Consider the following 280,182-nt stretch of genomic DNA (forward strand, 5'->3'; position numbering starts at 1 on the left):
AAAATAGATTTCATGAAATGTATAACCTTGATTGATACTATAAGGTTAGGGTTCAAGTTATTGTTTCATATTGCACTGTGATTTCAGGTAAGAATAGATAGCTAGCTCATTCTTCATTTTTATGTGCACTCTTTATTTTGTAAATGCTGTTAATCATATTTGCTGCAATCTAATTTATTTTGATGATGTTGTAGCTGTTTTTAGTTACGTGCGGTTATAACATTGTTTAAACTTCAGTACTGGATCTCTATGGAGAAGACTCGTACAACATTCTTTTTATTTTAATTTTAATTTTAGGGGATGCATTTCCCTGTCTTATACCACATCATCTGCATTTTAGAGTCATATTTCTGCTCATTCACTTGAAGATTATATTTAAAGTGTGAAAACAAAATACCTTTCATCACATTCAAGAAGTTATTTACCTCAAAAATTACCATGTACACGTATGTCAAAAGTTTGGAAGAAGTTATTTCAAAATTACATCAGGCATGTTATGTATTTCTATGTCTATCATTGTACACCATTTCCCCTGCCTGGGAAAATTTCATTATTTTGAAATTTTACAATTTTATTTCTTTGTGTTTTGCTTTTGCTAGTGATATTTTGAATTAGGATATAAATATCTATGTACATGTAAAGTGCAATATAGATTTTACTTAAATGTGGCTTAACTTAAAATGGTTTAGTTGCTTTGTAATGTATTAAGATAGATAGCATTGCTACCTACCAACTTTATCCACTGAACAGGATCATGTTTCCCCAAGTTGGTATAAATGCCATTATTCACTGAGGTTTTTCTTCTTTCTTAATGTGCTACTAGATTCTAGCTACTGAATCATAAAGAATAGATTTTATTTTGGAATTTCTTTAGGCTGTGCTAGACTAATAAAATTCTCCCTCGTAATGATTATGAAAACATCTTCATGTTGATATATCTCTGTATATATCTTTAATGCCATATGAAGATAACTACTTAAGAATGTATATACAGTATGTTTACCATGTACATATCTTGTAAATAATGTATATTTAAATGTCTTTCTATTTTCTTAACTCCAAGCTACATAGAAATGTAATGCATGTGGTAACTCACCTGGACCCTTATTCATAAAACCTGACTCGGCCAAGTTATTAAACTTATGATGTACTGAACTAGTGAACAAGTAGCTTTGACATTTTTTTATGAATAATAGCCCAGAAAATTGAAAGCATCATTGAAGGGAAAAGTTAACCCATTAGGATAAATATATTACATATATTAATGCTTGAAAACACCTGGAGATCACAGAGTTTCAATATAAAAATGTGTAACCCTTGTGAAAGACACTGAAAGTTGCCTTTTAAAACATTCTTTTAAAAAATGAAATAATTCAAGAACATGACTAAGCTCATTATATTGAGATATTATTGGCTTTTTGTACTTTTTTCATGATTTTAAACTAGTATTCAATTTGTCAGCAAATGTTTTCATGTGTATTGACAGTAATGGGTACTTATCACGGAAGAGAAAAAAATGATTGGTTTCTATTTTCAAGCTAGTATGTATGATAGACAGGTTGCGTACAGGGAGAAACAAAGATGTGTACAGATAATGCATGTTCCGAAGGTGCATGTACATGTATTGTAACTTTATCATTGAAGAGATGCCATATTTTCAAATCTGCTGTTATCTTGTTCCTCAAAACAAACAAAAAAGCCAGTTTTCTATTGAAGATTATCAGACAATAATGCTATTTTGTGTAACTGGAAATAATATTTCTCAGAGATGTATTTATTGTTCATATTTTTTCCTTTCCTTTGTTCATGATGAGCTTTCAATATTTTCAGTGTAATCTCGTATTGTTGTATCATGGCTAGGAACCTGTCCCAAAATAGTTGCCTCATTTCATCCTTCTAATTTATTGACAAAAAGGTGAGAATTGCAACTTTGTTTTGCATGACTCAGATGAAGTATCTAACTTTGAAGGGTCAAATGTCATGGGTCAAATAGGGTGACTATTTGGGGACTGTTCCCAGACAATTTACAAATTAGGATCATGAGCATTTGATGAAAAATAAATCATTTTTCTATACTTCAAGTTAAAGTGTGTTTGTATTCTCATTCATAGTGTCAGAGTCGCCCCCTCCCCTCTCTCTCTCTCTCTCTCTCTCTCTCTCTCTCTCTCTCTCTCACCTGTTCTCCCTCTCTTTCTCTCTCATATCGATTTTTGCTCTCTATCTCTCACTCCAAGTCTCTCTTTCAGGCTTTACCATAGCTCTCTTTTCTCAGTCTTTATATCGTTCATCAAGAAAAGTATCTTTGAAAAACAAACGCACACACAAATATTTTTTGTTTAATGATATGATTTATTTCAATGAAAGCTACAATAAATTATTTTTCCAAAATGTTTTTATTTCCAGATTACTTTCGACGTAGATGCAGTTTCTTAGCAACCCATCGCTTGACACGCCTCCATCTACTGGGCCGATGGAGTTTGGTGATTTGACTTTGGATGGTCTCGAGGCTAGGGCGATGGTCAGGATTATCGGCCATGCACTGAGCTCCTAGCTTGGACAGTTCTCGAACCGCGGGAGAACGGTGACCTGCACAAAGAAAGAAATAGAAAATAGAAAAGAAAAGAGGCGTTACAGTATATTTTGCCACTGTTTCTATACTTCATAGTGACTGCTTAATTGAACATCAAAGCTGGATGTGCTTGCAGCCCCTACGATACAGCACCATCGTGAAATTTTATAGAAAAAGAACTGTGAGGAAATTTATTCAGACTGAGCAGCTTTCTTACAAAAGATTAGAATAATGCATATGAATTTTTTCGTAAACCTATCTGTTTTTATGAAAAAGATAGCTATAATTACGAACTCGCACTAAGTATGAAATTCGATTTTACCTCCAAATATCTCTCCCATATCGGAGAGGATACGGCCGACTGAAAACACATCCGAAGCGATGGATGTTGGCTGCTCATCCAAAACAACCTCAGGTGCTATATAGTCTGCCTCTCCTCCATGTACATACGCCATTTTGAATTCTTTGGAAACTCCGACCATTTTCGCTGGGGCGGTGATCGTACTTGCCATCCCGAAGTCGATGATGACGGCCTTGTATCGCTTGCCGCGTTTTTCCAGGAGCACGTTATCGTTCTTGAGGTCATTATGGAGAAGTCCATGATCATGGAACTCCATCATGCCCTTGACGATGTCCTCTGCGATCTTGACAATGTTGCACATCGACAGCGATGGCGGTTCGTGGAGAGGGTAGCCGGTACCCGTCTTCTTACACCCCACGAACTCGACGGCCTGGCAGAGTTCGTTACCGAGATCAAGGGTACCCCAGAACTTGGGATAGTAAGGGCTGCCTGACATCAACTGTTGGATCATTGCCTCCTTTGTTGCTCTGGTCCTGGTTGCCTTGAGTTCTTCAACCATTTCACCAGGCGAGGCGAAGTCGTCTGACCATGACGGCTCTTTGATGGCAAGAGGAACGCCTGTGGAACGATGACGTGCTATCACAACCCGACCATAGCTGCCCCTTCCAATTTCTTTGAGCGTAATGATGCTCTGTGAAGATAAAAAAGTATATTGAAATTTAAAGCAAGCTTCTTATGATCAAATATAAGACAGCAGTAAATTCCATGACTTGTGTTTGTCATCAGTATTCCAACATCGCTGAAATGTTGTTTCCCAAAATCTTCTAGCTTACACTTTATAACTTCTGAGGGATTCTTTTTCTGAGGACTTAAAAACTGACTAAGTCCATCCAATGTTTCAGTTGATATATCGGTTCTTGCTAAGAAATCTTCCTCTCTCTCTCTATCTCTCTCTCTCTCTCTCTTTTGGCCATCATGGATCATGATGCAACTTTTCTATTACAAACAAAAAAAGAACTTTGACTTTCTTACCTTTACAGTCCATCCCATGTCAAAGGTCACGAGGTCATCGAGTATGAGAGTCTGACATGAGACCTTAGGTTTCAGCATGTGAATGACCTCTTCATCAACACTCTTGTTCTGATGGGCCGGTATCTCTGGCTCAAGAGTATAACTGTTTTGAAAAAAGAGACCAGAAATTTTAAACAAAAAGGTTATAAATAAATGCCACCCAATCAAAAGGTTTCTTTTTTTAAATGAATATAATTGTGTTAAGGGTGGATGCCAAGGCATTTGAAGATCCTTAAGTGCATGATCATCGAATTCATTTCATGTTAAAATTTATATATTGAGATCTTTTTACTCAATATGCATGATTGCTTTCAAATGTTTTAGGCATCATTATTCTTAATCACAACACTTCTACTCGACGGTAATTTATTTATGTATCATAAACAAATTGAATTCCGAATTTACATGTTTAGAAGGGGGGGGAGAGAAATTGCTGTACCTCTGTTTTGGGATGAACGTTGAGATTGCAGAAGAGTCGGTTTGCTGGTCTTTCGACTCCTGGGGGAAATCTCCGCCGGGGTAAGCTTGGGCTTCTTGCTTAGCTTTGACCAGTACGGCTTTGACTATCTCAATGGCTTGAAGGATCTCATCCCCGTGGTCGGACACTGGTCCCAGGGCTAGTCTTTGACGGCGATTTGCCATCCGTTGAGCCCTCCGCTTTCTCTGAGCTGACATACCGATGTCTACCATTGTCAGAGACTTTACGATTGATCTACCAACAAATTGATATTCAGTTCTGGAGTGAATTTTTTTTTTAAAGCAACGTTTCTCAAATATTCGATCATATTTATTTAATCCATATTTCTTTAATTTTTGTCCGTACATAATTTTTCTAAATTTGGCATAGGCCTACCAGTCATACTGGATTTTAACCTGAATTAGGTATATCATTTAATTAACGTAACATTGGCCTTTGGATAAAATACATACAACACCAATGATATAAAATGTATGAGAATTGGAATTATATGGTAACTATATATTACTATTCAGTTTATTCCAATCCATTAGTGTGTGGAAAACAGGGAATTTTTACTGAATTACCTGATAACAAAGTAGAAATCTTGGGAGAAATCTCTTTTGAAGAAAGTAATTGAATTCGCTGATTCAATGAAGAAAGTTTCGAAAGCACTTCAGAAGAAGCAACATGTGCACTTGGAAGCTAGATCAAAACTGAACACAAAGCGCAACGGTTTGTTGACAAAAGAGACAATTCAACGCGCGCCCATATCAACCATTGTGTCGTCATGGAGGAAAAACTTTAAGCCAATCAGAACGCAGTAAATCTCTACCCAGTGAAAGCTAGAGCGTAGATATGCCTAGCGTAGCATCATGAGGTCACAGTGGTAGCGCAACTTTTACGCATGCGCTTTGCATCTACCAGAGCTCGATTGGCAGGTTGAATAGAAATTCGGGTAGAAATACCCAGGGTAATTATTGGAGAGTCGATAGGGTAATGTGCCCCCCCCCCCCCCTTTGATTTAAAACCAATTAAATAAAGGCAAATATCTCGATTGTCAAATACATTGCTTCTGATTATACATGTCTATAACTATGTGACAAACACATAGGGGTCGTGTCCAAGATAAATCTAACATATTTGTTTCTTCTGATTAAATATTATTATGTGCAAATTTAAAAAAGAATTCCCCAGTTTTCAAGGTTCTAAGGCTTATATTGCTACAACTAGAGATCTTGACTACCGTAAAGCCAAAGAAGAATACTAACTGGTAACTCATTTTTGCTAAATGGAGGTTTCATTGTCATTTTACGATTAACGCTCTGATATTTATTTGTCTTATTCTATGTATTGTGTTACTCTCCAATTATTTGTAAATATTTTGATTCTGTTTTGACTCAATAAGACATAAAATAAATATCACAAGGGGGTGCAAATTCCTCGGTGGAGGAAATTAGACATATTTGTATTGGTTTAAAAAGAATTGTATCTCATCTCTTTAATAAATAAGTTTTAGCATTTGTAAACAAGCTTTTTCTCTCTATCTCTCGTTCTCTCCCTCTCTTTCTCTCTCTCTCTCTCTCTCTCTCTCTCTAACAAAGTGTTGTTATCAATTCTATATGAATCAGAAGAAATATCATGGATGCGTAAACTTTTTTTTTTTAAATCTTCAATATAATAAGATCATATTGTTCAAAACTTTTAACTTCATGTGTGATCCTTTAAGTGAACTTTAAAAAAAAGCTCAACAATGCATGTATGATTTGCGTATCATTTTAACTATATACAAATATGCAAATGCTAAGCAATTAATATGCATACGGTTTGTGCAGAAGGGATGGGCATGTTTAGTAACTGCAACCAAAAATTGCTATTCATTCTATATGGCTCGGGTTAACAGACCATCGAACCAACGAACCATAACTCGGCGTCGTGGCGTGCCCCTGTAATCCAGCTAAAAGTGGAAGTTACAAACTGATTCAGCCGAGGACGCAGGTTCGAAACTGAGTCACGTCTTTCGGATGGTGACGTTTAAAGGTCGGTCCCCAGACGTAAATAATCATATATGATGATTGATACACGTCTGTAAAAACCCAATACACACATACATCGAATGAGAAGGGTGGTAATTACCGGCTTCTAAAAGCTATGACCATTGATATCATTAAAACTAGAAGGAATTTTCTTTGATATTTTGTTTTGTTTATATTGATCAATAATGAAGTTCACTTTTAATTTTCACATTCTTTTACGATCGAGTTTAAATAGTTTGTTCATGTAGATTATCAAACATCAAGCAAAGCAGATACTTTCTTAAATTTGGCAATTGCCATACCGCCATACATTACCTACTTATTTTACTGTTATATGGAATTGGTAGCAATTTGTTGTCACAGTTAATAAAAAAGCTCACCCCCGCCGTACGAATGTATGCATATTTACTATCAACATTTGCATGTTTGTCAAATTACAAAGACTAGTTTACAAATAAGAACTGTTATGGTGATTAAAATATTCAAATTTATGCTGACGTATATCCCAACGTTATGCTGACGTATATCCCAACGTTTCCGAGAGTAAACTTTTTTTAGTAACTGTACACAAAATATACAACTGGATACCATATAAACATAGGTTCACCTTTGAGACGATATATGATAAAAGTTCTGCTCATATCTAGAGCTAGAGAGTCATGAGATCAGAGTAATTGGTTGCGAGTTTCTTTGCGCCTTTCTGACATTGATTGCCAAATAGGAGACAGAGGAAAGGGTTCCTCTGGAGAGTGGTATACACATGAATATAGATGATTATACCACTCTGAAGAATAGTATATATACGCATGAGGGTTAGATCAGTATACCACAGACAGCGTCTACATATGTATTCAAATCTATTCTCTTTCACTGATCACATATCAAGAATTGAAAGTTTGTTATATCTAACTTTCTAACCATCTATCCTAACTATCTAAATGTCATATCAGGAATTGAAAGTTAGTCATATCTAACTTTCCAAAACTAACCGGAGCCATCCCACCCACCAATGGCACTTTTCTACGGGTAATGTAGAAGTTAAACCATTTTCTTGTAACAGTTACTAAAAGAACCCACCCCTTCTGTACGACTAATGCATATTCATTTAATGCATTTGCATGTTTTTTTAAACTATAGCTACAAACCAAAACTAGTGAATAAGTATTGTTATTCTAATTGAAACATTCAAATTCCTGATCAGGTATTTGCAAACGTTTCTAAAAGGTGATATTGCTTATTAACTGTTACAGAAAATTGCTGTCAGTTGTATAGGGTCGAAAAACATGCTACAGGGAGGGAGGGACGGCAACAGCTTGATTTTGAGAACCAGAGAAAGTTTCCTAAAGAAGTTTAAACTTTGTTAAATTAACTTATTAGAATCTAGGAATTGTGATCTTGCCAACAAATTAATAAAATTTTTGTGATGGAATGATAATCAAAACTGTTTAAATTTGATCATTGAAGAATGAAATCATTGATAGATAGATAAGACTATTCCCAATGTGGCAAAAGACATATGTAGATATATCATATTCCAAAATAATTTATGTTCTCCGTCGACTCCTAAAAGCAGGTATATCTGCGGCTATTTATATTCGTCCGAATTTAGTGTGGACTTTTCTCATACATATCATCTGCTGAGAGCGAAAAGGGCGTTTAACCTAAAGAAAGGTTCTGTGAGGGCATACCTCTCTATAATACGTCTTTTACGCTTTGCAGATTATTTTCATCTTGGGTAAACAAGGTGTCTACTTTCAATCATATAGTATTCAGGTGCACATTTTGTGTACAGTTACAGAAAAAAAGATTCACCCAAGAGAAACGTTTCCATATTCCTGACAAGAATTTGCATATTGAATTAAAATTACAAAGAAACATCCTCTCTCCCATCTTCACCTTGAACCACGTCCGTTTTCCGTTCGTGTGTAGTTCATTCATTGATCAGGCGTATTCAGGCGTTTCTTTCTCATTGTTAAAAGCACGATATTCAAATTTATGCTGACGTATATCCCAACGTTTCCGAGAGTAAACTTTTTTTAGTAACTGTACACAAAATATACAACTGGATACCATATAAACATTGGTTCACCTTTGAGATGATGTATGATAAAAATTCTGCTCATATCTGTAGAGCTAAAGAGGCATGAGATCAAAGTAATTTGAAGTTTCTTTGCGCTTTCTGACATTGATTGCCAACTCGGTTCTCAATATGAATACATGAATGTAGATGATTATACCACTCTGTAGAGTAGTATACACGCATGAGGTTGGATCAGTAATAACACAGACGGCGTCTACATATGTATTTAAATCCATTCTCTCTCATTGATCACATACCATAAATCGAAAGTTTGTCATATTTAAATTTCAAACTATCTATCCTAACTGTCATATCAATTGAAAGAATTGAAAGTTTGTCAAATCGAACTTTCCAAAACTAACCAGAGCCATCCCACCCACCAATGGCACTTTTCTCCGGTTAATGTAGAATTTAAACCATTTTCTTGTTACAGGTACTAAAAAAACTCACCCCTTCTGTACGACTAATGCATATTCATTAATATATTTGCATGTTTTTTAAACTATAGCTACAAACCAAAACTAGTGAATAAGTATTGTTATTCTAATTGAAACATTCAAATACCTGATCATATATTTGCAAACGTTTCTAAAAGGTGATGTTGCTTATTAACTGTAACATAAAATTACTGTCAATTGTATACAGCTCGAAAACATGCTACAGGGAGGGAGGGACGGCAACAGCTTGATTTTGAGAACCAGAGAAAGTTTCCTAAAGAAGTTTAAACTTTGTTTAATTAACTTATTAGAATCTAGGAATTGTGATCTTGCCAACAAATTAATAAACTTTTTGTGATGGAATGATAAAAAACTGTTTAAATTTGATCATTGAAGAATGAAATCTTTGATAGATAGATAGATAGATAGATGTATTCCCAATGTTGGAAAACAAATATGTAGATATAATTCTTCGTTGACTCCTAAAAGCAGGAATATTGGTCTGCGGCTATTTATATTCGTCCAAATTTAGTGTGGACTTTTCTCATACATACCATCTGCTGACGAGAGCGAAAAGGGCGTTTAACCTTAAGAAAGGTTCTGCGAGGGCAGCATTATGCCTCTCTACGTCTTTAACGCTTTGCAGATTATTTTCATCTTGGGTAAACAAGGTGTCTACTTTCATTCATATAGTATTCAGCTGCACATTTTGTGTACAGTTACAGATAAAAAAAATCACCCCTGAGAAACGTTTGCATGTTCGTGACAAGAATTTGCATATTGAATTAAAATTACAAAGAACCATCCTCTCTCCCGCCTCCGTCAAAAACCACGTGCGTTTTTTCATTTGTGTGTAGTTCATTCATTGATCAGGCGTATTCAGGCGCTTCTTTCTCAATGTTCTAAAGCACGATTGAACACATACTTTCTTTTCTACCTTCTTCTATACTTTAAAACTCTTATTTCATGAAGTCATAAATCAAACTTTCTCATCTCATCTCTTCATTCACCAATCATCTTTTTCATTCCATTCTTCTTTCAATCCATCCTGGCCTTAATTTTCTTCCATTATTGTTTATCTTCCTCTCTTTTCATCAGTGGCATATTTCAGGGGGAGGTACACAGCTAGTGTGTGCCCCACTCCTTTTTTTTCTTTCTAAGTCTTCAAAGACTAGTTTACAAATAAGAACTGTTATGGTGATTAAAATATTCAAATTTATGCTGACGTATATCCCAACGTTTCCGAGTGTAAACTTTTTTTAGTAACTGTACACAAAATATACAACTGGATACCATATAAACATAGGTTCGCCTTTGAGATGATATATGATAAAAATTCTGCTCATATCTATAGAGCTGGAGAGGCATGAGATCAAAGTAATTTGAAGTTTCTTTGCGCTTTCTGACATTGATTGCCAACTCGGTTCTCAATATGAATACATGAATGTAGATGATTATACCACTCTGTAGAGTAGTATACACGCAAGAGGTTGGATCAGTAATAACACAGACGGCGTCTACATATGTATTTAAATCCATTCTCTCTCATTGATCACATACCATAAATCGAAAGTTTGTCATATTTAAATTTCAAACTATCTATCCTAACTATCATATCAATTGAAAGAATTGAAAGTTTGTCAAATCGAACTTTCCAAAACTAACCAGAGCCATCCCACCCACCAATGGCACTTTTCTCCGGGTAATGTAGAAGTTAAACTATTTTCTTGTAACAGTTACTAAAAGAACCCACCCCTTCTGTACGACTAATGCATATTCATTTAATGCATTTGCATGTTTTTTTAAACTATAGCTACAACCAAAACTAGTGAATAAGTATTGTTATTCTAATTGAAACATTCAAATTCCTGATCAGGTATTTGCAAACGTTTCTAAAAGGTGATATTGCTTATTAACTGTTACAGAAAATTGCTGTCAGTTGTATAGGGTCGAAAAACATGCTACAGGGAGGGAGGGACGGCAACAGCTTGATTTTGAGAACCAGAGAAAGTTTCCTAAAGAAGTTTAAACTTTGTTAAATTAACTTATTAGAATCTAGGAATTGTGATCTTGCCAACAAATTAATAAACTTTTTGTGATGGAATGATAATCAAAACTGTTTAAATTTGATCATTGAAGAATGAAATCATTGATAGATATAGATAAGACTATTCCCAATGTGGCAAAAGACATATGTAGATATATCATATTCCAAAATAATTTATGTTCTCCGTCGACTCCTAAAAGCAGGTATATCTGCGGCTATTTATATTCGTCCGAATTTAGTGTGGACTTTTCTCATACATATCATCTGCTGTGAGCGAAAAGGGCGTTTAACCTAAAGAAAGGTTCTGTGAGGGCACACCTCTCTACGTCTTTTACGCTTTGCAGATTATTTTCATCTTGGGAAAACAAGGTGTCTACTTTCAATCATATAGTATTCAGGTGCACATTTTGTGTACAGTTACAGAAAAAAAGATTCACCCCAGAGAAACGTTTCCATATTCCTGACAAGAATTTGCATATTGAATTAAAATTACAAAGAAACATCCTCTCTCCCATCTTCACCTTGAACCACGTCCGTTTTCCGTTCGTGTGTAGTTCATTCATTGATCAGGCGTATTCAGGCGTTTCTTTCTCATTGTTAAAAGCACGATATTCAAATTTATGCTGACGTATATCCCAACGTTTCCGAGAGTAAACTTTTTTTAGTAACTGTACACAAAATATACAACTGGATACCATATAAACATTGGTTCACCTTTGAGATGATGTATGATAAAAATTCTGCTCATATCTGTAGAGCTAAAGAGGCATGAGATCAAAGTAATTTGAAGTTTCTTTGCGCTTTCTGACATTGATTGCCAACTCGGTTCTCAATATGAGATAGAGGAAATGATTCCTCTGGAAAGTGGTATATACATGAATGTAGATGATTATACCACTCTGAAGAGTAATATACACGCATGAGGTTGGATCAGTAATAACACAGACGGCGTCTACATATGAATTCAAATTCATTCTCTCTCATTGATCACATACCAAGAATTGAAAATTTGTCATATTTAAATTTAAAACTATCTATCCTAACTATCTAAATATCTAACTGTCATATCAATTGAAAGAATTGAAAGTTTGTCAAATCGAACTTTCCAAAACTAACTAGAGCCATCCCACCCACCAATGGCACTTTTCTCCGGGTAATGTAGAATCTAAACCATTTTCTTGTAACAGATACTAAAAGAACCCACCCCTTCTGTACGACTAATGCATATTCATTTAATGCATTTGCATGCTTTTTAAACTGTTGTTACAAACCAAAACTAGTGAATAAGTATTGTTATTCTAATTGAAACATTCAAATTCCTGATCATGTATTTGCAAACGTTTCTAAGAGGTGATGTTGCTTAATAACTGTAACATAAAATTACTGTCAATTGTATACGGCTCGAAAAACATGCTACGGGGAGGGAGGGACGGCAACAGCTTGATTTTGAGAACCAGAGAAAGTTTCCTAAAGAAGTTTAAACTTTGTAAATTAACTAATTAGAATCTAGGAATTGTGATCTTGCCAACAAATTAATAAACTTTTTGTGATGGAATGATATTCAAAACTGTTTAAATTTGATCATTGAAGAATGAAATCATTGATAGATAAGATAGATATATTCCCAATGTTGCAAATCACATCTGTAGATATATCATATTCCAATATATGTTCTTCGTCGACTCCTAAAAGCAGGTATATCTGCGGCTACCCCCGTCCGAATTTAGTGTGAACTTTTCTCATACATATCATCTGCTGAGAGCGAGAAGGGCGTTTAATTAACCTAAAGAAAGGTTCTGCGAGGGCAGCATTATGCCTCTCTACGTCTTTCACGCTTTGCAGATTATTTTCATCTTGGGTAAACAAGGTGTCTACTTTCATTCATATAGTATTCAGCTGCACATTTTGTGTACAGTTACAGAAAAAAAAAATCACCCCTGAGAAACGTTTGCATGTTCGTGACAAGAATTTGCATATTGAATTAAAATTACAAAGAACCATCCTCTCTCCCGCCTCCGTCAAAAACCACGTGCGTTTTTTCATTCGTGTGTAGTTCATTCATTGATCAGGCGTATTCAGGCGTTTCTTTCTCATTGTTAAAAGCCTGATTGAACACATACTTTCTTTTCTACCTTCTTCTATACTTTAAAACTCTTATTTCATGAAGTCATAAATCAAACTTTCTCATCTCATCTCTTCATTCACCAATCATTTTCTTCATTCCATTCTTCTTTCAATCCATCCTGGCCTTAATTTTCTTCCATTATTGTTTATCTTCCTCTCTTTTCATCAGTGGCATATTTCAGGGGGAGGTACACAGCTAGTGTGTGCCCCACTCCTTTTTTCTTTCTAAGTGCTCCCCCCCCCCCCCCCAGGTCATTTTCTAGGAAACCCTGTTTTTTGGTTTAAGGAGCTCCTTAAAGTAGGGCAATATCCTCATTTATATCTTCCATTATATACTGTAACTGCTATTATTACAACTATCATTGATTTCTTTTCTTTTCTTCTCTTCTCTCTCACCTCTGCACTCGCTTTCTATCTTGTTTCTCCATATTTTTCTTCTTCTTCTCCTCCCTCTCCCTCATTCTGTCTGTCTCTTTCTTTCTCTCTCTCTTTCTCTTTCTCTCTCTCTTTCTCTCCCTCTGTCTCTCTCTTTCTCTCTCTCTCTCTCTCTCTCTCTCTCTCTCTCTATATATATATTTCTCCCATTACCTCTCTATAACAGATAATATGTAGCAGCACTCTCTTTAGCATATTGTCCTATGTTTGGGGGACTGCATAATATCTTCCATTTGTTTCTGACTTTAGGAAGCAAAACAAGTTATAAGTCAGATTTTATTCCAACTTCATTCTAAGTAGCTCTCAAACGCATCCTATATACTTCAACATCTTACAGAGTTAACACACAGAACAACAACTTCTCACTACAAATTTTAAAAATAAAAAACTTTTTTAGGGCAAGAGATGTCACTTAAATATGTTTATTAAAACTTTCACAAATTTCATTTGAACTACAACAATGTATAAATCTTTTAATAGTGTAATTATGGTGCATATATACATGTTTACATTATGTACATGGTGACAAACAATACACAAATATATATTTACAAGTTCTCTCCAGTAATTTGTACTTATTAGCTTGCAACTGCTTGCATGAAGACAAAGTGGCTTGGACGGAAATAGAAAATTGAATGCATAGAATATAAATTAAATTTTCTTTCAAAGTTCAGTACTAAACATATGCATTTGAACATCAATTTATCAAAAGATGAATAAGAAATTTGCTTTGCACATTCACAACAGTATTAAATTTGAGGAGGAAACAATTCTTAAACCAGTAGGGAGAAATAGACAGGACGAGTCAAATGTTCTTGATGTATTCTAAAATACACTGCTGAAAGACAATATGAAATTTTGATAGAAAAGTGAAGGTCGAAAGGCTATAAGTTTTAAACCTCATATACAATGGCTGCTCTAAGATATTCTTATAACTCTGATTCTTCCCCTTCCCCTATTTTTGGTTTTGTCGTTCATCTTTTCCTAATTTAAAGTAACTTTATTCGCAAGAAAACTTTCACTACAAAGTGATCACAACCATATACTACTTGTTTAAAACACTGTTATAAGGCATCTGTTATTTTGTGTATTGTTTTGAAAACGCACATAGATCATTATTGGTATCGTAACATCGATCATTTTGTGCTTCCAAGAACCTATGAATAGACACATTAATTTAAACTTGACCAGATTCATATAAGCATTTGAGAGTTATTATCCAGTTGCTGCAAAGGTGGGTCATTCACAGATGCAAAGAAGTAAAAATAATGCTTGACATCAAAATTCATCCTATAAATTGTAACCCCCAAATAATTAATCAATTAATAATAATAATAATAACAAGGTTTATAACGCGCACATATCCACCCCAAGGGATGCTCAAGGCGCCTTAACGAATTTGGAAATTATTACCCCAGCTTTAATGAATAAATAACTTTAAAAAACTGCCATGTTTTTTAAACATGTGTAAATGAATGACAACTGCACGCAACAAAAAAGGTCCTACACATGTTCACTGATCTCTGTGTTATAAGATACAAAAATATTACATGTACATCATCAAAAAAAATACAGTGGTTTAGAGAGTCATATCTGAATGAGTCTTTAATCATGGTACTAATAACACCCCCCTTCCAAAATAAAAGATACCATTCTCTGCATTAAGAGTCAGGTATTTACAAAATACGACTTTAACCCATCCCTCATTCGTTCATCGATTTCAGAAGTCAGAACCACCTTCCACTTAGAACGGACGGGTGCTACCTAGTGTCCTTACCCAGAACTGTGGGTTACCAAAGCCCACTTCCTCCTATGACTTTAACTGATTCCTTATTCATTCATCAACTCCAGAAGTCAGAACCACCTTCCACTTAAATAGGACAAGCATTACTAGCTAACGTCCTTGCAGCTAGAACTGGGGATTACCGAAGCTCACCTTTCCCAAACACCTTTAACTTATTAAACATTAATTTATTCCATCGATTCCAGAAGTCAGAACCACCTTCCACTTAAAAAGGACAGGCGTTACTAGCTAACGTCCTTATACTCAGACCTGGGGGTTACCGAAACCCACCTTCCCCAAACACCTTTTAACTTATTATTTGTTCATTCATTCATCGATTCCAGAAGTCAGAACCACCTTCCACTTTAATAGGACAGGCATTACTAGCCAATGTCCTTACTCAGAACTGGGGGTTACCGAAGCCCACCTCCTCCTGCGTCTTGTGGATCTCCTCCAGAAGACCCTCGTCAGCCAGGCCGACCTTGAGGGCATACTTGTAGGCTTGCTCTGCCTCCTGCTGGCGGGCGGTCCTCAGGCAGACCAGGGACAGGTAGCCCCAGACCTCAGGGTCGCTGTTGTTCAGGATGTTGGCCTCGCAGAGGGCATCTTCCGCCTCTGACAGTTCCCCAAGCTGCAGATCAAAAAGGGACAGAGAGACTAGTTGACAAGATTGCTTTTCTTCCTCATCAATTTTTTTTATTTTAATTTTGATGTTTTTGTTATATTTTTGTTATGTTTTTCCTGTTATGTTATGTTTTTCCTGTTATAATTTGTTACATTTTCTGACAATGTATAATATGTTATGTGTTTACTTGTTAAGGGGTCATTTTCAATAAGCCAAGTAGTGCTTTTCATGATCCCGCCAATATTATTCATATGTATATGTTATTGATTTGTAAATTGTTTTTAAAGTGGAAATAAATTAAATTGGATTGAATTGAAATGAATATAACTGCTACCCGCACAGGATATGTTCATTTCAAATCTCTTTTCTCTTCACTTCTTGTCCTACTTGTACTTGAACTTAATAAAGAAATCGTAGTACTGATTCATAGATGTCTTTATAGTAACAATAATGATACACTGAGACTAATAGACTAATCGATCTTGAGCTACAAACTGACAAGTAATAAATTAGCTTTCCCTGACAGTTTGTTTTATACCTTACATATAGAAATGAAAAACAAACTACAGTTCTAAAATGTTTAGGTGTCCTTTCTAACACAATAAGTTAAAACATTATATACATGGTTTCTAATTAATCTCTTGATAAAATAATTATGTCACTGTTCCTACTAGAGCCTCTTTGAATATAAAGTTGAGTTCTGGTTATGCGATTGCATTGTGAAAGAAATGTTGTGGAATCGATCATAAAAGGTGCTCATGTAGCATATAACTATGTGTACTGCAAGGTTCTGGAATCATCAAAATGATAAGAAATTTGGCCCAGTCCTGGTAGAGTTACAAGCACTGTACACAGAAAGATGTATATGGGACTACACGAACATGATGTTACGTGCCATATTTAGAATATCAAGGCATTTGAAGAGCGCATGCTTTTCAGGGAACATTTTTCATCTGATGTTCTTCCCCACTTGTATAATATAATAATGCTCACGAATTATTTTTCACCTCTTCCCAGAACTCAACCTTCTCTTGAACTCACCCTGAAGCAAGCTATGCCCACACCAAGCCAGGATATACAGGACGGCGAGTTCTTACAGGCAAGCAGGAATGTTACCTTGGATTTATCATACTGTTAATTAAAAGAAGAAAAAAAAAACAGAACATAGACGTCAATCTCCAGCAATGGCTTATCATTGACCTTTACTATATACTCCCCAATGATAGACAAACTTGCTAATTATCATGTGCTAATTATGGTGCAGATAATCCCATTTTAGATCATAGGAATATTGCCATTGAAATCTTTAAGAGTTGATTCAGGTTCATTGAAAATTGCGTTAAACAGCAAAAAAGATCAGAATATCTCAAGGCAAATTACGAATTCAGTGTACTTCATATTCCTTTATATAAAAGTGTTAAGATGAAGGGAGGTATCTATGATTCACAACAATAGTCTTGATACAAAAAATAAAAGTTTTCCTTCAAAACAAGTATTGCTCACAGCCACCGGTAAAGTGGAATCTTGTCCGCGTAATAACCCATTTAAATGCTAGGATTCTGGGGAGAAATATCAATTGATGTGAAGGAATTTCTGGCTTGCACCAAGTAAATAAAAATAGCGTTCTCTATCTTATAATTAAAACAAGTCAGAAAATAGCTTGGAACCAGGAAACCATTTTCCTGGTAGCACACTTATTTGTAATCTGTATTTTCATTGGTACCACATTGCAACAAGGTTCCACAGTACCACAGAAAACACAAGAGAAGATTGTTACCACTTTTTTAAAGTGAATAAGCAACTGCATCAACTATCATTAGGATGAGAGATGGGTTCATTACCTGTCCATCTTGGTACCACATTGCAACAAGGTTCCACAGTACCACAGAAAACCAAGAGAAGATTGTTACCACTTTTTTATAGTGAAAAAGCGACCGCATCAACTATCAGCAGGATGGGAGATGGGTTAGTTACCTGTCCATCTTGTAAATAGATGGATGCTAGACGAAGGTAGATGGCATGCATCTCCCGGGCGTCAGTCACGAAGGAGAGGGTCCTCTCGTAGCAGTCCTTGGCCTCCTCAAAGTTACCCTGGAGGTAGCGAAGATGGCCCAAGAAGGACCAGGCATCAGGGTCCTGGAACAAAATGAAGGATTTGGATTTTAGAGAAAGGTCTACATGACTTCAGGAAGAGAGGAGCTTGGACCTTTCCATGAAAGGATCATTCAGTGCAACTTACTGATTGATAAATAATTGCCTTAATATAAAAATCAAGTAGACTCTGAGTAAATAGGTAACCAAGTGACCTACTGCTGTAAGTCTTATCTGAGGGACGGACTACGTAATATATGATTGAAGGCTACAAAGCAACGTCGGTTTTGAACCCTACACATTCCAGCTCCAATAGGACTACGTAACTCAAGAAACATTGAGGATTTGCAAGACTTATCCCTGTGTTCAAATAATGTGCTAGAATATTTGTGGACATCATGAAGTATCCACTAACTACACAAGTGATTACCATCTCTAAAACATCAATTGAAAAAACTGCAGCAAAAGACACTAGCTTACCAAAATTTTCAGCCTGAATATTTTCGCAAAATGACAGGGACTTGCAATACATATTCACACAAGCATTGCAAATCCAGCTTATTTGGGCCTGCATGTTGTTGAATTGTGTACACCCCTACAATTACAATTATATAAAATCGCAATAATAGCATCCTCATGAAAAAAGCATATAGAGTATGTACCCTGTAAATGAGCTATCTTGGATAATTCTAGACCACTTACTAGTAATAATTAAAATGATAATATTGGATAATATCAGATATTTATATAGCGCACATATCAACCATGCAAGGTGCTCAAGGCACTCCGAATATTACCCAGCTGTGCTAGGCTGACGATTTTGGCGCTCACAGCGTTCAAGGAATTCCTTCCTACTGGTACCTATTTAACACCTGGGTGGAGAGTGGCAAATGTAGATAAGTGTCTTGCCAAAGGACATTAGTATCGCGGCGGGACTCGAACTGCGGACTCTGTGATCCACAGTCTGAAGACTTACCCACTAGACCAAAACACCTCTACAGAAGAAAACAGAAATATTACCTGATAGTTTAGGACCAGTGCTTGGTTGAGGCTCTCGTTGGCTTCCTCCAAGGCTTTCTTCTGTAGCTTGAGTCTGGCCAGGGCTACGTGATAGGCCGTAGTGGGTCCACCCATCAGGTCCAGCAACTCATGGGCCAGGGCACGCTCACAGAACTAGCAACAAGTCCAGAGTGAATGGGAAGGGGAAGTTTTAGTAGAGGGTCAAATCATTTTTTTAGAATAATCTCCTTTTTTTTAAAGAATCTCATTGTTTAGGAACCAATATGCATGGACAGTTTTAAATTGGTAAAATTGAGAGATTTGGATGGATCTTAAAAAAGAAGGATGTCTTATATACCATTCAATATTTGGAAAATGAATATGGGAAATGAAGATTGTCTTAATCATTTAAATAATGCATACAACTTGTTGAGAGGAATGATATTTTCATCATTTCAGAATTCCATCATAAATGCATAAAATTCATGTTTGTTGATCTCACAGAGATTTCTCAGAAGGGAGAGAACAATGGAATTAATTCAGAAGAAAATTGTTTAAAATAACTGATTATTAGCTCTAAACAATGTACGTTAGTTTGGCCATTTTACTTTTTTTCTTCCTTACCGTATTTGAAATTTAAATTACCGGTAGTCATGTGTTTGAGTAGAGTTCATTATTAAATAAATTTCTAATGTCAAAAATAAAAATATAAAGAGAGCTAGATATCAAACTGCTTCATCCTCCTACCTGCATGCCTTTGACCTCCAGCAAGAACTCCACGGCAAGCATGAAGATGGTGGTCTCCGGTACCGGAGGACTTTCCTTCTGGGCAACCGCGCCTTCCTCCTCCCCTTCCGCTTGTGGTTCAGCAGCCACCCCAGAGCCCGGCCGACTGACGGCCTTGATGCTGCCCGCTCGCTGGCTGGTGGCGCTGGTCGTTCGCTTGGCCTGCTGCGGATCTAAGAGAGTGCGACGACGATGGTGATTATGACGATGGGGATGAACTTTGATATATTCATTCACTTAATTATAAATGGATTAAAATTTGGTGGGATTTGATATGGCGATGAAAAAGATAAGAAAAAAAGCAATTGCAGATAATTGGCAGTTGTTTAGAGACAGTTTTTAAGTTATTGTACTTTTTTTGTTTCAACTTGTTCAAACATAATTACAGATGATTATGAATTTATAGAAAGGATTACAAAGTACAGGTTGTACTTTATGAATCTCAAATGATGATATGGACAGATGTTAGTGTCATGATCACCGATGACATTATGAAAATGTGTATTTTTGTAATGATCGAGTTTACATGACAATGAAATTGCTTGTTGACCTTGACATCGATAAGACAGTGTCCTATAAACCGTCCCTGTATGTACTAAAATATCACATCACTATTGCATTTTTAAGAAGACAAAATCAGGATTTGCTTTATTAAAAGAGGCCAGACAAAAACAAACTACCAATTGGAAATGTTTATGTGTCAATACCGGTTTCCTGAAGGCGATAGGTATAACTTATCGATAGAGATACAGCATGAGTGGGCCTTTATCAGAGCCAACTAATCCTGCTAAGAATATGTGATGTTACAGCAGATAATAAAGTTTTAGTGGAAATATATGAGACTTTGTATCATGTACATAGTCAGAATTGTAAAGCTTTCAAATTTCTGATTTCTCTTTGCTTATTATTCAGCTTATAATATTTTCACCAATGTCTTTAGACACTTAACCATTTCTTTGTAGTCTTAATAAAGAGCTAGGTGTAAATTTTCTGTGATTTTGTCTGCATTTTTTAGTACTTCCAGTAATACTAGAGGCACAAATAAATAGTTTTTAAATATTTATATGATAATACAAAAGAAAACTGTCAAGTGCTAGATTCTGCACAGCTTAGGTTTTTTTTTTTTTTTTTTTTTACTGATTAGAATTTCACACAGTGTTTTATTAATACACACACTTTAACGATAAGTAAACCACATTCATATTATGAGGAGGGTAATAAAGAGGGAAACTATTCTATTTTGTTGATGGGACAGGGAGAGGGGAGGGGGAGGGAGGGGGAGGGGGAGGGGGAGGGAGAGGGGGAGGAGGTGGGGTAGGAGGTGGGGGAGGGGGGATGTTAGAAATGCATTTCCCATCATCACATTCATATTCATCTTCATATTTAAGGTGGTAGAGTACAATATCAGGTTTATATCATGCTTCTGTCAGTACGCAATGCATATATACTACATTTCCCTTTCCCCCCTCTTGTATTGATTAAATTATTCTCCAAGAGAACATTTATGCAATCTGATGAATACATCCATAGTAGCTTGACACAAAGAAAGTAGTGAATAATCAACTCATCATTTTTGTATCTGTAAATTAGACGATATACATAATTGCTTGCCCTCTTTGACCATTTACTCTGGTTTTCCAAAAATACATAAATAAAGGTAAGCATTTCATGATTATCTCTACAAAAGTAAGGTACGTGCTTGATAGGTAAGTGCAGTCTAGTAATTGTCAAAATTTCACCCAAAAAATCTGATGTGCTAGATGGAAAGTTGTTAAGTCAGCAGATAGTGCTGTATAATTGATTTTTTTTTTGTCAGCACTACCGGTAGCTATACTTCAATTATTGCAATTTTAAAAAAATGTATACAATGTGATATTAGCCCCTCTATTAAAGATTCAGCAAGTTAAATATTATTGCAATCCATTCTAATATAGATTTCAGTCGATCGTTTTGAAAATGGCTGGTTTTCAAATGATTGAGATTAAAAGATTGGTTATCAAAAGGGGCTTTGTTAGATTGATTATTAAAAAAACACACCTTGATTGAATCCTGTGATTTAGGGTAGCTTAGCAAAATGTAGTAGCACGTAAAAAACATGTCTGGAATCATATTTATTAATTAAAAGTCCTTTGTTTACATGCCGGTATCTGAATGAAAGTTTATCACTTTAGTTAACAGAAAGCCATATCAAGATGGTATATGCATTTACTAGCTCCATATCCTGATGATGTGCTTCTTCCTCTATGGGAGGAATTAATGATTTTCAACATTTATGTAGTTTGCGTTCCAGATGCATGTTTTCGTGCCACTACATTTCGATAAGCTCCTGAATATGCATATAGCATAGCTTGGTTAATTTCAGTTTCTATGCTGATTTGCATTTGTTAATATGCAGCACACAAAACCTTTACATATTATTTTCGGGATAAATATCAATATCCTTTGCTTTATTATGATTATCAAAGCAAACAAAACAACAAGTTACCTTTCTGGCCAATTTGATTAAGAGACTGCAATGAGTCTAAGCAAGTAGAAAAAATGTGATCAAACATCATTAAAAAGAACAAAACACAAGCAACACATTAAAAAATAAAATAAAATATTAAAAATAATAATTAAAAAGAGAACTGCCCATCTGTTAACAATTATCTGTTGATACCTGAAGTGACAAATGCGCACTACATAACAACAGGATCACGAAACAAAAACAAACAAATAAACAAACAAACTCTGTAAAAATGTTCAATTTGTTTACATTTAAGCTTAATTATTGTGAGGCATAAGCTCATGAACATTTGTAATGTAATGTAATGTTAGAGAAATGGAATATCATTAAATTCATCAAACAAATATGTACTTAATACATGGATTTGGATATTCAAGAATTTAAACATTGGTTGTAAGATGGATTACTAATTCATTTCTTTGAAAGGGTGATAGAATCATTTTGATAGTTCCAAACTTGATCGTACTAAAGACAATTCTCCAACATTCTTTCACTAGTTATACTTTTCAATGCGAAAAAGATTTAATTCTTAAATTTTCATCTAAGAGCAATTATGATAGTATACCATCCGACTTTACAATGGTCGCATCAACCTGTTCGAAAATTTCATCTAATCTGTGTCATGCTCAAATATAGCAAATACGCTAGACAGTTCAGTAACCGCCCATTTATGATTAAAAACATATGAATTGCAATGTTCATCAGTCAAGCATATATAAATTGCAAACTTGATTTAAAAACAAATCCACTCAGGTTAGAATCACCTTTTTTCGAGAGTTTTAGAAAAAATAATTTACCTTTGGATGAGATGGACATCCTCTTCTTCTGAGCAGCGGCCGGAGGAGCAGGCTTGACCGCTGGAGATTTGGTCTTAGAAACGTCGGTCGGAGTAGCCGGGATTTTATTGACCGTTGGGACAGTGCTTCCTGTGTTTATAATAATAATGTATTACAAAACAATAAAACAAAGGTTACACAAATACCGCCACCATCTTCACCACCACCACAATTACCATCACCATCACCACCATCACCACCACCACCATCACCATCACAATCACCATCACCACCACCGACAACACAACTCCATGTACATGTAAATTCATATTGTGCTATCCATGATGCTCCAGGCATCTACAATAATCTATTACCAAATCTTTAGCAAAGCTATGTGAAGGCACTGAATGACACTGAACGCATTTAAGGAATAATTTCTACCTTTTTCACTGGACATTCAAGGAATAATTTCTACCTTTTTCACTGGACATATCTTCTCCGTTCTTCGATCCATCACCCTCCCCAAGGGCGGACTGTTGGTCGTCCCCCTCCCCTGGGGGCGAGGCTTCCCCCTCCTCCTCCTCCTCCTCAATGACAGTGCCTGCAGCAGCAGCTGCAGAGGCTGCCACCTTACACTCTCTCTGCTTGGCAGCAGCATGAGCCATGTTGAGACGTCGCGCCTCCATGAAGGCATACTCAGCCTGGATGTCGCAGTCAATGCCATCATAGTAGAGACCTGGAATTGATTCAAGGAATTGATTCAAGGAATTGATTCAAGGAATCAATTCAAAATTGATTCAAATTGATTCAAATTGATTCAAAATTGTTTCAAAATCAAGGCCATGTATAAAAATGTGCAATCCATATCTTTAAAAAATTAATTCAACTACCTAAATATACAAGTCTCTAACATGAATTGTTGAGCCTATATAACATAGATGCTTTTCCTTTTATTACATCAAACAGATACCTGTATTTCAAATTTAATTAGGTCCATTTTTATGTGCCTTGCGTCCTGCTTTATAATTATATTATGATACAGAACACTGACCTTGTGAATAGACTTTTGAGAAAATATTCAAAATTCTGTTTAAAAACAAAACAAAACAACAACAACAGGAGGGGTTAATCACAATTTAAATGGGTACCTGGTAGGGATTTATTCCTTGAAATGCTAGAGCGCCGTACGGCAGCCGTGCTAAAGCCAGGGCAATAATCAGGAGTGCCAGGAGCATTAAATCTGACTGACATGAGCGCTATACAAGAACCCATTATCATTATTATTATTATTATCCTTGAGTACCTGACAAGATTCATTTCTTGGGATATGCTATGCCCAGAAAAGGTCTGCCAGAGGTATTAAGAGCATTGTATAATATACAAATAATGAATGGTTATGAGTTCAATAGTGCGAATATGTTCATGAGTTGAAAGATTAACATTCTATTCAACGAGGCGTCAGCCGAGTTGAATAGAATTAACGTTAATCTTTCAACGAATGAACATATTTGCACTATTAAACGAATGAAAAACATTCATTATTTGTTTTATACAACATCGAAGAAGACCTAATAGAACGTTAATCAACAAATTATGCTTTACTCCTAATAAAGATAAATTAAAGTTCGAGTCAAGCCTTCTCGATTACATGCAGATTGCCTTCGCGTCAGATACACGCAGGGATACACGCACATGCAGCAGAGAGGTACGCAGTCTGCACATAACCAAATATGAACGGCGCATATAACCAAAAATGCACGACCGTGCAATATACCATCTATTGAATATCATGTGACCAACAATCGTCCAATCAAATGACAAGGATCCACGTAGGTGTTGTATAAAATGGAATATTGTATTATCATATTCACTATTACATTGTACAAATGGAATAAGGTATCATTATTAATACTATTACAAGAACAAGATGAGACAGAAAGCATATTCTACTAATTCAGTTAAACCAGATACTGTGTGTAAGATGCCATTGAACAAAGGGAAATGTTACACCTTAGACCATCTTCCTTTTAAAACCTGATTTTGGACAAAAGCTTAAAGGTAATACAAAGTTATGGTATTGGGGTCATGATTTTGATTCAAATGAACATATTGGAAGCATATGCGATCCTACAATATTCAATGATTGTTGTCGCAGTTGAAATGGAGTCTACAGTGATAAAATTGTGAATAATAAACTCATGTTGTATAGCTCCCTCTCAAGATTGAAATTACTTTAGCTTCAAAACAACGTTTCTTCACTAAACTCAACCGATTTTCTATTTCCGTTTGGAAATTATATATCAGAACTGCATATTCCGAGATATTCATGGTCGCAGCTACCATAGTATGGCCATAGGCGCTAAATGAAATTCATCAGGAGCACCGATAAATTTGATATTTTAATTTTTAAAGTTGCTTATTACACTAGGTTTCACAATGGTTAAATCTCATAATCCAATCCTGTTGAAATATTACCCAAACTTTGTATTACCTTTAAACCCAGTGTCAAATTTAGATTTATTTTTAACAATACAGGCCTGTGTGTTTACTCACCTAGCATGATCCAGGCCAAGATACTAGAGGGATCCACACAGGTAGCAGCCTCGAAGAAAGTCTCTGCTGCTTCGTTGCCTTCCTCCATAGCACACACCACCCCGTAGAGCAGCAGACCGTGGAGATGCTGCTGGTTGATAGAGATGGTCTCCTTGAAGCACTCCTCAGCCTGGAGAATGATGGAGAGAAGGAGAGATTAACTTTTATGTTTTGGCGGTAGATTTTTTATATCGTGCTATAGTGGCAAAGATACTAGGGGTATGGGAGTACTTGTTCTCTGCCCCCCCCCCCCTCCTACTCTATCGAATCACAAAACAAATTTTCTTTTAAAGACCAAACTAAAAACAAATAAAAAGGAAAAGGAAGGAAAAAGAAAGAAAAACTAACGAGAGGGGAAAGGGAATGTGATTATAAGCTGATAGGACCCCTCCAAAACACTCTACCCAACTCAATCCACATTCATTGTCATGCTGATTTCTAGCCATCGGTCAATGCTTGTTTATTAAATATCTCAAAAAGATTCATGATTTGTGATAAAGTATAAACAATTAATAATAAAATATATAATGAAATAATAAAATATATACAATGAGTGAGGCCTTGAGTTGCTCCTAAAACAGGAGTAATTCTTGCTAGCTCCATGTTTTAAGTATATCATCCTCTTTTTTACCCTACTGACTGTATTTCAGCTCCATAAATTTCCATCTTCTTCAAAACTTTTGAGACTGAATTCAAATTCCCTCCCCTGAAGGTCAAAACTGTATGAAGGACATTTGGCCTTTATACAGAAGTGATCACTATGTAACAGGTCGACCACAATTACAATGATAACGGTAACATACCTTTGCAATATCATTGATGTACAGACAGAAGGATCCATAGTCAAACCAATGGTCAGCATCATTCCTGTTCCTTGCAATGCGCTGAAAGAGATGAAAAATTGTCAATATTACAATTATGTTATCGGGCACTTTGCTATTATTCAAGGTTTTTCAATATCTTCAGTAGATCTGAAGTTGTTTCAAAATTTCTCAATAAAATATCTTGCCCATACTCTTTCATCCCTTTATCTTGATCTTCAATAGTCTTTAGGTTTAAACAAATCCCACACTTTTCAATCGACAACCTTTGACCTCTTCACTTATTACACTATATGAATTTTTGCATTACATCTACATATTAATAATACAAATGTACAAACTTACTGAGAGATCTATGACCTGCTTTTACCTTTGAAGCAAAGCTTGTTTGTGACCTGTGACCAACCACCTTCCAAATTAGTCCATTATTCATATCCAATTTTTGATAATAAATACATATATGTTTTTTCTGTTTTGGGAAATTTTGAAAATTGAATGGATAGTAATTCTTTAAAATTTTGATATATTTGGATGCCCCTGAGAATGTATTATAAGCACTAGAAAATTTAGCCCCTAAAACCCTTCTGCTTCCGAGGAATTGAATAATCAAATATTTACCGGTGCTCCCGGTCGATTGTAGTCAAGAAACATAGTTTTAAATCTAAAGAAATATCAGTCTTGAGAGGGAGCTATATAACATAAAGAGTTTATTATCTACAACTTCATCACTTTAGACTCGATTTCAATCGCGACAACGATCATTGAATATTGTAAAATCGGATATACTTCCAATATGTTCTTTTGAACCAAATTCATGACCCCATACCAAACCTTTTGTATCACCTTTAATACAAACATATTTAAAAACTCCATACCTCCTGATAATATTTTGATGCCAGTTCAAAGTTCTCATTGACCTCTGCCTCTCTGGCAAAGTGCTTGAGCTGGGCGGAGTCGGTGAGAGGGGCGGGGACAGGGGTCTCGTCCTCCAGCGATAGCACCTTCCCGACCCCAACATGCATCTGGTCCACCAGGAAGACGTAGAGCTCACTCAGGAATGCCTGAATGTAAGATGTAAATAATAATAATAATAATAATATTCATTTGTAAAGCGCAATAACTATGTAGATATATTCTACTATGCTGCAAGAGCTCGTAAATGCTGTGCTATACATACTATATGAACAAGTGAGTTTTCAGTTTTGATTTGAAATTATCTAGTGATGTGGCTTTCCTTATTTCTAGTGGTAATTTATTCCATAATCTAGGGGCAGCACAGAGAAATGACCGGTCCCGATGGTTACTTTGGTTTTATATGGGGGTATTTGCAACATAAATGTGTCTTGTGTACTACGAAAGTTACGACCATGAGTTTGAGACTTGATATGCAACAATTCAGTAACGTAACTAGGAGTTTGACCATTTAGAGCTTTGTAGACTATCATTAATAGTTTAAACATAATTCTCTGGCGATTGGCAACCAGTGTAGTTCCTTTACAAGTGGGGTTATTCGAGAGAATTTTGGGAGGCTGCAAATTAGTCGTGCACATGTATTTTGGACCCGCTGCAACTTGGCAATTTGTGAGTCTGGCAATCCATACAATAAACTGTTACAGTAATCTAGTTTACTTGTAACACATGCATGCATGATAGTTTTCATGCTGTCCTGATCAAAGTATTTTCGAATGCGTCTCAAATTATAAATCATGAAAAAGGCCGATTTGCATGAGAGAGTAAAAGATGAGGACTGCATCATTGTGATCACTAGGTATAAAATTTCTGTCACACGACACTGATCATGGATCATGATTTAGGTGGTTTGAACTGCCTGAATATTTATGTATGGATGACTCTGCACAAGTTGAATCTTTGCTAAAGCAGGTTTGACGGTACTATATTTAGTTACAAATAATCACCAGAGATGGATATGAGCACATTATTAATGTAGCTATTTTTACTCCTACTTTTATTACTCTGACTATTACTACATGCCAGACAGATTAAGCATGTTTCCCGATACTCACCTGTAATTCCTCTTTGTCTTCAAAAGTACTTGTGTGTAAGTACTTCTCTCTCACAATCTTCACCACAGAATGCTGAAGATAAAAGAATTCAAATTAGAAGAATACTTCAATTCATATGTTTCTCTTTCTTACATCTTATATGAGTTTCTATCCATTAAACAGTGTGTAACATAGAGTACAAAGATCAAAAGAAAAAGCTCTTTGTAAAGACGTTCCCATGATGAAAAACAATACATGACAACAATTAAACTATTCATTGCAATCATGATTTACAACTATATAAGAATACCTAAACAATGTCTGAAAATTTGTTAAATGTTTCTTGTGATTAATTATATGCAAAATAAATCAAACTAAGTCCTTTTCCAAATTAAAACCAAGAAGTTTCTCACATCTTCCTGAAGTCTTAGTAGTTTCTGAAGAAATTTCTCATAAGTTCACCTTTAATTCTTCATTGAAGGGAAAATACTTCAATGTTAATGTCCATTCTCAAAATCAAAAGCAATCATTTTTCTCACATCCTCCAAAAATCTTTAATATTTTCCGGGAAATATCTCTTACAAGCTCACCTTTAATTGTTCCTTGAATGCAAAGTATTTTCCGGTAGTGTTGAGCTCATAGATTAGTTTCCTTCTTCTTTCATCCTGAGCCTCACCGCTGCTCTTGCTCAGATCACCTAGATCTCCAAACAATCCTCTACAAGAACAAACAAGACAATAAACATGTTATGGAGCGTCTTTGTGTCGTTGTGTGTTTGCGTGTCAGTATTGCTCATGTTATTTATATGTTTATTCATTTATTGTTTTGTTATTTTGCTTATTTTGCTCAAAAAAAATTTACCTAAAAATAAGAAGGAAACAAAAATCATTATCAAACCAGACATGGTTTTGACCTGTGAAGCAACACTATGATTACATCATAAAGCGTGTTGCATTTTAAGCCTAGACAGTGAAAGAAACTCTCAAGCAATGATTTCAGTTTGTTTTAAAACTGTTTTTAATGTAGTTTTCTTTTCAAGTTTCCCATCATATGTTCTCATTTCTTTAATAATAAATATATATATTTATACAAAAAATCATATAATCATGCATCATCGTTTGGATGTTGTTATGTATTGTATTTATATGTATATACATGATATTTATTTCTGTACCTAAATATTAAATTAATACAATAAAAAAAAAAAAAAAAACATGGGTGCCAATTGACATTCAGACAAGAAGGGTTGGTCAAGAGAAGTTAAAATGAATAAGGTTATCATTAAAATCACTCAAATATGAAGAAAGAAATTGATATGCATACATTTTCTATAATTCTTATATTTTTTACAACAGTATCACAGTTCTGTGTATGGTTCACTGCTAGTGTAAAGCATTTAAGGAACTTTGTTCCTTTATGTCCCATGATTGTACAAAAAATCTTTCTCTCCATACCTGAATTCTTCCAGTACAAGCTTGCTGATGCCGGCCACCTGTTGATGGAAGTCTTCCACAGCCTTCTGTGCTCCGTTGGTCCTCCGGGGGAAGAGAGGCCTTGGGGGAACAATCTCAGCAACTCTAGGAAATATAAGATATCAAACAACGTGAGTGATTGACAAACAATTAGCCCAGAAATAAAACACAGGAGCAAGCAGAAAGAGTTTGTTATGAATGCAACTCACATTGATAGAGAAAGAGCAAGGTCGTTGATAAACATGAAATAGAAAGAAAGAAAGAGAGAGAGAGAGAGAGAGAGGGGGGGGAAAAAAAGACAGCAATAAGTTGAAGAGAATGAGATATTCAGAGGAAAATAATGATGATGTCTCATGAACTTCCTTGCCGTCTCTTTAGAAGTCAGATTTGGAATAATGAGGTCAAGGAAAGAGGTGGAAGAGGAAGAGAAGATACAGAGAATGAAGGAAATTTAAAAGCTGTTGTAAGGAGATGGAGGGGATGAGAGACAGTGAGAGAGAAATAAAGTGAGAGAGAAATAAAGTGAGAGAGGGAGAGAAAGAGAAAGGGAGAGAGATAAGGAGAGAGAGAGAAAGGGAGAGAGGGAGAGAGAGAGAGAAAGAGACAGACAGACAGACAGATAGAGAAGAAGAAGAAGGACATGGAGAGAAGGACTAATATCTAACTCTTCAGCAGAGTTATTTTCTTTTCGGAAGGATGGGAGAAAGAAAGGAAAAAACAAGATAAAGGCAGATGAAACAAGAACATGACAGGTAGAAGGAGATCAAAGAAAGGAGGAGAGACAGACAGACAGACAGAGAAAGGGATGTGTTTGTGTGTTTAGTGTGTGTGGGTGTGTGGCTTATTACCTCTTTGCCAACTCTTCAGGGGCCCTCTTTGGAACAATGGGTGACTCCAGCTCAAACTCCACAATGATGTAGGTGCGTGCCTCATCATACTGCATGCCCTCTATGTTCTGTGGGGGCGGGGCGTCTGGATCCGATGCCCCCTCCGTCCCTGGGGCACCAAGCTTCTGCATCTGGGAGGGTTGCTAAAAGAGAAGCAGAGAATGATTGCATAATATGTGTTGTCCCTCTGATAGGACTTACAAGACTAGGTCAGTCACTAACCATCTGAGAGGGTTGCTTCAAGCTCTGTTTGATGGAGAAGTTATTATGCCTGTAATAGAACTTCAAGCCACAGGTTACCCTCGACTATTATTCACATAAAAGTAAAACAACAAAAAATTGTAAACAATGTGGCATCCTTTGAATAGGACTTAAAGCCAAAGATCCCTGATCGCGTATTTAATGACAGATCATCTATTTGGAGCAAGAGGACACTTGAACTCCGAGTTAACATTCTTCTGGTTCAAATAGATATCTTTGTTTCACAGAATCGTAGGTCAAATACCCTTGAGATACAAAGTCAACCATTCTACACATAGGCAAAGCTTTATGTTACTCTATGGGTTTCTTCAACCATTAATATATTGTATGACATTAACTTCATAAAGAGAAAATTCATCCGCACAGTCATAAGGCAGAATCTAAGTAAGATATACTGTAAACGCTGTTATTTTCGCATGATTTTTGCTCTGAGCGACCCAAAATCATTTTCGCTGGTTCTTAAATTCACGTTGCACCCAATTCAGCCAGTTCAAAACATGCATTATTAAAGTCATGCTTATATTTTCACGAATTCTAAAATTCGCACTTGCTGATCTACATTTACAGTCAATAATGATTATTTTAAATTCCTACCTTCTTTGTAGCAGCATCCTTGTCCTTTTCTTTATCTTTGTCTTTGGCTCCTTTCTCCTCTTTGCCCCCTTTCCCTCCTCCCTTGGGGAAGGGTGATGCGTTCCTGAGCATGCTGGTTGCAATGCGAGCAGCCTCATCGGCTAAACCACCCTTCCTTTTGCACTGTGAATGAATAATAATATATTACATTTATATAGCGCTTAACAAAAATAAAATACAAAGTAAAGTTAACCTACAAATTGCAACAATATAAAACATGATACATAATTATAATAACAAATTCCTAATAACAATCATACAATAATAATAGTTAATATTTACATAACGCTTTATAGTTTAACAAACAAAATATGATTACATTACATTACATTACATAATAAAATGATAAGTCTTATTAAAGTTTACTCTTGAATGTTTCTAACGTTGGGGACTCGCATATTTCATGGAGAACATTGTTCCAAAGTTGAGGGGGGGGGGGCACAAACAGAAAAGGCACGATTGAAAGAAAGAAATCAATCAATGTCACTACAAGACATCCATTCAAACTGATCTCAAAGGTACAACTTCTTCAAATTTTGTTGTGAATTCAAATTGTTCATTTAACAAAATTAAAATGTTAGCAAACAAAAATCATTGGGAAATCTATGAGAAAAATAAATTACATTTTGTGTTCCATAATAGAAAAAATGTTCTCTCTTTGTTTTAAGTTGATTGACTGCAACAACAATGGCACAATGACAATACTCATCAAAATTATAAGAATACTTTTAATTCCATTTAAAGTGTTAAGAAATAGTGCTCTCCACAAGACATAATACAAAATGTTATATATTTATGTACAATACCACACAAAAAGATATCATTAATACCCATTCTAGAACTTTAAGACTCACCTTTTCCATGACCTCTTGCTCTGTGAAAGCATGAACCCTGTACGCTCCTCGAATCTTTTTCACTAAATGAGAAAGAAAACAAGTAATGTTCAGATAATTACTTAAAATGATCTTGAAAAGTACTTTTTGAGGTTCATAGATGTTTTAAAAGAAAAGTATATACAAAGGGAGGGGGGAATTTATTTCAATAAAATAATCAATAAAATATTCTTTTATCGGTGCACTCATTATTATTATAACTTAATGCTTGAAACTGATTAATTCAATCACCAACTAACAGCCTTTCTTATCAACCCAGCATTAATTTGTCATTAGATAAATACTAAATAAATCAATATAAGAAATATTCACATAACATGATGAAAATGAAATGAAATAAGGGAAAAGAATAAACTAAAAATCAACAATCTATGTAAAACAACTACTATCTTGCAGACATATACCCTACTACCCTACAACTACTTCTTTGGAAAACTTCCACGGTATCAACCATAGCTATCCAATTGAGTTACTTCTTCGCAAGATAGTCATATAAGGAAGAGGGGTAGTTTGACATTGTGGCCGTTGTTGGGGTCATCCTTAGGAGTGTTTTCCTTGGAGTGACAACCTGGACCCCGTTTCACAAAACTTGTTATCGATAACAAATTTCACATTTCTATAACAAATGTGCTCTCAGCCAATCAAATGCAACAATTTCAGTAGCTTATTGCAACTTGTTATTGATAACAAGTTCTGTGAAACAGGGCCCAGGGGTAGTCATCCTGACAGGGGTTAGAACATGGGCCCCTTTTCACAAAACTTGTTATCGATAACAAGTGTCATGATTCTATAACAAAAGTGCTCATAGCCAATCAAATGCAACAATTTCAGTAGCTTATAACAACTATTTCAGCTTTTTATTGATAATAATTTCTGTGAAACAGGGCCCAGGGTAGTATCCTGACATGAGAATGTAGACCTTACCTCCTGGGTAAAGCAGCGGTGCCAAGTTGATGAAAGCCACTCCGTGGAAGAATATGGAATTATCATCCTCCTGGTGAATTAATAATAAATAATAATAATAATAAAAACATTGTTTATATAGCGCTTACCACCAAAGTCTCTAAGCGCTCAGATTCAATCAAGATTATTAAGTAACTGACAGATTGTATAGTTCCTTTCATCGTTGAGTAAAAAGAGAACGCTTCAATTCCAATTTCAATTGATATGCACAAACAGCTTAGATTTATGGTAATTTCAGGTATTTGGACAATTTTATGATTAGAATTGATTACATCCGTCATATCCGTCAACTTTTGATCAAGATATGGGAATAATTTACATTGGATCATACATGTATCTATGATTGACTGTGTACATAATCATTCCCTCCTATTACAGGCATTGCTAGAGAATTTAGTAATTTTGAGGAGTATTTAGTACAAATCCTTTTGAATCAACATAGACAAGGGCGCACATCCAGGATTCTGTAAACAAAGAGGGCCGGGGGGGGGGGGGGGGGGGGGGGAGGTCTTACACAGTTCGAAAGATATTCTAATAAACTAAAAGACTAAAATAAAATATAAATAATAAAAAGGAAACAATTTTTTTTTAAAGGGAAAAAAAATGAGAAAGAAATAAGTATCATCAAATTTTTAGAGCAATTATATATTGGTATATCCATCATTTCACAGTATTTAAAAAAAGCTTTCTTTTAATTTGTTGAGAGTTCTGTTAGCATGCCTACCTTTCCCTTTGTTTTAGCAGCTGAAGGCATAGGCATCCTCATGATCTCCACAGGCCAGAATCTTGTCTTGGCTATCTTAGTCTGCAAGCTGTGCAACATAAACATAAAGTCAGAACCACAATGAAGAGAACTTCTATTCACAGCTTGAAAGAACCAGAGTAACCAAGAAACCAGAGTCCTGTCTTATAAAGAGTTGCAATTGATCCAATTCAATCGCAAGTTTGCAGTCCTCCATCTCTTATGTACTCAGTCGCAAGTTATATCAGTAGCAAATAAGATGCGATTAAATCAACACTTTATTACAAGATGGGGCTCAGATGCATCACAATACATTAATTATATTTCATGATTATAACACCCCCCCCCCCCCCCCTCAATTACTTATCCGCCTAGGTCTCAAAAAATCCATTCATGAGATGTATTGTAGGTAAAATAATCCCTGTCCTGATTTTCTGAGGTTCTATTTCCTCCTTTAATTTTTAATTTAAAAAAAGATTCTTTATCAAGTATTTGATTATTTCTCACGTACAATACAACCACCTCAGTGTGTAAATCCAAATGAATGTAAGAATAAGTTCCATCACATTTGTAATTAATGCTACATCATTAAGTCCCTTGGAACACCAGTTAAACTGCAGGTCTTCTATCACTGGTACATATGAAAACATACTTGTTTACTTTTCCTGTCCCCAATAAGAAACACGCCATACAAAACAAAACAAAATATTCTCACCTCTGTACGGCTGACGGATCCAAGAAAGCCCTTCTTTCGCAGTTCCAGTATACTCTGTTCTTTTCATTCTCTGCCTCTGTCCTGAACTCCCGATCCTATGAAGAAAAAAAGAGCATAGCAAGAAACGTTTTAAATGGAGAAGCAACATTTGGTCATTATTTGATATGGAAATGATCTAGCTGCCCAGAGAGATTTATATGAAATAAGCAATGACAGAAGATTACATTGTTCAATATTGAATGGCTTGTTACTATCATTTTTGCACCAAAGCTGAACAGCCATTGCAAAATCCTAGCTTGCGGGTCAATAATGATTATTCATATAGGATGCATTAAGCCATAGCATTTTTTTCTTCTTTCAATGTGTAAGTTTGTTGCAAATAATAATATGTTTTGTTTACCCAGGGTATAACCTCATTAGTATCGATACTGTATCTCCCTTATGGCCCTGCAATCACAAGTATTTGTGTGCAACAAAGGTCCTATGCATAATATGTGTATTACAAGATGTAGATAAGTGAACAGCATAACGCTTATTTTGCCAAGGGAGTGCCGAAACTGGGAACAAAATTTGAGGCTTAACTTGTGCTTTAATTCACTTTTTTGCCGTTTAATTTCAGTTACCACACCAGAAAGGCATCAGTCATCCATAGATGACTCCAGATCAGAGAAGAATAGTAAAAAAAAAAAGCGTCTGATTTATCTCACCTCTTTGCTTGTCAGCTCCCCATCTTCTTGCTCTTCACCGCTTGGTTGTACAAATCTAGAATGAAATCATGACATTGTTATGACAAAGTGTTTATTATTTACAATTTTATCACTTTAGAATCAATTTCAACCGTGACACCGATCATTAAATATTGTAAAATCGCATATGCTTCCAATATATTCATTTGAACCAAATTCATGACCCCATACCAAAACTTTGTATTACCTTTAAACTATATGGTTGTGTCTGAATGATTGTTAAATATCATAAGATTAGGTGGACACATCATTTGCTTCAAAGTAAGGGCATTCATAAAAATGCATTCATCAAAACTCCTGCACAGGTCTATTTGGTTTTAAGACACACGCACCAGCGATAACTGCTCCATGGTCAAATATCCTACACTAACCAAACTCTGAACTTTGACTCTGGATTAAATAGTATACCTAACTGTAACCTTAAACCTAACCATAACCTTAAACTTTACCCTAAACTGAACCTAAACCCAATTGTAACTCTAACCCTAACCCTACATTTTTAATGAAATAAAGCACTGAGCAAGTGTCTTTGGAGCAGAAGTCAGGTAATCCTTGTTTGTGAATGCATTTTATATGTATGTATGTATGTAGGTATATTTGCATATTGTCTGTGCTTTATAAATATAAATTATTATTATTATTCAGTTATTCATTTGGAAGCAACTAAAATCAAAGTGCAATATCCTGATTCTTGAAAGACAGCAAATGTTGTAATTCATTAAGTCGCTACTTTTCTAAAAAGACACAAAATAAAGTGGTTTGAAAATGTAATACCGGAACATAACATCTAAATCTTGCTTTACAAGTTGCAAAGAGTAAATGGTAACATACTTGTCTGGAATGTAGATAGCGCCACCGGTAGCTCCGCCCGGGACAGGCCACTTTTTCTGTTTGGACGGTATTTCCTTATCGTTAGCTGCTTTGAGGACACCATTGGACATTACCACCACAGACTCTCTCTGTCAAGAACAATCACACAGTAAAAATAAAAATATATTTGATTATCAAACATTCCAAATTTTTGTAACAGTCAAGTACTTATTGTGAAACTTACATCATCAATTAATTCCTTGAAATGCTAAAGCGCTGTAATGGCAGCTATAGGCTAAAGCCGGCAATAATTCATTTGTGCGCCTTGGAAAAGAATTATCTAGATAGACGGCGCTACATTAATGCCTATTATTGTTATTATTATCATCATCATCATCTGTCAAATATATTTGAGATCAAGATTCATTTGTTACCTTCAAAATTATTTCACTAAAATCAGACTAAGAACGTATATAAAACATTTTTCAAGTTAACCCATTACTTACAGGAACCTGTATGAAACCTATGGAAATGAAGGAATTAAGCAGTCAACAACAAAAATACTGTGAAACCTGTATGAAGACCACTAAAGTGAGACAAGAAAAACATATTTTTATAAGCAGGTAGTCTTAATATACAGGTTCCTTTAATAATAATATTTAATAATATTTAATTTTTATATAGCGCTTAATACAAATGTCTCTACCGGTAAGCGCTTTACAAATATACAGGTTCCTTTAGTTCAGGTTTCAAAGAAAAACCGTTTTCAATGTAAACAATTAATGTAGTCTTTACAGACAGGTGGTCTTTCTACACAGGTGGTTGCTAAAGCAGGTTTGATTGTATTTAGCATCAATATTACCTACCTCTTCTGTGAGTGGGAAAGGGAGGGTCACATTGTACATGTACTGTGTTCCTGTGGGATTCCATGATTCAGGGACGGAGTAAAGAGTCTCCGCCGTGATGGTGATCAGGTTGCCACTCTTCAGCTGGTCTTCAGTCAGCAGTGGGTCATTGACGTACACCACTACATCCATCTCAGGCTGAACAATGGACGAGAAATAAAAGGAATTGATCACTTCGAGGGTCTTTGCAAATCATTTTCATAATAAAGTACTGGTTGCTCTAGGCTTGCATGATTTGGCGACAACCATAATGAGGTACGTTTCTGTAAAATCAGAAACTCTTGCAAATTTTGGGAATGGTCCTGATTAGTGGGGATCATGTACTGAAATAATTGAATTACCACATTGAATTCTCCAAGTCATAAAAGATTCTTCTAATGATTTGCATCTACTTTGTAAAGGTGTCGTGGTTGAGTGGATACGTCGCCCAACTGTTGATCAAAAGGTCCACGGTTTGAGTCCCGCCGCAGCAATAATGTCCTTTGGCAAGACATTGATGAATAGTTTACTACATTAATGGCGCATTACAAATCATGCTGTAGTTTTTACTTCCGGAAGAAAAAAAAAAAAAACTACTGGTAATTGTTTAACCAATACTTAATTAGATCACTTATATTTCTTTAGAGTGATTTGGCACCTAAAGCATGGAAGGGGTTCACTGAAAGGATGACTTACCCTCTGGGCATCAGCCCCTACGCTCTCCAGGGGTGAGCCTTGCAGGGGATGGATCTGTAGGGTGCTCTTATACCTCGTCTCTCCTTTGACCAGAGGCAAGAGGTCAATAGTACATTGACCCAGAAGATACGTCTTCTCTTCTTTCTGTTTCTTTTCTTGGGAAGCACTTCCACAAAAGTCACTGGATAGGGGAGAGAGAGTAGAGAAAATTATGCTTTGCAACCTCTTCCATAAGAAAAAAGATAAGGAGAACAGACACTTGCTGAACAATTATTCTTCTGGGATATAATTCCATCTGAATTTTTGACTGGCTATTATTTCTACTTGCTTTTATTTTGCTTTTATATTGTTTTTACCTCTCATTCTCTCTCTCTCTCTTTCTTTTCATTCCAACTTCACTTTAAGCGCAGTGTCACAATGCAAATTCAACATTTAAAAGATTATAAGCAATAAATTCAATTGCATGATTAAATTTTGATTATTTGAAAATGGCATAATTAAATCTAGGGCTTTTGAACAAAACTAGCAATCACTTTATAGACTTTAAGTAATTACCCCTTGAATTAATAATAGACTATTTCAGACGTGTGTTGAAAATGATAGATATATGTCAACATATGTCACTCCTTGGATGGAACTTACCCACAACCGGTTTGTAAGCAATTTCATCTATGATGGCAGGGTCATCGAAGCTACAGTCAAACTTGGCGTTGAAATTATACTCGGTTGACTGGTCTGACCCTGCGTCCACTTTGGCAGATTCTCCCAAGACGTTGGTGCCATACTCCACACGGACCAGAGAGTTGAGGGTGTCCCCTTTGCTTCCTTTCTGTTATACGAGTAAGTAAAAAGGTGGAACTCTTGGTTTTGATAGTGCTCTGCCATCATTGGGAATCTCATTTGTAGTCAGAATGTTACGGGTATTCAGGAAAAAGTATTTATTAGCTTCAATGTAACACAATGTTTATACAGTCAAACCTCTCTATTAAGGCCACCCACAGGAAACATAATAACTTGCCACTCTAGACAGGTGGCCTTTCTAGACAGAGACTTCAACACACATTTCCTTTAATAAAGGGAGGCAGAAAATGTGGGTTGTCACTAATAAAGGTTTGACTGTATATCTATTTGAGAGTGGATTCTCAAAGCACATACACATATACAATAAAGTATGTATGACCTATGCAACTATAGCCACATTTAGGAGGATTTTGAACAATACTTTTATTTAATCCACCTTAAATTTTTTGATTGTAGTATATAGGCAGCATACAGTGAATTCTTTGGTTTATGAAAGAGTTTAAGTCTTTATTCATAAGATATGTAAGCTTTTCATACGACCTAATATATTTTAATTTTTCTAAATTCCAAGTGAAAAGGATCTGGAAAGGGGGTTTGGGCATGCCAAGGAATTGAACACAAGAGGCCATAATTGCTAAAAATTAGAAAGTGTCATTTAAATTTAAAAAAAATAATAATTATATAAAAAATATTTTAAAAAACAATCAGTTTCAATTCTACATCACTCGAAGGTAAACTGTAAAACAACAAAACTACTCACCAAATTCCGTGCTCTCAAGATCGTGATGTTTACATGCTCGGGAGGACGTTGTTTCTGTTGGTCCTCTTCGGTCGCCATGATGAAAGTTCAAGCACCTCTTCTTACTAGACTGGAGTTGAAGAAATAAGCATATTAATTATTTTTTTAAAATTAAAAATTAACAAACACAAGCAAACAGGACTTCTGGCAGGCTCATGGCCTTCCATGTTTTGTTACGTTTTAAAACTGCACCACATATATCATGTTCTATACCACATGAATAGCTTCAATCCTTGAAAGTTTAACAACAACAAAAGTCAATTTGAGCCTGTCAATGATGTATAAGTATCCGACTCTATCCTACCCGAAAGTCTATTGCTGGGCATTGACAGTGTACATCAAACTCTGATAATTGGAGACTATAAAGTGATAAGGTCTACTTTTGACTGGCTCTCTAACTACAAAGGAAATCAAAAGTGGTGGAAGTAGATAACAAGCGAACAGGATTGGTGGTGGCTTCCGGCCACATGTACTTAGTCAGAGGAGAATGCATGCTTGCATGCACGGATCAAAATCCCAATAGCTTAGGCCGGCATCGTACACCGGACCTCCCTGCATGAGATTTGGCCGAATTTTGCCTTTGCAAATTCAGAAAATGACATCACAATATATAAAGGATCAAGATCTAAAACTGAACATTTCTTGAAATACAGCCCATTTTCTGAAACCATGTTGCCTTGTGGACACAATGTCACATAAGACAGGTGACATGTCCATTTTCAAATCTTAGGAGCACGACTGCTGGTGAGAAAATTGCTTAAATGCAACAAATATTGATCAGTAGGGGCGCTGGTCTGAGAATAATGGATTGTCCGCATTTTCGCGAAGTCTTTTAATTTTAGGAGCTCTGCAGTTGTAGGGTTATGAGTTGTCTGTCTAATTCCTGAGGATTTATCGTTCACAACCTGAACATCTAAGTGCAGTGTAAGTGAAGCATGAGTCATGGAGCATAATCGCGGAATTCGTTTTTCGCATTGCATTTTCATTCAAATCATTCATCATCATCATGCACACACGAAATCGAACAAATGGGACCGGCACTGCCGACACTTGCACAGACACCAGGGAGGAAAGGTTCTTATAATGGTAATTTCAATATTTCTTTACGTGCTTAATACAATTAAAAACAATACCTGACAAAATATACGTCTTAGCTAGCTCAGTCCACAGTATTTGACTATCTACTTGCTGAAAATTTGAAGATTATGCGCCATACATCGGGTCTTCAGCTTCGGAGGCTTCGCCAAGTTTCCATAGTAATGTAGCTAGTGCGCATGTGCAGATTAATTAACAAACACGAAATCACAATCAGTCAGTATAGTATACAGTCAAACTACTATAATATTTGTCGGATCAACAAAGTTTTGTTTAGGTCAGGGTATTTTGCATGTTCTTTTGAAAATTAATATTATTCTTCTTTGTCTTCATGACTTGCATATATTTCTAACAAGGCCTTCACAATCATAGAACATCAGCGCAGTTGCTTTTGGAAGAAAAAAAAGGTGACAGACTGTAGCCCTTTGAAGATTACTAGTAGAAGAAATGTAAAAAGAATCAGTTCATCATTGGCATCCATGAATTAGAAACTATAAATTTGTAAGATCTCTATTTTCTTCAACTTCCACCCCTTAGATCATCGGTATCCCCCCACCCATATTTTATTCTCAATTTCTCTCCCGTTCATATGCGCGCCTTTAATTTATGTTAACACTTTTCTTCCTCCTTTTTCATCGACGCATCTATAGACTTTCCAATCTTCTTCAAAGTTTTATAAAGTAGAAATAAGGCGAATCAGCAAAGGCAGCTCAAGAATCATAGGTTCCGATTTGGGGGCAGAGGTGGCAGATCCCCCCCCCCCCCGACCCGAGTTTAAATTTTGGGGAGGGCAACTTCGATTTTGCTCCTCCGCCCCCCCCCCCCCCTCCCTAACTTAATTACACGTAATTAGTTTGCATTTACACACTTATTATAATAAGTTCTGTGCTCTAAAGTGCTAACTTTGAGGATTTAAAATCAAATAATATCTCGCTCGGTGGTTACGCTTCCGAGTTCGAAATCAACAGACCCAGTGCTCCCTGAAACCCAGTCTCAGCGGCGGATCCAGGGGGGCCGGGAAAAACAGAAGGAAAAACAAGGAGGGGGGGGGGGGAAGGGAGAAAAAGAAGGAAAAAACAAAGAAGGAAAAAAAAAGGGATATAAAAAAGAGGAAGAAGAAAAGAAAAGGGGGAAGAAGAAGATCTGGGGCGAAAAGGGCTTGCCTCCAAGACTGTTGCGCCCCCCTCCCCCCAATCAAAAAAAAAATAGGAGAGAAGGAAGGAAATGGAAAGAAAAAATGAAAAGAGGAGATAAAGGGAAAGAAAATTGAGGAAGAAGAAAAGAAAAGAAGGGGAAATAAGTTCCAATGTTCCCGCCAACAAGTTGTGGATCGGGGTGGGGGTGGGGCAAAAGGCCCTTGCCTCCCCCGCCCCCGCTAAAAAAAAAGAGAGAAGGAAGGAAAAGGAAAAAAGGAGAGCTAAAAGGGACCGAAAAAGAGGAAGAAGAAAAAAAAAGGTGAAAAGAAGGGGAAATAGATCATTTGCGGTTAAATTTCGCCAACAACGTGTGGAGAAGGGTGGGGGCCGAAAGGACCTTGCCTCCCCATCCCCCCCCCCCCCCCGCAGCAAACCTAACAGAGAGAGAAGGAAGGGAAGGAAAGGGAAAGAGGAGAGAAAGGGAAAGAAAAAAAAGAAAAAGAAGAAAGGTAGGGGAGATCAGTTGCGAATTTCCGCCAACAAATTGTAGATCAGGGGGGGGGGGCGGGGCACTGATGGCGTACTGATCGGGGAGGGGGCTCGGGGGAAATAAAATTTAAACGTGGTTTATTTCTAATTCCATAACGGTGGTTTACACATAATACTGAAATGACATAATTTTCAGAGATTTTTCCTCATTTTTTAGTAAATTATACTATTTTATGCGTTTGTTGTAAAAATGACAAATTCCTAAATAAACAGCCAGGCAAGAAACATGTTTCTTGAGATGCCTACATGTCAGGGCCCGCGGAACGGCGGGGATCGGGAGCCTCCAGCTCCCTCGCGTCAATCAGTGTCCTGCCAACGTGAAACGTAAAAGCTTCCGCGCTCTGCGCGGGAGGGGGAAACTGAATTCAAACGAGGCTTAAGAGTCGAGAACGGTAATACGAATCGTCTTCTTTCTTTAACAAATTTTAATAAAACGTCAAAGCTTTCGCGCGGGAGGGGGGGGGGGGAACTGAATTCAGACAAGCCTAAGAGTCGTCATGGTACAACGAATCGTCTTCTTTCTCTAATAATTTAACGAAACGTCATAGCTTCCGCGCTTCGCACGGTAGGGGGGGGGGGGCTAAATTCAGACGAGGAGAAAGGGTCGAGAACTGTACGTTCAACGAATCGTCTTCTTTCTTTAATGATTTAATGAAACGTAAAAGCTTCCGCGCTTCGCGCAGGAGGGGGAAAAACTGTATTCAGACGAGGAATATATTCGAGAACGGTACAACGAATAGTCTTCTTTCTCTAATAGTTTAATGAAACGTCAAAGCTTCGGCGCTTCGCGGAGGAGGGAGGGGGAAATCGCCCCTCCCTGCACCCCCCCCCCCATTACGTCAATGCTGGTCACCATTGCGTACCGATATTTAGCTCGCATAAAAATTTGGCCCCCCCCCCCCCAAGAAATCCTGGATCCGGGCCTGCCCAGTCTACATGCAACATAATAGTAGTAGGCATCATCAGAGCAAAGGGGCAGAGGCTTTTATGATCTAGGGATTGGGGGCAAATTCTTTTTTGCCCCCTCAACATGCGATAGTAATATTGCAGTATTCAATTAAGTCCAATATAATTCAAGGTAACATTTATTTTCTCCCATTTTGTTTTCCATATTAAGAAAAGCAACAGATTTGATATAAATGTACATACTGTGTACTCCCTAAAACATAATGTTATTGAAGCAATCAACTCTTTGTTTTAATCCAATGATTGGATTTTAATATTCAACATTTTCGCAAAAATAGGCCCGCTTGCCCGTCGTTAACTAGGATCTGCTTAAAGGTCTTGCTGAAATAGGGATTTCCTTGCTGTAGGCCTACTGGATCACCCGCATATAGGCGGTGATGAATACAAGCTAAAATTCACTGGAATGCCCCAGTCTTAAGGCATGGGTAGACCAAGGTCTGCATATACCACCAATTCAAATGTCATCCGATTTATCACATTTTGAAATGGGGTCAAAGTATTCGATAATAATATTGTTTGCTTCATTCGCTGGCAATGTAGTAACTGGAAACTTGAATTTCCAATACCGCAAGAGACGCCCATCCCCTTCAGCCACACCCACAACTATACTGAACTGAACGATACAGAAGTAGGCATATTATCGGTCTGTATCAACAAGAAACAAAATTTGGTGTCCCGTACATGTCTTTATTGCCGCCATCCTCTTATTCAGTTCGGTTCTAGCAGCAAGGCATTTTTTGGATTTTTTTCCTTTTAGGTTATCACAATTTTGCTTAACTTTAAAAAAATGTTTATATACCTATATTATGCAGGAATATAATTATTACTGACATGTAAATAATACACATTAGCAGTGATGAAATGAAACCAAATAAATTGTAGGCAATCGTGAGATATCTGTTTTTGAGACGGAGATAATTCGCCTACTTGTCCCTGACAACTATTCCGCGAGGGAGGATCAGGAATAATGTAGGGAAAAACCCCGTTCCGATTATTCCAAACGAGTTTAAAGAATAGGTGATATTGTAATGATTGTGGTACCAATACCATTACTACCAAGTAGTCTCTTACTGTCAATAACGGAATGACTCAATAACCATTCACACTAATTCGTTAAGATCCGCTTTATTTATTTTTCTGTAAAGTAGGAGTGGTATGCATGCCCTGCTGGGGCTCACGTTCCAAATAAGGAAATTCCCATACCAATGACGTCATGGTCCTGAGTGTACTATCGTATCGTAGGGCAAGTTAACTTTTAGAGCTCTTTGCTGGAAATAATTGGAATTATCTGTGTTTTGCATCGGTACAGAATGTTTTTCTGATCAAAAATCCTATGTTATGAACTGCATTTCAGCTTTATTATCACTTAACAAGCCGAAACGAAATTCCTCACGAGGGAACAAACGTCAAACCGATACAGAATAGACTAGGCGGATTTCGGTACGGTTGCATGATCTTGATCGGCGATCAATAAATTTTTCTCACCGGCACAGTTTGTAATCATGGCGGATTTGGAATTAGATATCGACAGCATACTCACTCGTCTCCTCGAAGGTATTGTTATTATTGCATTTTTATTATGTGGTGACGGTTATTCTGTATGTTGTGATTGTACATGTCGAAATTTTAGTAAATCCAGAACTGGCAATGGGTTTAAAAATCCATTTGCTTTTTGCGAACCAGGAAGCGTTTTCACTAATCATTGGATTTGCCTTTGGCCATTGGCAGTGCATGTATTGTCAGTGCAGTGTTGTGTGAATGAGAGGGGTTTTGCAGTCATTTTCAAACTTCAAAGGCTAAACCGGCGCGGCTGAACTGTGTAGCTAGCTAGCAGTGCAGTACCACTGTCTGTTGGTATTGTGACTTTAGTCCTGATAAACTGAAGCAGTGGTGTTTGTTGAGTGTGCAGAGTAACTGTTAAGGTAGACAGAAAATAACTGTAATGGGGAAATTCTTTAATAAAACTGACATTTCAAGTTCAAGTTTGATTTATCTTTCTTTCATAACACACATTACAAATATGACATGAATTACATGTATAGACTATAACAAGTTGACAGAATATGGCGTTACAATAAGAAAGATGAGGTCCATACACAGACGGTACCCCTTTACGACTCGCACACTTTATGGAGAATACTCGTAATTTTCAACTCAGTTTCTCTTTATCTACCAGTAGACGTATTAGCTTGATATTCAAAAGAAATGATTGGAAAGAATTACTGGTATTATTCTTAAGATTTTGCCCAACTGCAACTCGAGCCAAACATCCAGAACATCTTAAAATTGTTCTAAAATGACTACAAAAGATAATAAAAAATAATGATCAAATATACCTTCTAGATGCAGATAACTAGTCCAAGGTCAACATTGAAGCTCATTTGGTTTGGTGTTTTTACAGGACAATGCAATCCTTTTTTTAACTGTAGACCTTGTAAGTATGGCGGCTGATATTAGTGGAGGTAGACCACTATCGTGATATTAAATCGAAATGAGAGCATAACTATTCAAATTCTATTTCCAGGCAATTTTTTTTCTTTTCTTTTTGTGAATTAATTTGGCTTGTAAATCCAAATGATATATTTCTCTCTCACTCTCTTTGTTATTATTATGGGGGCTTATTGTTATTATTATATGGGCTTATATTTTATGTGAATGATCTTTTGTAGCCATTTTAGTCTATAGCATTTTTAGGATGTTCTGAAAGTTTGACATGAGTTGGGCAGAATCTTAAGAATTACCAAAATATATCTACTTTTCATATACTTTCAAAATAACATTAAAAATAATTGCAAAACATCAAACATCAGACTTACTCTCAGCTACATGTAATCTGCCCATTTTCTTGAAAAAACTGTGCACGGTGAGATCAGCAATCAAACACAAACTGTAATGCAAAACCTCCCCTTCACTAACTTAACAAACTTTCTTACCCTTTTTCATACTGATCCGCCCTTGAAATCGCTTGAAAATCATGATAATTTTTATCTTCAAAATACCTTCCCTGGTGGGAGGCTAGATTGTTTAATCATGAACCTACATTTACTACGAATGTTTAATGCATGTACAGTACATGTACATTGATTTTAATCATTTCAGCGAGTTACAAAATGTTAGGCTTACCTGTACGCTACTCCCTTCTTCTTTTTTCTGGTATTAGTACAGTGTTCAACACTTGCTATTTACACACAGTATCTGCAGTAAACAAATAATGCTGAGGAGTGGGCTTTTTTCCCCTCTTATCATTTCAAAGCTTCATTCATACCTCGTCTGATATAAATATATTCATGACTCATTACTGTTTTTTCATAATATTTCTCTCTCGTTTCTTTTCTTACGCAGCAAGAGGTAGACCGTACAAATCAGTAAATCTAACAGAAGCAGAAGTAAGAGGCCTATGTGTCAAATCAAGAGAAATATTCCTTAGCCAACCAATCTTATTAGAATTAGAAGCTCCTCTCAAAATATGCGGTAAGTATGTCAGTTTTATTTTCCAACCAAATCATGTATGTACATAGCCCATTACTTAGCTTGGATTTTTGTAATTATTGGGTAAATTTGCTTGAAGTTTGAATTCATCCATGTGGAGCCATGTTTTTGTTTTACTCAATTAACAGGTTTTGAACATGCAAACATTAGCCTAACATGTGTACTGTGTATCTGTTATTAAACACTTAATTTGTTTCACTTCTGTTCCTCTTTAGACACATTGTAAAAGCAGGGGATGCTAATTCTTCTGAAGACATTAAGTGTAATAAAAAAAAATTGATGTACATTATTTTACCACAAACATTGTTATACTTACTTATGTTTTTCATTGTGAGAGGTGAACAATCTCAAGTCAGTCAAGTGGGCAATATAATTTATTAAGTATTCTAAACTTCTAAAGTGGTGCATAATGTACATGTACTGTACCACAGCTTGTAACAATGGATGGATGTATTTTAGGAAAGTGGTTAATTGTCATGAGTCATAGACTGGTTTGAGGATATTACAACTGGTTGATGTACATTGTACTACATGTACATGTAGATGTACAACCCTGTGCAAATAGATCCTTGAGTGAAGGGTTTGAGGGGAAATGTGCAATTGTGATCTTGGTTTACTTTTAGATCCTAATTAGTTTGTGGGATTCAAGTAAGTGTCATTGACATGCCTGTACGTGTATATTATGTATAAATAAGAATTGTAAAAAGGACAGACAAGCCTGCATGCTTGAATGTCGTAGGTTTTATTGTTCGTAGGTGTTATTGGTTCACTTGAAAGAATGTTATTGTTCCGATGAAGTGTGGAAAGTTATATCAATGTAGACTTGAGCTCCATCTTTTTTTTTCTACGTACTTTTCTTCTTGAGTACATGACTACATTTACATGTACATGTACATCAAACTGTCCTTGATTAACTGCAAATCTCCAGAAATGCAAGCAATAAAATAGAAGTAGTTAGTTAATTAGATAAGTGATGTACAATACATAGATAATTTTGTGACGATATAATCACATACCGGTAATCTTTTTTTTTTAACACAGATGTTTTTAACAGTTATTGAATTGTAAAGATGTACTGTGTATGTACAGTACTTGTATATTATTTATACAAGTTCATTGTATTTTTGAAGTTTTGGACATGTACATGTACATGTATACTTGCAGAAATGAACTTGACATTACAGGTATATTCATTATCCCTATTATCTTTCAGTAAACAACTTATTCTATTGTTGTTATCAATTACAGCAATTACAGCATGATTTTTTACTCGCACGTCACTGTTTTACTGTATAAAGAAATTATACACCCTTTTGTTGTCTGCACCTGCACCTGCTGTCACAACACATCCCATCCCAGTATAGCTTGGAAAAGCTGCTTCAGGGATTACTTCATCAAGTATCAAGTATCAAGTACAGTTACACTGTAGGCATTAATAACCAGGTACACACTACATGTATTTATCTTTCAGTCATCATATTCTCATGAAATGTACATATGTACATGTACCCTATATTACATGTATGTACATTTTCCTGGAGGTCAGAGGAACAGAACATAATACATTCATGTACATTTGTAAATGGATCTACATGTACTTACATGTATGGGCCAAATGTTTTATAAAATAGAAAGTTTAAAGAGATGCAATGTCCATGTGTATCAAGGCTGTTCTATCAGTGTGGTTACAAATGTTATTGATTAATCCATGGGTGGTCTTGTTGTTGTCAATAGATCTATACCTCAGTCACAGGGCTACAGGCCTTATACTGAATTCAAATACACTTGCAGCTGTGTAGAGAAGACCTTACAGTATGTAAGGTGCAAGGATAGTCATTGTGGTTAACCACTTGTTTGGAGACATTCTATTATACATGCAAGGTTAATTGAAATTAACATTTAAATTAATGAAACACTGAATCATACAAAGTCAATATCATGGCCCTCAGTCAATGTAAATAAGTCCTTTCCAAACATGTATTCATGACTTGTACAATGTACATGTACATCTATTTCATATTGTGTTTCAAGCAATTATGTTGTTTATAATGTACAGTACATGTACATGTATGTAGGTTCTTAAAAAATGCATAATATGCACATATTTCATTTTGGTAAATCTGTCAACAAAATCAAGATGAGAACAATCAACAATCTTTAGGTTAAAAAGTTAGCTGTGGTTGTTTAGCCATATTGCTGATTTTTCATTTTTCATGGTGACATACAGTATACTGTTGCCAACAGTTACATTGCAACCACAGTCCAGATGATAGTTAATCAATTATGTTTTGTTTCTTCTGATGTTTAAGCCTACATGTAAAATGCATGTTCCTTTAACTGATAAAAAGTCTAATGCCTGGAAAAGGGTTGGCTTGCATGCACATAATTATTTGTTCATCTAAATGTTATTTCATTAAAATAGTACATTGCATTTGATTGCGAATTTTGTTGAGGATTTGCCAAAAAGGCAAAAACCATATTAAAAGCCTTTTTTTTCTTTCCTCACTCTCATTACTGGTACTCATAACCTGGGATTACCAGTAATTTACAGAGTATTGTACAGACAGCAACCTACAATGTACATTGTATGTACATGTATGTACATGTAGGCTACTGTACAGATGAGAAGATGCATAGGCCAAGTACATGTCTCAGGCTCTGCAAGTGTGTTCATTCGTATGTTAATACAATCATGTTAATGAGATTTGGTGAGAACTTGCCCAAGGCCAGCAAGGCAGACGATTCTCACTGTCATCTCACGGCATGTTCACACAAATCCACCATATCGATAGGCTACATGTACAGTGTAATCTGCCACAAGGTAGTGTAGGCCTACACATACTCATCTTCGGATGGATTTACGCAGTGGAACCCTGGGGAAGCCGTGGATGATGCACGCATTCCAGGGCCCCTACTGTCACACAGCATACCAGCCACATACCGATTCAAATATCAAGCCAACCAGTCTGCATCTACGCCTGCGTGGGCTGTATGGACAGCGTGGTATACTGCTCCCATACCCTTGTACACTGTAATTGCATCGGTTTTGCAGCTGCAGCACGGATGTACATGTACATGTACTGAAGGACCTACAATAATACGTTTAATGAAGCATTCATTACACAAGGGTATCACTTAATTATCAGTTCCATTGGGTGAAATGAGGTCATTTTTTTGACTACTTTGAAATTTGTATGGTAATTGGTAAATTTGGAAGGGAAATAAAAACATGATATGCCTACAGTGTCCATAATTGTGTTTTTTTTAAAAATCACATTTGCTATTAGAATAATGTGCACATATTGCCTTTAGTATTATTACTGTCAATTTTCATGCAGTATGTAATCAAAGTAATCTCCAGTTGAGATCAAAGGGATCAGCCTTTTATTTTCCTCTGTCTCCTAAAAGCTCTCTTTCCCTCCCTTCTTCTCCCTATTTTTCTCCTTTTTTTAACCTGACAATTTGTAGCTCTGTAAGATTTACAATGTTATTACCTGTAGGAATTGCCTGTCATTCATAATGTTAACTAACTTTTCCTGGAAAGTGACAATGACAACAAGAAATTGTCATTGTTACATATACCGGTACCTATTACAAAGATGCTTTAAATTGATTTTTTTTATAATATTTACTTTGTAGTTTTGTAGGCCATAAAGGCATGATAAACAGATGATTTAAGCCCACATTGTACATGTACATGTAATGTTCAGATCCGGTTCGCATGCAGGTCAAATGCAAGGTCTTCATTGCCTGCATAAGAAGTATTCTCTGGTATTGAGATGCATAGAAATAATTGAGCTGACAAGAAACCACAAACAATCCATGGCTGTGATTACATCGTACTTGTGCCCTTTCACGCCCTCCCTCTTTTGATATACAGTGTACACACATACATGTACATGTACGTATTGTCAGCTATTGTACATGTAGGCCCAGTGCAGGCTACATACAATACATGTATAACTACAACAGTCAGCCATGTATAAAATTTGCTTGTTCAAAGACAAATATCTTTCTTATGAAAAGAAAAATGTCTTACATAGCCTACTAGAGAAAATCTTATTCAACATCTATGAAAAGGCACTTTTAAGCATTTGTAGCCAGGTACATGTAAAACTTGACCCTTCATAGATTACATGTACGGTACATGTACAGTGTATACAGTGTACATTTACGCACAACTTTTCATATTTTTACTGTTTGTGTGATTGTAAATAATTGTAACCTATAGTTTATACAGCCAAATGGGTACAGTTTGTACAATGTCAGTGTACATTTAGTTACCTGTGTGTTTTTCTTTTCACAAAAATATATTAAATTTTGTTACCATAATGTCAATTTCCTTATATTTTAAAAGAACACTTTAACCTGTGTTAAATGATAGAATAATAGTACATTTATTTTAGTAGATCATATAACCAAGAATCTTACATGTACATGTATTACGGGTGCTGATTATGCAATGTTGTGAAATGTTACAAACTTTAACAAAAACATTAAAACATCCTGTTGTACATGTACATGTATACACACATTTAAATTTCTTGTAATGTAGTTTTAAATGTCATTCATACACTAAAAATAACACAGTTGTCTTTCATTCATTTTCTTCCCTCTGCACAGGTGACATTCACGGTCAGTACACAGATCTACTTAGGTTATTCGAGTACGGCGGTTTCCCACCCGATTCCAACTACCTTTTCCTGGGTGACTACGTGGACAGAGGCAAGCAGTCCCTGGAGACGGTCTGCCTTCTCCTCTCCTACAAGATCAAGTACCCAGAGAACTTCTTCCTCCTCAGAGGCAACCATGAATGTGCCAGCATCAACCGAATCTACGGCTTCTACGACGAATGTAAGTGTGAACAGGGTATGATGTACTAAACCCTAGTAAAATGATTCGATGGGATTAGGAATTCCAGAGTGTGAACATGGTGTTCATGTCCTAGACTTACATTGATTCCCTGGAATAGGGAATTCTCAAATTTGAACTACAAAGGCTAAAAATAATTTGATGTGCTTTTATTAAGCGTTGCATTTTCTTTTTCTCCAATAGTGTGACTGAAAAGAATAGCGTCTCACCCGTAAGAATTATTGGTACTCTTTTCAAAAAGACAATTTGAGGCATAAAGCACATGGCTTTCCATATCCAGTATCGTACATCGTATGTTCAGTCTTATTGAGAACTATTGGGTTGTAGTCTATTTTTAATGTACTGTAACAACTTGTAAACTCATTGAAATAATGGGAGTTGGACATGTTAATGTGTTTGACTACAGTATCATTGTTTGTTTACACAAATGTGCCATGTACATCTGTATAATGCAATTTAATTAGTGCTCCTGCTTTGTCAACGCTTCAGTGGTTATTATTGCTGTAATAGAAACTAGACATGTACACTCAGTTTTGTTTTGAAACATTGTTGCCTTTAACTAAATTAATGATGATATCACAGCATGTAAATTAATCACTTTTAATAATGAGGATCAAAGTACATGCATGTTTGTTTTTGAATGAATAGGTTTTTGTCTCGCCTGCGCAAAAAAGCGAGACATAGGCGCCGCTTTTCCAGTGACAGCGGCGACGGCGTCAACAATTTTTGATATAATTTTGAAAGCATAAGTTCTTAGTCGATGAAACTTGGACTATAGGCTTATCAAGTATCCCCAATCATGTGAGTAGAATTTCAGGTCACAAAGTCACGGTCAAAGGTCATTTCACGTCAACAGACTTGGACTATGTTGTGGCATCATCAAAAACTTAACCTAAGTTTTGATATAATTTTGAAAGTTTAAGTTCAAGTTAAATTGTTTGTTCAAATTCCATGAAACTTTTACCCAAGGGTTATCAAGTATCACAAATCATATGGCACAAATTCCAGGTCACAAGGTCATAGGTCAAAGGTCATTTTAGGTCAGTAGACTTGGATTATGTTTTCACAACTTAATATGAGAATTAATAAATCATTTTTCTAAAATTAATTTGTTCATATTTCATTCAATTTATCAATCGTGGTACAATTAATAATAAATAATTCTTCTGATGATTCTTAGTCAATATTCACTTCAAAATGCTGATTATATTCAGAGGATTTGCTAATGGGCCACCCTGCCTATAAATAATATTCCAACTTCAATTTTTCATCATATCGAATTGCGTAATGCAGGCGAGACCGCCGAGAGCGTTTCCCTTGTTTTTTTAAGAGAATTAAACATAAATTGCTTGTTTCTATCTGCCAAGGCTTAAAATGATCGCATGCACGTACAGTACATGTGAAGCTATAAATAACATTACAACATGTAATTGATAATAAAGGCTTTGCTAAGATTTTATGAAGTGATAGTAAAGAATATGATACTGTTTACATGTATGTGTTAATCATTCGTTATACCAGTAGTTGGCAACATATGGGACACAAAATGAACAAATACCTTGGACTTGCCCAGTAACCCCTCAATCCTTCAATATTTCTAAGCAAACAAGAGATTACAATCGTTATGGGTCTTGAGGTACAAAGTACACATTTTCTCTGTGCAGCGGGAAACAGTTTTAACAGGAACATCCTGCATTTTGTTATGCACCATTATGTTGATTGATTGGCATTATGTTCATTTCCTCATTGTAATGGTTATCAATCAATCGATAGATTCAATGACATTTTGAATTTCATGCTAAATAAATTATGCATAATAGTTTGATAATCCAGTGGTACTTATTAAAGCCCAAGATAACTGAGAATGAAACATATTGATAGTGTAACTTGTGAAAATTATTTCCACAGACATGTACACTACATACTGGTAATTGTTTCCTTTGCTCAAGGGTATACACATGAATTTAGCTGGAATACAGTGTATGTGGATACACATGTGTATGATGCAATTTCCTTTATTTTATGTGCGCATTCCTGTAAATGTGGAACAGGATGATGATGTTCTTTTTCATGACATACATACATGTATGTACCTTGTACTATTATAACATAACACAATTAAGGTTCTGAATCATATTGTTCATTCTTGTTATTTTATTTTTACTTCTTTATTTTATATTTTAGGTAAGAGGCGGTACAACATCAAAATCTGGAAAACATTTACAGATTGTTTCAACTGCTTGCCTGTGGCTGCCATCGTTGATGAGAAAATCTTCTGCTGTCATGGAGGTTCGTTAATATCCACAGTTCTGCTTATTTATAACCTATCTTCACTGAGAAATGCTTCTAGCGCCCTGTTCAGAAATGTCATTTTACACCTCCTCAGGAAATTGCCGTTGTAAAACTTTACTGTAGTTGATGATAATGATTCACAGTATTTACATGTACATTACATCATATTTTGGTTAAAAACATTCAAATGTGCATATTTCTATTAGTTGATAGTACAGGTACAGTTGATTATTCTTGGAGATTTTTGTAATTGTTTATTTATTTTTTCTTTGTTTTGTTCTGTTGTTGTTATTATTTTCTGTTTGTTTTACTTTAGAAAATGGCACGCCAAGTTTATATCAATCAGCTTTTGAGCCTAAATATAATCTAAGTTATCTCTTTGATGATCGATCATTTCAAACTTCATAATAATCGGCAGGAGCTTTCTTTAATAATTGTATCTCTTGTCCAGCATGTACATGTAGTACCTAATTCTTTGTCAGTGACTGTTAATAAGAATATGTGACTTGTTCTGATATTTTGCAGGCCTTTCACCTGACCTTCAGTGTATGGAGCAGATCAGGAGAATAATGAGACCAACCGATGTCCCAGAAACAGGTAATGCAGTACATTCAGAATAACTGTCTGGATACAAAGAACACTTAAATACACATGATTCTGCATATGTCACATAAGTCGAATTTTCCTTTAATAAGTGAAGCCAATTTTTTGTTGTTTTACCAAACTATTTGAAAAATATTTTTTGCAGTCCCACCAGATTTGAATTATAAATATAAAGTTAAGTGTATAATACCATAAATTTTCACAAATTGTCAATGACAGCCAAATTTCAGCAAGAAAATTTCTTGGATTGTGATAATTCAATGTTGTAATTCAATCAGTATTCAGTATGAGAATATCTCAAAAGTAAACCACTTGTAAATTCATGAAAGCTTACAGCTTATTGTAGCTTATCCATGTGTATTAGTTTTAATGTGAAACGTGTTTACACCAAACTTACCATACATGGTTGTTATACTCATGGAAAACACTCTTCCAAGATTTAGTCCTTGTAATGTGTTTGTGCTTACAAGTGGAAATGTTTAACTCCAAAAAATCGTTGATTGGACATGCATGATTAATAGAGCATTACTTTCAATTGCTGTACATGTAGTAACAATAGGATGATCCTCACTTGTTTTTCAAAAATCTTTACAGTTTGCAGTCCTTTGAGAGAGTCAAGTGTTGGGGGATTTTAAACAAATCTAACTTAAAGGTACTCAAATGACTTGAGGAAATAGGTTGAAGATTAGTCCAAAATATGATGAAAACAAGATAGCATTGGTGATGACCTGTGGTGATGATATGGAATTTGTTTAAAATTACAATTGTGGTTGTGATTTCATACATTTTAGCAAAAACACATTTATGATAATAAATGGGAAATCTATCCCCTGTTTCATTTACGAAAATATAAATGCACTCATTTTATAGGGAGAGGGCGGTGAGGGAAAGAGGAGAGAAAGAGAGAGAGAGAGAGAGAGAGAGAGAGAGAACATTCCCTGTTTATACTGACAAGTTGGAAGGCTGAACGCATGTGATCATTCAGGATATTCGCTATTTCCTTTCATATTCATGTTATCCAGGAGGCATTCCTGGATATCCATCTGGAACAAATATCCATATACTTAAAACTGGAAAGATTTCGTGGAAACGTAGATCTGTTTACTTCCAGAAAGATCATGCTTTAGATTATGCTTTAATCTTGGGATTAGTATGTACAGCATACCGCTCAAAACCCAGTAAATAGGGACTGGGATATACATGCAACATGTGCAGAATTAACGAGTCTGTTATAGCCTTCCTTATTAATGCCATTTCCCTGAAGTTGTTACCTCCCAGTTCCTCTACAGCAGTACATGATGCACATCCTGTGTCTGTGTAATGAGTCATTACATAATGTCTGTCTTGGGGAGTGAAGGGGGTAGAAGGGATGCCTTAATACTGGTGTTTACAAGAGCAAGGAACTCCCTAATGAATAGTGCATGAACCTTTGTCCTAAAAATAAAGACTTTTGGGGATGACAATTAGGGAAGTGTACACATGTGTAGAGCTAAGGGCTTGAAACACATGGTGTACATGTAGCCTCTGCATTTGATGCATTCAACCGTGTTCATGATTTGATTAAGAAAGATTTTCATATCTATACATGATATTCAAGTGTCTTTTTTTTATACCTCAAACTTCTGCCAGAAGCCCATTACAAGTTTACTGTAAAAGTACATTCACTCTTCACATTCAAATGAATACATACATGTGCTCTCTAGTTCAAATACACCCACACAAGCCTAGGTTGCTATTCACAAAATTGTGGATCTGCTTTTCTGTGAGCCATGCTCCCCATATTTTCCTTTTTTTATATTTAAATAAATTTCAATTGAAAGTATTCCTATACAGTTCACATATGTTTCATGAAAATATATTTAAAGTCCTTTTGTCTTTATAGGTCTTCTGTGTGACCTGTTGTGGTCAGATCCTGACAATGACGTATCAGGGTGGGGCAAGAATGACTGTGGTGTCAATGTTCTATCACACTGCATACATTTATTGAAGAAGGTTTCAATCTTTTTGTCTTCATAGGTCTTCTGTGTGACCTGCTGTGGTCAGATCCTGACAAGGACGTATCAGGGTGGGGCGAGAATGACCGTGGTGTCTCGTTCACATTTGGCAACGACATCGTGGGGAAGTTCCTCAACAGACACGATCTAGACTTGATCTGCAGGGCTCACCAGGTACCCATTATGTTTGCATATTGTTTTTTATTAGATGCAATTCTGATATAGCTCCCTGTAATTGTGATCACGCTTCTCCACATTACTAGATATTTTTCTCAAGCATTTGGAACAATGTTTGGCTTTCTTGTAGCGTTATATCAAATACATATTGTGTAATGTTAATTTGCTAATCTTTACCTGTTTTATAGGCTACATTAGAAAGAAGAAAAACAATGTTAATTACTTATTTGTAGGGTCAATATATAGTTTTGTACTATCAACATGACACAATTTATTTACATGATCTTTCTAAATGAGTCTTGCATTTCAGTGTATGTAATTTTCAACAATTTTTCGTAAAATCACTGGTCCAAACAACCCATTTGTTACATTACTCTATTCATTTGACCTTTAACCAGTTCTTCTTGTAATGTAATGCCATTTCATGAACTCAAGTTTTCTTTAATGTAACAAGCCAACCCTATGAATACTAAAGCCATGAATCAGAACACATATCAAGCCATGTATTTCTCGGTGCTCCTTCATTCTCAGGTCGTTGAAGACGGGTACGAGTTCTTTGCCAAGCGTCAGCTGGTGACGCTGTTCTCAGCCCCCAACTACTGCGGAGAGTTTGACAATGCAGGAGGAATGATGAGTGTGGATGAAACACTTATGTGCTCATTTCAGGTAAGCCCTTCCTCCCTTCCTCCCCCTCTCTCTCTCTCTCTCTCTCTCTCTCTCTCCCTCTCTCTCTCTCTCTCTCTCTCCCTCCCTCTCTTCATCCCTATGGTTGTGTATTTTAATAGTGCAAAATCTTTAGGAAAAGTATGAGAGCTAGTAATGAGCACAAACAGATGAAAAGCTTCTAGTTCATAGTCCCAACTTCTATTACTTTTATGTTATGTTATGTTAATATGTTGTTATATTATAATGTGTTTTGCATGCATACTTTTTTTTAATGGTATAATTCGGCTTAATGGCCTCACCACAAGTTTTCAATGAATATGCTGTTATTATAGTCCTGTCTGTTTTGTGCTTTACAGAATTTCACAGATTTAGAAACATTTACTACTTAAGATTACAAATACATGTTGCAGAATTATATATGTAGAAAATATATAAATTCCATGAAGAGTTTTCAAAGTTTGGTTTGCATGTTGCTAGTAAAAAAAAAATCATTTACTGCTTGATAACCAATGTGGGATTAATTTAATCCAGTGTCTTTTTAAATACATTTCAGATAGCAGAAATCAGTGATATAGATAACTGATATAATAATCTTTTTTCCTGAGCCTCTTGCAATATCATCAATGTTATCTCCCATTGTGATTCATAATCGTAGATCCTGAAACCATCGGAGAAGAAGGCCAAGTACCAGTATGCCGGCATCAACTCCGGCAGACCTGGTACCCCTCCTAAAGGACAGGCAAAGAAGAAGTAGGGTCTTGAACCTTGAACCTGCAAAACCTTTTTGTACAACAGCCCACAAGGGCATGCTCTCCCAATGCAACTGATGGGCACTGTCGTATGGATGCAAGTAATCTCGTTTGTCTGTCATAGGAAAGAAGGCAGCAACAAATTTATGTAGAAATTAAAAGATTTCCTTTTTATTATGATAGCAAGTTAGAAAACATATTGTAAAACCAGAAACCTTGGCAACATTAGAGATTTGGGCATTGTTAATGATGGCCATTCGTGGCAAGAAACTTTGTGATTTGCAGAGAGTCATGTAGTGATTCAATTATGTTAAGACATGAAACATGCAAAATTAGACCATGATTGAATTTTCATGAATGCAATTTCATGCATGCCAAAGTTTCTGGTATTATGGTCTTCACTGGCATGAACGATTGTACCTTTTCAAGTCACTGGTCACATATCTTTCCGTTTACAACCAATATTATTTTTTTCAAGACTTGACTGCCATGAAAATACCAGGAAAGAAATCAATCACAATAAAATGGTATTTGTAAACATGGTTATGCCTTGTGTTTGCATCTAAACTAATACAAAAAACAACAGCAAGATATGCAAAGTACGTTACATAATCCTGTCTGGCATTTCTGTGAGCAGGCAAACATGAATTGGATATGAGTGGGAACAGAGTGGGTTGCTGTATTATAGTAGGGAGGCAGTTGTCGTGACATGAATGATCATATTTACATAGAATAGGTATGTGATCGGAGGGATGCGATCACATTTTGAGTTTGGACTGTGCATATAATGTTATAAACTGACTGCAGTTGAATGAATAAATGTTAATCGATTCTTTATATATCAATTACCTTTTAAGAGACTCACACAATGCAGTTTTTGAGAGATTTTTTTTCTTCATGCTGTGTTTATACATAGATAAAACATGAAATGTGAGTTATTACTTGTAAATAAGAAATAGAGAAAGCATAAACACTGGTATATTTCTGTAGCAGTGCGTTTTTACCGGACTGCGACAAAGTAGGGTTTATTAAGATATTTAAATGTGATATATTTATTAGCTGTGTATATTGATTTCATGTTGTCACTACTTAATATGTAGAGTAAGAATGGTATCAAGTTTTAGTTATACCTTTTATGTGGAGAAATCCAAAGAAGCATGAAAGAATTTAGGGCTTTCTCACAACTTTTATTGCCAACTAATGTATGACCCGAAAAAACAGCCACAATCAGTCAGGTACTGAAAATAATGTATATGACCTTTAATAAATGAAGAGAACTCAGTAGAGTTAGTAGGCATTTCACACTGTTAGTTTGAGATAGAGATAGAGAGAGAGAGATAAAGGAAAAAGACAAATGCAAGTTCACAAGAGAGAAAATAGTCACAGCTGGGAAATTCCTGAATGAAAAGGGGTAGATTGAGGACTGGTATATTTTGATTTGGAATGTCAGATTCTAGACTGGAAAATGTAGATTTACAAAGGAGGCTGGGGAATGACTTGTGAACTTAGCAGTGTGTTCCAGACATGCACTAGATTTGGATAAAAACAAATAAAGTATTCATTCACTTAATGTGGTTGATGGTATTAATTTGTAACATACTAATTATAAAAGACGTTTTTTTTAGATACTTGTGACTTCAAAATCTTTCATTGTTACAAAACAACAAGAATGATTGTTTTACCAAGTATATGTTTTTGTAGTAGTTTTCACTTTTATGTTCCCCACCTTGGAAGTGGAAAAAATGATGTGCCTTGTGTATGTATGTATTGTGAAATTTTATTATCTTTTTCTTCTTCTTCTTCAGATCGTTGCTTGCAGTTCTTGATTAGTCCTATAGATAGAATTTTATTTTGCCCAAATTGTGTCAATGCCTTTTCCCCTTTTTTTCACCTCAATTCTTGGTTTCTGATAAATAAAACAAAATCATGATGAGCCTCTGTGTAGATGATTCTGTGCTTATCCTTTTAAATGACACAAGAGAAATCAGCAGATGCCAATACAGTAGTCAATACAATAGTCATAAGGTGCCTTGTGTAGGGAAATCATATATAGACCCCCATGTTATATAGGAACAATTTTTGTCTACGTTGATCCCTTGATGTGACAGTGCAATTTCTATATGAACATTGCATCCACTAGGGAGAAAAACAAGTTTGATGATATGTGTATTGGAAAAGTAGCTACCTTTGTATAGACATCGGAAGAAAAAACAGCATGTTAGGGAGACATAATAGGTTTTTTTCTTTCCTTTATGGCTTTGCATGAGTATGACAGTGATCATCATGGTTGTGGGTTATGCAGTGAACTTATGACATTCTGGGTGTCTTGCTCACTCAGAGATATGGCTGTTTCATAATAAGCAGTGTCACTTGCAAGTCAGAACCGAGTGCATGTCACACTGCCTCTGTTACAAGCTCATAGAAATTGTCACTCATGGATCACAGCAATAAAGCCTATGAATACTTGGTTTCGTTGTCATTGGAGAACACATGAAGTAAAACCATTTGCTATAAGTTGTGCTTTCATATATATAAAGCCAGTTCTATGCTAGTCCTATGATTATGAAACCTCATCATCTGATGGAAGCCAGAAGGGCATTACTTCTGTTAATTTATCTCGATTAGAGCCCTTATGCTTCTCAGCAGGAGACATTACATCCCTAACTAAGAGAAGACAGACTTACCGATACGTGTGTCTTGTTTACATGTCTGTCACAGAGTTTAGGAGTACCTTATGTACAGATGTCTTTGACCTTTTGTGTTCTATATGATATTTGCTGATGCTTTTGCTGTGCTCATGTATTTCTCTCCTCTTTTTTTTTATACAATGGCATTATTTTGTTCGTACCAAACGTCTTTGCAGATGTCGCGGGGGAAAATCAACAGATTTCTTCTCGACACTTCCCCTTCAAGTCTTGCGTCATCCCGATGTGATTTGACAAGTTATTTTGTATAGTAAGCAATCTGTAGTGAAATGTGGTGGAGTTTGGGACGAAAAATAAATAATTCCTTACTAAAATGCTAGGTTTGATTATATATAGAAATACATAAGTGAGTGAAACAAAGTATAAATGAAGAGAAGATTGTCTTCTTTGGTTTTGAAAAGGACAGCTCCATCATAAGATAGATATTCAAGTTACATTTGACAAAAGGAAGTACATTATATCACTCCCGAGTTATCTATTTCTGAAAGTATTGCGGTGATTCATCAAGAAGAATTTACCAAATGAAAATCTTATTTTCTTCTTTTGTTCAGTATTCTTAATTTTACATTCAGAGTAAGCTTTCGCTGTGTAATTGCCATTTCATTTCTAGTAAGTTCTGTTTTAGTTCTACTGTAAGCTTTTGCTTCGATGTGTGGCTTAAAACACTCTGCTGTGTCCTAGTGTAATTTTATTCATCATTTTGCTTTTAACCATCAGAACCTTCTGAATTTTTCATCCGATGGGCAAAATCTATCCGAGTTGCTTTTCAACTCACACAATGGTGCTCGTTTTATGATGATTAAGAGAGATATATGAATCTTAAGGTTAGCCCTATCATTAAAATTCACATTTGGGTCTAAGAAAGCTTACTTCCAACAAAAATATAATTTTTTAATCGTTATTTATGTTTCTTTAAACAAAATTCTTGGTGTAAAACTCTCCCAGGTGGACCTAGGTTGGTGAATTTATCAATAGAGATCCATTTCAATGGTATATAAGGGTTTGTTGATTAATGATACATAATAAATCAGAAAACGTTTTCATCTTACGTGTAATGTTGTGTGTCTTTATTTCAGGGTATCAATCCCTGGATCAAATCTATAGCCATCTTTATGAGAAATCTCAATGTTATTAGAGCAAGTGTGAAAGAGAGGGGAGACAGAGGGTGAGGGACCAAGACAAATGGAAAAGGACTCAAGGAGACAGAAAGAGAAAATGAGAGAGCAAGCGAGAGAAAGAAAGATAATTTTACTGATTTATTGACGTTTTGAAATGGCTTAGAGTCTTAATAGACTGAGTTTGAATTCTTATCGTGTTTAAGTCGTTTTTATGCAGTTCCATTTTCAACGCCATTACAGTTTAATAAGGGAGTTTACAGATACAATATGCGCATGGGCAGATAAAGGTCATTTGTACCAAAAAGGTAAAATCCACAGAGATGAATACTGGATATGCGCTCATGAAAGTTATGTAACATTATTCATTTATGCACCAACGGTACATTCTATGATACGCAGGTGGAAGTATTCTTTTCAAGAGGGCAAACAAAAGGTATTCTAGCACATCTAGGACTTTGGCAGTTATTATTCTAATATGCTCAAAGTGGAACTTCTCCATGTGTAAAAGATCTGTGGATATTTGGGGTCATTTGTACCATGTAAACTCCCTTATTATTTATTTTGTTTTACGAACTAATGAATTTAAATTTTTTAAAGATCATATTTTCATATTTTCTGCAGTTCAATCGAAAAAAATACCAATTTGCTGCATTATGTTATTTCATAAAAAGGCATAAATGCGACGAGGGTGGGATTCGAACCCACGCGTGCAGAGCACAATGGATTAGCAAACCATCGCCATAACCACTCGGCCACCTCGTCAGATGATGGTGATTATAACCGTTTTATCTCAATTCTGTTAGCTTTCTAAAAATCTAATTTCATGTCGGTTTCATCATCCTAAGTTAGGCTGTATATTATTCGCAGGTATTGCGCCATAAGCCAGTTCGGCGCATGTTTAGATAAACGTCATTTGATATATGAATGCGCATGCTCCTCATGAAAGTGGTTTCACACTTAGCTTCCCTTTTAACTTGACGCTACCCTTTTAATCTAAGTCGGAACTGGGGGTGGATTTATAAACTAACAGCTTTCCCAAAAAATGACGGGTTCATAATTGTCTCTCTCTCTCTCTCTAAGTGCCATATCGTTTGACTTTGACAATCATGCTGTTCCACAACCCTCGGCTCCTCTGTACCACTCCCATCATGCAGTTCTTTCACTCCTCTCTCTTCCAACAATTTCTGCAGACTGTCCATCCAAAGTATCCTCCTTCTTCCCCTTCTCCTTCTTCCCACAATTTTCCCTGTCAAAGCAAGATTCTCTAGGCCTTCTTTACGTGTAATGTGACCCATGAACTTCAACTGCCTAATCAACATCTCATGTATCATTTTCCTTTGCACTCCAGCTCGTGTGAGAACTTCCTCATTACTAACTTTGTCAGTCCAAGGGATTTTCATCATTCTTCTTTAAAACCACATTTCGCAACTTTCCAAACGCTTTTTAGTATCAGAGGCTAGAGTCCATGTTTACTACCATACATAAGTATACTGGGTAGATGTAACAATTCAATACTCTTATTCTGGTCCTCATACTCAATGTTCGATTTGTCAGAATTTTGCCTAACTTTGAAAGAATTTTGCCTAACTTTGAAAATGCAGATTTAGCGAGAGCTATCCTTCTCTTCATGGGTGTCGATCCCGGGGGGGGGGGGATATATCCCCCCCCCCAATATTTCAGGTGGGGGGGATGGCCTGTACAATCATTCACCATCAAAACAAAAAAAAAAAATGAAGAGAAAAATTAAGGATGAGAGCCCGATGAGAGTAGTTAATGGTTATTACTCGCAAGATGACCATCAATATATACATTTTGCTATCTCATTTTCATAATACATACATATATGCGAAGTAAATAAGACAACCGTATATGAGACAAGGATAAATTGAACTCTCGCTCATACGGCTTCATCAGGAATTGATGAATTTATTCAATTTGTTCAATCAACAGCATCATAGAAATGCAGTGCGCCAAATGCAAAGACGCAGCGTCAAAAAGCAACGAGCTAAATGTTAAGCGCGAAGCGCAAAAATAGCAATCTGCAATGCACATCAGACAATCCTGGACAGTGTAAACATAGATGAACTCTGTGACGATTTCGTGATGAGATCGGAGACAAGGAGAAATATTTTCGGACATTAGTATGACTTATAAAATAGTTATGTAGTTGTTATGTTGTTTCCGTTCACCCTTTTTAAAATTCACGTCATTGTATCTTTATTTTTGTTTTTTTCACTCATTTTATTTCCTGATATTTCCTAAAAGATTTTTCAGTGGGGAAACTGAATTCAGACAAGGATTAATATAGAGAACAGTACGACGAATCGTCTTCTTTCTCTAATAATTCAGTAAAAAAGGGCAAAGCTGTTAGGGGGCAACTGAATTCAGACGTGGATTAAGCGTAATAATCAAATAAAAAGGTCAAAGTACACGATACAACAAAGCGTCTTCTTTTACGAATAATTTAATGAATCCTGAAAGCTTCCGCGCTAAGCGCGGAATGGGCGAAAATGAATACAGACAAGGATTAAGAGTAATAATTTATTAAACGTTAAAGCTTCCGCGCTTCGCGCGGTAGGGGGGAACTGAGTTCATGAAGGACACGATACATCAAATCGTCTTCCTTCTCTAATGTGAAAGCTTCCGCGCTTCGCGCAGGAATGGGCGAAAATGAATTCAGACAAGGATTAAGAGACGAGAATGGTACATAGGATCGTCTTCTTTCTTTAATAATCTAATGAAACGTCAGAAGGGGAAGGTGAACTTGATTCAAACATTAAGGAATAAGAGTTGAGAATGGTACATCGAATCGTCTTCTGTCTTTAATAATCTAATGAAACGTCAGAGCTTCCGCGCTACGCGCGGAGGAAGGGGAACTTAATTCAAACAAGGATTAAGAGTCGAGAACGGTCCAACGAATCGTCTTATTTAGTGAAACGTCAAAGCTTCCGCGCTTCGCGGGGGGGGGGGGACTCCCCCTCCCTGCACGCAACCCCCTAGGGACCGCGCTTCGCGTGCTCACTACCGCCCCCTAAAATGAAATCCTGGCTACACGCTTGGGAGGGGTGCAACTTGCCACACGCTTCTACCTCTTGATTGCTTTGATCCATTGCCGAAAATATTTTGGCACCTATCATCCCCCCAACCACGGATACAAATCGACACCCTTGCTTCTCTTGATCTCTGTTTCACATCTGGCATCCTCGGTAATCATGCTGCCGATGTAGTTAAATGAGGAGACTTGTTTCAGTTTCAAGTTACATTTTGGACTGCTCTTCTTGGATACCACCAGGCACTTTGTCTTGGTAAAGTTGATCTTTAGTCCCATTCTCTCACTTTCTTTTACAACTACATTCAGGAGTCTCTGGAGATCTTCATAATTGTACTAAGTCAATTAAAAGATATTCAATTTTCATTCTTCTTTATTATACGGTGCGTCGCAGAAAAAACGAAACCGAGAATTATCGATTTTTTAAATAATTTTTTATCATAACTTAATCACAATTATAATTAATAAATGACACATTTTGTAAAGCATAATCCCCCTCTTCGTCTTGATGCACATTTCACGCATGATTAATTAAAACAATTTGAAGAGAGGAAACCATAAATTAATTTGGCGGGCGGTATCTGAATTTCAAAAACAAAATCTCATTTCTAGAAAGTTCATTTTTTCTGCCCTTACATATGACACCTCAATCAGGAAAAATGAGCCAGACATAACGAAGTTCTGTTTGTTTAAAGTAATGCTTGCATTTCCATAATTTGATTTAAGGGCCACTCAAACCAAAACGGGCTAAAATGGGGTTTATGATGGGAAATCAAGTTTCATGTGTTTGATAGTCACTAATTTATTTATAAATCGAAACGTCAAAGCGATCCATATATCAAAGATTGAAGCCGGGGGAGGGGTAACATTTCTATGAATTCGTTTAGCTATGAACAGTAACATTATTTGTACAAAATTGAGTCGATAAACTTTAAATATGGACAATTACCTTAATCGTTAGATATCTACGAAGTTCGTGATTGAAGGCGAAGACCAGCGGTCATTGAACATCCAGCTCAGCTCCGAAGATCTCAGTGCAATTACCACATTCAGTGCAAGCAGGGCATGTGAGTTAAAGTCTCACCTCCCTGGTGCAAGTACCATCACAGTCCATTATGGTATGCAGGGTGGTCGTAAAAGTTTCTGCGCGTGCTCACTTTGTAGGGAAGTTCGGAAAGTGTTAGGAATTGTTAGGAAAGGTTAGGAAAGGTTAGGAAAGTGTTAGGAAAGGTTAGGAAAGTGTTAGGAATTGTTAGGAAAGTGTTAGGAAAGGTTAGGAAAGTGTTAGGAATTGTTAGGAAAGTGTTAGGAAAGGTTAGAAAAGTGTTAGGAAAGTGTTAGGAAAGGTTAGAAAAGTGTTAGGAAAGTGTTAGGAAAGGTTATGAAAGTGTTAGAAATGGTTAGGAAAGTGTTAGGAATCGTTAGGAATCGTTAGGAATGGTTAGAAAAGTGTTAGGAAAGGTTAGGAATCGTTAGGAATGGTTAGAGAAGTGTTAGGAAAGGTTAGGAAAGGTTAGGAATGGTTAGGAATGGTTAGGAAAGTGTTAGGAAAGTGTTAGGAATTGTTAGGAAAGGTTAGGAAAGTGTTAGGAAAGGTGAGGAATCGTTAGGAATGGTTAAGAATGGTTATGAATGGTTAGGAATGGTTCGGAATTGTTAGGAAAGGGGATGACCGTCCAATCTCCGCACTTCACGGCCACCTCGTCTGAATATATTATTTATATTGGTGTAGTTGGATTTGTACAACAGACTGTTTTGTGTAATCGTAATGAATAATGATTTATTTACGATTTCGGCGGCTTGATTATCATTGTTCTTTCTCATATAGTTTGATATAGTTGTGCTGCCACAATCAGTTAAAATTAGAAATGAATGATATCTTTTGAGAAGTTTTCAAACCTTTACGAATTTATAGAAATGTCCCCCCCCCCCCCCCTGCAAACAAGCAAGCCATGGCACTGTTCAATTCAACGCACTTCCTATTAAAAACGCAAGTCGACTGTGATTGGTTGAAAGTTTAAAAAAAAACTTTAAAAAACCTTTGTATTGTCAAAGGGGCTTCAATCTTTGATACATGGATCGCGTTGACGTTTCGATTTATAGATAAATTAATGACTATCAAACACATGAAACTCGATTTCCCATCATAAACTCCATTTTAACCCGTTTTAGTTAGAAAACTTTATAGCAAGTTAAATCACAAAATATTACACACTTTGAGAACCTATAAAACCAATCGATAGTACTACTTGTATAGTTCAAGAAGATTGTATATCAACAAAACTTTTATAATTCTGTATAAGGATATCTTAAGGCCACGAACTTCAATTAACGATTTTAAATTGCACATAATTTCAACATTGTTTGATATCGAGTCATGTTTCTTTATCATGCTTATAAAAGAAACAATTCAATTGCACCAAGATTAAAGAATATATTCAGACGAGGTGGCCGAGTGGTTAAGGCGATGGACTGCTAATCCATTGTGCTCTGCACGCGTGGGTTCGAATCCCATCCTCGTCGCTAGGATTCCGTTTTAGTGATCTTTTGAAAAGTTTTCATAGCTATACGTATTAATAGAAATGTTACCCCCCCCCCCCTGCAAACAAGCAAACCAATAACACTGTTCAAATCAATTCAAATTCAGTATGAAAACTTCTTTCATGAAAACTTTCGTTTTAACGCACCTCCTATTAAAAACGCAAGTCGACTCTGATTGGTTGAGAGTTTAAAAATAAATTTTAAAAAATGTGTATGGGCAATTGGGCTTCAATCTTTGATACATAGATCACTTTGACGTTTTGATTTATAAATAATTTAGTTGCTATCATACACATAAAACCTGATTTCCCATCATTAAAAAAAAAAGATTCTTAAACTGTATAGCAAGTTAAATCACAATATATAACACACTTGGAGAACCTATAAAACCAGTTCAAGAAAATATATTGGGATTGTCCCGGGGATTGCACATCAACAATACTTTCACAATTCTGTATAAGGATATTATAAAGACACTGACTGTAATTAAGGATTTTAACTTGCACATAATTTCAGCTTTGTTAGATATCGAGTTGGTTTCTTTATCATGCTTATAAAAGAAACAATTCAATTGCACCAAGATTAAAGAATATATTCAGACGAGGTGGCCGAGTGGTTAAGGCGATGGACTGCTAATCCATTGTGCTCTGCACGCGTGGGTTCGAATCCCATCCTCGTCGCTAGGATTCTGTTTTAGTGATCTTTTGAAAAGTAATCATACATATACGAATTAATAGAAATGTTACCCCCACCCCCCCCCCCCCCCACCCCTCCTCTGTAAACAAGCAAACCAATAACACTGTTCAAATCAATTCAAATTCAGTATGAAAACTTCTTTCATGAAAACTTTCGTTTTAACGCACCTCGTATTAAAAACGCAAGTCGACTCTGATTGGTTGAGAGTTTAAAAATAAATTTTAAAAAATTTGTATGGGCAACTGGGCTTCAATCTTTGATACATGGATCGCTTTGACGTTTTGATTTATAAATAATTTAGTGGCTATTATACACATAAAACCTGAATTCCCATCATTAAAAAAAAGATTCTTAAACTGTATAGCAAGTTAAATCACAATATATTACACACTTGAAGAACCTATAAAACAAGTTCAAGAAAATATATTGGGATTGTCCCGGGGATTGCACATCAACAATACTTTCACAATTCTGTATAAGAATATTATAAAGACACTGACTGTAATTAAGGATTTTAACTTGCACATAATTTCAGCTTTGTTAGATATCGTGTTGGTTTCTTTATCATGCTTATAAAAGAAATCATTCAATTGCACCAAGATTAAGGAATATATTCAGACGAGGTGGCCGAGTGGTTAAGGCGATGGACTGCTAATCCATTGTGCTCTGCACGCGTGGGTTCGAATCCCATCCTCGTCGCTAGGATTCTGTTTTAATGATCTTTTGAAAAGTATTCATACATATACGAATTAATAGAAATGTTACCCCCCCCCCCCACCCTTCCTCTGTAAACAAGCAAACCAATAACACTGTTCAATTCAATTCAAATTTTATGAAAACTTTCGTTTTGACGCACCAAGTCGGCTCTGATTGGTTGAGAGTTAAAAAAAAACAACTTTGTATGGGCAATGGAGCTTCAATCGTTGATACATGAATCGCTTTAACGTTTCGATTTATAAACAATAATATTTATTGGCTATTATACACATAAATCCTGATTTTCCATCATTAAAAAAGAATATTCTCAAACTGTATAGCAAGTTAAATCACAATATATTACATACTTTGAGAACCTATAAACCAATCGATAAAGGATCTCACATTCTCATTCATATTGTCCGAACCTCGTTAGTCTTCTCATTCTGTTATATCCCAAGTGGCCACTCAATAATCATTCTTTTTCATCTTTATATATCAAATTGAAATCCAACTACCACATACATCTGCATCCCTCTTTCTTTTTTTCTTCTTTTTTCTGTCTTTTTCCCTTTTACCAATATTTTTTCCTCCATATTTGTATTATTATGTATCCATAGAGGGTAGTCATGCTATCAAGCTTTGCTTACTTTGTCAACCCTCCTGTTTTCGATTAGTTAAAGCCAGCCTTACTTTATTCTACATAATTATATTCTTTTGTCATGTGTAAATTTGCAATGTTTGTTTGTTATATATTTGTAAAAATGCAAAAGCAAAAGAAAATCAAACAGAAATAAATCAATTAAATCAATCAAATCAAATCAAATATTCCTCGACAAACATTTGAAGGTATTGTATCCATTTTGCAGCCAATATCGAATTCTGTAGAACTTTGCAGGAATTATGAATATGTCACGTAGGGCCCATATATTATTTAAACATTAGCAGTATCCTAGTATTTAAATTATGCAAGGTAACCCGTTTACTTACTAGTCTTCACTGTCAGACACTATTGAGTGAGTGAGTGAGTGACTGACTTAAAAAAATAATAATTTCGATATAACATACGCTGTCGCTCATATAGTTGGAATATTTTTGTTTTACCCCAATTTATGGAATTATTTTGTCAATGAGTTATTCCTAATAAAGATCTAGATAATAGTACACAATCTCAGATTTTATTGAATAATAATTTGCCAGTGTTTGTTTTGCGTATCTACGCCATTGGTCCTACTTATTATCGTTTAATGACAGAGGTAAAACAGTATTCCCTTTTAGTCAGATGTAATCATAAAATGACCAAATATATACTCATCACAAATTTATGTTAACGCATTTCAGTTTATTTATTTCAGCTGAAAATCATAAAACGAATGAATATACATGTAGCATAGAATATGATCGAATTCTTTGAAATAATAACAAATATAGCATTCATATACACTGTTATAGCTAACATCGGGTTAAGGGAAAATATCATATATGTAGATTTATTAATTTTCTGTATACATAAATGAAATGACAAACTAGAAACAATCCTTTTAGCCTATAGTGTATAAGAATCCCTTAAATAACTGCAGTTATCATGGTTATAACGCTCACTCGAAGAACAGATTATAAATTTATTCGTATGCAGATGAGTATCTTACATAAAAAATAATAATTAATTTGCTTTTTTTCAGTAGGTCAATGAGAAATGATCCTTCTCAGATTTCATTCTGACACTTAATCATGGATAGCCTTATAACTAAAACATTCAAGTCAAAGCAAAATTATAATTGGTTTATTATGATGAAATTAAATACAATTGAGAATAAACAGATACTGTAATTTCATTCAGAGATATATTAATTAACCCACTCCTAAAACAACCATATGTAACACTCCATTTAAAGCTCTGTTGTCAAATTCTTTGTTCCCCCTTTTCAAAAAAAAAAGAAGAACTTGTTCAAAACAGTATACAGTGCATAAAACTTGTTATGAATAAAAAGAAACGATAACTATTGTTATAAGCTACTGAAATCTTTATTTTGATTGGCTGTGAGCAGATCTTTCATAGACCTGTCAGTTTATTTTGATACAAAAGCTGTATGACACAGGGCTTGAATATTCTAACAAATCTAAAGACAATAGGAAGACTCGTCATGGTGGGTCATCATGCGTGGATGGATGAAAGCCGCGAGAAACGGGTAAAATTGTAAGAATATATTGAATTATATTATCACAATTTTGATATATTTGTGTCTTAAGCTCTGTTATGGCACAGGAAATATGCATCAATCATGTAAAAAAAAAAGGTTAAAAAAAAACGATGGCATACAAGTCAAATCGAACAATGCCTAATGTATTCATATAAGCCAGCGTTTTTCAACCTTGTTATAGTCGCTACACCCTTTTGATAATTTTTTTTCCGCGTCACCCTAACCCCAAATTCACTTCAGAAGAAGTATTTTCCATCACTCTGGTATTAACTGGCCATCAAATGCCATGTACACACGTACGGACACAATTTGTTTCTAAAATTTGTTAACGAGATAAGACATTTTATTATGTATGCGGGCACCTTGTTGCCCAATGAATTAATACAAAAGTCATATATTAGGTCACCTCACTGCAGGAATATAAGTATGTTCGGGTATCTCGTTCCCAGAATCATCACGTTTCTAAATGTTCTGTACAGTGAAGCGAACAAACATGGTAAAAATGTAATTTGGATATCTAAAACATATAAAATATATTCGGGCACCTTGCTGCCCGAATGTGACGATATTCGGTTACCTCGCTGTCGTTGACTAATCATGTGGGTATTAAGGCACTTCACTCCTTAAAACCATATTCTTTTTTTTTTTTAAGCGAGTGAGCGAAGTGAGCAAGGAAAAATGACACTTAATTGTCTTTCTTGATGAAAATAGATAGCGGTTTCTGATATTTTGTTCTCACGAAATTGGCGTTAATTTCATCATAGATCAAAAATAATAGATATTGATTTAGTTTTTCTCGCGACACCCGAAAAGATGTCCTGTGGCTCCCCGATTGAAAAACGCTGATATAAGTAATCGCAGTCGTGTTATAAGACCCTTCGGATTAAGAGTATGGAGCAACGATTATCATTATTATTATTATTGTTCTAAAATTTAGTGTTGATTTTATAAAGGTTAAGCTTAAATTATGACCTACTAGGTGATTAATGAGCAACGTGTAATTTAAAATGTGTTCTATTGACCTATGCTTTATGTACTGTATATACCTTGTAACCAATAACCATGTGCAAAAAGAATTTCCATTTAATGTGGACAATAAAGCAAATCAATCAACCAAGTCACATAACAAAGGTTGATTTCTCAATACCATCCGGTAGATTGGTATCATACCCGAGCGTACTCGCGAAGTATTCCGATTCGTACTTCGGTGAATTTCGAACGTACTCCATATATTCCGGTGCCCCTGGTATGACCATGTTGTCCGCAACGACTACGGTTCCAGTCTTCAGAAGTTCGTGCTTTTCGAGGAGGATGAGATCGGGTTTGTACAAAGATTTTACGTGATCAATGAACACGTAATCAAAAGAGGCAATGTCGAAGTCGTCTTTGAGATTTGGAATGACTTCGGTAGAAAAACCTTCGATGATTTGGACCTGAAACATGACATAGAAAAGAAAACAATGTGTTGTAATTATAAAGAGAGTTCAACCGAATTGCAAATGTTTTTTGTTTTTTTAATCATCGATCCACTTTACAAAACGTGCATTAGACCAAGGTGTCACCTTCAGGTTTGTTTGCCGGAATGCCATACGTTGCATATAATTATACGCGGTGTCATTTCGATTGCGTCATTTACTTTGCTAAAGCATTCAAAGACAATCAACACATGCGTCGTCTTTATTCTTCTAAATTTTCACCTTCCCTTGAAGTCTTGTCGTGTGTGTACGATGTCGCTAATGCATTCATACGTCATCTAAATGACGCCTGTGTGCCTTTTCTCGGCGTTTCCAAAGTAAGTTTCGCTTGAAGGGAAGTTTTCGCTGTCTAGCTTTAAATATTAATTGTACTCACCACTTTAATGGTTTATTGCACTGTTTGTTAAAAGGAAGTAAATGTGAATTTCCGTCATTCCTTTATATTTGTGTGACCTTGTTGCGGCACAAATTTTCGACGGCGACAATTTGTGCTAGTCTTGCTGAGTGCAATTTTTGCCTCCCTGTCGACAATTTGTGCCGGGAAAACAGAAGCTGGCGGCACAAATTGCCACCAGTTGCTTAATATTATGTAGCGTAGCGGTGAAGATACCAACGATGAGAAACAGGAGTCGTGACTGGGGGTGGGGGAGGGGAAGGGGACTGGGGGAGATATCATACACCCCTCTCCCCCAAAATGAGGTGGGGTGGGGAGATGATCTGAAGTATTATTCCCCTACATTTGAAAGTTGATAAGCAATGATGATAGTAATACTACTGCTATTGTCCACGCCGAACTAAGTTCTCAAAAGGACTAAGAGACGAGTGTGTGTGTGTGTGTGTGCGTGTGTGCGTGTGTGCGTGTGGGTGTGGGAATGTGTATATATATGCTTTTTCTCTTGTTTTTCTGCAAATTATTTTTGGAGTGGACTAAGCCTTTAAACTCTTTTTATGATAATAAACACTTTCTCCATTTACCACATCTTGTAATCCTGCAAATTCGATCATCTTGTTCGCAGTAGCAGCTCGAGTTTCGTCAGGCTCCACACTTAAGTAGAGCGATCCTTCCGGAAGATCCCGAGCGGCGTTGATAGCCGAGTAGCCGATTAAAGTGCCGAGCTCCAGACACGTCTTCGGTTTCGTTTCTTGCACGATCTTCCTCACGATGGGTGCTGGTATGACAGAGAGAGAGAGAGAGAGAGAGAGAGAGAGAGAGAGAGAGGGGGGGGGGGGGGGGGGGGGGGGGGGGGGGGGGGGGGGGGAGTCAGAGACGTGCAAGGACAAAAATACTACGATAACAAAGTGAAGAGGGTCGTTTTGAAAAGCATGATGGATAGCGAGATTTTGGTATTTATATCCAAGTCACTGTACTAGATTATGTTAAATGCCATATAAACAACAAGACAACATGCTTTAAGGTCATTATAAGACAAGGATAATGAATATCGGACAACATGACAACATCGTGTAGGGGTCGGAGCAACCACGCCCTGGAAAGAATACAGCGCGACCACAGAAAGCATTTGGGCGAATCAATTTCATGCCAGCGTTCATTCCTTTTGTCGTGCCAGTCAAGAAGAATCAGGCATAGATCATTAATGCGCTTGACAGAACCAAACGTTGTCTCCAACCATTGCTAGAAACTTCTTGCTCCAACTGATGGGGGGGGGGGGGGGCATTGAAAACTTGGGTGGATGTGTGTGGGGGAGATATGGTGGGGAATCGACAACATAATTTCATGGGGTTTTATATAGTGCGCGTTCAAATATTGCAATTTTACTTCAAAATAGAGTTGAAGAGGCTTGATAATAATAAGTATATTCGATCAATAAAATTTGGTTAAACCTTTTTCGTCACCGAGGCAGAATGTCCGTTTCTGTTCACGGTTGAAACGATCCAACGCCTTCATGATACTGTCTGGATCTCCCCTCTGCGCATGCTCAGTGACGTATTGATAGGTCCGATCGGTCAGCCGCCCATACAATCGGTCATACAATCGCGCCAAGACCCCTTCAAGGTGAACAGAAGAGAAAAAGATAGAGAGAGAGAGAGAGAGAGAGGGAGGGGGGGGGGGAAGAATGTGCTGTTGCCTGTTACCAATTGTACTGATACTGGACATAGGTTAATTGATGTAAACATTTAATAAAAAGAATAAACTACTGAATAAAGGAGGTTCTTTTTAATACATTTATACAAAATATACATGTAAATGAATAAATGAATGAATTAAAAAATTTAAAAATTACAGTTAGGCTACAAAGTACAAGGGCAACCCTACGTGCCGTGGGTGAGGGGGCGGGGCGAGGGCGGGGGCGGGCGCAGGTTTACCCGCCGGTGCAACCTTGAACTGGATACCCCATTTATATAGATGTCTGATCATAATAGCGGATACATGATGCCGTGTGCGTGACAAAATATGCTTGTTTACCGTTTAATTGCATTCTGTAAATGAAAGAAAGGCTCATGTTCAACCGATTTCATAACAAAAATAGAACGCTTCAAATCTTTGTATAACAAATTACTATAAACGAAAGAAACACTAAAATGCAGTTGGTGATCAATTATTTTTGTTCCGGTTGTCCAATCATGCATATCCATTGTATCATTATGGTATTGGGGTCAAACTCCATCTTCCTACGAAGCTAGTCCACTCTTTTATATATATTTTTCCAAAATCCATTTTGTAAATTAATTTATTTTCATACTCTTAGGACATAATATGACGAGGATGTAGCCCACGAACCCGATACTACAGGTGCTCCTATATAACAACTTTTTTTCTGGGGTTTTCACTAAGTTCGACAATACACCGGACCGAATATTTGTCCATCTTCCCTTATGCTTTTCTAACTGAGATGAATACATTATGCTGGAAGTGTTCCATCAGGTTTATAGAAAAGAAAAACAAAACTCCGGCGTATAAAATAATAATCCCACAAAAAAAACCACCCATGCGATCCTCCTCCCACCATATTTGCTTGATAATCAAGAAGTTATGCTGGTATCTCCTTGATATAATTACAACCCATGATCGTTCTTTTGTAAAATGTTATACTAACGGCATGAAGGTATTTAATCTCTGACACCAAGGCCAAGTGAAACTAGTTTCTCGTGTTCGAGTTTTCTTTTTAGGAGGGGGCGGTTCCTTTGTAGTTGATATTTAATTTGTTTTTCTTCTGTACAAGCAACTGCCAAATGGATCAATTTGAATTAAATGTCGTTTCGGCTCAATACAACTTAACAAGATAAAATGGCAATAATAATGATTTATGTTATCCCATTCACTAGATGTCCCCACATTTTTTAAATAAAATCTTAATTTCGAAATAAACATAGCAAATTAAAAATACTAGATAAAATAAGTTTGTGCGGCAATTTCACACCAGGCTTTTTACATTCAAGTTCATATTCCGAGCATTGAAATTCGCACAAGTCGCACTCGCAGCGTCGAATTTTATTTATGTATTTATTTATTTCTAATCTTTTGTTAGGCTAGCCCATTCACCGATAAGTAGTGTTTTTCCATGGGGCCCTGAATAAACATGAACATATTTACATCAAAAAGCATTATAACGTTTATACAGAACAGTTAAAATAAAATTCCATAGTACATCTAGAAAGATATAACACAGCAATAATAGACGTGGCTCAAACGAATACTCGTTTGCAAAATAGCCATATATCATTAACCTAATTCAACTGTAATGCCAATAGGAAAGTAATGATTAAGTCGCAATTAGGTGAATAAATCACGTTAATATTACACAACATTCACGTAGGGTTTGTTTTACTGAGCTATTCACAAATTACAACTTTGTTTAAACAATCTCTTAAATGAATTGACGAGGAAGCTGTTCTCATCGAATTATCTAGCTTATTCCGTTCAAATATAGAAGAAACAATAATTGATTGGGCTACACTTATAACAATCAGTGTGAAATCTGGGCACACGTAAACATCCACAGTCTATTTGCATTGTATATACATCATTAGGATTGATTCCAGCCACCCCCCCCCCCTTTCAGCAAAAGTACGGTGTGTAAAGTCAATACGGGTCGACCTTTTTCTTTTGTTATACGAGCCTTTTTCAGCACCCCTCCCCCTTTTCAGCAAAAGTCCGGTGTGTAAAGTCAATACGGGTAGACCATGTTTTCCTTTGTTACGAGCCGGAGAGTTTGGGAACACGCATGGTATCCCTTCGTTCACGGAGTGGGGGGGGGGGATTGATTAAGCCCGTAACTACGGGGGGTGGGAGGGCCACCCCAACATTTCCAAGATTGGTTGATTTTTTTTTTAGACCCCTTTTTTTTTTACCTCGATTGGTTACATTTTATGTGTAACAGTGATTAACAATAATTAAAAGTAATTAAAATTTAAAGATTTCAAAGTTTCCCTCTTATCTGGAATCCCTCTCAATATTACACTAAATTGAACTGCACGTAGTAGAAAATTGATCACTTTAAAAACAAAAAACGGAATGCCCCAAACAGGCTCATCATGAGCGCCGCGTTAATGTGAATGCACGAATTTGATTTCACCGAACATGAATTAGAGTGCCGATCAATGCAATTGTTTGCTCGGATTTTGAATTTGAATACACGAATTAACCTGCGAGCGACCTTTATGTGAATTTGAATGCACGTTCATGAATTTGAATGAAAAAACCTATTAATTAAAAATAAGGAAGGAGACGAGAAATTAGGAATTAATATTAAATGGCCGATGCATTTCTAATCATTCGTCTCTACTTTCAGAGGTATGTGTATTAAACAGAGGTCTGAGTCCTCGACCTTAAATTTGGTTGATGGAGCTAGCCAGGGGCGGTGCTCCGCTCGGAGCTGACATTAGGAACACAGTCCCCTCTTCAGGTTCGCCCCCCAAAAAGAAAACACATAACAAAACAAAACATGCATTGCATTGTTTACAAACTTGAAAAAATAGATTAGGTCCCGAAGTGCTCTACTGCAAAATACTAGCCTTTTGTGTATGGATTTGAAGTGGAAAATGCAATAGATTTAGCATGTATGTTTCATGAGTGTCATGACGTCATATATTTCATATTGATCAGGTATTGTACCAGGTAAATTGAAAATTGGTAACATTACCCCTGTATATAAGAAGAATGATCTACATACATTAAATAACTATAGACCAATTTTAGTTTTAACCAGTATATCCCAATTGCTTGAAAAGTGCATATAATAGTCGACTATATTCATTTTGTTTTAAAAATAATATTCTTAATGATTCACAGTATGGATTCAGAAAAAAATCATTCTACTTCTCACGCTCTGATATATTTACAAGACATAGTTCTTTCTGCAATCAATGATAATAAATTTGCTATAGGGGTATTTATGGACCTGTCAAAGGCTTTTGACATAGTTAATCATGAAATATTATTATCAAAATTACATTATTACGGAATAAGAGGAGTGCCCTTACAATAGTTTAAAAGTTATCTTTACAATAGGGTCCAATATGTAATGTATAACAATAGTCGTTCAGCTGCATCTTGTATTACTCACGGTGTACCCCAAGGGTCAATCATTGGTCCCCTGTTATTTTTACTCTATATAAGTGACATTAAGAAAGCTGATGAATTTGAATTATGTATGCAGATGATACTACTTTAATTTAAACGCAGCCAAATATTATTGATTTACAAAGTAATGTCAATGATGAATTAGAAAAGATTTCTTTATGGTTAAAATCAAATAGACTATTGATAAAACTTAGTAAAACAAATTATGTAACATTCCATAATACGACTTGTGAAATAGCTAATAGACTAAGTGGTCTCATTCTCAAAATTGATAATATCCCGTTACTTAAGATTGATACTGTTAATTTTCTTGGTGTACTTATAAAGTAGTAATATGCATTGGGATACACATAGATTATTTAATAGGTAAAGATTCTAAATGTATGGGTATACTCTTTAATATGGAAAGATACCATTCCTGCATCCTCTTTGATATTGTTATATAATGCATTTATGATGTCACATTTAAATTATTGTATTGGGTAATAGTAATCACAAAAAAATTGATAAATTATTTAAACTACAAATGAAAGCCCTTAGGATATGATTAGGCTGTCATTATCGTACTCACTCTGTCCCATTGTTTATGAAATTGAAAACACTGAATATATTTGACTTATTCAATTGCCCTGCTTGGATTCTGTTACTTTTAAAATAAACTACCGCAAAATACTTCGAGAATGTCCACTTTGAATAATGACGTTCATAATTACAATACTCGTGGCCGAGACTCGTTTCGTTTTTGGCCAGTAAAGACAAATATATTTTAAATATGTAAGAAACAATTTTCCTGTTATTTAGAACTCTATTGATCCTGAAATATCCTCAAGCAAGTCTTTTACAGTATTTGAAAGAAACTTGAAGCAGCATCTTGTATTTAAATATTAAAGGTTCTCGTACCAACGTTACCTATAACTGTTTTCAAACTTATGATTTTGTAATGATTATTTCCATTCGTATTACTTGCCATGAACGATGTCCCTGTCATGTGTTGTCATGTATGTTTTTTAAAGTTTTTTTTACAGCTATGTAAATCTCTTAAAAACTGTTCGGGAACTGTGCGTCCACAACGGAGGCAATTTGGCATTTTTTTTAGTTCCCTATTTTCATTTTTTTTATAATATTGCAAATGCTTATTATTGTATTGTTTTTATCGGAAATACTTACTATGCTACTTCTATTATACCACTACTACTACTACTAATACTACTACTACACTACTACTATACTTTTACTAAAATACTGCGACTTCTACTGACTACTATACTTATGACCTTATACTATCTACCTCTTATACTATTCTTACTCCGATGATACCATTACTACCTCCAAACCTATTACCCCGAATACATGTACTAGATGAGTTTACTACTCATATACATGTATTAATATTCCTTATACTCTCTAAACAACCGGGGGATGGGAGAGAAACTGCATGTATTGCCGTAATAATATTTAACTAAAATAATACCTCGATCCGGAGCATAGAGGAACGCCGATATCCTGTGGTATAGATACTGAGCCCATGTAAGTTGTGGCACTTGCGATCCTCCACTATCCATGTTTCAAGAATTCGTCGTTTATCTTCTGTATACCGACTGAAGAAAGTATCACAAACCCTCTCAGGCGAGAAGTTTTATTTGTATACTGCAGTGGGCCAGGATATATGCATACTTTGTGTAGATGTAATGTTTCGCGCATTTTAAAAATATATATATGTAATATGTGTAATGTGAAGGCCAACGTTTCCTCGTCACATGAGCGATGGCTGCGGAATATAAACATTTCCGTCAATGGGAGGACAACATCCGCCCAAATATGTGGCATTGCACTTTTTCACAGCCCACGAACGGAATTACCCACTGGCGCACCAATGGTGGTAGGAACGAGGAGGAGGATTGGAGATAGCTCCACGCCCCAAAAGTGGAGAGGAAAAAAAAGAAAGAGAATAAAAAGAAAGAACGAAAAAAAACAAAAAAAAACATAAGAAACAGAATGAAAGGTGAAAAAAGAAGAAATGGGTTTTCCTTTTCACATCTTTTTAACGATTGCCATTTCTTTTCTAATAATTTCATTTGTTCCTGTGTACATGACAGTATACGCCAATCCACCCCTCTCCATTTTGTATGGAATGGTTATGCTGAGTAAAGCACAGAACATCACAATGTCACAGTGTCATTGGTTTGCTTGTTTGCAGGAGGGAGGTAAATAACTATGAATACTTTTCAATTCAAAAGATTCTTAAAAGAAAATTTGACGACGAGGATGGGATTCGAACCCACGCGTGCAGAGCACAATGGATTAGCAGTCCATCGCCTTAACCACTCGGCCACCTCGTCTGAATATATTCATTAACCTTGATGAATTTGCATTATTACAACAGACTGTTTTGTGTAATCGTTACGAAGTTAAAACACCTGTTACCATTTTGGCGGATTGATTATCATTGTATTATCTCATAGTATGATAGAGTTGTGCTGCACGCAATTAGTTAAAAATAGATATGAATAATGTCTAAATATAAAACGTTGTAGGGCCTATGCATGAAAAGCGTCTGTCCTTTACTCTCGGATGTTTTTTCTTCTTTTTTGTTGTATTCAATATATTTTTAATTGTTAGCAGAGCTAACCGATTGGCATAAGAATGTTTAACTGGTGGTGTTAGGAGTATTCAGTTGCGATGAGCTTGCAGAGCTCACTGACCTAGTTCGACACGATACAGGACGGACGTCTAATTGGACATTGGATCGTGATCAGTTGATTTTGTCAGAACTGTCTGCAAGTTCGGGAGGATCAGATGGCTACCGGAGGTTTGGAAGGGATGGATGTATTGGTGAGAACATCAGGATGCGGAATCTTCCGGTGAGGTTGGGTGCATACCCATCTTTCGGTAAGTCGTCTGTACAGTTCTTGCTCGTCGAAGCCGTCTTGCCGTCGAAGCTTGGTGCTCCCCAGGACAGGCGCGGATCCACGGGCTCAATTCTACCGGCCCGGCTATGGCAAGCCCATTGTGTAAAAACTAGATAAACTCAGTTTATCAGAAAAACTGTGTTTATCAATGATAAACTCAGTTTATCAACTGATAAACTGAGTTTTTCTGATAAACTGAGTTTATCAACTGATAAACTGAGTTTATCAACTGATAAACTGAGTTTATCATTGATAAACTGAGTTTTTCTTGATAAACTGAGTTTATTAACTGATAAACTAAGTTTATCAACTGATAAACTGAGTTTTTCTGATAAACTGTGTTTATCTGTTGATAAACTAAGTTTATCTGAGAAAAACAGAGTTTATCTGAGAAAAACAGAGTTTATCTAGTTTTTACACAAAGGGCTTGCCATAGCCGGGCCGGAAGAATTGGGCCCGTGGATCCGCGCCTGCCCCAGGATACAAGTATATTATGTATTATGTAACATGTACATGTATTGTTTTTCAGATTATGCTATAGGGTAGGGAGGCGAAATTGAAAACAATTTATTCACGTTATAGGGAATCAGAAGGTTTTTTTTCCAATTTTACATGTACAAGCATATATTTACTCAAATTTGGGAGCATTTTCAAGATTTCTTTTTCCTTTAAAAAAAAAGAGAATATTCCATACTGTATTCATCTTAACCATTAACTCTTTCTTATATAATTATGTATGAGAAAAATCGGACTGAAATAAACTAAACCAAAAAAAGGTAAAAGGGAGAGGGGCATACAATTCCGAAAATCCTTGAGGGTTATCATCATATTTTAATGTGCTATTGGGATCTGTATTTAGGAGATAGAGGTACATTTACCTTCGTGTACTTGGAAATGCTAGTAGAGTATTTGAGTTTTAGAGTCCGGGTATACAGGCCAGTGGTGCTACTCACCAAAACAAAAGTCCCCCAGTACTAGGGCTGAGTGTATGCCAGCCAAGGATTCGAACTCTCAGCCTACCTCTTCATCGCAAATGAAGTGAATGAACCACTATACGACAGATTTAGCAATGATCCTATTCAGTGGCATTGCGTGAGTCCGCCCATTGAGGGGGTATGGTGAAGCGGGAGGGAGGGGGTTTTGGCCTTACTCGGAAAATGAAATGCGAAACTGAAGATATTAATTAGGGGGAGGATGCGGGAGTTGGTCCAAGCGTCTTCTTTTCTCGTCCTTTACCCTTCTCCCTTTTACTTTCTCTCTTTCCTCGCATCTTATTTATTCTTTATTTTTCATCATTCGAAGGAGGGCGGGGGCGTACCCCTGTGCCTCCGGTACCTACGCCATTGGTTCTACTTATAATTATTGTCAAAATAATGTCAGAGATAAAACAGTCCTCTTTTTTAGTAAGATTTAATCATAAAATAACCAGATATGAACTCATCACAAATTTATGTTAACGCATTTTAGTTTATTTATTTCAGCTGGAAAATCATAAAACGAATGAATATAGCATAGAATATGATCGAATGCTTAAAAATAATGAAAAATATAGCATTCATATACATTCTTACGGCCAACATCGGGTTAAATGGAAAATATCATATATATCATGTAGATCTGTTAATTTACTCGATACATAAATGAAATGACAAACTAAAAACAATCCTTTAGTCTACAGTGTATATTGAATCCCTTGGATCCGCGGTTATCATGATTATAACGCACAACGAAGAACAGAATATGACAGAACATAAACATTTATTCATATACAGTTGTGTATTCTTATATAAAAATAAAAAGATATTTGCTTTTTTCAGTAGGTCAATGACAAACGATTCTTCTCAGATTTCATTCTGACATTTTCTGGTAAAAATAATGTAATTTAATTATGCATAGCCTTATAACGGAAACATGTCAAAGTAAAATTATAATCGGTTTATCGTGATGAAATTAAATACAATTTAGAATGAGACCCTTTGGAGGAAGAGCATCAAACAAAGGTTGATTTTTCAATTCCATCCGGTAGATTAGTATACGCTAACACACTCGCGAAGTATTCCGATTCGTACTTCGGTGAATTTCGGACGTATTCGATATACGCCGGAGACCCTGGTATGACGATGTTGTCCGCAACGACGACGGTTCCAGCTTTCAAAAGCTGGTGCTCTTCGAGGAGGATCAGATCGGGTTTGTACAAAGATTTTACGTGATCGATGAACACGTAATCAAAACTGGCGATGTCGAACTCGTCTTTGAGATTTGGAATGACTTTAGTGGAAAAACCCTTGATGACTTGGACCTGAGACATGAAATGAAAAGAAAAATATTGTTTAATGAACTTGGATTTTTGAGATTAAGAGGAGTTCAACTAAATTACAACTAATCGTTCGTAAGCCATCCACTAAAACCTTTAGACGTGTTTTGCCGTTTTATTTGATGTGCCATTTTGATTGGGTTATTATCTTCGCTAATAAAGTGTTTAAAGACCATCAACCTATCTACCAGTATCTTGTTTCCATTGATTTTCTGGCCTTAATCTTTGTATAGGCGCTTCAAAGACCACACCAGTCACGACAGTCCTGCGTCAGCTTATGCCTAGGTCATTTAGCTCCACGGCTAGGATACCGCGGCCGTACGCCCCCGAATTCGAGAGATACTTGCGGCGGCCGCAGAAGATATGCGGTGGCCTCAGGGTCACCCTAGGGCGTATCCCTATCTTTACAGGCTGTACGGGTCGCCGTGGGATTATAACGCGGATTTATGACCGTTTTTCATGTCTAGTTTTGCCGTAGCGATTAGACACGCCGTAACCATGCCGTAGAGCGGTTCCATGGCGACCGAAAGTCAGCCGTACGGTAGTCTTGCGTTTTATATACCCCAGGGGTGAGGCGGTAGCATCAGTCTGACCGCACGGTCGCCGTATGGTCCCCCTTCGGCCGCCTTGCGGGCATCTTTCGGCTCTCTTACGTCTGCCGTAGTATTTGTCAAAAAGCTACGGCCGCCGCAGGGACGCCCCTTGGACCTACTAAGGCGACCGAGCGTAATGTCTTCAAAGGCCGTACGGCAGTCGAAAATGTTGTGTCTCCACAAATTCAAAATACGCCGTGCGGCTTCCCCAACATAATGTGACCGCTACCGTGTGTGACCGTGGCAATGCTGCGGCGGTTCTTAAATTGCTATTAGCCGTAGATATTTTAGACCGCACGGCCGCCGCAGCAAATGTGACCTAGGCATAAATGACGTCTCACGTGCAGAGGGCGTTACTGTCCCTTTTTGGCGTTCCAAAGTTTGACTTACAGAGAAGTTTTTGCCTTCTATAGCTTTACGTATTTAGTTTACCCATCACTTTTAAATGGCTTAACATTGCACCGTTTGTTAAAAGGAAGTTAATGTGAACTTCCCTCATTCTATTATTTTGCATGAAGGAAACTTAGATTGCAAAACATATTGTAGAAGGCATTCTGTTTCAATATGACATGCGTTACTATCTGATAGCGAATCAGTCGACGACATCAGGGAAAGCATCAAACAAAATTTTTAAAAGTCAACTACATGTACAGTAATCATGGGATTTTTTTCCTTTAAAAGACACTCGTTGATGAGACTGCGATGTTAATGGTTTGATGAATCACAGCATTAAAGTTGTCTCGTGACTATATCCTAAAGTACTGGAATTAGTTTGTCACATTCACACCTTAAGGCTTAAGTCCTTGTCATGATAATTAACATTTTCTCCATTACCACATCTTGTAATCCTGCAAATTCGATCAACTTTCTTGCAGTAGCAGCCCGAGTTTCGTCAGGCTCCACACAGAGGTAGCGCGATCCTTCCGGAAGTTCCCGAGCGGCATTGATAGCCGAGTAGCCGATGAAAGTGCCGAGCTCCAGACACGTCTTCGGTTTCGTTTTCTGCACGATCTTTCTCACGATGTGTCCTTGTATGACAGAGAGAGGGGGTGGGGTAGAGAAAGAGAGTGGTTTTAACTCTTATAATGCCACAGGGCTAATCCCCATTGTGCCAAGCCCCAAATCCCCCGTGTCAGGTTGTTTTGGAGATAATCTGATTAACGCCTTGATTAGCAGTGAAAAACACACAGCACAGTCCAATGAGCATGAACAATAACTGCTATTACGAATTCTGCATTGCACGCACATGGCACTCAAGCGATAGCTCTCTCGCATGGACTAAGCACAATAACGATAGCGTGCATGTAGCCTTATGGCAGGCTATGAGTTAAGTGAGGGGAGTGCGCACTTATAATGGGACAGCGACGCAGAAAGAAAGGGACAGAGCAAAAGAGAGATGGCCGGCGTCGACAAAATACAGTCAAAGAGAGTGTGAGAGAGAGAAAGAGAGAGAGAGAGAGTGTGTGTGTGTGTGAGAGAGAGAGAGAGAGAGAGAGGGAGAGAGAAAGAGAAAGAGTCATAGAGCCAGAGACTTGCAAGGTCAAAAATAATACGATAAGGAAAATGAAGAGGTCCGTTTTAAAAATCATGATGGATAGTGAGATTTGGGAATTTATACTATACTAGATTACATAAAATGCCATATAATCAACAAGATGAAAGAATTTAAAGCGGGACTGCACTACTGGTAGCTACTTGCGCCCTCTATATTTGGCAATCAATGCCTAAACGGTACTCGTTGGTCCCCCATGATCCCCTTTTCCTATGTTAATTGAGAGCTGATTTGATGAGATAACCACCTGTTGGTGACCATGCAGGGAGGTCTAACCCATCCTGGCCTAACTAGTGCAGACAGGCTTTAAGGTCATTATAAGACGATGATAATAGGGACTTTTAGATGTGCGTGGACGTGGACGTGTGACGTCCTTTGAAGGCACTGGCAGTACCTTCAAAGGATGTCAGACATTGCAGTCCACGTTCCCGTCGTGCAAATCTAAAAGTCCCTAATGAACATCAGACAACACCCAGGAAAGAATAGAGTGCGACCACAGAGAGCATTAGACGAACCATTCACCTCCCTGGACATACGAAGCGTAAATTCGTTTTGCGTCAGTCAGGAATTAGCTTCAGACATAGATTTATGCGCTCTACAGACCCAAACGTTATCTCAAACATAAAAGCTGGGGTGTTGCGTGATTCTAGCCATTGAGGGGGGGGGGGGGGGGGGTGGGGGCTATGGTGGGGGCATTGACCAAACTTGACAAGCGCGTTATATTGCAATGTTACTACAAAATAGCGGAGTTTAAAGCTTATCTGTACTAGTTTATAGGAGGGATTAGACCTCACTGCAAGGTCACTGGACAGGTGGTTATCTCATCAACTCAGCTCTCAATTAACATAAGAAAAAGAGGGTCATGGGGACCAGTGGTCACCGATTAGGCATTGCTTTCTATATAGAGGGAGCATGAAGCTACAAGTAGGACAGTGTGGCTTTAAAGCTAATCTTGAGCTCTGGTACTCGTATGCCGAGAGAACATGGCTGTAATATTCATTCTGGATTGTTTATCCTGCAGTAGATAGTTTGTAAAACCAGTAAAATTAAAACGACCTCACAGAAACTTGCTGGAAATCATCTTCAATAAAAAATTAAAAAAACACAACTCTATTAATGTTGCACATAGCCATATGACCTGTGTTAAGCACATTATATCGGGCCTACCTCCCTTGATTACCTTATCTTTCTATGCTCATTACTCAGCCCCTATACATTTTCCACCAACATTGTTTGGCTCATGTCATCTATTTGTAATCTTGAACATTGATTCAGTGTAAGTTTTGTTGGATTCTGTTAGAATTTATTCTCTATCATTACCAGAACTCAAGTTTATACTTCAGGAGTTTGATACTAATAAATACATTCGATCTATAAACAAAATCAATACCTTTTTCGTCACCGAGACAGAATGTCCACTGCTGTTCACGGTTGAAACGATCCAACGCCTTTATGATACTGTCTGGATCTCCCCTCTGCGCATGCTCAGTGACGTATTGATAGATCCGATCGGTCAGCCGACCATACCATCGGTCACACAATCGCTTCAAGACCCCTTCAAGATGAACAGAAGAGGGGGGGGGGGGGGGGAGAGAGAGAGAAGAAGAAAATTCTGTTATCAAGTGTACTGATAATGGACATTGATGTAAAACTGAATAAATGACTGAGTAAAGGAATAAATATATATAAAAAAATAAAAATCAATCAATCAATCAATCAATATATAGATAGATAAATAAATTAACTTGATATGAATGAATAAATAATTTAACAAATAAATACATTATATATCGGCTAACAATGGCTGCCCTGTGTGCCGTGGAGAGGGGGGGGGGGTGCCGGGCGCGGGTTTGGAAAGAATACTAAGTCTTTTACATGTACACTTTTTACTTGAAGAAAATAGATTAGGCCCTAAAGTGCTCTAGTGCAAAATGATAGTCTTTTTTGTGTATGGATTTGTAGGGGGAAATGCAATAGATAGCATGTTTCATGAGTGTCACGACGTCATAGAAATAACTACATCGATCTACTTATATACTAACTATGCTTCTACTTCTAATGCTGCTACTACATATTGTACCTGCAGCCCAGCAGCACTAATATTATTCATGATGCGTTTGACATCGTTCTTTGACGCATTTCCCAATGCACATTAAAATCACCTGAAATTATCAACTTTCCTGGAATCAAAGAGGTTTTACTAATAAATAATTATTCATCAAACTCGGTAAGGAAATCAGACAGAGTTAACCTGTTTACAGCTGATGGAGGTGGTCTGTACACAACAATAAAATGTACTGAACTTGAAATATCTGTAACATGAACATATTCAAAAGTTGAAGAAGCAAACTCTTCCTTCGTCTTTTTCATTTTGAGTGGTGTTTTGAATAATATACCGATACCCCCTCCACGAACCAGGTGGTGTACTACGTCATACGCTTCACTTAACGTCTTAACCATGTTTCGGTTATAAACAACATATCAATATCATAGGCCTATGTTATTGTACATAGTTTGTACATACTCTGCTATGAAGCATGGACTTTAGCCTCTGATACTAAAAAGCGTTTGGAAAGTTGCAAAACGTGGTTTTTAAGAAGAATGATGAAAATCCCCTGGACTGACAAAGTTAGTTATGAGGAAGTTCTTACACGAGCTGAAGTGCAAAGGAAAATGATACGTGAGATGTTGATTAGGCATTTGAAGTTCATGGGTCACATTACACGTAAGGAAGGCCAAGAGAATCTTGCTTTGACAGGGGAAATTGTGGGAAGAAGGAGTAGGGGAAGAAGGGGGATACTTTGGATGGACAGTCTGCAGAAATTGTTGGAAGAGAGAGGAGTGAAAGAACTGGGAGTGGTACTAATACAGAAGGCTAGGAACCGAGGGTTGTGGAACAGCAGGCGCGTACGCAGGAGGGGGGGGGGTGTTTTGGGGTTAACACCCCACCCCCCCCCCCCCCTTGAGTTTTTTTAATGTGTGTGTTTTGTGTATGTTTTTTGTGAAACCCCCCCCCCCCTTTTGAGTTTTTTTTTTATTATTTTTTTTTTTTTTTATTAAAAAAATTTAAAAAAATTATGCCAATGGCTGACCTAAAAAATGGTGACCTTCCCCCCCCCCCCCCCAACGGAACAAAATGTCAAATTTTGAAATTTCGAGACAAAAAAAAAGAAAAAGAAAAGTGTTCTCCTAAACAAAGAATAACATAAGAGAAGGTGATAGAAGGAAAAAAACAAGGAATAACATAAGAATAGAAGGAAGAAACACAGAATAACAGAATAGAAGGAGGAAACAAAGAATAACATAAGAGAAGATGATAGAAGGAAAACACACAGAATGACATAAGAATAGAAGGAAGAAACAAAGAATAACATAAGGAAAGACAGAAAGAGAAAGTGATAGAATGATTAAAACAGAGAATTACATAAGAAAATGTGATAGAAGGAAAAAACAAAGAATAACATAAGAATAAAAGGAAGAAACAAAGAATAACATAAGAGACGGTGATAGAAGGAAAAAATAAAGTATAACATAAGAATAGAAGGAAGAAACAAAGAATAACATAAGGAAAGACAGAAAGAGGAAATGATAGAAGGAATAACATATTAACGGAACAGGCCACGATAAAGAGCATGGCATAGTGAACGCAAATTGCATGAAAAGCAGGCGCGCGGTTTTTGCCCAAACCGGAACAGGCCACGATAATGACGCCATAGAATCATGATTGAGATCTCCGTTCGTTCAAACGAATTTTAGCGACCGTGATTCTGCAGAATCACGATACAAAATGCATCTTTTCAGCGTTTCATATTTGTGTTTTTAAACACGTTTATTTTTACGACCGGCGAAAAAATCGCTTGAACGAAACGTGTTTTAAACTAAACGTCTTTAAAAATCGTGATTCTAGGGTGAAAAAGTGTCGATTGAACGCACCCATTACATTACATTCTCCAGCTCTGTCGGGATTCCCGTATTGTGTGGGAGCACTAATTAATGGCCTCTGGTGCTGATGTATTCACCGGATGGTCCAGGATTAGGACTGACATCAGGCGCGGATCTACGTGGCAATTTTTCCGGCCTGCCCCCCCCCCCCCCTAGCCCAAAAATCTGTTTTTAAAAATCGGATAATAACGTATATTTAACTTTTTTTAAAACGAAAACGCCCCCCCCCCACCAAAAAAAAAAATATATATTTTCGCCCACACCGAAAACAAATTAATGGTCCTCCTTTCCATCACCCCCTCCCCCTGCGTATTCACCGGCTGATGAATTGGCCCCCCCCCCCCCTCTTGTCGCCGACTGGATCCGCCCCTGACTGACATCGCCAGACTGAAGTAACTTGAGCTGAATATTTATAGATACTCGAAATGTCAAGTACTTACAGTGAATCTTCTTAGCTGCATGGTATCCTATATATTGCATTCAACAGTACAGAGTAGACTCGCAGTAACACAATGAGAGTGAAAAGGCAGAGTTTCAATGGCTCCAAGGGATCCCCAAACTACACGCACTGCTAAATTTTTAGTGGACCCCCCCCCCCTATACTCGATCATAAATTAAGAATTTGTTTGTAATAATTTTATTATGTGCAAAGTGTAATTGTAAAATTACCACCAAAAAAATTATGTATGAAAAATTGTAATACCTTTGTTTATCTTTCTGTTGGAAACGAAATAAATATGAATTGAATTGTGCTTCCATGCATCATTGCAGGCAGTCAATAGGTAGATAAGCTGTCCGTTCAAGCGGAGTGACCGTATGGTGACAATAATTATAGCTCCATACAGCACACATGACGGCTCACACATTTACTGTATAGCTCAAATCAAACGATGGATAAGAACAGATCTAGCAATATCTCATCAATAAAAGCAAGATGTAATTGCACATTTAGCTACAAGTATCCTTGCATATCACAAAATTATCTGTTACAATCAATAATAAAGAACTTAATATACATGGTAGAAAACTACACAGAGCTCAGAGAGCACAAAAAACAATGTCAACCACGCAGGGCCGGAAGGTATGCGACTTCTACTACTACCATTCCTTTCTACCCCGATATACTATTCTTACTCCGATGATACCATATACCTCCAAAGGCTCCAATACTATTAATACATTTACTAGATGAATATATATTACTCATATTACATGTATTACTATTCATTATACTCTCTATACAAGTTATACTACAGGTACATATATTTCCTCATAAATTACAGTATTGCTGGTATAGTTATATCTTAGGCTAAAATACCTCCATCCGGAATATAGAAGAAGTTCAAATACTGGCTGTATAGATATTGAGCCCATGTAAGTTGTGGCACTTGCGGCCCTCCATTCTCCATCTTCAAATAATCCGTCGTTTATCTTCTGTATACCGACTGAAGAAAGTATCACGAGCCGCTTTATTTATTGCTGTACACTACAGATATACAGTCAGGCCAAGATACACGCAGAGCTCGTATTGTGTCGGCCATACGGTCTATACACTATGAACATTACAGACAAAGAAAGCGGACAAAATATACAGTTCCTCAGGTAGACAAAGGAACATCCCTTCACTGCTATTAAAAAATGTGTAGAACAGGTGTCACATGCATATTCACCTTTTTACATAATGTAAAAAGGTGAATATGCATGTGACACCTGTTCTACACATTTTTACATAATAGCAGTGAAGGGATGTTCCTTTGTCTACCCGAGGAACTGTATATTTTGTCCGCTTCTTTGTCAGTCATGTTCATAGTGATAGCATCATAAACGTACGATAGCATGTCCCTGGTAAAACACCACCACTCCGTGACTGTAAACCAAGGAGCTTTAAGAGATGGAGTCGTATCGATCTAGCTCCAGTGGCGGATCCAGGGGGGGGGGGGGGGGGGGGGGGCCCTGGGCCCCCCCCCCCCCCTTGAGAAAAAAATCATGTACAATCACGCGATTTTTACCTTTTTGGGGGTTGGGGTCCCCCCCCCTGGCGCTCAAGGGGGGGGGGGGGGTACAAATTTTAAAATTTTCGAGGACCAAAAAAAATGTGCTCACTACCCCCCCCCCCCCCCCCCCCCCCCCTGAGCGACTTTTCGGCTGGTTGAGTCGTTGCGATTTTTTTGGGACTCCAAAAAAAAAAAAAAAAAGTGTCCGCTTATCTGGATCTTCCTTGCAGATACGTAGACAGAAGGTTCCTGCCTAGCTGCAAACTAACGGGCCACTTTCAAAGGGAAATATGCTTTTGTAATGATAATTACTTTTCGTTACCACTCGTCTGATAATACGAGCAGTACACAGTAAGAGGCAAGCGAAAAGAAATGGAGCAAAATTTCCTGAAATATTAATCAAAATTACTCGACTGTGCATAATTATGTGGGTACTAATCTGACATAATAACATCATAAATAACTGTACATTAACAAATTACATGAGCCGGAAATTATCGGAAAAGTGTCAAATTGCTGGTGCAATAAGGATTGTAATATTTTACTATTTTTTTACAAATTAAAACTGCTATTATACAATGTAAGCAAGTTTCTTGACACAATTAGGCTTTTGTATTCACATTTTATCATCTATTCGATTTCCCCCTTGTTGGTTAAAAAAAAAGTGAAAGATTAACGATATTCATTTGTGAACAAAATCACTACTCAAGCTTTCCAATGACATTGGCGGCTTCGAACCTCGGACATCAGGTAACAGAACGCATGTAGATTCTAGTGTGCAACCTTAGAAAACGGCAGCTACTTGGCATACTTGTTTGTCAGTTGGGACTCCAGCTCTTAAAACTCCTTGGTAAAACGGACAGATATTTAGAGATTATGTTACAGACATTCCATGCTTTGACTTCGTGTGATACTGGAAACTTCAACTGGCCTTGATTGGAAACATGTAAAGGATTTGCTGTCGTTCCAGTATGTGTGTTGCCATCCCGGCCCCGGCCCCCACTCAGATTTAGGGTACGTATATGCGTGTTCCAAGCGACCCCCCCCCTTTTCAGCAAAAGTCCGGTGTGTAAATTCAATACGGGTCGACCTTTTTTTTTGCTATGCGAGCCTTTTTCAGCACCCCTCCCCCCCCCCCCCCCCCCTTCAGAAAAAGTCCGGTGTGTAAAGTCAATACGGTTAGACCTTGGTTAGACCTTTTATTTTGTTACGAGTCGGTGAGTTTGGGAACACGCATGGTATCCCTCCGTTCACGGAGTGGGGGGCGGGTGGGGGCGGGGTTGCCATGTCTTTTTTTATTCCACGGGAAGTCACACACACTGGAGCACGTGATGCACTTTTGTGGGTCAATATATATTTTTGTTTAAAGAGATCTTTTAATTCTTTTCATAACAGGGAAGAGGAAAATTCTGCTTAGTGTACCTGGGTCTAGACATTGGAGGGGGCGGTCCTACGACCTTGAATGAAATGCAAAATCAGCTACCTATTATAGGATGCGGCATGACAATTTTTCTCTCCCTTATTATACATGTCCCTTTTGCAGCCAACGTCAAAGTCTGTAGAACTTAGCAGGAATTATGAATAAGTCATGTGAAATTTAAACGTTATAGTAGTGTCCTAATATTCAAGTTATGCAAGGAAACTCGTTTACCTTCCAGACTCCCTGTCAAATACTATTGAGTGACTCCCTGACATCTTTTTTCTTTGGTAATAGCATACATAAAAACGAGCTGTAACAGGTACATGAGCATTTGTCTACATCAATAAACCCACTACTTTTAATGGCCAAAATTAAATTGATTGAATCTTTGTGCAGCACAAAACGTTCGACCATTCGGTACAAGAGTCTGAAAATCATACTATTACTTATGTGCATAATAATCACTTATGTCTATTCGACAACTAATGATCGTCATTTGTTTTATACTATAGCATTACTATGTCCACACAATTATAAATCGAATGTTTCATGCATAGCATATGAACAGGGAGTCCCTTTAAAGCCTATCTGTACTAGTCTGAACAGGAGGGAATAGACCTCCCTGCGTGGTCAATGGCAAGTGGTTATCTCATCAAATCAGCTTTTTTCAGTTAAAGATAATATAATACAAAGTTTTTGTATGGGGTCATTGATTTGGTTCAAAGGAATTACATATTGGGAGCAAATGCGATCCTACAATATTCAGTGATCGTTGTCGCGGTTGAAATCGAGTCTAAAGTTATGAAATTGTAAATAATAAACTCTTTATGTTGTATAGCTCCCTGTCAAGGTCAATATAACAATAAAGCTATAATCATTGTCTTGACTAAAATCGACCGATTAGCTATTCCCGTTTTAGAAATTATATCACAACTACATATTCTGAGATTTTCATGGTCGCATCTACCATTGTAAGGCCGTAGGAGCTATTTGAAATTCATCAAAATTTACCGGAAGCACCGGTAAATTTTTATATTCAATTTTTCTCGAAAGCAGAAGTTTTTTATGGGCTAAATTTTCTAGTGCTTATAATACATCCACGTGCATGCAGGGGTATCCAAAAATATCAAAATTGTAAAGAATCACTACCCACCCAATTTTCATAATTTCACAAAACTTTGTATTACCTTTAAAGGTACTATGTCCCATTTGCAGGCCAAAAAAATGAAAAAGTTAAATTCCAACTGCATTTGAAAGATAATACTAATTTAGAACTTCCCTAAAAAAGGTGGGGCTTGAAAATGTCTTCAAGTGGGAAAATGACGCCTATTAGTTGTCAAATCGACTTTAGGGCTATAGAGCCCAAAAGTAATAGTCTTGATTTTCAGACAATTGTACCGAATGGTCATACGTTTTATGCTGCGCTAAGATTCAATCAGTTTAATCTTGGCCATCACAAGAAGTGGGTTATTGATGTAGACAAATGCTCATGTACCCTTTACAACTCTTTTCATGTATGTTATTACCAAAGAAGAAAAAAGCCAGTCAGTCACTCAATAGTGTCTGACAGTGAAGCCTAGCAAGTAAACGGGTTTCCTTGCATAATTTGAATATGAGGACACTGCTAATGTTTAAATTTTACAGATAGGACATACATGACATATTCATAATTCCTGCAAAGTTCTACAGCATTTGAGGTTGGCTGCAAAAGGGATATAGTACCTTTAATATAAGAGAAAGGGGACCATGTGGGATCGACGGATACCGCTTAGGCATTGTATATATTATATAGGGAGCAAGTAGCAACACGTTGTGCAGTCCCGCTTTAAAGGTAAAGACCAGTATTGGAAACGCCCCAATTTCAAAAAATGAAATGGAAGCTCTCATTACCAATCATGTGAAAGAATATGTTTTGACTAATACAATCATGATGATAAAAAATTTGCCGGGAAACCGCCTACTAATTCATATATTTGGTAAATTTGTTTCTCTCATGGTCTGTGAGAGATATAGGGTAGTCCCATATACATCTTTCTGTGTATAGTGCTTGTAACTTTACGAAGAATGGGCCAAATTTCTTATCATTTTGATGATTCCAGAACCTTGCATATGCTAGATGCTAGATGCTAGATGATCAACCTTTTCTGATCGATTCCACATCGTTTCTTTCACAATGCAATCGCATGACCATAACTGGTCTTTACCTTTAAAGTACTGTCTTCACATTACAATATTTTTCTTTCTAACATTGATATCCTGGAAATAAAATCAAACAAATAAGTTGTAATTATGTCTCAAATAAAGAGAGAGAGAGTATATATATATTATTTTTGACCTTCTCTCCCTATAACAAACGTTTGTATTATTATGAAATACACTAGATTCATATTACTGTTTTAATTTTAGCATCTCAATAATTTGCTTGAACTTCCGTGATTGCAATTTTCTCAAGAAACGTTTATGTTGTTATACCATCGTCATTACTTTAAATTAGAAGTTCCACTTACTTTTTACCATACTTCTCTAAATTTCGTTTTAGGTTTATAGGCAGCTTCTAGAGGTAAAGTATGTGACCAAAAAGGCGTTTATCCATTTTGTAAATCTACAATATATATATATATAGCAAATAAATTGTATAAGCTTCTGTAGACAACAAGAGAAAAATTAGAGAAAAGGAAACTGTTGATTCAACAACAACAAAATCGAGGAACCACAACAAAAGATAGAAAATACAAAATGGACAACGTAAAAAACCGACGACGAGGATGGGATTCGAACCCACGCGTGCAGAGCACAATGGATTAGCAGTCCATCGCCTTAACCACTCGGCCACCTCGTCTGATATGCACATTTTGTCAAATAATTAAAGGGTTTGTAGTGTGTGAACGGCGCTATTCAACATCAGATTATGTTCTGTGCATTATCTCATTTTGACCTTTGTACAACAACCTTTTCGTTTTATCATCTTTTCATGTTAAGAATTTGTTTGTAATAATGTTATTATGTGCAAAGTGTATTTGTATAATTACCAAGAATTTTTTTTATGAAAAAAATGTAATACCTTTGTTTATCTTTCTGTTGGAAACGAAATAAATATGAATTGAATTGTGCTTCCATACATTGCAGGCAGTCAATCCGTTTATGAGCGACGTATTATGTGCAACATTGTTCATGGTGACAATGTTGCACATATTATACATAGCTACATACAGCACACAATAAATTGTATAAAATGGCTTACACATTATTTTACAGTAGCTCAAATCAAACCATGCATAAGAACATATCTAGCAATATACAGTAGGCTTGCGGGTGCACCATGTGAGAGAGAGGGAGGATGAGGAGTCCTGAAAAGGACTCTACTTTCTTGAGGGTGTGTAGCCACAGGCGCGTACACAGGTGGGGTGTTTGGGGGGTTAACCCCCCCTTTGGTATTTGTATGTGTGTAAACCCCCCCCCCCCCCATCAACCCCTAACCCACCCCCTCCCCCCCCCCCCCCCCTTAGGATTTTTTTTTTTTTTTTTTTAATTATTGAAAAAGAAAAAAAGAAAAAAAATATTCCCATTGCTGACCTAAAAAGATGACCTCCCCCCCCCCCCCCCCAGTGGAGTGAAATGTCAATTTTTCAAATTCCGAGACAAAAAAAAAAGAAAAAAGTGTCCTCTTACCCCACCCCCCCCCCCCCCCCCCCGCTTATTCAGCGGCTAGCTGAGTCGTTGCGAAATTTTCGACCCGATTTATAAATGTTAACCCCCCCCCCCCCTTGAAAAAATCCTGCGTACGCGCCTGTGTAGCCATATCTCATCAATACAAGCAAGATATAAAATTGCAAATTTGGCTACAAGTATAATTCTTGCATATCACAAAATTATCTGGTACAATAATTGATAATAAAGAACGATATACATTAATGGTAGAAGCTACACAGAGCTCAGAGTTCACAAAAAACAATGTCAACTACGCAGGGCCGGACGATAAGCGACTTCTACTACTACCATCCTTATGACCTGTACTTTCTACCCCGATATACTATTCTTACTCCGATGATACCATATACCTCCAATACTATAAATACATGTACTAGATGAATATGTACTCATATTACATGTATTACTATTCATTATACTATACAACCAAAGTTGTATGCAGTATATACTAGATGTATTTCCTCATATTAAAGGTAATACAAAGTTTTGGGAAAGGGTGGATAGTGATTCCTTACAATTTTGATATATTTTGATGCACCTGTGGATGTGTTATAAGCACTAGAAAATTAAGCCCCTAAAACACTTCCGCTTTGGAGAAAAATTGAATATACAAATTTACCGGTGCTCCCAGTAAATTTTGATGAATTTCAAATAGCGCCTACGGCCGTACAATGGTAGTTGCGACCATGAAAACCTAAAAATATGTATTTGTTATATATAATTTTCAAACAGGAATAGCTAATCGGTCGATTTTAGTCAAGAAACATTGTTTTATAGCCTAATTAATATCTTGACCTAGTGAGCACATTTTTTTTTTTTTTGATCCTCAAAAAAAATTTCGATTTGCACCCCCCCCCCCCCTTGAGCGCCAGGGGGGGGGGGGGGGCCCAACCCCCCAAAAAGGTAAAAATCACGTGATTTTACATGATTTTTTTTCTCAAGGGGGGGGGGGCCGGGCCCCGGGCCCCCCCCCCCCCCTGGATCCGCCACTGATAGGACTAGTAAGAGACAATATTATACATTCCACGCTTTGACCTCGTCAGACACTGCAAACTGCCTGCAAACTGCAGCCTTGGTTGTAAACAAGTAAAGGGATTTGCTATCGTTCCATTATTTATGTTGCCATTGTCTTCTTTATTCCACGGGAAGTCACATACCACATACACTGGAGCGCACGATCGATGCACGTTTGTGGGTTAATATATATTTTATTTTAAAGAGATCTTCTTCTTATTTCCATCAATAACAGGGAAGAGGAATATTATGCTTAAACGTATACAGTGATGTACCTGGGTCTAGGTATTGGAGGGGGCTGTCCTACGACCTTGAATATGATGCCAAAGTCACAATGTTTTTCCTCTCTCTTTTCTTTTATCTTCTCTCTCTCTCTCTCTCTCAGATCTCTCTCTATCTTACACACACACTCTCTCTCTCTCTCTCTCTCTCTCTATCTCAGATCTCTCTCTATCTTACACACACACACACACACACACTCTCTCTCTCTCTCTCTCTCTCTCTCAGATCTCTCTCTATCTTACACACACACACACACACGCATTCTCACATCAGGGCCTTTGTGGGGCACCTGATTGTGGGGTATTTCTGTGCGTTCCAGATATACCTTGTGGTCCCCTACTAGTGGGGTATGTACAACCTGGCGATAACAACCCGGCGGTGTGCTTACGATGTTACCATAAAAAAGTGTGCAAGTTTTAGCACACGCTCACAAAAAGTCATTTATGGGGTACCACTTCTAATGCCCCGCAGGGCATAGGACACCGAATATACAGCCATTTGAAAGACTTTACTCTGTGGGGTCCTGAAAAAATACCCCACAAAGTAAAAATGCCTCACAAGGGGTATGTGAAGCGCACATAAAACCCCACAAGAATGCTGAGATGAGAGCACACACACACACACACACGCACACACATTCCCACATCAGGCCCTTTGTGGGGCACCTGATTGTGGGGTATTTCTGTGCGTTCCAGATATACCTTGTGGTCCCCTACTAGTGGGGTATGTACAACCTGGCGATAACAACCCGGCGGTGTGCTTACGATGTTACCATAAAAAAGTGTGCAAGTTTTAGCACACGCTCACAAAAAGTCATTTATGGGGTACCACTTCTAATGCCCCGCAGGGCATAGGACACCGAATATACAGTCATTTGAAAGACTTTACTCTGTGGGGTCCTGAAAAAATACCCCACAAAGTAAAAATGCCTCACAAGGGGTATGTGAAGCGCACATAAAACCCCACAAGAATGCTGAGATGAGAGCACCCACACACACACTCTCTCTCTCTCTCTCTCTCTCAGATCTCTCTCTATCTTACACACACACACACACACACACTCTCTCTCTCTCTCTCTCTCTCTCAGATCTCTCTCTATCTTACACACACACACACACACACACACACACACACTCTCTCTCTCTCTCTCTCTCTCTCTCTCAGATCTCTCTCTATCTTACACACACACACACACACACTCTCTCTCTCTCTCTCTCTCTCTATCTCTCTCTCTCTTATTTTTGACCTTTTCTCCCAATAACAAACGTTCTCATTATTATTATGAAATACAAGAGATATTTGCTACTGTTTAAATTTTAGCATCTCAATAGTTTCTAAATCTGCCTATATTGCAATTTTCTCAAGAAACGTTTATGTTGTTACAACTATTGTGATTATTTTACATTAGGAGTTCCACTTACTTTTTCATATACTTCTCTAATTGTGTGTAGATTTATAGGCAGATTCTATAGAGGTGACAATTGTGAACGTGTTTATTAATTGAGTTACTCTGTGGCTATTGTGTTTGTTTGTTTGTTTTTATTGACTTGTTTATTATTGATATTTATGAATGGAACAACCTAAACTGATACTTGAACATTTTAGATCCATCAGTTCTGTCCCCACGACCACCATCGCTACTACATCCTGTATGCTCGTGGTCTTTTCCTAATTCAATGTAATATATGCAAATTACTTATAAGCTTCTGTTGAAAACAAGAGAAAAAAAGAGAGAGAAAAAGAGAGAGAAACTATTCTTTTACCAAAAAAATATTAGATGAACCACACAAAAAATATATAAAATACAAAATGGACACGCAAAAATCTGACGACGAGGATGGGATTCGAACCCACGCGTGCAGAGCACAATGGATTAGCAGTCCATCGCCTTAACCACTCGGCCACCTCGTCTGATATGCGCAACGAGGCAAATTATTCAATGGGTTTGTAGTGTGTGTGAACAGCGCTATTCAACATTAGATTTTGTTCTGTGTGTGTGTGTGTGTGTGTGTGTGTGTATTGGTTTTTACAGACGTGTATCAATCAGATATGATTATTTACGTCTGCATTATCTCATTTTGACCTTTGTACAACAACCTTTTCGTTTTATCTTCTTTTCATGTCAGAATGCGAAATCTACTGATTCTCGGTTTGCACTCCACGTAACATAAATTGCATATTAAAGCAAAGGGCAGACAAAAAATATCCATGTTATGTTTTTCTTTTTTAATTTTGGTAAGAGTGAAGGTATATAAAGAAAGATAACTCGAAGAAGAAACGATAAAAGGTAGATAATAATAATAATTAATTCTCTACTATTTGGGTGTGAGAGAAAGTTGCAATTTAGATATGGCAAGAATAAGGAGAATCAAGTCATCAAACACAGGCGTATAAAGGGGCGGCAGCCCGCCCCCCCCTCCACTCAGAGAACGGCTCGAGAATTGTGAAAAAAAGGGGTGTATTAACTTTTCGACCGGAGATTTCTTTAAAAAGGGGGTGTTTTTTCTTTTTTCTTTTTTTTTCTCTCATCTCTTTGGGCTCCTGAGAAATTATTCCGAATTTAGGGGGGTACATTGAGCATTTTTCATGATTAAGGGGGGTCTATCAAGGCAGGAAAAGCCCGCGAAACCGGGGGGTTCGGAAATGTTGGCAGTCCTCAGATTTTGTGCTTTCAAAAAGAGGGAACAAGCATATGCGTACCCTAAATAACACTGAGTGGGGGGCCGGGGCGGAGGGGTGGGGGATGGGGCTAAGGGCTTCTTACCCCAGGGTTTTGTAATCGCCTCATGAACTGGCAGCGAGGTGCCTGGATCCTCACTATTTGGGCAACGCAGTGCCCGAGTTTCTATTTGGTAAGCAATGACAAAGTACCATATAAGACTCCAGAGGAAAACTCTAGATTACTATAACAATCATCATGTGCAGCTTACTAGTAATATGTTTGTGTTTCTCATATTTGAAAAAAAATAAACAAAATAGTCGTGCATGTATAAGGCCCCTTGTGCTAGAATCTTTTGTAAATAAATAGATACAAAATTTAATAATAGATTCGGAAAACCCCCAAACAATATGACAATAATTTCACAGCACAATGAATTATCACTCTGTCGATCGCTAAACCCCCTCGCATAAAAAAGGAAGAGACAGGATTTCCAACAAATGTGTAGATGTGAATGCTCGGGAAGAGAGGGGGGATTTGTTGAGCTTTGGAATAAAGGGGGAGGGGGATATGTAAGTTTGTATGTGTGTCTGATTATGTGAGCGTGTGTGGTGTGTCTGTCTGTCTGTGCGTAACTCTTTGATTTATAACATTCGTTTAGTATAATTAATTTTAAAACATTATGTACTGTGTATTAAACTATCTTATGTATTTTTTGAGAGATGTACAATTTTCTTTATATTTTGATTAATATATGTTATGTAAATCAATGAAGCTGTATGTTTGTTTGTTTTTTATATATTTTGTACTGAATAATACAATAAAACAATGCTACAGACATCCCAAATCTTGGGGAATAACGAACCTTTTTACAAAATGTATATACCGCCCCTCCCAGATTTGCCACACGGGGCAGGAGAAAATTACCCCCTTTTGGCTAGTAAAGTTTTTTCTTCTTCAATATTGATTCAGACAAAGGATGGAGGGTGCTCCTCGCAACTTTGGAAAATGCTTTTGAGAGCTCCGTAGGCTACACTAAGTATAAGTCAGTGGCGGATCCAGGGGAGCCGCGCTGGCGTATGAGTGATGGGGGGGGGGGGGGGGCTTAGGGGCAGTTGACCCCCAAATAAAATGCAAACGTGGTTTATTTCTAATTTGATACCAGTGATTTACAAAATGTTGGTGAAATGACATGATTTTCCGGGAATTTTCTCACTTTTTTGTAAATTATACTTTTTTTTATGCGTTTGTTGGAAAGTGAAAAATTCCCAAATTTCCAGTCATGAAAAAATATGCTAATTTAGAAGCTTACATGCAAGGACTCGAGCTCCCCTGACCCCTCCCACATTTTTAGAAAAAACATGTCAGAAAGAATCAAGAAAGGTGACCTGCTAGTGTCACAAAATAATGAGGTATCAAAATATGCTCATCTGACCTTAATTAAATGCCTAAGAACCCTGAACTTGCGGGAGCTCCTTCCCCTAAACCCCACCAGGGGCTCTAAAAGCATTGTTATTTTGCTCTGGTTCGTAATGTTATTTTGCTCTGCACGGTACGTAAACCAGAGCAAAATAACAGTGATTTTCCCATTGAACTCTATTTATTCAGATGGTCATCTCTCAGCCAATATAAATTCAATCGGTTTCGTCACTTGGACATTATTTTTGATGCTCTTTCGGAAATCGAAGTTAAAATTGAGAAATTCTAAAAATATATTTTTAGGATGGCACAGCTTCTATTCGGTATAATAGTGGGTGTGTCAAGGGTTGGGCTAAAGTTTGGTTAGTGCTAGCCTGAAAAAAGGGCAAAAATATGTTTTAGTACAACAATATAGCACATCAAATACATATTTTTGAACAAAAAATAGATAAAAATAAAAATGTCCTAATTTTTTTAAAATTTGGAATTTTTTCCAATTCAGTTTTGAAGGTAAAGTAGGAATTGTCCGCATGGACAACAATCCCTAAATACTCGTAATTAGGCTAATCAAACAAATGCGGAGAAAAGTATATACAGTACAGCGCGCGCGTGCAAAGTTACGTTACATTTTCATGATCTTCGACAAATAGATATCTATCTACTAAAGATATAATAATGTCTGCGAATCATATTGACATTACAAACATAGATGAGTGGATTGAGGAGAACAAGAAGTTTTTCCTCCCACCTGTGTGCAACAAAATGATGTAAGTTCGTACATATTTCAAACATTTGTTCAACTAAATCGACAGGGCCGGGCCAGAGGTTTCACCTTCAACTTTCAGCCCGCAGTTGTTCACCGCAACTTGTGCTTGTGCTGCCCGCGCCGCCGTCTGCTCGGGAGTCGAGTGTCTGCATGCATGCATCGCGGACTCCCGAGTTTCTGGCATATCTGCTGCACGTTGGCAAGTCTGGGCCCTGGCCAGGCTAAATTTCGTTTGTATTACTTATTATATTAATTGACTAATTAAAACTTGCTATGCAGGAGGTCCCAATGGCAGATAACCATCAATGCTTAGTTGAAGTTCCCAACATCAAAGGTATTCATCACCACAGTCATCATCATTATCGCCAATAATTTTGCTATTATTTTGACGCCAATGACAATGTGTTAATAGATCCTATGTTTGAATCACAGGTTTTGTGTTTCAGATAAAAGAGATGCAGATTAAAGCTTTTCATCATCATCATTATCATCATCATCATCATCACCAACCCAGGTGGATGACTGAAGCCTGCGTTGTGTGTTAGCGACTGTTTCATAAATGCAGGCTATGTTAAGTGGAAAACATCCATCCCTCGGTTATGACGTTAAATGGAGGCCGTGTAGAGGAGAGTCACTACCTTTGCACGTTAAGAACCCACTGCACTATAAGAGGAGGGGGAAACCCTGGTGTAGTGGTCCAGTGGCACACCCCCAATCAGTTAAACTAGAAGGAGAGACCCAAGGGTTACATTGATCAAGTTCCTGCAGGTGATGACAACCACTAATAATCATCATCATCAACATCTTTATCATCTTCAAGTTCAATATCATCTTCATCATTATCATCATCGTCATCAATGCTGTTCTTGTAAATGTATACTATTATACTATTCATGGTATTGTTTATGTTTGTTGGAATGGCAGGTACAGTGAAGGGCAGATGAAAGCTTTCTTTGTTGGAGGTCCAAATGTCAGGAAGGATTATCACATAGAGGAAGGAGAGGAGGTAGGCTTTTAAAGAAACACCACTTCTTGGAATATTGTAACTTTAAGCATGTATTGCATGCTGTGAATTCTCGCTACCGCAACTTCGGTATTTGGCAATAGAGGGCAGCACCAGCCACGGGTATATTTGGTAAAGGCACTTCTATACAAAGTTTCCCATACAAATACAAAGGGTCGGTAACTTGATAGCCCAATAGAAAATTATAGTTTCAGAATCAATAAACTAAAGGTAAAAGATTATGATGGTGTCTACATAAAGATTTCATCAAATTTTCAGGGAACAATAGTTTAGTAAACTAAGGAATTAATTGACACTGCTGTACATTCTATAGGAGAAACTTTGTCTTAATGTCTTTCCAAATATGGTATCTGCGCAGTGTGGGAGGAAGGTCACTATCTACTGTCAAACATTGTATTTGCTGTAGAGTCAATTTATCCTGATTATTTTATTCCAATTAGAATGTTTGGTGACAGGAAGAAAAGGATAAATATGTCAGACTAAAGTATTTCACTATCTACATTGTAGAATTAATATCATTGACATTGTTGTCTCCTGTTATCTGTGATAGCTTTATGCAATTTGCATTCACCGAGTGTTTCTCCATAAACTTTAAGTGCTCTGATCAGTTTACATACACTGTATTTTGGGACAGAAAAGTATTTGATTGCTTTGTTGTTGTATTTCAAAAGAGTTGCGATTGATCTCAATCAATTCCAAGTCCTCCAATCAATCGCCAGTTTACAGTCTCCGATCTGTACATAGTTGCAATAAATCACAACTGATTATTAATAAAATAAGATCGTATCATCATTATCATGGAACAATGATTGTGGCAAATGATATAAACAATAACATTGAGCATTATGATTGAAAAATTTATCAGAATCTGTTACTTATGATATATGTTTGGAAATTTGGTGACAAAGACACAGTAAGGATGAAATCATTGAAACTTTTCTGTTCAACCTTTTTTTCCCCCCCAGCTTTTTTACATGAAAAAAGGCGACATGTGCCTCAAGGTCGTGGAGCAGAACAAACATAGAGATATCCACATCAAAGAAGGAGAGGTAGGAGAAAGTAGGCACATTCAATATTCAAAGTAGTAGGGTAACATTTATTTTCTTATACAGTAGGCTAGCAGTTGCACCATGTGAGAGAGGGGGGGGGGGGGGGGAGGATTGGGAAGACCTGGAAAAGACTCTCAATAATCTTTCTTTCTTGAGTGTGTGTAGTCCTGGAAGGACTGTTAGTAGTCTTGAAAAAGACTGTTGGTTATCTTTCTTAGCTTATAGTTCTAAGGAGAACTATAGCTTTCTATAGAGGAGGTGCGATAGCTCAGTCAGTAGAGCAGTGATCTTACAATCCGGTGACCCGGGTTTGAAACCAAGGCGATGTGCTAGTGCCCTTTGGTAAGGCATTAATCCTCATTACAAGGTCCCTCGGAGAGGACCTACACTGTAAAGCCGTCGGACGTCTGGTTGCTTACTTACAAGGATTTATGCTTTCTTAGCAGTCAGGTAAAATAACCACCATTCATTCATTCATTCATTCATAGCGCCGGTTGGAGAGGATAGTTAGTTGGAGTGGCTCTTATTGTTTGTTTTCCCCCTTTTTATTATGTTGTCACTGACATTTTGTAGCCATGATGCAGTCACATAGGGCAGGGTAGATCCAGGCTTCTGTAAGAGGGGGGGGGGGGGTCACAATTCTGAAAAAAAAATTGATAATTAAATTAATAAAAATAGTATTCCATGGGAGGGGAGGGGGTGTGCATTTTGGGGTCTCGTGTTTGATAGGGGCCTACATCCTCCAGATGTTTATGTACTGAAGGTATGCCAAACTTGGTTTTAAAGTAGATATTCATTGATTTTAAAAACTAACTTTATTTTCATTATTACAAAGTTTAAACTTTGATTCGACAAGGTTATCAAAATTCAATGCTTGGAAACATTCGAAGTACTGATTATTATAAATTACAAAACGCTTAAATACAGCCCCGGCATAGCACCTGAAGAGCTCTCCGAAGGCTGCTGAGATGTGTGAGATCACAGTATGGACATGACTTGCACAAGCAGACGATGTCCGATGACATCTCACACATTTTCAGTGCCTGTGTTTTCATCTTCTCACTCATCTCACTCTAAACCCGCGCATGGTTTTATTTTGATGACAAATGCAGCGATACAAAAATAAAGGAATCTGTCGCTTGTAAACAAAATAAGACGCCATTGTATATTCAGCTGCACACACCGCAGTATGTTTGGCGTTTCAAGAGGGAACAAAGGGCGCCGCTCAGTGGCGACCACCACTGGATTTGTTCTCCCCATCTTTTGGATTATTTGTTACTATTTTGTCTTATTTTGTGAGTGCACTTTGACCTTCATCATGTTTTCCATAACTGTGAGATTAGCCATGGCTACCTTTTGGATATTTTTGATCCTCGCATCGGTGTTTTTGACTGGTTCTGCCCTGAAAGTCGAACACCAACTGAATAGCCTTGTATACACACGGACTGAGATACTCAACCTACGCGGCGCCACGGGGGATGCCCGACCCCTCGGATATGAGGACTTTCCACCCGAGATCAAACCACGTAAGAGAGGTAAGAGGGGCGGAATAAGGACAAGGCTGAGAAAGAGAGGAACAAAACCGGCCCTCCCTTCAATAATATTGGGGAATGTACGCTCGTTGCCTAATAAGATGGAAGAACTTGAAACACTTTCTAGATACATGAACGAATACCGAGATTCTTGTCTATTGGCATTTACAGAAACATGGTTGAAAGAAAGCATTCCCGACAATGTTATTGATATTCCACATTTTGATGTAGTAAGAGGAGACAGAACAGAACAGTCAGGGAAAAGCAAAGGAGGAGGCGTATGTCTATATATCAACCAAAAGTGGTGTAATAATTGGGATGTCAAGGATGTCGTTTGTCTGCCCGATATTGAACTCATTACAGTGGGACTCCGACCTTTCTATCTTCCCCGTGAATTTCTCCAGATATTCATTACTGTGGTCTACATTCACCCCCGTGCTGATGTTGAAATTGCCAGTGAATTACTAGCTGCTAAAGTAAATCATCATGCTTCGTTGTCCCCTGATGCCCCTACATTCATAATGGGTGACTTTAACCAATGTCACTTGAATGGTGTACTTCCCACGTTTGAACAATATATTGACATACCAACAAGAAATGGAGCTACCCTAGATAAGTGCTATGGTAACATTCCTAAAGCATACGTTGGAAAACCGTGTCATCGTCTAGGAAAGTCCGATCACCAAAACATCTGCTTACTACCGGCTTACAAGCAAAAGTTGAAAAGAAGCCGGCCCGTCACTAAGCAACGGTACGCGTGGACTGATGACTCAACGGAGGAACTCCGAGCAGCCTTTGACTGTACGGACTGGGATCTATTGTTCAACTCAGCGAGCTCACTAGACGAAGCCACTGATGCTATCACAAGTTATGTCAAGTTTTCTGTCGACTCGATTATACCCCTTAAAACGTTTAAAATGTTTCCCAACAATAAGCCATGGGTTACAAAGGAACTCCGGGACCTGCTGAAGGTAAAGAATGGTGCACTCATCAATGGTAACAAGACGCGTGTCAAAGAGGTACAAAGGGAAATTAAACGCTTAGTTGACTCTTGTAAAATGTCTTATAAAAACAAGCTCGAAAATAACTTTCGAAATAACAAACCTGCTGCTGCCTGGAAAACGATGGAGGTGATTACTGGGTATAAACCAAAGCCCAAGACTCTGGGATTTGACATAACACAGGACTTTGTCAATGAACTGAATGACTTCTATTGTAGATATGATAAAAAGTTTACAGTTGAAAATGACGTAATTGCACTCAGACTAAGGCAAATGTTAAGTGAATCTGAAAATGTAATTTGTATCTCTGAACATGATGTTAGGCGATGTTTTGGGGCACTTAAAACTAATAAAGCCCCAGGGCCTGACGGTATCTGTAACAAAGTACTCAAGCTTTGTAGGGATCAGTTAGCCGGGGTATTTAATGAACTTTTCAACCATTCACTGGAAAGGGGACATATCCCGACTCTTTGGAAAACATCCCTGATAAAACCAATTCCTAAAGGGAAGAAAGTGAAGGAACTTAATGACCTTCGACCCATTTCACTCACTTGTAGTGTTATGAAATGTTTCGAAAAGATCATGATGAAGTACCTTCTTGAATACACTTCCCCCTACATTGACCCCATGCAGTTTGCATACAGATGTAAGAGAGGAGTTGATGATGCAGTACTAACATACCTACATAAGGTATATGCCCATTTAGACAAGGCTAAGACCTATGTAAGATCCACTTTCGTGGATTTTTCTAGTGCTTTCAACACTATTATCCCCCACCTTCTGATAAACAAACTCATTGATATGGAAGTCCCTCCCCAGTTAAGTCTGTGGATACAAAGTTTTTTAAGTGACAGACCACAGAGAGTGGTCTTAGGTAACGCCTTATCCTGTCCAAGAATTGTAAATACAGGGGCGCCCCAGGGCTGTGTCATCTCCCCCGCGCTCTTCTCCCTCTACACAAGTGACTGTCTATGTAATGTAGGAGAGTGCAGTATCATCAAATATGCGGATGATACTGTAATCACAGGTTATCTTTCTGAAGATGTAGACCCATACGTTAAGGTTATAGATGAGTTTGTTAAATGGTGCAATGACCACTTCCTAATACTAAACGTAACTAAAACAAAAGAGATCATAATTGATTTTCGCCGAAACCCCTTCGATCATACCCCGATTTTGATAAATGATACTCCTGTAGAACAAGTTACAGAGTACAGGTATTTAGGTACTACTATCTCAAAGTCACTTGATTGGACTAAGAACATTGTAGACATCCAAAAGAAAGCCAACCAGAGACTATACTTTATTAGGGTAATGAAAAACTTAAGAGTAGATAGTAAGTTGATAGAACTGTTCTTTAAGTCCCTAATTCAGAGTGTCCTAACCTTCAACCTAATTTGCTATTATGCAAACGCTAAAATTGCTGCCAAGAAACTACTCGAACGTCCCAGAAAGGCAGCAAAACGTATCACAGGAGCCGATCTAACATCCATAGAAGATCTGTATCAGAAAAATGCCCTTTCTAAAGTAAAACAAATAATGCATGACCCCTCGCACCCACTGAATGAACACTTCAATTATAACAGATCCGGGAATACGCCTGTGCACACCACGAACCCAACGTGCACGTTTCCGAAGATCCTTTATCCCCGACTCCATTCATCTTTTCAATTCCAAAGCAAAACGTGTTTGATTACTATGAACCTACCATGTAATGTATCAATATAAATGTATATGCCATGAATACTGCATCCAACTATTTACTAACGTTTGAGCCAGTAACTACAACTTATGTGTCATCAATAAACTTAACAATAATAACGATGCCGGTATTAATTATACTATTGAAAATGGTAATCAATAATAATAATAATAATAATAATAATAATAATAATAATAATAATAATTCATGTATTTATTATCATTTTAAGATTTAATATGGAATAATCAATGAATATTAAATAATTTAGCTTCATATTTTGTAAAATGGAATCTGATATTATCTCTTCAACCAACATACTGCCATATATACAGTGGCTTACTCACATATTATCTCATTCTTTATGTATGCTTATCATAATGTTCATGTTTATCACTGTCTTGTAATATTTCATGTATATATTTGTATTGTAATACTCTGTAACCAGTGGAAAACAAATTTCCTGTAAAGGACAATAAATTCTTATACTTAATATCATTCCGGGTGTTTTTCAATTTGTAAGTCTGGTTTCTTTGATTGTTAATTAACCCCTATCCTGTGTATTTACAAGCAAAAGATTTTAATTATCAGAATCGGGTCATATCCCCTTTTGAATGGTTTGACATGCCATTACATTTATATAAACTAAACTTATTATAATTTGACAAATAATAGCTTTGCAATTATGTTCATTCTTTATGGGATGTCGTCTGCTTGGGCAGTATTGGTCCATATAGTGACGTGATTAAAACATCGTTATTTTTCCGGCGAATCTCTCGTATATCCCAGCTGCTATGGAGGTGGTTGTATTTGTATTTTTATAAATCACCCTATATGTAGTTGACCTAAAACTTGTACGATGGCCATCTGTTAGCTTACCAGTTTCTAGTGATACATTAGTTGACATATTTGTGATTTTCTTTGAATTTCACCTTTAAAAGGGAGCATATAAGTCAGTCCTGGCCCCTCCCCTGAAATCCTTCCCTGAGGGGGAAATTATGATGCCCTTTTTTCCATCTATTTTGAGCTTTTGACAAGATATTTCATTTTGTGGGGGGGGGGGGGAATGCCCAATTTTCCCCCGGCTACATCATGAATGACTGAAATAAGCAGGAGACTGCATGACTAATGAAGAAAGAGAACTTCAAATTTCAGACTATTTTTCTTGAGAAAGTGCTGATTACCGTAAATCTCCGTGTATAAGGCGCACACGCGGGGAAGGACTTTCATTTAACATCGAGGTGCAGTTGAAGGCGCCGATTTGTGCTTGTGAACTTGTCACAAATAAAAGTAACAATGTCGTTTTTAGAAGAATGTGTAAGATCATTAATGTAAATTAAAAACAGTAGAGTACCTAAGATAAAACCTTGTGGTACGCCGAAGCAAAATTGGAGGAATTATTATTATAAACTACAAATTGAGATCTATTAGAAAGATTACTTTCAAACCAAGATGACAGACAAATTTGAGTGTTGTTCTAGTTTCCGAGTGGTAAGTCAACACACCGATTACTGAGCTGGGAGACATTGCCAGGCATAGCGCCATAATACTTTTTTTTTTTGTACCTGTGTATAAAACGCACCCCCAACTTTCAATTTTTTTCGGCGGCAAAAAAGTGCACCTTATACACAGAGATTTACGGTAGTCAAGCTCAAGCTTTCTCAGACAATCAGATTGAGAAGCACCAAATGTTAATTGGATCAGTGTACTTAATTTCTTCTCATGCCTTTAATAATCTCCTGTATATCATCCCTGTCGATCCAGATCTTCCTTTTGCCGAGTTGTATTCCCCATTCTCCTCAGAGGCAAGCAGACACTGTTGGTTTGGTGCTAGAGAGAGAGCGCGATCTGGAAGAGAAGGATGGGCTGAGGTGAATAAAGGAAACATAATATATATATATATATATATATATATATATATATCTTTCAATGTTTGATGCTGTCCATCTCTACCAAAATTCAATGTAAATGTAATACAGTTGAACCTGTCTATAGCGACCGCCAAAGGGAAACACAAAAAGTGGCCTTTGTAGACAGGTGGTCACTAAAGCAGGTTTGACTGTAATAATAATAATAATAAAAACGGTGTTTATAAAGCACTTACCACCAAAGTTTCTAAGCGCTATAACAAACAAAATATGATGATTAACAATAACATATTAAACAAAACAAAAAAGTGCAAATAAACCTACAAATTACAATACATATGAAATACACATCAATGTGAACAGAGTAAGTTAATCATCAAAAGCAATTTTGAATAAATGAATTAATTTATTTATTAATTAGTCTGATGGCACAGTCTTGTGGCCATATTGACTATTATCCAACAAAAATCTTTGCCATTTGGGATAATGCAATTTCAATATGATTGATAGTCAGTCATTCAATACCATAATTGAATCCAGTGACCAGACCTAAAATTATACAGTCAAACCTGCCTGTGAGGGCCACCCAAGGGAAACATGGAAAGTGGCAACTGTAGACAGGTTCTACGCTACACATTTCTGTGTCGAGTGAGAGGAAATGAATGGCCACTATAGACAGCTGCCCTTTTTAGTATAGAGAGGTGGCAAATTAGACAGCTTTGACTGTATTCAGTCAAACCTGTCTACAAAAAGTGGTCTTTATAGACAGGTGGTCTTTGTAGACAGGTTTCTTTAGTACATGATTCAATGAGAAACCATTTTCAAGGTGAACAACAAATGTGGCCTTTGAAGACAGGTTGTCTTCGTAGACAGGTGGTCACTAAAGCAGCTTTGACTGTATATATGTAAAGTTATGGCAGTATCGTCCCTCCCTCTTGCAAAATGGCCTCACCCTAGTCAACCTTTGAACCTTTGACCTTTCCTGGGCAGGTACTATGTGGACGGCACCCTTGAAAGACTGTACGAGGAGTGGTTCTACTGTGAGGATCTAGGCATCCAGCTGGCCCCCGTCATCAAGCGCTACTTTGCTTCAGAGCAACACAAAACTGGCAAGCCAATTGAAGGTAAATGTATGGCATTCTTCTAGGAACTTTGCACTCTTAAAGCCTGTCTACACTAGATTGGCCAGGGGGGATTAGATCTCCCTGCAAGGTCACTGACAAGTGGATATCTCATCAAATCAGCTCTGAATTAACATAAGAAAAAGAGGACCATGGTAGACCAATGATCACCGTTAAGGCATTGTTTGCTATTTAGAGGGTGCAAGTAGCTATAAGTAGTGCAGTGGGGCTTTAATGTTTATCTGCACTAGTTTGGCTAGGAGGGATTAGACCACACAGCAAGGTCACTGACAGGTGGCTATCTCATCAACCCAGCTCTCAAATAACATAATAAATAGAGGATCATGGGGGACCAACAGGCACAGATTGGGGAAGTTTTCTATATAGAGGGAGCAAGTAGGACAGTGGGGCTTTAAAGACAACATTTTAATGTGTTTACTACTTAATTCTCCCATTCCCATAGGCTCCATCTGGTTCTGTAGGCAAGGCTTCACAAAATCATGTTGAATAATGGGTCTCGACTACACCCATTATAGTATCTATGTACATGACTCCTATGTTAACATTTCAGAAAGATTTGAGTCCCGACTTAAATTGTGGGCGCCCATATGCCCCAGCGGCCTGTTTAGTAGTGCTGATCTCTGCTGTAGGCATTGGTGTAAGCACTGTTAGAGAGAACAAGAAAAGCAATAAAAGCCAAGAGAATAACAGATACGGTGGATTCACAATCCTCAGCGACATCTAGCGACACCACTTTTTATTTGATTTTGTGTGATGCATCATGGGAAAAGTTGACATCGTATCAGCTTCACCACCAAAATTCTTATTAAATCCCTTTAGCGATAAAGGGATTTAATAAGAATTTGGTGGTGAAGTTTTAAATATACATCCTCTGTAATATAGACCCTACTCACAACATTTTGGTAATTTTATCCACTTTTTGGCCACCGGTCATGTTTGGTCGGATATTTTTTTCCAATTGTTATTACTAGCAATGAAGGTTTGATGGGCCCATTCTATGAGAAAATGTGTTCTGATGCTGGAAAAAGTGGTCAAATTGACCACCATCAACAACAATTTAGCCATTTTGGTCACTTTTTTGGCTAGAAATGTCCATTAATATTGCTTTTTGTACAAAATAAGGCCAAATTTTAAGTCAAAATCAAATGATAGGTGGGTTTTGACATCAAAATTTAATATAAAAATGTGCACTGATATCAGAAAAATCAATCTCATTGAATAAATTTACACAGTTCAGATAGCTTTGCTCACTTGGATCATTGGCTACTGTTTTCAAGTTGCTGGTTGCACTGGTTGAAAGATGTTGACCTAAGAGCTGAAAATTTGGCCTGTTTGCAGCTTGCCAGTGGGGGCGCTGTTAATTATTAATCCACCCTCTAAACCAAAGGCAACACAGATATTGTGCAATGATGCCTACTCATAGGGTTGCTGTTAAACTTTCAAAATGACAGTGTAATACTCAGGTCAGAAATCTGAGTATTATACTTAGTTTTCTGGTTAGGTAAAGATTGTAAAATGTGTTGTACCAAAGCCAACTTTGGTATAAAGTTTAATCTTTTGGATATTTTATCCTAAGTCTAAGACAGCTTCCTAGCAGACTTGAGCCCATTACTTTGGAAGCCTTGATTAGCATGCAGTTTTTTTTTTATCAAACACAGGGCATAAGCTGTACCCAAGCAAATTTCATAAGCTTGCACTTAATGTGCATTAATGCGCGCTTATTACACATTATTTTATATTGATTATGTGACATGAAAATGGCTTGCATTATTTGTATTTTGCCTTAAAAAGTTGTCTTAATAAAGTAAATACTTTGATGTGATCTGAGTTAGCTGCTGTACTTAGCTGAGCCAAATGATGAGCAAAGTAGTGACTTAATCCTAGTATTGAATTGAATCCGGTTCTAGGTCCTTGAATCGCAGTTTATGGACCACCTAAAGCCACCTCCTAAATAATCCATGATATTCATATCCTGGGTGAAAGCCTGTGGCACCAGAAGTAATTCAATTCATTTTCTAGCCTATTTGACACATCAAGAACTCCTTGGACCCGTTTCACAAAGCCTTTTTTCAATGACAAATGACAAAAATCAGTGACAAATCTGCTGATAACCAATCAGAAGCAAGGATTTCAGTAGCTTAAACAAAAACTGTCATTTGTCACTGATGACAAGTTTTGTGAAACGCCCCCCTGCTCTAGGGTCCCCAAATCAGAAATTCTCTGAAACCTTTGTTGTCTTCTCCCACAGGAACTCTTCCAGAGAAACCTCCAGTCACCTTGGATACGGAGAGGAAGCTAAATGCACCTTTCAAACTTCAGGAATGGATCGAGAAGAATCGAGAGGAGATTGACTCCAAGGGATCCAAGTCCCTGTTTGGAGACAAGAATCAGTTCAGTGTAAGTACCATTTATATTCCAAGATTTCCAGAGCAAGAATGTGGTGCTTTGTCCAAAGTGTGACCCACCCAAGACCTTAGTTTGCACAGAAATTTTTATTAATTTTTTCAATTCAGTTTTTAGCTATTTGTACCGTAAATCTCTGTGTATAAGGCGCACCTGTGTATAAGGCGCACCCCTATTTTTTTTTGGGGAAAAAAAAGGGTTATTTGTTTGTTGTTGTTTTGTTGCCGAAAACCCATGTGGGGAAGGTCTTTCATTTAACATCGAGGTGCAGTTGAAGGCGCCGATTTGTGCTTGTGAACTTGTCACAAATAATAGTAACAATGGCGTTTTTAGAAGAATGTGTAAGATCATTTATGTAAATTAAAAACAGTAGAGTACCTAGGATTGAACCTTGTGGTACGCCATGAATTATTATTATAAACTGCATATTGAGATCTATTAGAAAGATTACTTTCAAACCAAGATGACAGAAAAATTTGAATGTTGTTGTAGTTTCCGGGTGGTGAGTCAACACACAGATTACTGAGCTGGGAGACATTGACAGCCATATCGCCGGGCATAAATCAAAACCTTATAAGACACACCCCCGACTTTCAATTTTTTGGGGGGGGCAAAAAAGTGCGCCTTATACACAGAGATTTACGGTACTCTATTTCCCTTCTTTGTTCCTTGATGTACTTCCAATGAGCTATTGCCATGAACATTGTTATGATATTTTATACATTTCTGTTTGACATACCTATGAATAAACCTATGTCTTTGGTTTAAAAAATTAGTAATGATTGTGATGAAAATTATGTATTATGAAAAGGCTAGTGATAATACTGAAGGAAAAATCATGTTCTTATTCTTGATGGGTTTTAATAACAGAAAATCAGAATGTTACAGTACTATGTGTATAAAAAAAGAGAAAACTAAGAATCTTGCTCTACAATTGATCAGATTTATAAGATTTTACTACTTGACCACAAAAGTCTTCTTCTTCAAGATTTGGGCTTAGCCGAGTAGTGCTTTTTATAGAGTTTACTAGATGTTTGAAGATATTTAAACATTTTCTTCCTTTCCTTGTCAGGTTGTGATGTGGGGAGCAGGTACCGAGTCAGGTGGATGTGAGGAGGCAGAGGTCTGGCTGTGGCAGCTTGTAAGTTTGGACTTCATATCATTTCTTAAATTTAAAGGTGTACCAATCACACAAAAATGTTTTGTTTTGTATGTTAGTAGTTCCATGTCGATACACTGTATTGAAAATATGAACTTTTAATACTCCTTCAATATTAAAGAGATTTTGCAAGTTTAAATACACTCTCAATTAGCCTTCATTAGCCTAAAAACGACTTGTGAGTAGACTACTTGCATCTGTACGCACTCACATAAAATGTTCCTTGCACGGAACCCAGTTCAGACTTTGGTTCTGTGTGTGCATTTTTATGTTATTCTTTATTTTCTTCATACCTACTCCATATCCGTTAGCACATACAAAGACAGGTGACTTTTTAGGTTGATTTGTATACATTCTAGCGATACGCAAAATATTTTTTGAGATGATTGGTACACTTTAAGAAATTCCCAGTTCTTGGTCTTGGTCTAAGAGATACTGTCCAGAAGGAGGTGTAATATAAAGGATTATATTTCAATGATAAGACATGAGTTCATGGAGTAGGCAACAACTTTTTTTCAGGCCCTCAGAGTCAGTAATTTTATCTGCTTGCTTGTTTGTTTGTAGTTTGTGGGCGGGTTTTAAAAAAATAATAGTTTGTTTGAATTTTTGGGGCAAATCTGAGAATTTAAGGACCCGCCATTTTCAACAACTTTAAATATTTTCAGACCATTTTGATTTTTAATTTCTGTACAATAACTTGTAGTATCTCTTAAAAGAAGAAAACTTGAGGTGGATATTTTGAAGATAATGTATACCTCTTCTGAGATTTAAACATTCTTTTAATTCCCCATGTTGTCCAAATGACTGCCAATATAGGGGGGGGGGGGGTGACAACTTCATAACTTTCTTTTGTAGTAGTACCTGACGTTAAAGATCTGTGTTTGTATCATTGATTCCTGGTATTTGTTAGGAGGGAAAGTCAGATGTTGGGGTTGGAGATGCCAAGGTGAAGAAGTATGAACTCAACGAAGGCGAATGTATGCTCATCCCTAAAGGAGCAACGTAAGTAAACCTGTGAGAGTTAGCAGTGAGCATTACATAGCAGGTTGAGTTCTGGTAAAGTTTATTCACAATGTAATTGCTTTGAGGCAGTTTCTTTTACAGTGGAATCGCATGAACCGTTCTCAACTTTATCTTTAAGAACTAACTGTACTCTTCTCTTTGAGTATACAGTAGGTTTACGGTTGCACCATGTGAGAGAGAGGGGGAGGATTGGGGAGTCCTAAAAAGGACTGTTGGTAATCTTTCTTTCTTTGAGTAGTATTGTGCTTTAAAGCTACATTTGACTACATTTGACTGTAATGTGATGGGAAACAAGCTAGTAAGGATGGTGACCTTTGACATTACTGCATTACTTATAATGATATGTATAGTTTTCATACCGGGATACTTATAGAATTGTTATTGAAAACGAAGTTTGTTTGTTTCTTAAAACTTCCCCTTTTAAACTTTGTGTATTCTATCATTCTTTGTTACAACAGGTATATGGCCACAAGGGAGAAGGGCTCCCTCTGTATGGTTTGCTTTCAAGACCCTCGACGCAAGAAGGAGCTTGCCAAGGCAGCAGGAGACGAGTAAACCTCATCTTCTAGAAGGCCTCGATGGCGGAGCTGCAAGAAAGAATTGAAATATACGACTGGACTTGGGAATATATGTGTTTTATTAATATTAAAATATTTGTATTGTATCCAAGAAGCAGTCATTATCTTGAAGATACAAAATGCTGCCAAAATCCTTTTTAATGAGTTCCATCCAATGAATATAAGATGGTCTTGGCGATTGTTCTAGAAGATCTTGATAGCTGAGCTGCATGTAGAGAAGAAAGAATTGAAATATATATGGTTGGACTTGGGGAAAATATGTGTTTTATTGATATTTGTTTATATGTTATCTAAGAAGCAGTCATTATCTTGAAGATTCAAATACTGCCAAAATCGTTTCGAATAAGTTCCATCCAATAAAGTTTAGATGGTCTTAGCAATGGTTTTAAAAATATAATTTACTTTGTACTTGCCTGAAATCTAATTTCATTTGCCCTTATTTCTGAAATTTGTATTAGAAGATTGTCATATTAGGCTATCTAGATCTTTATTTGGCTGATAGTCAGTAACTCGCTACTCCCTTCCCTACTATTTTTTTCCCAAAATTTATTAAGCTGTCTCTCAAAATGATTTTAGAGTTCTTAGAAAACAGACCTCTTAAAACTGAACTGTACTGAATATAGAGGTATGATTTCTCTCTCTCTTTGTGGACAGTGATTTGGGTCATGGATAGTCTGAACTAGTCTGCCTTAAAGCTTATCTCCACTAGTTTGGCAAGGAGGGATTAGACCACATAGCGAGGTCACTGACAGGTGGCTATCTCATTAACTCAGTTCTCAAATAACATAAGAAATAGAGGATCATGGGGGACCAACAGGCACCTATTGGGGAATTTTTCTATATAGAGGGAGCAAGTAGCTACAAGTAGGACAGTGTGGCTTTAAAGGCTATATTCCAATTTCCTTTTTGCTCCCAAAACTGTATACCGGTATGAGCTTTAAACAATAGTCCTTTAACTTTGTTGATTTCAGAAAAGTGCTTAAGTTCATTCAGCCTGTGGTGTTGTGTCTGTTTCAAGTGCTTAGATTCTGATATTTTGAATCCGTTATTTACAGAAAAACAGGATATAAGGCACCATTTTTCAACCTGCTGATAAAATTCTTGGTATGTGCTGTGTTGGACAAATATCTGTGTTTGTATATCTGGACAATTGGGTAAATTCCATTTATTGTGGTTTTGTTGTTACATTTGTATAATGTTGATTGTGCTCTTGGAGGAAGTTCCTGTTTACTTTATAGCATGCCTGAAATGTTTGAGTTCGATTAAAGTCTTTTTAAAAGGCTGTTAAACATTCTGCAATTTTGTTTACTTGATTTCTGGTAATTCTCAGGTGGAACAACCTCCGTCCCTCGATTAGGTATTCATCGTCAATCAAGATCTTCAAAAGTCTTCTGAAAACTCAACTGTTTTATGAAACCTTTCCATAGCCGTTTTTGTTGTTAGTTAGACCCCATTTCTTTCTCATGCTCCAATTGTGTCGAACAGGCCTACCATAACTTAAATTCTACCAATCACTGAAAGATCTTTAGCTCTGTATGTTTGGAGTTCCATGTCTTTATGCTATACTCAGAATATTAGCTTTTGATATATAACTTCTGTATTGTGATTGATAATATGAGTTTAAATACGTTCTCAAAGAACTTGCAATCGAGAGTAAGACTAATAGAAGAATAGAATAACATGTGCACGGAACCCAAGTCTGACTTGAGTTCCATGCACAAGATTAATTTAAGTTCTCCTCGGTTTTCTTCATACTTCTGTAAATGGTAGTCTTTAAAATGCCTGGTAAAGTTATTTTAGGTCGATTTTATACATTCTAGGGATACAACAATTATTTTTCTTTGGATGAGCGGTACTCCTAGACTGGTTCGAGAATCCTTTTCTTCATATTATATGATTGAACATATATTATTAGTGTAGATGCTGAATTAATGTCATTTTTAAAAAAATTGTTTATGCTTTTTCCCTTGTTACATGGATATGTGCTCTTGAGTGCATTTGTATAATTTGTAAAGAATTTCGGGCACTCTAAATTTACAATTATAATCATTATTATTAAGGGTAAATGATTAATCAGTTGATACAGTACTAGAATGCTGTGATGTGTGGAAATTCTTCTGCTTATCTGCTACCTGCTGAGTTAATTTTTGAGAATACCATTTTTGTATACAAATATATTTCTTGTATGTAATTTTTACACTATTTTTGTAATAAAAATGGGTCACAAGGAATGAAATCATGTCTTTGTCTTTGCATCTTTTCTTTCTTAATAATTAGCAGATTTTGGATGTAAGAGGTCAAAGATTAGAGGGTCAAAAAATTGTTTTGAATATATTATATATTTAAGATGTCCCATTCATATCAGTGCCATGTGTTTTTGTTGTTTTCATTTTAAAACTGTTTTTGTTTAAAACCCAGAAGATATCATGGTAGAGCGATAACTTGAAAACATAATGGAGCAATTCAAACTATACATCGCTCAAATATATAGGATGAATTAATTAGATTTGGGGTGTAAAGGTAAAAAAAATATGTGGTTACTATGGTAACTTGAAAAATATTGAAGAAATTTAAAGTCTGTACAAACATATAAGGATGATTGGGGGGGGGGGGGGGTGAAAGGTCAAAGGCAACAGTGTCTTTAAAGTGGTAAAAATCACAGCAAATGTATGGTTCTTCTTCCTTATGAGCAGCCAAAATCAAGAAGCTGATTATTCTAAAGTGAACAACGTAAAAACGTTGAAGCAATTAAACAAACAATTAAGTTCATGCATGTACCTGATTAGAATTTAGCTGGTGTAATTAAGATATTAAAGGTGAAAGATCTCAGGTTCATGAAATCCCATAAAAGGTCCATTGATATAACTTAATAAAAGTCTGATAATTTTTTATAAAAGGGGTGAAGTATTATCTATGAGCATATGAAAAGAGTTTGGGTGCATGAGGTCAGATGATCGATAAGCATATAATGTAGGTGGATGCACATTGGATTTAGAGATGCAATCACATGCATTTTGTGTTTTGATTAATGTGAAAAATAAAATATTCTGAATTTATAATTGCATGTAGGGAAATGAATGACTTGGCTCTCTTTTCTAAGTGCTGCTAATATTAACAAGGTTTTTCTGCTTTTGTTTATGAATTCACAGGGCAGGGAAAATCATGCTAGCTGGGTTGGATTCTGTATTTTTTTTAAATATCGGGTGCATTTTTACTGGGCACAAAACACAAGTCGTTGAGGCATTTCATTAATGTGAGGCCCTAGGTATGCTGCATGCTTGACTTAAAAAATATAACAGTTCCCCCCCCCCCCCCCCCCCCCCCCCATTTATTGGCGGTGGGCAAAACAGTTAGCTAGTAGTTCAACTATCAATACTAGTTCAACGAAAACAGAATGTGAACTTTGTACTAGTCATCGTGTGTTTCATTAAAAAAGCACAGGAGAGTTTAATTATTCATAGCGCCAAATTATGTAACTTTAGATCTATACTAAAATACCCACCGCATAGAAATTTTGGTGTAGAAAAAAAATTGTCCGGGCTCCTTACTGATCACGTGGCCACAGTCAAATGACGTCACGTTTAGGCTGCAAATCAACAAGGAAGAAGGAAGAAAATCCGTGCGGCTAACTCTCCCGTCCGACCGTCTACATTTGATTATTTCCGACACCGCCTACGGATTTATAAAAACAGCACTTTTATTGATTATCTTGAGTATCAGAGAACGATTTTGCTGAATATTTGAAACGGTAAGTAGTAGAAAAGTGTGAAAATATGAGGTAATTGAGACCATTGAGAGAGGTACCTACATGCGTGGTAGAGCCATCGCAGGGCATCATGTCCGCCTAACTCGCGGGCGCGGGTACGGTACAAGCTGTGCAGTGTGCCCGAAGCTGTGACTGTATGATGTCTGCAGATTCGTGCCAATGTAGCTGTGTAGATAGCTGTAGTCTGGTAGTGTAGTGCAGTTCGGACGGTACAGTATACATGTAGCCCAAAAATGTTGTCTTTTTCGTCCGTTAGCCTCTTATTTAGGTAGGGTTAGCTCCTCTCTTAGAGACAGAAGCCAACCATAGGGTCTGCTCTGCAAACTGTGGTGTGTGGGGCGGAAAAAACTTTCTTAGTTTTAGAATTCAGAAATCATTTCAAATTTGATAAAAATAAAATTATGAATATGAGACTAGATCTACGACAAAGTACCAGGTGATGCGCAATATTGATTAAGCATAATGATAGATATCACAAAGTTCACGAGAAAACCAGAGCTACATACATGTACCAAGTGTCACACATTAGGCGTGACATCACGCATTTCGAGGGTCTGAAATCGCTCTCACGCACGACGCGCACGTTAAATTTAAAAAAAACGCTATACCTAATATATGTGTGTTATAACCTCGCACGCGCCGAATAATGAAAATGTTGCGCATTGCGGATCTTTGAACTTGGCGCCTCTGAGAAAACAAGCAGAAATATCGACTTAATGAGGGGAAAAATCCATAAAATATCAGCTTTCTAGCAGTAGGTAGCAACCAAAATCGCAGTTGCAAGAAGCTGCAAAGTATGTGGGAAATAGGTACGCACGTAAGTTTGCCGATTGACTGCATTACTGTTTCGTTAACATGATATTGATCCACCCTTGTCAAAACCAATGCAGTCAGCTCACAGCCAAAAATTGAGCACGCCTTACGAATGAAAAAAAAGATTATGTGCAAGTGCGCCCTCTAGTGCCGAATGACGAACACTAGCCTGAAAAGAAAAAAAATGCTATAGATCTATGCTCACTTCTATGTAGACAAAAATAACTGTCTGGTATGGGTCATTCTTTAATAAAACTGACATTTGTCGACATTCCCCATACACAGACGGTATAACCGTAGTATAGGCTGTGTGGGGAAGATATCACGTCTAGATTTTAGTTGTAGGCCCCTCCCAGAGACATGACAAACTTGAGGAGAAATGCATAATTTCTCCTCAATTGCAGTAATTTTCTAGATATGACTGTTTCGTAAGTCGGTAAGAGTTCCTTTTGTACCCTACCCTTCCCCCCCCCCCACATAATTGAAAAATGAAATAAAAGGACTTACCAAGCTTTTGGCTGCTTCTCGATGATCCACGGCAAGCATTCTGACCGACAGAAATCAAAATGGCGGCTTATGAATATTCCGGTAGAGGTGTCATGGACCAGTGGATATGTCACCGGACTGAGGATCACAAGGTTCGCGGCACTAATGTCCTTTGGCAAGACATTGATCTACATTTGCCACTCTCCACCCAGGTGTTAAATGGGTACCTGGTAGGATGCAAAAGCTAATGTGCTTAGATTAGCAAGTGTGCGCTTGTAAAAAAGGCGCCTGGCTGGAATGCTCCCCAGGGAGTGGAGAATGTGCATACATTGTGTGCCGGTAAGCCTGAATCAGATGACCGGGGTAATAATATTTCTGTAAAGTGCTTTGAGAGGGCCTTCGGTCCTGAAAAGTGCATAAGAACTAGCTATTGTTATTATTATTATTATTCAAATACGATATGAGGATGGATCACCTTAGTGCATCGCGTCGAGGATAGCGCGCGCACAAACGTGAAGCAGACAACGGAAGAACTCAAACACGCACGTCTATGAGTGAGGTCAATGGGTGGAGACTCAAAAACTTTGTCATGAATATTCATTACTTTGATTCAAGATGGCTGACGATAGTCACAGTCTGAGGACAGTCAAGTGGAAGAGATAATAACACTTTTTTGAAGAATTTTTCATATGCAGAGGTCCAAGGTTCATATTTTATGAATGTTTATCATGTTTGTAATCATTTGAAATACCAATTGTAGTTGTTTGTGCCTGCGATTATGACAAAAAAGGATTAAACTTAGAGTCGGGGCAGTATCGTCTTATCGTATACCCGTAGACTTTATCTTCCACGTACGATGGAATAGGCGATCATTCAGTCTCTATATAAGGAGGTCTAGTGGAGCCAGACGTAGTCTCAGTGGAACAATCAACGATATAGAGAGACTGAAGCTTTTGGTCCAACTTCTATGGTGCCTTGCTTTTAAACCCATAATAATAATAATATAACCTGAAATATTGCTTTCCCCTGTGGCAAGGGCCATTCAATGCCATGCTTCTGATGAGGTCATCACAGTGAAAAAAATACACGGGGGCTTAGGGCGAATTTGCCCCCGAAATGCCCCAAAGAGCCCCCAAAAATCAGAAAAGAGCCCCCGTAAATTTGCATACATGTAGAGTTCAATGCAAACTTTTTTTTAGAATGTTATTTTTATGCAGGCAAGCTTGAAAAGTAACCCCCAAAAAATAAATATTATTTTTTTCCCTGGGTCATCAAGCCCGCACTGAAGGTGAAGGCCAAGGCCAAACCCAAAACAAAAGGTCTTCGGCCTTACTTTATCTTCTATGACTATACGAAAAAGTCTGATACCTGTATCACATTGAAAATTTAATCATGACATGAACATGACATGAACTGTCGCTAAATATGGACCGTGTTGATTTTGAGCTGGCCCAATAGTCAGTTTTGACCTTGGAGTAGAGTAAGGACTCAGGCCAAAAGGGAGCGGGTTTACATCCAAAGAATTCCCTACCGTAATTAACGTTTTTTTTTTTTTTTTGCCGACTTTTTTTTTGCCGACTTAAAACAGTAGAGGACCTAGAATAGAACCTTGTGGTATGCCGTGTAATAGAAGAAAAATTGGAGGAATTATTATCATCAACTACATATTGAAATCATTCAGAAAGATTACTTTCAAACCAAGATGACATACAAATTTGAGTGTTGTTCTAGTTTCCGAGTGGTGAGTGAACACACCGATTACTGAGCTGGGAGACATTGCCAGGCATAGCGCCAGGTAGAGGGGCATAAATCGAAACTTTAAAAAAAAAATTAAAAAATCATTTTTTTTTTTTTTTGGGTGTACCGTGTATAAACCGGACCCCCGACTTTGAATTTTTTTCGGCGGCAAAAAGGTGCGGTTTATACACCGTTAATTACGGTAACTTCTTTGAAAAATATTTGCTATCTACACTGCAGCATGATCTTGTTTCCATACAATTCCTTCAATGAGATACCTCTATCACATTGATCGATTGATATGCAAACTTTTTGAGCTAACGATCTCGCTCCTTTGCTGATATTGCTGGCAGAGTGAGGAGACCATGAGCCTGATCAGCCAATAGCAATACCAGCAGCAGAAATGCTATATCTCTTGCTATTAAGATCGATGATGTTCCCTTGCAACTTGGCCTTCATTTCATCCTGTGAATCAGTACAAAGTATACTTTACTGTGACAGGACTAATTATTTTGCAATGATTCGTCTACTAACCCAGGAAGCTACAATTGCCGTAAATTGATTCACAAAAGACCTCTCATGTCACATGTAGTAAGGGGTTAAAGCCCCACTGCACTACTTAGAGCTACTTGCGCCCTTTATATAGCAAACAATGCCTACTCGGTGACCATTGGTCCCCCACTGTCCCCTTTTTCTTATGTTAATTGAGAGCTGATTTGATGAGATAACCACCTGTCAGTGACCTTGCAGGGAGGTCTGATCCCTCCTGGCTAATCTAGTGCAGATGGGCTTTAAGTTACTTAGAAGAAAAAAATCTCAATAATTTCACCATCTAAAATCTTGGACTGGTTCCCACCCCAATTTGAAAAAGAAAAGGAAATAGAAGTGATATTGACATGTTATGATAGTGAGTATTATATTTTTGATCAAGGAAATCCTGTTCAGTGATTGGTCAACATAGCATCATGTGACCAAACATAACATTGCTATGATGTAACCCTGACGTCATCAATGGTATAGTGCAAACTATACCATGGATGACGTCATATATATGCGATTGACAAAGATCAATGTGCTATCGGTCGCGGTCTGCACTGCTCTCACTGCACTCTACACAACTTCAGTGACAGTTAACACAATTATTATTATTATTATTATTTTTATGAAGGTTGGTTTGAAATAACCCTGTAAACGATCATCGGATCGGCCGCTGATACCGATCCGATCGGGGGGTAACCGGGGAATAATTTCCGATCGCCGATCAATTGAAATGATCAGAAAAAAATCGGCCATTTTTTAAAAAAAATTTTTTAATGACGAAAATTTTCAAGTTTTTGGCTGGGATTATTTTGTCATTTGGAGTTGTTGTAGACCCTGATTGTTGATATTTAGTGCCTTTTCATGACTTTGAAATTAATAATATTGGTCTAAGAGCAGAGGCAAAACATGCGGGCCGCCATCTTGGATTATAATGTAGGTTTTCTTTTTTTTTTTAATGACGAAAATGTTCAAGTTTTTGGCTATCAAATGCTCCAAAAAAGTTCATGGCTGGGATTATTTTGTCATTTAGAGTTGTTGTAGACCATGTTTGTTGATATTTAGTGCCTTTTCATGACTTTGAAATTAATAATATTGGTCTAAGAGCAGAGGCAAAACATGCGGGCCGCCATCTTGAATTATAATGTAGGTCTTCCAGTTTGATGAGAAAAGAAAACTCAAATTCCTTGAACTTGGCTTCAAGAGTTCCATTACCAGTGATATTGTAAACATGCTGCATGTTTTTATCGTATTAGCTTAAAGGTAATAGTTTTGGAAACGCCCCCCCCCCTCTCAAAAAAATGAAACGGAAGCTCTCATTACCAATCGTGTGAAAGAATATGTTTTGACTAATACGTGATGATACAAATTTTGCCAGGACACCGCCTACTAATTGATATATTTGGTAAATCATTATATCTATTGGGACCAAATGGATATCGCGCATGTGCATGCACGTGTCGCATAGTCCATATACCACTTTTTGTGTACAGTGCTTGTAACTTTACCAATACAAAATTTCTTATCATTTTGATGATTCCAGAACCTTGCAGTACACACCAATACTTATATGCTAGATGATCAACCTTTTCTGATCGATTCCACAACGTTTCTTTCACAATGCAATCGCATGACCAGAACTGGTCTTTATCTTTAATCTGTTTTCTTTCAAGCAAGTTCACACTTACATTGGGCAACACTACAAAGGCCATTACAGAAAAGACAAGTTTCACATAATTTGGATATCAACCAAGTCTCTATTTCAAGCTCTTTCTTAGAAATCTGTTGTAAAGATGTATGAGAATAGAAAGGCAACCGAAAACGCCTTAATTTGAAGACTTGGGATAATTGATGTTCTACACTTTCCATCAGCTTTAATAGCTTGTAATCCTCTAATCATCTAATCATGATTTTATGTACTAGCACAGATTTGTATTTTGGGGGGGGGGGGGGGGAAGGGGGGGGGGCAGTGACCCAAACAGTAAACAGTACATTAGTGCTGTAAGTCAGACGCTATGTTCGTGTTCGGTTCGGTTCGGCAGAGTTCGGCAATTTTTCACCCGAACTTGGTTCGGTTCGGGGTTTGGTAATAGCAAGCAGCGTTATAGCCACGGCTGTCGGCACTGGGCGGGCCGGCCAGCCTGCCGGGCCCGACCAGCACGGAGGACCTCTGCACACTGCTTCCGATCAGTACGAATTTCACATTAAAAACTGCTCTAAACGTAATTATTTGTGAAGAAAAATACTACTTACATTCGTATTTCCGTCTTAAATCGTGTTTTATTTTCAATTTTAAAAGAATCATGTTTTCAATTTGTCAATAAATGATATTTTTTAAAGATTTTCCGAGACGGTTGTTGTCTAATGTTAGAGTCACGAAAGCTGCATTCTTGAATAGAAATTCAGGCTCGTCAATAACTGTTTTGTATAAGTTTTTATTTTTAATAGGAAAAATATAAAATCCCTATTTTTCCTGAATAAATAAATACCATACTATAAGATATATTTATGTCATTATTTATATTGTAAAATTTGTCCGATATTTTTACAATTAAAATATTAATTTTTTGTTGAATGGGTTTGAGCTGAACATATTTTGATCACGCACATGTATTCTTGTTTATGGCTTGCGATCGCGACGTAGCATGGTCAGGATTTGGGATTTAAATGGCCCCAGTGAAGTCGCGCCCACCACGGGATAGGCATAAATCACAAAGGCGGAAAATGGGAAAAAAGTAAATATAAAATGAGCAATCATGGCATGAAAAAAAGGTACAAAATGACAAGTTTATTAGCTTGCAAAAACTTTTATATTTTTCTGCCGAACATCCGAACCAGGCCTTTGCGTTCGGTTCGGTTCGGTTTTTTTTTTGGAAGTGCCATGTTCGGCGAACTTCCGTTCGGTTCGGCGGTTCGGCTACAGCACTACAGTACATGAGCTGTTATGGCTGATATACTAATTGCTGCACAAGCAAGCAAAATATTTACAATTGATATATGCCATGCATAAAATTTAAGGACAAGTTGTCCAGCTTTACACCGCAGGTATGCATAATAATAATGATAATAATAAGAACGGTGCTTATAAAGCGCTTACCACAGAACTCTCCAAGCGCTATAACAAACAAAATACAATGATAAACAATTACATATCAAACAAAACAAAAAGGTAAATCCAAATACACCTACAAATTACAATACATATGAAATGCATGACTATATACCCATAAATTCCTGCTCAATGAAGGATACCATATGCTGCAAAATATCTGGTTATTGTATGACTAATTTGAAATTATAATTGTACTGAAACAGAGGATGAACAGCACTAAACATTTCAATATGTAACTCAGCTGCTACATGTAGCTCTATGTAAATGTATGGTACTTTAGAACTACATGTCAATTTATACACAAAATGAACAAGCTAGAATGTATGCCAATTTGAAAACCAAAATTCTTATGACTCAGCACATAAAGTAAATGATCTTATCAATGAAAGTGTGTTATTTTGACATTGCTATTACATGTACTTTGATTTATGAATTACATGTACTTTGAGTTATGTCTATAATATAAATTTAGAGTAGGTATAAATTTTGTTGCCTTGTTGGCATTGCCAAGTTTAGGGTTGACTAGTCCACAGCAGATACATATAGATTGTGTCCATTTATGTAAGAAGATAAGATATACTATACTTTCGAACTATTTAAATTCATTGAGAAAATTTATATTGCAATATAAAGCTCTGTTTGAGTTGAATTGAGACAGTAGGATATGGAGTGGAGGGAGGGGGGGGGGGGACTCGCAAGGTATGTTTTTCGTTATTGCTAACATTGTTGAATACAGGCATTGTGGGGCTTCCCATGATAATGAATGATGTGTAGCAAAATCATTTTAGTGCAACAATTAAAAACTTAATAAGTGGCAGATGTTAAACTGGTAGACATCATGATGTGGGCATACCCCTGGGCATTTTTTCTCATCCCTCTTAGTTTTTTTTTTTTTTATAAACAAAAATTAAGTTCAGAAGTTGGGGTTTCAACTTGGGAAGAAAACCTGTAGAATGCCATAAGACATTACTTCATTCTTTTTTCTTTGTTTATAGAGAATCTGAGAGCTGTGAATGTACAATGTAGGTATACCTCAGAGGCTCAATGCCACAAAGATAAGCTTGGGCAAACAGCATTGACCTTTAGAAATATGCTTGCCCCAACAGACTAGCCTTTGACTAGGCCTTTCTGCTTTAATAGGCACTCCTCCCCCCCCCCCCCCCCCCAAAAAAAAAGCAGCAGGTGTCATCTAGTCAAGTGGCTTGAATAGTGTACATGGGTGTATTAGGTCATGGATTTTAGCCCCAGCGTGTTGCCCTAATGTCCTTTGACTAGACAATGACATTAATCTATATTTTGCCCTTCTCAACCCAGGTGTGATGAGTGGGTACATTCCTCGAAATGCACTGTACACTGGTAATGGGTGCTTGAAGGGAGTACATCCTGACGAGACTATAGGCGCATTTATACTGTCAAATACCTCATTTTGAAAAGTCGCGATGTTTCGTGCACCCGGTTACACTTGTGCTGAAACATCACCGACGGAGATGTTCAGCGATGTTTTGGCGTGTTTCGGTTGGTAATGCGCATGTGCAGTCTTCCCGACCTTTGACCCCGGCCTGCTATAAGATTTTTAGCGCGCGCAATTTCCAGCTAGCGCTATAGCTAGCTAAATAGCGATTCATCCCATGCGCATGCATGCGATATGTTTAGTTTATCTCGCGTGTAGTATTTGAGGCAAGAGTGGATAAGTTACGAAGTACGGACTACGGCTGCTGATTCAGTTTTCCCAAATTCAATCGAAATCTAGTAGTAAAAACGATATGGGAAGGTTAAGAAAATCATCGTTGTTAATTGGAATTATGAGAATTCGCCGACGTCGATTAATTAATTAATCTAACAAAACACTCAAATACTACTACTAGACAGATATGGCCAGACGGGAATAACGAAGATTGAATAAAGGATGAGTTAACGGAATTGGAACAAACGGAGCTGAATGAACGGATAACACGCGCGACGATGGAAATGCTATAAATATCACACGGGAAGAACGTGGTTTAAAAGAGCGCGGGTAACAATCCGGAAGTGCCGGAAGACACGTGCCTAACATCGCGATGTTACAACTGCGAGCGGTTATACTTGCCAAACACGCCAAAACACGCCAAAACACGCCAAAAGATCACACTTCGTTTTGGAATGTTTGGGGCTTGGCATGTCTGCCGGTAAAGCGTAGTTGCCCTTGGTAACATCGCGGCCAGGCTCCGGTTTGGCATTTTTTGGCGTGTTTGGATGACAGTGTAACTGCCCCTAATGTGTCTTTCCCGTGGCCCTACTCGGGGCCAATCCGGTATAATGCGACTACGGACAATGCGACCACAGCAATCACGTGCGTGTCCGCGAAACCAAAGCGTGAGGAGAGCTTGGGTCTGTTTCGCGAAATGCTGACCATATAGCGATTAAGTCGCTGACTACAGTTAATCAAGTCCATTCACTTACATGCAGTTGTCCAAAAGAAGACATAGATGGCGTTAACCAGTATTTGCCAAGCTATACTCCCTTTAAGCTAAAGTAGAGTTTGATAATTTCCTAAGTAATGTGAGGAAAGGCATCTAGAGAATTTATATAGAACATAGCATAATATTATTGCAGACTTGTAAAAAAAAAAAATACTAAGGGAGGAGCGGTTTGAAATATAATCCTTTTGCTTGTTATCATATATCAAGAATATTTTTAATGGGATAATTGCGTCAATATACATGTTTCTTGAAGAGGAAATGATAAGAGTAGAACTAGAAGTATAATCATGCCTTTCTGTTTTGTTTCCAATAGAGCAATGGGATAATAATTTGAAGTACCATCGACTTGACTGGGGAAAGAAACCATGGGAAAATATCGTGAACAAAGCACATCCACGCTGCTTGAATAGCCACAAGTGTAATCACTCGGCAACTATAGCCATTCATAGGTATTGAAGCAGACGAGTAAGGGCTGGCATGTTTGTATTTGTACCTTTGACACAAAAGAAAATGAATGCAACTGAGCCATGAGATTCTGAATCTGAAAGTGGGAGAGAACCCTTCAGACAGGAATTCTGTTGAACTCTAATGGGGCAACAGTGTTGCGAGTTTGCTGTACATGGTAAATATAAACAGCAGGAATACAACACATACATGTACATGTATTAGGGCCATCACTTTGAATGCACTTTGACCCCATATTGATTGCCCTGCATATTGAACTACTAGGAGGAAAGATTGACATGAACAAATATTGATTTGACAAAAATTATCATATTGAAAATTCATCGTACATCAGGCCTTGATTCTAACAAGACTCTATTTGTCCTACATGTATAGTCAAGGACAAATGACTCTCCTAAATCTTTTAAAGCCCCACTGCACTACTTATAGCTACTTGCGCCCTCTATATAGCAAACAATGCCTAATCGGTGACCATTGGTCCCCCGTGGTCCCCTTTTTCTTATGTTAATTGAGAGCTGATTTGATTAGATGACCACCTGTCAGTGACCATGCGGGGAGGTCTAATCCCTCCTGGCCAAATTAGTGCAGATAGGCTTTAAATGTTTGAAATATTTTCAAGGGTTCACAATATTGCTAAACATTGTCAATTGTACATGTACATGTACTGTACATAGTGACCAAAGGTTCAGTTTTGGTAGCTGCTTCATGGAACATAAACAGTTCACAACTTATTTATTTATATCTTTACCAAGTTTGTTTTAATTATTTTTTGTATAATTCAACCAGTCCACCTTTCATTTTTTAGTTACAAAAAAGACAATAAAGATCAAATTTACAAGGGGTATGAATACCATTTGTTAACTATACACCGTACATGTAGATTGGGAAATACTCTAATAAGATATGCATTATGTAACTGTGAATGAATGATTAACACTGTATCTAGAATGGGGGGGGGGGGAGGGGCAGGGGTCTTCAACCCGTGTGGAAATGTGGGATGAAACCTTTCAAATGTGCACCTTGGAATCCTACTATCAAGCATTTTGACTTGATGTACTTTCAATTTGAACTATTATGTAACAACATTTTTCTAAATACTGGTAATTTATAATGTTATTATATTTTCCCTTTAAACAAATTGTCAGTTACATGTATTTATAGTTACAAGTCAATAATCACAATTTCTAAGTAATAGCTGCATTTACAGGTAGGCTGTACATGTACATGTATGTTTCTTGTAATTATGAATGCCTCATTAAATACTAATACTTAGTGACCCAAATTCTCAAAGGAGATTTATCTTAACCCATGGTTTAAACATGAGTGCAAAATAAGTGTACCTTGCCTTGCGCGCCTCTGATATTGGACCTCTGACTGTAGCCCTTATGATGCGCTATTTTTAGACGATGGGTTTTGTAAATGAAGATTTAAACCATGGGTTAAATTTAAACCTCCTTTGTGAATTCAGGCCATTGAGATTGTTGAATGGGCAAAATGTGAACCTAACTACAGTTTTATACAGTACACATTCCCAATTTTGATATGGTCTACAAGTATTAAGCATGATGATGAAGTGCTATTGTGTCATACTCTTACCATCATCATACACGTACTTGTAGGTTGATTCTGAGATTCATTCAGGTATTCATAGTGAACAGTAGCTCCACATTTCCTGGAAGTCATAATTGTCACCCAGTATAATTATATCCCTTATATATTTTTTTTAGCTGTTACTCTGGAAAAGAGTTGTTTTAACTTCTGGATAGCCGCCAGGGGAAGAATAGATAGTTCTACAGTCACCTAGACTGCAGGAAAGTCTGGGGCCCCCGTCTTATAAAGAGTTGCAATTGATTTGAATCAATCTTCATAATACAGGGCCATGATGTAAAACAGTTTTATTTTTAGTGCTCTTTCTCAGTCAAACTATTTTATACATTACAGCCTGGTTGATTGTTAGGTGCTTCATAAAGTTATACCACACCTGACAAATTCATAGCTTTCATACCATAAGTACAGACCTTTGACAGAATTTTCTTAACCTGACTCTATGTTCATATTTTTTTCTTCTCACGAGACTGGGGGGGGGGGGGGGCAAATTGCCCTCAGCCCTGATTTTGTTTTTCTTCTGCTGGCTCTCAGGCAACAAATATTAATTGAGCTAGGTACACAATGTTCACTGGTACAGGCAGGCATCGGTTCCATGATGTTCACTACACATAATGGTCGGATATGATCTTCTAGAGGACTAATTAAGTTTTGTGGTCTTGGCTGGGTGAAGGGGGAAGGTGAGGTGAGGCTCGTGTTCTAAATTTAACGCACATTGATTTCAGCAGTCAACAGGAAGGAAGGCATTATTATGGGTAGGCTGAGTGTAAGAGGCAAGCATGGGGAGGGGGCTGGGAGGGGGTGGGGCTGTCAAGACGTCTGCAGACTACTACATGTACAATCATAGTGAGGCCCATGCTATAATGTATGCCTAGGCCTATGGTGAGCCCCGCATGAGCCTTGATCCCAGGACCCGTCACAGAAAGTGCAGTCACACCTGTATTCAAAGGGTGACACAATATACAGTATGTACATGTACATTGTAGGTAGTCTTTAATTGACAGGTGGCCTTTATGTACATGTAGGCTTACATGTTACTTTGGTAAAGCTTTAAATAGAAACACCATTCCAGCGAAAAATAAAATGCAGTCCTTTAACTAGTGTTTCTGTTTAGGTGGACTAGGGAAATTGAACGGTTGCTTTTGCACTATCTGTGCATGCACTATCTGTGCATGTATTGTGGAAAGTTTCAATCCAAATTCACATGTCATATTATTTCTATCATTTTGTGGTTATGCATGTAAATGAATGTGTTTGCTAATGGTGTAGGTTATTGAACTTCATGAAAGTACATGTTGTCATCCATACAGGTTTCACTAGTATTTTCACATCAATTTGTCTTATCCCTGCTCCCCAATGCCAATGTTTCCAAGTAATTTTCATGGATCAGTATGTATTTTATGTACGATATATTTGTGCTGTTCAAAGAATATAAGCTCTAAGGAATATGAACCCTGCTTCAGAGATTTGTGTGCAAATTTGCAGAAGAAAAGGTCCACTTGACTGGTTTAGTATGGACTTTTTTCACCCCTCGTGTATTAATGCAAATACACAATAATGCAGTTTGCTTTCTGCACACACAACAAAAATACATGTAGTTCATGTGTTTCTATATAGATTTTTGCTGGAGAGCTTTCGGAATGAAAGTGTGTATGTGTGTGTGGGGGGGGGGGATGTCCATTCTGCTGGCCCATTTCAGGATTTTCTCCTTACCAACTGCCTCTTAGCCTGAAAAAAATAGTTACATCCAGTAGTACATGTACAGCTAACAAAAAAAACAAAAAACAAACAAACAAAAGAAACCTTAAGAAAGGTAAGTGTGAAATTGGAAATTGCTGTTTTGGCTGATTGCCCACCACAAGTATATCAAGTTTGCAGCCTCAAACTCTTGTCAGTCCTAATGCATGACAGAGTCTGAATTGTATACTATGCTATCTTCTGCACACCATAGGCCCTGTACTATAATTCCTCCAGACATAGCCAGATACTTATGGAGTTAGGTTAGGCTCAAGGCTTTATGGCTCTGTCAAATAGAGTCTGTGCTTGCAGCCTCCCCTTGCAGTATTTGGTTCTGATATTTCAAGTGTATTGTGATGCAGAACAAAACTAGGGTAAGGCCTTCATGTAGATGTGAAGTAAAAATAGAAAAAGAAAAAAAAAGAGGCATGTAAACATATATGTGTTTCATGGAAAGAGATGGATCAGATGGAGAATGGAAGACATGGTGATTGCCCCTTTGGGTATACAACACAGCATCATCAAGGAGGCGGGAATTAACCTTGCTTCAGGTGTAAGGAGTTTTCTTCCTCCCATTGATGCCCGATCCCCAAAGTACAGTTCCCTGATGATACTATGATGATTGACTAGACTGGAACTGACTTCTAATCTTGACTATCACCTTTTATTCCCATTACACCAGTGAGGAAAGATGGTACAGTTTATGCGTTTGTTTACATGTACTCCAGACTCTACCGTTTATATTGCATTGTGAATGAAGACAAAAATTAATCATCTTTAGCCTGGGAGCTAGGCTAAGCAGAGATACGTTTCATCCAGTATGGTGTAGTCTTACAGCTCTAGGTTACAAAATCATCCCTTGCTACCATGGCTACCCTCAAAAAGACGAAATTAATGGAAATTAAAAATAAGCACAGAGGTTGAAAGAATCAAGGTCATTGTGACAACACAAAGGATGTAATTACTCGTGTACCTCGGATTATCTCCCCATTCTGATAGAATATTGCAGGTGTGTTGTTTTTTGTCCGAGTGTGTTTATTTGTAGCATATTTTAGGGTCAAATGGGAAATACTATTCTGATTTTTATTTGACAAATAAGGTACTGTTCAACAATTAAAAGAAAGGTAACAATCTGGTATTTATAGGCAGCAGCATTAGTGAGTAAAACAGAGTGAGTGACAAACATGTTGTGAAATTTTATTTATAGATATTTTATGTATTTTACATGTATTTCACCTCCATGCTCGACAAATTTGTTGTGGTGTTTCAGAGATGTACCAAAAATTGGGGCAAAACAACAGTTTTTTTTCTTCTTTTTTTTCTCGCACAATCGGTTTTGATATTGATAAATTTGATACGTGCCTGTATCTTGTATTGATGTTCAGATATGAAGTGAGCTAAATGTACATGTATGCATCCATGCAGGTCGATTATAGAATACCTTGAGTGTTCATTGTTTTGTATGAAAGTACACGTAACCCTAAAAGATGGATTCTAGTGTCATGTATTTTTGAGGGTTTTTTTTTATTCTTTCTTTCTCTCTCTCTCTCTCTCTCTCTCTGTCTGCTTCTTTTTTTTTGTCTCTATTTTAGACTAGAGGCCAATTTTCTGTGGGCATTTAGAGATTTTCTTTCATTTATTTCTTTTTATAATAATTATTATCTTTTTAAAGATTCCAGTTTCTCTTGTTGGGATTCAGTAACATTGTTATGTTTTTTCTTTGGAGCATGTAAGAAAGATTAAAAATATTATCCTTATAAGATAAATGCATTAAAAAGGCCTATATTTGGAAAGGATGAAATATATCATTAATGCTTTTAATTCTGTTTAATTTTCTACAGGCTATCCAAAAGCATTGGCCAGGGCTGATGAATTGACAAGTTGGGAACACTGTGCTCTTAGTCTCTATCTGAACCAGCAGTACTCTCAAAGAAGAAACAGAGCTGTAAGTCTTTTATTTAAATTTCTATCTTTGTTAATGATATAATCGTATGAGCCACATTTCATATGCGCACATATCCATCCCAACTCCCAAGGAACGCCCAAGGCACCTAACAACATGTATTATACATGTTGCCACTGCTTCTACTGCTACCACTACTACACTACTACTACTACTACTACTACTTCTAAGATTAAGGCCATTTAAAAAAATATACATGTTTAGCGTCCCCGCCCGCTTCCTTTTTGGGGGCAGCCTCCTATTTATTTATTGGGGGGATTTTTTTGATTTTTTTCTTTTCTTTTTTGATTTTTTTTTTTTTTTTTAAAGAAAAAAAACATGAAAAACACTGCTAAAATGGATCTATTTTTGATTTAAAAAAAAAAAAAAGAAGATTGTCGGCCGCCATCTGGAAAAATAGCCCGAATGTCAGGGAAAATGTACCGAGCGGCCATTTTGAAAGAAAAAAAAGGGGAAAAAAGGGCCTCCTCCTTCCTATTTTTCAAAAAAACAGGATGCTAAACATATTTTTTTTTTTTATTTGGCCTAAGAAGAAGGAGAAGAAAAAAAGGAAGAAGAAGAAGGAGAAGTAGAAGGGGTACTATGAGTTGGAGAAGGAGAACTGACCAAACAGCTTAAATTCAGTAAATTTCAGAATGTTAAAATCTCAGGGATACTCATACATATTGGAGAGATGCATAAAAATATAATTCTCAGTGGTAAATTTTGAGTAATCTTGCTTCATCTGAATATGTATTATGTACTACATCATTTGTTTACTTGTGCTGGTAGGGTAGTTTCTTTATTTAGACATGATGGCTTTTATGCGTGTTTGTACATGGAGTGCCGTTTTGGGAACTGAAAGTTTTTAAATAGATTCAGTTTCATCATTCTCAAAACAACAAACAATTCATAGAAATGGGGGTGGTGGTAGTACCAGCACATGGAACTCTTTAGCTCTGATTTGGACAAATACCGGTAGTGGAAGTCCACTTCACATGGAAATAGTCATCACACATGAACACGTAGCATGTTCAGTCGTCAATACTTACAAATCCGTTAAAAAATGCCAGTGGCACATCTTAAGACAAGTTGGTAGTTGGAAATGTAATTGAATGGATCAAAAGCCAACAAAACAAAATTAAATAGAAGTAGTGCTGATTTGCCTAATAAACTCATTTTCAGAATATCCCTGTAAATGAGAAAAAGTGGTACAGTCAAACCTGTCTATAGTGACCACCCAAGGGAAACACAAAAGTGGTCTTTGTAGACAGGTGGTCACTTAAGCAGGTTTGACTGTACTTTGAAAATAAACCTGTCGTTTCTTTTTAAATGTGAGAGTACGGTAGTAATGCCTAAAATCTCAGTTTGAACTAGTTTGACTTTATAAAGCCTTTAAAATGATGTGCCAGTAGTGTTAAAGGTAAAGACCAGTTTTGGAAACGCCCCCCTCTCAAAAAATGAAATAGAAGCTCTTATTACCAACCATGTAAAAGAATATGTTTTGACTAATACGTGATGATACAAATTTTGCCGGGAAACCGGCTACTAATTGGTATATTTGGTATGTTATCGTATCTATCCGGCCTGGATAGATATCGCATAGCCCCATTTACATTTTTCTGTGTACAGTGCTTGTAACTTTACCAAGACTGGGCCAAATTTGTTATCATTTTGATGATTCCAGAACTAGTGCTGTAACATCACGGATATCTCCAATTCCGTTTAACCGCCTGTCAAAACCGGACGGTTTTCGGTTAAACGATTTATTTTTTTTTTTTTTTTTTTTTTTTTTTTTTTTTTTTTTTTTTTTTTTTTTTTTTTTTTTTTTTTTTTTTTTTGCCGTGTGAAAAAGCAGAAAGGTGATTTAACTGAAGGCGCCGATTTGGGCTTGTGAACTGGTCACAAATAATAGTAACAATGTCGTTTTAGAATAATGTGTAAGATCATTAAAGTAAATTAAAAACAGTAGAGGACCTAGGATAGAACCTTGTGGTACACCATGTGTTAAACTTGGATGAATATATATTGAGATCTATTACAAAGATTACTTTCAAACCAAGATGACAGACAAATTGGAGTGTTGTTCTAGTTTCCAAGTGGTAAGTCATCACACCGATTACTGAGCTGGGAGACATTGCCAGGCATAGTGCCAGGTGGAGGGGCATAAATCGAAACTTTAAAAAAAAAAAAATAAAAAAAAAAAAATTAAAAAAAAAAAATTATTAAAAAAAAAAAAAAAAAAAAAAAAAAAAAACGGGAAAACGAAACCGTCCAATTGAAAACGGAATCCGCCATGGGCGGTCGGATACCGGACGGTTTAACGTTTGACTACAGCACTATCCAGAACCTTGCAGTACACACAAATACTTACACAATGTATATGCTAGATCAGGCCTTCTCAACTAGTTTATTAGAAGTGCCAAAACAAAAATGTAATGAGGTTGAAGTGCCAACCTGTATGTTTGGTGACTGTGATGCGAGGGAGCGTAGCCGATACCGGGTGGGGTACAGGGGGCGAAACCCTGGAAGCTAGTGGATTTTAGGGCTTTTTTAGGCCAAGATGTGGCATTTTTAACACCTTTCTATTCCATAAAATATCAATCACAATTTCATATTGAAGTGAAATAATTAGTACAATTCCTGGGTAAATGGAAGTAAATTTATATGTAGTTAATGTGGTGCAATAAAGACGGAAAATGTCAAAATCAAGTGAAAATCAAACAAACAAAATGGCTTGGTTACATTTTGGACTCTACTTCGACTGCGACCTTTTGATTTTGCTGATTTTTTTAATTTTAGAATATAGTTTTTTGATTTTTCTTTCTTTAATTTTAAATTTTTATTTTTATTAATTTTTTTATTAATTTCTTGGAACAGCCGCGCGCCACTCCAACTGACCGCATGCGCCACAAGTGGCGCGCGCGCCGCCAGTTGAGAAGGCCTGTGCTAGATGATCAACCTTTTTCGATCGATTCCACAACGTTTCTTTCACAATGCAATCGCATGACCAGAACTGGTCTGTACCTTTAATATCTTCTGACAGTTTATTTCATATGGAGCTTCTTAAAACCTGTACACCTAGACTAAGTAAGTACTGCTACATGCATGTACATGTAAACATGTACATGCAAATTCTCCCAGAAATAATCTTAACACCATTGTGTGTTAATACTGTTTGGGGAAAAACAAGCTACTACGTTCTGTTTTTGTCACAACATTCTCTGGAAAGCGCATTGTGCACGTCGGGCTGTTTATTATTTCTAGCTAGTTTTGAATCAGATGAACTATGGAATTGAGTAATTAAATTATTCCTCAGATAGTACCTTCAACGAATGTACCTCTTATAAGATTCCCACTACACAGAAACAAAAAGGGCTGTAAGATTAGTTTTGATAGTATTACTGCACATTGCACAGATGCATCGTGGGATAGGTGCCATGAGTTATTGTTTCCTTTTTGATCTGTTTTCATGGAGAAGGATTTGGAGAGACTGAGTCAAAAACATCCTGCCGGATCTTGTTGGATCTAGTATCGGCAGGTTTTTTTTTGTCATCGCTTCAGACGAATTTCCCCCTGAAGTACATGTAGAAAGCCAAAGTTAGAGTTAAAATGTACCTGTAGATCTGTACTTGTATCCGTATACTTTCCCACCATTGAGTTAAATACAGAATTGAATTGATACATGTAAGTGTCTGTTTTGAGTTGATGCCTCCGCCACAAAAGTTGGTTCTTGGTACTTATAATTGTTCTTGAACTTCTCAATTTCTCTATCAGTCTGAAAATCCTATTTTTTTTTTTATATCTCAAGAATTTGTGTGTACTAGAAGGAGCAGTTTCTCTCGCCATCTTGGAGTTAACAAAGCACAGAATTCACGCAATTGTATAGACTGATTTGTTGGTCATTACAGGTACATGTATGTCATCTTATAGGTCAAAGGTCAGCTAAGGTAGACACTTAACAGAATTATTTCATGTGCCACCGTGGTACATTTTACTGGGAGCCATTGTTCTTATAAAAATGAAAATAAAATAAAAATCTGAATACTAGTGAGTATTTTTATAGAGAGTGAACTGAGTTTAAAGGTACTATGTCCCATTTGCAGGCCAAAAAAATGAAAAAGTTAAATTCCAACTGCATTTGAAAGATAATACTAATTTACATGTAGAACTTCCTTAAAAAGGTGGGGCTTGAAAATGTCTTCAAGTGGGAAAATAACGACTATTATTTGTCAAATCGACTTTAGGGCTATAGAGCCCAAAAGTAATAGTCTTGATTTTCAGACAATTGTACCAAATGGTCATATGTTTTATGCTGCTCAAAGATTCAATCAGTTTAATCTTGGCCATCACAAGAAGTGGGTTATTGATGTAGACAAATGCTCATGTACCCTTTACAACTCTTTTCATGTATGTTATTACCAAAAATGAAAAAAAGCCAGTCAGTCACTCAATAGTGTCTGACAGTGAAGTCTAGCAAGTAAACGGGTTTCCTTGCATAATTTGAATATGAGGACACTGCTAAGGTTTATATTTCACAGATAGGACATACATGACATATTCATAATTCCTGCAAAGTTCTACAGAATTTGAGGTTGGCTGCAAAAGGGACATAGTACCTTTAAAGGTCAAAGGTCACCCAATCAATTATTTTAGTACCAGGATGAAGTGAGAGCATAATTTCAGTTTTGTTATTGTGCCAGTAATCCCTACCTGATTGAATGATGAATTAATTTTGAAACAGAAACATCATGTTTTGCCAATCAATCAAGGTTGTTTGTGGAGCAGAACTGCCCTGGGCTGGAAGGGAAATAATAGGAGATCCTACATTGTATTTTTACATGTAAAACCTTAATCACAAGTATGTGGTAAACTTCCTACGTGCTGCAAAAATAGTCTGCGAGCACAGACTCTAATTTGGCTCTTTTTACCACAATTTTCAAAGCCTTGAGCAGAGTCTAGATCTGTCCGTTTCTGGGTGTGTTGAGGAGCGGCTTAAAGATAAACTCCAGTTCTGGTAATGCAATTGCATTGTGAAAGAAAAGGTGTGGAATGGATCAGAAACAGTTGATCATGTAGCATGTAAGTATTGGTGTGCACTGCAAGGTTCTGGAGTCATCAAAATCATAATAAATTTGGCCGAGTCTTGGTAAAGTAACAAGCACTGTAAACAGAAAGCTATATATGGGACAACACACATGGTGTCGGGGCTAGTACTACCTTGATTTCCTTGTCTTTCTATGCTCATTACTCAGCCATTAGGCCTATATATTTTCTTCCAAAATTGTTTGGCACATGTCATTTATTTGTAATCTTGAACATTCAGTGTAAGTTTCGTTTGATTCTGTGAGAATTAATTTTCTTTTTTTTACCAGAACTGGAGTTTATCTTTAAGTACAGAGGCTATTGTAGTCTCATATTGCAGACACTGTTATGCACAAGTCGATGACTGATGAGGCTTTGTGCCTGCAAACTAAATAACTAGAGGGATTGGGGAATAGGTAGCTGCAGACAACCAGAGCCCCTCAGTAATTTATTCACTTACAATCTGCTTTATATTATGAGATACAGAACTGTAAAGCCTATGATGCTTCATTCCGAAATGTATTTCTAATTTACCATGGCAGATTTCCCTTTTTCAGATGGTTCACCTCATGTGTGAGCAAGCCACAAGACGGACCTTGAGCTCATTATTGGTCCAATTCTTTCTCCTCCCTGAGTACTTTTTTTTAGGAAGAAGAGAAATATTTCCAGACGTATGAAACGCCCTTGCCTTGTGTATAATTTCAATGCAGATGATCAAGCCTGCTCATTAATGGGACACAATGGGTAAACAAGTTGTACACCTGTGTTCCAGTTGGGGAAAACAAGTAATTCCTGAGGGCTGTGAGCTCTTTGGGGATTTACGAAAGGAAATGTGGATTTTGTCGTAACAATTCATCTGCTCTTTTATTTTTTCTAACCTGGGCTTGTGTGAATGAAACAATCCCATATTGGGTGTATATCAATGATTCTTATTAACTGAATTGTATATTCAGGGGAAAAATTTAGACAGTTTCACTGTGATTACCATACATTGCATGTACAATTTTATTGTTGGGTCTGGTTAGAATTTTAGTTTCTTTCACTAGGGTTCTTCCGAGTTGAACTATCGTCAGATTTTTATCAAAAAGGTAGAGCCTGTTTTTTTTTAAAGGTCTATTTATACTCTTCCCATAAATTGTAATGGGATTATGTCAAACTTTAAATATGTATTGCGTACCTTTGTTACCTTTAATAATATTAATTAATGATCAGTAATGATTAGATATGATATTGATAAAAAATGAGAGAGAAATCTGGGTTATACTAATTTTCTTAAGCATAACGTTTTTTGTATTTCTCCTGGTCTAGAAAATGTAAGGAGCAGGCTACATCACCTTAACTATTGTCCAAAGTAAACCCATGAAGTTTGTGCAAGTTTGTTGTTTGAAAAGGATAAGATCAGATCAAGATATATATGGAATGGATGAAGTCTGAAATCCAGTTTGAGATAAATAATGTAACGAAGGAGGTATGGAAGGTGACGCACTGCTCACAATTGATAGTACTGGAGATCATTTTCTAGCTTTTGTAAATATCAGATCACTTATTTCTGCAATGGTATTGAAACAGCTTTGACAGTTTGGGCAAAAGAAAAATATAAACTTATCTAACAAAAGAGTATGAAGGGTTAGTACAATGTATAGGAAGGTGGAGAGAAGATGAATACATTAAATGGGGAGGAGAAGGGGAAGAGAGGGAAACGAAGAGGAGGAGGGCAGGTGAAAGAGGAGAGGAGGAGGGGAGAGAAAACGGGGAGGAGGAGGGGAGAGGAAGAGGAGAGAGGAAAGGAGGAGAGGAGAGGGAGAAGAGAAGGAAGGGGTAGGAAGAGGAGGGGAGGAGGAGGAGGGGTAGGAAGAGGAGGGGAGGAGGAGGAGGGGTAGGAAGAGGAGGGGAGGAGGAGGAGGAGGGGGTAGGAAGAGGAGGGGAGGAGGAGGAGGGGTAGGAAGAGGGGAGGAGGAGGAGGGGTAGGAAGAGGAGGGGAGGAGGAGGAGGGGGTAGGAAGAGGAGGGGAGGAGGAGGAGGGGTAGGAAGAGGAGGGGAGGAGGTGGAGGAGGGGGTAGGAAGAGGGGAGGAGGAGGACGAGGAGGAAAAAAAATAGGAAACAGAAAGGATGAGAATGAAAAATGATTGACTTTGTGCTAGAAGAAATCGTAGGGGATAAGGGATAAGAAAAATTAGGATGATTAAGAAAAGGAAAGGAGGAACCAGACAAAGAAAAGTTTATGGGGAAGAAGAGTGTTAGTTGTAGGAAAGATGGATAAGGAAAAATTGTCAAGAAGGAGAAGAGGGGAAGAAGAGAGAGACCATGGAAAGAGATCAAGGAGCAAGGTTCTCACAGATTAAGGACGAAGTGGAAAGCTAGAAGAGTTGTAAGGTAGCAAGAGGAAAAGATTAAAACGAAGAAATCAAATAAATAGAACTGAATAAAATTTCTGTCAATGACTTAAATTACCTCAAATTACGAATATAGTTTTAATGTACATACATATATCGATTTCCAATATTTTTGTCCATCTTTCTACATCATTATTACTGTTTTTCATGATGCTGCCTATACCATCTTTCCTAATCTACCCCATATTTATATTTTACTGAGCAGTTCAAACAAAAAGTCACAATTGTTCATTATTTCTCTATCAACCATTTTAAAACTTACAACTCTATTCTGCACAGTGCTCTTTAAATGTCACTCCTGTAGGGAAAACACATTTTCTTAAATTGCATGACCTTTACCGCCACATAACAGCACAACTCTTCAACAGAAATCATATTTTTTTTTACTGATTTCATATTTTTGGAATACTTCAGATGTCCTGAAAGTCTGTAAACATTGGACGTAGTGTGTGTATGTAAGTGGTTGGTGTGGGTGTGTATTCTCACATTTGTTTACATGTACCTAAATACACTGCAAATCCAGCGCCAAATTGCTCTCTAATTTGCCACACACACACACAAATCATGTTTTTAAAGTAAGAGACTCAAAATCGGAGCATACAAACATGCCCAGTACTTGAACGAGTCAACAGCAAAGCAGCAAAGGAGATAGCAGGCGGAAAAAATGTAAGAGAAAATGTAGTAAAACAAGCTTGGCTCAAATTGACAACAAGAATCAGATGAAAGTGGTTCGCAAATGACAGGAAGGTTCATTTACTGAAATCTGAGGCGAGCCGATTGGCGGAGTAAACAACTTGATTTCTTTTCCCGTGCACCCCCTATAGTCACGGGGGCTAGCTATGTTTAAAGATGGAATCTTGGTAATAGGTTAGGCTTTGATTCGACTTCATTTCCTTGGTAATTACAGAGGCCAGTCTAGATTGGACTACAGGATTGCTTTACATTGAGAGCTTCATGACTGACATGTGCCTCATGTATTGCTGCTATGCCTGATGCCATGATATGTATATTGAGCATGTCTGTGTGTCGCAACTCTGAATATGAATGATTCTGACAATGTGCTTTATGATAAAACTAATGACATGTAGAAACTATATTAGTACTCTATATGATGGGACATTGTTTATGTCAGTCACGCTTATTTTTAGTAATTGTATATTAAAATTTGATAATAATATTGACGATGACGACAATGATGATAATGATGATAATGATGATGATGGTAATGATAATAAAAATATTGATATTGGTAATAATAATGATAATCACTTGATCAGTGGAAAAGTGCCTCCCCCTCTCTCTCTCTCTCTGTCTCTCCCTCCCCTTCTCTCTGTCTCTCTATCTCTCTATCTCCCCCTCTCTCTGTCTCTCTATCTCCCCCTCTCTCTCTCCCCCCCCCCCTCCTCTCTCTCTCTCTCTCTCTCTCTCTCTCACTATCTCTCTCTCTCTCCCCCTTCTCTCTCTCTCCCCCTCCCTCTCTCTCTCCCCCTCCCTCTCTCTCTCTCTCCCCCTCCCTCTCTCTCTGTATTTCATGCATTGACTGACCTATTGTGTTGAGATGATATTTTTGTTTCCATCTCAAAGACACAATGCCCTCTTATCAATCTATTTGGGGGATTACAAATATTTTGTTTCACAGTATGTTGATATTTTTCCGACTTCCCCTCCCTATCCTGTTTGTTATTCTTCTTTTCTCCATATCATTATCTGTCTTCCTCTTGTAACCATTTCAAAACAAGGAGTTCTGTTCAAGATAAAAGCCATCAGATTTTCTGTATCTTGCGGTGAGAAGCAAGCAGGTGTCTCAAATTTTTATTTTTTATTATCCGGTATATGGATCATGTTTGAGAATAATCCAGCAAATATCTTGTTTTCAGTCCGGTTTTATCCACCATAACAATGTAGCATACCTGATCAGATTCAGAATTTTTTTTCCAGGATTTTGATGGATGCAGATTTAAAACGGTACACATATTTTCAGTTTTCCCACTTCATCCCACATTAGTTTGAACCAAGTTTAGTTTATAATTAAGAATTGTTGTTGTTGAGAGCAGAGAGCGCCATAAGGCATTAACACAGTTTGGTGACTCGTAGCGAAATGTAATTTGTACAAATAAATAGGGCCTGAGAGAACCTAGTTGAATCCAAGAGGTCAATCGTACGACTGCAGTTGTCTATTTGACCAAGAAAACAAGAGTCATTTGACCAAAAGACTGTTTTGAGTGCCAGCATTTACATGTACCGGTACACTGGAAAAATCTGTGAAATTTCTGTTGGTGTTAAAAAAACCACACTACAGAGGTGGGTTTTTTTGTTGTTTTTACCGGCTGTTGCCTAGCAACTTAAAAAACACAGGGATCTGAAGTGTAAATTTTGTTTTCTATTTTTAACGATCAAGTGCTCTATATACATTCCTGGCACTGTAGTGTAGTGTAGAGAGAGAGGGAAAGAGGAAATACAAGCTACATGTATCCACTCCAGTTTAGCCTTGATAGTAAAGTAAATCCATCATCCCATTCTTTTTTAAGGAAGCTATTAACAGTATTTGCTTGTTTTTCTCATAGGGTAGTCACATTCCAGGCCTGTTTTGTTGGCAATCAGAAAATAAAAGTGAAACTAGAGTTTGCCCAGCATCTGTAAACAAATTGTTTTTCAGGATCCACGGGTCTCCACTGTTCTCAAAAGGTCCGCTTTAGAGTTGTGAAACCGGAGCCAGAGATGTTGAAAGATCAGGTGCATCTACTGGTTTACTTGTTTTCCCCAAGCTTGCTGGTTAATTAACAACGCAACAGACAACAGATGTGTGTTGGACATGGCGAGCATGACTTTTAGTGACATTTTCAAACTAATGATCGAATGTTGTTATTGAAATTAAAATTCTTTTATGATCATTGTTATTCAAGGATTCAGGGTTGATACTTCCTTCACAGATTCTGTGGCACTTGCAAAACAGGATAGAATTTCCTCATCGATTTATTTTTTGATGACTCATTGCTGAAGAAAACACGTTATTTTTGGTTGATATTGGATGTTTTACACTTCATCTAAGATTACTATATTGTGAGCTTTTTTGTTTTTGTCTATATGGATATTGATTATAGTTGATTAGATTTGGTCGTGTGTTGGTATTTCTAAGAGATGTGGTGGATGATCGTAAGAGAGTAGGATTACATGTAGGTGTTATAGAGAAAGAGAGATGGGAGACAGAGAAAGAGAAATAAAGTGTGAGATAGAGAACACGAAAGAAAATTTGTAAAATTAGAAAGAGGAAGAGAGAGAGAGTGGTTGATAGAAAAAGAAGATGGGGAAATCTTGAAATTAGGGAGAGAAAGAGAGAGAGAGGCGAAGAGAACAGGTTGGTGTTTAAAGGGATAGTTAAGTTTTGTTGCAGAGGGCACTACGCAAAATATTTTTTGTGAGATGATGAAAAACTGAATGTCAAATTTGAAAGAACATACAATTTAAATGACAAAATCATCTTTGTTTGATCAAAAACAGTTCAGAGACAGCTGAAATATCCATAAATATAACAATTTCTAATACTTGTTGTGCCCCACAAATATTTGATAATTTGAACCAGCTGTTGAAAAACGAGATAGGGCCTTATACGTTTTATTCCAGCTAATGCCGATGTTAACTTTTTTTTCTTTTTTTTTTAGCCAACTTTCATATTCCAAGCTGCCAGAGCATACACTGTACATCTATCACATCTACTATTTGTAATTTTTACCACGGTTAACTTTGGGCACAAGGATAGTATTTTTCCCCCCAGCTTACTGATGTTTTTTGCCCACCTTCCTATTTTTAATCAAAGATACTCTAATCCACATTGGTCTACTGTTCATATTAGGAAGAATCCCATTTTGGTGCAGACTTTCTCCTTTTCTTGAAGGAGATCACCGAGCCCTCACTGTGTATAGAGTGAAGTTCATCGTGTAATTATGCTGATGCCAAGCCGGACCGAGCCCGGACTTGACCCTCTCCACCGTTGAATGTGAAAGGGACACCAGAGATGCGACAACACTCATTTAATAATTGATATCTCCTAGATGCCATCAGGCAAACAGACAGCCCCGAAAAAGCCAGGCTGCATCCATCCAAGATGACCCCGCAGCTGATTAATGTCTTAGCCTTGTTTGTCACCTTCTTATTATTTCTATTTCCCGCTTTACCCTCATATTATTTCTATTTTCAACGATGTAGAGGCGTGCAAGTGTCTCTCATGATATTTAAAGATAAAGTTGAGTTCTGGCCATGCGATTGCATTGTGAAAGAAACATTGTGGAATCGATCAGGAAAGGTTGATCATCTAGCATATAAGTATTGGTGTGTAATGCAAGGTTCTGGAATCATCAAAATGGTAAGAAATTAGGCCCAGTCTTGGTTAAGTTACAAGCACTGTACACATAAAGATGAATATGGGACTACACGAACATGTGGCGTAAAAATCCATCCCGATTTGTATGATGTTACATGCCATATTTAGAATATTAAGGCATTTGAAGTCATGCTTTTCAGGGAACATTTTTTATCTGATGTTCTTTCACACTTGCATAATACAACGATAATGCTCACAAATTATTGTTCACCTCTTCCCAGAACTCAACCTTCTCTTTAAGCTTTGAAGGAGGGTACCTGTGCCTGTATCTATATGAATATAGCCAATCTCTTTCGTATCTGCATTGCTGTTCGTCACCTTTTGACTATTTCCCGCTTTACCATCATATTATTTCTATTTTCCTCTGTGTAGAGGCATGCTAGTGTCTCTGAATAGTTAAACTCTTTTTCAGCACCGTTAAGGGATCCGTTTTGTGACTGAATTGCTAACCACATATTGATAAAACTTATTTACAGAATATGTAATTGTATGGGGGAAATCAGAAATATCAATATTGCTTCTGTATATGTTCCAGTTTGGAAAATGAGGATTTGACCTTTGAAAGCTATTGGGGTGATAGAGTTTCTAAACTGGATGAAGTTAAGTTTATATGCAGATTTGATGAAGGTCTTATTGTTTGAATGTCGGGAATGAATATTAAGTAGAAAAAAGGCTACTCATTGGGTAGTCACAAAACTCTTTGGTTTAGGTGCAAGTTTTAGATTATGCAGTTTCAAAATGTGTTGACATACTTCAATATACGTGTATCCAATAATAATGAACTTAAAATATTTAAACAAGAGGGGGGGGGGGGTGTAGATGAGTACAACAACAGAGATGGACCCTCAACTGAGATATCTCATTGAACACAAATTTCAAGAATAAGAATTCTCCATTTTCATTACCAGTGCTACATATCTTGACTGAAAATGTGCAAATATAAAACATAGAAAGTACCCTGCAGCTCTCATCTTATTTTCTCTCTTATTTCTTCCCAACACCCAGGTCTCTGGTTCACGATGACGACGACGATGTCGGTCTCGGAAGCACCGATAACAGTCATCAAAGAAGGATGGGTCCAAAAACGAGGTGAGATAGCTTAAAGGAAAATAACTTGATGTAAACAACTCCTGTTTGTTGAAACAAGAGATCCACCATTTCATGTATAGTAGTGAAATATTATTCTCATTATTTAAGAGCGTTTTGTAATATTATATCTCATATTTCTTCTGAAGAGGTCAACTTCCTGATACGTGAACATAGAAATAGATTATTTTATATGAAATTACATCCGTGGGAATACAGGGATGGCCGTAAGTGATTTAACTTTAATAAAGGTTACTATTTATTTTAAACATTTTGCATTATTCTAAAAGCATTCATGGCTTGGTGATCAGTCAGAATAATATTGAAAGCATTGTTGAAAGTCTTAAGAAAAATGATCAATGCCTAGTATTGTAAAATTGGTTACATGCTCTATGTTGATTTTTCATGAAAATGATTTTCATATTTGGAAATGAATATTCCAGTATTGAAAAATGGGGATAAATATGTAAGTGTTCAAAATTATATTCCTGGTAGACTGGGAAACCCTAGACCATCTAGAACTTGGCCTAGATCATCATGCAACTGTAATGTCGTTAGCAGTGCGGTACGCATGGCATTGCTTACATAAACACTTAAACCCAACATGCAAGTCATTGTAGCTTGCATCATATAGGTGAAGAAAATATGTCAAATTTGAGAATACGACAACTCTCGTGATAGCTAACTTCGTGGCAGTTCATCCCTACCACTACCAGGCTCTTTGTGTTCTGTCCCTACCTTTGAACCTTGAATGACTTGAGTCAATATTTTGAACCGTAGAGGCTCGAAATAGATGAGACACACTTGTAAATAGAAGGCCTGTCTCCATCAGCTGGAGTTTGCCAAATAACCTGCTATTTTAAATATCCCGATCGCAAATTAACCAGTTAATTTGTGTCTTTCATCGACCCGCAGTTGCAATAAGCGGGATATTTGGTCGAGAAAATATGCCGAGAAATCTTGGTCTTGTCTCCAAAATATCCCGCTATTTGGGAAATAGTGGGCTAATTAGCGCCCGTCCGAGCTAGTTTGTGATGAGCTTATCGGTCTGGTGAAAACGCAATTTCGAGCTTCTGGATAATATCCTGAGTCTGAAAATAGCGGGTTATTTGGCAAACTCGAGCTAATGAGGACAGGCCTAGCCTGTGGATGTGGATGAGATGTCTTTTTGTTTCATATTGTGTGTTGATGGGGGTTGTTTACCCCCCTCCGATCAATTTGATCGATAGTTGGGAACATGTTTCCATTTCTAAAAAATTAGGTTGATAGAGTCTTCACATCTATGTATGAATTTACACTGCAAAATTCTATGAAATTTCTGCCGGCATTTCGAAAGACCTCACTCTAATGGTGGGTTTTTTTATATCGGTTTTGCATCATATTTACCGGTAGTTGCCCCAGCAACTTCTGACAAAACACCGGAAAGGCGGAATGTGGGAAAAATTGATAATTGTTGCTTGAAGTGTAAATGCAGCTTAAATGAAAGATGTTGGGGAATGTTTACTTATAATGGAATCAAATACCGGGACCAGTTTAGCGTCCCATATATTGATGAAGACTCTTTATTATTACCTTCTGAAAAACAAATTGCATGTATTTTCACCATCATGCCTTACCTGATGCTTGAAGATCAAAATAATTTCATGAATGCCAGAATATTTACATGTTTTGAATTACAATTTTAAGGCAGATTAGTATCTTAATTCTTCATTTTGAACTTAAAAGGGAGTCAGACTAAAACAATGAGTATGTAGTTTTTGTTAATTCAGCTCACTCAAGATTTGAATTTGTATGTCTAATCTGTTCTTCCCCCCCCCCCCTCTCTCTCTCTCTCTCTCTCTCTCTATCATTGTCTCTCTCTCCTATCTTACTCCTCTTAAGGGCAAAGCAAGGAGAGAGAGAGAGAGAGAGAGAGAGAGAGAGAGAGAGAGAGAGAGAGAGAGAGAGAGAGAGAGAGAGAGAAAAGAGAGAGAGAGAGATATTTGTTATTGAAACCAAATTACAGGCTTTTTAGGAACATTTCTAGCTAAACCATTGTGGAATTATTAGTGTGTAGATGAATTGTGAATGAATATTGTAAAGGCGTGTTCACTGATCACACAACATAACTCTCTTTTTAATTTAACTACGAGGAAACAAGGTTGCACTGGCAATAAAATACATGATAAACTGCATTCCCTTTTCGTTATTTTATTGGGTACTGATTTGCAGACACAACACTTGCAAAGTGTAGTCATGCAAGCAAATAAATGATTCAGAATGAGGATCGTGGATATTGCACGGAGTTTAAATGGTCATGTAATGAGATGGACATGAATGAATGCAGTGAATGAATAGAGCTTACGACAATGGTAGAAATGACGTCGAAAGTCCATGAAGATGATGACGGATGAAACGAAGAAAGGGGCTCACGCGATGATTGTGCGGAGGCTTGATGATGGAAACGCGACTTCGTTGACGTGGCTGAAGAGCCGAGAAGAACGTGATGTCGATGCCGACGCTCATGATGATGATGAATGTAGCGCTCAGGCGAGAAGAAAAGAGAAGAGATGTGGCGCTCGACGACGAGGCAGTGAGTCGCTCGATGTCGGAGGCCCAGGTTGAAATGTAGACATCAAAGCCGGTATAGTGGTGATCGTGAAGAGCAGTGAGTCGCTCGATGCTGGATCGATGAGCCGGACTTTGAAGTGAAATCATCAGAGTTGCCGTGAGATGGACTCGTTGATGAAAGTTCAGGCGAGAAGAAAAGAGAAGAGATGTGGCGCTCGACGACGAGGCAGTGAGTCGCTCGATGTCGGAGGCCCAGGTTGAAATGTAGACATCAAAGCCGGTATAGTGGTGATCGTGAAGAGCAGTGAGTCGCTCGATGCTGGATCGATGAGCCGGACTTTGAAGTGAAATCATCCGAGTTGCAGTGAGATGGACTCGTTGATGAAAGTCCAGGCGAGCTACAGTGAATCGAGCTCGTGTGTGAAGAAGAAGCTAGCAGCTCCCAGCGGAGAATCAGGAGCCATGTCGGGTCCTGATTTAAGCATTCCACTGCAAGACTGCCAGTCCTTTGAAGACGGCAGGATAAAGAGTTGATGTGCCATACAAGAGGTGATAGGCACGGAAGAGAATTCTCCAAATGATATGAAGGAGGTTAGAATTGTAGAAGGATTTGCTCCTTGTGTATGCATTGAGCAAATTGTGATGGTAGAGGTGACATTCTCATATTGACGTGTTACTTCATCGAAGAACTATGAGAAGTGTGGTAGTGCAGAAAGTTAGAGAGTATGATGTTGTTTTCATCCTTCTTGGGAGGCAGGATAAAACAAAAAGGGTACTATATACCAATTCTGGAAAGGGAGAGTGAGTCACTGGTGATTACCAGGTACAGGGACATTGAAGCCATTATGCTGACACTTGTTGACAAATATATAGGGGTGGCAGTGCCTGGCATAAGTCAGAGGGCAATGTCCTCCCAAATTGGGTTAGCAAAGTGACAAATGAAATTGAGAAATAAAGAAAGATGAAATGAGGAAAATACTACATCAGCCCCCTCCTAGAACGTTGAATAGAAGGAAACGGGCGATAATAGAGAAAAAGTAATATTCCGAATGAAAATATATGAGAAAGTCTCATTTGAAATGCCAAACTTGAACATAGCGATCTGAGAAATGTACTGTTCTCCCTGAACGAGTTACAAGCATGGTATGTGAAAGGCTTTCAGTATAGTAATACATGACATGATATGCATCGAATAAACGTGTATAAATGCAAGAGCATAAAACATTTGAAACAAAATCCAGAATGTATACATTTGAAGAAAGACAAAAATGAAATTGTTAAGTCCAAAAAGTCAGGGAATAATAAAATTGTACAACCAAGCTTCCAAGTAAACGACAGGGTCACCAATATGGAGATATGTATGTGCGTGGGTATTGTGATTGGAAATTGTAAAGGCGTGTTCACTGATCACACAACATAACTCTCTTTTTAATTTAACTACGAGGAAACAAGGTTGCACTGGCAATAAAATACATGATAAACTGCATTCCCTTTTCGTTATTTTATTGGGTACTGATTTGCAGACACAACACTTGCAAAGTGTAGTCATGCAAGCAAATAAATGATTCAGAATGAGGATCGTGGATATTGCACGGAGTTTAAATGGTCATGTAATGAGATGGACATGAATGAATGCAGTGAATGAATAGAGCTTACGACAATGGTAGAAATGACGTCGAAAGTCCATGAAGATGATGACGGATGAAACGAAGAAAGGGGCTCACGCGATGATTGTGCGGAGGCTTGATGATGGAAACGCGACTTCGTTGACGTGGCTGAAGAGCCGAGAAGAACGTGATGTCGATGCCGACGCTCATGATGATGATGAATGTAGCGCTCAGGCGAGAAGAAAAGAGAAGAGATGTGGCGCTCGACGACGAGGCAGTGAGTCGCTCGATGTCGGAGGCCCAGGTTGAAATGTAGACATCAAAGCCGGTATAGTGGTGATCGTGAAGAGCAGTGAGTCGCTCGATGCTGGATCGATGAGCCGGACTTTGAAGTGAAATCATCAGAGTTGCCGTGAGATGGACTCGTTGATGAAAGTTCAGGCGAGAAGAAAAGAGAAGAGATGTGGCGCTCGACGACGAGGCAGTGAGTCGCTCGATGTCGGAGGCCCAGGTTGAAATGTAGACATCAAAGCCGGTATAGTGGTGATCGTGAAGAGCAGTGAGTCGCTCGATGCTGGATCGATGAGCCGGACTTTGAAGTGAAATCATCCGAGTTGCAGTGAGATGGACTCGTTGATGAAAGTCCAGGCGAGCTACAGTGAATCGAGCTCGTGTGTGAAGAAGAAGCTAGCAGCTCCCAGCGGAGAATCAGGAGCCATGTCGGGTCCTGATTTAAGCATTCCACTGCAAGACTGCCAGTCCTTTGAAGACGGCAGGATAAAGAGTTGATGTGCCATACAAGAGGTGATAGGCACGGAAGAGAATTCTCCAAATGATATGAAGGAGGTTAGAATTGTAGAAGGATTTGCTCCTTGTGTATGCATTGAGCAAATTGTGATGGTAGAGGTGACATTCTCATATTGACGTGTTACTTCATCGAAGAACTATGAGAAGTGTGGTAGTGCAGAAAGTTAGAGAGTATGATGTTGTTTTCATCCTTCTTGGGAGGCAGGATAAAACAAAAAGGGTACTATATACCAATTCTGGAAAGGGAGAGTGAGTCACTGGTGATTACCAGGTACAGGGACATTGAAGCCATTATGCTGACACTTGTTGACAAATATATAGGGGTGGCAGTGCCTGGCATAAGTCAGAGGGCAATGTCCTCCCAAATTGGGTTAGCAAAGTGACAAATGAAATTGAGAAATAAAGAAAGATGAAATGAGGAAAATACTACACCATTATAAAAATATATCAATTATCTTATGCTGCTCTCTTCCTTATTTCTACTGATTTCACCACCCCCCCTTTCCTATGACAACAACAACACCTCCCAGAATCATTACACAATACACACACACACAGACACACACACACATGCATTAAAGAAAGGATGCATCTATGTTCGTATGCACATAAACAACATCTTCTTCCCTGGTCTGGTGTCCCAGAAATAGCACGTCGTGTAAATATATGCCCCTCGATTTCCCTTCTCCCTGGCTGTCTCGTGCTCCTCCGACTACCGCACTCTCTCTCCCTCTCTCCCTCCATCGTGGCATGGCAGCTCCATCATAATAAGTATTTACGCCAACAGACATTACAGGGCTATGCCTCGAGCGGCTCCTCGCCATTCTCCGCTTCCGTCACGTGAGAGAAAGAGAAAAACAAACCAGGAAGAAAAAAAAGTTGTTTTTGCCGAGGATCGATTAAAATGGCTTTGACTTGTTCTACCATATAACAGTATGGGCTTGCCATTTTTTTTCTTCCTGCGACGACGTTATCAAACTGAAATTACCTGTGTTGAATGCAACCAGATATAGAGTAATATATTTGTTTTGATTCTATTTCTGCTTCCCTGGGATAAGAGCCTTGTTTGTAGCATTTTGAAGTGGCTGTAAGCTGGAAAAACAACTCGAGTACATCGTAGGGATTGGATGATGGGAGACCTGGGTATTTCTTGTTTTAAAAATGTTAATATTCTATTTTTGTTCTCTATGAAGTGAAGTGGAAGTTATTACCTTGGCTTTTAGCTGTTATTTCTGTGTTTTTAATTGAGTAGGGGTGTTATTTGAACATTTCAAAAATGTAAAGGTTGCACATTTGTTAGGGAAATGAGAAAAATAACATCTTGCTGGAGTTATGGCGATTATGCTATCAGATACATTTGTCAAAATTACATAAATGGAAAGTAGTTGCATGATTCTGACTTGAAATTGGAAATAACACATGCAAGACTTTATATCACAGTTACACAAGACTATTTGGGTAGGCTTTTGTAGTATGTGCATGTAGAGGATTTAGCAATTGCTCATTTGTGAAATCTGTGTTACCTGAATATCAACAGTATGATTAGAATTACCCCAAAATTTGACATATTCCTCTTTCTTTAAGAGATGAATTTTAGTCACATGTATTATGCAGTCAATGGGGCACCTGTCAGATTATTATAATTGAAGGAAACAGTCATTTTGATTGATAGAATTAAAAAGATATTTCATGAGAAAAGTGATGTTGGTAATTAAATGGAGTATTAATCAATCAAATTAGGTTATCCATGTCTCTGTTGAAATTCAAAACAATCTTTGAGTTTGATAGGCATCCATGTTAACATTATTATCACCATGAGTGAGATAACAGTGCTTGCTGACAACATGCCCCGTCCATAGCTGTGGCCATGTACTGTACAGGAGTAGTAGTATCATGGCACATCCATCCATACAACAAGCAGAGCGGAGCATGCTGGGGATAAGTGGTATCATGAATACATCAGACATGTTTTTCAAGTCTATGACCTACATGCCTGTCTAACCCCAAAGAATGTAAACATCGAGTCTGTTTTCCTCTCAGTTGGGACAGCTGCCATCGACCTGTACAAGGCGAGTGGCATACTAGGCTCCACCTGATGGCAGCTAGACAGGGAAGGGTTGCTTACCCCTCTGGCTACCGTCGGTGTCTCGTCTCTCCGCGATGCCATAGACTTTGTACCTGGGAATTCTGTCTGTGACACCCAAAGGGTTAAATATGTAATTGGGGTTTGACTTGGAGATGTAGTTTCTTGGCAGCATATAAAGTTACAGGTGGACAATTATTTACCTTTATTTACAAAATTGACATTTGCAACAACAACAAACATTTGAAGGGGGATTTTGTTTCAGTTTCCTGCATTTATTTTTCTATTTAAAAAAAATGAATAATCTAAACGTTTGTCTGAACAGCTTTTGCACTCTGTCTTTGATGAGAACACCTGCCATTTGTAGGGTGTCTTCATCTGTTTTTTCTTTTCTTTGAAGTTTGATTTTTTTTTTCTCAATGTTTTTGTTTGTGGAGCCATTCTCATTCTGTTCTCTCTCTCTCTCTCTCTCTCTCTCTCTCTCTCTCTCTCTACTTGTAGTATTCTTCCTCATGTGATTTTATGTTTGGCATACTGATTACTGTAAAAACCTAAAAACATCCATTGTGATTTATCCAGGATATATCTCTGGAGACAAAGATGTATATTTGTTGAATTATGAGCTCAGTGATGATCACATTTAATACACGTTCAAGCTTTGAAGTCTGATCGTGTGTTGATTCAAGCAATTTCTCTCTCTCCGTCTCCCTGGGGCAGGTCTTCCTTATGATTGCAATCCTTGGTGCCAGTGAACTCGAAGCTAGTCAGAAAACACATCAAAACAAATTGCTGGGACTATTGCACATTGAATTAGAATTCCCTGTACATGCGGATGCCATCATGTTGTTAAGGGGGGATAGAGGAAAGATGAGGGGACGGTGCGATGCGCGCCTACGGAACCCGCCGATGTGCGTTGATCAATTAACCAGCTCCATGTAAAACCATGTATAACGTGAGCTGAAAACCACAACAAATTAGAGCGATAATCTGGTTAGTTAATTGCAAGAATGGTCTTAGCAGAGAAGATGTTTGTTTGCCGTCCTTGTTGATGATGTATAATGTAGCACTGATGAGGCATGACTAAAGTCCCATTCACACAAGAAAACCTATACCGCTAGTAATTAGTCTGTACTCTAATCAATGTCTTATATTAGGCAACATCATATCTTTAAAGATGGAGATTTGAGCATTGTTTCAAATGACAACTCTTTTAAGTGTGTCAATCACTTATAATAACAATAATTTGAGTACAGTTAGAATTTATAAAATCAACATTTCAAGAAAACTTCACCTGACATTCTATGTGCTAACAGATAAAGGAGTATTAAGGAAATACAGAAGAACATAAAACTGCTCGCACGTAACCCAGGTCGGACTCGGTTTCATGCGGGCTCTTGTTTAAGCAAGTGCGTACTGGTACGTCAAGTAGTCTTACTCGCAAGTTTGTTAGTTGAGGGTGTAATTTACCTTGCAAAATCTCTCTACAGATGCAATGTTTGAAGTTCATATATTTGACTTCAGTAGTGTGACATGGAACTATACTGACATACAAAATATTATTATTTTGTTGGTAATTGGTACGCTTTAACTCTTCATTCACTATGGATCAAAAACTGTGACTGCCTCATATTTAGGAGTTTTGTGGTAAGCTGTGTGTGTGACAAAACTAGACTGTGACAGTCTAGTGTCTCTTCCATTAGTCAACCTAAGCAAGGAAAGAGTTAACAATTTTGGTCCATTACAAATTTCCTCGTGTGTGAAAGGGGCTGAAGGAGATGGGCCATCATGATGTAAACATGATGATGTGATGCAGCAGAATCATTAGGGACATTCAGAGGAGCTGTTTTTTACGCCAATCTGTGGTACAAACATCAATGACATTTCGATTAGATTATGCTTGGTAATTGTACATGTTGTTGTGGATGGTGTCACCATTATGGGGGGAGGGGGGGGCAGGGTCATGTATACTGGGGTAAGGGGGTGGGGGTAGGGGGAGAGTTTCGTTGTGGCATCAGGCTTGTCAGTCATGGAAGATATTATTGATTATTTATCAAATGTGTAAACATCTGTAATTAATTATCTGAATGTTATTTTCAGTTAATATAATTTGCATAATTTAATTTGATATATGTATTTCTGTAATAATAATATGCTTCACTCTCAAAAAATGCACAGGAGGAAAATGCATTGCATGAGTGGAGGTGCTTAAAGAGCTCTTTAAATTATGATAGTGTATGAAGACATTTGAGAAAATAAGAAAAATTTGAAGAACTGCATAAACCGAGTTTGTAGTGTACATAAACGTAATACTGGTTGCGTAATACACACAAGATGACCAAATTGAAAAAAATCAGAAGAGGGCGATTATCAAACAGAAATTCATTTTATTTCTCATTTTTTTGGATGGTTTCACATAATTGATAGAACTATCTCATTCTACGATGTATCTTGCCAATGATAACTAGCCCTCCTTATTCTGAGAATCGTTGTCTATTCATGGAAAACATAAAACAAATATCTTTAAACGAAAACACATTTAGACATTGATTCAGTTTAAGTTGCACTCTCGTTCTTCAGTGATAGAGAATTCATTGTAAAAAAATTTGAGCTGTGCGTGTGAACATTGGGGAGCAAGCAAGGCACAGATAGAGGCAAAAACGAGCACCGCTTGCTGTGTATGCATGCATCCATGCACCCTGTCAATCCAGGCATCCATCCAGTTAGCCTGCATGATTCAGCCTGCCTCTCCGTACCAGGCTGCCGAGGATCTTCCTGTTTACAACAGTCTGCCAAAGTAGAGGCTATTTTAAGAACCCAGATGCTGAGTAATTGTACTATTTGAACAGTTAAGCACATCCTCCCTTGTCGTCCACACGCTCTATCCCTCGTTCTCTCTCTCCTTATGAACATAATTGTGGCCTTGGTATACCCAGGTTGTACATTTGAATTCTCTTCACTATTTTGTTTGTCTTAATTTCTTTTCTATCTGCAGTATAAAAACGTATAACGGCATTCTTGTTTATTATGATATCACGATCTCCAGCTCTTTCATTATGTCTATCTTGATATAATGTCATGATTTTATCTTTGGTATTTCTTTTATATCTCTCTTAGTGATTTTTATGATTTATTGTTGATATGCTACAATTTGTATTTTCTTCTTTATATAAATTTTTCCTCAATTTTTCTTACTTTATCTCTCTCTCCCTCTCTCTCTCTCTCTGTCTCTCTCTGTCTCTCTCTGTTGCTCTCTGTCTCTGTCTCTCTCTCTCCCCCTATCTCCCTCTCTCCCCCTATCTCCCTCTCTCTCTCTCTCCCTGCGTCTTTCTCCAATGTTTAACCAATTACGAAACAAGATGAGATCTTGGCATGCTACATAATTTAAAATAGAGGCTTCCATTTCCTTGCACATGCACACTCTCAATGAATGATGCAGTGCCAAAACCAAATTTGTTTACAGTTTTCAACTCTCATCGAAAGGTAATTACTCAACTCTGTAATGCCTGAGAGAGCTTAAGGCCACTCCATCCTAAACACCTCTCACCTATATTTGTAGTTTTATGACATGCAGGAGGAATATGCCACAAGCATCAATCTCTTGACTATAATTATTTCAATAGCAATTTGATCGTGGTAGAACAACAGATAGGGAAACTTTCTATTTAAAAGTCCATGGCATTTTGGTGACCTGGGAATACAAGGGTTCAGCCAATTTGATATCTAGTACATACTATCAAATCAATTTGAGTGAAATATTTAGGGAAATGCAATTGTATGGTGGTAGAAATTCACAGAGAGCTATTTAAGGGTCACATAAATTCAGTGATCCGGCATTTCCTCCAGTGACAATCGCTATGGCCTTAATTCCTCAAAGGTATGGGGTTAGGGTAAGGCTTGTAATTAGGTTTCAAGTAAGGTTTAGGGTTAAGGTTAGTCTTGGGTCTAAGGTTGAAGTTACGAATTTTGTTTATGTATGAAACTGTGAAAACAGGGAGGAATTGTCACAGTTAGCCTGTGCCAAACAACAATTAATGCAAATGCTTTAAAATCTGTCTTTTGATTATATTTATGATAGCCTAGCACATTTATCTGTAGATGAGTTGTTTACACTGGTATTGTTTTGCATTCATGGGAATGCTCAAAGTATGATCTTACTGATGTGAAGATACCAAGACTGTTCTTTAAAGCCCCACTGCACTACTTATAGCTACTTGCGCCCTCTATGTAGCAAACAATGCCTAATGGGTGACCGCTGGTCCCTCATGATCCCCTTTTAATTGAGAGCTGATTTGATGAGATAACCACCTGTCAGTGATCACGCTGGGTGGTCTAATCCCTCATGGCCAAACTAGTGCAGGCTGGCTTTAAGTCATCCGTACGGCCATGGAAAGATGGTGCACATATCGCTGTTAAGAGCCAGAAGGGCGTTAAATCTGTGTTAAAGTATATGAGTTAACGATCCTCTGGCTCCAAATAGACGTGATGCTTGTGTGAATGCACCCTGGGACCCGTTTAACAAAACTTGTCGTCAGTGACAAATGACAGTCTTTGTTATAAGCTACTGAAATCCTTGCTTCTGATTGGTTATCAGCAGACTTGTCACTGATTTTCCCATTTGTCATTGAAAAAAGGCTTTGTGAAACGGGTCCCCTGATGATCTTATGTGGATATGAATGTACTGGGACTGTAGTGGAGGGCTATTGGAATGGCCTTAGACTGGAACGGTTCTCATTCACCATCGCAAATCTTACGACTTACGACTGCTCTAAAAGACTACATTTACAAAGGATACTCTGAGAGTGACCCTTGAGTTGTATATTCTACTTGTTCCCTTTCCTTGATACTTGCCTCATTGTCTGTCTCATGTTTAAGTTATGAACAAGTCAAGGTTTTGCAAGTAACTTAAGGAAGATGGCCTTATCAATTGGTAATATCTGTTGGCTATTCTCAAAGTTCTGCCTCTCTACTGACCAAGCAGAGTGAATCAGTTTCTAGAGATGGCCAACTTTGTGACATTGTTCATTTTGCCTAGAATCTTTATGGTGTAAACAGGGTGTTGCTCAGCCCTGCAGACAGGGCAACTAGTGAATCAGCTCCCAGAGATGGCCAACTTCGTGACATCGTTCACTTTGCTAATCTTTATGATGTGAACAGGGTTAGGCTCAGCCCTGCAGACGAGGCAACTAGTGAATCAGCTCCCAGAGATGGCCAACTTTGTGACATCGTTCACAAACGCTGATCTTTATAATGTGAACAGGGTTATATACTCAGCCCTGCAGACAGGGCAACTAGTGAATCAGCTTCCACGGATGGCCAACCTTAGGACACTGTTCACAAATGCTAATCTTTATGATGTGAAGAGGGTTATTGCTCAGCCCTGCAGACAGGGCAACTAGTGAATCAGCTCCCAGAGATGAGGGACAAGATCTTCCTGTTTACTACATTCTGTCTGCCTCCAGTCTCACGTTTCCCCTCCTCAATCTCCTTCCCATTTCTACCCAAAGTTCCCTCGACCTGGCCTTGCGAATTGCGGGTACCCATTGGCATGGAGGGAAACGCAGTAGATGGTGACTGAAAGTAACTTGATTGTAATCTACCAATGACTGTCGTGCTACAGTTAGATGCTAGTAATTGCTCAAGACAACAATCTTCTCGGTTATTGACAATGGTACGCTAATTTCCAAAGCACGAAGAGCATTAGTAGCTCCTTCATACATTCAGATTCAGACCTGTAGGGCCCACAAGCAGTACATACATGTTCATGTACCCCATTATAGGTCATTGACAAGCATTTCTTAATTTCAAAAGAGTTTACAGTTTTGTTACAATGGAGTTATGAGTGTATATCTTTTGTAATCCCTGTCATTAAAGAAGCATTCAATTTGAATAAACAATCACTATATAGATACTCTCAACTTTTTGATTAGCATAATTATTTACCATTGTTTCTTGAAGATATCAAGAGTGAAGATTGAAGAATCTACGGCTTCCGGGTTTCAAAAGTCACTTGTCTAGATGCATTTATCAGATATACCTCTGTGACTTCATTGAAAGATTAAATTCAAAGACTTTTTTTGTCTTGACATGACATTACAAGCCATTGTCAATGCTCATCAACGTATACCTGTCAAGTCGCAGTGGTGCAATTAACCTTTTGTCATGACATCTCCTACATGTAAGTCATACCCTTGCATAAACAAAAAAAAACTTGTGTAATTATTCTACCTGTCGGAGTTTCTCAAATTGCAAGTGGAACAAGAAGTGCATTAAATCCATCCTCTGAAGTCTACACGATGACATTCATTGAAGGCTACACGATGACATTCTCTGAAGTCTACAAGTTGACATTCACTCTACAAATATGTAAATTAAGGCACTGCCTCATGTCTTTGTTGTCATTATCTTTAGGCCTCCTACAGATCTACTATCCCTTTTTTCCACAAGGTCTAGGTATGGAATAGCTAAAGATGTTTTTTTCTTCATTCACAAAAGTTCTTCTAAAATTGTTAGATATATATCCTTTGGGTATTTGGAGAATTTTACATTGTTCCAGAGCTTCCCTTTTTTCCTTTAAATAAGCTTTCCAGAGCTTAACCTTAAAGCCTCACTGCACAGCTACATGTACTTGCGCCCTCTATCTAGCAAACAGCGGATAATTGGTGACCATTGGTCCCCCATATTCCCCTTTTTGTTATGTTAATTGAGAGCTGATTTGACGAGATAACCACCTGTCAGTGACCATGCAGGGAGGTCTAATCCCTCCTGGCCAAACTAGTGCAGAGGAGCTTTAACAGTTGATGGTGTGAAAGATATGATATACCAGAGTATTGTTTGTTTGTTTGTTTTTGTATGTTTGTATATCATCTTCGCTGTTCCCACTTGGACACTGATGAAGTGAAGGGGATACTGCCAAGGGGGGCAATATCTGTGGTTCGGGAGGAAGAAGAAGTGCCCCCACCTGTCGGGCATCCTTCGCATTACTCACCCATCAATGGAGCTCTTCCAATGTGCCAAGTCATGAATATAGCATGTTCTATTAATCTCTATTTATGAGGCATGATGCAGCATTTTTTCCTGAAACAGTCTTGACTTGTTTTTCCCCCATCTCATGTATTAATTCATATCCATTACTGAAAGTTTGAGTGGAGGTGATGGATAGAGCAATCGAGACAGGCTTTCAAGGGATTTTTTTTTTTTTTTTTTTTTTTGTGGGGGGGGGGGGGGGGGGGTTACTAGGTATTGGTAGGAATTTTTGTGTGTGTGAACTCACCACGTCCAATAATTCTCATTTTGAAGAACATTGTAGACTTAGTATTGACAATGATACAGATAGAGTGGAAATTGTGCCAAGAGATTTCATGTTGTATTGTAACTATAGTCCCATGTCCATATCTGTGTCAGTGTTTATATGATTTCTGAACATTATGGTATACAGTAATAACCTTCTTCTTCTTTTTTTTTTTTTTTTTTTTTTTTACTTCATGAAAACAAATTCTGTTCGGTTGTACTTTCAGAAATTCAACACATTAAAAAGCAATTTAACATGTGCTGGATTAATTTCATTTAAAAAAAGTTGTTGATTATTGATTAGATTGATTTATGTTACATTATTTAATTACTATGTCAGTTCAAATGGAACTGCACAGTTAATATTGCTTACCTTTAATACAATCTGTATTGTACTTTGCCAATTAGATTGATATTTTGATCATGCAGAAGCAAATTAGAGAGAAAGGAAATAGAGCACAATTTTCGTTGGTAGGTTATTTATTTGTAATTTATATATAATTATATTCCCAAATTTAATCACAGTGTGAAATGTGAATTGAATTCTACAGTAGCACACACTCTCTCTTATGTTGGTGCTGTACATGTAGGTACAAAGCAATCATTTTTATCATCCCACATGTTGTGACACTTGTGTATGAAAAACATAAAAGGTGAACAAGCTTGTTTTTATTAAAATGCTATCGAAATAAAAATACATGTTATGACTGTCAATAAATAGATTTCTGCTATGTAATGCTGGCTTCAGTTTAGCAAACAAAACCTCTCTTGTTTTGCCCACAAGGCATTGACAGAAGTAATCTGTGTTCTGTGTGTATGAATTATCATCGGTTACAAAACACCCGAGTTGTTTACAAAGATGAAGCTAGCAGCATTGCATATCAATTCATTATGTCAACTGCGCTATGCAGTGAGAGTGTGTCTGCAAATACCCTGGAGGTCCGTCCCTGTTATAGCACACGGCCATTCGTCTTGTAAGAGGGGCTGTTCTCATTGATGTTTTGGCATAACATTTGACTTAATTGCTGCCTTGCATAAGCGCTCATTCTTTGAAATTATGTATAGTGCCGTCTTTCTTTGGGAGAAAAATGAATTGATTTAGCCATCTGGGAAATTTCAGGGTCTCAATTCAGCATTCGGCTCTGAGCTTGCTTGCATAAGATATATTTTATGACTACAATTTATGTAACTTTGTATCTTGTATTTCATTTTGTAAATTACTAGTTGTGTCTATATATGGTATAAGAATTTCTTTCTGTAATATCTACCTCTGTGTGTGTGTGTGTGTGTGTGTAAACTGAAATAAAAGGCCTAACAGGTACCTCAATTTGAAGCTGATTTACAATGAATCCATGCACCTTGTGAAGTATGCAGAAAATTGAGAAATACCCAATAAGACTCTCAAGCTTTATTGATTCTCAGAAATATAACAACTAGAAATATGTTCCAAGTGTTTTCCTAAATATCTTGCTTTCTTTCTTGCGTATATATGCAATTTCATATTTTTGTATTGTGTTTACTCACTTTATTTGTAAGAAAGGATATTGACTTCACAAGAGTTTAGGTAACAAACATTTTCCAACAAGAACAAAATCAGACAAAAGATAGTGAATGATTTTTTGAAAGGTGTAATCACTATATGTTCGTGAACTGTAAATTGGCTGAATCGGCAGTGTGACTGTGACAAAGTGCCCGACAACTTTCCCATTTGTTCCAACTAAACAAATGACTAAAATTTAATTCTCTCGCTATCCGTAACATATTTTGAGTAGTGTCCCCAGGGAGAAGGCTTTGTAGGAGAAAAACAGAAATTAATGATATTTTTTTACACAACAAACAGGATCCGCGACTATGTCACAATCCACTGACCAAACTACCAATTTTTGCATAGACTTGGTGATCTCATAATTTAAACAGTCATAACTTACTTATTATTTATCACTATTTTTTTTCAAACTTTTGCCTTTCTTATTACTCATATTTTTCTGCTTTCATACAAATGAACTTAATACTACAAGGGCTGTATTCTGTATATGGGTCAGTTTACAAGGCAAAAGTTGTGCATGTCGGTGCTACCTGTAAGGGCCCAGATGTTTACAGAACCCCAGTTTTTTGTCTTCAAGGGAAGTGAACTTGTCCTCCTGGTGACCTCTGCACCTGACGTTTCAGAGTTCAACGGGGAGACACTGTGTAAGCAATGACATCATTGGCATGTAGGGTCCAGCGGGGAGAGAGACAGACAAACGGAGATACAGACAGGTGGGGTGAGGGAGAGAGAGAGAGAGAGAGGGGAGGGGGGAGAGGGAGTAAAAAAAAGAATGTGAGATAGAGGGATGGATGGAGAGAAAGAAATGTGAAGAAAGAGTTGGGAGAGAGAGAGAAAGAAAGAGCATGATGGAGAGAAGGAGAGAAAAACTGGCATACATATATAAAGATTGACGAAGGTAGACTGAATGAGAAAGACACTTTATTTTTTTTACACATGCAGATTTTTAAAAAAGTTGGCCTATATAACAGAAAAGTAGGGAGATTGACAGAAAAATGGATGAGATTGAAATTGACACTTAGCACAGGACATATAGAGGCAAAAAGAGATACAGAATAGGAATGAGAAAGATATAGAATGAAAAACATCGAGAGAGAGAGAGAGAGAGAGAGAGAGAGAGAGTGAAATGGAGGGGGGAAGGAAGAAAGAAGTACAGATACAAGGTGACCTAGTACTTGAGAGTGAGATCGAGGTAAAAAGGAGGAAGAAGGATTTGGGCACAACTGAGTGCAGAATAAATAAAAAATAACCCGAAGGAATGTCCAGAAGAAGAAAAAAGGTGAACCAATACTGACGTACACAGATGTGATATGAGAAAATATGTTTTTACAGCATTTATGCTATAGTGCAATAATGCAGATAGTCATAATGATAAGAGTTAAAGGCCGACTCTGTTGTAATGTTTTTCCTCAAATTTAAGCTGTTAAATATGTTCACAATATCTTACCAATTTATTGAAAATTGTATTCCTAGATTTCTATTCCTACATTTTTTTTTTGTCTCTTATAAAATTTGATGTCATTTGCAATTTATTGTTTTATGAAGGCTTTCTCCCAACAAGAAAAGAAATTATTATTATTACTTTTTTTTAATCAAACTTTTGAAAGGATGTTTTGAGAAATCAATATGCCGATAAGTGGGTATAGAAAGCAAGATTACATGGGCGGTGAACCTTATGAAATTTCTTTGAAATTACTCTTCAAGTTATGACAATCTTATTTACAGGAGTTATTAGTGCCATGTAAAACCATGGTACAAAACGATAGACTGACATGTACTTCTTTAGTTTTGAAGATGTCTTTGATTATAAAGAAATTTTCAAATACCGGTAGACAAATAAAGCTATTCTTCTTATTGAAAATCTACAAATATTTTATTTCTCCAGTTCTCATTGCGAACTGTTTGCAAAACTTCAGGGATGTGTATACTTGCAGACTGAGAAACATTTATCAACAATTAAATGACCTTTTTCAAATCCATTTCAAAAATATCAATTAGTACCCCTTAGATTAACAAATTTAATTTACAAAAAAGCTGCAAGTACCAAAGCAAAATTATTTTATTGTTCCATCAAGGTTCTTGTTTTGTTATGTAAAATTGGATTAACGTGGATTTTCAATTATACAAAAAAACTTCATCGGAAGGCATATGAATATTGTGTATTGAACTGAAGCCATATTGTCAATTTGGTTCGGCAGGGATTTCTTTATTCTGTATTTTGTGTGTTTTTTATTTTTTTTTTAAATAAGGAAAATGCTTACGTCATAATTACATGGGAGCTGTATAATCAGACAAGCAATCTCTGAAACCATTTTTGTGAACCAGATGTTATCGTCGATTGTTGTTTTTTTCTCATATTTTCCACCCTACAATGTATATGAAACAAAAGCATCTGGTTATTTCCTCAAAGTTTACAGTAAATAACAATATATTCTGTACTTTTTAATTTTATTTTGTGCCATCTCAGTTTAAGATGGAGTTAAGACTAAAAACTACAAAAGATATAAATTATAATTTGCAATTTTGCATTTATTTCATGTTATGTGTAGTGTGTCATGTGACTGATGTTTTTCTCCTTTTCTAATCATTTTTGTGCCTTTCCATATAATTGGTTTGTTTGTGGTTATGAAACTCATCAATCAGAGTAATTAACTTTCCTGTTATCAGTCCATCAGTGCAGCTTGTTTTTACACTTTTGAAATGATGTGCACAAATATTTGTGCTATGCAGAACTAGGTTAAGGTTTGCCGAAAGAGGGTGGGTTTTAATGGAAACGTGTTATCTTTTGGAATAAAGTGGTTTGTCTTTGGACGAAAATAAATATAGTTTCCCATTTATATGCTAATTAGGATTTTGAAACTAGTATTGATTTGAAAATGATACGGCAACTGAATCGCAGTCCTCATGACTTTTGCAAGATAATGTTTGTTTGTTATTTATTTTCCACGAAAAACACATTTCATCAAAAGGTAGTAGGGATAAAAATCACATCTTTGTGAGTGTAGTGTTTAGCATATCTTCAGAGATGACAGTGGAATAAACTAAAGTTACTTTTACTCTTCATCTCTAGGGGGCTTATAGTAATCACTTACGTCAATGAAAGTTTTTGTGTGTACAATCACTTCCTCACGTTGAATAATGAATTCTCCCCCCCCCCCCCCTCCCTCTTCTCTCTTGGAGAAAATGCATTTATTTGATCAGTTCCTGTTGATAAAATTACTTCACAGTTACGAGGAAATGAACGTTGATTCTGCATTTCGAAACAATTCCATTTTTCATTTATGTAAGGGTGATTCTATGCATAAAGGTATTTATTTCCTGGAATACCGTACCGTTACTAATAAAGTGCTGTATATAAAGAACAAAAACGCTGGGGAAAGAGAGATAGAGAGAGGTAGAGAGTGAGAGAATGAGAGGATTAAACGAAGCCAAAAAGATGTCCATGACATGTATTGCTCAACTGCAAACTGGCTGTACAAATGATTAACGTAAACAAAAGTTGCTTAATACAGAGTTCCCCAAAATTATGGGCCCTGTTTCATAAACCTTGTTATCAGTAGGGGCATTTACACTGTCATCCAAACTGTCATCCAAACACGCCAAAAAATGCCAAACCGCGATGTTACCAAGGGCAACTACGCTTTACCGGCAGAAATGCCAATTCCAAAACATTCCAAATCGAAGTGTGATCTTTTGGCATTTTTTGGCGTGTTTTGGCGTGTTTGGCAAGTATAAATGCTCGCAGTTGTAACATCGCGAAGTTAGGTGACGTAACTTCAGGAGCGGAGCTAGATGTCGTCCTTAAAGAAAATGATAGAACGATATATACAAAGAATAACATCAGAGAAGGTGATAGAAGGAAGAAACAAATAATAACATAAGTAAACACAGAAAGAGGGAGTGATAGAATGATAAAAAACAAAGAATAACATAAGAGAAGGTGATAGAAGGAAGAAACAAAGAATAAAATAAGGAAACACAGAAAGAGGGAGTGATAGAATGATAAAAAACAAAGAATAACATAAGAGAAGGTGATAAAAGGAATAAATAAAGAATAACATAAGGAAACACAGAAAGAGAAAGTGATAAAGAATAACATAAGAGAAGGTGATAGAAGGAAAAACAAAGAATAACAAGGAAGGATAGAAAGAGGAAAGTGTTTGCATAGGAGTGCTGCGCATGCGCATTACTAACTGAAACACGCCAAAACATCACTGAGCTTTTCAGTCGGTGATGTTTCCGCACAAGTGTAAACGGGTGCGCGAAACATCGCGACTTTTCAAAATGAGGTATTTGACAGTATAAATGCGCCTAATATGAATTTACAATAAGTGTTATAAGCTACTAAAGTAGTGGCTTCTGATTGGCTTAGAGGAGAGCATTTGTTATTGATAACCAGTTTTGTGAAACAGGGCCCTGTTCTTCACATCATCCAGAGTTTCCAGATTTTAAAGATAAACTTGAGTTCTGGTTAAAAAAAAAGAAAATCAATTCTCACAGAATCTAACGAAACTTACACTGAATGTTCAAGATTACAAATAAATGTCATGTGCCAAACAAGTTTGGAAGAAAATGTATACTGGCTGAGTAATGAGCATAGAAAGATAAGGAAATCAAGTAGTACTAGCCCCGACATAATTTGTGTTGTCCCATATACATCTTTCTGTGTAGTGGTCTTGTTAACTTACCAAGACTGAGCCAAATTTGTTATGATTTTGATGACTCCAGAACCTTGCAACACACCAATACTTACATGCTTCATGATCAACTTTTTCTGATGCATTCCACACCTTTTCTTTCACAATCAATCGCGTTACCAGAACTCACCTTTATCTTTAAGCCTTGAAATAGATACTGATCATTATAATAATCATACTAAACTGTTATACTGCATGATATTGTGTCTCTATTAAATTTCTTTCAAGTTTCTTTCAAGTTCCGAAGCATTTTGGAAATGATCATCCTTGCTTGATTTCCAGCAGCTGTAAATAACACAGTGCATATCGAGGAACAAATCCTACAGATTACCCATCACTACATGTGCACATGGGTTGAGAGAGGCAACTTATCACTAAATGCCTTGTCTCAAGACAGATGCACTAGGCAGGGGCTAGAAACGTCAACCTCTTTATTGCAAGTCAAGTGAATGAACGGTGTAACAAGCGATATTTGAACTACAATAAAAAAATTATTATTTTCACTATACCATTCTAGACTAGACTATATTAAACTTTACTACTTATAAAGGATTACCATGCCTTCAAGCTTTATAGCTTATGTAGCAATCCTTCTTTATGATTATCTTTTCGTTAGTATTAAAATGTAAGTGTTTTACGTTGATGATGTGTTCATTATATAATTTGTTTATGATCATGATCATGTTGTAATTAGTTTGTAATTTTGGAAAAAGACCATGAAGAAAAAAAAATCAAATCAAACGTTCTTCTTATTTGAGCCCTTTCTTCTCAAGTTCTAAATATAAATGTTCTTGTTTTCAGGTGAGTACATTAAGAACTGGAGACCAAGGTACTTCCAGCTGAAATCAAATGGTGACTTTGTCGGCTACAAGGATAAACCTAAAGGGAAAAGTGGTGATTCAGATGCCCTCAATAATTTCACTGTAGCACGTAAGTCATATCTCATTTTTTGTTTGTTTCTTTTGATACTATACTATACTATACTACAACTATGCCATGCCATACCATACCACACCATATTACACCACACCATACCACATCACACCACACCACTCCACACCACACCACACCTCACCACACACCACACCACATCACACCACCCCACACCACACACATCACCACACACCTCACCACACACCACACCACAGCTCACCACACACCACAGCTCACCACACACCACACCACATCACACCACCCCACACCACACACATCACCACACACTTCACCACACACCTCACCACACCACATCACACCACACCACAGCTCACCACACCACACACCATACCACACCACACCTCACCACACCACATCACACCAATTACAACACAGCACACCACATCACACCACGCTACCCCGCACCACACCACACACCACACCACCACCACACTAAACACCACACCACCCCACACCACCCCACACCACCCCACACCACCCCACACCACACCACACCTCACCATGCACTACACCACACCCACACCACACCACGCGACACCTCACCACACCACACCACACCACGCGACACCTCACCACACCACACCACACCACACCTCACCACACCACACCTTACCTCACCACACCACACCACACCATACCACACCATACCACACTATGATGTCATCTGTTCGGAGCCAGAAGAGCATTAACTCTGTACAAGAGAATGAGTTAGCACCCTTCTGCCCCCAAACAGATGAAATGAGAATTTGTTACTAAAAGAATGGGACATAATGTTTTGTTTTATCTTGCAACATCTCATTCTTCTGAATTTCATACGTTTCAGCAAATCCAGTTTTGAAATAATGTGTTCTGCTCCTTCGCAATGAACACATTTGTTCCCTAAAGAAAATTTAAAATGATTGTAGGTTACATCAACTTATGAAATTCATGCGAATTTTCCATGCGTTGGAATTGCCCATGTAATAAAAAAGAAAGCTGGTGGCATTTCCATCCGGGGGGGGGGGGGGGGGGGGGGGGGAATGGCACAGTAGTATTCAATGCCTGAACGACTAACAAACATGAATATTGTTACATTCTTGTGCAGCAAATATATCTTTCCATATGGACTGACATTTCAGAAATTCAGACGAAACCTTTTTTTTTTTGCTCCTTTTGAGCTGACGATTTTCTTGATTCTTTTGCAGAATGTCAGATCTTGAAGACAGAGAAACCAGCCCCCAACACATTCAAAGTTCGCTGCTTACAGTGGACCTCTTTCATAGAGAGAACGTTTTCGGTAGCTTCAAATGATGAAAGGTAAGAAAGAAAACTTTAAAGTACCCGTCCTACTAAATTAATGGTGCTCTTACAATGGCTCCCGGCTTTATTTGTCAAAATTGTTAAGGTCGCAATTTGATTTTAGATTACCCCGGTAGGTCTAAGGCTAGGGTCAAGATTAGGTTGTAGGTTATGTTTAGGGATAGGGTCACAATTAGATTTCAGGTTAGGTCTAGGGTTAGGGTCACAGTAGGCTTTCAGGTTAGGTACACGGTTAGGGTTTAAGGCCGAGAGTAAGAGATAGGTTTGGGTCCAGGATTGGAAGTTAGGAATGTCCAAAGTGGAAAAAAGAAGGGGTTAATAATACTTCTGATATATCTTGTACACTTTTTTAGAATTTTACCGAGTGACTTTCTAATTTGGTATTGTTTTTTTCATTCAAAAAGAATTGAGAATACTCATTTATTCATTTTCATTGTATTTGGGACATTGATGATGTTAATTTGTTTTTCACTAATATGAAGCAATCCTAATTGACCTTGATCCAATAATTTCTGGCGCCATATGTAATTATAGCAATTTCATCTTCCCTATAAACATTAAAAAAAACAGGAATTACTAGATATCAGTTAAGCAATACAAATTCAGTGTGCATTGAGCAGGAAGGTTACAGTAGGCAATCTGTAAACATGGCGTGCACTTAATTTGTTAATTCAGCTTCGACTTGTCTGTGCACAACACAGGTATTATTATCACGGACTAGACAAGGGAAACTGCATAATTTATGTCCAGATTGCATGGCATGTGAGCTATATTTGAAAACATGTTTATGGAAGTGTTGCCTCGGCGCATGGATTCGATGTAATTTTTCCAGGCAAATATTTGTTTGGTTGAGGTTGATCAAAGCACCCCGGCTACCATGTTCACTAATTATGTTCCTCTCGTTCACCGCGGCGAAGTGGGTACTAGGCTTTTAAGGTAACCCGATACATGGAAGAGCATTCCTTATATGGGCTGGAAGCTACGTGTTGTTCGTTGTTTTGCCTGATCAAAACAAGATTGTTGGGTTATTGTCGGTTGGTGTTAGATCCCTCAGATAAGGTTATTGTTTTCAACTCATCATAAACTCTTGTTTGTCAGCTGACCTGTACTGAGAAGTGAAGGTGTTTACAACATAACAATAGATTCATAGCCTATGCGCTGGATTACTTGACGAGTGCTGTGTCTCCTCTCTGCTTACGCTCACGTGTTGTTTAGTAGTTTCTTTTTATTTTAGTCATCATACTGCCTATGTTTTTGTGACCGTGAACTATTTTTAGGACCATGATGATGCCCATAGTTCGCGATCTCCAGCTTTGCAAACCTACGATATGGTTATTTCAAACCTCATAACAGGCTTCTATTTTCCATGACGTGGATGTGTAATGGGAAAACATATGTGATCAAAGAGGATTATCTGAAGAAAAAAAAAACTCTGGGAAATAGATCTTGCCTACAGATGGGAATAATGCACAGCAGTTGGTCAATACAACTTTTGCCCATATACATCGCTTGAAAAAACAATTTGAATTGCTATTTTTTGTTTGATATTGTGTGAACCGTCACCAAAGCCTGCTCGGATACATTGTACACATTGCTAGTCCAGGATCTGGTCCAGGGCTGAGAAGAGGCTCGGCTACGTTGTAGACATTGCTAGTCCAGGATCTGGTCCAGGACTTAGTAGAACAATGCTTGACAACGTAATCAAGAGTGCGTCACCGTACAAGCGCAAACGCTGCTGGTCAGCTAAACTTGTTGCTGCCATCAACCACTGGAATATTAAGTAAGCCAATAAAAAAAGCTCAGTTCAATCTGTCTGTATAGAAAACACTGTGTAGGGAGACGTAAAAGTCCATGTCGTACAGGTGACTTTTGAAGATGAAGTTGAATAGTAGTCTTGGAATTGCAATGTGGGATTGATATATAATGTTTAAAAAAAGGAACCCAATCTTGCTTAAGATTGCATGCGCTGCACACAGAAATGACTATTAGGGACTACACCTACAGATACTTAGATCAAACTTTGCAGCAATTGTCATGTTTTGAATTTCAGGGTATTAACGTTCATTTTCTTTAGGGGGACATGTCGACTATAATATTCTTGCAGACTGACGTACTAGAAATGAGAAAGCTCAAAAAAGATTTTAACCTTTACCCGAAATCCACCCTCTCATTAAAGACAGCTTCCATAATACATATTTTCTCGTTGAGAGAACTGTGTAAAAGGCTCTCTTCATCTTCATACATACATGTATGTGGCTGTATTAAAAATCTGATGTGTGATGTTGTCTACATTATGCATGCCCGTGTCAATATTGCAGTTATTTGTCGGGGAACATTTAATGTAGATGGCAATTGCACTTGACAAATGACTTCTACATTTAGTCAGAACGTCCCATTGCATGAAGCTTTTAACAACACATCTAGGAGATTAGAGTTTCTTTATTATACATGCTCATTTTTCATGTGTAGTTGTGTCAAACATAATTGTCTCTATACAAAAAATTAGAAAAAATGTGAAATATCCTGGCATTTTTCCAACATTGTACCATTTAAACAAAGAGAGAATTTTTTTTTTGGGGGGGGAAAAATGTTGTCTTTCATTTTTGCCTCTTGGTGGCATTCTACCTGTAGCTATTTTGGCTCCCTGTTTTGTAAGCTGTTTCTGATGGCCTTCACAGAGTGAGAAAAACAAGTACACCTGTGCCGTGTACTATTGATTTGTTTGGCCAATACACCAATCTAGGCTTCCAGTTTCCTGTAAATATGTCTCTCTCTCCCCCCCCCCCATTTAGACTAGCATATTTTTTATCTTATATTTTTAAAGAGTTTTATTTTTATTGATGATGTTGAGTGTGATATGCTTCCCATTTCTGAATCTTGTTGTACAGAGCTCAGTGAATATTGGCAAATCCTCTTATGCATGCAATTTACGTTTATTTACACATTTAAAAATAAAGTGTAGCTGCCTTTTTTGTGGCGGTTAATCTTGCCATATCAAGCCTTTACAGCTATAGCTTTTTTTTTGACCCCGCAATGCACGAAACTCACGAAAAATTTAAAAAAATTAAAATAACATTCTCGTGAAAATAGTGTTTTTACAATTACTGATATTCTTCAATTCCATCTATGTATGGTATTATTCCCAGTTACTGTCTAGTTTCTGACACTTGACATTTTTTCGCATGGCTAGTTTCGTATGGAAAAATGGAAAATAGACAAAAAGATATTTTCAGGCTGACGATTCAGAACAAAAGAGATGAAAAATATATTCAAAGATGAAAATACTGGTAGTCAAAAAGTCATTTTCTGTTCTGTTTTTTTAAATACTATTTTTCAACTCATTTCATTTTGAATACAGTTAGTACACAAAGCATTGTCTTTCGATGACTGTCTATTAAAGCATGACATTGCTTTTCAAAAATTATCTTTCAGTATGAACTTCATTTGTACTTCAAGCTCTGAATTCCATTTGTTTGTATTTCTGCATGAGTTAATAATTCAATCTGAATCCGATGACTGGGTAGTGATATGTAAAGGACTGCTAAAGACACGTCATCGATGTATTAAGCACTACCGGTATACATGTGTAAACCAAGAATGTTATTATTATTATTATTACAAAAATGCATACCATACATCAATAGAGATATACGTGTAATATCATTCTGAATGTTATTTGGTACATTACGGTGTACATTACTCAGCTAGTGCTTGATATTGCCTCTTGCAATGTCTACATTTGCCCTTTAATGTAAACTATAGATTGAAGTAATAAAAAAATGTATATGAGATACATCAAATTTTAACACACTGGGCATTTAGAGCAAGCTTTTACCATAGATCAAAAGCTCTTAGAACTAGCTTTGTGTTTTTTAAATGAATGAAATTAGATAATGAAACACAACTACATGTAGGAACAAAAGTGAATAAGATAAATAAAGACAACAAAATAGTGTTTTGAGTGTAACTCACAATTACTACAGTACATCTAGTAGAACTCTTATGAGCAAAAGAGATGTGTTTAATAGACCTGTTATCTTTTGCATTCAAATGATAACGAAACAACAAAGTAATGGTAGTAGTAATAACTCCAACAAAATTTGCTGTATCTGTAATAATCTGTTATCGTTATTGTTTGATAAGGAAGTGCATGGTATAGCAATATATGGACTATTATGGAGGGAGATAGAAACACATTCCAAGAAACACAATGATCATTTGACTACTTCTTTTGTTTATCATTCCAATTGGGGGAAACCCCTAGAGCTCTCCCATGCGTACAATTATCCATCATTCTCAAACTGGGTTTGTTGAGTTTATTAAAACATCTGTCCCCTTGAGTTTGATCAGCTTTCAGAAAGCAACCAGGAAGCAAGTCTTAATGCTGTTTTTGTTTGTAGGATTCTGAATATGGGGCAGGGCTTGGAGTCGGTTGTTATTTGTCATCTGTGTGTGTGTGTGTGTGTGCGTGCTATGTGGGTGTTTGTTGTATTTGTAAAGGTCAGTTTACATCTTTGTAGATCTTACTAGTTATGTTCACATAGGGCCTCTTAGTCTTGAACTTAAAGTTCTTGAAACGTCAAAGTTATAAACAATGATCCACTAACATCGACGAGGTGTTCACACAGGGCCGAAACTATTAGTTTTAACAACAAGCCAGGAAAGCATAGCATGACCTCAAGATGAATTATTGCATTTACATGGTATTTAACTTTGAGCGAGAACCCCCTCCCCTTTGCTCGTACTTATCGCGCTAACCTTAAGATAGCTCATCGTTTATAACTGCAGGTAAACTTCAAGTTTTGTAACCATGAGTGTGTCCACACAGTCCCTAACACTTAAAGTTTAAAACCACAACATAAACCTAGTGTCAATGGACTGTCGTGTGAACCTTACTATTGATGATGATAAATCTATGGAGGTAACTTCAGATTAGGGTCCCTATTTGCATTTTTTTTCTTCAAATAAATGTATTGACAAAGTAGAGTTATTGATTTCCCTGGAGGGAAGGGGGGGGGGGGTACTTTTACTTTAATGTGACCTTTACAATTGGTTGCCAATTGTGTTAGAAAAATTAACATCCTTTTGTAATCCTTTTTATCTGTTTGATTCTGGTTCAGACTTCTTGTAAGTAGTATTATTAAATGGTTATCTGTAAGGAATGTTTATCAGTGTTTTCAATTTTTGATTGATTATAAAATATATTCATATGTTTGTTTTAATGGAATATATTGTTTACAGTCTCTGTTTGTTTAAAGACAGCCACCATATGGTCCATATTCTTATCTAAAAAAAAAAAAATTGACTAAATATTTCAATTTATTATCACTAGTATGTATCGCTTTCATTCTTTTAATTGGATCAGTTTGGCATTTGACTTGTTTACAAAGTGGAAGTGTTTTTGTTTTTTTAGTGATGATGTTTCATGTTGGTTCTATATTTTCAGAAATTGCAATTATTGTTTACCGGGTATTTGTACAACTCTAAACAGTGCACAGAAATTTGATCAACAATTTAGCCATTCTGGTTTGAAATCACTGTAATCGTTTGGTCTTGAATTAAAAACAATGTCTTTTTCTCTCTCTTCATCCCCACCTGTTGCTATGGGTGTAGGGAATCATGGGTAAAAGCATTACAAGGAGTAACAGATTCATTGGTTTGATATCACTGTACCTAATTGTTTGGTCTTGAATTAAACAATGTCTTTTTCCTTTCTTCATCCCCACCTATTGCTATCCGTGTAGGGAATCTTGGGTAAAAGCATTACAAGGAGTAACAGATTCATTGACGAGGCAGGAGAGGGAGAAAGAGAACCAAGAGGCCAACGCAGCCAATGGAGGCAAGGAAGATAGCAACTCAGCGGCGAATGAGGCTTCAAAACATAAAGTTGTACGTATTTATCCCGTACTCAGGCATTTTTCCCCCTTTTAATTGAAATACTCACCGTAAATCTCCATGTATAACACGCACCCCTATTTTGGGGGCCGAGAAAAAAAATTGTTTTTTTTTTTTTTTTTTTTTTTTTTTTTTTAATATAATTTTTTGTTTAAAACCTGTGTTTAAGACGCACCCCCGACTTCATAATCTTCATTCAGTGGAAAAAAGGTGCGTCTTATATACGGATATTTACGGTACTTATATAGAAACATGGAACTATGTAAAGATTTGCTATTAGTAGCAATGGTTTAAATATGAGTGGTTTGATCACTTTGAATGTGAAAACTGAATCTTTAAAAGAAAGAGAGGGAAAAAAAACTAGCTGAAAGACACCAACATTTAATGCAGGTATGGGAGTCCATTCTCTGTTGTTTAGGACTACCAATTCAGTTACCAATTTACTTACTTAGGTTTTATCAGTTGCTTTTCAAATTTGTTTGTTAGGCATTGATTTGAACATAAGTAACGATGATATTTATCTTTCTTTCTGTCTTGTTTATGTTTTATCATTACGACAGCATACCACGCCATTTTGTAATGAGTCCATCAAAAAATTAGATCAAAACTTAATCTTGATTTTATCATTTCAGATCTTATGAATATTAATGAGTTCAAGATATGGCAACAATTGCTACTGATAACGATGTTTACATGCTGCATACTTTATCCTCTTTATAAGCTTGAAGGTTTTCGCTTACAGAAAACAATCTCTGTTGTTTACTATTGGGACGCGTGCTGTTGTAATGAGTCCATCAAAAATTAGATCAAAAATGAATCGTGATTTTATCATTTCAGATCTTATGAATATTAATGAGTTCAAGATATGGCAACACTTGCTACTGATAACGATGTTTACATGCTGCGTACTTTATCCTCTTTATGAGCTTGAAGGTTTTCGCTTACAGATTGGGACGCGTGCTGTTGTAATGAGTCCATCAAAAATTAGATCAAAAATGAATCGTGATTTTGTCATTTCAGATCTTATGAATATTAATGAGTTCAAGATATGGCAACACTTGCTACTGATAACGATGTTTACATGCTGCGTACTTTATCCTCTTTACAAGCTTGAAGGTTTTCGCTTACAGAAATGTTGTTTACTATTGGGACGTGTGTGGGCATTCACGTCATAGCTTTGTGATGTTGATGACGATAGTATCGTTTGTATATTTTTGTGAATTATGTCACATAGGATATCTTTTATTTCCTGATTTTATCCAATAATAACAAATTTTAATCCCTTAATGTGACCAATTATTAACGATAATGGTATCGGAAAGATCTGTTGGTCATATCCAAACATTTATCATGTTTGTCAATTTTCGATGAAATTAGTGAATAAAAGTCACCCTTTGATATAAACACGGCTGATGTTTCCCTTCTTGGCAGACAATGGACGATTTTGAGCTGCTGAAATGTCTAGGAAAAGGAACCTTTGGCAAGGTGATCCAGGTACGAGAGAAGAAGACAGGCGAACTGTTCGCCATCAAGGTTCTCAAGAAAGAAGTCATTGTTCAAAAGGTCAGTATCTGATGGCTCAGTGGTCTTGTAACCGAGAGGTCCTGGGTTCGAAACCAAGTCAATGCGCTTAGTCATGCCCTTTGGTAAGGCATTTATTCTCATTACCAAGTCCTTGGGAGAGGATTTACAGCCATCAGTCCCCTGGTTGTTAACTTACAAGCATATACAGGTACATGCTTTCTTAGCAGTCTGGTAAAAAACAAAATCATCATCATTATTATCATCATCAATTCTTCCCTAGTAGTAAACCAGTGAATGACGCAAAACATATATTCCAGGCTTTAATTCCTTAAAGATAAAAGTTTAAGGTGAGGATGCAGTTGGGGTTTTAGGTTACATTTAGGGTTAGGGTTAGGTGCAGTAGAGCTTTCTAAGAGTCTTACTTCTGTCCTTAGTAGTTTATCTACTTCTTTTCTTTTAACAAAGAACTATAAAATAATACCTGAGGTTTTTATGTTAGTTAATATACAAAGACACGATGATGGAAAGTTAATGTGGGCTAAAAATTAATTTTCAGAGAGGTGATTACTTGTGGAAGCTTTAAACAGTTACTTTGAGTTCAGGGTATAGAAGAAATTAAAATTCTGCATATTCAAATCGAACTGAGTTCATAATTGCAAGTGAAGAACAACTGTGTTTGGTTGAACATTTGTAATGGCTTAGAAATGAACAAAGAAAGATCAGAAAATCAGTCTAGTCATTGAGTCAAGCAATGGAACACACAGTGCTTTCGATGAGTGATATTTACAGCGACTCTCATGTTTGTTTATATTTTTGGTATCCAAACCATCGATGTACTGAATGATTAATTCCGAGTTGGTTTTAAGCCTTTTTCTCCTAAAGTGCGACGTCGTTAAAGCTTTAATAAGCATGGCATCAAGCAGCCCACATTTATTTATTTTTTTATAATCTTTTAAAAAATATTTATGAGAAATTCCCAAGCTGCTTTTCAAGGAATAAGAGTGCTGTCTGTGTAATAATCAGAGGCTTATGAATCCATTAGAAGGATGTACAGTTTTAATACTCTCTATAATTCTTTCCTCCATTTTAATAGTGTGCATTCCTGAGGCAGCTTCGGTTGTACGGTTGTTATAATCTACCATGAAATATGGTTGTTAAACCCAGACATATATCAAAATCAACATCATTTTTAAAGACATTTTTGTGCGTTTGAAATGGATGATGCCTTTGGATAAAACATTAAACTGGAATTTCAAAGATGTTAAATAGAATGGCCTCCACCCTATTCAAGTGTAAAACAAATATTAATATTGTGAACAGATTAAGTTTATTTCACATTGGTTGATGTTATTGCCATGAGCACAACATTTCAGCAGTTGTAAATGGAAAGTCTACATGACACATTGTGAAACTGTTGTGGCATGTCTTTGTAAACTTTAATGTTGGCAGTATTAGATATTTTTCATGAAACGGCTCTGTGAACAACTAAAGAATATATTTTGTTTCGGGAAGCTTATGAAATATGTATTCATGTTTCAAGCTATACTAAATTTTAAAATCTGTGCATCACCCCCCCCCCCCCCCCCTGACCCAATACATTTTCAAGTACCAGCGCATGTAGATTCTTTATGTTCACCTATATCTCTTTCTTTTTTTGTCTCAAAACCATTTATTTTTTAAGCTTACCAATTGTTTACAAATTAATTACCAATTATTTGTTTTATACAAATAGAATGTCACCATGTTTCGTTATGATTTTTATGGGATTTGTTTTGTTATAGTTTAGCAAACTTTGCAGATAGGCGCTGTCGTATAGCCAACCCCCAGCCTTGGTTTGCTTTCTTTAAAGTGCAATGTCATTTGAATATATCCCAGACATTTCCTTTCTAGAATTCACTTTCCATGTTTTCAGTTTATTGAATGACAATGACCCTAGGGGTATATACAGGTATTGATGTAATGGTCATTCAAAACCTCTTTCATAACATGATGATACATACATGTACAGTAGGCACCTGTCAAGGATTAAATGAGGAAGTTTTAAAGATCTATGGGAATGGGCTCTCATGGGGAATTCTGGAGTAATCTTACACTCAGACACTGTGTTATGGTCTTTTCCTAATAACAGGTGTTGTCAGGCTTAGCCTTTAGTTTTATGATTAGCAGGTCTTATGTAATGCTCTGCATTTTCCACCCATCCCCCCCCCCCATATGGTAAAGTCGTTTGGTTACATTTCCTTCACCCAAAGACTCTTGTAGAGACTAGGGGGTATTTCTTGAAAGGACCACAGGTTTGCTGTGCGCGAGACTTGCGCACCCATAAGTGGTATTACCACCAAGTCTTGTGCAGCAAATTACGATCTTCTGTACGTGGAAACTGATGACCATCTCCCTTTAAAATGAAGAAGTTATAAAGATCCTAGATACTGATATTCATGCTTTTTCTTTTTTTTGTCTGGAGGGAACTGTATTACGACATTACAAGAGCAGTGGCAGATCAAGCATTTTCTTCCAGGGGGGCAGGGTGAGGGGCACAAGTCAGAAAAATCCCTAAAAGCAGGGAGGTGGAAGGGGGGACATATCCCTTACTCCCGTGATCCACCACTAAACATACCCAAAGAGAACAGGTCTCCTTAAGCTGTTTTAGGTGGTCTGTTTAATACGGGTATGCCATACCCTTCCCTGTAATTGTTGTTGTTTTTGTCGGCAAGGACATTATCCTGTTCCTGGGAGATGACAAATTTCCTACAACTGTAGCCTAATCCCTGCAGGCACTTCAAAGTGCTTGAAGCGACTACCATTCTATGTACTTGATTACAATCACTCAGAAACTTATTATAAAAGGAATATTCATGCTCTCTGATTAATCTTGATGCACTATTGTGTCAGAAAATGAAAAGACTTCTTGTGATCTTGGTCAAGACATATTTCAACCATCGCTATCTAAACTAAAAGATATGACCTTTGTCAGAAAGGAGGACATATATGAATCACTCGCGTCATGAGCATATTGTTTGTCTTACCATCCTGTACCTAATGTATTGTGGTTGGATTCAACAACACTCTTTGGACAGCATTGCATCAGGTGCTGTTGCCTAAGACATGTTGCAATTATAATCAGTCACCAGAGTGTAGTCCTGATTATTACTTCAAGGCAGTCATCCTATGGGTACCTGGAAGGAATTAATTCTTTGAAATGCTAGAGCGCCGTAATGGCAACACAGCTAAAGCCGGGGTAATAATCTCCAAGTTTGGAAGCGCCTAGTGATTGTAATAAGTGCTATATAAAAAACTAAGTATCATTATTATTATTATTATTAGTTACAGTTATACAGTCAAGCCTGCATACTAAGGCCACCCAAGAGAAACACAAATAGTGGCCACCTTAGACAGACCTTTCTAGACAGGTTCTTCCATACACATTGGATGACTACCATAGAGAGGTGGCCTTTAAAGAGAGGTGGCCACTTTGGCAGGATTGACTGTAGTTCACTACCAAAGGGTAGGGTTTGATTCAATACCCTATCTCCCCCAGCCCACCAAACTCCCAACCCTACCCCAACTCTCTCTCTCTCTCTCAAAGAAAAAAACCCCAGGGCTGTTATTTCTGGCGTGGCTCGATCTTACAGACATGGGATTCCCTGGCCTGTATGACAAGTGTGGTACGAACCAAGGAGACACCCTACTAAATGAGTCCCTTCCGCTCTCAAATTGGACGCACTCTCTCAGTATTTCCTGTTTACCAGTAGGCCCGACTTCCCTCGTGCCTCAGCCTTTTCTTCCTTTAGTATTCTAATCTCCTTCTCTTTTCTTTTCTCTCTCTTTTTTAAATCACAGGATGAAGTAGCGCACACATTGACGGAGAACAGAGTGTTACAAAAGACGAGTCACCCCTTTTTAACGGTTAGTATCTCTGCATGATTTCCAGCTTTCCTTCTCATTGCAACACAGCTATCAGAATGTTGTTTAGAGGACTTGGTCTGTTGGAATAAAAATACCGGTAGATGGAAACAAAATCAAACAGCAAGAACTGTTGGCAGATGAAAATAAATAGCATATTATTACATATGAAATGGAGATATAGTTGATTGTAAAGAATACAATGATTTTAAAGTGGTTGATCCATTAGACACCAAGAAGGAAATCACAGGGGTCTATGAAAAACAAATTTTACACCAAATCGATTGGTAGTCTAAAGGTTAAGACAATTCAGTCAAAACAGCAGCTCAGTAGGTTTAATGATTCAAGTCATTGTATTATTTACAGTCATTTATGTTGTCTGTTCAGAGCAGAAAGGACGTTGACTCTGTGTGAAGCTTTTCTGGCTATGAACAGACGGGTGTAGTAATCCTGTCAAAAGTCTTCCGGCACCTTGATGATTGCGTTAACACCTTGGTCATGCAAACGTTTCCCTTTAAATGGACGTTTCCCCTTCTCTGCAACCACTAAGAATACACGTGGGGATGAAGTGGGCATGACTCACCATATGGCATGTGTCATTGAAAAACAACAAGGTTGAGACACACACTCCCAATCTGATCTCCTGCACAAAGAAAGACCTTAGAACCTTGATGATGAAAATACATTTTCAATATTTAACTATTTTAGGGGAGGAAAGTAAGCTCTTTCTAGCTGTGAATTTTGTAATGATTTTTCTTTATATAGGATGTGTAAAATGTCAGTTGGCCTTCTACCATTCTCACCCGCCAATCTTCTTGGGTTTTTTTTTGTCAAATCATACTATCTATATATACTATCTGACACAGTTGTAATGTTAGTTGATGAACTTTTAGTATCCAGTTTACTGTGCATAAGTCAAATATGTTGGGACTGCAAAAGAAAATATCTTGATTTATGCAAAATTCAAGTTAGGAAGCGTAAATAATTTGCATAGTTTAGTACAAAATATGTATATGACTTCTACTTCTACGACGATACTCAGCAGGATCCATAAGTCAGGATGTAGTGCTGAGGAACTTGTCAGTTGTGTAACTTCAAGTTATGCAAAGTTAACTGAATTTTACAAGTACCCTGTGGGATGGTAGCTTCATAGTCTATAAACACAGACTCTGATTTGAAACTTTCAGAAATGAGTGTAGTCTTACAGTCAGACACTGTTATTCATTCTCACTGACAAGGGCTTGTGCATTTCAAACTTTTTTCTTTTGTTTCCTTGAAATAAATTACAAACCTTTAGAAAGTGTAAAGAAGTATTTTATTGATTTTTGGGACTCTGTAAAAGTCATGGGGAAAGTAAAACTATTATGGGAATATTGTTAGCCTTTCATCAAACATTGGTCGAATCCGTCGCGAGTCATGATTGCAGACAGTTGAAAGAACTGGCCCCACATGGCAGGAGATTCCGCTTTTTTATTATGAGTGAAGTCCTATGATATCCTGACACCTTTGATTTTACTGTTCACATTGCCCTAAATAATTTTGTCTACTGGGACAGGTTAAAGATGTTATCTAGAGTTGATGCAAATTTCTTATTGAAACTGAATCAAAGTTGGATTGTACAGGGTGTGATTAGCTTTGTGATGAATAAGACTGATTCAAGTTCAACGTTTCTATCTTATCTTTTCCGTCTAGTCCCTCAAGTATTCGTTTCAGACGTCAGATCGACTCTGCTTTGTGATGGAGTACGTGAATGGAGGTGAGCTCTTCTTCCATTTATCACGAGAGAGGATCTTCACGGAGGAGAGGACACGGTTCTACGGCGCAGAGATCGTCTCCGCACTCAGCTATCTTCACGCACAGGATGTCATCTATAGAGATCTCAAGGTAAAACAAAAACAATGGCATCGTACAGACAATCACAAAAGCTTGAGTATAAAGATGCTCATGCGTGGGTATATAGTCTTTCATGAAGTAGGCAACTTGGTGATCACTACATAGCACTGAGCCAATGGGTATTACGCTCCTGTGCGTACGTCTGTGTGCTGCCCTCTATATACCCATGCATTGAGCAACTTTAAGGGGTGAAATATTGGATAAAATTTGAGAAATGCGTCAGTGAAATTTGGAAAGAAGTTTGACGTTATCAAATGTTGAAGATCCTTACTCTCTATTTGTTTGACAGGAGTACATTCGTTAAAAAAACATACCCTTCTCTTTGAGTTTTGATAAAGGTTATAGTTGTTTTATAGAGGGAGACTCAACAAAAATATTTCCCAGTGTTGAATAATACCAAAGTTCGTTAACACGCCATAGATACCTTTTCCTTCCCCCCCCCCCCCCCACTTCTGTACTAGAAAATTCTAGAACAATGAAACTTTATCAAACATAGTATAAATATTTTGTATCGCTTTATGCAGTATAATGCTCTATGCAACTATAAGGGGATTTGCTGTTTTTGTTTATGATGTTTAAGTTTATATTGTTTAAATTGAAAAAGATTTAGATGCAATCGTGTACATCATCCTGATTGCTTTATCAGCTAAGAAGATGAAAAACCTGCTCCATTGTTGCGTCCTGTCTATATAAGAATATTTTTTTAAAGCAATTCGATCTTTCCTGCAACCAGGTAACAGGCGCCCCATATTTTGGAAACTGAGAAAAAAATAATGTTTTGTAACAGGTACATTTTGGGCAATTCATTGATTATTTTTAGCTCTTTTGTTGTAGTTATGCAGCAGCTATTCCCTATTGAGATGTAAATGAATGCAAGTTTAATGCCTTTGGGTAGATTAGGGCCTTTGGGTAGATTAGAGAAGATTTTGAGATTCTGAGAAATGGTTTATTCAATTACATTTGCATTAAATTAGATATGTGTATGTGTCTAATAATAAACATTATTTGAGCCCATCTTTGTAGCACTGTCGTAATGAATATATCAAAGCAGAATTTAATTTAAAGAATAAGCATACTGTTTATTGTGTCCCTTCAATAACGGTAATATCATCTTAAAACAGTTGTTAGGCTATTTTCATCGATAAAATAAACTACATTCTCAAAAAAGGGAAAAATAATTATCTGTAGTAATTGCTTTCCTTGCATTTCACTGATCAGTTTGTAGAGCTGAGGATAACAATCTTGTGTTAATTACTTTTCTTTACAATTCCCTTAGAACCTGACATTCTAGTGCCACTTGTTTACTTGAAATGTAGTTCGTTGAGAAACAAAGTTATTTATACTTAGCACAGGCCAGATGGTTCTTAACCCTTGACCTTATGAAAATAGTAGACTTGTGAGACAAATGACATCTGAAAATGGCAGAGAATTTTTATGTTAAAGGTACTGATTAATTCCGGGAAAAAAGCCGTTCAGAGATTAAAATGTACCAATCATCAAAACATGTTTAGTTCATGATGTAAAGAGGTTCCTTGTCGCTATGCTTGAGAGGGAGCTTTACAACATAAAGAGTTTATTATTTACAATTTCATAACTTTAGACTCAATTTTAACCACAACAAAGATTACTGAATATTGTAGGATTGCACATGCTTCCAATATGTTCATTTGAACCAAATTCATGACCCCATATCAATCAAAACTTTGTATTACCTGTAGACTGCCATGTCAGTTTTTGTGGTTCAATTTATCATTGATTAAAATCATGAAAAAAATAAGATTTTTTTTTAAAAACTTTACAAAACATTACAAACTTAAAAAAATTCATAGATAATCTATTTTTACATATACATGTATATACATTTGATGCTACTTTCATAAAAATATTGAAACATTTGACATTGCCTTTAATCTCATCAAATATTACGGATGTAACAAGGATATTGAGAATTAAAACGGTGGAGAAGTTTATTGTAATGATGATTGAGATAAAGGAGGCAGTCATTTTTTATTCTTGATTAATACTTCATTCTTCTGAAAGAGCAACATTTCTCTCGACAACAGATTGGTTATATTTATAGTTGTTGAAAGGTCTTTCAGAACTATGGAAATTCATTACGACTCGTAAGTGACTAGCGCCTTGTGAAACTAAAACCAGATTTAATTTAGATTGATTTTCAATAATGCTTGAATGACATTTTTTAGGACCAAGTCAATAGAGAAAATTTGTAGTTGTCATTAGAATAAGGTTGTATTTTTTTTTAACAGAAAGAAAAAGTATGTATAGTGAAATAAACCAACATCAATTAAGACGGTGTTTACTTCAACAGTTATTATTAAACACCTCAACTTCTGCAATTTTTATTTTGAAATTCAAAAGAAAGAAACTGAGAAGATGGGTAGTCCAACAATCATCAATTTTTTTCTCTCACATGGTTTTTTGCTTGCATTAGATGATTGAAATGATATATGACCAAATATGCAGGTATATAAAATATGGTATTTGTTCACAATTTTTAGCAAGTATCCTATTGGCTGAAAAGATGTCACGTGACACTCAACAATTTTTTATATGTGCACGAGCGTGCAACATAACAACTTGTTTGCATGGGAAAAAGTGTACAAATATGAACTAGACTGTACACCTCTCTTCCCCATGCGTTCCCATTGTTTGCATCGTCTTAGCTACGTGCATCTGACGCGAAGGCAACCTTAATGTAATTGAGAGGGCCCGACTCAAATTGGTTGCAAATATCCTCAATTTTATAAAACAAATATTACATGCATTTTTTTTCTCAATAATTTCATGTACTCCGCTTTATGCCATTATTTTTTAACCTCGGACTGCGGTCTCGGTGAAATATAATATCACTCTGGAAATTCTGAATTTGTTATTTCATACATGTATATTTTGTTATGTTGAACACAAGAGCATGCAATATTTGTGTAATGTTTATGTCTTCTCTTGTTGTGATACCACCCAAGTAAAACAGTCTGTTTAGCTTTAAAAACCATGGCAACAATTTTGTTTATCTTTAATTCCAGCTGGAGAATCTGTTGGTAGATGAAGAAGGACATATTAAGATCACAGACTTTGGGCTCTGTAAAGAAAACATCTCCTATGGTGACATGACGAAGACCTTCTGTGGAACACCGGAATATCTAGCACCCGAAGTAAGTCCTCAAGTTAGTTCCTTTAATCTCCCAAGTTTTGAAAATGAAAGAGAAAATGATAATGATCACAGTCAGATTTTGAAAATGAAATTGGATTTATTGCAAGCAGGAAGGAGACACATTAAACTTAAAGACACTTCTTGGCACCCCCGCCCCACAATCCATAGCAATAATTATATTGTAGATGTCACTTATTTTCGCACTACTAAAATCAGCTATAGAACCCAAAATCTCTAGTCCATTTATTGATCATTATTTTGGATTGACCATGTAACATCACAATGCTTATCAGCAGTAAGTATTTTGCCTGAAAGTCAGCTTGCTTAAGTTAAATGCTCAGATGTAATCTGTTAAGATGAGTCAAGAGACATTGCTTTTTAATAAGCCAAGCAAAATGGTTAGCAAAATGCTGACTTGAGTACGGCTGTGGGTAATGTGTGTTGGACGTAGATTCAAACCACAGCTCTGATTGAACCCTCACTCTGAGAAGATTCAAAGACCTCACTGTCATCGCTTCCTGCTTCCATTTTCAGATCCTTGAGGACAACGACTACGGGAGGGCGGTAGACTGGTGGGGTACAGGCGTGGTCATGTACGAGATGATGTGCGGTCGGCTACCATTCTACAGCAGGGACCATGAGGTTCTCTTTGATCTGATCCTGACGGAGAACGTCAAGTTTCCGACCAGACTGTCCAACGAAGCCAAGTCTCTCCTGAGTGGATTACTGGAGAAGAATCCTAAGAAGAGGTAGGACAGTTCAAATTCATTTCAAATTTATTCCAAATTCATTTACGTCACATGATAAAGATGAGCTGTTTGCCACATTCAATTGAAGAAAACAAAAATTGATCATTTCAAATTCATATTCATTTCATATTCAAATTCATTTATTCCACATGATAAAGATGAGCTGTTTGCCACATTCAATTGAAGAAAATGAAAATTAATCATTTATTCTTTACGTGTCGTTTTATTACTTTAATGCCTTTTCAGCTGTTGATATATGTGAATGCAACCTTCTAAATGTCAAATCAGTATTTCAAAAGTGCTAATGACCTGAAGAAGAATAAAAGAAAAGAGAGAAAACTATTGATCTTGATAATACTGTTTTTTTTTTTTAATCAGCCATTCATTACTTTCTCCTGTTCTAATTTCTTCTTCAATTTCTTTGTTGTACAGGTTAGGATGTGGGCCTGATGATGCCAAAGAAATCATGAGACATCCATTCTTTGCTACAATCAACTGGGAAGACCTCTATGAGAGAAAGGTGGGTATTTGCCACACTCCACCCAGGTGAAGTAAATGGGTACCTGGTAGGAATTTATTCCTTGAAATGCTAGAGCGCCGTGCTAAAGCCAGGGTAATAATTGGGAGCGCCAGGAGGGTCAAATCTGACTGACATGAGCGCTATACAAGAACCCACTATTATTATTATTATTATTATTGTTATTATTATTTGCACACAACTCGGTAAAGGCTCAGTCAGATATGGTGCAGTAGGCACCCTGACATTAAACAATTTTTTGTTTTGTTTTGTTTTTTGAACGGTTATATGAAGAGTAACTGCGTGCCACAAAGGTCCCAAGCATTTCTGTAGATACTGCAGATGTGTGTTATTATAGATACAGAAACGTGAAGCATTGTACAACGTATTACCTCATCTTTGAAAATAAGAACGTTGTAGTTTACCCCCGCGCAACTGAACATGGCTTAAAGGTAATACAAAGTTTTGGGAAATATTAAAAGTTGGGTAGATAGTGATTCTTTATAATTTTGATATATTTGGATGCCCTTGTGGATGTATTACAAGCACTTGAAAATTTAGCCCCTAAAATACTTCTGCTTTTGAGAAAAATTTCAAATAGCGCCTACGGCCGTACAATGGTAGCTGCGACCATGAAGATCTCAGAATATGTAGTTGTGATATATAATTTCCAAACGGGAATAGCTAATTGGTCGATTTTAGTCGAGAAACATTGATTTATAGCTTAATTAATATCTCGACCTTGAGAGGGAGCTATACCACATAAAGAGTTTATTATTTACAATTTCATCAGTTTAGACTCGATTTCAACCGCGACAACGATCACTAATATTGTAGGATCGCATATGCTTCCAATATCTTCATTTGAACCAAATTCATGACCCCACACCAAAACTTTGTATTACCTTTAATGCAACTGGACTTGTTTATGTATGAGATTATCTGTAGGGTTGGAGCACCATTGTCTGCCAACGCACGTTCATGTAACTGCATATTCCTGAAAAGGAAAATGGGTGAACCTGAAATAGTAGTCATTACCATTGCGATATATGTTGATGCAAAAACAAGTCAAAGCCACTGAGATAAGATCCGATTTTAGACATTTCATTTGTGAGCTTTGGAATTTCATCATAATCTATCTATCAAGGTATTTTATCCTAGTTTGGGGGTTGATTGCAACATATTTCCACACATCTTTGTTTTTCTGCCGTCCTAGTAATCTTGATAGGAAAACAAAAATATGTGCAAAATGACTGACTCTGCATTATCAAAATAAAATCTTGTGGAAATTTGCTGGTTCTTGTTCAAATCTGATATTATTTTTGGTACATTTAATCTCTAGATCATATGTTACATATATATGAAAGAACTCAGGGTACATTTGTCACATCTCTCTTGTTTAACATGTGATAATACAAATTATTTAGGAGCCCTAAAACATACAGTCCGTACCGCGTACAAATCACAGAAATTGAAGAGAAACATAAAATACATAGACTCATAATAATAATAATAATAATCCGTTTTTTTATATAGCGCTTAATACACCGATCCAACGATGTGCCTAAGCGCTTTACAGATATATGAGGATACATGTAGGTCAATAACATTATATTACTGAGGAAAGGAGTATATTTTGTGGGATCTTTTGAAAGTAGCAAGACAGGTTAATTCTCTGATGGATTTTGTTCCACGTTTTGGAAGCAGCCACTGTGGATGAGAGGCTGGCTTTGAGAATAATTAGATGTTGTATTTTTTTGTTTTTCAATTTTCAGGTGCGCCCTCCCTTCTTACCTAAAGTGGAAAATGAGACAGACACAAGATATTTTGATCAAGAATTCACATTAGAGCCTGTACGGCTTACTCCACCAGCAGCAGGCAAGGGTAAGTCATGAAGGGGATGATGTTGGTGGTGATAATGATGATGATGATAGTGGTGGTGGTGGTGGTGCTGCTGATGATGATGTTGATGGTAATGATGATTAACGGTGGTGGTGGTGTGATGATGTTGGTGGTGATAATAATGATGATGATGGTGGTGGTGGTTCTGATGAGGATGGTGATGGTGGTGCTGGTGGTGCTGGTGGTGCTGATGATGATTATGTTGATGGTAATGGTGATTAACGGTGGTGGTGGTGTGATAATGATGGTGGTGGTGTTGGTGGTGCTGATGATGATGTTGACGATGGTGGTGGTAATTGTAATTAACGGTGGTGGTGGTGATAATGATGGTGGTGATGGTAATTGTAATTAACGGTGGTGGTGGTGGTGTGATGATGTTGGTGGTGATAATGATGATGGTGGTGATAATAATGATGATGGTGGTGGTGATAATGATGGTGGTGGTGGTGCTGATGATGATGTTGACGATGGTGGTGGTTGTAATCGTGGTGGTGGTAGTGCTGCTGCTGCTGCTGATGATGATGGTAATTGTGATGGTAACGGTGGTGGTTGTGTCAGGGAAGGGGTGTGTGATGAAAAAGAAGGAGATAAAGATGGTAGTGGTGATAGTGGAAATGATAACAGTAATAGTGACTATGATAGTTGTGGTAGTGATGATGATGGTGGTGATAATGATATTGATGATTAAAATGGTGATGAGCAAGTGTACTGCCCAGTTGTTGTGATGGTAGTAAGTTAGAGTGATAATGGTGCTGCCAGTAAATAAGTACAATAGACTGATATTAAAAATCAGAGGAATAAAGAGAATCAATAGTAATTTTTCTTGGCTGCAGTCAAGATGGGAGGGTGGTAGTGATATTAAGACGTGAATCAAAGTTAAAGGATGCCAAGATTGATGATAATGATGGAAATGCAAACCCTACCACCATCCTATCCTGAATTAAGAAGAGTAGATTGTGATGTCGATGAAGGAGCAGAGAGTAGGAAATAACAATATCTCAGATTGCGGCAACAATGTATGATTTTCCACAAGAGCATAAGATGATGGTTTAGTTAGAATGATAGCGGTGTGTTACGATGCAGTCCCTGTGAAAATTTCTAGAATATCTTTCTTCCAACAACCTCCTACCCCATTTTTCTTTGCAGATACACTAACAGCCACCCAGCATGATGAGCAGTCGCAATTTGAAAAGTTCTCTTACACGGATGATGTCCCCCTGCAAAAATGAGCCAAGCAACCCCATCTCTCTCCATCTCCCTTTCTCCTTCTGTTTCGCTTCGAAGTCCTCGATCACCCGACCTATCCACCCATTGACAATCATCAAAACATTTCATCGCCTATGTCGGCTTGCTCTGAGCGTCTTGTGGTAATGGCTTTAGCGACCAGGTTTGTCGTTGGAATAACTGTGTCACAATGCATGATGACCATTCTAGAAACAAGTTATCACAGCTACTTTGTGCTCCAGAGGGGTAGGCAGTTCCTGCAGGGGAACCCAATCCCTTATAAGAAATGCGCAAGCTGAATCGTTTTCGGGTACCGGTTCTGATCTCCCAATATATTATTTGCTGTTCCTCATCACTTGCAGCTTCAAGCTTATCATTGAATCATCGGACTACTCTACATGGAGTGATGAGTCTTTGTGAATCTGACTTGTGATAGCATTCAAACAATCATCTCTTCATATGATGCAGTTGACCTCTGACCTCTGATGTACTGAAGAAGAGGAGGGGTTTCCATAGCAACTGAGCATGATTATTTGTCACACTTCATACAATGCCAACATACAGGGGGAAACAATGGAGAAAGAAAGCAATGCTTGTGAGTTACGATAAACTTCAAGGAACATTTGTGCTGCTTATTTTGTGACTGCCAAAAAGAAGAAGAAAAAAAAGAAAAAGAAAGGAAGACGTGTAAATTTATTTTACATTGCATCAATGGAATAGCACAAGTTCAATTGTAATGTCACTTTAGAAGATGGTCTTGTTATTGATGAAAGACATTTTTTGTTCCTTTAAAAGGCTCTATGACTAAGAAAGATATGTTCAGTGTATTGACTTTATATTGGAGAAAGCTATCGACTAAAACTGTAAAATTTTGGATGTAATTTTCTTTGTTTTTAGTCATTTGTACAAAGAAATATTCAAAGCAAATTTCTGTAGTCTGGATTTGCTTGTGTTGAAAACATGTGTACATGGACGATGTTAAAAGTTTAACGTCAACAATTTTACTACAAAAAGGTATACTTGGGATGAATTATATTAAGAGATACTAAAAGTGTATTCGTTTTTTTTTGTGGAATGTACAGTATATGTCAAAAAAATAGAAAGTATATATGCACAGGAAAAACTAAATATCACAAAGCTTTTAAAGTCTGTAGCATGAACAATGCTGTCATAGTCTTTTATCATTTATTCCTCTTTGACAATTGGGGTTTCAGGTAATAGTTGCAAAAGTAGAAAATTTGTTTTATATTCTGCAAGTGAAATATTTGCATCTGTGTGAGTGAGAAGGAGCTGTTATCTTTCAAAAGGAAAAGGTATAAAACAGAGGAAAGTGTTGTCATGATTCAGTCAGGGAATGCCATTAATAATTGTCATTAATAAATCTATTCTGGAATAGAAAGTGATTGGTTACAAGTGTATTTCTGCAGTAGCATGTTTTTACAAAAATTAATCATTTCACTAAATCATGTAATTTCATTTTTTTATGAATTGATTTGGTCTTTTCTCTTACTCACCGAATCACCAGTTTGCTAACCACTCGTAAGTAGGACCGTTGGAAGGGGTCAAAACATATGTGAGGTAGGAAAGATGATAGTTGGCCCCAAATCGGTTAACTGATTGTAGTTTGGATTGTACCAGATTGCAAATTCAATTCAATGATAGATCTGCAGTAGTAACGAGTTAGGATAAGTCTCCAGTTTGTTGTCCTCATATATATTTACGACAGAAGCATGGAGACTAGCTACAAAACTTTTCTCAATTTTCATTGCAATTATCTCTTTATGCCGAGAACTATGAATAGAAAATTATCACTTGAAAACTTCAAATATCTTCAAAATCATTGTCCCCCCTGCCCCCCAAATCAAAAACATTTTTTTTTTTTGGGGGGGGGGGGTCAAAGTTGTTCCATTCTTGTACTTTTATTTAAGTAAAGAAAATGATCTCTTGAAATCTTAAAAATCATTGTTCTCTCATTTAACAATGGGCATGTATTGTCATGTTAGTTCTATTTTCCAACTTTCATTTGATGATTATAGTGTACCAATCAACTAGAATGAAAAAAATTGTTTGTAGGAAGAATGTATTTTATGGGCTAACAGATTAACTCACAGAGTTTGAGATTAGGAGCAAAATGTTGTGTTTGAAATATGTCAAATGTTGCAGGAATCATTATTCATCATGCAGCTTTGTGATTGAATTCCCTTTCGAAGAGTTATCATGACTAAGTTCTTTTGCAAATTTTTGTGTTAGTAAAATGATCACGTAAGAAGATTTCATTGACAGTTAAGCATTCTTTCGATTCAATTGAATTTTGTTTTGTCATCATTTATGAATATCAGTCCTCTCTCTTCTTCAACTAACTTGGTGTTCATTATTTTTTCTTAACCTTCTGCCAAAGGTAATCCAAATATTTTGTATCCATATTGTAATACTGGCTTGAATGTATACTGTAGCAAACTGCCCTTGATTGTAGTCGTAAGATTTTCCCATTTTTTTCTTCTTTTTTGGTAGAGAATGTATTGAACCAAGAACACTCTTAAAGTAGACATTCATTTAAATCTAAAAAGTATGGCCATAATTTATCTCTAGAAACTAATAATTATTTGCAGATGACAATCGTAGAAAGTTTAGGTCAACTACATATCGGGCAATCAAAAAATGAACGTAATTAAAGGCACCCCTCGGGATCTGGGATATATGAACGATGACGTCACATCAGGGACCAATCCTGCGTAAGCACACAACCTCCTATAACTAATGAACATATTTTCAGTGCAATTATTTCTCAATTTTAAGAGTCTGATTCTTTTTAAACATAAACGTATTTAGCACCATTTTAAAAGGAAAGTGATGCTGATTCTGATAATTATAATCCTTTGCTTAGAAACATAAAGGATTAATTTAAAAAAAACACTGAAATATCAGCCCACTTCCAAATTGAAAAGCACTGAAAATGTGTGCATTGCTATGGGACATCCTCTGCTTATGCTAATTCAGTCCCTTGTGTGACATCACAAATCTTGGCAGTGCATGGAATGCTTAACCAGTGCCAAAAGGGGGCGGTATTTTACAGTTTAAAAAATTGACAATCGTTACTTTGAATGTTTCCAATCTTGAATTTGTGTAACCTTGTTTAATCTACCCTTCTCTTACGTAATGATACAAATTAATTCAGTATTTCAAATCAATGAACCTCTACTTTAAAGGGGTACATTTCCTAGCTTTTTTTATGCTTGTTTCTTTCTTTTTCATTAGTTCCTCATGAGTAGATGACAAGTTCACATACCAAGTTATATCTGCAAATATGGAGAAGGCATGCATAGCTGAAGAAGAAAAAAAAATAAGAGAGTGTACAGGCATGGAGAAGATGTATAAATATAAATAAAAAGAAAGAAAAAGTTATGTAATATTGTGCTGTATGTGGCTCTTGGTGTATCTCGGATGTGTATTTTGTGCATCTTATAATGTTCAATAAAAATTGAATGAACCAACATATTATTCTCATGTGTGCTCATTTTTGTTTAAAGTCTTTAATAGCAAATTCTAATTACTAGAAAGGCAGTATATGATTATAGTTTATTCAGGGTCATTGAAATTTGTCCTTTTCTTTTTGCTTCTACTAATTCTAATTACTAGAAGGGTAATATATGATTATAGTTTATTCAGGGTCATTTAATTTTGCCCTTTCCTTTTTGCTTCTACCTTCAGAGTTTAAAATAATTGTTTATTTAAAATTGGTAGTTTTATTATTTCCTGAGTGTGGTCGAATTTGTGATAAATCCTTTTGCATCTTTGCCTATTTGTAATTCAAATATCTGCTGATAAATATGCTAGAAGTTTGAGCAGTGTTGATGAGGAAATAGGCCATTTTCGTAATGTAATCAAATTTAATGCAACTATCTTTGTTGAGTGCCATGTTACAAATTGTTTCATTCATCTGGTCCAAATAACTGGATTTCAATAGTCATAATGCACATTGCATACATTCCATGTTGTTAGGTAGTATAAGCAATGGCGTTTGTCCTACCAAGTACCAACAATTGATGTATGCAATTCGAATTCTGACTGTAGAAATACAATTATTTGTAACAGGTGAATGAAATAATTTGTAACAGCAATGTAATGTCACTTATCAAAGATTTGCATTAAATTTGATTACATTACAACAATGGTATATTGCAGAGGATACAGTATGATCATATAACCTTTCACTCTATGTGTTTGTGTGTGCGTGCCTGCGTATGTGTAGTAGGTTTGTGCAGACGTGTCCAGATGCAAAACAACTGAACTGTATCTTATTTCTAAGATTGATTTGTATTGTTTGAAATCAATAAGAAAAACTATTGAAAAAAAAGGGGGAAATCAATCAGATATGAGTGTTTCCGTCTGGGGACCGACGGGCCGAGTTCAGTTTCGAACCGGGGTCGCCTGAGCCAGGGGCAGGGTGTAGCCAGAGAGCTGACCCAGTGGATCAGATCTCGAAACTCACTAGGAGGATGTAAGTTTATGAAGATGAGATATCTCATTCGTTGCACAGTTAGTTAAAAAAATCCTCCGTTTCTACTACTCAAACAACATGCATATTCATTAGCATACGTTTGCGAGTATCTGAAGTCACGTGACGACCAATGACAAAACATATTCAAATAGCTTCTGATGAATATGGATGTATTTACGCTTGAAAAGTGGAGCGTTTTACTAACTGTGAAACAAAAATGATATCTAAAGTATATTTTTAGAACATGCATCAGAGTTAGTCTAATGTTTAGTCAGTTCTCTGTCTTCGCCTACAAACTTGCTTAGGCGACCCCGGCTTAAAACCGAGTCACGTCCTTCGGATGGTTGACGTTAAAGGTCGGTCCCCAGACGGAAATAATCATATCTGGTTAATACACGTCTGTAGAAATCCAATTCGGACATGGGATGGTTATCATACAATTGTAAAAGGTCGGCTCTTCCTGCTTTCGATTACTTCGTTTATTCTTCATTACTTACTATCAAAATCGAAAATGTTTGAAAAAATCTGAGACAATATTAACTTTGGGAATATCAAAATTGGAAATGTTTGAAAATATCAGAGAAAATATTAACTACCGTATATGGGTAATTGCTGTAGACCAACCCTCCCACCGGTTTACAATTTTTGGGTTATATATAGTTTTCATATCATTTAAGTTTCACAGTTACTACATATTCCCACCTCTTCTAATGGGCATGCACATTTATTCACAGATATTTGCATGTACCTCTAGCCATGTCCAATCATAAGTAAGAAAGAACAATGATGAGGGATATACTGAACAGCAACGTCCAATGATAGAAGATATTCAAATACAATTTGATGAATATGCAGCATTTACAAACCAGGGTTAGAGGTTTCACTAACTGTGCAACAAAAATGATATCTATAATACTAATCTAGTCAAAATAGCCAGTTGGTGGGTGGGGTGGCTTTGCAGAGATTTGAGAAGGATGATTCTTTCCAAACTATTTTTGGTTTGACTATCAACATTTGAAATGTTTGAAAAAATCTGAGACAATATTAACTTTGGGAATATAAAAAATGGAAATGTTTGAAAATATCTGAGAAGATAATAACTACCGTATATGGGTAATTGCTGTAGACCAACCCTCCCACCGGTTTACAATTTTTGGGTTATATATAGTTTTCATATCATTTAAGTTTCACAGTTACTACATATTCCCACCTCTTCTAATGGGCATGCACATTTATTCACAGATATTTGCATGTACCTCTAGCCATGTCCAATCATAAGTAAGAAAGAACAATGATGAGGAATATACTGAACAGCAACGTCCAATGATAGAAGATATTCAAATACAATTTGATGAATATGCAGCATTTACAAACCAGGGTTAGAGGTTTCACTAACTGTGCAACAAAAATGGTATCTATAATACTAATCTAGTCAAAATAGCCAGTTGGTGGGTGGGGTGGCTTTGCAGAGATTTGAGAAGGATAATTCTTTCCAAACTATTTTTGGTTTGACTATTATATCTATTCTGTATCTTTGAGATGTTTATCCTAATGGTAAATGTTTGAAAATCTCTGAGAAAGTAAAATGTATCAAAGACAAAAGATATGTCTTAATCAGGATCTATCAAAATTTAAACATAGGTTCGGATTAATTTTTTTATCATGTCTGGGCAGCACGAGTCGCCCCTCGCTATCAGATGTTTGTCGCTCTGTCGGTGATTTGGAGACAAAGATGACCTCATAATTATTACAGCGAAGATGAATTGCACCACCCCCTCCCTATCACATGTTTACTGTCATTATGTGATGGGTGAGATGACACTCTATTCATCAGTGATAATCAAGTGTGTTACCAAATATGAAAACATGATTAACGAATATCAGTGAAGGATTTCATTTTATAGTTTAGTTTTCACATTTGTTTCACAGTTACTAAAACATGTCTCACCTCTTTTTTCAATCATGCATATTCATTAGCAAACATTTGCATGAAGTGATCACTATGCACGACCTCGGATGCCTCATAATGGTGGTACTGAAAGGTCTTTAAATACTTGATGAATATGCATATGTATAAGAAGAAGAGGTGGGAATTTCATTAAAAAACGGTGAATAAACGTGGTATCTTAGCCATATTGCATTGTTTTTGTTGGAAGAAAATGGGGGGGGGGGTTCTGTATATTTTAGAAGTAGAAACAACGTGTGCAATTACAGAAGAACTCAACATAATTCTTAATAACTGTCAAAACTAAGATTTAATTATTGTACAGTCAATCACAAAATAAAATATTGTATTGTACATTGTCGGTTTTGAAGTGGTCTAGCGCCATCTTTCAAGAAATACATTATAGTGGATCAATGATCGTGATGAATTGTACATTGCCGGTTTTGAAGTGGTCTAGCGCCATCTTTCAAGAAATACATTATAGAATGAAACAATTTAATACAGTACTTCTACTCGCTCCCTCTCTGTCTCTCTCTCTCTCTAATTACTCTTCATTATTTTATTTTTGTTCTCTCTCTTTTGAATACCCTTCTCCCCTCCGGTCTTTCTCTTTCACCGTCTCTCCGTCTCTCTCTCATATCATCTCACATTATCTCATATTATACAGATAAAGACACAATAGCCAAATCTGGAATCTTTTGAATGTGTTTTTGACTGTAATGTTTTCAACTGAAGATGGCGCTATACCTCTTAAAACATGTCGTGATCTCTTAAGTTGCTACTGACAACTTCAAAAATTAGTTTGAATTTTGTACGACCAGACATTTGTTTAAATGCTGAGAATTGCCAGATAAAGTGTTTGGGTTTTTATTGCCATCCTTTTTATTCTTCAAACTTGTTTTGAGCACGATAGTGTTTAAAATTGGCCTGGCGCCATCATCAGTCAGAATTCTTACACTAAATCTATAGTAAATCTATCAAAAGTGAAACAAAATTGCCCCGTTTATTTTATTATTTCCCTTTTTTTCTTCATTTTACAGATATTTGCCCTCTCTCTCTTTCTCTGTTCTCTATAAAAAAAAAATTTAAAATCAGTTTATCTTTATTTTTAACAAGGTAATATCTCGGATTCATTCGTCTGTACATTGTAACACAATTATCAATCAATCAATCAATACAATCTAGCACCAAAACATAATAAAGAGGTTACAAGAAAAGAGAATGGCTCATTGTGATTCATTTTGTCATTGTTATATTTTTGGAAATGCTCATTCCATAATAATCATCATTACCATCATTGCAATTACAATTCCAAATTTTCTTTCAATCATTTGATTATATCATTTAATTTCAGTTCAAATATGAAATGTAATCTACTTTCTTCATACAACTTTTTACCTATATATTTACATAGTACAAGCATATTTTGCAAACTTATCAATCTTAATGAGTGTATCACGTTAAACGTTACAGGAAAAACGAGAAAGAAACACATTAGTGGGTGTTAACTCACTAATGTGAATATGTTCAATTGATTACTATTTGCAAAGCTAAATTATTGATTTATTCATTTACTTTTGGTTTCGAAAAAATGGTAGATAAAGGTCTCAAGGACGACCAATAATATTCTTTTAAAGCGATTTTTTTTTCTTCACATAATTATATATATATTCAGTCTCAAACATTTGAGTCATGCCTTAGTCGATCAATTTATTTGTAGTCTGGATCTGTTGATCATATCCGCGATTTTGTAATATCCGCCCATATTTTTTACACCGGATGAACACTAATTTGTTTATCAACACCGAAATTGAAAAGCTCCCAAGAATGTTTATGCAACACGAGCCGATAATTTTACACCGAGTGAACACCTCTTTTACTTGACACCAAATACTGGAACTTGGTTAGGTCCTCCGTAGAATTTTTAATGGAGCACACGGCCTTTCTTCGCGTAGATGTTCTCTCGGTGTATCTGACAAAGAGCACACATGTGGCACAAACATCCCACCAGACAATCTTGACAAATGGAACCCTGGAAAGGAAGAAGGAAGAAGAGAGAAAGGGAAGGAGAGCGAAAGGGAAGGAGAGAGAAAGGGAAGGAGAGAGATAGAGAGAGAGAGAGAGAGTAGAAAGAGAGGGGGAGGGAGTGAGGGGGAGGGAGTGAGAGGGAGAGAGGGAGAGAGGGAGAGAGAGGGAGAGAGGGTAAGAGAGAGAGAGACTAATTAGACGATGAGCAAAATAATTGAGAAAGAAGAGTTACCATGATACGGCACTCAAGCATTGGAGGATTTTCAATTTATTTCACATTTCACCTGGGTGGAGAGTGGCAACTCTAAACTAATGTCTTTTCAAAGGACATTAGAGCCGCGGTAGGGATTCGAACCCTTTACAATGTGCTTCATGGCTAATGACTCAACAACATTACTTGTCTAATGAATGTATGAATAGTTTAACAAACTAATACGCTTATTAAAACTTTGGTTGATAAAATATGAAGCACTTGGTTCCAAAGTTTCATTGCAATTGAACGATCTATTTCTTCATGTTATTGCTGAAATATTCGACAAACAATACACTGTGACAATCTTAATTTTAGATACTAGTTTTCACAATGTAAACTCAATAGTATTGTATTGTGAAAATAGAGTTAATTCAAATATTATTAGTTTATTATGCTATACAGTTTATATATTTTTGACTAATCCCAGTTCTGGTATAGGAATGGCGTATCATGATAGCTAAAACCTTAGTCGTGGTGTGGAATATAGGACAGCAATATCCCTTCGTTCTCTCTCTTTCTCTCTCTTTCTCTCTCTCTCTCTCTCTCTCTCTCTCTCTCTCTCTCTTTTATCTCTCTCTCTCTCTCTCTCTCTATGTCTCTCTGCCTATTTGCCTTTCTCTCTCTCTCTTTCTCTTTCTTTCTCTATCTCTCTCATTCTACGTACCTTTATACGGTTTTCTGTGCGTATCTTGGTCCTAAGCGGGACGATGTAGCAGCAAGGCATGCAGCAAGGTAGCAGGCAGTTCTCTTCAAGACGTGTCGTAACATACATCGAATAGATCCATGGACAAAACCATCCAGCCAGACCTAAACCATACAGAGAGAGAAAGTGAGGAGGAGAGAGAGAGAGAGAGAGACGGACAGAGAGAGACAGAGAGACAGGGAGAGACAGAGAGAGACAGAGAGAGAAATGGAGAGAGAGAGAAAGGGAGAGAAAGAAAGGGAAAGAGGGAAAGAGAGAAAGGGAGAGAGAGAAAGATGAGAGAAAGGGAGAGAGGGAAGAGAAAGAGAACGGAGAGAGAAAAGTAGAGAGGGGACAGAGATGGGGAGGGGGAGCGTGCAAAATGACAGGAGAGCGAGAGAGATTACATGAAAAAACGACCGAAAGGGAGAGAGGGATGCAAACAAAATAATCTTCAAAATATTTCACTAATTATTTTAACAAAAAAATTGATGAATGATAAAGCAATCGGTTTGAAATCGAAACTACTAACCAACAAACCACCTTAACATTGCACCAATTAAAAATAAGTCATTACACATACATTAATGTAACTTGTTTTAAAACAGAGGACACTTTTGCTTAACTTTCGATACATTTAATTAATTGTGGCTTTTATAAAAAGGCTGATCATACTTCAGTGTAATATTTCAGACTAAATGTGAGGCTAGGCCACTTTAAATCACTGTCGTGACAAGACAGGTTCAGACACTGAAAATCCACCTACCATTAGTGTAACCAACCAACCAATCAACAAACCCACCCACTGACCAGTCTAATAACTTATTATAACGTATTCCCCCTCGTACTATTCCATTTAACCAGCCAACAAACCAACAAACAAATCAACTCATCAGCCAATAGCCGGTCAACTAAACATAATTCAAACTTACAGGAAAGCATGTTGGAGCAACATCCAAATAGCCCGCTATGCCAATCCCGTTCAACAGCATACCGAGTCTGTAAGAAATACCACCGTTAAAACGTGTCAGTTTAACTTTTATTTCTTTTAATGATATCAGTGTCCTGTATCTCGTATTAGAGAAGAAGGAAAAAATGTGCTCTACAAGAGAAAATAAATGTTTACCCAACTTCGTCTCACATTCACATGATTGTCGTTACAACATTACTGCGAAATTATTGGTGAAAGTATAGAATGTCAATATGAGTCGAATGTTCTTGCAACAGTACAATTAGCTTTAATAAAACGTAAAACTTGATTGGTTCGATGGGTAGGATACATTTCAGGCCTACCCCTACATTAAACTTGGGCCCGTCTTATAAAGAGAGGATATTGATCGCAACTTATTTGCGGTTGACATAAAATAGGGGATAGCAAATATAAGATTGATTAGAGGACTTGCGATTGATTTGGACCAATCGCAACTCTTTATAAGACGGGGCCCTGTGCGGTGCAGCACGAGCCCAAAATTAGATAATGGTAGCTTTAGGAATATTACAAGGAGAAATTAACCAGCTTTCAGCGATAATAGATGCAACGCAAATAATAGACAAACACAAAGAGGTATTATCAATCAAACTCTGGTTTCTGATCTATTTATATATTTTGTTTTTATAGATTTTATAATCATATATCCCATCTATCAAATCGTTATACCAACCCCCAGTTGTCGATTTTTTTTAAGGGCATGGATATTAGCGAAGGTACATTACACGCTCTCCCAAAAATTCCACTGTTCATCCATTTTTGGAGACGACTTTGATTATAATAACTTTTTAATTTTGGAGCAAATATCAAAAAAAAATTGCTCGCGGTTTGGTATAACTCAAATATTTTAAATTCAAATCTGGTCAAAAAGGATTTTACCCGCCCTCTTCTGGCGTAGTGGAAGGCTCCAATTTATTTTTTTGCCCTCATTCCCTCCCACCCCTATTACAAATGTAAGAAATATAATTAATAACTAAATACTATTTTTTTTTAGACAATAACAAAATCGTCTTTCAAAATTAATTTTTTTTATTTTATTTTTTTTATTATTTTTTATTTATTTAATTCTTCCTTATTTGTTTATTGATTTACTTCCTTACTTCATTTACTTAATTTGTATATATTTCTAGTTTTATATTACATATTTGTAATGATCTACCTACCCATACTTACCGATGATATAGTAGGCATCAGCGGCTGGGTGGTTATTACAGTGGTCGTCATGGTAACAGATTCGAGATGTCGATGATGAAATGATGCTGCCTTCGATCTTGGAGCTTAAATAAATGGTAAAAGGGTAAATCGCTCCGGTAATTTAATGTCTTGGTATCGAATATTTCTTGATACAGAGTATTACTGAATTGTATTCTGGAATTGTGAACAATAAATTGACATGAATAAGATATATTTTTATTTGTACATTTTGTACATGTGCACTCAAATCTTAAATGTGGCAGTGGTTAGCAATGAAGAAAAAATTAAACAAAAGAAGGACCCCAAAATTCAAGATCATCGAATGGGAATTTCAAATTGGGAATTTCAAATTGGGAATTTCAAATTGGATAATTGGTGATATAATTACAGGCTACACTCCATTCTTGTTTAAGAAATATTGTTGTAAAGTTTTTCCTTCTCCAAAGCCGGTAGCCATTCCTTTAATAAAACTGTTTTATCGATGTCCTAGGGAATTATTTTCAAATACAATATTGAAAAAAATGATACTTTGTTGCCATGAACAAAGTGCATGACAGCTTTTATCACAAGGAAAAGATCTCACAAACAATATTTCCCAAACGCTACTCATCATTAATTTGCCACATTTATTTGTACTTTCACCTAAAAATCTTTTTTTTGTTATCGAGCGTGAATTTCCATTGAACAGTCATAGTTCGCATTTGAAATATTGTGAATCATTTAAACGACCTGCAAAATCAATGCCACGCTTGGAAAGATAATGATCTTTGCAAATCATGATTTAGACATTATTTTGTGTCGAAAGGTCACATCTAAACTGATGAAATATTTACCTGATTGAATTAGAATTGTACCGCCAATCAAACACACACAGACACAGAGCACAGCATTAGGATTAGGATAAAATTACAGGTGATAAAAAATAAAACTTACCCCGTTTTTTTAAATGTCAGATTTGCTCAGCGCCTCACCATGCATGCATAGGATTTGTATTTTGCACAATGTATAATGTACGCAATAAGGGGAAGAGCTCATGCATGTAGTAGTCTCAAGCCTGTCTTCCAAAGAAGAGGGTACCGATTTACAACGGCCCTCGCCCTGTCCTAAATGAACAAACCGACTCCTTACATATTCAAATTCATGAATTGTTTCCCTAACAAGGCATTATGTGATAGAGAAATGCCTTGCACTTGAAAGCTTACTGATGCATCATTCTTGGTTTCCTTTGTCATGTTCGTCGTGCTCTTCATTGTTAAACGTGTCAGTGCATTAATGTCAAATTCTATGCATACCTTTTGGACAAAAGCTGCTCTTAACGACCCCAAAGCTGCACAAGGATTGTTCGACATAGCAACATCTAAAGTAGGCCAGGTCAAACGAATTAATGTTGATTTGTTGTTATGTCGAGAAAAAGAGTTGCAAGTTTAGGCTATACGAATGCAAAATTTCTTCACTTTACCAGAAAAGGGCATTATACGATTATGTTTATGCATTACTTTGCTATATTCATACCCTTCTGATGCTGCTTTAAAAATGTAAACAAAGTACTATCTCTTTCACAGTGGATTAGGAAACGGGGGACTCATGCCCCTACTTCTTTTCTTATTAGAATCAACGAAAGTGCCCCTCCTGCATGCGCGATAAAAAAATACCCCTTTAAGTAAATTAAGCAAATGGCCCACTTTGGTAATCGTATTCCTGAGTTAAAGTCGCCCCTTCCTTATCTGATGTACCAGCCAATTTTCGAGGTTTGGGAATGAGAAAGGAAAGTGCTGATGTAGATCGAAGTGAATAGGGTATTCTCTGGTGTTAAGAGAGTGGGGAGGTGTATAGATAACACAAATAATGAAAACACAGTATTCACATTTGAAATAGTTATACAAAGTCATTTTTATTAAAAATATTTCAAATAAATGGCCATGACCAATACTGAATAAAAAAATCGCCAACTGGTTATCCGTTCTGCCTTTCAAATATTAGATCGCAGATAGTCTTCTTAAATCATACATGTATGTACAGCATTCAGGTAAAGTTGATGATCAATCACTCGATAAATCAATCAATCAATCAATAAACAAATTCTTACATTTGCGACACAGTTGGGATAAGATGCTCAGTGTGGATTTTTACATCCAATTCTAACACGTTCAGAATTTATTATCTGTAAGGCTTTCAATAAACGGTGAGTGAAAATTTGAACGAAATTTCATTGATTAGGGCCCCGTCTTACAAAGAGTTGATATCAATCGTAAGTTATTTGAGATTGATATCAATCGTAACTATGTACATAAGAGATAGGAGACTGCAAACTTGCGATTGATTGGAGGACTTACGATTGATTTGGATCGATCGTAACTCTTTGTAAGACGGGGCCTAGGTCTATCCCAAAATTTTGTTAAATTAAAGGCACACTGATTTGAAAAACTGAATGAATTCCATTTGTTCAAGACATTGTAAAATGTTTCAAGACTTTAAAGGTATATTCACTATCAAGAATGTTAAAGCCACCAATATTCGGGGGAATTTTTTTTATTTCATTGCCCCTTATTCATTAACAAATAAATATTGTATGGAATATTTATAATTATAGGTACATGCTATTAGCGGTGTGTATCTTAGTCTCGCAAATATTTACCAAATAGTGGCTTTAATAAAGATAAAACAATTATTTCAACAACATAATTACAATTGATAACAAAAGTAATATTGAATATCGAATTCTTTCGACGAATCAGTGTATGCATTACCACGCCTCTAGAACTGTTTTACTGGGAGTTAAGATATTTGCAAACAGAACTTTACCAACAAGAAGTTTTTAAAAATCTCAATTTGACTAATTCGCCAACCCCCAAAATGGTGGCTTTGTTGACAAATAATTGTTGGAGAGGTGCCCATCCCCATCATCTCCCTCTAGCGTCGCCCCTGTCTCCGAGTCTTTTATTTCAGTGTATCAAGAGCTGTCTAGACAAAGATTATGACCGTGATTGAGAAGCACGTGACTATTTCCCCATCCACTGAAAAAACGGTGTGCCCCACTTCATGACCCGTGATCTTCAAAAGTCACGAGAACGTTTTATTTTCGGCATCTAGCAATGACGTTCGAATGACATTTAAGGCGAATGACTCCTAAAGAGTAGACGTGTTTCCTGGTGTTATGCATACCGCAAGAACAGAATTTATTCTTGACGGATAATGAGTTGTCAAATGCTTGCCAGACGTAGCAACAACTAATGTAATCAAAATGGATTCCATTCACAAAGATATCACTACGCAGTAAGTAGGTAGCTTAGTAGCTAGGTAGTAGCTGAGGAAAATATGCATAAATTAAAAACATTAGTAAACAGGCTATCAAAAGGTGGGGGGGGGGGGTAGATATGTTCGAAGACTTCAAAGGGAAGCCCATACTGTTTTATGCATATTTCATTCTCTCCTGTTTACACAAAAAGTAGAGAGAGATATTTATTTATATTGTATGATAAAATTACGTTCGCATGTACGTAAATATAAACATTGATATATTCTCCACATATATGAAACGCACGTTAATGACAGACAGAAAAACAATGTAAACCCAAATTAAAAAGTGATATAGAGGGAGGGAAAGAGAAGAAAGAGAGAGAAAGAGAGAAAGAGATAAAATGAGAGAGACTAGTAGAGAGACAGAAAGAGGGGGGAAGGAGGATTGGGGGGGGGGGCAAAGAGAGTAAAATAAATGTAGGTGTAATACAAAGGATTTATTACGAATCATCAAAATATTCATTCCCAAACATTACTATTTACACTCTAAATTCTCAACAGACGTCTTGCAACTTCAAAAACGTCTCGCTCTTTTTAAAATGTAATTATCCTCCCAACGTAAATATTCTTGTTAAAAACATGTATTCCATATAATTATGATACCGTTTTTAAAAGTTCTCAAAAGGCATCATAATGAAGTGTTCGCGGTATAAAGATTTTAAACATTCAGCATGTATACTTCGATGACAAATTTCAAAATGTAAGCATATCGAGGAAACTCCGACTTGACGTTGAGGTGTTATTGCCCTGGTTTCCATGACTACCGTTGGCAGAAGACCCAGGGTTATTCTTCTTTTCGATGTAATCCAGTTCCCGCCACATTTGGCAGAGCGACAGCGGGCACCCACAGCAGCACGTGACTCCGTAATCAGAACAAATGTCACCCTGGTTTTAAAGGATAACGAAGTTAATCAATTTATTCAAAGACGCTTTAAAAATAGACCTTTTGAATTTGCCAAATCTATATCTTGTTACTAATTTGAAGTTTAACCACGTAGAACTAGATTTGTTTTCTCTTTGTTAGTAAGGTATTTTAATGGATTTATTCAAGAACGAGCATAGATAAATTTATAACACAAAGTACAGCGATCGAGACTCCAAGAAGTTCGTTTGCAATGTAAACGAAGGGAAGAATGAGAGTAAAATTAGTAAACCATAATAATATGGCATTCATTTAACTGCCCCCCCCCCCCCAAAAAAAAGTAATTCTCCTAAATTCCAGTCTTCCATGGTCAAATCAAATATGTTCAATTTCGTTGATTATTTTATTTGTTAAAATCCTTTCAAGGTATACAAGCACAGGTCTATATAGTCTTTCGTTAATAACTATATATATATATATTAAGTTGTATAGCGGTGTATTATTAATACTCTATCATGTTGTGATGTTTTTATTTTATTTTATAGTTTATGTGGTTTTCTGCATGCCTTTTCTGCATATCTTAGTTTGTTGACAAACAATTTTGGATCTTCTTCATATACCCTGAGGTTGTCAACTAAAAGAGTTCAATGCAGGGTAAAAACTAAAGTAACCAAAAATAACAAAAAATAGATAAATAACTTTCTTTGTTAAACGTTCAGCTTAATACAGTTCTTTATGGAATGCTTTTCTATACGACTGACATTTGTTAATGTTCTTGAAGATGCACCGGAATGGAAAAATATTAAGTTTTAACGATTTTGGTGTCCTTATTAATCTTACCTGTATATGATGTTGTGTTCGGAGCTTGACACGCAGTGCTACACAGCCGAAGGGTAGGCAGCATGCTAGCGGGTTCTCCCCCAACCTCTCGGATAGACGGCTAGCTAGGCAGGGGCAACACGCCAGTCCTGTAATACCTGTCAAATTTAATAATTTGATTTAATTTAATTTTCATTACAAATCAATTATAAGCATTTAAAACAAATGAAAGAAATACATGTTGGAAACAGAGGGGTCCAGTTAAAAACAATGCTTGTACAAGTGTAAACACCTCAAATGATACTTAGGAATAATGAGTAATTAAATTAACTAAACCGTAACTACAAAAGGAACTACAAAATAGGGGAAAGAAAAAGGGGGTGCCAACAGAGACGAGAAAGGGACAAGACAATGCTTTACACGACAAAGATAGAAGAACATGGTCATAATACAAAGAGTAGACAATGACCAAAAAAAGGTGAGAGATCGGGGGTACAGAAAATAATACAAAATGATGAGCTGCATGTGGGGTTGAGAAGAAGATAAGGAAAGAGAAATGCGCAAAAGGTACAATGTAATATATCAAATTTCATAGGGGGAAATCAATATTTTATTTTACTTAAAATAGTGTTATATAGTTCCAGAATGAAATTATGAATGTTTCTATGCACCGGTGGGCTAATCTATCTTAGGAATGGGAAAAGAGGCAATCTCATTAATACTAATTAAAATTATCCTACAAATTCAATTTTAAATTCAAATAATGTATTGCAATACAATCCGGATATAATAGAATTTTCAAAAAAAACATAACAAAATATATGAGAGCATATAAAATAGAAACAAAACCTCAACAAAACAAAGGCAAATTACATTACATTTTTACAAAATACTAGGAAAAAAAAAGAAAAACCACGTTAAATTAAAATAAAAATAAACATATTATATTGGGGCAACCGTCTCTGATTCCACTATATGACTGTGTTGCACTATTGACAACAACACAACATATGAAAATTATTTTGTATAGGCCCAATATATTTTCCTGAAAGTTAATATTTCGTCTATAGGAGTTGAAAAAGTTGCTGGGTAAATCTTGAAATAAAATGTAAAGGATTTTATACATGTCTAGCCCTAATAGTGAATTAAAATATTCAATTCCTTAAGAACTTTGTTAACCAACAATTTCTTTGTAACATTAAGTTCTCTTCAGAGTTTACAAATCGTAAATATTGTATGTTAAGTATTATAGTTTATTTGAGTAAACATAAGTACAGACAATTTTAATTTAAAAAATGAATTAGTTCTCCTTACATATTTCTGGATCATCGCAGCACGCTAATAAATTGCTGTTCCAAGGCCTCTGAAAAAGAATAGAAATATACGTGAATGTCAGGTACTGGGAAATGTTGGTTTAATATTCAAAATCCGCTACACGCGAATGTAAAATTGCTCTCGGGGGCTAAATAGGATCTCTTGCCCGAATATCAGCATTTCAGTTTCCAATCTTTGACAGCTAGTAATGTGAGCGAGGGAAAATGTTTGTACTCATTAAAGGAAACCGAACCCCAAGTAATAACTTTACTTATACTGAGAGATTTATTATATTATTGCCCATAAATCTACAAGATTCCCCACCAAAGTTTCTAAGAGAGGAATAAAGCAAAAATAAAGTACAGTTTCTCAACACGACATGGGCATCGCCATTTTCTTGATAATGTGACGTACTATGCGAAATCGTTTAACAAGTAATGTATTCAAATTTATGAATGCTTCTTTCCCAGCCGTGTGTGGTGATGAAGCATTTCATTCACCTGCTATTATCCTTTGTATTATAATTGCCAGAACGCAAATTGCATAAATAAGTTAGTGCTCTTCTGGGGTGAAGGTCTCTCATAAATGAGATAGATTTGTCAACTGCTATAGTGTAGTATTTATACATAAATTTTGTTACAATTGTGCCCCTATTATTTATTTTTCACCTAATATTATTTCTATCATCTCAGTTATTATTATTTTTTATTGAAAAATAAAGGTTTCGTTATTGATTTAAAAATTCTTTCCAACTAAAGCTTGGTGCATGATACATGTACAACTTCAACAGGTACGTCACATTTTCAAAAAATGGCTGCGCCCATACCATGCTGAAAGGCATCACATCATGCCAGGAATATCTTCATTTATATATATCTTGTACATTTTCGTAAGGAATATTGTACATCAAAGGGCAGGAATACATCTCATTTTTCAGAATACCTGAACTTATTCTTTTGGTTTAGGTTTCCTTTAACGCGAAAATACAGTATTGTATTTCCCATAATACTAAACTAAATTAGAAATAAGAACTACCAAAAATACCACCTCGCTCCCCAAATATGATGTGACGGCTGCTCGAATATTGATTTAAAATTGAGAGATGGAGGGGGTGCGCTGCAACCCCTCCCCCTTTTTTTCTAGATTGTATATATTCGTGACTTTAAAAGAAATACTTGTTGAACAGAAAAACACAAAATCCTAGTAACTAAGAACATCAAATCTTTATGATCTTCACAATAACAAAATCGAGAGAAAAGAAACAAACTCACAATTTCAGGTTGCTTGTTCTTGTGGATACCGCGCCTAGACCCAATCCGACTTCCACCTCCTCTTCGACCGCCGACGCCGCCTCGCCCTGGTCGACCAGGGCTTCCGGGGTGGCTTCCACTGGCTGTGAGCTGGTCTTCGATGAGCGTGGCCTGATCGCTGGTCGTATAGGAGACACTGGAGTTTGGGTTGATGTGGGAAGCCGGATAGGGTTGGTGGGTGACCGTGAGTCCGTTTCGGGTGTCGTGACGGGTGGGAGGGTTGTAGGTCTCGCACCGGTCGAACTGCCCGTTTGCTGGTGGGGGGATAATTGAAATTGAAATGGATGGGAAGGTTTATTTTTCAGTCAGTTTGTAATATTTGAAACATAATAATGTTATTAGATCAATGGCGGACACAGTAGGGGACACGGTGCGCGTGCCCCCGAATTTAAAACATGTTACCGTCCAAGCTGTGCCCACCCCCCTCTCTGACAAATTAAATTTGCCCTCCCCTTCCGGATCAATTACAAAATGTTTCAGGCAAATTATTAACTGTTTCATGCGTAGTCAACTTCCCTGCTGCGGACATACGTAGACTAATTTAAGTTTAACTTTCATTTCACCTATTTCTTTTTATGGTGAAAATTAGCCATGGGTCTATAATGGAAAAGGATTCTCACTATCTATCTATCTATCTATCTATCTATCACGATCTATACTATAGGGGTTTAAATCTGTGTTTCTGTTCTCCACTAAGAGACACATTAATACACCTCGATAAAAAAAACTAATCTGGCAGCTCTGAACGTTTCAAAACGTCAGCTTCTTTCATCTTGATGTATTAGTAATGATCGATGATAAATATGAGTGAGTAAAAATAACATCATTCAGCATGACATATACGTGTTATTCGTGATAAGATCTACGAGTTCATTGCACCCATTTGCGGAGCAGGCCACTGCGCAGTGGGAGGGGGTGGTGGTGGGGGAGGGGGTACGCTTCGATTAAAAGACTATAGTAATTAACAAATTACTAAAATGTAATATTCAACCATTTAATGTTAATTTTATCAATTATATAAAGAATGTAAGAAAGACATCCTTGAGAGTTTCAAGAACATTTAATAAGGAGCAAGTGTATATATTATAGTAGGCCTATATTTGATTAATTTCCGTTTTTATATAATTATTTTCAAATTCCACATATTATAGAGTCAATAATTGAAACAATGTAATAAGCCCTGGTAAAAGATTGGTATAAGCGACAAAATAGAAATATTGAAGATCTGATAATGACAACAGAACATTGTTGACCTAAATGCATTCACAAGCAATGCATGTATGCCGTACAACCCCCTAAAACTGATGTTAATTTTTCAACAAGAATTTTCCAATGAGAAATTTAGAGAGAATTCTTTGAGGCTGTGACCATCTATATAACTTTGGACTGATATCTAAGGCAAGTATTTCTAAAAGTTTACTATTTCTACGTTAACGATAGGCTTATACCGGACCGAAAATATATATCAAGATTTGTTTTTTGAAGGAGGGGGGTTCCCCATGCCAGTGTCCACGCTGCAACGAGTGCACACTCACAACGGTAACATAAATCAGAAATTGAAATAAATAGTATTATTTGTTTGTTTGTTTGTTTGTTTGTTTGTTTGTTTTTTCGCACATTAGCCATGCTCAACTACATAATTCAATCAAGTACAACACAAAATAAAAAATTAATTAGAAAAAGATGAAAGTGGGAGATTGATTTATGTTTATGACGGTCTTGAAACGTTGCCCATTCGCAAATCCATCAAAAAAACGTAAGACTATTAAAACGTTTGATCTTAAATCTCAGTTTTGGGATTGCCAATATTTTAACATGAAGGTAAAAATAGAACGCAAAATTCAAGTCGAATTAAATAGTTATAATCAGAAAAGGTTATGTAGATTCATGCCAAGGCTGAAAAAGTCATATCAATAACATTCATTTATAAGGTCAGGTGAATCTATAAAGAAAAACTGAATATGTTATGCAATTAATTCCTCGTATGAAGAAAACAGAATCGAATGATTGAAAACAAATTGTAAAAAAAAAAAAATAGCGTTTGAAACCTCGAATAAGAAACACACAAAACTTGACTTGCAAAAACCCAGAACAAAATGTGAAGAGTCTACATCCCGGCCCCCCCACTCAGGTTTCAAAATGACCGCATGCGTGTTGCCAAAATGTCCTTTTCGTAACAAAAGAAAAAGGTCGAGCCGTATTGACTTTACACACCGGACTTTTGCTGAAAAGGGGGGGATGCTGAAAAAGGCTCGTATACAAAAGAAAAAGGTCGAGCCGTATTGACTTTACACACCGGACTTTTGCTGAAAAGGGGGGGTCGGTTGGAACACGCATATGCGTACCCTAAATAACACTGAGTGGGGGGGCCGGGGTCTACATGAGAGAACACACTAATTGGAGCACTCATTAACTTTTTAATGAAACAAAAGCAAAGATTGCCTCATGAAAATACAGCTTATTGCTAAATTACCCACATTTGTTGTTGTTTATCCTGTAGTTATTGAACCTTCCTCCTCTTGCTTGCATGATCCTTCATAACACACGCACGCATTACATGACATGCAAATCTCTGACATCCGCCGTGAGTCAATGACAATGTAGAAACGGGGTGTCATTAGCGAAACAGGTGAGAGCAATTTGAACTTCAAGGATTACGTAAGACCTGAGACCGCTAAAAATTTCTCAGGTCAAGTCTATTACTGACAGCTGGAAGGAAGTTATTACTTTGTGATTGCAATTTATAGGCTTGTATTTTTAGGATTCAAATGGTTTATATTATAGCAGTTTTGATCAATATCATAAAATCACTTTTTTCTCCAAAATGAGTTTGTTAATAATGTTCACTATCATTATTATGATTATCATTATTATCATCATTATTATTATTATTATTATCATCATTATCATTATTATTATAATTGTCATCATTATTATCATCATAACAATTATTATTATTATTATCATCATAATAATTATTAACATCAGTTTTATTATCATTATTATCATTATTTTTATTTTCATTATTATCGTTATTATTATAATTATGATCATAACAATTATTATTAATACTATTACCATCATCGTTATTATTATCATCAGTATTATTATCATTATTATTATATTCATTATTAAAAAAGTATATCTAACATGGAGCGAAACATAATTGAGCTTTTTTAGCGAAGGATTTCATGTTTATATTTTGTCTTAAAGTTGAGTTAGATTATCGCCATATTATTCATATTCATATTCATATTTGTTTCATTTCCAACAGAAAAGTAAACAAAGATATTACATTCATCACAACTCAAGTCTTAAATTTGTTTATGCTGTATAATTCTGTAAACAAATGTAATAAACGATTTAACAAGAGCAGAAGAAACCAGACGAACACAAGTATAACTGATCAAGGAAAAACAATAAGTGACACAGAGCACATAATAATTTATGATCACGTCTGCAAAGATGGCCTTCCAATATTAAGTGCTAGATGCTGAAGTATTTATCCACCAGCAACAAAGATATTTTTCATATATCATACTTGAGAAACGTAACCCATACGTCTGAATAGGATGCCAAGTACAATGAAAAATCTGAAAGAAGAATGTATGTATATTTATATCGTATTTTGGGGATGTAAATGCTTTGTTGTTGTTTTTTGTTTTTAGTTAGCCTTTTCTTAATTGGATGGGCACATTATTTTAATAATGGAATTATAGAGTTTTTGATGGTTTAAAGAAGGGGAGGTGAGCCTTGGTTACGTCCTGTCGTTGCTCATTATATTAGAACTCAAAACAACGATGACGAAGACAACGACATAAACAAAAAACATCAACGGCAATCCAACCCCTTAAAAGAAAAGCTGAAATACAGTGAAACGAACCAAGAGGGGGAAGAAGGATTATAACATGCTGACTTTAAACGCGAGACAGCAAGTGAAGACACGAGTACTTCGTGAAGAAATGTAATATAGGACGAAGGGGGAGGGGGTGGAGAAAGAGCGATAGGCAAGGTGTATTTAAGAAGGAGTTCGACGATATAAATCCAAAGCTCTTTAAAGGAGCTTTAAAGAAAACGATGAATAACTGAATTTCAAAAAAATGCTTGAAATTAAAATGACAATTGACTCACCTAAATACATAATGCTAATGATTCTTGTTGTGTATTCCAATAATTTGTGATCCTTTGCTGCAGTGTACTCCGTGTGTCCCACTCTTTCCGGGAATTTTCAACTTCGGAGGCTCTCAAATAAATCCTTCTTTCCTCCTAATTGCTTATCTAATGCCTAACAAACTTCACAGGCAATGTTAATCAATCCACGAATGTCGAAAGTGCAACTTTGGAGAAAAAAAATAGTTTCAATTCCTCGCTCCAGAAATTTTGAACGTCTTCGCGTGTTACTGCAGTCATAAAATAACGTCTGTTGTTGTGTTGAGGTTTTACGGAAGACGCCCGCATGCAGTTAACGCACTGATTTACCGCCCTTCCGCCCGCTTCGTGAAAACTTCCACAAAGAGCAACAAACTACCGGAGCTTCCAGTTAAATTTAAAGGTTAATGATGTAATGATGACGTCAAGATTGTTTACCTATGAGACCCGATACATCTTGAGTCTTGAAAGTAGTCAAAAGATTGTTTACAAACAGGAAATTGAACTTTACATTAGTCACTAATTTAGGTGGAAGACACAATCGTTCCCGTATTTTGCTCTCTCTCTCTCTCTCTCTCTCTCTCTCTCTCTCTCTCTCTCTCTCTCTCTCTCTCTCTCTCTCTCTCTCTCTCCTCTCCCTCTCTCTCTCTCTCTCTGCGTGTGTGCGTGTGTGTGTGTGAGGATATGTTATGTGTATGTGAGTGTTTCTCTCCTTCTCTCATGTCTCTCTTTTATGTAGCTATATATCTTCTTCCCTCAGCCTATTTTATTCATCTCCCCGCCCTCTTTCTAACTCATGCTATTCTATATCTCAAACGATATTTCTGTCTGCACATACCTGCTCAATGTCATTGATATTTGCGGATGGCATCCCAATTCAATACTTGGCAACATTAGAGAGAGAGAGAGAGAGAGATAGGGGTGGGATAGCGCGCGAGAGGGGGGGGGGGGGAAGCGGGGTAGCGCGCGCGAGAGAGAGATTCAAATACGAACTTCACCTTTAAAAAACAAGGTTTCAAATATCTTTGGGTTGATTGAATTAATATTAACTTTTGACAACATTCTAATAAGCACTATTTTTTTAAAGTTTTCATGTAACAAATACTCTACATTTTAGAAGCGCCGCCCTCCCCAAGATTGTGGTTTGTCGTTTAAGCCGTTATTACACATCGTCTAATCACAGCCTTTGCGGGTTAAAAGGAAATTTAAATTCCAGGTTTTTAGAAGAGCAATTAGTACATCCCGTTAGTACGAAAATATTTCCTTACCTTCGAAATGACTTAGGAAGGAAACGATAAATCTTCTCTTTAATCCTTCCCCTCTAAGTCTTTCCTCACTAGTCAGTATGTATTAAGGTATTGAGTCACAAAGCTGCTTGAAATCAGTAGTACAGTGAAGATGAGGGAGAGAAAGAGGGGGGGGGGAGAGAGACAGAGGGGGGGGGGTGAGTAAGAGAGAGAGAAAGAAAGAGAGAGAGGGAGGGGAAGAGAGAGAGGGAGAGAGAGAGAGATAAAGAAAGAAATAGAGAGAGAGAGGGGAAGAGAGGGAAAGAAAGAGAAAGAGAAGGAGAAAATAAGAGAGAGAGAGAAAAACAGACATAGACAAACAGACAGACAGAGAAAGAGAAAGAAAAAGAGAAGGGGAGAAAAATAGAGGGGAAATAGCGTTTAAAAAAAGACAATGATGGGGCTTTATTTTGTAAGAGGTAGTACAACGACATTGCAAATCGTGCTGATGGGAGAGGCAGGAAATCTTTTTTTTTAATATAACATGTTCATGTATATCAAAACCTTACGTTTAAAGAATGATGAAACAGCTTTTACTGGGAATAAGTTCTATAACTGAGCCATTCACGAACGGTAATCAACGGTGAAAGACATCTAGATTGCGATCTATAAGTCACATTTTGCAAGCTTATATTATAATGTAAAGCCTGAAGAACAATGTAGTAATGCAAACACGTACTGGGCAATGGATATCATAAGGTACATTCTTAAAGTTATCTATTAATACAACCTCGTAATATTTTCCTTCCACTCTTAATGCTTCTATTAGGCAGCGTGGCATAACTACAAACCGAACTGCTTTGGATAAGATAACAGTAGGCCATTTTTGTAATGTAACCAAATTTAATGCATAAGTCTTTGTGAAGTGCCTCAATACAACTTATTTCATTCACCTGATAAGAATAATTATAGTATTTCAATAGTCAGAATGCAAACTGCATATATATTAAGTGTTGCTAGGTAGGTCAAGCCATAATGTTTGTCCTACCTGGCAACAACTAATGTATGCAGTTCGAATTCTGTCTTTTGAAATACTATTATTCTTATCAGGTGAATGAAATAATTTGTATTGAGGCATTTCACAAAGACGTATGCATTATTACGAAAATGGCCTATTATGTCAATATTGAAATTGTTGAATCATGCGCCTTCGAATGCGTTCATGCCAGATTTCCCTTTTTCCTTTTCATGATTTGAATACGCCAGGTCTCGTTCGCGCGAACTCCCACGTCTTCTTTTACTTCTTTAAAATAAGAAAATCGACACATCCTACACTTCATAGACCACAAACTTCATGTTTACTGTCCATACTTTGCGAAATATACTCGCCGGTTGAGATTTCTCATCGCATCATCCGCATGATTGGGTAGCGAAACTAAAACAAGATTGAGACTGAAACACGATCGCATAGACTTTCGAAAAATTAACTTAATGTAATTTTAATAGCCGAATCTTGTAAATCCCCTATCGAAATGTGCACACATTACAAGAACGTTTTGCGTAACCGAACATTATTTTTATCGGACATACACTTGAACCTTGAGTTGATTTCTCGAAAGTCTTTGCGGTCATTTTCTAAGCGAATCAGGAAATTGAAAACTGGTATGGACGTACCCTCGAAGGAGTGGCGTTGAGAACACGAACCCTCAGTTGTTGATGAGTTTATTAATAGTCGTGTTTTCATTTTTAAGATTGCACGGTGAGGCATAGCGGGTAGAAGTGCCCTGATAAATAACGCACCGACGGTGCGTTATTTATCAGGGCACTTCTACCCGCTATTGACTTGGCTGAGTCATGCCCGAGTTATGCATTACACATTCATGCAACATCAAGCAGAGCACAATGTGAATTAACCGTTTCAGTTTATGTCATCCCTGTCATCCTCGTGCTAAAATTTCCTTGACTCAACCTTTTTAATGTTGTTATCATTCTCATTGTAGTATCCCCTTTCTCATTTATTTATTCTTTATTTCATATTATTATTTTGTTGTACATTAACTTGCATGATTAGCTCGAGACCGCCCGCATATTTGAAGTCCATCTAAACATCACCTACATCATAAAATCAGTGTGTGTCACTCTTCACCTTTCTTCCTCTCTCTCTCTCTCTCATTGTAGTATCCCCTTTCTCATTTATTTATTCTTTATTTCATATTATTATTTTGTTGTACATTAACTTGCATGATTAGCTCGAGACCGCCCGCATATTTGAAGTCCATCTAAACATCACCTACATCATAAAATCTGTGTGTGTCACTCTTCACCTTTCTTCCTCTCTCTCTCTCTCTCTCTCTCTCTCCCCCCCCCCCCTCCCCACCCCAATCTCTAGGATCATCATTTTATACATAACGTATTTTCATTTTGATAAAGCGCATTTTTTGTGGGGCCCTAACAAACAATTACGCAATTCAGAGCTTTTGTCATTGGCCGAAGCTAGAGTGACGTCACAATAGGCATACGTGTACCAATAGCCAATCAATGCCCGAACCGCCTTCACTTAATGACGTCACGATATGACTTCACATAACTTTTGATGAAGCACAAGCCATAATGGCTATACAAAAACCCACATCATTCAGCTTTCTACTGAAATCTCTTTCAAGTCGATAACTTCTGGGTTCGGGAATTGTAATTCAATAATCCTTTTCTCTATGAAGGCTACCTTTTAACAAAACAAAATTAAATTCTCTTCGTCCTTATTGAAAACATCATCTATAAATCATTTAAGGACGGATAAGACGTATAAGGTTGCAAGCAATCTATGTCAAAGGAAAACAGTAAATCAAGGAGGACTGAATTCTTTTAAGTATCGTCGCAAAGGCCTTACGCAACATCATAATTGATTTAGAAGCAAAGATTTCATAATGTAATTCAAGTTCAAAGCAACATGGTGTGTAAACAAAAAATGAAATAGAAATCGTCCACTTGGCGGGAAGGGAACAATTCCAGCTCCTATCTTCTACATAACATCGCAGTCCACACTGTATGGATTGCGATGTTCAAAGCTTGACACATATTAATCATGATCTTAGTAACTCTGGGAATCATGATTTTTTTTTTCGTGTACAAAAATTTCTTTTCCAGCATCATATTACATCAGAAAACTGATTCCGAAAATTCATTTTGATGCTTATCCGGGTTTTAAAAAAAAATCATGAATGAGAGCTACTTCATGATTAAATCAGGTTACGAATGACTGACATTCTTGATAAAATGTTAATTCAAAGATTTTCATCCAAATTTCAAGACGTATTTTCAATTTGTTTATGGGTCATCCTGTACCGTGCATATAGGAGGTCGTTGCTAAATTCTATATAATTCAATATACCTGAACGAATTCAATAATGCGCTGGAATACACGAATTAAGATAGTGATATAATATCCGGGACAAGGGCACCAAGTCAGCTGAAGGATATATCGCATTTTCTTATAAGTATTGCTGGAATTTAGACCTAAGGCGCAACGGTTCATCAACAACAACAAAAATACTATTTTCTTCAGCTATATAAATAGCATGTGCAAAACAGAATTTTAGATAAATCGTCTGTACTGCACTATTTGGAGACAATTTTACTATTTTCATCAAAAGTATAACAAACTACATCATGGCATCAATCCTATTTGGAACTACACAAAATACAACGATATTTGGGGAAGGGAGTTGGGATGAGAGTTGGGATGATAACGTGACCATTCAAGATCCTGGGTCCACTTCCTCAAGCATAAATGGCATCTTGTTTCCCGCCGTCTTCGCCAGCCTGATCGTCATCGCGAACATCGTCAGCCTCGCGTCGTTCTGCGTCGAAAAACGACTTCGAACCTACAACAACTACTTCATCATGAATCTGAGCATCCTCGATCTGCTTATCGGGTTGCGACTCGGCATAAGCGTTGCTCACACTCATCTCAGGTACTTTCCCTTCTCTCAGAACGTCTGTAAGATTATCAGCGGGTTTGCTCACGCATTCACGAGCGCGTCCAACTTCACGGTGGTCGTCATTTGCGTCGACCGTCATCGAGCGACGTACGATCCCATCAACCATTTTATGTCGCGCTCCAAGCAGAAGGCGCTTCTCAAGAACGCGGTCCCGTGGCTGCTCGGACTCGCCTTTTGGCTCCCTTACGTCACCGTGTGGGAGTTCGTCGAGGGTTTCGACAACGGGGTGCATTGTCTCCGGCGGTTTGCGGTACTTGCTTTGACGCAAGTCGTCACGAACGTGGTGTTATTTTTCGGGCCTTTCTTGATCATCGCCGTTTTGTACTTTAGAATCTTCACCAAGATCAAAAGCATCGGGAAAGGAAACTTCGAGAAAAAGTTTGCAACGAAGGGCCAATCGGCTGGAGCGAATCGCAGTAAGGTGGTGGAAAATTATTCAGTTGACGACATTTCGACCATTAGCAGCGCTACGACCGATGTAGAATTGAACTCAGCTGACATTTGCGATGACACTTTCGACCAACCAACTTCAAAGAAGAACGCCGATGGTCTCCAAAGAAAGGTAATATGAACAAAATTTACTTCATGTTCTGTTTAGTGAGCTCTATACATTTTTTTAAATCGCCGAACACTGCTGACAACTTGTTAAGTTACTCGAGACTGTATGTTTGCAATACCTGATGACCGAATGTTTTCTTACTCATGGATGAAGGATAGATATGTTTCACACAGGCCGGGGCCGGGGCTGTATTAAACAAATATTTACAATAATAATGTTTAGGGTGAATTCATGAATGGGAATTATTAGTAGGGATAACAATACATTTTTGAAGATTTTTAGACAACATTGGGAGATACCCTCGTCAGATACGCCACAGAGTTGCCAATTTGTGTTTGGTTTATCGCACTTTCAAAATTCATAACTCTTTCTTATTTTCAATTGGTTTTTGCTCAAACATTCACTGACTCGTTTCTCTCATTTTCTGCTACTATTGAAACCAACTTAATTTCAGGGTGGACTTCCCTTTTAACTATCGAGGACTTATAAAAGCATCCTTAAGTTGAAGAAAACCTTTATAAAGTTTACAGTCGCATATTGCTTTTAAACTTATACCATAATCGTTTAAAAGTGTCACACAAGTTTATATCACGTCATTTCCAGGTTCCCAAGCCCGCCAAGCGTGAGTCCGTCGTCGAAATGCGGAAGGCAACGCGTACGCTTCTCCTGATCGTCATCGCCTTCGTTATCGCATGGCTCCCTTCTAGCATCATCCAGCTCACCTACACCATCGAACCCGCCCTGATCATCTCCGGGTTCCCCCGCCCCGCCTATCTCTTCTTCTCCTACTTGGTCTACGCTAACAATCTCCTTAACCCGATATCGTATGTCGTCTCGCAGCCTCTCTTTCGCAGCACCGTTATCCGCATGTTCCTATGCAGACGTAGATGAACAGTCGTTTTTACGATTGGCACAGTGACTGTAAACTGGAAGTGGTCTGAATTACGCTCCTAAAGCAGAGGAGGGGGAAGTCTGCCACTCTCTTAAGAGTCACATCAGAGATTCATTCGTTTTTAGTTGAATCCACTTCGAATCTTTACGGATTCTACTCCAAATTAGAAGTCTGATTAGACCAGTTCACGGTTAGCACATGTCCCAGTATTTTGTCTCCGTGTATTTCACAATTTGGTCTGCAATGACCTTTATCTGCTCATGCTCAGACTGCAACTATGAACTGGTTTATTATTTGAGAGTTCATTCCACTATCTTATAAGCGTGGCTTTCCAGTCCAGTACATTTAGAGAGAACGTTACGTAGTATTATTCGTGTTATTGAAATAAAAAGGCGCGTGAGTAGCTCTAGTCGACAAAGTTAAAATAAGAAGATAAAAATATGTTACCAAATTATTGATAAAATGCTTCATTTGAGCTAAATAGTGAATAGTGTTTGTGTGTAATATAAGGTAGGAATATGTTTTGTTTGGTCTGGTACAGAAGGAAACACAATCATGTTACATGAAGTAAAAGAGATGTCAATAGATAAATAATAGTTATTTACCATCGGTTATCAAGGCTCTCTCTCTCTCTCTCTCTCTCTCTCTCTATCTCTCTCGAACAACTGACTTTTTAATCTTTATTTGTTACTGCGTTTACCTATATGTCCGTTTTATTCTCCTAACTGGACTTTGACCAGTGAATATTTTCAGATATTCCTCTTCTTTTTTTTAATGCACTGTTTTATATTGCTTATAGTCTACTTGGTGTACTTGTTTTTATCTTTCATTTGTAATAGTATATATGTGTGACTCAATTTTAAGCCGACCCAATTCGTTTACATTTAACGGCCTTGACTCTTTAAACGGAGTGGACAGTGACCTACATCCTCAGTCAAATTACTATTCATGTGATGAGTTCAATGGATTCATAGATGCAAAAGATAAGGTTTCTCAGAATTTTTCCTGTATTCATTTTAATTGTCGAAGTCTCGTCAAGAACTTTGATATATTTTCCCTGTTTTTAAATGACATTCATCATAATTTCACTATTATAGGACTAACAGAAACATGGTTTAAGCCTGAAGATTCATTGAGTTTGTATAACATTGATAACTATGATTTGATTGTGAATAATAGATCTCAAAGAATAGGAGGTGGTGTGGGAATGTTTATTCAAACAGATCTGAAATATAATCAAAGAAACGACTTCACTTTTATGTCTGACAGTTTTGAATCTTTATTTCTTGAATTTCCTAAATTTGACAATGTTTTATGTACATATACATCTCGTTATTGTGTAGTGGGCGTGGTTTACAGGCCTCCTGCAAGTTCGATTGAAGATTTTTTACAAAAACTTACGGGGATATTAGAGAAAATTAGTCGTGAACATAAATCTTGCTTTTTGCTTGGTGATTTTAATATTGACCTTGCATCGGTTACCAACCGTAGCATTACAGATCGATTTTTAGATACCCTTTACACTTTCTCTGTGTTACCATTGATACAAGCACCAACTCGCATATCTCGCCATAAAGCATCACTCTTAGACAATATTCTTACCAATGCTGATGCCGGTTGTGAATCAGGTATATTATTAAGTGATTTAAGTGACCACCTACCTGTCTTTACTTTTACCAATGTTCTTTTGAAATTGAGTGAAAACATAGATTTACCTGTAAACAAGCGTGTCTTTAATGATGCGAATTTTTTGAAGTTCAGTCAAAGTTTAAGTGAACTAGATTGGCATGATTGTATACAAATTGAAGATTCTAATGTTAACTACAACAGCTTCATTTCAGTGTTCATGGCTTTATACAATGAATGTTTTCCTTTTACCACCATACGCAAAAAAAAAAACTTTAAAAAACCATGGTATACTACTTACCTTAAACAAATTTCCAATAAAAAACTCAGGCTTTATAGAAAATACTTAAAGAAACCTACTAATGAAAATAAAAACCAATACAATTCGTATAGAAATATTGTTACTAGGGAAATCCGCAAAGCAAAGACAAATTACTATAATCAGAGATTTAAAAATTTGAATGGTAACATGTCAGGGACATGGAAAGTGATAAATAACCTATTGAGAAAGAAAAACAAAACAAAAATTCCTGAATTCAAAAAGGATGGTGAGACCATTGATGATGAAGCTGTTGCAGAAGGTTTCAATGATTACTTTGTTCATGTAGCACCAAGAATGCTCAGTGAAGTAAACAATGTAGCCCAGCCTACTTGTTCCCCGACTGCTCATATTGTAAACAACTCGCATTCTTTTTTCTGTAAACCTATACATGAAAGTGAAATTATAAATATTGTAGACAAAATGAAAGGTGGTACAAGTCCAGGATATGATGATGTTCACATATCTGTAGTTAAGAAAATTATTCACTTGATTAGTAAACCCTTATGTGCAATATTTAATGTTTCTATTAACAATGGAATATTCCCTGACAAGTTAAAAGTTGCGAAGGTTATTCCAATATTTAAGAAGGGTCAATCTAATCTGTATTCAAATTATCGGCCAATTTCTCTCCTTCCTATATTCTCAAAGATTCTTGAGAAATGCATGTACAATCGACTTATCACTTTCATTGAAAGATTTCAGTTGCTTTTCAGTAATCAATTTGGCTTCAGGTCAAAACACTCAACCTCTTCTGCTCTCATTGAATTTATTCATACTATCACAAGAGCTATGGATGCTAAAGATATATCTATCGGTGTGTTTTTGGATCTTTCAAAGGCCTTTGATTGTTTAAATCATAAAATATTATTAGCAAAACTATTCTGTTTAGGCATCAGAGGTATCCCTTTGAAATGGTTTCAGAGCTATTTAGATGACCGAAAACAATTCACTGTTTACAATAAAAACAAATCTGATATGCAAAAAATCTCATGCGGAATTCCGCAAGGGTCAATTCTAGGCCCTCTACTTTTTCTAATATATATAAATGATATTCATAAATGTTCTTCCAAACTTAGTTATGTCCTCTTTGCAGATGACACTACAATTTCTTTATCAAATAAAGATGAAGCAACCCTTATTCAAACTTTAGACCATGAACTAGAACATGTCGCCCATTGGCTCAAACTTAACAAGCTACTACTTAATACAAACAAAACTCACATGATGATTTTCACCAAAAGAAATATTGATATTTCCAACTATAAGGTATATCTAAATGGCTCTGAAATCACAATAGTATCAAACACAAAATTTCTAGGAATTCAAATTGATGACAAATTGTGTTGGCATGACCATGTAAATTACATATGTACAACAATTTCACGAAATATTGGTGTAATGAACAAAGTAAACTATCTGCCTAGAAATATTTTGTTATCTCTTTACTACACACTCATTTACCCTTTTCTTATATATTGCAATATTGTCTGGGCCTCAGCTTCTCAAGTAAAAATGTTGAGAGTATATAGATTGCAAAAAAGAGCAGTGAGGATAATTTGTAAAATGCCTTTCCTTGCCTCCACTAAACCTTTATTTACTCAATTAAAAATCTTGAATGTATTCGATTTGTATAAATTAAGACTGGCCATTTTTATGTTCTCTTGTCAGAGACAGATCTTGCCATTGTCCCTGACTCGCTATGTTTCCATTAACTCTTCAATCCACTCCCACTGTACTCGTTCAAATGCAGACTTTCACATCCCATATGCAAGAACTTCAGTTTCTCAAAAGACAATTTACTATGCAGGTCCCAAACTATGGAATGCATTGCCACCTTATCTAAAATCTGCATGTTCTCTGAATGTTTTCAAGAGACAATACAAAGAAAGGCTTCTACAATCTTATCCACATTGAGTCACCTGTTGTTTGTTGTTTATATGTCAATGTTAATTGTTATATCCCTGGTTTGTATGGGTTTTTTCTTTTTATAATTGTTATTTCTATTTTCTATTTTGTATGTACTATTATTCTGCTTGGGTCTAATTTCATCCTATGTATTAACTTTACTTCTCATCTTGCCTTTCTCTCCTTCAATTTTCCTTCCTCTTCCCCTCTCTCTCTCTCTCTCTATCTATCTCCCTCTCTTGTTTCTCTCTGACCCAGCTGTAGCTGTATATGTATTCTCTCCCTCCTGTTGTTGTACATGCAACAGTATACAATGCAATTTATTTTATTCTAAAGGGTCGAATTCACAAGATCTTTGAGTAGATCTTTAATCTGTCCCCACTCAATTTATGTTATTTGTGTTGTCATCTACTGATTTTGCTATGTCCATCTTTTTATATTTGTTATACATGTATGCGTTTATTCGCAATTCTATGTGTCTGTTTTTTTATATTGAGTGAATAAATTATTTGAATTATTTGAATTTGAAATTATTTGAATTTGACTATCTCTTTCTCTTCATCACTTTGTTATCTCGCCATACTTTTCTCAATTATTCATTTTTCTTTTTGTTAACGATACTTTCGCTGTGACCACTTATAAATCTCTTCTTCAGAAACCTTCATTCAGAATTATTCTCACTGACTGTAATTCCACTATCAATAGACATATAGTTACTGCAAAAAACAGTCATTTCTATTGTTGTAAAACTGTGCTTTTATTCCTTTGCATCAAATATACCATTAAAAAAATGTATTTACACGGATTAATAATATTGCATAGTTTAATATAATGATATATACAGATGCGCATGAAACGACAAAGGCAATGTGAAATATCGCACGAGAATAATGCTACAAAGACATTGCAAATCAACATTAATGCACATTTTAAACATTTTAATATTGGCTTATTTTTGGTCACGTGATAATGCATATTAATAAATATCGCTTACTGTAATTCGCTTTGCAGCTGATATCCAATAAATTTCATGACATTAGAAATTATAATGCCCATTTCAAGCAAACTCCTGTTAAGTTAAATACTGTTATATAATGTGCACATTAATATTTTTGCAAATAGATATCAAAAATCCCTATATATATAATAAACATAATACTATCTGGAGGTATATTGTGACCTTAAAAGATATATATATAGCTGCTGGATATTTTTGTCATTATTTAGTTTGAGATAATCAATATATCAATTACAAATATAACTAGATAATGTAAAATAATTTTTTAAATATATATTATCAATATCAAGCTTGAAAGAGTACTAATTGTACACCGATGTTATTATCAAAATTTGAGGTAAATTGTGAATAGATTTTTCACTGCCATGATTGTGTTAGTATAATTATTATAATGCATTAGATTCATATAACACCATAATGCCCCTGCAGAGAGACTTGTTGAGAGCTCATTTTTACATTCGCAATAACTTTCTAGAGTTAAGTTCGAGGACGGTAAAATGCAAAGAAAACCTATCAACTACTTTCAAAAAATTTACTGGCATGATTTGAAATGAAAATATATTTTAATCAACAACTTACTTTGGAAAATAGAAATGACTGACCGATTCAAGAATATACTGCAGCGAGAGAGAAACCAATGCCCTAAAGCACTTAGGGTTGCTGGTTAAATTATCGACAAGCAAAAATAAATCGGTTTACAAGCCCAGCACAAAACAGCAAAATTAACAAAATTAGCAAAAAGTAACGTAAAACATGTCTTGAATGTAACAGAGAGTACCAAAACATAATGCATGCAAACGTATGAATATCACATAACATAATTTATTATCATTCAAAAGTACGTATTGCAAAGAAAAACTTAAATTTATACACTACGAAAATTGCACAAAAATATATTGAAAAGAATAATGCCTTTGCTTGTAAAACCGACGAGCATGTATATACTATGCTCGTCGGTTAGCATACATTATAATTGGACGGAGTGACACTGATATCGGACTTGCCATGTAACTTAGATGATTCATGAACTTTTAAGCTCAGGCTTGCCGAAGTCGAGATTGGAAATGGATTCAAACGGTGATGCTGAAAGAAAAAAGGAGAAGAAAGGAACAAAATTAGTAAGAAATTATAACAGGGATATAGTTTTGAAGTGTTTTTATTTCACGCAGTTGCAATAGTTGGTGTTTGATTAAATACGAAAAACGTCAGGCCAATAATAACAATTGAATTTCTAATTTGTGATTCTTTTCCTCTTACATTCAAGTTAAATTTGATCAGTCATCAAATAACTCCCATCAACCATTTTTTTTTTCTTCTAAATATATCGATGCTTTAATATTTTGATGAAATCATGATGAATTATAGTTAATAAGTCTTAAACGTTGAAACTTTTTCACAATGGGCTTTATACATGGCTATTTATAAACACAAACTTCTGTATACGACTGCATCCATTCTTACTCTCTTATCATTGGATATATATCGTCACCACAAATGTATACTAAAATTACTGATAAGGTATTTCAACTTACAGAAAAAAGGATCGGCATGGAAGAAATGAGACTGGGCAGGAGCTATGGGTTTCCGATTCATGTGCTGAATGGTAAGAAGTTGGGCATCGGTATGGCTGGGTGGAAAGCGAAGAAAAGGAGAAAATCATTAATGTCAGAGGTCAAAATAGGAACTCAATGAGAATATAAAACTAAATATGAGATCACAGTAATGATGTCATTGTATGTGAATGTACTATGAACACTTCAAATCATAATTTACTGATGTAAATATACAATAATACATTTCTTGATGTAAATAGATTATTAGTTTGTCGATACCAGGTTTATGAGTATTCGTGAAGCAATATTAGAGCCTGCATAAGCTATGATTAAATCTAACAATTATAATAAATTGTGTCTGCCTGTTGTTCTGCTAAATGATCATCATATTTTTGTTCGCAAGTTATGCAATAAATATTGTACGAAAGAAATTATAACTCTGTGGTTTATGACTGGTAATTCCATACAAATGATTCATCATACGAGCTATCGCCACCCGAGTTGAGGCTGTGTGCATCTATCGCACGAACTGCCACGAAGCCATCAGGCTGTTGTACGATACGCCACAGACTCGACAACAGCAGACGGATAGATCGTAATTTAATCAACAAAATGGCGACAATGAAGTGGAAAATAAAGAAAAAGAAAACAGATTTTAATGTTTTAGGACTCCAGCTTACCTTCGTTGATTAAGAGGTTTGTAGTCATGGCTCATGGTTGATGAACTGTGAGCCGCTGACATATCCTTCGGGACTTGCTCTAACGTCAGATCCTTCACAAACTGGTCATAATCAACCGACCCGTCTCCTATTCGGTCACATCTGAATTGAAAGAAAAAAAGATCGTTTAATTTCGGTGTCAGTTTTATCGGGCTCTCCTAAAGTTTCAGGATACTGAAAAATTGTGATATTTTAAAAAATATTTTATAGTTCATATGTTTCTTTATTTTTTGGCTTCGACCCCTATGAAAACAGCTGTTAGCTGACAAGGGCGATCCAACACATGAGTGGAGAAGAAATAGTTCATATAAAATGAAATCAAGATGACCAGCCAATAGACATTCATTTATTGGGGGATTTAATTTTCTTTCTTTTTTGGTCTGGAATTTTCGGACACATAGTTGTGTCCCCTTCCCAGTCAACTACTCCTGATAAAGGTTAAGATTTCCATTTTGTATACCACAAACTAATAATGCCCAAATTGTGTACACCATCGAGAAGTGTATTCGTATACGCGATTAAATGAATGGATTCAATAATATCTAACATCTAATTTTGTGCACTGGTCGACGATGACGAGAGTAATCGCTTCCACCATGTTTTTCTTTCCCTCATAAAATGTGACCCAGGCGGCAGGGTGACGGATTATCATATCACATATGTTTTCTACAATCGTAAGAGGTTAAAGAGGTGCAATCCTTTCGAAAACAATAGATTACCATTTTAATGAATGACGAGAAGAAATACATATTGTCACTTACCTTTGTAATAATGAATTCAAAGCCTTTTGACTGACGTTGATCTGGAATTCACCGCAGATTCCTTTCATCTGTGCCTTCGACAACCGACCCGTCCGCTCGGGGTCGGCAGCCATCAGCGACTGCCGCAGCTTTATATGTAGCGGGTCACGAGGATTAGGAGTGCTGAAGAAAAAGAACAGAAGAATGCTTGAATAGATTAGCACTTTCATAATGTAAAATAAAAAGCAGTTTTAAGCCCCAAACGTTACACTGAAATAAAGTGAAAATACTTCTGAAATATAATGGTAATCACAGTATCTAGTTTTGAAAAGCGCTGGATATTTTAACATCATGACTTTGTTTCGATTGATACTGATTGCTTTGATCGCAAGTCCTCCAAATAATTGCAAACCTACAAACTCCAAACTCTTTAATACAGAGTCGCCCCGGAAAGTCGCTGTTACTATCAAGTTACGAACAATTTTAATCAATTGCAACTCTTCTTAAGACGGGGGACACAAGTTATGATAATCTAACAACTTTCTGAACGTCGCGTTAATCCAATGGACATTAGTGCTGAGTCGTCCACATTTGAATTTCTTGTTTTGCTTTCTCAACAGTAATGTTCGAATATACTCACTTATTGTAGTATGATTTCTTCGCCATTCTGATCGTTTCGAAGACTGTTGGACGCATGGGATCCTGCTTCAAATCTTGAGTGTTTTCACTGTTTGAAGAAAATTAGGACATTGCAGAAAGACGATTAGATAAGAAACATAATTTTATCGTTTCAGACTCGTATATTGTTAAAGAATACTAACCCAATCCCTAGCTTTCAAACGACTGATAACATGATACAAAATCTTGATATGTCAGAGAAGGTTCTCTTATGCTATGGGCTCGACGTTTCTTTTGTAATTAACAGTATCTTAATATCATAACAAAAATTATTTAAAAAATCTTTCGTAATTGATACTGACTATGGGCGTTAACGGGGTATTTAAGAGCAAGTGCCATGGGCGCCTAGCAGAGACTGATACCGACGTAATAAAACCATCACCAACATCATCATCATCAACATCACCCCACCATCACCAACACCACCACCACCACCATCATCGTCACCACAAGAGTTTCTAAGTTTCACAATAATCACAATGAGCTTCGCTCTATATACGTCAACAACAAAAAAGCGACAGAGAATAATGATCTTACCTGGCGTAAGTATGCCTGTAGTTGGGGTCGCTCTCGTTCTTCTTTCCTGCAGCTGGAATCTTCAATCCATTGTAGTTCTCATCGGTGAAACAATCCTGCGCTTCGGTCACATGACTCGGTCCGTCGTTCCCAAACTTAAAATGGACTCTTCTCGCGTCCTCTACCCTTTCCTTCTTCTCATTCCGCATGCCCCGTAGTCGCGCGTTCGTGTCGGCGTCGTTCATCAGCTTGCTTCGGAAATCGAACGCCTCGCTGGTCTCCGAGGCCGATGGGATGTGGGCTTCGTACGGGAGACAGCCGACGGTGTCCAGGTAGCGGTACTTGGACTGAGTCACCTCGTATCCCTTGCGATCCCCATCAAGCGCGTGCTTGACGTAGTTTGTGTGAGACACTGCAAATAATAACAAATATAATATTAAAGTTTTAAATAATTTCACGCATTTCAAAAAGAAGATATAAAACGCTTAATTAGTGATGGAGAAGAATCTAAACTTGATGTTGGAAACATCCGTATGTAGAATTGGCATTAAAGGCAGGCTTTACTACTTCAACCAGAAGGGATAAGACCACCAAGCGAGCCAGTGAGATCACTGTGACAGGTGTCTATCTCATTAACTCAGCTCTCATTTAAAATAAGAATAAGAGGACCATGGGGGACCAACAGGCACCGATTGGGGAAGTTTTCTATATAGAGGGAGCAAGTAGCTACAAGTAGGACAGTGTGCCTTTAAGACAGATGCCGACGATTTAGAGTCGAATAATGTTCATATTATGCGTAAAGGAATAATATTTACGTCTTCATAAGATGTGGACGTAGGCGGTGGGTTAACATTTAACTTTAAGTTAATTTGGATACATAAGCGTGTATGCGTAATGCGTACGGTATACAGCGTCTATTTTCTTTTAAGCATGCCTTTAAACTTTAAAAATTTCGTTCCAGAATCTTATCACAAACATGATTGTCCAAGTCCACTAAGTAAATTGTTGTTTTGCTATTTCATTAAAATGCAACAAAACATTTTAGAACGAAGTCTTTTTACTGATCAAACTCTACCGTCTGCCGTTTTAGAGAGGTTGTACTTACATGAATCTTGTCTGTCGACGGCGTCTCTTTCCCTGTCACAGGTAAAGATGACATTGTTGACATTATGACGTCGCTTGTTCCTCAGACTCTCCATCTCGCGAAGATCCATCTAGAATAACGTAACACCAAGGGAGAAATTAAATATATATTAAAATATATAGCATTAAAATATAATGTGTGTCTAACGCACGATTGATTGAGGAGCCAAAGCCTTTTTTGAGGTTGCTTTTATAACTGGTATTATATGGAGGAATATCTCAATATAAACTGAGCAGGATTGCAAAAGCTTTCGTAACTCAACCTAAGACAATTTCAATAAACTTGTGCATCATCTGTTGAAATGTGCAAATAATTATGACATAACATGATCCGAACAGGATTTCTCAGGGCGATACAACAGGGTATTGAAATTGCCCAGTCTTGCGATCTTGTTAATGATGACTAAATTCTAGATAACGATCAAGTAATCTCGCAGTCCCGTAAGGAGACGAGAAGACAAAACGCCTAGGACCTCATGTCAACTCACTTACGGTCGGCAATCACCCACAATATTCTGCGAAATCAACGTTGATCAGTGTATCTTGTGCTTACCATGTTCAGATGAGTTTGGGATTTGGTCCCACTGAAATCTGTGTAGTCACTCTGTTTGGTGCTCTTCTCAAATCCCCCATCTGAAGTCTTGTGCATCACCTGCAAAAAGCAAAGTGTAAATGGTTTAAATGAGATAACGAAGAATAAACTGTAATCCTATGCTTAAACTAGATAGATTTCTGAAAGTATTCGTGGCGAACGAATTGTTTTCCCATTTTAAATCAATTGAACTGACAATTCACCTATTCATGCTGATTACTTTGATCACTAATTGCTTAAGAATTAGAAGAGAAATGATGATGACTTACCTCTGAAGGTTTTGGTGGTGGCTCCTTGGTTGGCATGACAACGGTAGTTCGTTCCTTGATGTAGTCCTTGTTGTAGATAGAAGCAGCTGGATCCTGATCCGTACCAAACTGTAGAAACAATAACAAAAAGGGTTTGATTAATTACAAAGGCTACATGTAGACTATATGATGTGTAAATATTGGGTTAAAAGAATGATGTGCAGATCAGTACATGGAAACAGATACGAAATCACTTTGCGCTGGAAAATTGAAACAGTAATGGATGGTCCAACGAACAGTTTCTAATCATAAGGACAACCACAACATTCTGGTCGAGAAGTCGCAACTAATTACGAACTCAGCGCTTTAACAGTCAGTACTCGCATTGCTCATGAAGAATACATTATTTCAATCGTAAAACTGCACAGAATAATGTCATTATCAAGGCCTCAGAAAATATAGATTTCACGGCAAGACACCGAAGTTTCAAGGTTTTATAATGTACCTTGAAATGGACGGAGGTCTGGTATTCCTTGCCCCGAGATGCATTGTCCAGCATGGGACTGCCCTCTGCAGTACCGGCGCTTTTGCCTGATCCTCTGTTGAGGACACCCGGGGTGATCTGAAGAAGGTTCGGCTCAGCTGCTTCTGTTCCTTGTGCTCTTTGTGCTTCGTCTCCCAGCTTCCAAGCTAAAATTAAGTTGAGGGAAGAAAACGTGAAATGTTAGAAAGAAATTACATGTTTAGACTTCTTCTTAATCTTCACTTTAAAAGATAACAGGTTAGAAGAAGAAAAAAAAGCACGTGAGTAAGATACATGTACGCGCAAGTCCCATCAGGGAGGTGTTTCATCAAACCTTACAATATATTTTTAAAACCAAAATTAATTTTTAGTTGATGAAACACCCCCAGATCTCAACGGGCAAAAGAAGACGTAGTTATGTTATTCTAATAACTTGTTCATAAACAAATTTAAAGGTCGACTTTAATGTGGTGACGATTTAAGTTGTCAGGACAATGCGTCACAGATAATTTACATGTTTTTTTCTTACCGGTGAAGTTGTTGACGAAGTCTTCATAGTCAATGGTTCCGTCTTTGCCATGGTGCGTCCTGGTAATGAGTTTATCAAGGTTTACAGCCGAAATAGGATCGAGGAGGCTGTCCGTAACCCGTCTCAGCACTTCTTTGCTTACGCAGCCAACCCTATAGGATTATATTTAAAGAGAGAGCAATCTTGAGACATAATTCGATACTTGTATTAATATTGGAGTAACAATGTTGTAAACAAAGATGCGATTGAGCCGTGCTGAATGCATCGTTTACAAATTATCATTTGATTTTGCCGAACTGATGGACATAGAATTTAAGGAGACATGATATATATTCGACCTGAATTAAATTATTTTTTAAGGAAATATGTAAACAAACAGAGAGATGCACTGACGAAATATGAGATAAAGAGCTTTGGAGTCTTTACACACTTAGACAAACGTGGAAATTAGAGAGAAAATTAATGTAATCTTTCAAGTTGTTTTACGCACAGATTTCGCGGTTCGTAACTACAATGACATTTACTTTTTATTTCTGTCAAAAAAAGGAGAGGTGCAAGAAACTTTTAAAGAATTTATCTTAAAAAGTGGTATGTGAAGATTGGTAATTGAATATCATTCTTACCTAGCTGGGTCGTACTGGATGAAGATCTGTTTGAGGGTAGAGCTGGTGGCTTCTACTTTGGCGATGGCTTCTTCGTCTCGTGGGATGGGAGGCAAGAGGGCTGCACCTTCTTCTATCAACTGCGATCTGAAATAAGATGGAAAATATATGGAGTGCATTTTCATAAGGAAAGAACACGAGGACATAAATAAGTCTGGATCCTATGTTCCTCAGTCTCATCGCCAAGTGAGACCGACCCTAAACCGATTCAAAACCAATCATATCGTCGCCAATCTGTCTGATGTCATTTTTCATTCGTTATACTGTCGGTATTGTGTAGGTTTTGCCGGTATGACTGAGGTATGACATGGATATTGATATCGTTGATCATTCAACCGATTATGTTTTGACTTCTCTTGCTCTGATGTCAATTTCTAACAATAGCCGAGTTCCCAACTTTAAACCTGGAATTTAACGCTAAAAAAATCACAACGAAAGTCCTTACCCTATCATTTGACGAAAAGATATCAAATTTAGTAAGCGTAATGCGTATAACTAATTAAATTAGATTTTTAATTTACTTTCTCTTGTTAGAAGATAATGCGTCGGTATCGGGGAGTTTCGGCTTACCTAAGTATAGGGTCATCTTGCAAGAAGCGGCCTTTAGCTATACGGGTCGGTTCAATGAATGCTGCAGATTTGTCTGGCTTTAGTTTCGCGTTGTAGTCATGAGTGAATGTTGTCTTCCCCGGCCTGGGACCTACAGAAAGAAAAATGAAATTTTGTTAAGAAACGAATTTATTTTAAAGATAATTATCATAAGCATACTTTTGAATTTACATATCAATTGAGATTCATACAACATAATTATACCCGACGGCAAAAAAAAAAGTTTGAGCCAAATCATTTAGTACTTGACTGAATACGAGCAGACATATTTTGCTTTATGGTGGTTGCAGTATTTCGGATACTTTACTTAATTCTTCTGAAGAAGGAATTTTGCGGTATCTTTTAGTTCGATTGCACTCTGCATTATGAATTTAAAAAAACCCGATGGTAATTTCTAGTGTTCCAGCAAAAATTATATGAAACTTCGTTATATTCCGATACAAACATTCGGCTTAATGTTTATTAATATCTTTCTTGAATACTTACGCGTGACATTGTAATCTCCTTGACGGAATACAGCCGAGTCCCTCTCATCTTCAATCATCTTCCTAGCAACGGATGAGGGGCTCTCCTCAGGCTGCTTGGGGCCCGGAGCAGTCGGGATGGGTGCAAGACGGGCCCCCGTCATGGACAGGTTCTTGTGGAACGAGTCGACAGTTTCTGAGTCGTAACTGGGCAACGATGAAGAAGGGCATGATCATATCAATTAGGATTAATAAAATATTTTACGTGAAATACAAATGTCATAGATAATGTAAAGAAATATTGCTTATTATGCGCATTTAGGCAAAGTAAAGGAGTCACTTTCGAGAAGATATTAATTAATCTGTCAAGGCATAACGTCACTCAGGCAGTCTATCAATATATCCAAAGTGCATAATTTCCATCTGTTTCCAAGCTTCACGTACTTGTTTGTTATAACAACACTTTGATGTCTTTTGTATTGTCCCATAATTATGTCTGCCACATTGTCCCTTGATTTGATTTGTTCTTACTTTATATTTTGTTTACTGGTACTAATAAAGTGTCCATCCATTACATTAACAAATATATTTGACCAATTTACATGATTGTATGGTTATTTTGAAACGGAAATAAATCAATCTTATCGGTTTAGTTTAGTGTGTTTATATCTTCTATTTTATCAAAATGTTATAAAAACAAGTCACGTATGATCCGAAGGAAAAATAATTGTTTTATTCTTACTGTTGAGGGTCGTTGCCTAATTTAAAGTGAGTGGTCCTAAGATCTTTGACGTTTCGTCTTCTCATCTCGTTACGAGACTGCGAGACGGCCGGGTCGTTGTCCAGATTGTGTAGGGTCTGAAAAGGATGACAAAATTGTCGAGATTAAAATCATCATCATTGTAATCAACATCGATTTAATATATGAACAATGGTTAAGAACCCTGTCCTTTCATATGTTAAAGTCAAACTGATTATACATTTCTTATTGCTGTAATTTTGTTGGCGGAGGGGGGGGGCAAGGGACACCTGCCCCTCCCTCCTTATAGGATCCTGAATCTGCATTTAGTGCGTCTGTCAATATTCGTAATATAATACAAATATGAAGATAAAGTAAACTGTTGCAATATACGAGACATTTTTTTAATCAAGAGATATGAAAACAGTTCTTTATTCGTAGGAGTGTTGTTGATTTACAGATTATAAATATTTGAGAGGGCTATATACTTACATTTCCACCCACAAAGTCTGAATCGTAAAGAGACTGTCCGAACTTTCCATCCCGCCAGTACCGTGGGTTCATGTCCTGTTACCATGGAAATGAGATAAGATTATGATTAGGAAATTCATATTCTATACCTTTATATTACACATATCACATTATCAGATAAATAAAAAGTAAAGAACCTCAATAAAAAGTTCATAATTGTCATTTTAACATCATTAAATGTACCTACAAGGCTAAAGCTAATTCAAAACGTGATACAGAACCAATGAGCATACAAAAATTATCAAGATATTAGGCCTAATATCAAAGATATTATTAGATTATTTTGATATCATTCGCATTTTGATCCGGCGAATAAATTCACGTCCTGAAGTGTTTGCCGAAGTACTCAATTAACGTTTGTAGTTTATGATATCTGACCTTTAAGAATCTCTTATCTTTAGTTTTGAGTATAATTACAAATGAATATGTACACACTGTATACAGTCCGACTAATTTGGAGTGGTTCTAAACACTTACCGGTAGGTTGATTTTGTCCTCTGGCTTGACTGCTGGAAGCTATACACAAAAAAAGAGAAATTACAAGTGAAAATCAAAGCTACATAAACCATGACAACTATAGTGACTTATAAGTGATGAACTATTTTGAAAGTAACATACAAGATCGACCCCCGAAGGCAATATATGAAAAAGGAAAACAAAGGAAATAAAGAGGTGTTATTATGATATTGATGAAGTTTATAAAAAAAAAACTGTTCTACCAAATAAGAGGTTGTTGCTAGCCTTTCCATATAATGCCTTTCTCAAATCAGATCACTAAACAATCACGTTCTGTCACACAAAACTTGATGTTGTATCTTATCAGCATCGTTCTTAAACAGGTTAAAGATTATATTTTGGTATTATGAGCTTACCCTCTCCGCTTTCCTCCCAGAGTAGTCGGCGGCTGTGAGCGAAGACTTGTAGATTTTTTCATCTACAGGGGCTGCTTCTCCTCGAAACTCAAAATGGGTTTGATTCTACACAAAATCAATGAAAATTAGGAAACCATTGAATTATAAAATCTAGAACACGGTAAATGAAATACATATACATAACTATTACTACGCAAAAAATGAATTTCATAAAAAGCAAAAGTATCGTGATTTCTATTCGTTGCTAATATTTCAGAAAGCCTTTTGGAGGCAAAAAAGGGTATATATTGAATGGACGATATACATGTACATTGTTTGCCCAATTTATCAGGGACATATTCTTTTCATGTTAAAAATATTATCATCAGTGAATGTGTTAACAACTATGAATACAGATCACACAGTTATTTGATTTAATTATAAAGATGGATTTTGTGTTAGTTGCGTATAAAGATGTTTTCTTTAAATATTGATGATACTGTATGCAATGATAAACTGGTATTGATGTCATTTGCAAATATCCAACATCTTTGACATTTAGACAAATGGTAGAAGCAATAGAAATGGCTATGTGGATGAGCGAGAATGAGAAATGAGAATGAGAAAAGCTAAAATAAACGCACGTCTTGAAAAGAATCTTGATAAAGTTCAGAAGGTAATACGATCAAGAAAGCATACATCAAAATGTGTTTGATAGAGTTTTTTTTAAATGGTAGAAGAAAAAGAAATGATTGAGAATGCGAAAATCAGAAAATACCCACAAAGTCTTGGAAGGAATCTTGACAAAATTCAGAATGTAATACGATCAAGAAAGCAACATCAAAACGTGTTTGATACATTTTTGTTAATGGTAGAAGAGAAAGAAATGATTACTGAATAAATGCGAAAATCAGAAGCTAACCCAGAAAGTCTTGAAAATTATGTTGATCAGGTTCAGAAGATGATTAAAAATTAATAAAGCATACAATGATGTAATGTTAGAAGCAAAGACACACTGGTTAAAATTATAGAGAGGGACAGAAACACAAATTCACATCTATGGGTAAAAAGATTTCAAATTACCTGAAGTATTTTCTGCAATCGACGAAGAATGAGTAATAAAAATATTGGAAACAAAACGAAAAAGGTTTGTTAAACTTGATTTATAGACCATAACATGTTTTCAAGACAAATGTTCATATTTCAGTGGATTTAAAGGGGCCAAAATGCATTTGAAATATAAAATGATAAACATCTGAATAAGTTATCGAGCAATATTTTTTTGTTTATCAAGCTGTAATTTTCTTTATCCACGCGCTTCAAAAAATTATACTGTTTGTTTTATTTTCATTATGCTTACCTGTTGACCTGAGTCCCAGACAAAACCAACACTGCGATCTGGTTGAGTTCCCTGAAATGACAAAAAAATAAAACGATCATAAATATGATGTATAGGCCTACATAATACATGTACATGCTCTTTCAAAGGTACTCCTCTATTATTTTATTTTGGCGGATTAGGAAGGAGGACTAAAATGTATTAAGTTTGATATACATTGTACATTAGCAAATGCTGGTGAAAACTGTTCCTATTAATAACATTTTTTTTTTAAAGAAAAACCTTTTAAATATCTTTTTAACGGATACCTTCTTTGATTGTGTTGTTTTGTTTCGTTTGTTGTTGCTGTCACTAGTTTCATTCAAAACGGTAGAGAAATATCAATAGCCATGCACGCAGGAAAGGGGTGATATAGAGGTATCATGTGTTTGTAAAAAAAAATGCCTTAGATCACTTAGATCAGGGGCAGGTAAAATTATATTTTAATACAGTCTAGTTGCGCCTCTCTCTTTATAAACATCAACGCGCCCATTAAAAATATATTAAAAAATGGTAGGGAGGGGGAGGGACAGGGGGGGGGGTCTATCTTTTTTCTTCTCGCTTCTACTAATCAAACATGTTAATCTATGCGCCAACCCCACGAATGGCCATCTTATTATCTGTGGGAGCATGCCATATTGATTTTACGACCGGACATTTTGATCTATGATGGAATTTAATCGCCGCTGTCAAACCCGGCGAACAGGAAAGCAAACCAGGTGATGGCAACGCGGGAAAGATGTTGCTCTGAACGATCAATAAATGGTTGTCTGATAAATAATAGGCCAACGTCAGTTATCGATTTTTATTTCCTTCGAAGCAGTGTAAGCCTTGTCAATAAAGGAGGTGTCGGGAACATATTATAACCAAATAAGCGAACCTTGGTGTCTGACTTTTTTCTCCGACTGAAAATGGGACAGATTTAGAAATTCTCATTGACTACTTTCTCTAATTTTTGCTTTAGGCCTACATGTATACCAGTAGGTATTTCATCATCTGTGTCATTTCAAAATTATTTGATATCGTTACAATGATGCTGCCGTACATTTTCGTCTTTGCCCAGGTACCAGGTATAATACAGTTGAGTGTTCAAAAAAACGTTTTAGCAAACAGATCTCCTTGTCTTTTTTTCTTCTTCTTCATCGCTTTAAATGTGGGCCTATCACAAACGTTTTGGCACGTCGGTGATGAATACTTCCAGACGTAAAAATCTTCTAAAAATACGTTGTATATTTCCTTCCAAAATTCAGAATTACGTTTAGTACGAGTATTTAAAGTCTGCACCTTATGACTCAAATTAGATATGCAGGAACGATGTAAACAAAACTAAACGAAACTAAACAAACACCCGATATGTAAATGTCATGATGTCAGTTTGAGAACATTTAGGACTAAACATTTTTTAATCATTTTCGCTGCTTGGAAAACCACGTGATACGACTGCAGGGATTTATGTTTTGCCGAATGTGTTCGTGAGGAACCTCGTGCAGGTGGAAAAGTTCATTCGTTGCCATAGAAATGGAGACCCACGCAACGTCGTCTGCTAGATTTCTCACTGACACATCTTAATGTGCAATTGAAAACATTTAGTCTAGCTTGCGATATTCAGTCAACACTTTGTGGGCCCTTATATGGTACATTATTTATGATGATGGAAACAAACATGCCAAAAAGTGAAAAGTTTGCCTGCAAACTTAAAACAGCCGATATATTCGATCAAAATATTCGATCGATATATTTCATGTAATATAAATTTGTAGTAAAATATTTAAGAAAGAAAGAAAAAAGGGGCCAAATATATCCGAGGTATTATATTTATTGATGTTTCCGATTCATTATTTGTAATATAATGTCCCTATATAATGTTACATTTAAATGTTATCTCGATATATTGATTTCGCCAATAATAAACGTTTTAATGATTAATTCTACAAATCTTTGAGATCTAGATAAATTAAAACAAGATTGTACCAAAAATGATAATAGAGCCTGTATCTGGTATCAAATGGTTTCGGGTATAGGAAACAAAATCACTTCTATTTGGTTTATATGGAGGGTGATAATATTTTACTTCAGTCGACACTAAATGGACACAACGTGAATAACATGTTTACGGGTCTCCCTGATGATAAGAAGTAGACTTTGATCAATTAGGAGTTCGTAACAATGTAGCAACTCATAAAAGTGTGAGACATTCTAGCAAAACTCAGCACTTATAGTCAGGGAAAAGCATTTATCATCCGTTCAAAGAAATCATTGAAAAGTTAGAAAACATGATTATAAAAAGATATATGAAAAGTATTTTCTCAGAAGTAAAGTGTTATAACAGAAATACATATACTTTTAATAAGCCATCGTTAAAACATACACTGCTTGAGTGTATAAATCCCCACAGTTTGGGGTTTAAACTTTTAAAATAATGTTTTCAAAAGACGAAATTTCAAGACTATATCAATGTACACATTTCTTATCTTTGTTTTCACGAGGATGCAAATCAATTTCTAGCAGGCTTGAATATAATTAAAAATAGAAACATATATATATAATTTATATATATATGCACCCAGTCAAAATATGGATCGTCTTTTTTTACCTTAAAAGCTCCTTTAGTTGTGCTGTTTAGAATGGGCGATGTGGATCTCATTCCTTCCTTGGCAATCATTTTAATGTGATCCTGAGTGAGAGATTCTTTCATAGCTGTCATGGCATTGGTTCTGGTAGTCCCATAGAGTTGGTCTCTTCTTCGGGCCACTAGAGGGTCCATCGCTGCACCTGCACCCCGACTAGCCCCGGCGCTCCTGCTCATGACTATAATATTCTACTTTCGCTGGTCAAGAGATATAGAAATGTTCTTCTTTTTTGTCAGTAAAAGCCCAAACGTTTTGGGCTGTGGTGTATAATTCCTTTTGATTTCCCTTTTTTGCTGTTTCTTGATCATGAACTTCTTTCCTGAGTATTTACAACTTTTTAATGAAGTGGTGTTGAGTTACTTGGAGAGCGGCTGGATGTGAGTGTGTCCTGAGTAGGTACAGGTCTATATATTTTCTTGAGCCCACTTGTTGCACTATGCACACACACGTTGTTACTATCGTACGCAAATAATGCAGTGGTCAACTGCGCACGCGCTGTCTAAAAATACATGTACACAGTATACGTTGTCGCGTAGCGACAACATTATCGGGTTAGCATAAAAGATTTCTTCGCTTCAGTAAGTTTTCTTCAAGTTTTCTTCGGCCATTCTATTCGACCCAACTCAAACAATAGAGGGTTCCGAGGATTCTGTCAAGAGATGCATGCACTAGAGCAACAAATAAAGAAGATTTTCCGACTTCAAAATACCCATTGTGAAGTCATGATTTTACTTTATCGACGCTTATATACAGTGATTTTATATTGTGATATCGGAAAGTGAAATTATTCTTCTTTTCTTAGAACTTTTTCTATTATTTTGTTTTCTTTTTATATCTTTCTCGTCTCCACGCTTCTTCCATTCGTCTTTTCTAAAAAAATTTAGAATCCTTTATTTTTCTTGCTTTTTCTTCCTTCAAATCATTTTCTTGTTTCCTTGTTTTAACTTTTATTCTCCTTTCTTTCATATCTTCCTTTCAAATCTCTTTATATTTTACTTTTCCCCCTTCTTTTCTTCCTTACTATCTTCTTCCTTCTACCTTTTGCGCAATGGCCGGCTGGGAATCATTTCATCCGTTAAAGTGTTGTACTACAGACAGATCTATAGCCTTTACCCTCATTCGGGTGCAAGAAAAACTTCAAATATTGACAGGGGTAACCAAGAACGCCTGAAGAGGGTTATATAACTCTGTCAATGAGTAATCAGGATTTAGTAGTCTCAGTCTGAGTGAGCTGCCAAAGGTACCAAGTACCAAGTCTACATTTTGTCGAGATCTTTATTTCACTGTTGTTTCGTATCAATATATTCAAATTCTATGCATACAAGTTTGTTCTTGACAACCTGAAAGCTTTTCCGAGGCTTGCCCGACATAGGAACAAATAACATCGAAACTGGGTTCCAAGTATAGTTCATTATTAATACTGTACCAGTTTGATGAAATAACTCGTCAACTGGAGGGCGTTTCAAGAAACAATTAGTCAGTGGTTTTCACCGACTAATATCATATTCACGAAAATTATATTGTCACCGACTATTTTCCAGGCCTCTGATTGGTCAAATATTGATGAAACGCACCCCCCCCCCTGATCCCAGGAAAGAAACATTGATTGAAAATGTTAGTAAACCAGTCTATTCGATGAGTTTCGGTACCGATGAGAACTTTGTCTCATCCTTCACACTTTGTAGCCATTCAAGTGAATAATGTTAAATGAAACTCTTCACACTTGAACTTCAGACACCTTTGAGAGCACCATAAAAAGCAGGATGCGTGAAGCACCTGGAGTTTCTCACGCACTCGAAAATCGAAATAAAAAAAAGTAAAAGATGACGGATATCTGATTGACAGCACATTATTGAACAGGGGCGTCGCTTTAGGGGGTGTGCATAATAGGGATGAAGGGGTGGACTTGACACCCCCCCCCCCCCGTTTAAAATCTTCTGTCATAAACTTTGGGCATTTTGCCTCGTTTGCAAATCACAAGAATGGCTGACCCCTTCCCTTCCCCTTTTCCCCCTCGTTTTTCATATTTGTAAGTGTCTCCCGTCTTGGTCCGAAACCTCACTCAAATGGTAGGCCTACATCGTGACGCCCCTCCCTCTCAACACAACTTCCACCAATACATCAGTATGTTTTCTAATGATGTAGATCTGTATAAAACTAACAATGACTTATTTTTGTCGCACGATACTTCTTTACTTCTCTATCATGCCTCACTGCCCGTCTTGCTTTCTCTCAACACACAAACCTTCCAAATCCATTGTGCTTTCACGTATTTGCGTTACAATTATCATCTAGACGTTATATAAAGGGTGCAAGAGAGGGCGGCATAGGGATCTATTTCAGTCGAATGAAAACCCTATTGTTAAACGCTGAATCTAGATCTTTATGTGTTGCCTGTGCATTCTAATGCTCTATATATCTATACGACTTAGTTCTGCCGTCATAGAAAAAGTATTTGTTTGTCCCTTCATTCCTTTTTGTTTAATACAAAAATATAACTTAAGATGTGGATTACACCATATCTTTACTTTATGCCAAGAAATGTTTAAAGTATAATATACACATTTGTTATAACCGTACGGAGGAATGCTATAGAATGCTAGACACAAACAAATGTGAAAATTTACAAACATTTGTGATTTTACAGTCATTTTTAATACTCCATACAAAATTATTTTTCTTATCTATTAATCACATTTTACATGGAAGCAACCAAAATATTCCTATAACACAAGAAATCAGAAGTATTTCTCCACAAATTCATCATGTAAGCTTCTTCTGGCCAGAGTTATCAATGCACACTTAGAACTGTATGTCTAATAACCCAATGCTCAATGTGTCCTTTTAGAGCCTTTACAAAAAGCTGCAATTAAAGTCAAAGAAAGAGAAGAGAGGATATAATTAGAGGAAGGGCGAAAGAAACGGAAAAGGAAGGTGCCATTATGCTTAGCAGATTAATCGAATAGTTGGTAACAAGGGTTTCTGGAGAATTATTGATCAGTAAACGGGTCTATGAACAAAATGGAAGGAGGCAAAATGAAGAATGAATAGACATTATTACTGGGAGAGGAAGAGGATTTGAGATGAACGCAGAGGAGAAGATGAAGGCGGGAGAGGATTATTGAAGGCAGATGAGATGAAGGACTTGAAGTCAGAGGAGGATATATTATGAAGGCAGAGGAAGAGGAGACGGGAGAGGAGGAGGAGGGAGAGGGTGAGGAGCGAAAGGAGAATGACGTGAAGGCAGAGGATGAGAGGAAGGCACGGGAGGAGAAGGGGAGGGAGAGGGGGAGATAAGGACAGAAGAGGAGATGGAGGTAGAGGAGGAGATGAAGGCAGGGGGAGACGAAGGCAGAGGAGAAGGAGAGGAAGATAGAGGAGAAGGAAAGGAAGGTAGAGGAGGAGGAGAGGCAGAGGAGAATGAGGAGGAGATGAGGCAGAGGGGAGAAGACGAAGGCAGAGGAGGAGAGTAGGGCAGAGGAAGAGATGGAGGTGATTGATATCAGAGGAGAGGAAGGTACATAAAAAGGAGAAGATAGCAAAAAAGGAGATGAAGGCAATGGAGGAGGAGGAGATGAGGGCAGTGGAGGAGGAGCTAAATGCAGAGGTGGAGGAGGAGTTGAAGGCAGAGGAGGGGGATGTAAAGGCAGAGGAGGGGGATGTGAAGGCAGAGAAGGAGGTGAAAGATGAGAAGGCATGCAGAGATGGGGGCGGAGATGAAGGCAGAGGAGGGGGATGTGAAGGCAGAGAAGGAGGTGAAAGATGAGAAGGCATGCAGAGATGGGGGCGGAGATGATGAAGGCAGAGGAGGAGGATGTGAAGGCAGATAAAGAGATGAATGCAGAGGAATGGGGTGAGTCGAAGCAAGAAGAAGAGCTGTCAACTGTTTTGGTGGAAGAAGCTAAAGTCACATAGGAAGATGAAGCGCTACAAGGCAAGGTGAATATCAAGTTGAAATAACGGAGGATTTACTAGAGTTTGCTGAAACCTTCTGGAATGAGATGTGGGTGAAAAATAATAATAATAATAATAACAATATTTATAAAGCGCAACATATCCATCTCTAGAGATGCTCAAGGCGCATACAAATAAGAAAAAGAAGAAGGAGAAACGGTAAAAGCAGATGGAGGAGGAAGAGAGCACAAATGAAATGGAAGATGTGTTGGTGGAAATACAGGAGGCCCAAGACTTCGAAGAGGAAGGGAAGATAAGCGGAAAGGAAAAAGATGGGAAGAACAAAAGTGTTCGAGATAACAAAGATCAGGCTGTTGTAATCGGATGAAGACGTGCCCCTTTCATCAAACGGCGAAAGGCACTGAGGAAAACAAAGAAGAAAACAAAAGAGTGAGAAAGAGACAAGACAGAGGGGAGGGGGAGGTAGATAAGAGAGAGAGAGAGAGAGAGAGAGAGAGAGAGAGAGAGAGAGAGACAGAGAGAGAGAGAGAGAGAGAGAGAAAGTGATAGAAGGAAATGAACGTAATAAGTTCCGTTCGGTATCATCCTGACATGTAGTAAAACTTGTATGAATTTTATATGTAAAAGGTGACTTCTAGATCATACAAACTGATTACGCAACATTCCCATTAACGGCAAAATTATAAATTTGAAATCAACACATTTAATGTATTGTGAACCCCTTTCAACTTTCTTGAATAAAAGCGCGCAATGTTGTCCTTTGTAACTTTTAAGACAACTGCGCTCAATTGTGACGTGATGGATGCGGTTATGCGCATGCGTCATGATCCGCATAGTTACAAAGTTATCTTTTTATCATTATTGATGTAAGCGCTCTTAGCTATAACATCGATTTAGTAGCATCTCTTCTGAATATATCAGAATATTTGTCTAATTGTCTTTGATTTGAATCTTTCATCATGAGTGACGAACGTAAGTTCTACCTAAAAAACACGTCGATATCATACAACTAGAATAATCTATTGCGATATGTTTTTCTTCAGGATTTAGGTTAAAAATCAATATCATAATTATGCAACGTCAAAATAATCTTGCATTTAAAAAAAGAAAAAAGACAGGTGTCTCAAGAAGACAAGCGTTAGTTTTTAATAGACTCCTCCTGTACGTTTCCCTTATTGCTTCGATATTGTATAACACCATGATTGTAAAATGTATACAAGTAATTTTTGGGGTATCACTTCTCATATTAATTTTTATGTATACGTTATTGTTACATTTTCATTAATGATGTTGTCATGTATTTAGAAAAAATACAAAAAACATATGTGGTAATTAAATAAGCTTTGAAACTTAGAATACAAATGGGAAAGTCGTTTGCATAATTATTAAAGTCGTATTGAAATCTTTGAAACTAAAATAGTTGATGGTTGCTGTTAATTTTTGATACAAAATATAAGATGTATCATTACAGTGTCATTATATTGGTCTTCTCCAATTTGTTTTCATTATTCAGCAAATCGAGTAGTTCCTAGATTTCAACACGAGTTGGCAGAGACTCTTGCCTTCAGTGAGTATGTATATCTGAATGACATTCAGACAAACCAGATTAACGAGTTTGTCCAGCATCTCCAAAAGAAAGGCGCAGAGCTGACGACTGATATGGAGGAAATCATACAGGAGAAGGAAGCAAAGGAAGCGGTAGAATGGGAGGAGGAGGGGGAGGAGCTGGAGGAGTTGGAGGCAGAGAAGGTGGAGATGAAGGCAGAGGAGGAGGGGCGGAAGGTAGAGGAGGAGGAGCTGAAGGCAGAGGAGGAGGGGCTGAAGGTAGAGGAGGAGGAGGTGAAGGCAGAGGAGGAGGGGCTGAAGGTAGAGGAGGAGGGGCTGAAGGCAGAGGAGGAGGGGCTGAAGGTAGAGGAGGAGGAGGTGAAGGCAGAGGAGGAGGGGCTGAAGGTAGAGGAGGAGGGGCTGAATGCAGAGGAGGAGGAGGTGAAGGCAGAAGAGGACGAGGAGGTGAATGGCATTCAGACAAACCAGATTAACGAGTGTGTCCAGGATCTTCAAGGGACAGGCGCAGAGCTGACGACTGATATGGAGGAAATCATACAGGAGAAGGAAGCAGAGGAAGCGGCAGAATGGGAGGAGGAGCTGAAGGCAGAGGAGGAGGGGCTGAAGGTCAAGGAGGAGGAGATGAATGACATTCAGACAAACCAGATTAACGAGTTTGTCCAGGATCTCCAAGAGAAAGTTGCAGAGAAGGAGGAGGAGCTGGAGGCAGAGGAGGAGGAGGTGAAGGCAGAAGAGGAGGAGGAGATAAATGACATTCAGACAAACCAGATTAACGAGTTTGTCCAGGATCTCCGAGGGATAGGCGCAGAGCTGACGACCGATGAGGAGGAAATTATACAGGAGAAGGAAGCAAAGGAAGCGGTAGAATGGGAGGAGGAGCTGAAGGCAGAGAAGGAGGGGCTAAAGGTCGAGGAAGAGGAGATGATTGCAGAGGAGGTGGAGGAAAATTTAATGAAGGCAGTAAAGGAGGTGAAACCAGAGGAGGGGAAGGAGGAGATAACGGCAGAGGAGGAGGAGGAGGAGGAGGAGGAGATGACGGCAGAGGAGAAAGAGGAGGAGGTGAAGGTAGGGGAGGAGGGGATGAAGGTAAAAGAGGAGTTGAAGGCAGAGGAGGAGCTGATGGCTGAGGAGAAGATCATGGCGCTGGAGGAGCCGCCATTCACTTTGGTTGCGGAGGCTAAGGTCACAGAGGAAGACAGAGAGCTAGAGGACGAGAAGGTAGTGAAGCCATCAGAAATGACGGAGGAGTTACGAGAGTTTGCTGAAACCTTGTGGAACGAAACGCGGATGGAGAAGATGAAGATGAAGAAGGGGCAAATACACGAGGATGAAAAGATCATTAACGAAATGAAAGAGGCACTGGAGGGAGCACTAGAGGCCAAAGACTTCAAAGAGGAGAGGAAGATAAATGTAAAGAATGAAGATAGGAAGAAGGAGAGTGATCAAGATAACAAAGATCAGGCTGTTGTAACTGGAAGGAGACGGAAATGGTGGCAATTGTTATGCTGTTTTGGTTGGAGGAGGCGCAGCAGACGTTCTTAAGCCTTAAATGAAAGATTATGTTATGATCATGGAAATTGTGAATAAAATTGTAAATAAATTGTAAATATAAATTGACTTTTGAGGACTGTTTGACATATTTTGATTCACTATTGGAAGACGGGGAGTGGGAGAATCCAGCAAATACAGAGAGAGAGAGAGAGAGAGAGAGAGAGAGAGAGAAAGGGGTTGAAGAGATATAAAGGGGTTGAAGAGATATCTATATAAAGAAAAAGAACAGGAAAGTGAGAGATAGATCGAGTCAGATATGGTAACATATATAACGCATAACGCAATTCAATATGATAAACCAGAACGTTAATGACGTAGCGCTCATCCGCATCTCACAACAAATATCGTAAATTTTATGTGGTACACTTTTGAACTGGTCAAAAAATAGAAATTTGATGCCCTGGAAGGGACATAATTTCATTTCATTTGCATGAAGTACCATAAATAATCAATGGAGCAAAATCTCACAATTCTGTGTAGAAGTTTATTGTTCCAAATTTAGCTCTACCAGATAAGGCAAAATCGGTCAAGAAATTAGGGAAAAGAAGCAATTTTTGTTATTTTTGGAATAAATTTGCATAAATTACCATAATTAATTAATGGAGAACAATTTCAAAATTCTGTGTAGAAGTTTAATGTACCAAAGTTAGCTCTACGATATAAAGCAAACCAAATAAAAATCGGTCGAGAAATGAAGGAGAAGAAGCCTTTTTTGTGATTTCGAATAAATTTGCATAAATTAGCATAGATAATGAATTTCATGATTCTGTGTAGAAATTTTAAATCCCCGTCTAGCCCTATCATATGAAACAATCAGAATCAAAATCGGTTGAAAAATAACGAAGAAGAAGCATTTTGAAAATCTTAATGTTGATGCCACAACAAAGTCTAAGTTTGTTGACCTTAAATGGCCTTTGACCTTAACTTATTGACCTGAAATTCTACTCACATGATTGGGGAGACTTGATAACCCTATAGTCCAAGTTTCATTGACTAAGAACTTATACTTTCAAAATTATATCAAAAATTCAAAAACTTAACCTTAGGTTAAGTTTTCGATGATGATGCTACAACATAGTCGAAGTCTGTTGACCTGAAATGACCTTTGACCTTGACTTTGTGATCTGAAATTCTACTCACATGATTGGGGATACTTGATTACCCTATAGTCAAAGTTTCATTGACTAAGAACTTATACTTTAAAAATTCAAAAACTTAACCTTAGGTTAAGTTTTTGATGTTGACGCCGTCGCCGTAGCCGTCGCCGTCGCCGCCGCCGCCGTCACCGGAAAAGCGGCGCCTATGTCTCGCTTTTTGCTACGCAGGCGAGACAAAAATGAAATGGGAAGACAAGAGAGCAACAGACAGAGACAGAGCCACAGAGAGCCAATCGATTTTTAGTGAAATGACAATCAAAATAAATCATTAAAGAAAAAAACAAGTAAACGAAATAAATAAGTGCCCAATAAACAATCTTGAAATAATTTCAGTTAATCAACATAAAACTTTAAACACCTTTATGGAAAGGCCCCTGTTTGGGACAAAGAAGTTTCTTCCTTTTTTGTATGTTGTTGCTAAGCTGCTTAAGACATGTAATATGATAGTAGTGTGTTACTAATACAATATTATATGAGCAAGTCCAAAGTATTTGGTCATTAGGTGTCCCATACGTCACCAAAAAGTTTCATGGTGTTATGAATATAAATTGTCATTAAATGTACCATTGTGTTACTTCACTAGTGTGATCCAAATTTGTATAGAGCTTGTAATTGATACAATAACCAGATGCAATTGGAACCATTAATGACAAAATACTGTTTTATTTTCAAAAAAGTACACAAACATACGAGAGGGAACTAAATAAAGAAAAATGTCTAGTTTCGTTTGGTCAAAACATATTTTGCATTTTATTGAAAATATTTAGTAATAAGGATTTATAAAGTAGAGCAAAGCCCAATTCTTTTGAGATAGCCTCAATGATTAATCTCAAACATAAAGAAGTGATCAATTGCAGAGCAAAAATAAAATATAATCAAAATGAAAACGGGAATATCAGCAGATGTTCAGAGCAATATCAAGTGTCAAGATATAAGATTAAAATTAAGCTAATCATAATCTAAATTAGTTAATCTGAATTGTAATTGGATCTTCACTGTAGGCATTCCACAGCCAAAGTAGAATATAGAAATGATATTGCACTTCTTTTTACAAGGATAGAGTATTCATATATATGAATAAACATGTAGTTTGAATAGGTATTTACAAATATATGAGCTCCAACTACTGGTATTCATCTGTTCAGAGCCAGGAGGGCCCTTCTGGCTCCAAATAGACGTATTTCACAAAGGAGCTCTGACAATTTAAGTTCATCTGAACCTCATTTCTTAGCGATATTTTCTGATAGTAAAACAAAGATTTGTACTTGATGAATTTGCAATTGCAGTCTATATTAGCCAAAATATGATGTGTGTCCAACATGTTACAGCTATCTTGTGGATACTATATTGATAGCAGAAGATAGTCGGAGTATCGCAAAATACTGAAGTACTTTACTTGATGTTGTTTTGTGCTTATTTGGCAGCATTTTCATACGTAGAATCCTAGGCAAAATACTGCCAATACAAGACTTGTGTATTGAAGCATTGAACAAATGGTCCCTAAAATGCATCAAAGCATTGTTCCATGTGCATTTCAGGTATAAACAGCAATGCGTGTTTGCAGTATCGTTGCCATACTGCTTTTGGGCGGTGCCTTGCTAATATGGCAATGAACATCCCTTGCGAAATGTGGTATTTGTGTACTGGTATATCAACAGTGCCATGGTGACACTAGTGGCCATATACGCATCAATGCATCTAACCTTTGGAATGTCTTTGCACCAATAATAAAATAGCTATAATGAGTAACATTAATTCTTCAAATCATCTCATTTAACAATTATTATGCCAAAACATTAAGTATTTATTCAAACACATGATTAAAGTTGGTAAACTTCCACAATTTTGTTGTTGTTATTCTCAAGAAAATTGAGAGTACAATGGTCTAATTTTTGTAAACAACACATCCGTAAAACAAATAGAACTGAGGGAATATTGGCAAGAACTGTGTTTATTTCTGCTGTGTGCCACATAAATAGAATGTACTTGATTTCCTATACCAACTCTTAGTTAGGTAACCTTCATTTACTGTACATCATTAAGTACAAGATCCCGCTTTCTCTGTCCATTATATCCACTTGCAGGACATTGTTCTATGGGTCACACATCCTCTTTCATCCTTGGAATACTAAGTCCAAGATAACTTGGAAAATAAGTGTTATACATACTCAAATGGTATTAACAGAGTTTACCACTATCTAAATTGGACTCACAGTTCCAAGGAGTGAGGACACCTTCAAGGTCATGCAGCTAATGACACATATTGTTTTTAAAAACCAATCCATGATTTTTCATTGATACCTGTCTCCAAACGGTTTGCTCCTCGAGTGTGGGCCAGCCTGCTTATGTGAGCCATATCTTTGAAAAAGTCTCAAGAATCCGACGGTCTACTGTTCTTTCATTACTCTGGTGTGCCTTTAGTGTCATAAGCCTGTTCACATAAGCCATCTCAGCCATTCAAACAGTCTGTAGAGCCTTTGCTGTTTTTTCTTTTTTTCTGGTGTGCCTTTGACATCACCAGGTGGCTTGCCTAATGATTCCAGCGGTCTCAAATATCCAAAGCTCTAACTGTTCTCAGGGATGCCAGTTAGAAATGATCAGAGACCCTGAAAATCACCTAGAATGAGCTATTTTGTACACAAAAAAGCCTAAACTATGGTCTGAAAATAACTTGCCAGGGCCTGAATTCAGGCTATTGCCTGAAAACTGGCATCCCTGTGTTCTTTCGATATGATGTTGTCAGCCTGCTTTTATTAGTCAAACCATATGCAGTCTCATGAATAATCTATAATTATTTCATTTTTCTGGTGTGCCTTTAGCATCACCAGCTGCCTTGCGTAATCCTAGTGATTTGAGTGGTGTCTTGTCCTTGGCAGCAGACTGCTCCACCTCTGTGATCGCTGGAGATAGAGAGCACCAGTCAGGGACCACCTCCGTCTGCAGGAAGGCATCCCGGGACAAGGACCGGTAGCTCAGGACCTCCAAAGCCCCAAATATGGCTCCTGGGAAGCAAACATATACATTAATGCTAATTAATGAGTGGGTAACGTAACTTATACATGAAAGGTTGAGAATCAAACACTATCATTCATACAATCTATTATTCAAAATAAGAATACCTTACCTGTTTTTAGAATTCTGATGATATAAAAGGCTACTTCATTCAATAATAACAATATTAAGCATTTATCAACAATGAGCTTGATTTATTGCTCTCCTTGAACTTTATCCACTCTTTAAATATTAAATCAATTTACCCTTCCTTTGAAAAAAATTAAATAGATGAAAAGAAAAAGAATAAATAAAGCCAAAGTGACAAAAAAAAAAAACATGGATGGAAGGATATAACCTACAAGCATGACCCCTTTGACTGCATCTTTCTTGAGGAGGCACACAGAAATTATGCAAGATCAACAGTAGGTACTGCAATGCTATTTGCTACAGCATTAACCAATCATCTACTGTATTAAACAAAGAGGAATCACTTAGATAAAACAAAGTAATAACAAACTTTCAACATAACAAGACAATGTTGCTGATCAATTTCTTTATATATTTTATTGCATTTTAGCTTCAAGTAACAAGGTAATTTCCTTTGTCCCAAGGGCCCGAATTCACAAAGGAGGTTTAACTTAACCCATGGTTTAAACCCTTATTTACATAACCCATGGCTTAAAAATAGCACAAAATAAGCGTACCTTGCCTTGTGCACGTCTGATATTGGACCTCTGACTGTATCGCGCTTATTTTGGGCCAACTTTAGACCATGGGTTATGTAAATGAAGATTTAAACCATGGGTTAAATTTCAGCCTCATTTATGCATTTGGCCGAGGAGTTTGTTATAATGAGGTTTCCACTGTACTGGAAAGAGAAAGAAAGAAAGAGGTTTGACGTCAAAAGACAAATTTAGCACTTACCTCCTAGCCATGCTGTAAAGTTGGCCTGAGCTGGAGGTGAATGCACTTTGAAGGTCGTGATGGCAAAACATTGCTTGTACTTTGGCTTAGTGAGGAGCAGCTTCAGCTCGGCCAGAAGCCGATGAGAGAAACCAGGCAAGAGGGATGTGCCTCCGATGAAGACCAGGTTGTCAGCAAGGGGTTTCCGCATGTCGATCGGACACTGTCAGGGAAGAGAAGAGATGGAAGAGATGTGTTAGACATTCTATTAAAGGCATGAGAAACATACAGGATATTATATTTCTTATGCTGCTGTAGATCATGATAAATGGTGCTGAACTCAACCACAAAGCATCTTTTTGGGAATGGGGTAGTATTACATGGATCTGCACAGTATACAGCTATCATTTCCAATAAAGACCTGTATTGTAGCAAGCAGTTCTTCCTTTAGGCACAGGTAGTATGATAATAATGCAAGGAAATATATGTCAAAATATAAGACACCTGATGATCATTTCCTATAAATATGACGAAACTTAATAATTAAAGCTAACATTTTGTTTGTTTTTAAATCCAATTTAATTTGGTTGTTTGATCCCACACTAGGTTGAAGAATAAACAAACTACTGAAAGAAAAAACAAAAATAGTAATGGGGAAGAAAAAAAACATGATTGAGAGTTACAAATCATCATTATCATATTCTAGAGTCAGCTCTGAGTCAAAAACAGAATGTCAACAATAAAGAGCCCAGTTAAAATGGATTTCCTTTCAGAACATTCAACCTAAACCAGGGCCCCCTCTTACAAAGAGTTGATATCAATCGCAATTATGTACATAAGAGATAGGAGACTGCAAACTTGCGATTGATTGGAGGACTTGCGATTGATTTGGATTAATCGTAAGTCTTTGTAAGACGGGGCCCAGAAATACAATAAATGAGAAGATGTCAGAGTTCACCGACCTTGAGTATGGAGTCAAGGACAAGTGTCGCGATGGACTGCTCTTCATTGTCCATTTCAAAGAGGACCTCGCAAGCTACCTCTCTTGATTTGCCATCCATGGTCAAGGTTCTACCACCATTCAGCGGGTAGTCAACAGATGCTGCAGGACTTGGCCACTAGGGTAGGAAAGATATGAACATTTTAAGTACGATACAAATCAATCCACACCTTGCAACTGAATTTTTCTCTTAGAAAACATAGTAATCTGTACATGTATTTATTTGATGAATACAATTATCAAACCCACAGCACTTGCAAAAGGGGGGATTCACAGTTATATTTAAAATGCAATAACTATTTATAGAAGGCATATCATATACGTGTACACACAGATTATTATCAACACTATCATGGCTGGGTAAAGCCCAAGAAATATCTAGGTAACAATCTTTAAAATGCAAAAGTTGTCGATGTAGATGTCATAAATGTCAGTTTCAAGATATATACAATGAAACTTGTCTATAAAGACTACCCAAGGGAGACATGAAAAGTGGTCTTTATAGGCAGGTGGTATTTATGTAAAGTTTACTTCAGAACATGTTTCAATGAGAAACAATTTTCAAGGGAAACAAAAATGTGGCCTTTGTAGACAGGTGGTCACTAAAGCAGGTTTGACTGGAGTAGAAATTCACTTCATGTACTCTTGTTCTCACCTTGCTATCATCAGCCTGAAGAATGCTCTGCTGAATGGCTGTTGCTCTCTCCATATTGGTCATAAAGCAGCTCCTCACTGCATACAAACAAAGTTTAATAATGATGACAAAAATGGTGAATGTGGTAATAGATATATTAATATAAAATGCTTATCGTTGGTTGTTTTAACATGTACGATTAAGATTTAAAACTACGTTTGTACAGGAAAGTGAAACATTCATCATAAAACACATCACACGTTAAATGTGACTTCTCAAAAAATACTAAACACCAATGCACACAATAGAAAAATGTACATGAACTTGCCACTTAGTGGTTGGCTTTGATTTCATGTTATTATAACAAGCTAAAATCAACAGAAAATACAACACACATGGGATGACATGATTATTGCAACATTGAGGGGATGCTCTAGACCAAAATAAGGTGAATGAGGGCGCAGTCAGAGTTAGCCTATAACAGAATTCCAGTACAAAAATCTATCACGGATTTGTTTTTCTTACCGGTAATATCTTCCAAGACATCCGGAGGTATCTTGTCCATAACAGATAACAAAGGTTTCTGTTCTTCTCCATTCTCTTTGATTGTCCCTGTCTCCTTCAGCTGGCGCTCAAGGTTCCTGAAAGTGTAAAAACAAAGTCAAATTTGGTTGGTTACACAGGACCTTTAGGATTATATAATTGAAACTGAAGGATTGCTTTAATTGTTCTTTTCACATTTTCCATACAAAACTTTGTCTACAACAAGATTTTGAGGTCTACTCCAGAACTTCAACAGGAAATCGAACTAGACTCAAGTGGATTTTGTGCATATATATATATATATATATATATATATATATATATATATATATATATATATATAAAAATCTGTCAAATTTCAAAAAGATAATTTGTCAGATGAGTTTCACTAATCAAGTCAGCACCTCATGAAATCATTGTGTATCTTATGGATTCATAAGTATATTTTGACAGTTTTTAAGTCACATGTTTCTTTCAATTATAAAACTCTTTTTGTGACGATCCACTGGTTTCAATCATTCATTCTAGAAAGGTGTAATTCAGTAAAAATAAATACAAGAAATGTAAAAGTGTTTTAATTTTCCCATCAGTACAGACAGGTTGAATACTTACTCATGAATTGCTCTCCCACCAAGAGGCAATGATTCTACAGCTTTAATGATTGGGTAGCCTTCATAGACGTAAATCAATAACATTGTGTCAAGGAACAATAAACATACTTTAAACATGAAAACATACATGTAATGTTATCCACAAATCAAATTTCAGTAAAGAAGTTTATAAACTGTTTTGTTTTAAGTCTGATTTAGAAAACAGAAAAGCATACACTTCTTTTTAGTAAATTGAAATGGTGCAACAATTTGGATTGAATTACTAAAACCATAAATCACAAAATGGAAAATGCAAACCTATATCAAAATGCATTTCTAATGGTTACTGACAGTGGTTAATGTTAATATGGAGTAGCCTTGACAGGTCAATTGCCTTACTACTCCCTCACATCCACTACATCACAGTACACACATCTTTTTCATTTGTATCATTTGTTTATTCATGTTTAATGTTCTTCTTGAGTTGTCTATTTCTCCATATATTCATTTATATCATTTATTTATGTTCAAAGTTCTTCTTTGATTGTCTATTTTTCCACACATAGTATTTTGAAGAGGTGTAAAATAAATAAATTTGAAGAAAACAAAAAAAATGAAAATAGGTAGCAAGTTAGCAACAGTAATCATTTCAGTGTTGCAGGGCTCTAGTACGCAAGGTTGCCTGCATCTTCAACAGATGAACATTCAGCCACAAACCTACTAAGATTAAAATTATAATGGAAACAAAAGGACAAGTACAGAAAGGATATTGGAAGAACCACTGTCTCATTGTAGCCAGCATCCAGGACCAGTGCTGTGTTGATCCCCAGTGTGAAGAGTGTGGTGAGATGCGATGGAGCAAACAATATTGATGGGACCTGCAGAAACAATGTTATAGGAATCAATGATTTTATACAAATACTGGATCTTTGGATCTCTTGAAATAAGAACTTAATCTTTAACACAGGACCAAATCTTAGAACCAATTGTTAGTGCAATATTATCAACACAATTATCCAAATCTGAAATACATGTTATATTTACATTTATAGCTTGTTTGTATGTAGTAATTAAGACATAAGATAGTAATGTCAAATATTATGTACTACAGTACATGTATGCATGTTCCTCCATCATAATTGAAACACTCCTTACCTTTTAAATGTGCTTTGAGCATATCTCACAAATATTATATGTATCTATAGTGGTTTTTTCTTCTTCAATTTAAATCCTTTCCATAAATTCTATACAATTGTACTCCTGCAACAGAATCTTCATAAAATTATTACTAAGAAGTAAAAAATATGAATAAAAACAATAAAATATACATCTTTATCAAATGGAAGTCAGCAGCTAAGAATACAAGATCAGAAATAGACATACCTCATATCTTTTGAAGAAGACTTTGGCAAGGGTTTGTCTGAACTGTGTGGGGCACAAGATAGATTCACAAACCACAACACGACGGTCTCTTGGATTCACCAACAAGTGCCTGAAAATAATATATAGTAATATTTGTTATCAATGACTCGATTCCCAGCATTATAAAGTTTGTAACTGCGTCAAAAATTGTGAAAAGTCCTATCATGCTCAGATAACATGTATGGTATGCAGTTTTTAATCTCCCGCAAATTTAATCATGATCAGTTTCATCACCAAAATAATGAACTGTTTCAATTCAATACAATCAAGAATTATCCGATATGTTTTTGAATGAAGACAACAACATATTTGTATGTGCTATGAAGAAAAATAAAGTGGGGTGGGGTGAGGTAAACTATTAAAAAGGTCCCCTGCCCCCCCCCCCCCCACTCACTCTTGGGTCACTCACATGATTCAATGACATTTACATTTCACTAAAAATGCAATACAAATTAAATTATTGGTGATAATTGCTTGAAGCAGATTCAATATCATTGACAAAATCGGATGAATCAAAGATAAAAGTTGAAACATGTTTTGATAATGTGTGTTTTATACGATATCTATTTGATTATCAACATTTAAATTCTATCCTAACATTCTCTTCAATTAAACCACATCTGCAAAAATCTCTTTTTAATCACCTGAAGTATACATGGTGTAGAAATTCCACCAGTGCATCATACAGCTCTTCTGTACTGGAGTAGTCCCAGATATGGACAACCTTATCTGTCTTGGAGAGTTTGATTTTACTTGGTATTGTTGCTCTTGGACTCGTTTCACCAGCAAACCCCACTCTGAGGAGAAAAAGAAAGGAATTCATTGAGGGAAAAAAACACACACACAAAATCATAAATGGCAATTAAGATGAATAAAAATGCACAAAATCATGAATAGCAAATAAGATGCATAAAAATGCGCTTAACATTAATAAAAGAGACATGCCTTGGTACTGAATGTAGATTATTTGCTTCAATCAAATTTGTACTTCACAAAGATAAGGATCCATATCTTCATCCACCTCTTACTTTCTTGTATCAGAACTTTAACAAAAATTTGACAAAGACAAGGATCCATACAGGATGATGATGATAAGGATGATGATGGGGAGGATGATGATGGGGAGGATGATGATGGGGAGGATGATGATGGGGAGGATGATGATGGGGAGGATGATGGGAGGAGGATGATGGGAGGGGGATGATGGGAGGGGGATGATGGGGATGATGTGAGGAGGATGGGGAGGAGGATGAGGAGGAGGAGGATGAGGATGAGGATGAGGATGAGGATGAGGATGAGGATGAGGATGAGGAGGATGATGAGGATGAGGAGGATGATGAGGATAATGAAGATGATGATGGTGATGATGATGATGATGATGATTGCTTACTTACAAGCAGTCAGGTAAAATGACCACCACTAAATAATAATAATAAAATAGGAATTACAAAATAAAATACAAATAATTAATAATTTAATTAAAAAAAATAGATCTAGATCTAGACTAGAGTCTAGACTAGATTAAACAACAAAAAGAGGCTTAGATCTAGATTTAATTATTGTAAATATTTTTCCACCCCTCCATCTTAGTCTAGATCTTGAATCTACAGGCGAGGAGGTGCATTTCAAAATTATACATTAGTTAGATAATCTACACACTCTTCCACGGCCACGCCCATACCACACCCTTCACCAGCTTCGGACACCAAGACCGTAGCGGCCTAGCAGCCGCCCAGCGAATCGGCTCATGATCCAGCTGGTGCCTCACACACCCACTACACATTCACAGACTAGCTCGAGCAGTCACAAAAAGCGTCAACTCACACAGATATTTCCCTGTTATTAAATCATATAGTAACATTCATTAATATCTCACTTTGTATATGCAGCACCTATGTCAAAGACGGCGGCTGTTTTCTCTACTCCAACGCTGAGACCCTCAAAAAGCGGCATTTTAAACAAGAGTTGTGTCACAACAAGTAGAAGAAAAGTGATGTGTGCTGTAAGGGATTAATTATTACACACCGTTTCAAGATCACACTCCTTGCACTCGGATCTGACCCGTATGAAATGTCCTGGCCAAATCGAAAATCGCGTCCTCGGGCATAAACTCTTGTGCAAAACGGAATTCTGTACGTTACCGAATAGTCTTTTTTATGGCTGATGTTGGCTAAACTAATTTCAAAAGGAAAGATTGCCATTATAAAATAATTCAAATTAAGACAAATATAATTTCAATACATTAAGAAAACACATTTAGTAAGGATTTTTCCTAAAATTTAAATGGAAACACTGTATATATTAAGTATAACATTATACTTGGCTTAGTACTAAAGCTACGTTCTTGATCCTAGTAAATACCGAATTCTACTCTAGCGAATACAGAATGTATCTTATCGGGGGAGCTTCGCGGTAGGTAGGCGTCGTCGAACGAGCCCACCGTAGCTAACGAGCGCGAGTGATACATCAACAACAACATGCTTGACGATATGACGATTGTTGGTACAACATGGTGAAATTAATCTGACTTTTCAAATATGTGCAGACTGCATTGAATAACTATGACTTTTCTTGATACCGCATGTTAGTTTTTTTTTTTTACAAGTTTTGTGTAGGCCTTGGCTTGAGGCTTGCTATTTGAGGCTTTTAATTAGTTTTTTATGCCAGGCGCTGCACTGGTGATGCCGAGTCAAGTCAAAGTGAGACTGACAATGATGAACCGAATATGACTTTATGAGCCTAGAATAATTACTTATTTTAACTGGTTCACAAACCTGTTGACAAGTTAAGCAAAAGGAATCGGGCTATGCCATCAACACCATGACAATGGATACAAATAAGAGGAACACCATGATAAATCTCAAATTAATTCTGACTGTGATGATCATCATTTTTCTACAATGTTGGGAAGCTACTTCTCTGTCGTCTGCTCCAGCTCCTAGCCGTTGCATATTTGATGAAGTTCAAAAGCATCAAAACGTAGAAAGAACACTTATAAAATACCATCCAGGTTAGTATGGCAGCCCTTTAATCAATTCAGAAGTTTTGAATTGAAAACTTATTAAACTTTGAGCTTGAAATGAGTTTACAGTTTTCATGATTAAATCTTCCAAAGTCAGAATCTATTAACCTTCACTCACAATCTCACAAAGTCTATCTTGAAAGTTGAAAGAGAGATTAAAATGACAGCATCACAGCATCACATTTTTTGTTTGTAAGTTGTGTTGTTTATGAAAATAGATTTGTTGTTGTTGAATATTTGCAACAAAATGGTCAAAATTGTTAAAGTACATGGTGTAACAAAAGAGTAGAAATATCATTGAAGAGGATGACATGTACCGTAAACAAATGAACCAACAGCATTATTCATTAACAGGATATGATGATTAATGTTTTCATGATTCCCCCGCCCTTTACAGGTGATGTAAGCGCAAAATCAAAGAGGTCAGTAGAAGAAGAAGCAAATGCCTACCAGCCAATCAGAGTGAAGACGTTTGTCCAGAATGAGGAGCATCTGATGGACTCCGTGCAGGTTGAAAAACTAGAGACCATCATGGCTGGTGCAACATCTGTTGTTCAAAAACTTCTGTCAGGTACATAGGGAGAGTGACAAAGATGGAATGGAAATAGCCCTTTTACTTTCTTCTGTTTTCACTAAGTCCACCAGTTCATAGAAAGCACATGGTATAAATATCCACAGATCATTTCAATTGGGAGAAGTCCCACTTTGTGTACAGTATGTAAAAATAATGACTGTCAAAGTGATGGAGGTACTTGTTTGCCCCCTTGAAAAGAATACTTCCACCTGTGTATCATAGAATGTATAATTTAAATTTAAATTTAAATTTAAATTAATAAAGATTACATAACTTTAATGAACACCAGCTAAACAGCATTTACAGGGGAGTAGAAGGAATAGAAGATTTTCCCAACATATAAGCAGCTGTATGCAATTTGGATTCCATGCATAGAGATGCCATTATTTAGTACAAATGTGCAGATAGTATCAACTAACACTGAAAGACCTGTTTACTTTTTTTATGTCTAATTCAATTTATGCATTGTTACCAACTATAAGTATTTAATGCACCTGCTGTGTACAAAAACAAGTATCTATGGATGGAATCTGTATCTGTTGTTGCTATGTCTGGAAACCCTCAAGGAGCTATTGTCAAGAGAAACTTTTGTTCAAGAAGTATCAATAAAAGAAGTAAACAGATCTTTCAACAACAACAAAAATTGTAAAAATGTGTTAACAAAAATCTTATTTATGTTTCTGAAAACAGAACTAATACATTGTATTTAGTGTACTTTAATAGAAAAGATTGTTATGATTCATGTACAAAGAAAATTATGTCAGTGGTTTTAATTGAGTGTTGATTTATATCATAGGTGACTAAATTGTAATTGATTATTTAATTGTTTTTTGAACAATTCTGTTTTGTTTCAAACCAGTTTACCCTGTGCAAGGCCCACTGCTAATAGATCGCTCTGAAGCAGCTTGTAGAACTACATACAACGGTGGACAAAACGATGGAAAGTAAGTCCCTTGCCATTAAAAAATGTAGGGGACCTATGAGTTTGTTAAACATTATCATACAAGAGACAAACAAACTTATCAAAAAGATATAATTTTGCATTTTACACTAAACTTCAGTTGTGAGAAAGGATACATAATAGAAATTCAAAAAAATAATGTAGTAGAGATCAATCTGAAATTGCAAATGAATAGTTTTTTTTTTAAAGAGCACTTGATGCAGTTCATCTGAAAACACAAATAATATGAAATACAAGTTATTGTCAACTTTATGCTTTGTGATAGAAAAGAGCTTAGTGAAGCTGCTTTGTGATGTCATTTACTTTATTCAGTTACTTGATGTTACTTACCATCTTCAGGATTGTAATTTTATATTTTTGCCTATATTTACATAATTCACACTTTCCAGGGAATAAGACATTAATTGATGCCAAGTGTGACTAGTATTGGAAGGTTTTGATTTACAGTATTACTGCTTGCTATATATGTTTCATATTACTTGCTCCTGAAAAAGATATAAAGTTGGATGTCAATAGTTTGGGTGTTGTTACTCATCAAATTTTTTTTTTTGTAATTTGTATTTTTCAATTTTCACAAATGCAATAATCTTCTGATATTGTTGTTTTAACACTATGGTGTTGTGCATTTAATGCTTTCAGATGTGCAGAAATTTCACCAAATTATAGAGAACAGTGTCTGGATAATTTTGAGGTAAGGATTTGTTTCCCAATAGAATCCTGTGTCACAGAAATAGTCTCTTAAAATAAAAGATATCTTATGAAATGTCGGATTAGTATAAATTGAAACAAAATTGAAATCTGCTTTATGATTAGTGAATACCATGGATTGTCATGTGCTTAAAATCTTTCACCAACCATCCATCGCTGTATCAAAGACATTATGAAATATGGTATTATTGCCTGGAGTTCATAAGATGAATTCTTAAGAGATTTCAGTACTACATGTATATTAATAAACAAATATTATTATTATATGTGTGGGACCACAACTCACTTCTTTTGAAGAAATTACTTACGATAGGAGAGATTTTAAACTTACAGGCCACCTCTCTAGAAAGGCCATCTTTCAGTGTATGTTAGCTATTATCTATATTATTATTATTATCATCACCATCATCATCATCGGCGTTGTTGTTGTTGCTGTTGTTGTTGTTGTTATTATTATTATTATTACAATTATTACTATTTAGTATTACATACAAAAATGTGTTTCTTGGTTTAGATTCCTGATGATCATCTGGAGGGTCTATGGACATGGGATGCCATTAATTCAGAACCTGCAGTAACCCATTTTGAAGAAGGATCTGGTATTCCTAATGCAGATGTTGTGCTGTATGTCAAGGCTGAGCATACAACACGTTGTAATTCAGGGGTGAGTCATTTAGGATAGTTGTGGCTTTTTAAAAATGTGACATCAAAAGAACAGGCTATTTGGGATATTTGTTGGAAGTGTTGGTATTTTTCATGATTTTACATAGTATTCTGGTGTTTTGATGAAACAGGATAAGGAATTAAGGTCTAACATATCATCTTCTTTAATATCCAGAAAGGCATAAACTTGTATACCTTCCTATAAAGTTAACACACTACCCAATCTTAGCAGACATTATTTTCCTGGAAAATTTGATACATTAGACATAATAGGATGTAATGTGGTAAATTAAGCATGGAAATTGAAGGTACCGGTACTGATTTTGATTATGAACTCATAGATATACTTTTATTTAAAAAAAACAACTAAATTGCAGGCTCAGATCTGATGACATGGTTGAATTTAAAACGAATTTGGAGGTTGTATATAATCTCACCTTTAATTCTAAGAAGTTTAATTTTGATGTTAATAATTTCATATATTATGATCATCTAATTTTCTTTTTTTTTTCTTTTTCATAGGATGTGTTTGCATATGCATCATTCTGCAAGCAGGATCAGTTTAGCAGACCAATTGCTGGAGTAATCAACTTTTGTCCTGACCCTCTTCTGAGTGAGGAATATGATCAAGACAAATTTACTCTGGTAAAAAACAAAACATCAGTTCTCTTCTCATTCTTTAAAATCCTTTCACATTTTCATGTGGTTGCAAACAAATCAAGAGATGTTTTTATCTTCTGTTTTATAGTTTCTGGTAAATTACTAAAGCAATATAATTACAGCTTAGACACTTTCTTGTGCCACTGTGAATTAATTTACACAGCTCAAAAGATTTGTTGTTATATAGATTGATATGTTACACACAATGTATGAAGTTTTAGTATACATTGATGGTCATCACTTCAGATTTATTTTATGGTGTGAAAAATCATTGAAGTATTGCGTAATTATAGAAAAAAATGGGTTAAAGCACAATTCAACAACAAATACCACATATTAACAATATCTATGATTGTGCTTATATTTGTGTCTTATTGCAGCTTGCCCTGCATGAAGCGTTTCATGTTCTTGGATTTTCTACAAGTCTTTTTGACCAGTTTCAAGATTGTAGTGTATGTGGTAAGTTTATGAACCTATTAAACACTAAGCCCAACTTAAATCATGATATGGGAGAATTTTTTTTGCAGCAGTTGGAAAGTATGATTTCTCTTATTTATTACCCTTATATTTCCTGTTATCAAGAAGAATTCTCTTTCCTACGTGCCAAGCTTCTTATTAGACAAGTGTGTCTGTTAGTGGATACCATCATGAAACAAGATAAAAAGTTATCATATGATCAATATAAGACCAGAAGAGAAATTTATTCATTTATTAATGTACATGAATTTTGGCGTGACAATAAGAAGACATTAGTTGGATAGAGCCAACAACATAGCAAACGCTTGTCAAGATTGGCCCATTCAATCCAAACAAAATGAATTCATAACCCTCCATCGTATTTTTCCTAATTAAATTTGGATATCTAATTTGTAATTTTGTTTTGAAGTTAATTTATATTTTCTTTGTTTCTGTAGAAGATGGACTCGAGTGCGAGACAAGAGAGGATGTTGTGAGAGTGGATGCCGGTGGGCAGTCTAGACTCCACACCCCAGCAGTCGTGGCTGCATCTCAGATTCATTTTGGCTGCACCGAAGAGGAAGAAATGGGTGTTCCTCTGGAAAATTTGGTGAGTAAAGTTTCTCTTTTTTAATTTCAGTTTTTCAAATTTCAAACGAGAAAAGGTTTCTTATGCTGTTAGGCAACTAAAGGGCAAAGAGTAACACTTTCTTTCATGTCGACCTGAGTAAAAAGGCCAACTGTGCATTTTGCTGGAGAAAGTATAAATGTACCTATACTTTCAATTCTGGTACAGCACTGGGCTCGTGTCACAGGAAAGTACAATCTTTTGTATTTTGCTAAAGAAGAGAAAGGGCACAATTGCAGAAAATCATGAGTACTTTATACCTGTACTTAACATGTGTACTAGGGCCATGTTTTTATTTTTCTTTGAGGGGTTTTTATGAACAGAATTGACTGCAGTTGGCATATTCTAATAAAATGTAAACATTTTTTTTTTCAGGGTGGAGAAGGGGTATCATCGCACTGGGAAACACGATACATGTATGGTTCTGTCATGGCCCCTGCCATCCTACAGGTAAAAAATCATCTAGCATTACTTCAATATTTTGATGTCTCACCGGAGACTACATTTTTCTAACAGAAAGTTGATTTCATGTTCCCACTCGATAACGTGTCTGAATATATGCTTAAAATGGCAGAATCTACTCAAAATTTAAGGTGGAATTGTTTTTCAAGACTTACTTGCAAAATGAATGTCAATTAATAAATACGTTAGACAAAATATCTTACTTGCTGAAAATCATCATCACTAAAAAGAAAAAAGCACCAACACACATATGCACATATGGGACTACAAATTGTGATGCCACATGTGTGTGTAGTCCCATATACCCATATCTGTGCGCAGTGCTTTGCAGTGCATGTGATGTTCATCAAGATTGAATCAATCTGTAATCATTTTGAAGATTCTAAATCCTCACAGTACTCATTTAATCTTTTGAACTACATAATTAGACATTTATATTAAGCTCTTGACTGTGTTTTTGTCCACAACGCAACTGTTTGTCCAGTTCTCAACTTTATCTCTAGTGTTTACAGACAATGAAGATATTTAGATTTTTGTCCTCTGGGATGCAAATGCAGACAATGAGAAGTAACAAATGTGACAAATTTAATTTCAGGCGCACTCAACCTTTCTGGACAACATGACTCTGGCTGTATTTGAGGATTCTGGCTGGTACAAGGTGAATTATGAATACGCCGGGGATTTCCCCTGGGGTAAGGACCAAGGCTGCGAGTTTGGCTCGGTCGAATACTGCGCTACAAACTTCACCCAGTTCTTCTGTAATGAAAGGTTGGTATATTTAATATTGATAGTGGTGAATTCCTCAAACCACCATTGTGATATTGGTACATGGTGTCAAAAGGGGCCATTTCAATGCGATATGTTTGGGAGATATGTGTTTCTTACATATGCCTCATGAATATTCATGAGTTCACTGAAAACAACTCCTATCATGTTCTACCATAAATAGCAGTACAATCTGTTACTTTCATAGATAAGTCATATTGATATTATGCAGTATTACATTTAGTAGTGTTGGATGGCCCCTGCTAATTTCATTATGCAAATTTAGCTAGATATATGCACATGAGATAGCTCATTTGCATAATTTATGCACAGAAGCCTATTTATGTTAGAAGGGTTCGTTAGAAGCTGTTTTGCTACAACTTTTTTTTCTCATTTTCTTGTTATTTCTCATTTAGTCACATTTTAATGATTTTATACATCACAGTCAATTAATTTTGTAAATAACACAACATTTTTTTATACTAACTATACAAAACTTACACAAATTTGTGACTGGTACATATAGACCATGGATAGTATGATTTCGCTGCTCAGAAGATTTGTTATCCAAGTTACACACAGAGAACTCAGTTTCTCATCCATTTCTTGGGGGAAAGTCCCTGGACCCTGGGTAGAGAGTGCCACATAATCATCTTGTTATGTCTGTTTAGTCTGCAGTCCTCTTGATAATGGGCTATGAGGTTGTTAGGACCGAGCCTTAGGATAGACTAGGCATTTGTCAAAGCACAGTCATGCAAGTACCACTTCTGTGGTAACACAACAGGGCTCACTCTCTGAGTATGCACTTTTTGTTGCAGCATGTTACAATTTTTACAAGTTTGCTCTTTAAGTTACATGAAATGTGCATATAGATGAGATAATTTGCCCAATAGGCCCAATTTACATTTATTTGAGCAATAAATATGTAATATTTAAAACTTTTTTTGTTCTTTATCCAAATGCACTATTAGTAAACAGAAAGTGTTCCCCAATTCAATTTTCTTAGCCAAGAGTCTTTTCAGACGTAAACATGCATATCAGCAAGCTTAATTGCATAATTTATGCATACCGTATTTGCCGGCGTAAAGGCCGCAGTATTTTTGGAAGAGAAAATATCAAAAAGTCGGGGTGCGGGCTATGCGACGAAAGAGTAAAAAAAAATTTAAAAAGTAAGTCAAAACCAGCACAAATTTGCACATATGGGACTAGATCTACGAACAGTACAATAACTATACATTTCCACACATCTTACCGAAAATTTTATCTTGCATTGTTGACATGAAGACGAAAATAAACTTCCAAAAACAACATCTGCAGATAGATCTTGATCTAAGTTCGTGCCAATGCATTGCAAAAGTAAAAGAAGGGCCCGTTTAACGGAGCTGCCGCGAAGCATCCTGCACGCGAAGTCGCTATTTTGAATCCATTTCAATACACAAGAGAGAGGCACAATGTATACATCACAGAAAACTCCATATGCTAGCATCAGTGCGGATTTTTTTTTTTTTTTTTTTTTTTAAATGTCAAAATCGGGGGTGCGACCTATACGGCGCTGCGGCCTTATCGCTAGCAAATACGGTAGATATTGATATTTTTGTATTGTATGCAAATTACAGTACCTTTTGGAAGTATGAGAACAGAGTAATGGATATTTTCCTTCTTCTTTTTCTCTTTAATCAGTATATCAGGTTGTGACTATCTGGGACTGAACAAAGCTACCTGCACTACTAACATATATCTGGATGGATGTAAAATTTATTGGCCAGATTCAGAGAATCAGTGTGTGCATTCATCCAGTAGTGTGAATCTCAATGAAACTGGTGAAATTACTGGACCCGACAGCAGATGTTTTGCGTCAAATTCTCTTTTGGAGGTAAGAGGATATGTGATCTTCAACCCATACATCCGTACACATATCATCTATTTGGAGCCACTCAATTGCAACCCAAGCCCTGACCCCATAACTGTGACATAAGAATAAAACCGGGGGGGGGGGGGGGGGGGGGGGGGGGGGGGGGGGGGGGTCAGAAAGACTATGATCGACTTTAGGTTGGACTATGGCAGGCAGTTCATGCCACTGTTCGCTCTTATCATTATGATCTTTAGATAATATTTTTTTCTTCAATAATGAATTATCAAAAAATGTAAATTTGTGACCACAATTTGTATGTCCCTTGAGAGACCAATGCCAGTAAATGGTGAGAGCAAACAGTGGCATAAACGGCCTGCCATAGTTAAAGTCCAACTTAAAGTCGATCTTAGTCATTGTGAAACACCCCACTGGGGTAATTGTAATTAGAAATACTATTTAGCAGAATATCAAAACAGATTCATATTTTGACCCATTTTATTTTAATTCTCATTTGTATCTCTGTTACTCCAGGGAACATGTACACCAGGGGATTTAGAAGGGAGATGTTATGCAACCAGATGTGGGAATTCTTCTGAGTCGTATGAAATTCGTCTCTTAGACTCGGATTGGATTCCATGTCCAGCAGAGACAAGTATTCAAGTGAGTACAAACTTCTCAAAGCAGTGAAATGTGTTTTCATACATGTGCTATGTGATATACTTGTCTATTCTCAAGTTTATTCCATGTAGGATTTTTAAAAGAATTAGAAGAAGAAAGAAAGAATCAGCATGAGTTTGACCTGATAAACAATATCGATGTCAGCAATAGATATATATTTCAAAGTTAATCATTTTATCAATGGCATTACATATATGTTGCATACAAATATAAGTGGAAAAACTCCACAGAAAACCATATATGTACACTATTTTCGAAACTTTGATTGCTAGTAAAAAAAAATTGCAAATTTTGTATCATCATACTTCAATAGTAGTCAATGGAAAATGATTTATTAAAGAGTAATTGGTTGTTTTACTTCATAAAAAAATATATTTAGATGAATGTTTTATCATGGGAGTTTGTCAATTAAAAATATAAACTTTGCTGAATATGAATTGGGATGAAACAATTTAAACCTAGTGTTTATAATCATACTTTTCAATTGCCACATTAAAAGGAACATATAACCAGAGGTAAGCCTTTTTGCTTGTACTTCAGATCACTATCATGCATTTGCACATTATGTTTATTGCTTGTGCTTTTTCTTCATTTAAAAAAAAAAATTGCAAAGATATTCCATTTTGTACTTTGTGCATGGCGTTGTGATATGCAGGATATTTGCACTTGTTTTTTTTTGCTGCTGTTTTCAGAAGTTGTGGGTTTGATTTGTGAGTTATAAATGCAATTTTGGGGGAAAGTTTGTCATTTAGCATTGGTTTAGCAATTTCATTGGTCAGTATTTTATTTCCTAATGTTTTTTAATATTGACAGTTTAACCTACAAATTTTAAAATTATGTTTTTGTTTGATTATTTTTTTAAATCGACTCTACCACTGCATTGTGTTTTACCATAATATTTATTGGTTTTTCAGTTTGCACTTATGCTTATATATGTTTGATAATGGATCACTGCAATGCACTGTTAGCATCTCTTTAGATATGATGTTAAATTTACTTAACTACAGTTAGCAACTAAATTATTCATACCCTTACCCAGTTTTGTAATTGTTTAAGTACCGGTATGTGAAAAAATGATTTGTCCTGATTTATGTTTTTTGAGAATGTGACATATTCAACCAGTCCACCTTTCATGCTTGAGTTACGGAAGACACAAAAAACATCTGATTTACAAGGGGTGTGAATAATTTAGTTTTTAACTGTATATGGTCCCCTAGCCCAAGTGACATGTCAGTAGGTAAATAATTGACAATTTCATATTAGAGCAAAATATAATGCTAAGTCTAAGGAGTTAAGGGTCACAAGAAAATCCCAATGTGAAAAAAATAATTACTCAAATATTTCTCTTAAAGAAATTAAATACGAAGAGTCATTTAACCCATTGTCTACTGGAACTGTGTGGTTCCTGTATGAAAGCCAATGGGTATGAGAGAGTTCAGTAATCAATGGGATAATATAGCAGATTTCAGACTACTTTCTAGCTCCCCCCCCCCCCCCTTCTTTTCATTATACCAAAAAAAAAGAAAGAGAAAATTACTTTTGCTTACAAAAAGCAACATTCATGACAACATTTACTGGTAAACATAATTCAGCTCTATAGATATTCAACAAAAATATCTTGAAAAACAATATTATGACAGCACTTACTGGTAAACATATTCAACTACATAAATTTTCAATAAAAATATCCTGATTATTTGAATGCTTGGTTTGTTTTTCCAATGACTGCCAGGTGCCTGGCTATGAAGGGGAGGTTCACTGTCCTCCTGCAGACATTGTCTGTAAGAACCATTCCTCTCTTGTGAGCCTGGTGGATCAACCCTGTCTGACCTGCACAACGCCACCTGCTACTTCTACTGCTACTACATCAACAACTCAGAGTAAGTCGTGTTAGGAATGGCAAAGTTCAGTTAATTTAAAGGTTGGATTGATAAATCAAGTCATGATGCAAAAGAAAAAAAAAAAACCAAGATGAACAGACATGAAATATATATATATAGATTAAGGATTAGATGATTTAAAGGTCACTTCAAAATGACTAAATTGTCAATGTTGTGCCCATAGTATGTTCATTAATTTTATTTCAAGGTTTTCATAAACATAAATTTGGGGACCCCAGCAGAGGAATAAATACTTAAAGGTAATACAAAGTTTTGGGAGATTTTGAAAATTGGGTGGATAGTGAATCTTTACAATTTTGATATATTTGGATGCCCCTGTGGATGTATTATAAGCACTAAAAAAAATAGCCCCTAAAACACTTCTGTTTTCGTGAAAAATTGAATATAAAAATTTACCGGTGCTCCCGGTAAATTTTGATAAATTTCAAATAGCGCCTATGGCCGTACAATGGTAGCTGCGACCATGAAAATCTCAGAATATGTAGTTGGGATATATAATTTCCAAACGGGAATAGCTAATCGGTCGATTTTAGTCAAGAAACATTGTTTCATAGTTAAATTAATATCTTGACCTTGAGAGGGAGCTATACAACATAAAGAGTTTAATATTTATAATTTCATAACTTTTAGACTCGATTTCAACCGCGAGAACGATCAATGTATATTGTAGGAACGTATATGCTTCCAATATGTTAATTTGAACCAAATTCATGACCCCATACCAAAACTTTGTAATACCTTTAAGTTAAGGACAGTTTTGACAATATTTTGGTTTTCTAGTTTTAGGTAAACTGCATTTTCCTCAAACAAATCATATAGTCAAGTGCAGATCAGTAATATTAGCAGAGATATTGAAGCTGTGCTGTACTGTACTGTACTGAAGTTGTAAAGATGTTTTTTTTCCCTCCAATTAACCGTTTTTCAATCAGTATGAGTATGAATTGAGAAATAGTTTTTGTGATGTGACATTTAAATATCCTAAATATTTAATCTCTTGCTCTCTCACTCTCTCCATTTTGTTTTCTTTTCTTTCATACATCAGCTTCCCCAGGTGAAGTTCCAGGTGAATTAAATTTCTCCCTAGTGTTCAACGACCTTGCATACTCAGAGGTCGACGAGGGGTCAGAGGTCAATGACTTCAAGGGAGTCCTGATTGGGCGCATAGCAGAAACGGTCCAGCTTACCCAGTGAGTATATTGATCTTCAAAATAGTTAGCCATATACGTTTTCCTTCATCTCTCCTCTTCTTGCCCTTCTTATAATAATAATAATAATAATAATGTCAAGCTTATATAGCGCATAATATGTTGCAATCTCTATGCGCTTTAATAACAAATAGCACAAAACAAAGTTATATCTTATACAACAATTGGAATAGCTACAGTAACTTAACTACATCAAAAGTATGGCAATATCTTTCTCTAAAACCCCTTTCTCTGTCTTTGTATTAAACTTCACTCTCCTCTTTCTAGCTTGCTCTTAACTCCCCTTTTAAAAAAAAAAGTTGAATACCCCTTCCCTTCCCTGTCCATCTCTGTCTCCTTCTCACCTCATCATCTATCTTCGCTTCTTATCTCCAAATATTAAAAGTCATGAATTGAATAACGCATGATTTTACGTGTACGTAATGTGAAACTTTTATATTGTTTTTCATTGACAGAAATCGCATTGAGATTCTGGACATTATTGCAGGAAGTGTGAAAGCCTTTGTCTGCATCACACCACCCAAGGAAGGAGACTCCCAAGGTATATATTATAGTTCCATAACATTACACTCATATTTCTGATAGTTAAGTGGTAGGTTTATTATTGTACTCATGTACAGATAGGAAGGTATGGCTAGTCCTTGTATCCTTTTAACAATAGATGCCATAGATGTACAGCAAATTTTGTTTTAATTGCTCTTAATTGCTCTATATATATATATGGCTAATTCATTCCTTTCATTTTCATTTTACAAATAAGATATCAGTGTGTTTCTGAACAATCTGAATACAAAAGATATTTTGTCAAAATTATTTTTATACATCAGTTTATGGTTCAGCACCCACCCCCTCCATTATGCAATATAAAATGGGTAATATATCACCTAGGCTAAAGCCAGATTATTACATTTAATAAGCAGTTGTACCATCAGTTTTTGGAGAACACCCTTCTGGTTTCCAACAGACAATATGTACTGGTAGGTTTTTTATGCCTCCGTTACGAAGTAGCCGGAGGCATTATGTTTTCGGGTTGTCCGTCCGTCCGTCCGTCCGTCCGTACGTCTGTACGTACGTCTGTACGTACGTCCCGTTCTCGTGATCACGTTATCTGAAGAACGGATCAATGGATTCCTACCAAACTTTGGTCATATATGTATCTAGCAAAGTCGATGAACTGATTAGATTTTGGGGTCACGAGGTCAAAGGTCAAAGGTCACAGGGCTCATTATGTATGCAAAAACAGCTCGTGATCGCGTTATCTGAAGAACCGATTGACGGATTCCTGCCAAACTTTGGTCATGTATGTATCTTGTAGAGTCGATGAACTGACTAGATTTTGGGGTCACGAGGTCAAAGGTCACAGGGCTCATTATGTATGCAAAACGGCTCGTGATCGCGTTATCTGAAGAACCGATAGATGGATTCCTGCCAAACTTTGGTCATGTATGTATCTTGCAGAGCCAATGAACTGATTAGATTTTGGGGTCAAGAGGTCAAAGGTCAAAGGTCACAGGGCTCATTATGTATGCAAAAACAGCTTGTGATCGCGTTATCTCAAGAACCGATTGATGGATTCCTGCCAAACTTAGGTCATGTATGTTACTTGCAGAGCCGATGAACTTATTAGATTTTGGGTAACGAGGTCAAAGGTCAAAGGTCACAGCGCCCATTATGTATGCAAAAACAGCTTGTGATCGCGTTATCATTAGAACAGATTGATGGATTCCTGCCAAACTTAGATCATTTATGTATCTTGCAGAGCCAATGAACTGTGTAGATTCTTGGTTCATAAGGTCCAAGGTCATGGGCTCATTATGTATGCAAAAATAGCTTGTGAACGCATTCTCATTAGAACTGACAGATGGATTACTATTTAACTCTGGATATCTTGCAGAGCCAATGAGCTGAGTAGATATTAGGATCATGAGGTCAAAGTTCAAAGGGTCATATATGTATATGAGAAATTGTTTGTAATCACGATATTCTGAGAACCTGTTAATGGATTACAATTGAACTTGAATTTGAAAAATTTCTTCTGTTTTGGTTTGTAAAATTGCTCTATGACGGAGGCATCATTTTCGACTGCGCGCAGTCGAATTCCATCTAGTTCTAGATTGATAACACCATGCAAATGCTATATTAGACTGTCAATTGATTTTTCATTGATTTCTCTGATATTGTGGTCATTATTTTCTTCTTTTTTTAACCTGCAGTTTCCCCTGAGGATGCCTACAACAACCTCTCTAATGCTGTAATGTCAGGAGAGTTTAGTATTGAATATAACAGCAACAGTTATGCTGCCTCAGCCATCACGTAAGTATTGAAAAGAATAAAAGAAAAGCATTGTTATTTTTGACAAATTCTCTTGTCCGGAAGAAGGAAGAAAAATCATGTTTAGGGTAATGCTGATATAGCGATAAGTATAACACTTTGTATACAAGTGATGTGGAATTCTCATACAATTAAAGAAAACAACTTTACAAATTGCTTACTTTGCTTTTGCTATGTATTTAATGCAAAGTGTAAAAAGCGCGATAGCTCAGTTGGTAGAGCAGGTGGTCTCTTAATCCCGCAACCTGGGTTCGAAACTAAGTTTTTGCGCTAGTGCCCTTTGGTAAGGCATTAATCCTCATTACTAGGTCTCTCAGAGAAGACCTAAAGCTGTTGATCCTTTGGTTGCTTACTAAATAGCATTAATGGTTTCTTAGCAGTCAGGTAAAATAACCACCACTAACAGCTCGTCTATTACCATTATAACATAATTATCATTTTCATTTCAGACTCTTAGTTGTTGACAACCAGACCCCTACCCAGTCATCAACCGCCATGCCACCGACCGTACGCTCATCCCCTATCACCCCTCTCACTATCATCGTGTTGTCCATCATTGCTGCGCTCTTTGTGACCACCTTCCTGTCTGTCTGTGTGTGGAAGAACAAGAAGACGGCCACCACCATAGCCCCCGCCCCGGGGGCCACCCCCAGAGAGGGGGCGTTACCGGGGGAGGTTTACATGGTCAGGAAAGGGGAGCGCACAAGGGGGGACATGACTGCAGCCACATCCACATGATACACTTTCTCATCCTGACTCTGCTCTTTATGACATTTTACTGCCTCTGTGTGTGTGGAAGAACAAAATGACAGCCATGGCTGTAGTCCCTGCCCCAGGGCTACCACAAGGGATGAGGGGGGGGGGGGGTACTTATATCATCAGGAGAGGAAAGTGTGCAAGAATGGCAAGATGATATCCGGATGACTAATAGAATGTCCTAATATGAAACACCCAGTAAAACAAGATTATTATGGCTGAAGTAAATGAAAATGGTAGCTGAAAGTATAATCATCCTTACAATATTTGTCTCTTTACAATAAGACAAATGTGATTCAATGCAAATCGTTATCGTTATCGTTAAAGTTAATATAAATTTTTTTAAAAGCTAATGAAAATATAAATGTATGGGCACCCTGTTCAGATATGCTGCGGTGGTCTGCGCTATCTTTTAAATTTTTACAAATTACTTTAAGTGTAATCGCTTTACATTTCCTATGTTACAAAGCAGAGCATAGTGAACATGCATATGACCTTTGTTGCTCACAGTCGCCAATCAATTATATGTGAAAAAACTCTGGTGTCTTTTTTTGCACCAGTTTACCATGGCATATATCTGAACAAGCCTTTGGCCTTCTTCAAAATCATAGAAAGAATGGTCTTGAAATCACTAGGTCCTGGACTCTTAACCCGAGTTTGTGTGCTAATAACCTTTGATGAGTTTCATACCCGCAGATACACCCAACCTGTGCAATACATGTATGTGCTCTTTTGTCATATTTCACGCTATGGTGATATATTTATTCATTGTTACAAAATGGTATTGACTTGTATCTCATTAAAGTTCTTTTAAATAGGATCAAGTCACCAAAGCTTTATAATGAAAGCCGCTTGAAAAAAAATTGCATCAGTATTTTAATACGTACCCTATGCATATTAAAATCAGTATTATTCATAAGAGGATCAGCATTATTCATAAAAAAGAAGAAGGGAAGAAACCCTATACACAAATTCTTCATTTAGGTGATTGGTACTCTTTAGGAGATACGATCTGATTAAGTTAAGTATTATACAGTAGGCTTGCAGGTGCACCATCTCAAGCAGCATCTAAGTTAAGTATTGTGGATGTAACTTTTACATCATGACAAATTAATTGCTATATTTCTATGTTTCATGTAAAAAGAATTTACAAATTGTGTTGTGTCTATGCCATCAACCAATTCTCCATTGATTGATTCGAATTTATTCCATTTCAAATCAATTGTTTGCACAATAAAGAACATAGTAGACTAAGTATATTCAAAATTATGAAATGAAACAGGAACCTCCTGGAAAGCATAGCTTGTTTTCACCCATACCATGGAATTGATTTCTTTTTGTAATGACAAAATTGAATGGGATTTTATGATTATAACGGCCAATTAATTAGACAATCATACTTTTCATTTTTGTTTAGTTGCATGCAAGACATTTTATTGATGATTAGCTATTCGATAGCAATGTATTGTACAATTCATATCTTTAATCTGCGTTCCAGGAGATCTTATTGATTTATTAATGATTTTTGTTTTTATAGGGCTGAATTATAGCTGAATGTGTATTGTTATATGTTATTTGCAGATAACCAGTGAGCTTTGTACATTTTGTGTGTTTTTTCCATTTCATATCAATTGTTTGCACAATAAAGAACATAGTAGACAAAGTAAGTTAAAAAATTATGAAATGAAACAGGAACCTCCTGGAAAGCATAGCTTGTTTTCACCCATACCATGGAATTGATCTATTTTTGTATTGACAAAATTGAATGGGATTTTATGATTATAACAGCCAATTAATTAGTCAATCATACTTTTCATTTTTGTTTAGTTGCAAAACAATTTATTGATGATTAGCTATTCGATAGCAATATATTGTACAATTCATATCTTTAATCTGCGTTCCAGGAGATCTTATTGATTTATTAATTATTTTTGTTTTCATAGGGCTCAATAATAGCTGAATGAAATGCTGTGTGTGCATTTGTATATGTTATTTGCTGATAACCAGTGAGCTTTGTACATTTTGTGTTTTTATTCCATTTCATATCAATTGTTTGCACAATAATGAACATAGTAGACAAAGTAAGTTCAAAATTATGAAATAAAAAAGGAACCTCCTGGAAAGCATAGCTTGTTTTCACCCATACCATGGAATTGATTTCTTTTTGTATTGACAAAATTGAATGGGATTTTATGATTATAACGGCCAATTAATTAGACAATCATACTTTTCCATTTTTTATTCCCAAGATATTTTTATTGTTTGATTAGATATTTGATAGCAGTATGTTGAACAATTATATCTTTGATCTGTGCTCCAGGAGAGCTTATTGATTTATTAATTTTTTGTGTTGTTGAAATAAATCTTTATTCAGATACAAAATTATGAATAACATCATACATAAAATATTTATAATACATATTGATTTGATTAATGATTTTGTTTTTAATAGGGCTGAATAATAGCCGAATGAAATACTGTTTGTGTATTGTTATATGTATTGGCTGATAAGTTGATAACCAGTGAGCTTTGTACATTTTGTGTTTTTATGGTTGTAAAACTGTGTGCTTAGATTATGTATTTACTATGCTGAAACCATGTTGTGCTTTGTAGTTTGTACATATTTGCTAAATTCTAGATATACATATTTTATATGTTGTACAGAGAGTAGTATTTTTACAATGATTGTGATTTGTCTTTGTGATTTAACTAATCATGATTTTTTTTTATAGATTTATATATAATTAGGAAGATGAAATGGCAGTATTTCCAAATGCTTTTTTATTTGATTTGTATGCAATGCTATTAGCTAAGAATTATAGTGTGTGAAATAATGGCAAAACAATGTATATGTATGGAATCATGCTCGATGTGTACTGCATCAAATTTGTATAGCAGGTTTGCACTACTACCGGTATGTGATGTTGAATGTACATGTATCTTCACAAGTTCACATACTTGCTTGAACCTGAAACCATCCACCCACAATTTTGTGTAACTTCAAACTTTTGTGTATTTCAGCTGTTGTTGATTCAAAGAACTTTGTGAATTACTGTTTTCGTGAAGAGGTAGACAAATGAGAGATAAGGTCTGTGAAGTTTAGAAACTTCTCTCCAATTAGATGAAAATTTCTATGAATATGTTTTGTTGTGCAGTAGTATGTATTCCGTTTAATATTACAGTAGTGTGTGTGTTATTCTTGTTAAATATTCATCTTAATTGGTCCTAGTATGTAATCAGTGACTTGTTCCATTAGGAGTGTAGTCATGAAATAGTTGAATAAATCAGTTTGTCTGATCCAAAGTAAAAATATATATACTTCTTGAGATTCAAACCTTGCTAAGGAAATACCAAGTACTAAAAGAACACCTTGAATTTTTGTTTGCATCACCTTGTATGATAACTTGTTTTCAAACCTTTTGAAAAAGAAAGTTGGACATTAGAACATGTTTTTTGTAAGAGCTAATGATTACGCTCAAAAGTTAAGAAAGTAAGAAGATATAAATAATATTAATAATAATATTACATTTATAAAGCACCTTTTCATTAGATACAAAGGGCATATACAGTATATCTCTGAAACTG

General features: G+C 36.7%; 12 protein-coding genes and 7 non-coding genes across 21 annotated transcripts; 9 read left to right on the forward strand and 10 right to left on the reverse strand.

Moving 5' to 3' along the window:
* Window positions 1-13,963: 13,963 nt before the first annotated feature.
* On the reverse strand, window positions 13,964-41,107 carry LOC100890421 (cilia- and flagella-associated protein 70). The gene is given in 28 exon segments (XM_030998968.1): window positions 13,964-15,971; window positions 17,007-17,096; window positions 17,940-18,101; window positions 19,077-19,229; window positions 19,803-20,014; window positions 22,327-22,362; window positions 23,145-23,273; window positions 23,599-23,859; window positions 25,677-25,845; window positions 26,519-26,599; window positions 27,412-27,597; window positions 28,561-28,632; window positions 29,130-29,256; window positions 29,994-30,116; window positions 30,860-31,041; window positions 31,754-31,915; window positions 32,647-32,708; window positions 33,610-33,679; window positions 34,373-34,460; window positions 35,106-35,200; window positions 35,813-35,867; window positions 36,683-36,810; window positions 37,528-37,704; window positions 38,242-38,399; window positions 38,402-38,422; window positions 38,884-39,070; window positions 39,803-39,906; window positions 40,975-41,107. Coding segments are annotated over 27 exon segments (3,495 nt in total). The 5' UTR covers window positions 39,881-39,906; window positions 40,975-41,107; the 3' UTR covers window positions 13,964-15,740.
* A 3,690-nt stretch (window positions 41,108-44,797) lies between these two features.
* On the forward strand, window positions 44,798-62,182 carry LOC752338 (serine/threonine-protein phosphatase PP1-beta catalytic subunit). Its single transcript, XM_030998424.1, has 8 exons — window positions 44,798-45,141; window positions 46,930-47,058; window positions 51,700-51,930; window positions 54,133-54,237; window positions 54,766-54,837; window positions 56,860-57,011; window positions 57,546-57,680; window positions 58,336-62,182. Exons 1-8 carry the CDS (start codon window positions 45,090-45,092, stop codon window positions 58,432-58,434), a joined length of 975 nt encoding a protein of 324 aa, XP_030854284.1. The 5' UTR covers window positions 44,798-45,089; the 3' UTR covers window positions 58,435-62,182.
* A 750-nt stretch (window positions 62,183-62,932) lies between these two features.
* Window positions 62,933-63,014, reverse strand: TRNAS-GCU. Its single transcript has one exon. It is a non-coding gene; the product is annotated as a tRNA-Ser (tRNA).
* A 4,728-nt stretch (window positions 63,015-67,742) lies between these two features.
* Window positions 67,743-67,824, forward strand: TRNAS-GCU. Its single transcript has one exon. It is a non-coding gene; the product is annotated as a tRNA-Ser (tRNA).
* Window positions 67,825-68,440: 616 nt separating this feature from the next.
* TRNAS-GCU lies at window positions 68,441-68,522 on the forward strand. The gene has a single exon. It is a non-coding gene; the product is annotated as a tRNA-Ser (tRNA).
* Window positions 68,523-69,155: 633 nt separating this feature from the next.
* Window positions 69,156-69,237, forward strand: TRNAS-GCU. Its single transcript has one exon. It is a non-coding gene; the product is annotated as a tRNA-Ser (tRNA).
* Window positions 69,238-71,645: 2,408 nt separating this feature from the next.
* On the reverse strand, window positions 71,646-80,787 carry LOC100891805 (catechol O-methyltransferase). The gene is made up of 4 exons (XM_030999794.1): window positions 79,924-80,787; window positions 74,753-74,917; window positions 73,886-74,079; window positions 71,646-72,868 (listed from the first exon to the last, which is right to left on the reverse strand). The coding sequence occupies exons 1-4, from the start codon at window positions 80,012-80,014 to the stop codon at window positions 72,554-72,556; spliced, it is 765 nt and encodes a 254-aa protein (XP_030855654.1). The 5' UTR covers window positions 80,015-80,787; the 3' UTR covers window positions 71,646-72,553.
* On the reverse strand, window positions 80,710-80,791 carry TRNAS-GCU. The gene has a single exon. It is a non-coding gene; the product is annotated as a tRNA-Ser (tRNA).
* Window positions 80,792-83,140: 2,349 nt separating this feature from the next.
* LOC581002 (catechol O-methyltransferase) lies at window positions 83,141-91,349 on the reverse strand. Its single transcript, XM_781028.4, has 4 exons — window positions 91,081-91,349; window positions 87,211-87,375; window positions 85,103-85,296; window positions 83,141-83,660 (listed from the first exon to the last, which is right to left on the reverse strand). The coding sequence occupies exons 1-4, from the start codon at window positions 91,169-91,171 to the stop codon at window positions 83,352-83,354; spliced, it is 759 nt and encodes a 252-aa protein (XP_786121.2). The 5' UTR covers window positions 91,172-91,349; the 3' UTR covers window positions 83,141-83,351.
* A 4,584-nt stretch (window positions 91,350-95,933) lies between these two features.
* TRNAS-GCU lies at window positions 95,934-96,015 on the reverse strand. Its single transcript has one exon. It is a non-coding gene; the product is annotated as a tRNA-Ser (tRNA).
* Window positions 96,016-100,009: 3,994 nt separating this feature from the next.
* TRNAS-GCU lies at window positions 100,010-100,091 on the reverse strand. Its single transcript has one exon. It is a non-coding gene; the product is annotated as a tRNA-Ser (tRNA).
* A 2,765-nt stretch (window positions 100,092-102,856) lies between these two features.
* Window positions 102,857-119,741, forward strand: LOC582154 (3-hydroxyanthranilate 3,4-dioxygenase). Its single transcript, XM_782121.5, has 9 exons — window positions 102,857-103,025; window positions 103,949-104,030; window positions 105,014-105,097; window positions 111,094-111,200; window positions 112,188-112,321; window positions 114,588-114,736; window positions 115,815-115,883; window positions 116,812-116,903; window positions 117,383-119,741. Exons 1-9 carry the CDS (start codon window positions 102,934-102,936, stop codon window positions 117,477-117,479), a joined length of 906 nt encoding a protein of 301 aa, XP_787214.3. The 5' UTR covers window positions 102,857-102,933; the 3' UTR covers window positions 117,480-119,741.
* Window positions 119,742-121,083: 1,342 nt separating this feature from the next.
* On the forward strand, window positions 121,084-196,203 carry LOC582192 (RAC-gamma serine/threonine-protein kinase). The gene is made up of 14 exons (XM_782153.5): window positions 121,084-121,250; window positions 136,061-136,164; window positions 149,024-149,107; window positions 170,483-170,611; window positions 171,820-171,931; window positions 177,679-177,823; window positions 179,261-179,392; window positions 183,191-183,256; window positions 184,946-185,137; window positions 188,191-188,319; window positions 188,853-189,067; window positions 189,500-189,587; window positions 191,360-191,468; window positions 192,633-196,203. The coding sequence occupies exons 3-14, from the start codon at window positions 149,038-149,040 to the stop codon at window positions 192,713-192,715; spliced, it is 1,470 nt and encodes a 489-aa protein (XP_787246.2). The 5' UTR covers window positions 121,084-121,250; window positions 136,061-136,164; window positions 149,024-149,037; the 3' UTR covers window positions 192,716-196,203.
* Window positions 196,204-207,972: 11,769 nt separating this feature from the next.
* LOC100889887 lies at window positions 207,973-216,493 on the reverse strand. Of its 2 annotated transcripts, none has more exons than XM_003723683.3 (5): window positions 216,032-216,493; window positions 211,862-212,154; window positions 210,591-210,639; window positions 209,298-209,434; window positions 207,973-208,480 (listed from the first exon to the last, which is right to left on the reverse strand). In XM_003723683.3, the coding sequence occupies exons 1-5, from the start codon at window positions 216,039-216,041 to the stop codon at window positions 208,289-208,291; spliced, it is 681 nt and encodes a 226-aa protein (XP_003723731.2). In that variant the 5' UTR covers window positions 216,042-216,493; the 3' UTR covers window positions 207,973-208,288. The 2 variants fall into 2 exon arrangements, with proteins under 2 accessions (XP_003723731.2, XP_030855633.1); XM_030999773.1 differs by lacking the exon at window positions 216,032-216,493 and adding an exon at window positions 214,378-214,628.
* Window positions 216,494-220,818: 4,325 nt separating this feature from the next.
* LOC591158 (muscarinic acetylcholine receptor M2-like) lies at window positions 220,819-222,857 on the forward strand. The gene is made up of 2 exons (XM_790736.2): window positions 220,819-221,835; window positions 222,436-222,857. The coding sequence occupies exons 1-2, from the start codon at window positions 220,942-220,944 to the stop codon at window positions 222,721-222,723; spliced, it is 1,182 nt and encodes a 393-aa protein (XP_795829.1). The 5' UTR covers window positions 220,819-220,941; the 3' UTR covers window positions 222,724-222,857.
* A 4,458-nt stretch (window positions 222,858-227,315) lies between these two features.
* On the reverse strand, window positions 227,316-243,241 carry LOC582352. 2 transcript variants are annotated; one of them, XM_011675198.2, is made up of 21 exons: window positions 242,664-243,239; window positions 240,053-240,103; window positions 239,776-239,787; window positions 238,714-238,818; window positions 238,319-238,357; window positions 237,803-237,877; window positions 237,314-237,429; window positions 236,594-236,778; window positions 236,069-236,198; window positions 235,460-235,585; window positions 234,837-234,988; window positions 234,290-234,474; window positions 233,806-233,913; window positions 233,498-233,596; window positions 232,907-233,015; window positions 231,823-232,213; window positions 231,248-231,334; window positions 230,629-230,790; window positions 229,829-229,969; window positions 229,128-229,222; window positions 227,316-228,678 (listed from the first exon to the last, which is right to left on the reverse strand). In XM_011675198.2, the coding sequence occupies exons 1-21, from the start codon at window positions 242,874-242,876 to the stop codon at window positions 228,617-228,619; spliced, it is 2,643 nt and encodes an 880-aa protein (XP_011673500.2). In that variant the 5' UTR covers window positions 242,877-243,239; the 3' UTR covers window positions 227,316-228,616. The 2 variants fall into 2 exon arrangements, with proteins under 2 accessions (XP_011673500.2, XP_030854937.1); XM_030999077.1 differs by lacking the exon at window positions 239,776-239,787 and having other exon boundaries at window positions 242,664-243,241.
* Window positions 243,242-246,480: 3,239 nt separating this feature from the next.
* LOC115929496 (golgin subfamily A member 6-like protein 22) lies at window positions 246,481-249,723 on the forward strand. Its single transcript, XM_030998519.1, has 2 exons — window positions 246,481-246,553; window positions 248,129-249,723. The coding sequence occupies exons 1-2, from the start codon at window positions 246,481-246,483 to the stop codon at window positions 249,721-249,723; spliced, it is 1,668 nt and encodes a 555-aa protein (XP_030854379.1).
* Window positions 249,724-253,607: 3,884 nt separating this feature from the next.
* LOC756451 (actin-related protein 10-like) lies at window positions 253,608-261,006 on the reverse strand. Its single transcript, XM_030999688.1, has 10 exons — window positions 260,852-261,006; window positions 259,620-259,772; window positions 258,937-259,045; window positions 258,324-258,431; window positions 257,576-257,643; window positions 256,946-257,061; window positions 256,442-256,518; window positions 255,749-255,904; window positions 254,808-255,009; window positions 253,608-253,891 (listed from the first exon to the last, which is right to left on the reverse strand). The coding sequence occupies exons 1-10, from the start codon at window positions 260,926-260,928 to the stop codon at window positions 253,686-253,688; spliced, it is 1,272 nt and encodes a 423-aa protein (XP_030855548.1). The 5' UTR covers window positions 260,929-261,006; the 3' UTR covers window positions 253,608-253,685.
* Window positions 261,007-261,311: 305 nt separating this feature from the next.
* LOC100889813 (leishmanolysin-like peptidase 2) lies at window positions 261,312-276,694 on the forward strand. The gene is made up of 17 exons (XM_030998520.1): window positions 261,312-261,985; window positions 262,395-262,568; window positions 263,431-263,515; window positions 264,172-264,223; window positions 264,755-264,904; window positions 265,426-265,548; window positions 265,944-266,022; window positions 266,478-266,629; window positions 267,023-267,097; window positions 267,705-267,877; window positions 269,555-269,747; window positions 270,258-270,386; window positions 272,137-272,284; window positions 273,348-273,492; window positions 273,966-274,051; window positions 275,724-275,823; window positions 276,291-276,694. Exons 1-17 carry the CDS (start codon window positions 261,796-261,798, stop codon window positions 276,577-276,579), a joined length of 2,343 nt encoding a protein of 780 aa, XP_030854380.1. The 5' UTR covers window positions 261,312-261,795; the 3' UTR covers window positions 276,580-276,694.
* Window positions 276,695-280,182: the final 3,488 nt, after the last annotated feature.

The sequence above is a fragment of the Strongylocentrotus purpuratus genome, unplaced genomic scaffold (assembly GCF_000002235.5).
Source record: "Strongylocentrotus purpuratus isolate Spur 01 unplaced genomic scaffold, Spur_5.0 spur5_scaffold_5, whole genome shotgun sequence".
In the NCBI taxonomy this organism is placed as follows: Eukaryota; Metazoa; Echinodermata; class Echinoidea; order Camarodonta; family Strongylocentrotidae; genus Strongylocentrotus; species Strongylocentrotus purpuratus.

Excerpts from the sequence above, each read along its gene's own strand:
- LOC100889887 (XM_030999773.1), bottom strand. The coding sequence starts at position 214,429 with ATGCAAGCAAGAGGAGGAAGGTTCAATAACTACAGGATAAACAACAAC. Across the intron at positions 210,640-211,861 it reads AGAACAAGCAACCTGAAATT|AGGCCTTGGAACAGCAATTT; the intron begins GTGAGTTTGTTT and ends ATTCTTTTTCAG. Across the intron at positions 209,435-210,590 it reads CTGCGATGATCCAGAAATAT|GTATTACAGGACTGGCGTGT; the intron begins GTAAGGAGAACT and ends TAAATTTGACAG.
- LOC582352 (XM_011675198.2), bottom strand. The coding sequence starts at position 242,876 with ATGAGCAGGAGCGCCGGGGCTAGTCGGGGTGCAGGTGCAGCGATGGAC. Across the intron at positions 232,214-232,906 it reads CGTCGACAGACAAGATTCAT|TGTCTCACACAAACTACGTC; the intron begins GTAAGTACAACC and ends TATTATTTGCAG. Across the intron at positions 231,335-231,822 it reads TACAGGCATACTTACGCCAG|TGAAAACACTCAAGATTTGA; the intron begins GTAAGATCATTA and ends TTCTTCAAACAG.
- LOC582192 (XM_782153.5), top strand. The coding sequence starts at position 149,038 with ATGACGACGACGATGTCGGTCTCGGAAGCACCGATAACAGTCATCAAA. Across the intron at positions 149,108-170,482 it reads AGGATGGGTCCAAAAACGAG|GTGAGTACATTAAGAACTGG; the intron begins GTGAGATAGCTT and ends TCTTGTTTTCAG. Across the intron at positions 179,393-183,190 it reads AAGAAGTCATTGTTCAAAAG|GATGAAGTAGCGCACACATT; the intron begins GTCAGTATCTGA and ends TTTAAATCACAG.
- LOC582154 (XM_782121.5), top strand. The coding sequence starts at position 102,934 with ATGTCTGCGAATCATATTGACATTACAAACATAGATGAGTGGATTGAG. Across the intron at positions 103,026-103,948 it reads CCTGTGTGCAACAAAATGAT|GTACAGTGAAGGGCAGATGA; the intron begins GTAAGTTCGTAC and ends TTGGAATGGCAG. Across the intron at positions 112,322-114,587 it reads AACTGGCAAGCCAATTGAAG|GAACTCTTCCAGAGAAACCT; the intron begins GTAAATGTATGG and ends CTTCTCCCACAG.
- LOC115929496 (XM_030998519.1), top strand. The coding sequence starts at position 246,481 with ATGGGGGCGGAGATGATGAAGGCAGAGGAGGAGGATGTGAAGGCAGAT. Across the intron at positions 246,554-248,128 it reads GATGAATGCAGAGGAATGGG|CAAATCGAGTAGTTCCTAGA; the intron begins GTGAGTCGAAGC and ends TTCATTATTCAG.
- LOC581002 (XM_781028.4), bottom strand. The coding sequence starts at position 91,171 with ATGGAGAATGGAGGGCCGCAAGTGCCACAACTTACATGGGCTCAATAT. Across the intron at positions 85,297-87,210 it reads CTGTCTCGGTGACGAAAAAG|GACACATCGTGAGAAAGATC; the intron begins GTATTGATTTTG and ends CTGTCATACAAG. Across the intron at positions 83,661-85,102 it reads TTGCAGGATTACAAGATGTG|GTCCAAGTCATCAAGGGTTT; the intron begins GTAATGGAGAAA and ends TTCATGTCTCAG.
- LOC752338 (XM_030998424.1), top strand. The coding sequence starts at position 45,090 with ATGGCGGATTTGGAATTAGATATCGACAGCATACTCACTCGTCTCCTC. Across the intron at positions 47,059-51,699 it reads AGCTCCTCTCAAAATATGCG|GTGACATTCACGGTCAGTAC; the intron begins GTAAGTATGTCA and ends CCCTCTGCACAG. Across the intron at positions 57,012-57,545 it reads TGATCTGCAGGGCTCACCAG|GTCGTTGAAGACGGGTACGA; the intron begins GTACCCATTATG and ends CTTCATTCTCAG.
- LOC100891805 (XM_030999794.1), bottom strand. The coding sequence starts at position 80,014 with ATGGATAGTGGAGGATCGCAAGTGCCACAACTTACATGGGCTCAGTAT. Across the intron at positions 74,918-79,923 it reads CCTCTATGCTCCGGATCGAG|GGGTCTTGGCGCGATTGTAT; the intron begins GTATTATTTTAG and ends TTCACCTTGAAG. Across the intron at positions 72,869-73,885 it reads TTGCAGGATTACAAGATGTG|GTCCAAATCATCGAAGGTTT; the intron begins GTAAATGGAGAA and ends GTCATGTTTCAG.
- LOC591158 (XM_790736.2), top strand. The coding sequence starts at position 220,942 with ATGGCATCAATCCTATTTGGAACTACACAAAATACAACGATATTTGGG. Across the intron at positions 221,836-222,435 it reads CCGATGGTCTCCAAAGAAAG|GTTCCCAAGCCCGCCAAGCG; the intron begins GTAATATGAACA and ends CGTCATTTCCAG.
- LOC100889813 (XM_030998520.1), top strand. The coding sequence starts at position 261,796 with ATGACAATGGATACAAATAAGAGGAACACCATGATAAATCTCAAATTA. Across the intron at positions 262,569-263,430 it reads TGTTCAAAAACTTCTGTCAG|TTTACCCTGTGCAAGGCCCA; the intron begins GTACATAGGGAG and ends GTTTCAAACCAG. Across the intron at positions 275,824-276,290 it reads TATGCTGCCTCAGCCATCAC|ACTCTTAGTTGTTGACAACC; the intron begins GTAAGTATTGAA and ends TTTTCATTTCAG.
- LOC756451 (XM_030999688.1), bottom strand. The coding sequence starts at position 260,928 with ATGCCGCTTTTTGAGGGTCTCAGCGTTGGAGTAGAGAAAACAGCCGCC. Across the intron at positions 259,773-260,851 it reads ATAGGTGCTGCATATACAAA|AGTGGGGTTTGCTGGTGAAA; the intron begins GTGAGATATTAA and ends TTTTCTCCTCAG. Across the intron at positions 257,644-258,323 it reads ATGAGACAGTGGTTCTTCCA|GTCTATGAAGGCTACCCAAT; the intron begins ATATCCTTTCTG and ends TTATTGATTTAC.